The following is a 252,751-nucleotide window of genomic DNA, read 5'->3' on the forward strand; positions in this document are numbered from 1 at the left end:
GTCAGGAACGCCCACTTTGCATCTCATTAGAGATGCAAAGCTGGGTGTTAGAAATCCCCATGCTAAAGCAAGGTTTCACGCGTTAGCGTGACCTTGCTAATATAGCGATAAAATTATCGTCGCTTTTCGGCCGAAAACGGCCGCCAAAGCAGCGATAATTTTTTTTCAGTTTGACAGATAGGGTATTCTGTCACTTTTGCGAAGGAGTGCCCTCTCTTTCAAATTCTAAATCAGGCCCTATCTAATCAATAGTACTGGGATGAATAATTTTTTTCTCGCTCAGGTCAACCTATTGAATCTCATCATGAGAGTTGAGAAATTGAATTTGCTATTTAAATTTTAGGTAGTTTGATCACTAAGGGCCTGCTTTACAATTTTGCAGACAGGTTACTCCATCACAAATTTGAACAATATCCCATCCACTGTATTACAGGTACAATTGGATATAATCCACTTATTATACAGCGGACGGGATATCCATCATGTTTTAGATGCAGTAACATGTCCGACCAAACTCTATATCAAGTCACAAATCTTCCTTTCCAACATTACTTGTAGCAAAAAAAACGTGTTTTAATGCACGTAATCTTGGAGAAGAAGTTTTAAGGCTACAACGCGATCCACCAAAAGGATTGTGAGATCACAAAACTTCAAATCAACCACAAATTCATGTGATCCATGGTCAGCCTGCTTTGATTCTCCCAATCTTCACTATCAACAAGCACGACAACCATGCCACGATGCTCACTGAGAGTGATAGAGCCAAAGAGCTCTACGCACCCTGCGCAATTCGCAACCCATAAATCCTGTCGAAGCATGCGTGTGTTGAATCCTGGGATGAGATTACAGCACACAATCTCTTTCAGCATACTCTAGATTAAATACCAATGGGGATTCAAAGGAAGTTCTAGCCATCGTTTTTCTTTCCACAGAGTGAGTTACTTATTCACGAATGCCTTTTGAAATTGTTTCCAATACAATATGCCATGCAGTAGAAACATTATGATGTATTGAGCAAAGGGTTACACAGGAATTAAATGGTCACATTTATTTATATACTACTTTCTCCTGTTGCGCATGTTTATTTAATGTTTAAAATTATGCAGGTCTGACTCCAATGAGCAGTGGAGCACTGAGCAGAGAATATTTTTAATGCAGCAGGAGTATCTCAATAACATAGTGCAGTATTAGAACAGAATGGTGTGTGGGATATGCCTGATCAGATTACAGAAAACAGAATGTAATGGGGACATGGACTGGTAGAAGAATATCACCTTCAGAATATCGCCTAACAAAGATATTGTGTCCTAAATAACATCTAAAAAAAATATTGCACCATTGGATTTAATAACAGAAAATGTATATCCTATGGAACAATCATGTGGAAATGATATTTAAGACACAATATTTCTGTCAGACATATTTTTTTTCTCGATATTCTGACAACTGGGTGAATTAAGTGTAACCGAGAAAGGACTCGCTTGCACCGCTGGTTAGTACATAAATGCATTACACATATTTAGAGTTTAAGGCAGAAGAATAACAAGCATTGGCATAGCCAATAGGTCTCGCCTTTGGGATCGTATAAGTATTTAGCCATGCAGCACATTATCCTGGGTGCTACAACATCTACAGTTACTTTATCTGCCACTGGTGAATGGCCATGTTGTAGCTAGGAGCAGTGCAGCCTGTGGGCCCTGAGCATGATAACAATGCCATTAATATGTCCTTAAACGTTCCGTCCAATGATAGTACTGGTCACATTTCATTACTGTTTCTGTTCTGGCTTCCTCTGAATAAGTCCAGATGGCCGTATTAACAACAATGCACGTGCATAACTTAAAGGAGGACGTCTTTTGTTGTCCCCAAATTCAAGCATTGCTCCCGCTGTTTAGGTGTTTTAAGACAAAGCTTAGGACAGTGTTGTAACAGAAAGGCAGAGTCCTTCCTGACTTTGTTAGGCAGACATCCCTCACAAACATATAACGGTCATAGACATGTTTTGCCCTTTGGGGACATTTCGGGGTGATATTACTCTCATTTTAATAGTAAATGTAATTATAGAGATGCCCTGTGTCATATAATTAGTGCTTTAAGAAAATATTTGAAAATATTGTCTGGCCAATAACTTTCTTGAGGTAAATGAAGCATTCCCATGATTGTTCACGTGCTTGAAATGCTGACCTCGTCCACCCCTCCCCTTTGTACTGATATCATTACCCCTCCTGCTCTTTACAGCGTTTCCCTGGGTGGGGGGGGGGCAGCCTGTATCACAGGGGCTTTACCGTCCTCTAGAAATGGGGCGGGGTCGCAGCAGTAACCTTGAGTCTTTGTTTACAACCTTGAGGCATTATCTCAAGGTTCCCGGGGATGGGGCATTGGGAAGCCAGGGGCAAATGCTGCCTGGTGCATGTTTGTTTTCAGCCCTTGGAAGCAGAACATTTTCTCAGCATACCCAATAAAACAAGCATTGGCATAGCCAATAGGTCTCGCTTTTGGGACCTTATAAGTATTTAGTTGTGCAGCACAATATCCTTGGTGCAACAGCATCCACTGTTGCATGGCTAAAAACTTATATAAAGTCCCAAAAGTGATACCTATTGGCTATGCCAATGCTTGTTAACTTAGAGAATGCCAACATGTTTTTATTAAATGATGACTCCTTTGCTTCTAGCTTGACTGCCACCTTAAAGGGGTGTAGTCTGTCCTGTGTATCCAATACGCTACTAATACGAATTCCTTTTGAGTACTAAATAGGTAGTGGGCTAATCTCTGTGTGTATTTTGGAGGTGGCCCTAAATTCATTCAATACTAAGCTTTTTAATGAATCTTTGTCAGCAACAATAGGTACCTTCTCCCTTTTAAATATGAAAACAAGAGCCAATTCAACTAGAAACCACTTTAATAGTACTTTGAAAACTTCTAAACTAATCCAAAAATATTATAGGCGTGAAAATATAATTGCCAATTTAAAAACAAATTCTAGAGATTGTTTTTATTCAAATTCTTATTTTAGTACCAGCTCCTGGTCCCTTCATAACAAGGCGACTAACTAGCATATCATTTTCTCTCAGAAAGGTGATAAACATAGCCGACACTCATGCGACCGAGACCATAACCCTGTGGCAATTTTGTCCCACGTTTCCGCAGCCCCATTGAATACTAGCCTATTCTCAGAATCCCTTACAGTAATAGAGAGGAAGCGTCATAAACATTGTGTCCCGGGTAATGTGGCAGATTTAGGTTGTCCTTTCAGAAGTCATATTTGGCTCTCGCGGGAGCACGAGGACACAGCTCTGCCGCAGTCAACACAGCGGCCATTTTTTATACCATGGCACGTTTTCTTTAAATCTAGGCAATTTATATAAGTAACCGCAGAGAGAAACACATCACAGATAGCAATCGGGAGATTGCCACCCAAACGGATCATATTTCACTGATTTTGATAAGGTCATATAATTTGGAAACTGCCATGCTGCACGACTGGCCCCCACTTGATTTCTGCTCGCGGTGCATTCTCTCGTTTGGACTGGGGGTCGTTGACACCCCACCCCCTCCTTTTCATTACCGAAGTCCCATAAAGCAGGCGGTGGAGACGTTCTCGACTGAAGGCAATCCGGTCCTGATATTCATAACAATAAAACATAACATTACAGAGATAAACTCACGCAGCCTTATCTCTGCAAACAGCCTCATGGCGGCGCCCGCTGCAGCGCAGGACACGTCGGGCGCTCCTTTACACAAACGGCTTCCTGGGAGGGAGGAGCAGGGGGCGAAGAAGACCACGGACCCGTAATTGTGTGCAAAAGGCCGCTTTTATTGGAACAGGTGCACATTACAAATTAACAACCTTGGCAAAAAGCCTTCCAAAACTAAACCTCACTAAATAAAACGTATACCTAACCCCGGACCCCGCCCCCTCCCCTAAATTTCTTCGAACCCGCCCCCGCCCGTACATTACAACATTTAAAACAATACCAAACATTACATTACCGTCTACCCCATATAACCTATGAATACAAACCTTCCGTTAAACAAACTCCCCTGCCTGCCCCTTTACAGCTATCACTCACCCAACCTGTGTAACCGAACTAAACTAACCAGCCTATCCTTTCTCTATCGATAAACCAACTTCACAATTAATCAACCAACCTCAGCAAAAACGGTCAAAATACAAATAACCCCCGCACTGCACCTGCTCCAAGCGACAAATACATAGCAAAAAACCCCTGCGCACCTGTCCCACAAAAACACCCAGGAAAAAAGGGGGGGAAAGCCCCAAAAAACTTAAATAAAATTCTAAAATTTGGGGGGGGGGGAGGGAGGGACAAAAATTACAGAGCTAAGCTCCCAGCCACCAGGTCACCAAAAAACCTAAAATGGTGGCTGGGAGCAGGAGCACAAAGCTTATATACTTGGGCTCCTTTTGGGCTATAAAATAAGTAGCCCAAATACAAAATGGCCGGCGCGAGGCCAGCCTCCCCCCGCAAACCCCTCCCAAACTGCCCGGGGGGGGGGACCTCCCTGCGGTCGGCTGCCCCCCCCCCCAGCCCCACTTTTAGAGGTCAAATGACTCGGCCACTTGGGATTGCAAACAGGTTATCAAATTGCAGGCTGTTGTCTCCTTGAGCATCTTGTAGCTGATAGGCTCATTCATGTCCCTGAGAGCATGGCTTCTGTGGCCTGTGGTTTGTTGAATTGGCCATATAAACTAATGGTTCCAAAAGCCAACCTTTAATCGTCAACACTACTACGGGTAATAAGTACAGCTTAATACTGTGTGGCTGATATGATTGATTTGGTCTTTCTCAAGATATCTGACTTTGTCAGATGAGTAAAGGATGCATTGGCAAAGCTAATAGGTCTGGTCTTGGCAAACGTGATAGTTTTGTATTTCTTATTTTTCGCAAACATATGCAATAGGTGTTAAAAGTGTAAGAGTGAAACAAAGTAAACAGATAGAAATGTCTAAAGGTGGCGTTCATTTGTTTCGGCTAAACTAGAGGAAATCGTCTCATAAGGTAAATCCTGCGCGCATCTTCCGATGTAAACGACCAAGTTTAATTAGTGTAACTGGAAATCGCTGCAACCCATGTATCCTGCTAGTGTTGTAAAGTGCTCAGAGCCTCTGATACCTTCGGCCCATGTCTGCGCTACATAAAATAGAAAATACATGGAAATAAAATCTGTGTTCCACATTGTAGCACCATGGTGTTAGCAAATCGGATAAGGAAGCTTTTGAAATGTACAGCGGCAACAATAGTGTTCCTGGGAAAAGGTATCTTTTAGGGCTTTGGTGGAATGTGTTTTCTGGCTTGATTCATACAGGGAAAAAAGCAGGGTAGAAATGCCGCGCGGCCGCCCGTGAAAGTGAAAACAATCGCGATCATAGACACAAGACAAGCCCGGCTTCTAAAGTGGTGCGGGAGCGAGCGCCCGCCACGCGAAAGTGAAAGCAAATATGTCATATGTTTACAATTACGGCGAGACGCGGCGGGGGAGTAGCTTGTGTAATTGGGAGCAGGTGAATTCAGGATGTCGTGTAGGTAGGAAAACCCGCTCTTATTTTTGAGGTGTTCCACTGTTTTTTAATATATTATATTGTTTCCTGATGGTGTTATATTTATTCCTATGGGTAATCCAGCTGATTTTTTTAGTTGTTTTCAATATTGAACATGTCGTGTTTGTCCCAATTGTCTTTGACGCAGAGACACTAGCGTTGCGGATTGGGTTTGTTGTCACATAAAAATACATACCAAGCCACACACACGGAGCCTGCAGCGCACTAGTAGGTACAACAAGGAGTTGTTGTGTCTCCAAGCTCTCATCTTACATCAAAACATACATTTCTATTATGCCAAAACTTGAATTAAATTTACAAGTCCAAGTGATGTGTGAATATATGGCCATGTAGATTCAGAGCAGTAGTTAAGCTGAACTCAGTGTCTATTTGGGCTATTGGTGACCTCTGCTATGTGAGCGGGACGTTGGGTTGCGTTTTGAGTGAACCTGGCAGTGTCTGATAAAACAGTACAGACAGACAATTCATGATTAGAAGCAGATGAAAACAAGAAAACGAGTTCAAGTGGCCATGCAAGACGTTCACGTGGAGGCAGCCATGGATTCGCTCTGCGCATGCGTGCTCAGTCCCCACCGTAGCCAAGGAATCTCAGGCAAAAACAGAGTACGGACACACGGATGCTGTCTTTGAGGGTACATGCGAATTATATTTCTTGTGGAACAGGCATACAAAGCACTCTTTTTCGGGACAGCCGACATTACATAAGAGCGCACAACGGAGGGAAGAAAAAAGTGCTTGTGTCATGCTGCGAGTAAACAATCCAGTCCCGGTGGGCGGGCCAAGAGCGCACGCATGCACATCTTCTGTCCCTCCGCGTGCACATCTGGAATCAGTATTGATTCCAAAAGGCCATCGCATGGCGAGTGCAGCGTATGCGCGCTGATAATGCCAGGTGAGACCTAAAAAGGGATTTTTCCAAAACCACGCAATATTTTCCCTGAAGTCTTGAGGCTGGGATTAGAACTGAAACGTCCAGGTTCCAAAATCAGCAGCCTGGCCACCCTATCACAATTAATTGCAACAAATGTCCCACTTAGTAATTGATCCTGAAAGCGCCAAGACACCTATGGGTATACGCGCGATATATAAGTTTCAATAACATTAACATCAAAATTGATACAGAATCCATAACTGTTATCATTTCTTCAGAAATGTAGTATGTTTGTCTCCAGTGCTGCACATACGGCCATCAGAAGTGGGGGAGAGGAAATGGTCACTCTTCTAAGAGTTCTTCAGCTGAGAAAATTGATTAGACGTAGTTGCAGACAAGTGATTGGGAGGCAGGTAAGTCACCAAAGCATGGATTCATATGGTGGTGAAACATCTTCAGATCTTTCTCAAGGACCAAAGACTGAGCCAGGAAAGAGGAGCTCTCCTGTTATGTCTCCCTCAGTCTCCCAGCAAATCTGCCTCTCGGAAACTCTTCGGCCAACAGGGGCAGCATATCCTCATCCAGGTGCGTTCTGGACCAGTTAGCAGTACCTTGGGTCATGAGACTAACTCATGCAAATAAACAAGTGATATGGGCATCATTTGCCGAGTACTTCAAAAAATGTATTTTTTATCAATGGCGTATGCTTGAGAACTCCAAATCATGCCAGTAACGGACCATTGAAAAGGTCTCCTTTTTTGTTCGGAATTTCAAAACAAACATTAAAGTGTGTTCAATTTTAGTACTTTAAAACTATAATGGCAATTGTCATTCAATTTTTACTTCATGGCCTTTACCCTTTAAGACATTATCACGTGGGTAAGTGCCAAACTGGTTGGTTACAAACATGACCCTTTTTGGCACTTGTTGTCACTCATTACTTTACAATGCAGGTATTTCTTTTTTTGAATGGCATAAATAATATGTCATTAAATAGGGAATTTACAGGTCAAGGGATGTGTAAAGGTTAAGGTGTGGGTAAGGGTAATGGAGGATAGAGGTAAAGGAAGGTAAAATGTTTTTAGAGTTTCGAGTTAGTAAAGCTAAGGAAAGGTAAGATGTTTTTAGGGTTCAGGGGAGGGTAGAGGTAGAGGTAAATTAAGATAAGTGTTTTTTAGGGTTCACAACAGGGTATAGGTAAAAGGACATAAGAGGTTTTTGGGGTTCATGGAAGCTTAGAGGCAAAGGGAGGCTAGTGTAATTTTTTTTAAAGGAGGGGTTTGGAAAATTACCCTCAAAACAAGAACAATTAAACAAATTGGAGATTAAATATCACCCCAAACAACAAAAAAAATATATATGTATATATATATTATATATATGTACATTCTTTTTTTTAACTGAAAGAAACAAGGGTTGCGCAGACGTTATAGTTAGGCTCACATTTCACATGTACAAAACCACTGAAATTCAACAGTTATAGTTACCTGATTTAACAAACATTTACGCCCTCGCAATGCATTGCTTATTAGCTCACATATTATATCACTCATGACATGGTCAGCGACATAGAGGTTGACATCACTGATGATATCTCAAATGACTTCACTGATGACATCACTACTGACATCATCAAGGGAGTATAAGTGTTTCTAAGACTTTATGAGTTTGAAACATATATACTGACCTACTACAAAAGATAGATTAGTATACTAGGTGTACTAGTAATGAGTGATACTATTTCTAACATATGTGATCTGAGTAGCTGTGTGACTGTATCAGTGTGAGTGGGTGTCTGACTACCTATGTGGGTGTGTGAGTTGGTATATGAGTGTTGTATGGGTGAGTGAGTGGATTTCTAAGTAGCTGCCTGAGTGTGTGAGTGGCTGTATGAGTGGTTTTGTAAGTGGTTGTGTGTGTGAATGGGTATGTATGTCATTGTATGGCTGTGAGTTGTTTTGTGACTGATTGTGGGGGTGTGAGTGGTTGTATGAGTTTGTAAATTGATGTGCAAGTGGTTGTATGGGTGTGTAACTGGGTGTGTGAGTAGTTGTATGGATGTGTGAGTGGGCGTGAGTTGTTGTGTGAGTGGATGTGTGAGTGGTTGAGTGGGTGTATGTGGTTGTTGTGGGTTGTGAGTGTTTGTATGGGTATGTGAGTGGGGTGTGAGTGGTTGTGTGTGGCTGTGTGCATGCATGCATGTGTGAATCATTGTATGGGTTTGTAAGTGGGGGTGCGTGCGGTTTTATGGGTGTCTGATTGGATTTGTAAGTGGATGTGTAGGGGAGTGAGTGGGTGTCTGAGTGACTCAACGTCTGAGCATACCCTGCCAACTTATAGCAAACAAAGCAGTACAAAAGGGGGTGGTGATGGACGGAGCATCAAAACCAATCAAACACTCACACCCAGTCAACAGATCTGGGTTTAATCCATCACCGTTCTTTATCCCACTCTGCCACCCCAGTTCAGAGATGGCCATATGCAAATCAGTCTGACCCTGTGCCTCATGGGAACAGTCCAGCCCGAACTGCCAAGCCATGCCTTCCCTGGACTGGAAACAAGCTTCCTAGGACCAGTTTCTGGCATTTCAGCCGTCCCCCCCCCTTTTGTACCGCTTTGTTCGCCATAAGTTGGCAGGGTATGCTCAGACGTGAGTCCCTTGCTCACTTTGCCACTGGATTCAAGCAAGCCTGCCTGAAGACGGCTGAAATGCCAGAAACCGGTCCTAGGAAGCTTGTTTCCGGTCCAGGGAAGGCATGGCTTGGTAGTTCGGGCTGGACTGTTCCCATGAGGCACAGGGTCAGACTGGTTTGCATATGGCCATGTCTGAACTGGGGTGGCAGAGTGGGCTAAAGAACGGTGATGGATCAAACCCAGATCTGTTGACTGGGTGTGAGTGTTTGATTGGTTCTGATGCTCCGTCCATCACCACCCCCTTTTTTTATCCGCTTTGGTCATTTTGTTAAGCGGTCCATCAATGTGGGAAAAGGCGGGAAGAACTTTGCATATACTTAGAAAATTTGTGTACTCAGGGTAATTAAAAGGGAAAATCATGGACTCTGCTCTCACCAGGAGACAAAGGGAAAATCATGGACTCTGCTCTCACCAGGAGACGAGAAAGAAATCACTTGTCACAGTCATTCCATGTCAGTTTTCACTCCAATAGATCAATGATGCATTAACCTCCATTAAGGATTTCAGATTGTTTATCAACATGGAATAAGAGAGGAAATACACATGCTTTGCCTTCCCCAAGCCCAAGAAGATAGCCTTTTATTTTATTTTTAAACAAAGAGAGGAGGAGGGCCGCACATCTCCCCTCCCCAGGCCGATTTCAGCCCTGGGGACCCCATCCCCTGGGGCCTGGCCATAATTCATTGGGGGAGGGGGACTGTGTGACCCCCCTCCCCAGGCTGTTTTCGGATACGGCAACCCCATCTCCTGGGGCCCGTCCATGATCCCTGGGTGCCCTGGAGCCTGCCCAGGGCACCCAGTATGATTTGATGGGGACTGCGGCAGGATCCTCAAGTCCCCGGTGATCCCAGCCACCTCCCCACCTTCTGCGGGAGCCACAATGCTTTCGCACACAGGGAGCTGCTAAATATGCAGCTCCCTGTGTGCGGGAGCATTTTTCATCTGTTTCCCTGCCCGCAAGACAGTGGGCGGGGAAACAGATGAAAACTCTGCTCCCAGCAAGCGGGAGTGGCTTGACAGCTCCCGTTTGCTAGGAGCAGAATAATGATTGCTCTCACTGGGCAGCAGATGTCACAACTCCCATCAAGCAAAAGCATACAGCTATGTCCCAGGGGTGAGCACCCCGGGACATAGCAGGAGTCGGTACTGGAGGGTGGTAGTCTCCAGGGTCATAATTGGCTCCTGGAGGGGGGACATATGCCCACTCCTTTGTTTTGCATGGGCCGTACCCAAGGAGATGGATGTCCCCGGGGCCATATATGGCCCGGCAGGCGGGTTACGTGCCCCCCTCTATGTTCAAATTTTGGATTTTGTTCCAGGAAGGTGGTGGTCCCTGGGGCCGGGGGGGCCACGCAGACCTCCTCCATATTGTTTAATTCCATCCCAGGGAGGTAGTAATCCCCAGGGCTTCAACCTGCCCCAGAAGGAGTTCCGTGTGGCCCACCTCCCTTATAGAAAAGAAAGCCCCGGGGAAGTGGTTGTCCCCGGCGCTCAAATTAGCACCTGGAGGGGGTTGGCCCAGCCCCACTACCACACCTAGGAAGTCAGGGTATTCCTACCCTGCATCCTTTTCTTTATTTTTATCATTTTTGTTGGGATTTAGCTGAAGTCGAGTCCCAAGATGGTTGCCAACACTACATGGTTGAAGTGTTGGCAGCCAATCAGATTTCAGCACAGGGTCTGTCAGATCCGCTGAGGATCTGCATCCCTAGATATACAAATTTGGTTTTCAGTTAATATCTCTAAAACTACTGAATGGATTTACACCAAATCACAAAATGCATGCTTTCTTGACTAAGAGCTAGCTCTCTGCCAAATTTGGTGTAATACATTCAGCTGTTCGGGCTGCAGTTGTGTTCAAAATCCCTATGGGATTTAACATGGGGAAATCATGTTTTGGTAACCCCACTGGGTGGTCCGTCAAGCAGGGCCCCGAGAAAAAGTGGCAGTCCCAAACCACTTTTTCCATAGGAAATTTAGACACAGCTACAGTCCGAATTACTGAACGGAACTACACCAAATCTGGCAGATAGGTAGCTGTTGGTCCAGAAAGAGACCTTTTTGTAAATTGGTGTAAATCTGTTCAGTAGTTTCTGAATGATTTAAAGAAATTTCCAATTGTATATATAGGGATGCGAAGGATCTGCAAACCCTTCCGATCTAGTGCTGCAATCTGATTGGCGGGCAACACTTCAAACAAGAAACTGTTGGCAGCCCGCTGACTTTAAAAACAATATGAAGCACAGGTTCATGCACTTTGTTACTAATCGCCCCTGGGTAAGCCAGGTCCCCGGGGCATTTTAATAAAAAAGGAGGGGGGTGCACAGCCACCCCTCCTGGAGCTTATTAATAGCCCGGGGACCACCACCTCTCTGTTGCTTCTTCATAAATGAATGTGAGGGACCACCACCTCCCTGGGGCTTATTTATTTTTTAAATGGGGGGCATCTCAGACACCCCAGCTCCAGGGACGACCACCTCTCCGGGGCTTTACCTGAAAAAAATGTGGGGGGTTGCACGGCCCCCCTGCAGCCCCAAGGACAGGCACCTCCCTGGGAATTCAATTTCAATTAATGAGGGGGCCACTTGGACCTCCCACGCAGCATCAAGGACCTCTACCTCCACATGGCAAAATTCAAGGCAGGAGTGGAGCCACGCTGCCCCCCTCATGGAGCTATAGAAAGCCCTGGGTACTGCCACCCCCAAGATCCGGCTCTGCCCACCCCCAGGACATAGCTGCTTGCTATGGCTTAACGGGAGCTTTACCACTCCCACCAAGCCATAGCAAGCGCTCCGCTTCCAGGGAGCGAGAGCATTAAATATGCTTTTGTTTGATGGAAGCAGAGCAAAATTGCTTACATAGAGAGGGAGCTGCATGTTTAGCAGCTTCTTCTCTATGAAAGCAATGCCGGCTCCAGCAGGAGGTGGGGAGCCGGCAGGGGCTGTGGGAGTCTTCAGTAACCCTCCCGCGGTCCCCAACAGTTATAGGTGGATGCCCTGGATGGGACAAGGGCACCCAGAAGAGAGGCCAAGACCCAGGGGATGGGGTCCCGGTGCTGAAATCAGCCAGGGAAGAATGGTCGCACGGCCTCCCCCCCATTCAAAAAAGGCCTGGCACCCTGGGGTGGGGTCGACAGGGCCAAAATCATCCCAAGGAGGGGGGCCATGCGAACCTCCTCACTAAGTAAATACCTAAAAATGTTTTTAAATCCGGACCGGAAATCCTGCTAACGAGCCACCTGGTGCACAACCGGTTGGGGGATGAAATCCCCATGGCTACAGAGGGTTGTTGTGGCCCAACAACCCCTCCTATTACCTCCAGTAAGTACCATAAAGAGGGATTGCTAAGAGGTGATCGGAGGCCATGACCCCTTTCTCCACCACTCTGCAAACAAGCCTCCTGGAGCACTACTGGTTTGGGGATGTACTCCACTTGTATGCAAAAGGATCTTGGGACCAGGAACCCCTTTGGTTACCTCGATTAAGTCCCACAGAGTGGGATTGCTGAGAAGTCTTGGGAGGCCGCACTCCCTTTCTCTACCACTCTGCAAACGCGCCTCTTGGTGCACTACTGGTTGGGGGATGAAGTCCACTTTACTACTGATGGTCTTTGGGGGTCAACTAGCGCTCCTGTTACCTCCAGGACGTCCCATACAGTGGGATTGCTGAGAGGTCTTCAGAGCTCCCCTTTCACCACCACTCTGCAAACACACCTCCTGCTGCACTACTAGTTGGGGGATGAAGTCCACTTTGATGCTGAGGGACCTTGGGGGCCAAGCTGCCCTCCTGTTACCTCAAGTAAGTCCCATACAGCAAGATTCCTGAGAGCTGGTCAGAGACCCCGCCCCCTTTCTCCACCACTCTGCAAACATGACTAATAGTTTTAAAAAAACATAGAAATTCACTTCAAAAAACAAAGGTTACAAGGACATTATAGTTAGGAAATAAAATGTAAAAATCCTTAGAAAGTCACAGAAAAAAATCAAAGGTTACAGGGATGTTATAGTTAGGCTAAGAGTTCACTCTTACAAAACCAGTGAAATAAAGCAGTTACCTGAGCTAACTATAACTTATGTCCCCCCAATGCAGTGCTTATGACCTCACATATTACATCACACATGACATGGTCAGTAAAATCACTGATGACATATCTGTCATCAGTGATGTCACCCTGTGAACTTGTCCACTCACAATACACCTGTGATCGAACACCATCATAATACATCAAAACTATGTTCTCTTGTCCTCGCCAATGACAAGTTTTCCAGTGTGTAATGGAGATACCCAGGTTAGTTAGTCCCCGCTGTGGATGGCAGAGGCCCATCAATTGAAACATCAATAGTTGGAACAAGGGGCACTAGGCTATGCCAGTTGAGCAGTTCTGCACTTTTGTTGTTTGGGCCGCAAAACATAGCAAGTATATTGTAGCACATCTTACTGCAAGGTGTGTTTAGCTCACTAAAACTTAAAAGCCTAGAGTTCTATATTCTACCTCTTCTACAACATTATTGAAGAAGCAGCATGCCTTAAAATTAAAACAGAAACATAAATCCCTGTGGGGTGGTAAGTCTAGGCAAGGCCTGGAGAAGGAGAGGTGTTATGAAGTTCTATTATTTTCCGAGACAGCAAAGCTGCCTGTCTCCAACCCATGAAATCATTTTCATAAAATAAAGGCACGATGGGAGTGCAAGATGTTGTGGGTACCCAGAAAGTGGTGGTGACATGTAAGATAATTAAAGAGAGTATCTGTGTACTGTGTAGAACAAAGCGTTCTAAGCATTGCACAGTACTGCAAGACATATATTCAAGGAACATCTCAGAGCGCAAGCATAGGATGAGGTGACTGGGATAACAATGACACATCAACAAACACCAACGATGTCCAGAGGTTTTGGGGTTCCAATATAAGCTAAAGCTTGATTAAAAGAGACATGCACAATCAGTCGAACAACAACAAGGGTTAATCGGATGCATGAGAGGTCACCTGATAGTAAGTTGATCTGAAATTGTGAGGAGCAGGTCCAAATAGGGCTTCTTTTTAAACCAATCATCAATGGCTACTTAAACGGTAAAGCCTTTGGAAGATATACAAATTGTAAATGCAACAAAGTTTGTCTAGGATGGACTGTCTGGCATAAAGCACCTGCACTGTTGCAATGTATCATGGTATTTTGGTCCAGATGTTAGAAGCATTTTTGAAGTCGCAAATGACCCGATTCGCCAAACGGGCCATTTGGGACAGCAAAAAGGCTTATTGGTATGTACAAACACCAAACTGTGATTCTACAGAATCACAGTTTAGGTTTGTGAATCGGTATTTGGAATGGGCATGTTTAGGGTATCCCTTCCAAATACCGGTTCGCAGTAGTATGTATTAATGTTTTGTGGCTGAACTTCGGTAGGAAAACATTTTTGTTTTTGCAGACTACTGAAAGGTAGTGTTAATCATTCATAAATGGGAAGGGGTCCTCATTGGATCCCTATGCCTTTGAGAAGAAAGTAAAAACAAATATTTTTAAGAGCAGACAGTCCTACTCTCAAAAAATTAATTTTAAACATTTTTCTTTTTTCTTTTGAAATGCATCCCATTTCCCTTTAAGAAAAACCGGCTGCATTTCAAAGAAAAAAAGATTGCTTACTTTAAAAGCAATCACAGGCACTGTAATCCACTGACACCAGCAGGCAACCATCCCTGTGAAGGCTATTCCTCCTAATGGGTCGCAAACTGCATAAAAAATAAGATGTCAAATATACAAATACTAAAATTCTAATTGTTACACTATGACGCAGTAATAAAAAATAACTATTAATAAAATGTAGCTATATTATGACACTGTTGTATGCTCTTTGCGCAAAGTGAGACTGTAAAGGATGGATTATTTCGGAAATGCATCCCTACAGGCACAATCGAAAACTGTGCAAGTGCCATCTTTTCGCATTGACAACAGATTACTAAGGGGCACATTATCAACCACGACATTAAAATTATCGCCGCTTTAGCGGCAGAAAAATGCCGCTAAAGCGGCGATAATGGGCTTGATAATATGCTCTATGGAATTCCAATTGAAGCTCAGGTTAGCTGTCCTTCACATCTAACATGGGCTACAATTGGAATTCCATAGAGCATATTATCAAGCCCATTATCGCCGTTTTAGCGGCAGTTTTCTGCCGCTAAAACGGCGATAATTTTATCACCTGTCTTGATATTATGCCCCCATTTACTTTAGAGCTCAAAGTGCTCTTAAAGTGTCCACAGTTACACAAAAACAAATATCCAGTGTTACCATCCAAGTCATAAATCTCACTAGGCTCGACATCTCTAGCCAAGACTTTTAAAAGTTTCTCTATAAACATCAACAATTTTAACTTCTTAGGAATCTGTCGCCAGTGCCATTACTAGAATAAAATGTATCCCGCACGGTTCTTGTAGGTCAATTTAATAAAAGAACATGGAAATCGGTGTACCAATAAGTATAAGACAATTTTCAGAGACGTTTTAAGGCATGGGCAAAGTGGGCTCTGGCCCAGGGCCCCAGCCTTTCAGGGGCCCCTCGATAGAGTCAGCTCTGTTCTGGAGAGATTCTTGCCCTGATGACCGTGTATAATTCTTAAACAGATTGTTTAAAATTGCGTTTTCCTTTTATTTACTTTTAATGTGGGTGATGTGTGAAAGTCTATTGCAGTAATTTAGCAGACAAGTGTAGTGTTTATGTTTCATGCAACATCCATAAAACAGTTTCTTTTCGATAAAAACAGGACCACACATTTGAGAAATGGGTGGGTGGGTGGTTGTGGCAGAAATTATTTCCAGTAATAATAGTGAGATGCTTCTGTGTTACAATATTTAAAACACACATCACTATCCCTGAATAATAGATATAAACACATTTATAATTTAAACCAGTGCGCCTGTGCACTGTCAGTGGCCCGGTCATAGACCTTATGAATTAACTGAAACTGGATCATAAATTTAGAGCACTTCAGAACAGGGACCCCCAAAATGCCTTTAGCCCAGGGCCCCCATAATCCTTTTTTTTGCCCAAAGTTTTTATTCTAACTTGAGCATGTTACATACACTGCATCATATAGCATTTGAGTCTATATCACAATATAAACAACCCCTGGCAACCCCTGTGCATCAGTACATATGCTCGCAGAGGTTTCCTGCGTGGAGTGCAGTACATTAGTAAAGAGAAGGCAGTCTTATACATCTGTTTCATACTTCAGGGTTAGATGATGTGTCGTGGTCCTGTAATCGCAGGTACTGCAGCAGTGGGTCCCAAATGTCCCTGGGTCTAGAAACAGCGGGCAACTCCTCCGCATACAAAGTCAGGGTTTCGCGACATTACACCATGCCGTTTATCCAGCAGCGGAGCTAATTCTGCTCTCCCAGGCCATTGCCACTCGACGTTTGGCTAACAATAACGCTATCCTTACCAGCCAACCCATGTTCCCCTTTAGGAATGGCACCGAGGTTAGCAGGCACACCTGAGGAGTGCAATGTAATTCAGCATGAGTCATTTTTTGCAGTATATCTATGACATCTGTCCAGAACGCTGCCACCTTCCCACACTCCCAAGCCAGATGCCAGAAGTCTGCTCCTGTGTCACCACACCTTTTGCATTTCTCATAATCTCTAAGACCATATTTAAATAGCTTGTGTGGTAGATCTGGTGCAAGTACTTACAATGTATTATGCGTAGATTTCCATTGGATGGGAGTGCGCTAGTTAGCTGGCAGCAATGCTCCCAGTCCTTCTGTGTTATCTGTGGATCGAACTTCGCATATAACTGTTCCATGCTCTTGTTAGGTGGCAACCGTGTTTCCTCCCTGGCAGCCCTATATAATTTGGCCACCATTTTGTGTCTCGTGGGGCTGATAAGTAGGGTATGCAAGGATTGCAGCGTTGGAGGTTCGACTGGAAATGTGGGGTAGTGTGCCTGTAGCGGCTTCTTCAACCTATGCATAGTGAAAATGAATAGTGGCGTCTGGTTTTGCACATAGCTGTGGTCTTCATTAGTTAAAAAAGTGCCATTAAGATGTCTTGCATTTTATCGATCTCTGCTGATGTCAAGCTACGCATTACGCCCTTTTCGTGTGTAACTGAAGCACCTGCATGATAAGTCAAAGGCAGAAGTGGAGAGTATAATGGCAATTTCGCCACTCTACGACCCAGTGCTTGCCAGGCAGCAATCATGACGTCATTGGAATTAATTTTGAATTTGGGCATGCCCCTATGTGAATGGGTTAGAATAGAGCCCAGGGGGATGGGGTGTGCGTCACCATCCTCCACTGCTATGTGCAGGATGAAGCCATGAGTATTATACCAGTAGTGGGCATATTGGGCTTGGGCACAAAGATAATATAAACATATGTCTGGCACACTAAAGCCCCCTTTGCTGTAGTCTAGCGTAAGGGTCGTCAAGCTTACTCGAGCCTGCCGACCACCCCATATCAACTTTATCAACAGCGATCTTATTGTTTTGAACAGTACTGTAGGCAGTTGTATAGGGATATTGCTAAAGAAATAAAGAAATTTGGGCAGCACAACCATTTTAATAAGTGCCATGCGGTCTGCCAATGATAGCGGCAGATGTATCCACCTGTCTACCTACTGTTCCAACTTTGCACAAGCCGTGCCGTAGTTTTCCCGAACAACTATTTCTGGATCGTGATGTACCCACACCCCAAGGTATTTTACGGGGTCCATAGTCCATATTAGAGGCCTCAGTTAGTGATACCACCACCGAATTGGACCAGTTTATAGTAAGGCCTGAAAGTCGTCCGAAATTTATGTATTCCCATAGCACTCGTGCCATATAGACATGCGGTTCTCTGATAAATAACAACATATCATCTGCATATAGCGAGATGCTTACGGGACGGTGGACAAATCGCAGCACCGCCGCTCCATGCCGCTGTCTAATAATGCAGGCCAGTGGCTCTAACCCTGTCAAGTACTCCTGCCTATTTGTATGGGGCCCGATATAACGCCCTCAACACGTATGCGTGCCGTGGGACACAATCTTATCCAGGTTATGAAGGGTAGAGGAAACCCCATTCTCTGTAGAATATTAAAAAGATAGCCCCATTAGGGCCCCCATAATCCTTAAAATGTCCCCCTGGTTGCATAATTCATTTGCGCTTCCCCTGGAAGAGCCAGGTAACACCATTTTCGGGAGATATTATTATAATGTTCTCAACAGCCACATAAACTGAAAGCTCTACCTTCATTGGTCCTTTGCTCCGGTAAAGGTTCAGACAGGGCCGCTTGCAGAAAAGATGGCGCCAGTCGGCCAGAGAATTGAGCGAGAAATACTGCATGTTTTTCAGTCTTCAGTCAGTTGGAGTATCAGCGAGATATTTTCTCTGATTTTTGGCTTACGCTTTGTCACCAAATGTTTCTCCTCAGGAAGTTATGTTTTTTCATGTAATTCTATTTATTTCGCTGTGGAAAACTGGCTTATGCAGCAGAATTGGCAGAAACTTTAAAACTCAAACCAGTCTGCGGCTGGTATGTCTCATTCGCTCATATATATCTACAAAACTCAAATTACATCTTGCTGTGGTCTAAAAGCCATGGTGAGAAAAATGTTGAGCACATTACATGACAGTGAGTTAATTTTCAACTTCACATTAAATGGGTTGCAGTTCCTTCATGTAAGTGTTCACCGAGTGCAGCTTGAATGGCCAAAGACTTTTAATGGAAACTGGTCAACACAGATTGAGCGAGAAACAAAGAGAGGCCTGGATCTTCCAACAGTCTATCATAGGGGAGTAGAAAGGAAGACATTTTCTCCTTCACTGCTCTCCATACAGTGGCATTTGGGGCGAATATTTCTTCTCTATGATCCTGATTCATGAATTGCATTTTGTAGTACATAAAGTGGGACTACAGTTGTACTTCTTACTTAGTACAAAATGCAATTCACAAACCTACAGGTGGGCATCTCCGCCTGCACTCTCCTATATTTTCTATTGGCAGAGCCTCACACTGGTAAGTTTATTACTTAGCAGTAAGTGTACTCCAGCTGAAAGCTCTGAGCCCAGCACAACACATGGCCCACCACTGCTGCTGCACCGCCCTTCCATAGAAAATAATGGAGAATAATGAACTTTAACTTTTTAAATATGTATATATATATAATTATATATTAAAAGTGACATATGAATACAAATATTATTTTATGGTGAAATCTTTAAATAACTTCTTATTAAAAAAAAAATATATATCCTCTTATTAAAAAAAATGTGAATTCAATTAAAAACATAATCAAAGTCATTTAAATTAATTCTATATAACATTTTGCAATTTTATATGCATATAAATATATATTAACATTTTCCTTTCTGTGTTTTTTTCTAAAAACCGGAGGAAAAAATTTAATCAATGTTGATAGACATAAATTTTAAAAAAAAGTTTAATACACTTTTTTAATAGTCCCTATACTTTACCATAGCCTGAGAGGTAAGCACATCTGGTAAGGAAAGAAAACCTGGCTGCACCAGGTTATAATAACACTAAATTAGGACAACACATTTGAACTTTTTACACGGTGGGGGAGATTCTCAAACATTTTGCTCTGGGTTAGCATCACAAAAGTGATGCTGAGCAGCACAAAATGTTTGTTTCCGAATTCATTTTCCAGTGCAAAACTTGTTTTGTGTTGAAATATACCCCACAAGTAACGCAAAGCAGCATGAAGCACTGATTTGCGTTACTTAGGACCAAGGAGGGGTGGAGGGGGGTTACATGGGTGGGACATGCGCGTTCCCATGAAACCACCAATGCCTTTCGATGCAAAACCCTATCCACAAACAATAGTAGACAGGGTTTAGCGCCAAAAGGTAGCGCAATCTGAAAGGAGATGTTCAAAGGAGACTTTTTAGGTCGAGGACCGTCCGGTCTGCCGAAGGCAGAACCGGAAGTTGGAGATTTAATGTTTCTGAGAGTGGCTCTTTAGCCCGCCTCTCTTTTTGCCTCTCCTCCATTGGCAGGCTTCCTAAACGGAGGCCAGCCATTGGAGGAGAGAGTCGTCCCTCAAAATAGGCTCCGTCTTTTTCAGATTCGGGGGCGTGTTCCATGCTGTTCTTTCCACTTTTTAGCCACGCCCTTTTTTAGGCATGTTTTTCTCTCCTCCAGCCAATGGCAAGAGGAGAGAAAAAGAAACACGCCCCCGAATCTGAAACCGCCGAGTGTTCATGGCGTCCTCTCCCCCTAGCTAGGACAGTAGCACCTGCGTTTTACCGGTTTATTAAGTCCTCTCATGTTGAGCGTACAAAACTTTAAGTGGCTTGACCTGCTTTAGGAGTAACCAGGTAGGTGTTTGTTATTGGATGCAGCCTCATGTCGAGCCTGAAGTTATAGCTAAATTGTATGGAGCTCTCCTACAAATCCCTGCCTGTTTTCCGTTGTGTGAGTGAGTATAAACCCCAGAGTGCCAACTGTCTTGGGCTTCCCACTCTCCGAGATATCCTGCAGCCGTTGTTGGTAGGGCCGTTCTCGGGCGTTAATGAAGGGCGGTCAGCCAAGGTCCCCCTCAACCCTAGGTCACCACTAGCCAGCTTCGCCTGCCCCTCACCACAGCATCCACTAGCTCTCTTCAGCAGCACTTCACGCCGCTGCCGGCTTCTGCTATTATCTTCGCCGCTGCGCGGTCCTCTGCAGCCCAGCTGTGTATCATAGGCCCCACTGCGGGGCTCGTCCAAGCCGCCGGCATCTGCGTACTCCCACTCTTCACTCGGGGGTCCCGCTCCTGGTCCCCGTGCCACTCGCAGCTTGTGACAGACTTCTCGGGATTCCGGTCAATGCTGCGCTGCTGTAGAAGGCCGATGGCAGGCAGGAGAGACGGTGAAAGGCGCCCTACCCTGCTGCCATCTTGGCAACGCCCCCCCCCCCCCACCCCCCGAGACAAGTGTTTACTGGGCTACTAAAGCGCACTTCATATCACAGTTTAGAAGGAAATAGTCTTAGCTGTTTCTTGTGGAATTTACTTTACCTCAGTTGGTACTTAGATAAACACTGTGGCGAAAATGTGTAGTTCATTGTCTTTACCCTATGTCCTCTTGGCAAAAGAGATTTTACAGCGTGAAAGTCAGAGTTAGAAAGTTCTACTTAGTTAGAATAGAAGACATCAGGTGACTAATTGGCTCTTTGTCTACTGTTGAACGGGGTTGCCTGTTACCTTGCTTTTGTTTTTCTTCTGCTCTGAAATATTGAACTAAGAGGATCGGGTGTAACAAGTTACTAATTTGTAGCAATTTCACATCACTGTTTCACTACCTCACTCTCTCTCACTACATAACTCTCTCTACCTCACTACTCCACTCTATCTCACTACCTCACTATCTCACAACTTCTCTCTCTCAAAACATCACTACCTCACTCTCTAGCTCACAACCTCACAACTTCACTCTCTCTCAATCACTCTCTATCTCACTACCTCACTCTCTCTCTGCTAATGCAATAGGTATCACATATGCAAAAAAAAAGCTAATGCCAATAGAAATGATAATGCCATTTATTTAGGGATACAAAAATGATAAAAAATAATGAACAATACCAATAGCTCCACCTATAATATTGCCGAGACCATTGCATTGTAAATGCTTGTTTATTTTTCCTTTCTTTTCCGACTTTGCATGCATGCTGCACTGTGTAGCAGACATACAGGGTAGAAAAGTTGTCAAGTGTGCCTAAGCATAGTATTTTTTACTGGAAGGGTGCCCTCCAGCTACAAAACCTATGGTAGACTCGGGCACATACCCTAGCACCATGGCGCTAAGGTGTGTGACTAAAATTAGCACCTGCGCTAGGGAGAGGGGAGGAGAGAGCCATAACTTTGTAGCTATGGCACTCTCCTGCTCTGTCCCTGTCACACAATGCAGCATTTGTGGCTGCTACACTGCATTCCGTGATTTGTTTGAGAATCTGAGCCCTCGTTTGTTATTTATACTAACCACAAAGGGCCAAATTATGATGTCGGGTAGAAAGCCATCCAACAGCTAATCGGAGGCTTTCCACCCGACATTCATGGTTTCCCTTCGACCGCCGTATTACAATACCGGCGGTCAGAGGGAAACCCGTGGGGGGATTCTGTTGCGCTTTGACAGGCTCGGAAGGACTGATAGTCCCCAAATTGCGGCAGTGACTGCTCAGGCACCGCTGTCGGGATTATGATGTCAGTTTCCCATATCCTTTCCAATTTGGCCTTTCTGACATAGAAAGGTTGTCATAATGGGACATTGGGGGCCCCTGGCAGGGCCAAGGTCCCCTCCCCCGGCCTCCACTGTGAGGCCTGGTGCCCTCCTAAACATCCCTGCATGGTGTATACACTAGACTACGCACATGCTATGTATATATCTATTTGCAATTAATATACATTCATATGTCAGTACACAATATTAAGGACATGATATCTTGAGCTCTTTAAATCAATATAGCCATTTTTTTGTGATGTTCTTGTTTTCTTTAATATTCTGGATTTTGCCCAGCCAACACGTGTTTTGCCATGGGGAATAATCCCACTTGACTTCTTCAGGGCTGTCCGCAAAATAAACGACTCTTGTACGTTCTCCCTGCCGGTTCTACTTCCGTCCCGGCTGATAAGTAGTTCTCTCTCCCTCATGTCAATGTTATTGACCTCGATGAGTTGATAAATCTCCACTTAGTGTCTCCATGTCGAGATGCTTTCTTATTTTTCAGTGATTCCCTCTTAATAGTCAGATTTCAGATCCAGTAGGTTCCGCGATTATCAGACTCTTAGCGAGTACGCTCTGATCCCTTTCTGTCTTCGCGAGCACCCGTATGACCCGGATCATATGAAAGTACTACTTATCAGCCGGGACAGAAGTAGAACTGGCAGGGGGAACGCACAAGAGTCGTTTATTTTGCAGACAGCCCTGAAGAAGTCAAGTGGGATTATTCTCCACGATGAAACAATATCCAAAATATTAAAGAAAACAAGAACATCACAAAAAAAGACTATATTGATTTAAAGAGCTCAAGATATCATGTCCTTAATATTGTGTACTGACATATGAATTAATATTAATTGCAAATAAATATATGCATAGCGTGTGCCTAGTCTAGTGTATAGATTATAAGTGTGATCTCTTGTGGTCCACCTGGAGGGCTCAGGGTGCTTTCCCTCATCTACTGCACCGCTCTAAGAAGAGGAGTTTCTAATTACGCTTACTTAAGTGGCGCCAACATCCCACAGCATAGAAGCATCCTGTTAGAAATGGGGGTCTCTAGTTGGCAATGGCTGGCCACTGTCCAAATAGGGACCCTTCTTCCTAAATCAGAGTAAGCAGACTACACCCTTTGATAACCCCTGCTCAACCGTGTGGTAACGTAGCACGAGCAGCTAGGCTTATCTCAGAGGCAGTGTGTGAAGCATTTATGACCATACACAGTAATACAGTAAAGAACACTACAAAGGGACACTACACAAGGAGTTATAAAAAATAAGAATCTTTATATATAGACTTAACACAGGACCAATAACAGTACAAATTCACAATACTAGAAAATAGGGTTACTCTTAAAATGCTGCACAAATAGTTCAAGGTGTGCAAAGAGAAGTTCAGTTCAAGGCAGTGGTCTCTGTGACCCTTTTACTCAGAAGATACCTGGATTCTGTAGCAAAGCAACAAAAATGTCGCTAAGGATAAAATCCTTGTCGCGAAGGGAGGGTGATGCGCCGAGCCTGTTGCGTGTGCGATCTTGTTGCGATGAAAGAAAACGGCGCTCCGCGAGGGAGCGACGATCCTGGTGTGATGCGATGAAAATGGCGAACGCTCAGCATCCGCTCTGCGATATAGTGAAGCGATGAACTCGATGCGATGATCTTTGTTTAGTGAGCGCTTTCAGGCCCGCAAACATGCAATGCGATAATCTTCGGGCTAGCGAGCATTTGGCAGCCCGCTGGCAGGTGATGCGATAATCTTTGGTTAGCGAGCGTTTTCAGGCCCGCAAACATGTAATGCGATAATCTTCGGGTTAGCGAGCATTTGGCAGCCCGCAGACAGGTGATGCGATGATCTCCGGTAGTGAGCACTCGGCGGCAGCAGCGCGACGATTTTTCTTACGCTCTTCAGTTGCAGCGGCTCGCTAACGGGCGTTAGCGGCGATTTTTAGCACTCTCTTCTCCACTGTAGAACTAGAGGCCCTGGACCTCACCGGAGCCTCACCTGCAGATAGAAAATCCTCGTTGGGAGGAAATAGGAGGCTGGTGGTGGAATCTGATGTGCCTGAGACTCCAGCAGGAGGCTAGCTCTCTTCTAGCCCTTGGGTGATTGCTGTAGCAAAAACAAAAGTTCCTTCAAAGTCCTTTTCCTCTTCTTCCAAGTCCAGTAGTAACCACTGCAGGCCAGTCCAAGAAACAGCACACAAGCACAAGGACTGTCCTTCTCCTGCAGAATCCTTCAGTTACACGGACAGAGGTTCTTCTTGTTGCCCAGGAGCAATACAAATTGTAGGGGTTTGGGCACAGATATTTATACCCCAAAAGTCTTTGTTCTCAGAAGCTACAAGTCACTGAACCCAGCCAGAACCAGTTCTGCCCAGTCCTGGAGCACTTTGTTTACCAGGCTGCATCCTTCCTTTCAGAAAGAGGGGCTCTGCCATCAGACGAACAGTGGGAGGTGGAGCCAGCATTCACCTTGCCAGGCACATCCCTATTCAGGTCCAGGAGATATCCCTCCCCATACTCCAATGCAGATCTCTCTAGTCAACCCAGGTCTGACTCAGCCTGCCCTGTCCCTCCCAAACCAGACAGCCAATGCACATAACAGCAGAGCACACTGGAAGGCTTAGGCAAGAAAATACCTACTTTCTAAAAGTGGTATTTTCAAACACAGAATATAAAAATAAACCAGACCATTACCTTGGGGGTGGTAAGGAGTGGTGAACTTATAAGTTACCCCACACTCCTTCCACAGAGACTTCATATACTGGGAGATGAAGTTGGTCCCCCTGTCACTCACCACCTCTCTGGGGAACCCCACATGGGAGAAGATCCCCATCAGTGCACGTCCCACCACGTGGGCCGTCACTGTCCTGAGCGGGATGGCCTCAGGGTACCGGGTGGCATGGCCCACCAAGACCAGGATGTACCTGTTGCCCATGGCTGTCTTGGGTCCAGAGGCCCCACAATGTCAATGCCCACTCGCTCGAATGGGGTACTAACAACTGGAAAGGGCTGGAGTGGGGCCTTGATCTTCCCCCCACTCTTCCCACTTGCCTGGCAAGTCTCACAGGTTCTGCAATAAGTATCTGAGCTCTTGCGCATCTGGGGCCAATAAAAGTGGGTGACCAGTCTCTCAAAGGTCTTGGTCCGCCCCAGATGTCCTGCCAATGGAATGTCATGAGCCAACCCCAGTAGGAAGGCTCTGAAGCACTCAGGTACCACCAGCACACGGGCTGACCCCGGCTCAGCAGCCTTAGGCTCGCTATACAGGAGACTGTTCTCCCAATAAATCAGATGTGACCCAGACATGTCACCTGCTGCCTGGGCTGCAGCCTGTTGCCGCATACCCTCAAGAGAAGGGCATACTCTCTGCTGCTCACAAAACTCCTCCCTGGTGGTCCCTCCTTCCTGCTGCCAATGGGTCAGCTCAGGCAGGTCCCACTGGTTGGCACTCTGCTCCCCGGTAGGCTCCAGGGCATCCCCCTCAGGGTCTGCTCCCTCCTGGGCTGTGGGAACCAAGGGGGACGGTTTCCCACGCCCCCTGCCCCTTCTCTCTGAGGCAGGGACCTGGGCCATACTTTCAGGCTCCAGGTCTTTCTCAACACCCTCCTTGGCTGCCATGGACCGAGTGGTAGCACACGCCCACTCAGGCAGACCAATCATCTCCAAGTGAGACCTCCTCTCCACCGTAACCCACGGGGAGTTCTCTAAATCATTGCCCAACAGACATTCTACAGGCATGGCTCCTGAGACCCCCCCCCCCACTCAAAGGGAACCTGAGCCACCTCACATTGGCTCTCTGAGTTGTCTGCACACACTACTGGGTAGAATGCATGGGGAACAACCTGCTCTTTGGACACCAACCGGGAGCTGACAGCCGTTACACTGGCTCCTGTGTCCCTTAGAGCCTCCACTCTATGGCCATTGATGGTCACTCACTGCCTGTACTTTTTAGTGTTATCAGGCAGTGCAGGCTTAGGGACCATCTCAAAGTCTCCTAGTGAGACAAGGGTCAAGTCTACGGGATCCCACCCACCTTGGGCACCCATCTCCTCCCCTCCCAGGGCTACACTAGCAAGCTGGCGGGGTGGTGCACGGGGTGGTGCAGGGGTATCCCTTTGGGGATACTGTGGATCAAAGTACCTGTGGCCCACCTGGCCACACTTAAAACAAGTCAGGGGCCCCCTCTGAACAGGCCTACCTGTTGGGGGCACAGGCGTCTTATCTTGGGGAGGCTGGGACACCACTGCTTGGTTCCCTTGGGAATTACTTTGGGGCCCTTTGTGGAACTCCCTTGGTTTATCCCTGTCCCCCCCCACCTCTCTGCTGGGGACCCTGCCCATTTTTGGCAAAGTCTCCCACAGGACCCTTGCGAACCCGGGTGCTCACCCAGCGGTCCGCCTCCTCAGCAAGCTTCCTAGGGTTAGTTAGCTTGCAATTTGGCAGATGCTGGCATAGCTCAGGAAAACAATTACTAGATAAATGCTCCCATGCAATCAAATCATACAGTTGCTCAAAAGTTTCTACTTTGCTACCTTTTACCCAGCGCTCCATTGCTCTGCAAAAAAAAGACACATATTCAACCCACGTGGTACCCTCTAGCTTCTTGCAGGTTCTGAATCTCTGCCTGTACATTTCAGGGGTCAAACCATAGCGGGTAATCAAAGCTTCCTTCATGTGGGCATAAACCATCCTACTTTCTGGGGGTAGGTCCAACAAGGTATCCCTCCCCTCACTCACAAAGCGTCCCCACAACCCCCCTCACCAATCCTTCTCAGGGACCCGGTGGGACACCATAGCTAATTCATAAGCGGCAAACCATTGTCCAATATCTTCACTTTTATGGAAATCCTTAATAACCTCTTTAGGTATATACACTCTACTCCAATGCAGATCTCTCTATTTAACCCAGGTCTGACTCAGCCTGCCCGTTCCCTCCAAAATCAGACAGCCAATACACATAACAGCAGAGCACACTGAAAGGCTTAGGCAATAAAATACCTACTTTCTAAAAGTGGTATTTTCAAACACAGAATATAAAAATAAACTTCACTAAAAGATGTATTTTAATATTCTGAGCTCAGGCATACTAAATTCGTTTTTCTACCATGTTCTGTGGGTCAGTTAGGACTATAGAATGTAATAGCCAAACCTCCCATTCTAGCCTATGGAGAATAGGTAGCCTTACAGTAGTGAAAAGGAAAATGGGTGTAATTCACTACCAGGACATGCTACACACATCAGAGCATGTCCGACCTTACACATACAATGCACCCTACCATAGGGGTGGCTTACATGATGCCAAGGGAAGGTTCAGGGCCTGGGAAGTGGGTGCACTTCACAGCCAAGATGGCAGTTCTAGACTGCACACAGACACTGCAGTGGCAGGTCTGAGACACACTTTACAAGCGGCTTCTGTGGGTGGCGCAAACCAGCGCTGCAGGCCCACCAGCAGCATTTGGTTTACCAGCCCTGGGCACACACAGGCCACGCTTCTAGGGACTAACAGGTAAACCAAATAAGCCAATCATGGATATACCAATTCATATGTCATCTTTACACAGGGAGCATTCGCGCTGTGGCACTGAATGGCAGTGGCACAGCGCCCAGAGCATCTATCACCAGCAAAAACAGAGGAGACAACAGCGAAAAATGGAAGGGAGACCCACGCCAATGGTGCCAGGTCTAACACATCCAATTTGCAAATCCCTGCATGGTGCCTGCCCCACAGTGCAGGGATGTTTTAAAAGTGTATATTTTCAATTGAGGCTGGTGCTGCAGCCCAAAGCACAAGCCTCAATAGAAAAGATACACTTTGCGACAATGTGTTGCATCCTAATTGTGGAAGAGGAACCGCCAGCTCCTTGTCGGGTGGCCTGTTTCCACTACAATGTCAGTCGAATGCTCATTTTACCCACATCGTAATTAGGGCATAATTTATTTGTGGTAACATTGTTTAGTGATGTTTGCAGTATGTCTCATGAAATTGTCGTGTTTCATTATCATAATGTGCATTGCAGCATTTTCTGCTGTATCGTACTTTCTGGTTCTTAAGACACATGTGCCTACAAACGTAACCTTGAAAACCATGTAGCCTTCTGGAAACAAATTGCTGTTTTTTCTGCGCATTCTTCTTATTTCTGCATAACTCCTTGCTTTTTATGGCACCAATAATAAGTCCTCTCCCTTAAACTAAAATACATATTTGCATCATGCTTTTGCCACTTTTGCAACTTTCGATGCTGGGCTCCAAATATTACAATGAAATGAACAGACCGCTTTAGGAGCTACTCCTGCTTTTGTGGGACAAACTAAGCTACTTGGAGGCGATTCTTATGTACCACACTGAAAGACGAAGTGCAGACGCACAATGTGTTATTTCTTGATGCCCGACTCCAATAATATTATGGTAAGGTATCCAAGGAGGTCCCGAAGGTCCACTAGCATTACAGACTTACACGTTAGTTACTTGTGCATACAATCGGCATGCTTAGTAATGATCACTTGCCTTTAGTTACCAGAGACAAGAAAACCAAGACCAGAGCCACAGAGTAATAGAGAGTCCAGAGAGCAACACAGAGATTGCCAAAGAAGGAAGACACACAAGACAGACCAGACATATAGAAAGCAAAAGGATCACCCAAACAAATCCAACTCAGAGACTCCTTCCTCAAACATGTCTAACAAGAACTAATCAGACAGTGGAAAGGGAATCTCCCCACACACAAGGGATGAATGGATACTTGCTGAAGAAAACAGAGAGTGTGCAGGAGAGCTAAAACTGCACCATCAAAGGACTACTTCAATCTGTCAAGGAAGCTGTAGGAAAATGTAGATCAGAAAACACCTTCAGCATTCCAACAATGGAGCATGAATCACCCATATACCAGCAATATGAAAGAAGGGTGTGGGGAGAAAAAATACACTTGGGGACAAAGTGAATGACAGCCTCTCCTGGGCTTGCCCTGTCGCTGGGACTCATATACCTAAGGATTTTGAGCAGAAACATGAAGAGAACCAAGTGATAACTGACCTTATCACCAGAGCGGAGGGCACCAATTAAAGATCATAGTATTTAAGATACAGGAGAAGATTGTATGATAAAATGTTGTGAACAAGAATTGCAATTGACCTAAATATTGTGTCAAAAATGATTGTTTTTCTATATTTATAATGTAAATAACAAACATTTTATGTCAAGAGTATCATGGCACAGACCTTAGGTCAGCCAATGAGGGAAGGCAGCAGTCTCAAGCCTCCTAGGACCCCCAAGACAGAGCTACAGGTAAGTGTGATTAATATTTTGTGTGTACGTGTGTAAGTATGAAGATTTGGTAATGAGTGCTGTGAATGGATGTGTGTGCATGTGTTATAGTTAGCTCAACTAACTATAACGGACGAATTTCTCTGGTTTTGTATGAGTGAAATGTCCAACTAACTATAACGTCTCTGAAACCTATGGTTTTTCAGTGAATTTCTATGTTTTTTTAAAGGCTAATTTCTAACTATAACGTCCCTGAAATCTATGTTTTTTCAGTGAATTTCAAAGGATTTTAAATGATAATTTCTAACTATAATGTCCCTGAAACCTATGGTTTTTACAGTGAATTTCAAAGGTTTTTTAAAGGATCATTTCTAACTATAACGTCCCTGAAACCTATGTATTTTTCAGTGAAATTCAAAGGTTTTTTTAATGCTAATTTCTAACTATAAGATCCCTGAAACCTATGATTTTTTCAGTGAATTTCAAAGGTTTTTTTAAATGCCAATTTCTAACTATGCCTACAGAGGTAGGACATGTGCAGAAAGAGGAAGAAAAGCGCAGAAAGAAGCAAATGAAATGCAGAAAGAGGCAACAGAAGTCCAGAAAGACGAAGAAAAGTGCAGAAAGAAGCAAGAGATATGCAGAAAGAACCAACAGAGGTACAGAAAGAGGCCTTGTTGCAAAGTAATTCTGTGCCCCTAACTTTTTGCTGACTGGTACTGGTGGTAACTGACTCTGACTAACCAGCCCAGGAGCCAGTGCAATGCTAAAAGACACTTAGAATACAGTGAAAACACCTACATACACTAGGGTACACTATGGGTTGGGGTACCCCTGTGATTGGCATGACCTCCCCTGTAAGGACCTAGTATAGGGCAGAGGGATTAAAACTACATCTAAGTCAGAGTTGCAGAAACATGCAACTTTAAGTAGTAGTCGCGTTTGCAGAGTGGTAGAGAAAGGGTGCTGGGCCTCTGACCAGTGCTCAGGAATTCTGCGGCGTAGGATTTACAGGAGGTACCAGAAGGCCTTCTTGGCCCCCAAAGTCCCTCAGGAGTAAAGTGGACTTCTTCCCCCAACCCGTAGTCTGCCAGGAGGCACGTTTGCAGAGTGGTGGAGAAAGGGGGTATGGCCTCCGAAGACGTCTAAGCAATCCTACTGTGTGGGACTTACTGGAGTTAACAAGAGGGTACTTGGCCCCTAAGGACATCCTTGGGGGCTAACTACCCCTCCTATTACCTCCAGTAAGTATCAAACAGCAGGATTGCTAAGTTCTCATAACAGGCCATGCCCCCTTTGCCCACCACTCTGCAAACGCGCTCCCTGGCGTGCTCTTGGATGGGGATTGAAGTCCTCTTCGCTGCTGTGGGTCCTTTAGGGGCCAACTAGCCTACCTCTTACCTCCAGTAAGCCCCACACAGTGGGATTGCTGAGAGGTGGACACAGACCACGCCCCCCTTTCTCCACCACTCTGCAAATGCGCTTCCTGGCATGTTCTAAGTTGGGGGATTAATTCCCCTTGAATACTGAGGGTCCCTGGGGGTCAACTATCCCACCAGGTACCTCCAGTAAGCGCCACACAACTGGTTTGCAGAGAGGTGGTCCGAGGCCATGCCCCCTTTTTACACCACTTTGCAAGCGCACCTCTTGGCGCACTGCTGGTGGGGCGATGAGGTCCTCTTGTGACCTGAGGACCTCAGGACACAAGTGGACTTCATCCCCCTATATTAAACCATATACTATATAAAAAGAGTTACTATATAACCTAAAACAAAATACATTCAAAAATACCCAAAGAAATTAATGTAAATTTAGCAAAATGTAATTTATTTCACTCCCTACAACCCAAAGCAACACAAGCACCAAGGAATATATTAAAAAATAAAACAATATACTTAGATTAATATATCACTTAAATACAGCAAATACAATTTAAAAAAATTATAAATCAAAATGACATTTCAAACATTATTACAATTATGTAGGCATTCATTAATAACTTCTTGAAATAGAACAAATAAATTATGTAATATACAAATATTTCAAATGTACATAATTGATTATCAATTAATTAGTTAACATTAACAATGAATTCTAAAAATAATTTCATTTCAATAACTTCCCACCTAATTACCATACAAAACCAACAGCTAGCTGATAAAATATAAATTACTCACAAAAACATAACAATTAAACTATTAAACTATTAAAATATTTATGAATAAAAAATATTTATTTTACAATAAATATCAACAATGTAATTTCATTAATTATAATTTGATTAACGCCCCACTCTAATCCCCTCCATACCCAAGAAAATGCTACTGAAACATAAATTATGAAAAAAAATAAAAATTAAAATATACATTAAAATTGACAAACTAATCACAATATTTTTTTAACAATTTACATGATTAATAATCAATGTAATATTAATGTAAAGTAAAAAATAATTAAAATTAAAATTACATTTTGTATACTTTAATTAACGCTGCATCCTCTCACCCTACAAATCCAACAACCCACTACAACATCATAAAATATTAATTAACTTTAAAAAATGAATACACTGATATATATTAAATCAATTAAACAACTATATTTATTACAAAAATATTACATGAAATTATTTTTTTTATAGACATTATTCTTAAAAATGATATTGCATACAAAATAAACCAATATTCTTACCTTCAATATTCTGTTTCGAAATATTTTGGTAGTGACAATATTTTTGGCATGATATTCATGTCACATGATATTTTTGAATTGATATTTGTGTCATTCACCACAGAAGAGTACTCAGCTTATCGTCTGAAGCACTAAGCGCAAAAAAGGCTACAGAAAAGAATCCAGACTGCCTTGAGCGAAAGCCAACAAAAATTGGAACTACTTATGAAGCTAGCTCATTTACCCACTGGAGGTACTGGGGGTGTGACGATGGGGCAAATAAGATGAAATAAACACCGCAAAGAGTTCCAGCTGGTAAATAGTAGAAGAGAATTAATTTCCAGATAAATGACCCACAACAGCGGACAGGACTGGTCAATTCCAAGAGCAGCAGCATCTAACGGATACCAAAGCTCTGCAATGCCAGAAACATTCTAAGAGAATTTATAATATTAAAGATACAGCACAAGCATAAATGAAACACAAGTTAACACATACATATTGCAAACAGGTATTACGGGGGCAGTTAGTAATATTATTCCTCACAAAGCCTCGGTAAGGGATATTAAACCCATGCATATCCCACCAACACACCTTCGGATGTTTCTACGCCAGCTGAGAAGGAAGCTCAGAGGATGATGGAGAACTAGAAGCCATCCTAAGCCAAGCAGAGCATTGAATAGAGCTAAGGTTAGAAAAATTGAGGTCTAATTTAAAGACGTTTGGAAAGCAAAAAAGAAAGGTTGAAGGATTTGTGGTTGGATACATAACTAAAAATAGAAGGAAGATTCCAAACATGAAAGGGCCCAAGAGGAGAAGAATGCAGCCCCTGAAAAGAAAACTAAAGTGGTTGAGAGAAAGACAGATATAGGGAATAAAAAGAGAAAAACATAGCATTGCAGAGTCCAAATGACTCCAAAAAACCACTGGTCACAGACAACCCTCCAGGCAGGAAGAATCTAGTTAACCAATCGATAGAAGGGAATGGAGACAGAACTCTGCCTCCTGCCCCAGATTCAATCCAGCGACAGGCAAGGAAAATCTTTAAAAAAAGAGAATAGGTTAGGAGTCTAGTATCAAGCAGACACACAACACAACTCAGACAAAAAATATATATGCATAAGGTAAACAGATTTGAACGAGGAAGTTATTAAACAAGGGTTTAATGTAAACAGACTCCTGTAGAGTCGGCCAGCTTGCCCAGAAAAGAAGGACATGCATCATCCATCTTGAAGGTTGCAAGGAACATTACATTCGTCCACGAGTGGCCCATCAAGGGCAGACTAAAGAACATGGGGGCATATTATCAAGCACAGCATTAAAATTAAAGCGGCGATAATGGGCTTGATAATATGCCGCAGAGAATTCCAATAGAAGCCCATGTTGACACCAGAACATGGGCTTCAATGGGAATTCTCAAGGGCAGTTTTCTGCCGCTAAGGCGGCGATAATTTTAACGCCGTTTCTTGATAATATGACCCAGGGAGGACCTCCGAAATAGAGTCTACGAAAGGCTTATTAAAAGAAAACCAGCGCAAGAGTGTGTGATGAGAAAGGATCTGAAAAGATACTCAACATCCCAGAATTGGCAGAAGCTAAAAAGCTAAACTGCATATGCAGGGGATATGGAAGCAACTCTCTTAACGTATACCTATTAAAAGCCCAACCAGTGGCGAGCCCATTCCAAAGCCAACGCATTTTCATTTAGGTCCCCAAATATCTTCCTCCAAGAAATTCTAAAAAAGGGGGGCCAGGGGAAGAGACCGACACCCCTTCTTCCCACCTTCCACCCCCACCCATGCACCAAGCATGGAAAATAGAAAACCTTACTGAAATGGTTTATCAGAGCTATTTTTTCAAGTGGAATGAGAAAAAGAAGGCCTGGACCCATGTAAACAACAGTGCATCTAAGAGCCAAGAGAGGAAGATAATTCCCCCCGACCGACCCCCCTCTATCTACAACACACAGTGAGGGAGCACCCAAGGGAGCAAGCCAGATCACAACAACCACGAACCCTCCTAAAATCAGAACAATCCAGAAGACGTTGTGAAAGGTGTTGCTACATACCATATATGTGATAATATATAACCAAACGCTATTCAAAGTAGTGAGATCAAGGCAAAAATGCAGAGTAACTGTTGTGAACACCTATCCTGTCATGGATCGGGCCCCCTGGCTGAGTATATACCAGATTCCCCTCTCACCCAACCCCAATCCGCCCCTTCCTCCCTCTCGTCGTCATGACCCTTGCCACGGGGCAGGAGAACTACAGATGTGGGTGCTGTTTATGACTGGCTGCTAATCCGGGTTTTCTGCTTGCACCTAACACGGACTACAAATCATGCCTCAAAACAGCCGAGGGACTGTTCCTTGGAATTTGAGGAATAACATATGTAATTAAATGTGTAATTTTTCAGAATAGGAGTCTAAACTCATAATCGGAGGCAGATTGCGCATCAGTTAAATTGCGTGTGAAAATTAGAGGGGTACACAAATTGCGCTCTATTTTTGACGCCTTATCGTGATTGTTTTAGTACCTAAAACCTGTTCACAACTGTTAGAGGTCAGTATTACCTCTTGCTGTCCACTAGAGGGAAGCAACTTCCAAGGAATCACAGCCGTGAGTATAACATTCCCATTCGAGAAAATGTAAATGGTATTTTGGTACCTTCCGGGACAACGGACCCACTGGGCATGCGCCAAGGACGCTGCAGTTGCAAGTACAGAGCAGGCGGTAAAGCTTCCTGGAAACAACTTGTTTTACTTCCCTCATTGCAGTGACCCGAAGACTGAGTGTGGGTGTTCCGGGCCGGGGCCGAGGCCGAGGCAGGTAGAGCCAGTATACTTAATTGTCTTATTGGATGTGGTGTAATGGCCAGAGCTACCGACTTCGGAACTGGGAAAGCTGGTCCAAGTCTCGGCGTCGCTCAACCTTCTGTGATTCTGGGCAATTAACGTTATCTCCCGGTGCCGGATTTTTTTTTTATCGTGTAACGTAACTGGTGCTTATGCAAAAGGTGCCAATACCCTCGGGTCGAGTTTGCGCCATATAACACGGCCCCAAAAATAATTGTGCGTAAACTGTAGTCGGTAACGCGACCTGCTGTTGAAAGAAGGCATTGCGCGTGACTGTGTGTACCTGGCGGCCCTCGCAGCAAGTGCCCAGGTCCGGACTCCAAACCCAAAACGTCCCTGGCACATTTTGTCAGACCAACAGCCCCACTACGGTGCATAGGGAACGCAGCAAGCGATCCTGGTCACTACCAGGGGGGTTGAGAAGGCAGCCCAGAGCCCCCAGAGCCTGTCCCCTCCTCCTTGTGCAGACTGCAGGTGCAGGCTCACTCACCTCACAACCTGAGATAACAAGTATTTGCAATGCAACAGGTCTCGCATTTACGCGAGTTTGAGCTATTGACATTGTAAATGACAATGCCTTTTATTTTTGTTTTGTTTTTAAAACATAAATAAAAGGCATTGTCATTTACCATGCCAATAGCTTGCAATGTAAATGCTTGTTCCTGGGCTTTACCTCGGAACTGCCCACGTCCCTGTTTCCCGTTCTCTTAGCCAGTACCCTCATGCCCCCGAGCCCCCTTCTTTCTGCATGGAGCCCCCTTTGTCACGCAGCCTGACTTGAGTGCTCCTCGCTGCACAGCAGCCCCTGCTCCCTCTGAGTACTCCCCACTGCCCTGCTATCGTTCTCTCCCTGCCATTGCCCTTACTTGTCACTCTGTTCTCCCCCCTCCTTCCGATGTCATGCCATGCTCGCCTCTTCGCTCTTCCATCACAGGGTGTTGTCATTTTCTACGTGATGACCCCAAGTCCCGCTTTCATAGGTGGCTTTTAGTAGAAAAGCTTGCTAGAGTCCATGGTCCATGCCACCACGCCTTGCCATCCTCCTGAAGAATTTTACTCAACTGTAGAGTGTGCCATCTGCCACCTCCTGTGCCATGCTAGCCAAAACAACATGCCAGTTCAATTACATGCTAGCCCTGTGCATTGCCACCTCAGTGTGTCATCTCGACCCACTGTCAGTCCTACATGCCATGCACGTTGCTTGTGCCATGCCTTTCCAGTACCATATGCTAGGCCGGCCACACTTTTGTGCCAGTTCTATCTGGCATGCCAGCCCCTGAGCGATGCCAGTCCACTGCACCATTCCAACTACATATGCAGCGTCAGTCCAAACCTGCCTTGCATGCTCCTTGTGCCAACCACTAGAATATATCCTCCCCATGTGATACTGTAAGCTCCTTTGCAATTTTAGTAAATTATGCCAGCTGGGCACTTATGCCATCCCCCGTTTTCTGCCCAGTCCCATCATTGTGTTGTTCCATCCCGGCACCATGCATGTTAATGATCTGGTTTATACCACCATTGTGTCCTGCATACACCCTGATCAATGCCAGCCCGGGCTCCGGAATTATCACATGGCAAGCAGATGTTATGCCTGCAAAATGTCTTACCAGCAGCATAGCCCTCTCATGCGCTGTGCAGCACCACCACCCAGCCCTGGTAATGTCTTTGGCAAGGCTCCGGTGCACTGGCACATGCCATGGCTTTACTGTGCCCCGATCTGGGTAAGTATAATGTCAGAATCATGAGGGTTGGGGTGAGTATAAGGAGAGATGGAGGAGGGAAGAATCTCTAGTAATGGATTAGGGAGATCATAGTAGTAAAATGAGTTTTGGGATGAGTCTCAGGAGTGATGAGGGAAGAATTTAGATGAGGGAAGAAATTAGATGAGTTTTTCGGGAGATCATAGTATTAAAATGAGCTTTGGGATGATCCAAGGAGGGATAGAGAAGGGAAGAGTCTAGAAAGGGTTATTTTGGAGATCATAGTAGTAGATCCCCTTCACGCTCTAGCAATTCTATCAACTAGTTTAGATCATTTATGTGCAAAAAAAATCAAACTGTCTGACTTTCTTTGACAAAATAAATTACAATTTTGGAGTTTCTCTGCTTTCCTACTTCCTCTCTCTGCACTTATTAGTGTTCAATACATTACATTTTGCAGGTAATTATGAGTCAAAATATCAAGTATCACCACTATTCTGCTGCTAGGAATCCCCATGCTTGCAATATATTGCGTGCACAGTGAGAGTTACGTTGTGTTTTAGGTTGGCGAGATTTGTAGTATGTGTTGTGAGTTAGCTGGTTTGCAGAGTTTACTACCTGCCAACTTACAAAATATTTTCACTGTGTGAGGAGGGGGCGGGCATGGTGCCAAGAGCTCATTAAGAGACCCCCCTCACCAAGACCCCACCCCTTAAAAAAACAAAAAAAAACAAAGGGTTATCGAGGTTTTTGCCAATGCCCTGGGGTGTTTTCACACCTTTTATGGACATAGGCTGCTTACAACTTCCGAAAACGAGCTACAAATCCTCTGTTCACAGTGGTTTTCAGCTCGTTTCCCCTGCCTTCATGGTATTTCAGCATCTCACCCAGTGACCTTGTGAAGGGAGCCTTAATTCTGTGACACACGGTGGCACCATGTGACTTGTCAGGACTGGAGTTTGTCGAAGGCATGTGGTTTTATTGATTATGTTAGAGTTGCAGCTTGTGTTAGGTGTCACCGCAGAGTGGACTGTGGGCAGTGGGTTTGGAGAGGTCGGCAAAGTTTACAAAGTATATCCGGGCAGTATGCTTTGCAGTGTCTGCTAGGAGTCGATGAGTTTGCTGTGTGTCCCCCTTGGCTGTCATAGGCTGCGCTGCACTGGCATAACGAAATTTTAGGGGGCCTCCCTGCAAGGTACATATAGGGGTCCCCTCCAGGCTCGGTTCTAGCGGTTGGGCCAGGCCCACTCAAACATGAGCCTTGTCCCCCGCAGTGAGGACATGAAGGCCAATAGAAAATGGGCATTATAATTTAAAACGTTCCTCCAAAAGTTATTTTTCTTCCTATTCTGGGAGTGCGAGATTGGGCCTTGGCTCTTTCTCACAGCCATCCCCAATCGGGCACGCAACACCCATTGGGCTCAAAGGGCTTCAGCCAATTGACCCCCCCGTCGTGTTTGTCAGCCCGGGCTTAGACAGCTTCCCGGGCTGGCAACTGTCTTATTGTCTTATTGCAGCCGCACCCGAGTACTACACAGGTGTGTAAAAGACCATTTACTTATTAACAAGGCTTTGTTGTGTTTTCACCCCTTCTTACAGCCCTTGCATCTCCACTCTGCCTATTGCTGGAAGAATCACCCCCTCCCCCGAAATTTGTATTAGCCCCCCCCCCGACATTTGGCTCTAGTTGCACCTCTGTCCCCAATCGCCTAACTCCTTTTAGAAAGGTGGGTTGTCGTGCAAGTACAATAGGGGCATGGCGAAGGGAACAAACTCTTTATTTGACACCGAGTAACTTTTGCCTATCGTCCTGCTGCTTGCCTACCGTCTTTCTGCGTGGATATTTCCTTTTCTGTTCAGTGCTGTAGAAAAGAAGTTTGTTAATTCTGATTCACCTTTCCTGACCCCGCAGCTGCTTATCACATCAGGCTGTGACATAAAGTTTGACTGATGGGGTAGGTAAGAGAATGTGTTACTATTTGTTTGTCTTTCTAAAGTCTGAACAGGCCCAGCAAGGCACATACTTGGTGTATGTTTAATTTAAATTGTTTTTATCGTTAACATGGCCATGGATGCAAGACAATAATAAAATGTCAAGATAACTGGTGATTAATGATCCTTCTGGAGAGCAATCCTTTGCCTGTTGGTAGTTTTGAAATGCAGATACCCTGTATTTTATGTGGAAGCTCAGTGGTTTACTGCCTTTGTCACAGAGAATCTTGTGTTACTTGCAGGTCAGAAGTTACAATCCTAACATAGGACAGGGACCTATGGACTGTCATCAAAGTGCCACAAACAAACATGAATGGAATAGTTAGAACTTCACTTTTTTGTGTTACTATATAGTTAGAACTTCCCCAGTCTTTCATTATTTGAATGTTGCTAAAAAGAGTTTGGTCGGATATACATTTTTATTATTAAAGCCAACCCCCAACCACTGGGGTATGCTTTAAATCCTGAGTTTGTGCTTCCCCAGCCAAACCCTCTTAAAATACACTGCCCACCAGTATAGATGAAATGTGATTCCTACACCTTGTAATCCTCATTAGCTTATGTGACATTCCCTATAGACTGATTTACATACTTGTATGATTCATTGTCTCTGTATAATATGTGTGTGAGGTAAAGTACTGTGATTCTCTACACTGATATGAGTAGCGGTATACAACAAATGAATTGCATATGAGAGAGGGGCTACGGAGAGATGAAAGGCACTGTTGGAGGGTGGTAGTAATGGTATCTGCGGAGAAAGAGGTCATTGGTGGGGGCGCCAAAAAATACTTTTGCACTAGCGCTAAAGCCGGACCTGTTGTGGCCTTTCGGTTTTATTTAATTAGCAGTCAGGTCATTTGGGCAACTGTGGAGCATATTTTAAAGTGCATGCTAATTATATTTACAGCTATATTCAATGTTTTAAGTTTGAAGGTGATTTTACTAATGTTTTTTACGGGAATGATGAAAGTGGAGTTAGATGGTGGCTGATATGAGGCTGGGTCCCAATGTCAGCTGTGAGTTAAGGTGCACAGGAGAGGGATGGTAGAAAAGTGGATAATCAGGCCTGGCCTGTTGGGATTTGAGTGTTTACACTTTGGTCCAGACATTGCTCTTACTTTCAAATAACTCTCCACATGCTTTCTATTCACACAGAATCAATCGTGGTGACTCTTTGCGAGTAGATATGATGTAATCTAGGACTTGTAGGCTACCACAAGAAGCGACAAATTGCTCCCGCAGTGGCCCACCCACATGCACCCTTGGTCCACCCAAATAAAAATTCCTGGAGCCGGGCCTGGCCCCCTCCAGACTCAACCAGGAGCTTCCTGCCAGAGTACTGTGCTGAGGGGTCCCCTGGAGCTTGGGGTCCCGCTACAAGTCAGGGGCCTGTGTTATGTCACTGCTGCTCTGAGGACATGCACACCAAGAAAACAGGGCGCTGGCCTGCAGTACCAACAGAACATAGTCATCCCAGTCCCCAGCCGGCCCTGCCCCTGCGGTTGCTTGATTCTTTTTAGGTCTCGCATGGCGTTGCAGGGCAGAGCCTTGTCCACCTCCGTGAGAGATTTTGCAAGAGAGGACTTTCAGAAGAGGGCTTTAAGCCCCGCCCCTCATTTCCATTGGCTGGCGTCACCGTTTATGCTAAACGGTGACCTGCCATTGGAAATGAGGGTTTTCTGTTCATGCCCTTTCTCTTCGAGCCAGACTGGCTCACCTGCTTTGCTGCTGTCGCAAAGCAGTATCTTATCTTTATGGGGCCAAACACATGGCCCCATAAAGATAAGAGATCCCCATGCTCCGGCTACAGCGCGGTCCTCTTTCACTTTCGGGACCGCGCTTGTCTCACCCCTCCTCGGTCCCCCCCTCCTTCTCACTGTCATTCTTCCCATTCTTCTGCTACATCAGTCTTTTCTCTTGCCCACCAATTTGTAAATATATGTACTTTGTTCACTCGTGCAGTCACACAATGGAGAAACAAACCATGTTATGTTATGTTAAGACGCTTTCGCCCTTTCCTCCTCCGCTGCCTGAACCTGTCTCTCAAATATCACTCACGTGCCATCTGTCAATCCTTCAGCAGACCCCCACTCACTTTTCTGATATTATTCCTTTTCTTCCTTTTCCTCCTGCCTTTCAAATACCCCTTTGCTGTTCTCTCCCCCGTGGACGCGCGCGCCCCTCACGTGACTCGGGTGCGCAGCCGTGGGTCCGTTTCCTTCCGTGAATGGGAACCAGTAGTTCCCGTTAGCAGAGGCAGGAGGCAGTGCCAGGGGCTGCCACACAAGAAGGGGCTCTTCTGCCGTCAGGGCCAGCCACAGACTAACACCCTTTGCTCCCGAGGCTGCCATGGCGAGGAGCGGCACCTCCTCGTTCCCAGGTAGGACGGAGTTTACTGTGGGCACGCACTGGCCCTTTAAGGATAGTGCATTTTGGGTCATGAAGTCTTCCAATCTGAGGCAAGGTGTTTTGTTTGCACTTTGCTGTTGATGAGGCTTAAATGCCAACTGGTATTAGACAGCGAGAACTGCGTTTTGACAGCCCCCTCTCTTTGTCAACAGCACAGTGAATGCCGGTGTCTACAGTTCCACTTTCCAGTATTCCTGTGTTCTGTGCGATTGTTTGACGAAGAGATGACCCTCGTGCCGTTCTGTAGTGGCGTGGGTTGCCCCTCAATAGTATTTACCGGGACCCTTTGGTGTCCCCTTAGTGTGTCCACGTTGTAAGAGCAGTGAAATACGGCGATCAGTGCATGCTAGTTGATGTTCTTCTTGTTTAGGACGATTTACATAATAGTTGTACGGCTACACTCCCTAGAGTCTGTGAGCTTTGGTAGCGCTCGTAAATCATAGTCCAAAGACAGATTCAAGTTAAAGCTATCGGGTCAACCCGTGTTAGGAGTGAGATTTTCACATTGCCTTGGCTTTTCATTTGAAATCTGGTACATGTAGTACATATTCATTGACAAGTGCTGCACTGCAAGTGCCAGAATGCAATGCTCCTATGAGTTATTTGGGGCTGCTTCACTTTTTGCCAGCTATGCCACCAAGGAAAGTGCTTCACAACACCAGGCCAGGGACATCTTCAGATCACCTCTGTAGCCAGAACGTCAGTGGTAAGCACTAGAGGGAATGGAGGCAAAACTTCTGCATCTGTGGCTGTAGAACATTGCCAGAACCCCAGTGTTAAATTCATTTTATGTTATTGCAAATGTGGTACCAATTAGAGATCTGAGTTGTTATGAATCAGGTGTTGATGCTGCACCACATTTTGGTATGAACTTTTCAGTAATTGTCATTTGGCTTTTCCCCAATAAGAAATATTACAAAGACACACTTTGGCTAAGCCAAAACATCTGTCTTGCATTTTGAGTCCTGACTAATAGGGCAAAAAATGCATGCTGTACAAAATGCATCTAAGAGATAAATAATGTAATACATGAGGGTTCGGGATACTTTGGAGATGTAAAATGTTCTCCCATGCATTGCAACAAAAGCACCCCAAAGGCGGTGCAATGATGCCCTAAACACTCACTAGCAGGAGGTGGTAAAGAAATACTCCTCTGGGTGGCAAGAATGGCCCAGTTACTTACTGGTAATGACCCGATCACTTACTGGTAATGTTTATTGCTTCAACTCTTCGTTGTCCCAGTTATAACCGCGTTATGTAATTCTTACCTCAGGAGACAAGAAAACCAGGAATGATAAAAGAAACCCTGCCCACCCCCAGCTGGGCGCTAAATAACCATAACATTCCATAGCGCTTCTTGAAAGGACGGAATCAGGGAAGGTGGGTACATTGTAAATACTGGGCTGAGGATGAATTGGACTAGGAGTAATGAAGATTACTGGTAAGCAATCGAGTCATTACCTCCACATCTCTCGTCGTAACCATGAGAGTCTATATCAAAGCTCCACAGAGACTGGCGTAATCCCTTATGAAGAAAATTTGATCAGTAAACGCAATACCAGTGTATATTAATTGCATAAAAAAGAAACCAGCAAAATAATTGTATTGGCATAAAACTACTGAATGTAAAGCAGCTGCACCTAAAGTCTCCTCTTCGTTTAGCACATTTTGTAAACAATGATATCCTATAAATGAATGATCTGGAGACCAAGTCCTAGCTCTGCAAATTTCGTGTAGAAGGACACCTTGAACGTCTGCCCAGTAAGCAGATAAACCTTCGGTTGGACAGATTCTGGCACAGTGTTTTTCAAGCTCGGTGTACACCAGCAGAATCATTTCCTCTCTCCAGCTACTTAAAATAATCTTTGACGCTTTCTTACCTTTAAGGCAAAACCCAATGGTAACAAATCGACTGTTAGACTTCCTGTAGTCCCGGGATCTGTTGAGATGAAGGGATAATGCATGTTTAATGTACAGTGAGTGCAAACATTCCTCTCTTCAGACTTGGGAGAAGGAAAGAAACAAGCATTTGCAATGCAATAGGTCTCACATTTACGCGGATTGGAGCTATTAACATTGCAAAGGACAATGCCTTTTATTTTTGTTTTTAAAACATAAATTAAAGGCATTGTCATTTACAATGCCAATAGCTGAAACTCGGGTAAATGCGAGACCTATTGCATTGCAGATGCTTGTTTTATTAGCTATGTTGCAGAGATGAACAGCTACAGCAGCAAAATACTATGCTGTTTAAGTGTCACTTCAATGTCTGAACACCATTATCTTACTGGATAATGTACTTTAGTCAGGGCCACACTGGGAATTTAAAACAGCCCTGGCAAAAATTATAAATTCAGGCCCATGTGGAGACGTTCTAATGCAGCTAGAACCACACCAACTCTTTGAAGTTGTTGCCAGGATCGCAAAACTTGCACGAACGCTCCTGGTGGCTGACGCAGGCCTCTTGGGGCTCCAGCCTCCCGGGGCATTTCCCCCTGGCCAGTGTAGCCATGGGTATAGTATCAGGTATGTGTCGCGCTGCTGGCTCAAGGAGATAATGTGCCCGGTCCAAGGATGTGTGCTTGCCTACCATAGTCACACGTTCGATTCCACATGTGTTCATCTAGCATTTCATCCTTCTGAGGTCAATAAAATGAGTACCATTTAGCTGAGGAAGCATTACCTACCATTCAATAGCACAAACACTCTGGGGTTTGAACGTGCACTCTACTAATATGCGTGTTATGTTTGTAACAAAATATAAAAACTCTCAGAAATGTTAATCTACAAACAGTGGTGCTGTGTTCCTCTAAATATGCAGAACACAACAAAAGGCAGGACCACAGCAATAGCACTGCTATACGAATATCCAATAGCACTGGCCTGGATCCCCCATTATATGGCCTTGCAGTTCTAAAATGACTCCTGACATGGCACATCACTGGCTCTGTAACCCAGGAGTCTGAGCTGTCTGCTGGCAGCAGCCATTGTGACCAGCTGGCGACCTACAACTCTCCATTTAAGATGAACCATTTCTGACCTTGTGGAGTGTGTGTCAGCTATAAAAAGAAAGTGCGGTCTACTTGAAAGATTCACTGTCCCAGAAACCTTTGAAGAAAACATTGAAAATGACCCAAAGTTGCAGGATTTGTGTCTTGGTTCTTTTTGGAAAAGAAATGTAAGGTGTCAGGGCAGTACTTTTAGAAGACCTGGTGGTGGGGAGCAGAATGAAGTAAGATGAGACTGAGTGCTGACAGGAGGAGGGTTCATTAGGGAAGAAGACAGAAGATGACAGTGTGAAAGGGGAAAGGATGGGGAGGGAAAATGTTGAGGAGAGATGGATGGGGGAAACTCAATTTTTGAGGGGGAAATGGCTGTGAGTAGGCTTAATTTATTAAACAAAATAGGACTTAGCAAAGGGGCTCAACGTTTTTATTGGCCGCCAGCTGTGCGCTGCCCAATGCCTGGGTTAACGATGCCTAGACCAATTGCATCTAAAGGAGGCTGGTTCTGAGGCTGTATATTAAAAGCTTGTTTGAAAATTAAGGAGGACTCCAAGGTTAGGGTACAGTAAGAAAAGTAATTTTAATGATTGTTCTCTACAAAAACTCAAGACCACACGTTTTTCATTACCTATATAAATACTTCTGTTGCTTCATGACTGCAAGATCAAAGATTAAATGTGTTTTATTTATTTATTTTGGGGAAAGGATCCAATGTACAAGGTTCTTTTGCAACATTTAATATACAGTCTCAGAACCTGGTCTCCTTTATTTCAATTAGGTAGTGCTTGGAAGGGGCCCTACACACAGAGTCTTTTCAGGTGGTCCTAGATGGGTTCCCGTCCATTTTTTTAAATTATATGATTCCGCCTTCTGCCACCTCTACAAATCCTGTCTATTTAACTCACTCATGCCGGTTCTAGTTTATTTCTGCTTTCTGCTTTTGTGACTGTTTTCCTGTCTTCTGTTCGCTCTCCATTTTCTGCCTTGGTGTCTCTTGCTCTAAGTCAAAGTCCGATGATGAAAATGAAGTCCCCGTCACAGAAACGTAATGATGGTGTCCACCACCAGCCACCACATGCACAGATTAAACACTTGGTTGTGTAAGAGTAAGGCCCAAAGAGAGAATAGGGTGGGAATTGTAAAGATAGATGGATGAGGGATTGCTATGTGAGTGTAGGATGCAGGGCAGGGGAGGAACTACTGAGGGGCGTAATATACAAGAGCTGTTGTACTATGTGGTTGATGGGTGTGGAAGATGGCCAGAGGGAGGAATGGAACATGAAGGAATATTTGGTGAAAATTACTTATTCCTTTTCAATTTCTCTTAGTAATGACCAGCAGTTTTCCACTTTGCGGATGTTCACACTCTACTCTGGGTGGGCACGAGACCAAGAGAGAGAGGCACAAAGATTGATTAGATGATGAGAGAAAAAGAGAAATACTCAGAGCGAGAGAGAGAGAGAGAGAGAGACCGACCTTGTATGCCAAGAGTGATACTGAGTGAAACTAACCCAGTATTGCTTTAAAGTAACCGCTTAGAATGCTAATGCACTGGAACTGTGGTTGTTGGCCGACCTAAATTATTATGTTGCTAATTTGTTTAATTCAATGAGTGGCATAAGGGGACCCCAAAGCACAGTCAACAGTGGGCAAGAAAAACAGAAAAGAGGGACGAGGAGAAAGGAAATGAGGAGAAACACTAAAGGTAATGAGAAAGGAGACCTGGAGGTGGAGCGGTAGGGCTCTGCCGACTAACGGGTAGGGAGGGAAGAAAAAGGAGCAATACTATGTATGGCACAGGAGTGTGCAGATATACATGTGTGAGGTGGTAGATTTAGAGCTCAGTGCACTCTGTACCAGGGCAGGCAGTGAGAGCCGCTGAGAGCCTGGAGGCTGTCCATCGTCTCCAGAGTGTCAATAATGAGACATATCGTGATCCTACCTAGGACATTTTGCTGTGCCCACAGCTAGTGAGGGACAGATAGGGACGGATAGTGAGGCTACTGGAAGGACAGAGACCATCACGGTCAGAAATGTCACGTTGGAGGAGGTCATAGGCAGAACGAAAGGTTAGCAGAAGGATGGCGGATATTTTTGCAAAAGGTGTTACTATTTTATATTCTGCTCTTTCTAATGTTCATTGTTATTTTGCAAGTTGGGGTATCTGGTCTTTGCTGTGGCAGCACCATGGATACATCTTCTGATGCGGTTTGGTGTTTCTTGTTGCTGTACTGTCAACATCTTTTCAAATGCGTGTTGCATTTTAGACCATGGTGGTATCGAAACCAAGAATTTTGAGGAGCGGGAACTTGGGGATTATGCTGAGTCTCATTCAAAAGGGCCCATTGTGTTTTAGAATATTTAATTTGCCATTGATTGTCCTAGAAAACAGCACTCTACACACTGCCAGGTCCACTGCCCCAATGTGCATTAAAATGCAACATTGGACAGTGTTAAATTGCTGTCCTCCTTGAGTAACTTTGACACGGGCTCTGAAGATCACTCCGCCCACTACAATTACAAAACTTTGCCCCCCCAAACCTCCCCCTTCAAAGTCTGGGTCTGGTTGTGCCCCTGGGGCTCACATGTATTTCATTTGTTTTGTGGCGCCTCCCATACCAGTGTAGGGTGTCGGAGCATTTTACATCTCAAACACACATACAGAGACAATGAATCATACTAGAGTAAACCAATGTATAGAAGATATTGCATAAATAGTACATAAAAAGTGTATTTTGAATTGTTTCTCTTTAGCACCTTAGATTATATCACTGCATCGAAAGGCCTTTTTTTAAATTCGTGAACCACGCCAATTCTGCAGCGATAATTTGATTAATTACTCAAGTTGTCTTCTTCTATTTGAGCAAAATGATGGCCCAATAAACTATCCACAAGAGAGGCTGTTGTGCAGAGTACACTGTGATCATTGCAAAGGAGGCCCAGTGATGAAAAGTAATTCCCCAGAGTCACACTCTTTGCTCATACTTGGGGGCTGGGTTTGAAACCAGGTTTCATGATTAGACATTTTGCAGTTCAGATTCTGGATACCTCTTGGATTCGTCCCCTCTTCAGCCCTGATGACAATTGTATTAGTGACCCAAGAGTCAATTCAGTTGTCTTGTGTGTCCTATACCGGCTTTTATTGTTATAGATGGAGCCACATTATTATATATTCAGTGCTTAATTTGTAAAAATATAAGTGTCTGGACTCTTGTCACGAGGCCACTGAAACTTGCACCACCCATTGCCCCTGCCAGTGCTGCGGGGGACAGTGCCATCCTAACTACGACACGCCTTCAAGTGTGACAAGTCAGACTTTTCTAGGACACCTAAAGCAACAAGAATAGTTTAGGCAGCAGATATTAGTAATTTTTAATGTATATTGAATGATTAAAAGTAGACAGCACCACCATTTGGCGCACTGTCATTAATGCCTTTCTTGAAAATTAGGTGCTTGTGCAGAGCACCGGAGATCACCTGCTCAAATTAAGCACTTTGCATAATAAACTATATGCCTCGGAGGTTTTTGTTCAGTGCCAATCTTGAACTGAATTTTTTCAAGGTGCTCTCATATGCGACAATCACTAATCAGGAGGCAGAGAGAAGAAAAGTAATTGTCCAGGGTCACACAGTTTGGCCAAGCTTGGAAACTGTAATTGAAACTAGGATCTCTGTGCCATGACCCCTCTACGAGTTTTGCCCTGGGAGCAAAACCAGCTTCTGACTGCCGTGTGCCGGTAAAATAAGTGCATTCAAAATATCATTTGTTTTTTTTATTTTTTATTAATAGATGGGGCAGCAGCAGTGGAAACATCTCTCTTCATAGAACAGCTACATCTTGGGTAGAAACAGTGCAAGCTTCACTCCTTTAGAAGACAGGTACATTTAAGGTAGCACCAGCTTTTCCCATATCAGGGCATGTACTAATCAAGCAGCAGCAGTGCAAGCTTTAGTGCCTCACAGAATAGGGACAGTATGGCAGTAGCAAAGCAAGCTTCCTTCTCTCACATTTCCCACAGAACAAATCTAGCAAAGCAGAGTTGTACAAATACTATTTGCCCACAGAACATGTACACTTAAGGGGTGAGCTTCAAGGCAGATGTCTAGAGCGGGTGCTTAACTCACTGAGAGGAATGTATAGTAGGATGAGTGAGTGATTATGCAAATTCTAATAATCTCACTTATGTGATATTCAACATCTGCGCCCTGAAAATCATACAGCCGTCACTCAGAGACCTGCTGCTTTTGTTGATTCTTTAGTGTTCCGTGCATTGAGAATTTGCAGTAACCCATAGGTTAGCGTTATTTGGCGCAGCCTCCCCACACCCTAAGTAATTATAGTTTAGACGCGCACACAGGTGCCAACCTCTTACAAAACGTTGTGCATGCGTGCACACCAGGCTCTCTGCAATCCCAGCTTCGGTAATGCACCTGTTCAAAATGTTGAGGGCCGCCAGTGGTACCTGGCACATATGTGGCTGTCGCCTTAATCTGCCCTCCTTGCACAGCAGGGCTTGTGTTGTTGCGACCGTGTTTTGAGAGCGCGGTTGGTTCCTACTACTGTTACTTAGCAAGGGTGGTTTGGCCACCAATGCAAGCAAGGAAAATGGACCCCACACCCACAGTTTGTTCCGAGAAAAAATACAGCCATAATTGGGGAACAGTGAACCCGGTACCACTGCACCTGCTGCACGATTGATAACGCTACTGTTCAGTCACCCCATCATAAACAGTTCCTTGATAGCTATATGCCTTCCCAATTAATTACAAACAGATCGAAAATATGATTTATGACTTGCATATTTAACTTTTCTGGTATTATTGTTTGTGTTAAAAAGAACTTTTAGCGTGCCCTCCCTACCTCAACCCCATCACTCACGGGGTCACATTGTAATACAGACCAGCTCCGGACTAGGTCGGAACATAGTTTACGTGGTAAGTAACATTGTAACTTTAGTGGTTCCTTGACATTTCGAGTTCTCAAATCAAAACATACAAAAGCAATGAAAACAATGCAAAATGTAGCTCTGTGTGGAAAAATAAATCATTTTATTTGAGCTCTTAGGCTAGCAGGAAAGCCCCATTAATATTTATTTTAAAATAAATCCGCCCCATCCCACCCACAGCTCAGCTCATGACATTGTTGATCTGCTGAACGTTACAGTTTCATAGCAATCTCGCCCAATATATCTAGAACGCCCAACATTTCCCAGAGGCGCATTGCATGCTGGGGCAAAGTTCTTTTTGACAAGACACAGACCCGTCACTGCTTACCAGCCCCTCACATGTTCTCCACATCAGAACCTAAAACCATGTTTCCAACACAATAAAAGGGACCTGCAAAGCCTATCATACCAGCCTGCATGTCACAAACTATTTAAAATGTGCATATAACTCTCACCCTTTCTTACCTATCACACCACCAAATGATGTGTTCCGTAACACGCTAAGCGCACCTCGGTGGTCATCACGCACGACTCGGAAACACTTCCAATGTGGGTCACAACAGATTTCCCATCACACACCTACATAGTATAGTGAACAATAGAGGTAGTAAGTGCTATACAATTGCCAGCCTGCATGTCACAAACTATTTAAAATGTGCATATATCTCTCACCCTTTCTTACCTATCACACCACCAAATGCTGTGTTCCGTAACATGCTAAGCGCACCTCGGTGGTCATCACGCACGACTCGGAAACACTTCCCATGTGGGTCACAACAGATTTCCCATCACACACCTACATAGTATAGTGAACAATAGAGGTAGTAAGTGCTATACAATTGCCAGCCTGCATGTCACAAACTATTTAAAATGTGCATATATCTCTCACCCTTTCTTACCTATCACACCACCAAATGCTGTGTTCCGTAACATGCTAAGCGCACCTCGGTGGTCATCACGCACGACTCGGAAACACTTCCCATGTGGGTCACAACAGATTTCCCATCACACACCTACATAGTATAGTGAACAATAGAGGTAGTAAGTGCTATACAATTGCTACAATGCAATGCTTTTACATATTTACTCCTAGGGGCTGAGCCAGATTTTAATCTTTGTAATATGAAGGGCTAAAAGAGAGGAAACACGTTTCAAATTCAAGCTCTTTATTGTCATCAAATGAGCCCAGGCTGTCAGAGCAGCTGAGGATGGGCCATTCTCAGACCCCCCCCCCCTTCCCCACACTTTAAATGGCTCCAAACTTTTAATTTTTTTACTGCTCAGTTTCCCAAAGATATTGATCTATTGCTAAACGTCAATTGGTGAGATATTCTAATACTTTGGGGTCTAGCACAGTACTAGAGAGTATTATTTCTCTGCTGCGGCAAATCACATGTGTGCCTATCAGAAAATGAAGATTAGCAGTCAGTCGCCATCCATTTTCAACCATCTCCTTAGTGTAGCAGTTGATGGTTTCTGGCCCTGTCCAGCTGGACCAAACCTCACAAACAATGTATATGTTTGCCTGAACTTTAAAGCCTCAGTACCCTCGCTACATCTAACAACTGGTGTTCCTTTCCTCCTCCTTACTGTGGAGAAGGACACAATACTAGAGATACTAAATCCTCTGAGCGGTGAAAGGAAGACACAACTTTAGCGATAAAGAGGGGACTAGGCCTCAGCACAACCTTATCTACAATAAATCCCCAAAAAAGATTCTGATGACAGTAACATCCACAACACTCCTACTCGCCTAGCGCAAATAACCACTACCCAAACATCACTTTCACCATAAAAAATGTAAGCCGCAAATGTTCTAATGGCTCAAATGGGTGTTTCTGCAGTGCTCAAAGCATTGAAGGCAGATCCCGAGAAAGCATGGAACTACAGAAGAGTGGCTTCTCAATAGAAAATATTTAAACAATTTAGTCACTAATGAAGCTATCACTTCAAACTGAGGACCTCTAAAGGCTGTAGCTGAGGCCCACTGAGCTCTTTAAGGACTGCCAACCCCAAATCAAATCCACTGTTCCAGAAATTAAGAATCCACATTGACTCCACTAAAACCCCTGAAGTTTTCCCATTAAGATAGCACTAGTTAAATGATTGCCAATGTCTTGAGTATCGCTAGCAAAAAGTGGGGACTCAAGGGCTTGTTAACGGGGTCCAGCATACGTGCCCTGACAATGCTAAACACAATACAGATATGCTGTTCCCCCAGTAAGACAAAGAGATAAGGGGATAGGAGGAGGGGAGTAGTCCTTGTCGGAACTAGAGTCCTCACACACCCAGCAAGCTAGGTCTCATGCTTCATCATATGGACTTGCTCCTCGTCGGGTCAGCGCTGCAATACCCGACGGGCATCCAAACAGGGGCACTTTGGCGGAGATCTTTTGTTCCTGCTGTTTGGTGCATGGGTGTGAGGGCCCTAAAGAACAGTGTAGATATGGTGCAGGTGAGTGGCGTTAAAAAAGGTTGGATAGTCCACATAAACTATTTAATCGAATGGTAATCCACCTCATTAAAAACTGAGTGGCTGCTCTCTGGCTCTATGGTCCAGTGGAGCTTGGCTCATCTCATTTCGTGTGGTCGACATGTTTCATGCTTCGTGGTCTAAGATCCATTGCATTTCATCAGGACCTAGTGTTCAATTATTATCTACACATGGTGGTGGTGGGCAATGAGGCTCCTACCTACCACACTTCTTGGGAGCGAGCACGAAGTCCCGCCAATCCTAGTGGTAACCTACACAAGGAGGATGACATAAGGAGACAATAGGCAGTCACCAGATGTTTCACTCTAGCTAACAGATGTACATGTCCTCCAGCCCCGTAGAGGGTGACACCCTTATCTCAGAAATCAAATGTGCGGTCAACCTTAGTGTATAGTCTGACCCCTGTATAAGCAGTATAAAGAAAAAGGTCCCAGAGCATAAAAGCTTATAGTGCATAAACAAAATCAACGTCAAAGATGCATTCAGACATTTACGTGATGTCAAAGTGTTATTTAATCACACTTGCAAAATACACATTCTTTTGGAAATGAATTGACACTGAATTGACGCTAAGCCATTATTTACTACACGTTCACCTTCCAATATGGTAATTATAGCGATTTCTTTCCTTACCCAGTCCCCTGAAGAAGACCCCGTCAGTAAGGATTCAACCAACCTACCTAGGTCAAGGGGGTCGAAACGTCGACATACGATCTTACCAGTACTTTCAATAGTGCAATGTGCACTGTGTCCTTCCAATTGTACATGGTTCTGTAAATAATGTATATTTAAATGAATTAATTTCATTCTGACTGTGTGGCATAGAGTTGTATGCCTAACAATTGATTTGTGACATTGTCAAAAAGTTATATTTCACTTGCCCTATTACCTCACTTTACTCACTACCCCCTCCCCTCCTTTGGCACCCCGCACTTTTGATCAGTGTCAATTCATTTCCAAAAAAATGTGTATTTTGCCAAGTGTGATTAAATAACACTTTGCCATCACGTAAATGTCTGAATGTATCTTTGACGTTGATTTTGTTTATGCTCTATAAGCTTTTATGCTCTGGGACCTTTTTCTTTATACTGTCCCATACCCAGTTCCCAGTGATTTTTGGGTCTACCCTTTGCTCTAACGCCATGTATAAGCAGAGCGTGAAAGTTATAAAATCAGAGTTAAAATCAAGACTATTATGACTGGACTACTGACAAGGCCAGCAAGGACTAAAGATTGCAGTCGAAAGGACAGAATGGCTTTAGAGCATACACACAACTATAGTAGACAAATGCCATAAAGAGGGGGGGGGGAGGTTTGTTTGTGAGAGAAAACATGCAGGAGGTAACTCACCTAATGTAGGGATAAAACTTGCTCCATACTGTTAGTTGGGGCTCTTAAACACCAGACTCGTGGTGTCCTGTAGAGAAGGGAGCAAAGGTTAGGGATACAGATTATAGCTGCACCTGTCAAGGGTACCGTAATATCCAGCACTCCTAGCAGCCTACCCCAGTAATGACCGTGAGCAGGTCTGTGGCAGGCACCCACGTGATGCAGGGAACAGGGATGTTGGGCCCTCACACCCATGCATCAAACGGTAGGAACAAAAGAGCTCCGCCAAAGGGCCCCTGTTTGGGTGCCCGTCGGGTATTGCAGCGCCGACCCGACGAGGAGCAAGTCCATATGATGAAGCATGACACCTAGCTTGCTGGGTGTGTGAGGACTCTAGTTCCGACAAGGAGTACTCCCCTCCTCCTATCACCTTATCTCTTTGTCTTACTGGGGGAACAGCATATCTCTATTGTGTTTAGCAATGTCTTGAGAATGAAATATGGGTATGTGGACATCTCGACTGATGCATATATTTTACCTCTGAAGAACAACCCTATTTCTCCAAATTCAGCAGGGCCGGAGCGTCGCCCCACTGCTTTAACCCCTTCGCTGCGGCGCGAATTCCGCTGCAGCGCTGGGGGGGTTTGGGGGCAGCACGGTGGCGCGGTGCTCATGACGGAACCGCGCCGTCATGAGTCACGGGCGAGCTGTGCTCATGACGGCGTGGTTCCGTCACAACTCCGCCCACTCTCTATTTCGCCCGCACAGGCGGGGAATTCGAGCCGCGTGGGAGGAGCGGCCGCTCCATGACGGAACCACGCCGTCATGAGCACACGGTGCCCGTGGCTCATGACGGCGTGGTTCCGTCAAGGGCACACAAGGGGTTAAAGCAGTGAAAAGTAAAACTAAAATGATAATTCCGTCCGTTATTATCATGTTATTTTTACTACTTTAGTTGCACTGCAGTGGATCCCTGCAGATAGGGCGGGGTGGGGCCGGCCTCCACTGACGTCAAGGCTGGAGGAGGAGTGGTGGCTGCACCTAAAGTGCTCACAAAGGTTTGGCCGGGTGTCTCAGCCGGCCAAACAGTTATGCGCGCTGTGCATGTTCTCCACAGGCTGTAATATACAACCTTAGTGGAGAACATGCCCAGCCTCCAAGCCCCTGTCTGAGTGCTGAAGCACGCCGCTCAGTACAATCACTATGCTGCTTAAGGCCGCATTGTGATTGGTCAAGGAATTCTGGGAGGCTGGGTGCTTCCTGGTGGAGAAGACGCGGCAGCTGCGACCGCGACTTCCAGAAAAGTTTTCTTTTCTTTGTTCTTATTTATTATTTTTAATTCCCTTTCCCCTCCCCGCCCCCCACGCCCGTTTTGTGGGAGCCACTACTGAAATTCAGCCTCTCAACTTCCAAGCCTCCAATCTTAGCCTGTAGAGGGTTGGTCAGGACAAATGTGGGCCTCTCAATGGACAGGGATCCAATGTAATAATCCAAGGAGGGGTGTCCGCTGGCTGCAGAAGTAGAAAATACCATGGATGACGGTTCCCCATAGGAACAATTGGCAGGACGTTTGCTTTGTCCGCCTTCACCTTTTACAACATTTGATGAATTGGTGAAGTTGGGAGGAAGGGATATAGAAGTTCTTCTGGGCCAGTGAAATTACAATGTATCTATTCTCCGGGCAGTGTAAGATGACGTAAGCATACAGAACCTGGGGAGAAGGAAATTTTCATCCCAGCCGAACAAATCCACCATGGGAAGTCAAACCTTTTCACCAATTGATGGACTGTCTAACTCGTTAACGATATCTGTGTCACTGAATGGAAAACCCTGCTGAGGTGATCTGCTGCCAGATTCTTTTCCCGAGGCGGATACACTGCCTGAAAAGCTAGCAGCTTCTGCTCTGTCCATAAACGAAATCCTGAATAAGGCTGTTCAAAGACTGGACTCTGCAGCTTCCCTGATGAATGATATAACTCATCACTACATGGTTGTTCATTCTGACTTGCACCATCCCATGCTTATCAACGGTGCAAACATGAACGAGAAAGCTGTACAGCTTTGAGCTGCTTTCGTTTCAAGGGTTTCCTTATTTCTTATGCTGACCACTGACCCTGCTGTGTGTCTTGATCCAACACTGCTCTCCAGCCCAGAAAACTGATGCCTGTCTGAACTAAGGACCCCTCTGTAAGTTCTCCTCCTGTAACCACCATGGCATCTTCTGAACTAACTGGGGATTCACTGAGACCTCCTGCTCATAATTCTCCGATTCTGGATCCCAAAATGCCAATAGTGGTTACAAAAGTAACCTGGCCCACAGAAGAATCTGGAACATGTATGACATAAGGCCCTGCACCCTCAACCATGCTCTGGCAGGAGTGGTCTGCAGAAATAGCAGTCTCGTAAGCTCCAATTCAAGGTTCTGTCTTCATACCTGGGGAAGTAAAATCTGCCCCTCTCTGGTGTTGAGCAGTCTCTCAGTGAGCTGCAGAGTCTGCGATGGCACCAGGTGTGACTTCTCCTGATCCAGTAGTAGACCGTGTTGTTTCACTAGCTCCCAAACCTTGAGGGCATCACCCTTTGCCCTAACAAAAGAACAAATGAGCCAATCATCCAGTCACGGAAATAGTTGAATACCGTAACCATGAATCACCCTATGGACGTCACTTTGGTCGCCAGCTGCGACCCCTGGCTTGCTCCCTGCGACCAGTGGCACTGCTTCTGCGATGGCTGGGCTCAGAGGTGGCAAAATCAGGGCCAAGAACACAGGGGCGGCTTTCAGCTCATTTTTTAAATATGCTAACAGTGAATAAAAGTATATTATTCACTAATATTGAAAAACAAAATGGAGAATCCGTTAAGTAAAAAAAAAAAAAATTATGTTGGGTGCATTCTTGTGAGTGTTTGTGTGAGAGAAGGAGTGTTTTTCAAGAGTGTGTGTATGTGAGCATGTGTGAGTAACAGTGGGGTAATCAGTGTGGGAATGAGTGACGATGTCTGAGTGAGTGTAATATTGAGTGCAAGGGAGGGAGGATGAATGAATGCAAGTGAGTGAGAATGGTTGAGTAAGAATGAGTGAGGGTTGGTGTGTGATACTGAATAGAAATTAGCGTGAGTGAAAATGTGTGATGCTTGCCAGTCTACTTTTGGGCTTTGCAAAATACTGGTGTTGGCATACTGGTGGTAATTATTAGCACACAAGGACCTGGCATACTAGAGATAATACTTAGTGTTTGGACATCCATCGCAAAAGGCTGGTGCACACATACTGGAGGTATTGTTGATATGGGACGCCCATGGCAAAATGCTCATGCTAGCACGCTGGAAGTGCTTCTTGTCATAAAGGATGTTATCTGTGACGTATAGAAGGGGATAAACATGGTAAAATGCTTTTCCCATAATACCAGCGGTAAATTTTGACATAAGGGTCACCCAAGGTACATGAATGAAATTAATAGCAAAATTCCAGGACTAGCATATTATATGGAATTGTTGGCATAGGGGGCATAAGAGTCCTTACATTGCTTTTTAGCACATTTATGTGAAAACTTTGCTTTAAAATGCACTAATTTACCCATTATTTCAAAATATTCTTGTGGGGAGAATCAGTTACCCCCAAAGCCATTCAAAAGAGATCTTGTCCATTTAATTTTCTCAGATTTAGGGCTGGTGTTGTATTACATATACCATGTCACTTTCAAAGGTTATGTCAGCACCCTAATATAGGTGGATCCAAAAGAGAAATTTGTGTTGTATTTGTATATTATCACATAATTATAATGAAATGTAGGTGATGTTAATTATTGTGATGTCATCAAGGTCAAGTCACATAACTTCCTGGGAAGATTCAGGGTCAAAGGTCATATGATGTCACTTTCTTTTAATGTCAATAAGATCAAAAGGTGTATCATGTCACGTTCTGTACCCCAGGCATTTTAGCAAATCAACATGCATGTATTAAACCCACCAAGAGGGTCATCACTTTTATGGATACCCTGGGAGAGGATGGCAACCCAAAGGGCAGTATCTGAAACTGGTAATGATTCTGACCCACACAGAACTGTAGATATCTTTGAGAAGGTCGGTGTATTGGCATCTGGAGGTCTCTGGAGGCTAAATAATCGTCCTTTGATACAAACAGAACTATCATTTGTACTCGCCACCTTCAGGTCCAAGACCAGTCTGTACTCCCCATAGTAAAGCAAAGTAAAATATCTTCCTATCACCCTCTGTTGACAGGGAGCCTGCACAATTGGTCTTTTTGACAAAAGTTTCTGTATTTCCAACAGCAATGCTTCTTGTTTCTGCTTTTCTCTTGGAATCAAAGTAACACAAAATAATTCTGGGAGAAGGGAAGGAAACTATTTTGAAACCTTCCCTGAGAGACTGAAGAACCCAATTGTCCTAAAGTGAAGCTTCTAATTTATCCACAAAGAGTTTCAGTGTTTCCTCTAATGGAAGATCCTCTTCAATCTTCATATAGTCAGACCTTTGAATTGCTCTGTTCTTGATCTGCTGCTCCACGTTGAAAATCAGAGGTAGGGACACTCCGGCCTCATCCCCTTCTTTGAAAAGTGCTGGCCACCTCTATGCACCTGAAAAGATTGACCAAAGGCCTTCTTGAGACCTGAATGTCTTCCCACAGAAGCCTGTTTCAATGGAGCCAATAACTTTTTTACTCAAGCAGATTTTAGGATAATTGTCTAATTTATCCCCAAACAACTTGGTCCCTGAGAAGGGAATCTTCATGAGTATATGTTTTCTAGGCAGCAAAAGCCTTCCACGGCCTCATCCACAGCTGGCGGTGGGCCACCACTACTGCCCCAGCCACTGAATATGCTTCACTAAGAGAGGCATAAGAGACATATAACTTGCTGTTCGTTTGACGCAGGGTAGGAGTTCTTCTACCCCCTGATCCAATAGTTCTGCCAGAGAGTGAAAGTTCTTTAATATGGATTGAACAGTATAGCTGGCATAAAAAACCTCTCTCATCGCAAAGTTAGACACTGCATATGATAATTTTAATGCCAAATCCACTCTTCGATCAACTGGGTCTGAAGGAGATGCATCATCCAATATAATAGACCTATGGGTCTCCAGACAAACCATCAGAGAGTCTATTTTACCACTGAAAGATGCTCCTCTGATAACTCCACCATGGGGTACCTTTTATTTATTTTTTTAAATGAGGAAATGTATGCCTGTCCACCTCTTTCAATTATGCTTCATAGGCCTCTTAATGACTACATGTAGAGGTAACGAGTCGGGCTCTCTTCTGTGATAATGTGCAAAACATTTCTTCCGACTCATCAGCAATTGGAGGAACCGGAAAGGCCATGTTCAACCTTATGTGCTCCAGTACCTTTTTTCAGCTTTGTACCCTGAATGAATCTTTCTTTGACCTCCTTCTCTTCACCTGGGTCGTTTAGGTCATTAGGGTCCATACGAGGTTTGTTAGGAAAGGGGAGCCTCTCCCTAGCCTTAAAAGCGGCAGCTACTGCTTTTTAAATCATGACCTGCAAATCCTCCATAGTGGGGACTGACACCGCAGGTTCCTCCATTGGTGCGGACTTCTCCGCATAATGAGATATTTGTGCACACTTCTTGGGCTCCATCATTTGAGTGAAGGAAAGAAGGACAAACCCTGAAACAAACTGAACAAGCATTGGCATAGCCAATAGGTCTTGCCTTTGGGACCTTATAAGTGTTTAGCAATGCAACAGTTGCATAACTAAATATTTATAAGGTCCCAAAAGCGAGACCTATTGGCTATGCCAAGCGGGCGTGCGGCCGCGAAAGTGATCGCGATCAAACATCAAAGAGGCCGTGCGGCCGTGAATGTAATTGCGGTCAAGCGCTGCGCGCGCGCCTGCGCACTTGCACTGTAGCTCTAGGCTGGCAGCACTTTTTGGAGCCCTCTCAATAAGTCTCGCCAGACCAGCTCATGCGCTGGGTCAGGCGAGATCTAAACACCCCATGTAAATATTGAGGGTCTGTATAATCCTTCACCAATCAGGCCTCTCAATATCGTAAAAAAAAAAATCCTGGAAACGGACTCCAAGAGAAACAATCAATCAATGCTCGGTCTAAAAAACACAAATGCATGTTTCCTCGTTTCATCTCCTGGCAACCAAACATCCAATAAAAAGCCCACATGCCCAAGAAAAAAGATGTGGACCCCGCCCATTGCTTACTATTCATTGATTTCATTGTCACTCTTCTTTGCTGCCTCATAATTGTCCAGCGTGTGCCAGGCAATACTTCTGTTTCTTCTGTGGAGCATGGACCAAGCTCTGGTTGATTTGATCTTAATTAGTGTCCGTCTGCTGCTCGCGGTGAGACTGAGGTTCTATTTCTTCTTTCCCTCCCACTCCCCACTGTGCTTCTTACACCCCCACCCTCTTTTTCTCCATGTTTTCACATTCGGTGTACAGAATTCAGCTACTTTTCATGAAGTGCCCTCTTAAACTCGCCCTTCTTGTCTATTCAGTACTTGCTGCTGTGCTCATGCTCTACCTTACCCTGAAACTGGGATGGCGCTTCATTGATCATCAGATGCTGCTGGTTGCTTAACATTTGCAGTGTGGCACTCGTACGTCCTTTACGTTGCATTTCATTGCTATAATTTAATCTGTGTGCAAACATCCTGGTCTTTTATGAGATGCACTGTTTGGCATCTGTAAAAAAGCAAACCGCAAGCTCCTTGCATTTTAATTTCAAATGTTACATGCATATTTTGAAATTTTCAAAGTAAAAAACAATGCATTAAAAATATTCAGTGGATCTACTTGCCTGATGCATCGCAACAAGCACAATACAATCATCTGAGCTGCTCTTGCAAAATGTAATGTGCTACTACAATTTAGGATCGAGAGATAGTGACAGATTTGTGGACTTGCCACACAATTCCACTTCACTCCCTTCCAGTCCACTCCATGCCACACAATCCCACACTATTTCATTCACTCCATTCCGTGCCACAGAATTCAACTCCACATCACAGAATTCCACTCCACTGCTTGTCAACAAATTCAACTCCACACTCCACAATTCCACTCCACACCATACAATGTCTCACAATTCCACTCCACCCCACACAATTCAATTTCACTCCATGCCACATAATGCTGCACAATTCCACTCCACACCACACCACACAAATCCACTCCACACAATGCAACACCATTTCACTCCACTTAATGGCACTCCACGTCACACAGTTCCACTCCACGTCACACAATGCCACTCCACTTCACACAATGCCACTCCATTCCACCCGCCTCTTTACTCTACACCATACAGTGCTACTCCACTGTACTCCACATAGTGCCACCGCACTGCATGCAACACAACTCCACTCGACACAATGCCACTCCATGCCACTCAAGGCACTCCACTTAACACAATGTCTCTCCACTTTTCACAATGCCAATCCATTCCACGTAATTCCACTCCACTCCATTCCACACAATGCCACGCCACTCCATTCCACACAGTGCCTCTCCACACAACACCAATTCACTGTACATCATACAATTCTACTCCACACAATCCCACTCCACGCCACACAGTGCCACTCCACACAATGGCGCTCCATTCAATTCCACTCCATTCTGTGGAACTCCACCCCACTCAATGGCACTCCACCCCACTATGTGTTTCTTCACACAGTGCCACTCCACTGCATTCCACCCAGTGCTTTTTACTTTACGTCCCACAATGCCACTCTGATTCACAACCCACAATGCCACTTCACACCACACAGTGCCACTCTATGCCACTCCATGCCACTCAACATCACCCAATACCACTGCACTCCACATCACACACTATAACTCAACTACACTCTATACAATACCAGCCTGCTCCACACAATGTCCCTCCATACCTCACAATGCCACTCCACTTCATGCCACACAATGCCACTCCATCAAAGCCAATATTTGTTTAACAGCTAGGTGTAGTCTGAGAATTGTAGTCCTGGTTCACTCCAGTTAATTCAGCTGCACTAAAACACATGATAACACTGGTTTATAAAATACAATCCAGCAACTGAGCATTGCATCCTTGCTGACATGAAGTCATTTGGTAACCTCACATAGACAAGCTCAGCTAGTTTCAACTTTCCATTGAAATCCGTTAACAGGATGACTATTGTGGAGGGTTACAACACGAAACTGGTTATTTGTTATTAGAAATTAAGGCCCAGAACCAACTGGATCCTTTCCTGCTGCATTCATCTGTGCACTTTCCTTGTTAATTTTCATTGGTTATTGTTTTACCTTTTTAATTTCATAGTATATGGCATAACTACTATTCTGTCTAGTGAGTAGTCGGACCATTGATATAATCTTTTATATTAATTACATAGTTATAATGTAACTTCAGTGATGGTAATTATTGTGATGTCATCTGGGTGTAGTCACATAACTTCCTGAGAAGATTCAGGGTCAAAGGTCATATGATGTCACTTTCTTTTGATGTCAATAAGATCAAAAGGTGTGTCATGTCACTTCCTGTACTCCAGGCATTTTGGCAAATCAACATCCATGTATTGCCCCCACCTAGGGGGGCATACCGTTTATGATACCCTGGGAGAGGATGACAATGCAAAGGGGAGTATCTGAAACTGGTAATGATTCTGACACACACAGAACTGTAGATATCTTTGAGAAGGTGGGTGTATTGACATCTGCAGGTAAGTGTTTTGGAGGTCTGTAGAGGATAAATAATCGTCCTTTGATACAAACAGGACTATCATTTGTAAATAGACAGTGTTTTGAACTTTACATGAGGAACTCACCACCTTCAGGTCCAAGACCAGTCTGTACTCCCTATTTGCTTTTTTTTTAACAAGAACAAAACAAAATATCTTCCTTTCACCCTCTGTTGACAGGGACCCTGCACAATTGGTATTTTTGACAGAAGCTTCTGTATTCCCAACAGCAATGCCTCTTGTTTCTGCTTTTCTGCTGTAAACCAAGTAACACAAAATAATTCTGGGAGAAGGGAAGGAAACTATTTTGAAACCTTCTCTGAGAACCTGCAGAACCCAATTGTCGTAAAGTGAAGCTTCCATTCGAATTTGTCTACAAAGAGTTTGTGTTTCCTCTAATGGAAGATCCTCTTCTACCTACATATATATTCAGACCTTTGGATTGCTCTGTTCTTGATCTGCTGCTCCATGTGGCAAATCAGAGCTAGAGACACCCGGGCCTCATCCCCTTCCTTGAAAGGCGCTGGCCACTTCTGCACACCTGAAAAGATTGAACAAAGGCCTTCTTGAGACCTGAATATCTTCCCACAAAAGCCTGTTTCATGGAGCCATTAACTTCTTGACTCAAGCAGATTTTTTGATCATTGTCAAATTTATCCCTAAACAACTTTGTCTCGGAAAAAGGAATCTTCACAAGTAAATGTTTTCTAGGCAGCATCAGCCTTCCATGGCCTCATCCACAGCTGGCGGTGGGCCACCACAACTGCCCCAGCCACTGAATATGCTTCACTAAGAGAGGCATAAGAGACATATAACTTGCTGTTCGATTGACGCAGGGTAGGAGTTCTTCTCCTCCCCTGATACAATAGTTCTGCTTGAGAGTGAAAGTTCTTTAATAGGGATTGGAGCAACAAATGGCAACAGAAGGCAAACTGGAATGTGCAGCTTCAAATGCAGTGCAGAAAATAATTAAAAGAAAAGGGGTGAACAAATGTTAAGTGACATTGATGCCACTTTGTAAAACTAAGTGAACTAAAACCTGAAGAATAATCATTGTAGAAAAAATGTACTATTCTATAAAGAAAACAAATTCATTGCATCGGTTGATACATTGAGGCTTTTGCTTATCTTGAGATTGTGCCAGAATGGTATTGTTAGACCTGGTATCTTTTGGCATGGTTTCTCCAGTCTTTCTGCTTCTGACCTCCTGTTTTTTATTGTGTGCTGTACTACATTTTTGCTGGTATTTGGACTTTGGGTATTTTACCACTGCTCACCAGTGCTAAAGTGCATGGGCTCGGTGTCTAAAATGTAATGGCATTTGGTTTCTCCATGATTAGCATTTTTGATTTACTAGTATGTCCCTCATACAGTGCACTCCTTGTACCCAGGGCCTGTAAACCAAATGCTACTAGTGGACCTGCAGCACTGATTGTGCTTCCAAACGTGCCGATCCAAACGTGCAACATGCCACTGCAGAGCCTGTGTGCGCAGTTTTTAACTGTCATGTCCACCTGGCAAGTACACCTGCTTGCTAGGCTCAAACCTTCCCTTTAATTACATGTAATGCACAGCACCCGGACCCTGGGCCTAGGTAGCCCCAGGGTCCGGGTGCTGTGCATTTAAAAGGTTGGACAGTGAAAAAAACAACTAAATTCACCTTTCACTACAGCAAGGCCTATCTCTCCCACAGACTAGCATTGGAACTGCCCTGTAGCAGTTTACACAGGTTCCTTCCAATTGGTAGCTCATAGAAAATTGGAGTTTGGTATCTCTGGACTCAAAATGTAAAAGTGTCACAGTTCCCCCCTACGACTTACCGTCAGCTGGGTGGGATGTTCCTGCAGAGGCGATAAGAACCACCACCCCGTTCCCCGCCTTGCCCTAGTCGGGGTGTAGCTCCGTCTAGGATAAGGGGGTACCCGGGGTGGAAGCCAGATAGATGCACGGTCTAGAAGGCGCTGGACACACGCTGTGAGGGAAAGAATGGAACACCGTTAGCGTTCTGCTCGTTCCTTCACCTTCCTCTGTCCTGTGTCGTGCGAATGAGGCCCTGGTTTACCTGGTACGAGGGTATGCGAGCAGCTGGCCTCCTTAGTCTGTTCCAGTACCGATGGTATGCGAGCAGCTGGCCTCCTTAGTCTGTTCCAGTGCTCTTGGACAAAAAATGATATAAAACAAAACCAGCGCTCCTGCGCAAATAATAAAGAGCCCAATCCAACTGGGGCACGGGTGAACCAAAATTATATAAACAAAACCAGCGCTCCTGCGCAAATTATAATGAGGGTGAAAACCCCCGTTCCACTGCACTCCGTCTGTGCGCCGTGGAAGCAAAGTTACTAGTAGAGACGGCAAGGACCGCCGTTCTTCTGTAGGCGAAGCGCCGTTTGTGAAAGACAGTACCTGAACCGTCGTTGTCTGCTGCTGCGTCCTTCCGTCAGCTGGTACTCGTCTTCTCCGGAGTGGCGTCTCTCCTTTCAGGGCGATGACTTGAATTCAAAGCGATCAGTTGCCGGAGTTCCCGGCTTTTGTGCGCGGTCAACCGGAAGTGAGTCTTTTGGCCTTCCGTTGTCGACCCGCAAGAGCTAGACCGCTGACCCTCCTGTTGAGTAGCGGGTGGCGGAACCATGACAGCACCCACCACCAAACAGGACCCCCACCCGGCAGCCGGCGGATCACACCGGGGTGGCCGGCCGAGGACAGTTAGGATGACCCAAGTGAAAGGCCCGAACCAGCCGGGAGGCGTGGCGGACATGCGACAGAGGCTCCCACGACCTTTCCTCCGGACCATAACCCCTCCAGTCCACCAGGTAGAAAAGCCGGCCCCGAGTCCTACGGGACATAAGAATGGCCCGGACCTCGAACTCGATGTGGTCACCACGAAGAACAGGAGGAGGAGGAGCGGAGGTAACACAATCCGGGTGAGCAGCCCGCAGGTGAGAAACGTGAAAAACCGGATGGCACTTCAAGTGAGGTGGCAACGACACCTTCATGGCAACCCGGTTGATTACCTTGGCAATGACATAGGGCCCCATAAACCGGGGCAACAGTTTCTTGGAACCATGAGTATTGATGTGTTGTAGGGAAACCCACACCCTGTCACCCTCCTTGAACTGGGGCTCGGCTCGTCTGTGCCGGTCCGCGAACAGTTTGTATGATTCTTTCGCTTTAGCCAGCTCAAACCTGGCCCGTTGCCACAGGTCGCGAAGGAATCCATGATACGCCTGAACAGTGGGCAAAGGACTGGCGAACGGGTCCTCCCAAGGGGCCGTTCTGGGATGCCGACCCTGGAGACAAAAGAACGGGGACATGCCGATTGCGGAATGTCTGCTGTTATTATAGGCGAATTCCACCAGCCAGAGGACCTCAGACCAGTCGTTCTCCACGGACAGGAGCAAACAGCGGAGGTACTGTTCCATGGTCTGGTTGGTCCTCTCGGCCTGTCCGTCGGTTTGCGGGTGGTACGCCGTGGATAAGCGCACTTCCATGTGCAGGATGCGGCACACCTCATTCCAGAATTTAGACACGAACTGGGAGCCCCTATCTGTAATCACCACCGATGGAACGCCATGCAGACGTATCACGTTGCGCAGGACAATCCCAGCTAAGGTAGCCGCCGAGGGTAGCTTCTCCAACGGGACAAAATGGGCCATCTTGGAGAGATGGTCCACGATGGTGAGGATGGTGGTGTATCCGGATTTCGTTCTGGGTAGTTCCACCACAAAATCCATGGATATGGTATGCCAAGGGTACGGCGGTACCAGAATAGGTTGCAACAACCCCACCGAGGGTTGTGATGATCCTTTTCCCTGAGCGCAGACTGCACATCGCGCGATGTAGGCGTGTACATCGGCGTCGAGAGTGGGCCACCAGAAATGTCGGGACAACAAGTCTTTCGTCTTCTGTTGGCCAGGGTGAATGGCCAGAGGGTGGTCATGACACATGTACAGGGCCTTTTGTTGGAGGTTCGGTAGAGGCAGGAAGTACCGGTCCCCCTGGTAGAGCAACCCATCCGCAGCGGTGAGCCCTTCATGCTCCTCTATCCATGACGAGGCGGCCTTCTGTTGTAGGTCGTCGTGCAGCTGGGATAAGAAACCCGAAGACAGGACCAGTCCCAGAAAACAACGGTTCGGGATGATCGGGGTAGGAATGTCACCCGGCGTGGTTTCTTCGGTTTCCGTGAGCCGCGACAGGGCATCCGCTTTGGCGTTGTTTTTACCAGGACGGTAGGTGATGTGAAACTCATACTCGTTGAAGAACAAGGTCCACCGTAGCTGTCGGGCGGTCAGGGCCCTTGCTGAACGGAGGAACTGGAGGTTCCTGTGGTCGGTGAATATGGTTATGGTGTGTCTCGCGTCCTTGAGGTGGTGGCGCCATTCCTCAAAGGCGGCCTTTATGGCTAGTAATTCACGGTCGGAAACGGTGTAGTTCCGCTCAGCCGGCTGGAGTTTCCTTGAGTAGAACGCCACAGGATGTAGCAGGCCCGTCTTGGTATCTCTTTGGGACAGCACCCCGCCCAGGGCGTCTTGGGAGGCGTCGGTCTCCACTATAAACGGCCGTTCCGGGTTCGGATGTATCAGGATGGGGGCCGTAGAGAACCGAGTCTTCAAGGCTCGGAAGGCTTGTTCTGCGTCGTGGGTCCAGTTGAAGCGGACACCTTTGCCCAGGAGACGAGTGATGGGAGTGACGATTCTAGAAAACCCTTCGATGAAGCGACGATAATAGTTCGCGAACCCTAGGAACCGGTGTACCTGCTTCACGGACGTAGGGGATGGCCACTGTTGGATCGCTGCCGTCTTCTTCGTATCCATGGTAACCCCTTCTGGGGTGATGACATGTCCTAGAAACTCGACGGTTGTGGTGTGGAAGACGCTCTTTTCCAACTTAACGTACAACCCATGGTGTAGCAGTCGTTGCAAAACGGAGCGTACGTGTTGGCTGTGTTCATCTCGGGTAGCGGAAAATATCAGAATGTCGTCGATGTAGACGACACAGAACCGGTCGACGAAGTCCCTCAGTACCTCGTCAATAAAGTACTGGAAAGCCGCCGGGGCGTTGCAGAGTCCGAAAGGCATGACCTGGTATTCGTATAAGCCGTATTTGGTCCGAAATGCGGTCTTCCATTCGTCCCCCTTTCGGACTCTGACAAGATGGTATGCCCCCCGGAGGTCCAGCTTGGTGTAAATGCTGGCGTTTTTTACTTGCTCTAACAGATTCGTGATCAGTGGCAACGGGTACCTGTTTTTTACCGTGATGGCATTCATCGCTCTAAAATCGATGCATGTTCTTAAGTCTCCTTCCTTCTTTGCCACGAAAAAGAGGGGAGACGACACCGGCGATCTTGAATGGCGGATGAATCCATTGCGTAGGTACTCGTCCAGATACATACGGAGGTGTTCATTCTCCTTTTCCGTGAGCGAGTAGATGCGGCTACAGGGCAGCTTCGAGCCCGGAATCAAGTCTATTCTGCAATCGAAGCTGCGATGCGGGGGTAAGGTGTTTGCCCCTTTCTTGTCGAACACCGCGGCTAGGTCCACATACTCCTCAGGTATCGCTTCATGTACGGATAGGACCGTATTGGTAAGGGGCAATACGTGAGCCTGTATGCCTGATGTGCCTGGAGTGCACGACCGGGGGTAACAAAAAGACAAACAACTCTCCGAATCCAGGTGCACCACCCTGGACACCCAGTCGATCCGTGGGTTATGGGCTGTCAACCATGGAAGCCCCAGTATCAGGCGGAATTGCGGTGCGTCGATGGCATCGAAGGTAATGGATTCTGTGTGGCTGTTCTGGAACGACATCTCGAGGAGTTCGGTTTGGAACCGGATGAGCCCGGAGGTAAGGTCTGTCCCGTCCACAGCCTTCACCGCCTCCGGCGTCTTCTTAGGTACCCCTGTCATCCCTAGACTAGCCATGTACTGGTTATCGATAAAATTGCCCGTAGCTCCGGAATCGATAAGGGCTGTCACCTGCCATCCGTGGCCCGATCGGGTTAATAGGGTGACCTCAACTCCGAAATGACGGCAACCAGCGCCGTTGACTGGGGTTGGTATCCTGACGGATGATGAACCCAGTAGCCGGACCCCTCCGTTTACTGGGTTTCTTCGTTTCCCGACCAGTCTCCTCTAGCTATCGGAAGCGCAAAGGGTCGCTTGGGCCTTGGTTTTGAGGGTTTCATGGGGCACTCCCGTATGAAGTGACCACTTTTGCCGCAATACAGGCATTGGTTCAGACGTCGTCTCTTCTCTCGTTCCTCCTTGGTCAGGGCCCCCCGAATCCCTCCAATCTGCATCGGTTCAGGTGTATCAGGGTTACTACCAGGGTTGCATACTGCCTCGTTGGTGGTCTTCTCCTTTTGCTGCAGTACCCGGGGGTCCCCTCCTCTGAGTCGATCCGTCTTTCGTTCTTGTAACCGAAAGTTTAGTTTCACCACTAGATCGATAAACGAACCGATGTCGTCTGGCGGGTCCGGGATCTGGTACACGAGATCCTTCATGTCGTCCCGCAACCCCCTATAGAACACCGATACTTTCTTGGACTCCGGCCATTGGGCGTCTATCACCAGCCTGTTGAAGGTGGTGACGTAGTGGAGCAGGTCCGTGGTCCCCTGTTTCAGTCCTAGGAGTTCGTTATCCGCCGCTTGTACGAAGGTGTGGCGGCCGAACATCCGACACATGGTGGCTCTGAAGGCTGGCAAATTATATAACACCGGGTCGTCGTTCGACCAAGGGTATGGACCACAGCGATGCATCGCCTCCCATGTAAGAGAGGATAAACGCAACCTTAGAAGCATCATCAGGGAAAGCGGTGGCACGGGCCATGAAATGCAACTGGCACTGGTGCATGAAAACGCTGTACTTTGTGCAATCACCAGAAAAGCGTTCAGGAGGGGCCAGTTGTACGGTATGCGGGGCTATCACCTGGATGGAGGTGTCCTGCGACGGAGCAGAGGGAGACCCACTGGGTTGAAACATGGCAGGTCGTAACAGGCCTTCCCGCATTACTCTGGACGTGGGGTACTGACCCCACGGTCCGGTACCGGGATCCGTCGCCACCTGCGTCTGTAAGGCTGTGATGTCTTGTCGTAGACTGCGGTTTTCCGCTTGCATATTCATCAGGATGGCTGCGATGTCTTGAAGCGTGATCTCAGGGTCGCCCATGTCGCCCGGGCAGGAGGTATTGCGTGGGCTTTGAATTCTGTCACAGTTCCCCCCTACGACTTACCGTCAGCTGGGTGGGATGTTCCTGCAGAGGCGATAAGAACCACTACCCCGTTCCCCGCCTTGCCCTAGTCGGGGTGTAGCTCCGTCTAGGATAAGGGGGTACCCGGGGTGGAAGCCAGATAGATGCATGGTCTAGAAGGCGCTGGACACACGCTGTGAGGGAAAGAATGGAACACCGTTAGCGTTCTGCTCGTTCCTTCACCTTCCTCTGTCCTGTGTCGTGCGAATGAGGCCCTGGTTTACCTGGTACGAGGGTATGCGAGCAGCTGGCCTCCTTAGTCTGTTCCAGTACCGATGGTATGCGAGCAGCTGGCCTCCTTAGTCTGTTCCAGTGCTCTTGGACAAAAAATGATATAAAACAAAACCAGCGCTCCTGCGCAAATAATAAAGAGCCCAATCCAACTGGGGCACGGGTGAACCAAAATTATATAAACAAAACCAGCGCTCCTGCGCAAATTATAATGAGGGTGAAAACCCCCGTTCCACTGCACTCCGTCTGTGCGCCGTGGAAGCAAAGTTACTAGTAGAGACGGCAAGGACCGCCGTTCTTCTGTAGGCGAAGCGCCGTTTGTGAAAGACAGTACCTGAACCGTCGTTGTCTGCTGCCGCGTCCTTCCGTCAGCTGGTACTCGTCTTCTCCGGAGTGGCGTCTCTCCTTTCAGGGCGATGACTTGAATTCAAAGCGATCAGTTGCCGGAGTTCCCGGCTTTTGTGCGCGGTCAACCGGAAGTGAGTCTTTTGGCCTTCCGTTGTCGACCCGCAAGAGCTAGACCGCTGACCCTCCTGTTGAGTAGCGGGTGGCGGAACCATGACAAAAAGAACATTGTTTAGTGATGTTGGTTTTTAAGTTGCAGGTATGAAAATCCCCCTTTTAGAAAGTTGGTATTTTCTTACTTTAAACATTCAGTGCCTCTGCCTGTCCTTAGAATACATGTCTGGGTTGGATGACAGTTGGGCTTTGTGAATTCACTCTAGACAGTCACAGACAAAGGGAACGGGGTGTGTCCTGCATATCCTGATTGCCCATCAGCAGGGTGATGGGTCTTCCGGAGCTAGAGTGGTGGGAGGAGTTGACACTTGTACCTGAGTACGGCTGTGTTTATCCCCCACAAAAAGAACTGTATACCCCCCTGTAGTGTGTCTGGAGCCAGGGCCAGGAAGTGGAGGGCCTTTGCATTACAAAGACCTTTCATTGAAGTCTCCCTACTTCAAAGGCCAAACTGGGTATAAGTACTGGTCCTCTGACACCATAATGAAAGGAACACTTCTGGACTGTGGAAATTCTGCCAGGGAGAACAGCTGTTGGAATGCCAGGAGGGACTGCCACTTATCTGCTTGCTTTGCTGTGTTGGCCTGCTGTCTGCTGCTTCTTGCCTGGGAATGAGAGGACTGGACCTTGCTCTCTGCATCCGCCTTTCTAAAGTTTCTCCAAGGGATGAAATTGAGCTTGTCTCCCGTTTTAAGTCTGAGGGCCATCAAAGACTTCACCTGCATCTTGCTACCAGCACCTGAACTCATGCTGCGAGTCCTGACTTGCCAAGTGGTGCCAAACCCAGTCCTGCGCCCTTCAAGGTGAGTCTGGTGTTACAGCCAAGAAATCGACGCATCGACACCAAGCGGCACTTCGGAACCAGCGCATCCCTGCAAAATTAACACATCGCAGCAGCCTGCACCGAAGCTGTGGCCCACGTTCGCTGAGTGCACAATGCAATGACTGCAACTTACAATGCAAGCCCCGGCTGTGCCGCAGCGCCTTCAAAGTACCACTGCTGCGTGAGTCTCGAGCACCGCTTCACTCAAGTTCATGACGCACCTCTCCAACTCAGAAGCAGTGCCTGCAGCCAGGTGGTTTAACATCGATGCCATGGAATCGACACACCACGCTGTGACATTGACAGTCTCGCACCTGCAACCAACGTATCACCTCCCATGTGCCCTGCATCATCCCTGGGCGTTAGCTGCTCTACGGCCCTGCACCGCCTCCAGGAACTGACGTATCAATTTGCTATATTGATGTCTCACCTCCTTTGCGCAACACATCAGCCAAGAGCACCAACGGTTCAACATTTGCATAGCAGTAAGGAGCCAACGCTTCACCTGCCTTCGCGATGCCTCATCTCCTCTGTGCCTCGCACCGTCTTTGGCTTGGTGACACATCCAAGGTACTGTACTGGGGTCCGGGCGACTCCTGTAGCTGGCCTCGCTCATTCGCGGTCGGACGGAACTGGTGGATTTGTCTCGCTCAAGTGTGACCAAATAGCCCCAGTTAGAGAACAGTGTTTTCTAAATGCTATAATTGCATTTAATATTGAATGATTCATATTGTGACTTGTGTATGTTGGAATTTTTTATCGTCATGGTCTTGTTTTAAAGATTGGCTATTTGTCTAAACCGGTGTGGAGTATGTTTTGGGTGTTTTCACTGTGTTATTGTGTGCATGCACAAATATTTTTCACATTGCCTCTTTAGTTTAGCTTGACTGCTTTGTGCCAGGCTACCCGAGGTTGAGCACAGGCAAACTTAGTGTGCACTGCACGTACCCTGACAAGAGTTTTGGTCTCTATTTGGACATGGTGCAAACCACCGCCAGCTAGAGACCGCATTTCTAACAAGTATAACAAGGGCATTTAAGAATTGCTCGATATTTGTGAGCATTTTTGCCATTATTTGCATTTATGTGTTTAAACGGCATAAAATGTTAACCTACATTTTAGCAGACCCTCCCCCCCCCATCAGCCACCACATGTGCACTGAAGAGAGACAGATCAGCTCAAAGAGTAGATGCAGACGCCCTCTCAAATGATCAGAAAGCTGGCCACCACTGGGTGAAGCTCAGTCCGCTTCACCTCAATGACCAAAAACAGAGTTCCAGCACTCAAGTTTGGTGTCTCCTTTAACAAAAAGCACACTGGTGTTGTTCCATGGTGGCTCTCTTTTTCTTGCAGTTCCCAAGAGTGCATTCCACCAACCCTGACAACTTTAGGCAACCCTCCCTCTGTGGATCATTCCTCACAACATCGCCCATGTTCTTGCAGTGGGCATCTTCCGGCTTGACTACTGCAATTCTCCCCACATAAGGCCACCTAAAAAGATCTGGCCAACTGATACTGGCTCTTTGCGAAAGACGGATCTCATTTTCAACCTTGGTCCTTAATCCAGTGTTGCTCATAGGTAGACACCAGATGACGCTTTCGAGGCAGATTTTGGACAAAAATCTCCCAATCTACCTAGTGCTTGAAATGAAAAAATAGAAGTGCAGGTACTCTTTACCAGAGTACCTGCTTGTTTCTGAGAAGTGCCGGTACTCTCCAAGTAAAAGTATAGCATTTTTCTTGAGAAGTGCCGGTACTCTTCCTCTCAAAATAAAAAAGTGCTGGTACTCTGTTCGGACAGCACCGGCCCATTTAAAGCACTGAATGTACCACATTCTATCAGACTTAGCCTGCAAATCTCAGCCTAGCCAAATGCCCAAGCCCTGTCTCAACTCTCTTTCTAGTAATGGCTGTCTCACTGTTTTGTTGGTCCCAGCCAAAGCTTGTTGCATGTCTTCTGTGGGTGGCTGTCTGTCTGTTGTCTCACAGCCGTCTGAGGTCGAGATATCTCCTCGATGACTCCACCCTTCAAGCTCTCTCTCTCTCGACAATATGTGCCACTGCAAGGTACACTTTACAGATTCTGTAAATAAATAAAAGGCACCGTCTGATTATTGAAGATGCTTGATTACATTTGTTAAGTGAGTGATAATAAAATAAATAAAACCGGGTATATATTTTTGGTTGGTAATAAGCAGTTGGTATAAATATTTGTTAATGTTAGCTTAAGATATACTGTATTGGATCATATAGAATGTATGCACTCAGTGTAACCTTCCTATAAATAATCACATTAGGTGGCTGCTCGTGTGTATTCGTGCTAATTGGACTACAGGCTTATTAATAATTGTAAAATCCAAAGGGGTCACCCTGAACGCAAGGCTTTTACATAGAAATCGGAAGGGGTGAGGTTACTGTCGCTAATGAGAGCTCAGCAGCTGGCCTGGCGCCGAACTCGAGGCCCAACGCCCATGGGTGAGGCGCTATTAAAAACACAGCCCTATCATTTATGAGATCGGGGACTGGGAGGATTCCCCTTTGGTACAGGTCACCTCGCGCATATCCTCGCGCACAACAGCTTCCGGTGGCTGGAGTCCATTTTCTGTGTCTCCTGCAATGCGTGGGTTCCAAGTCTTTCCAGGTCGGGGGCAGGGCCAGGCCGTTGTCGCGTGTAGCTGTTTCGGGCACTCTGCTCCGTGCTCAGCGAGGAGCTTTGGTTCTTGGCTCAAGAGACGGTGTCTGGCAGAAGTTCTTTCCAAAACAGCTGCAGCTTTCATGTTTTACTGCAACCTACTTAGCTCCTTACATAAACCTTTGCAGAATTTAGAGAAGAGTAGGAGTCAGTGGACCGTGAAAGTCGAAGAAAGACTCTGCCCGGGAGTCAGCGAATCCATTCATGTCTTCTCACACCAGAGAGGAACAGAACCTCAGCCTTTCAAACTCTTGACATTGAGCCTCTTTTTCAGTTTTTGGAGGCAGGGAGAGGGCGAATATTCTAATAGCACTCGTATGAGTAACAAAGCGCTATTTCTGCTGAAATGCTATTCAAACTCGTTGATTTATTACTTCACCTGTACTTCCTCGCAGAAGTGCCTGCGAACGAGATGGGATGTTCTGGTCGCAGAGATGGGGAGTATTAGTGTGTTTGATTGTTCGTTTTGCCCAGGAGCAGTGGATGTACAAGTTGTGTGATAGCTCCAGTCTTGTGGTTCTGCAAGGATCAAGTTGGGGGTTGACTGCACTTTCCTTATGGTTTGACGATGCAAACTGTTTGGGTCTTGCCTACACAGCCCTGCGCTGCACTGCGAGATGTATTGTTTACACTTCAGTGGGCTTACAACCCTTCACAGCATGCCATTAGTTGTTTTCGTGATCACTCTTATTTGCAATATTTTGATTGCTTAGCTCCCGTAGCCTCCGCACGCTTTCTTGTGCTAGCTTTTCTCCGGAACATGGACCAAGAACACGCGTTCTTCCTCATCTTTTTGTAACGCACTTTGGTGTTTTTTTAATGTGCGTTTTGGTATTATTCCTGAACCTGCAATATGCTTTCCTGCTTTTAAGACAGTAATACAGCTTATTATTTATGTTGCTTTCACCGAATATGCCACCTCTGTTGACACTTTAGTTGTTTACAGCCATAACTGTACTACTCTGACACACTACATTTATGCCAGTCCACTCTACGCCACTCCACTTTGCGCAAACAACTCTATGGCACTCTATGCCTCTCTAGTCTACGCCCCTCTACTCCACTCTATGCCTCTCCACTCAACTCTATGCCACTCTATTCTACACCACTCCACTCTATGCCCATCTATGCCACTCCGCTATCCACCACTCTACGCCTCTACACGCCACTCTACTCTGTGTTACTCCATGCCATTTTACTCCCACCACTCTACATCCCTCTACTCTATGCCACTCTACTCTGTGCCACTCTGCTGTACGCCACTCTAATATATAATTATCCGCTTCAACTACTCCACTGAGATTATGGAATATATTTACTCGTACACAGATTATATGTGTCTGTGATTATTTGCTCAGTGGTTGTGCATGTTTTGTTTTACCCTATTGTGCAATTACATATATCCAGTATTGAAGAGTAAAATAATGTATAAACGACTACAACAAATCCTGTTTTATACATCATTGAACTGAGTATGCCTCACTATATATTTGAATCTATTTTCTGCTCATTAATTTAATTTTAATTTTTGATTGGATTCTTTTGATTCCAGCCACCTAATGATTAACATTGCTATTTGAATTAATCCCGCCAGAGATATTTCTGTGGTCCTTTCATTCTTAGTACTGTCCCAGCATGTCAATCTTGTGTTTGTCCCTCCCAGTGAGCATTTCCTCTTCACCAACACTTTTGATTGGCTAGCTTGTATACTTCCACTGCTTGCATTTCAAGCAGTACTCTTTTCTTTTACGTCAAGCACTCCAGGAGGATACTGGTTTTTCTCAATTTCCTCCCTTATGTACTTATCTCCCGCTGAACTCCATATTGCTCTCTGTCATCCATATTGGTTCTTCCCACACCTTTCCTTGGATGGATGTTCCCTTCACGTACTCACTTAGCCCTGATAAAGTTGCGCAAATTGCTAGCAACGAAACTTGTTGGTGCTTTGGACGTAACAATGGTCTTAGATGAACCATTTTTTAACTGCGGACGCTCACAGCACTGAATAAAGCTAAATATAGCCAGTGAGTAGGATCTCATTTTTAATGTTGGGAATTGCATTTCATTTCCTTTCTCACGGGGACCAGCAGGGCACTTGAGTGACCTTAGCACTTACAGTGCATACTCTACTTTTCTTTCACTGTTTCTTTCCTTCACTTTTGGGAAAATTCACGTTGGAACACATTTTCCTTTCATGATGAGAAAGCAACCGATGATAAGTGGGTGTGCTAGCGAGTATCAACTAGCATGCCCCCCTTGGTGTTACTACCGTGAGGTGCTTTCTCGCCATTCTCACATTTTTTCTACTCTTTTCAAATTCTTGCGGGAATTCTTTTGCTGCAGTGTAGTGACATTGTGTTACAAATCGGACATATAGTCATTACACAGTTTAGACAGATCTTTGTTTGGGGACAGGCACAGCCCTATTTAGGTGCAACTGTCAAGTTCCCCCACCATTCTAGCTCATGAAGAGCTAGCAGCCTGGTGCTGGGCCATCAGGATATGCAGGGCACACCTCAGCTCCCTTTGTGTGTGATTGTCTAGAATGAATTCACAATGCTCAACTGTCATCCAACCCAGACGTGTATTTCAGGGGCAGGCAGAGGCACAGAATGGTTAAAGTAAGAAAATGCCAACTTTCTAAAAGTGAATATCAAACACATGGGCACATAAAATACACGCCCATCTGTCGCACTGCTCTGTGTCGGAAAATATCCTCACATTAAACAACTAATCTTCTGTTATACCAAATTTTGTCCTGATGTCAAACCAAGAACTGTTTTGAATTCTTATTTCAACTTTAATCCATAAGTTCTCAATCACTTCGCAGACAGCTTGATAACACCATAGTTCTTTTATTTCACATATTCAAATGTCCTCTGTGTGCCCATCCGGGCTTACATCAGCGACACGTGTGTATGAACCATTCATATAAAGTGGACATACGGATTCACCCAATGCATTTCGGGCCCTTTGTCAGGGATAACTAGAATAAACAAAAAAGAGACATCTAAACCACCTCTTCAATACCAGCCGTCTATGTCAAAATGATTAATTAATAGTGCTACCCACATTGATCCTCCCTTATACAAACCCACCCGCCGGGAGGGACAACAGGTCCAGTGATAGCTACCCTTGACGAAAGTGTCACAATAGGGAGCTGTCCTCGCTCCCCTGCCATTTCAAGTTTGTCATTAGAATTAACTCGGTTCCCCCACGGAAATCAGTGCGACACAATTTTGTTCTGAGAATTTACTGAGAAAGGTACCTACCCTCTACCCCTGGACCAAGGAGGTAGGGCTAGAACCCAAGTGATCTTTTTTGTGAGTCCTGACGAAGGCCGGGGTATTTTTTTATTCTTCACTGCCTGAAACATGTCGACATTATAGCAGAGTGGAGGGGTAGGAAACTCATAACAGCCTCCCATACCACCATCCACTGGTCACCTATTTGACCTTTTTAATCTGGGCAAGGAATCCATAATTAAACTGGGATTTAGGATATCCTGTGCTTGGTTTTAACCACTACTTTGGCACCTTTATTCACTTGTGATCTCTTGTGTATATATTTTTGTGTTGTATTGTCTTCCCCTCCTTATTGCTCCACCTCCAGCGTTGGCTTGCGCGGAGGTGTGTTAGCAGCCCTATGATGAAGTATGACACAGTTTACTGTGTGTGAGGGGAGTTTTAAAACTTTTGGTTGTCTCCCTGACTCTGGGTCATGGCGATTCTGACATCAGAGTCCCTCTTCTTTGTGTGTTTATAACGTTGCTACTGGAGGTCGAAGAGGGCTCCTTTTCCTCCTACCCCTTATTCTGTGTGTGTGTTAAACGTTTGTTTGTCTCTTTGTTTCTTCAGCTGTCCTTGCAGCATTATTACGCATCTTCTGAAGGTGAAATGGTAATTCTTTACATAAATGGTTGTCGGGTCTCTCTCTTATCATCGCTCCTTGATGCAGTGTTCTGCATTCTCTGTAATTAAAGTGGTCAGTCTTTAAATAGTTTTTGTGCCCTTGTTTCATCACCTCTCCTCCCTGAGGTGTTTTTATTTTTTTCTTCCTTAAATGAATGGTCGTCCTTCAGCTTAGATGGCGGTCGGATCTTTCCTTGTTTCCTCAGCAGGACGCGCTACAGAGATGTGTGTCTTCTGTACCTGTAATCGTCATTCTTTAAGGATGTCCTTGTATAGGTGACTTCAGGCCTCCATATCGACTCCTGTGATGACGTAACCCATCTTGCCACCTGTGAGGTAGTTTATGATGTCACAGCCCCGCTCAGCTCCATGTTTGGGGAGCCCTAATGTTCTGTCTGTCAATCATTCACCACCCGAAAGCAGTGAATATACTCCGACCGGAGCATTTGTGTGGAACTGCAATATTAAGGGGGTGATACTGATCACGTATACCTTTACCAAGAGCCTCGGGGTAAGCCTTGTAGCGAACAAACCTTTTCTGGCCAGACCTGAAAGGTGCAAAGACTTTAGATTGCATCAGCCTCGGGACGCCCAATAACTGACTGTAATATCCCGTCACGTGATTAGGATCTGTGGTAGAGCAAAGGGCATCCGATGAGTGAGTCATGCTCCCGCCTCGTTGCAGGCAGGTTACATGACCCGAAGCTCTGAAGTCATCCAGACACTGCATTAATCAACTGAGAGCAGAGTCAGGCAGCTGCCGAGTGTCACATTTTGATCAATATAGCAAGATGGATGTTTCGATTTTTGTATTTCTTTCTTTAAACCGACTTTCCACGTTAGAAGATACCGTTTTAGCACATAGGTTAATGGTCAATAGGTGTCTTCACAGCTTTGTTCTCGGATCCTCGTGTTGTCATGAAAGTGCTTGGGTGCATGAAAAGTAGGGTGCACATTTTTTTGGTCCAAAATATATGTATGCAGCCCCTAAGACGTAGGGGTGGGGGTTCCAAAGTGCTTAGTGGTAGTCAGTACTTTGCCTCCCTACTTGTCCCCATGTTTTGGTCATTTGATTTATCCTGAGGAATGAGGATGTACTAAAATGGATGCTGTACCCAGGCCGCAGGGTTGGGCTGATGTTATGGTCAATTTGACAGTGGCTAAAGGACAGGACAGATTGGTCAGTGTGTGATCCAGATTTATGGCTATTAGTTAGAGGTGTGCGGAATTTGCGTAGTCGCGTTCCGCAAAGTTCAGCGAAACAGTAAAAAATCTCCGCGAGCTACGCAGAATTTTGCAAGCACGCGAAATTGCTTTTTCCGCCCATTCGCGATGTGTTTTGCCTGTTCGTGGATGCTGTTTGCGTGCTCAGGGGGCAATATCTCGCTAACTTGCCCATGCGGTCGCCAATTGGCGCGGCCATTTTGTTTCACTTGTCCCGCCCGCTTGCGATTCGCGTTTCCTGTTCGCGAACGCGGATGTTCGATGGCACATCCGAATAATGTGTTCGCGATCGCACACTCTCGCGGGATCTCGTGGCGCAAAGGAACGGATAGGAAAACTCGTCGGCGAACACAGGGATCCCAGTAAGTCGCTCTAGCGCACGCAAACACGCATTTTGAAAGCGCAAACAAGGAAAACATTCCGCTACACCGCGGATCGTGGAATTTTTGGCAATTCCGCGGAATTGCCAAAATTCCGCAAATTCCGCGAGTGGAGCTGAATTTACCGCCCAGGCCGACTATTAGTAGGCTTGTTTTTGGTCTGTGGGACAGTTTTTACTGTTGATTTCTCTGATATTACCACAAACATTGCCTGCAGCAACCACATAGGCATGCAGTCTCTCATACGTTATAAACCTTGTGTCTTTGCAAGTTGAAAACTGCTCTGATTTGCAAATATTGACCACCTTTTCAAGGATTTGATTAACTAACTGGGCCGCTTTTAATTTGGTGCTGAGGCTTAATTTCTGTCTCGGTCCGACCCTGCCGGAAGAATTCATTTTGAGGATAAGTGCATGTGTCTGTTTTCTGATACTCATCCGGTGAATCATGTAGAAAATATCTTTTGTTGCTTATTGGGCTCGGGCTAAGCCAGCTCTGGAGGTCAGCCTGGTGCTTGACCAGGATAACCCCTCAACTATGAAGTGGTCCAAAGGAATAAACTTGGCTGCAGACCTTATACAAAGGAAATGCCTGCATGCCCAACACCCCCCATTCTTTGTTCTGTCTTGCTGGAAGGAGAACACTCAAAGACAACCAGTTTAATGACTAAAGGCTTGTCTTGAAGCCAATAGAAAAGGAACATTGGCAGATTCCATGTGTCCGTTTGCCATGGAGCAGTGGTACATGTGAGTAGAAAATGTATTTAGTCACGACTGCTTCCAGCCTAACGTATGGATATACATTGAATCTCTGTGGACAGTTAAATTCAGCCAGCGGCCCCATAGCTGGATGTTAACTCCCCATTAATTCCTACTCAAGGGTCATCTCTTACTTGAAAAAGCACTATGCCTTTGTGTAGAGTATTGCGAGGACTAGTGGCAGAATCTTTCTCTACTTTTGAGCGGGTAAGGCCTATGCCCATGGGAATGAGACCAAGATCCCTGCTGATTAACCCTACTGAAGGAGAGTGACTTCCAGGAATGCTGAGAACATGCCTTCAAGTCATCAAAACCTGATATTCAGAGGTGTGTCCTGTATTGCCGTAAGACACTTCGCATTGCTAAATCAGACTGAGGCCCATGTCTTCACTTCCCAGCCTGATTTGACAAAGCTGATCTGCTTAAGAGTCACACTCAACAAGAAACAGAGCAGGCCCAAGGCAGTGCTTTATGAATTTGGCATTGTAACTTCTTGATGGCCTTGTTCCCCAATGTGAGCCACTGCAACGTGAGCAATAATCTCACCCTATCGACCTGTTGCAAGAATGAAACTGGGGTGGTGTTGCAGCGCCTTGACTTGGTAGCCCATCACCAACTTAGAGCCTCAGGCACCACCCAGGACCATCTTTTACATGAGATGGTGCTCCCACACCTGAAGAAATGAAGATGTCTCAGCTACCCAGAATCCCTGTTTTCAAACCTGCATCCCTGAGGTCCAAGTCCTATGCAGCTGGCTGTAGTGGAGAAATGTATCCTGCCCTACAGATATTAGTTATTAAGCGGTGCCAGCAGAAAGCGCAATCTCCAAATAAATACCTCTCAGACTTCCTTGAGGCCAACCCCCTCCTCCACCACACGCAAAATGGCTTTCAGCCTAAGCCCAGTACTGAGACCACCCTCTTGGCGATGGCAGAGGATGCGAAAAGGGGATTGGACCAACGAGCAATGGTTGCTATTGTACTTTTGGATCTGAGCGCGGCCTTCAACACCGTTGACCACCCCACTCTCCTAGAAAGCAACTGCAAGGCTAGTGTGGCAGGAAAAAACCTTGGATTGGGTTGGATCCTTCCTGAACAGGTATTCGATAAAGGCTGCTCTTCTGATATTCTTCCAGTTACTTCTGGCGTGCCTGGATTCCTTACTTTGATTGGTCAAGAGGTAAGCCAAGCTACTTTGGCCAGTTGGTGACTGAGTGGTTGACAGTACATTTACCAGAGGTTAAGGATAGTCTGTCAGTATTTGATGAGTTTAATTTGAAGTGATTTGCCTGCATCCAACAGCCTTTTCAAAACCTTTTGTTTGGTCCATACGCTACATGAAAACATCTATCTTGCTACATAGGATATAATGGCAAACGGTGCACTTCAATACACATTAAGCAAGCACTAAGGGGTAAATAAAACCGTCAGGATTTAAAAAACAAGTTCATGGGGGCATTTCAGTTCTAACCTAAAAATACAGTCGGAAAATGTGTAGCATTTAAAATCCCATTGGGCCCGTATAATATTACTGGAAACACGAGAGAATTTAGAAACAACTTTACTTGAGGTTTGGACGGCCTTACAGTTAATTTCTGTGAAAATAAATTACAAATTGTACACTTAAAGCTCATGGTCTTCTAACACTTCTTAAACTATTCAAGACTGGACAAGAGTGACTGGACTTGACAAGATGTGAAGATAGCTTTGGAGAAAGTAGCCCTCTTTTCGCCAATGACGTTATGGAAAAAAAAACTGTGAATATGGTGCATTTTCAGATTCGTTGGGCACATAAAATCATTGAAAACGTCAAGCTTTACAAATAGCTTCATGATCCGTTAAGAGAATTTCCTTAATATGATTTTGGCAAAATTAGTGTTAAACTGTAAAATTGAATTCGCTCTGAGCTCTTCACAGTTGTAAGCATGAAGAGGATCTAGACACAATGTTATTGGGTTGCGTGGATGCTCTGTCCCCAGAAACAGCTTGGGAAATGTAGGCAATTGCTGAGTTGAGATGCTTTATTGGTATCTGGAACCTGAACATTAGGCATTGATGCACATTTGCTGAATTGTTTGGTGGAGTTCCAAAGATAAGCACATATAGAATGTGGTAGGAGAACATTGGACAACTTTAGATGCATAGATATTTGTATTCTAGAGCAGCATAATTTGCAATGGATGTTGGAGGAAGATATCTTTAGTAGACAACAGTTATACCTCCTTCAGACTTCTTCAGATCATGATTGGCCATTGTTAGGACCTTGCAGCCTGTGAATATGGCTTCAGGTGGGAGCAGTGCTGCATCATCAATTAGCTGTGCTTCAGTGATAAACAGAAGGAGATGTTCATGCAATGTCTGTTCTTGCATTTAATATGATTCAGGAGACTCAAGAAGCGGATGTAGATGATGGGACAAGGGGCTAGGAGTAGATGAGGTGCTTTATTGAATGGAAGGAGAATGGAATGAGGTCACTGAGCCAAGCATGTTCATAATGACATTAAAGGGTTTGGAATAGACTGGGAGGATGGGAAGGATGAGTTAGGAAGGGCAGGGGTTGAAGTGGAATCAGAATATATGGAGGCCAAGTTGAAAGATGAGGATGTGCGGCAGGAAGGAGAGGTGAGGGGAAAGACAGGATGTGTATAGAAAGGGCATCCCACTGTAAAAGTGAACAAGACTGCAGAGGATCCTACAGAGGTGCAAGTGCATGGGTGTGTGGAGTCTGAAGGTTTGATTTAGAGTGGTGAATACATTGATTAACGGTAAGGATAGGAAAAATGCCAGCAGAATAGATATGGAGTGTGAGGGGGCAATAGTCGAAGAGGGGAAAAGTAAAAAGGTTGAAGGTGAGGATAGATGGAAGGAGTATGACAATGAAAGCCAGCAGTTGACTGTAGAAGAGGGGGATGCTGTAAGAGTAGGGAAGGTGGGCAGCATGAGGACTGTGGGAAGATGAAAGTGAGGGGTAGAAGTGATGGAGGTTTGGTGATGGATAGGTGGTAGTAGTAAGTGGGAGTCTGTTTAGGCGTGGTTGGCTACGGCTGGAGGAGGGACAGAAAGTGAAATTAAGGCGAGGAGAAAAAAAGTAGGTAGGAAACCCATCACTAAAAGTGGCATATTATTTTTGTCTGAACGATGACGTGACATGCATATATTATTGAGAGGTGTGGCATCCGCTTTCTGGAGCAGCAATGTGTGTTTGCATTTGTGTCCAAAGGGATCCTTTGTTGAAGGGCGGTGAGCTCAGCTTTCAGGACCAGAGGTGTACCTAGTAGTGCTAGTGTTTCGGATGATTACCGAATCCCTAGACCATTTAGGATTTTTGTTCTGTGTCGACATCTGATATATCTGATTAAGTGTGATGTTCTGAAGCAGCAGAAGCTGAGCTACTAGAACTGGTGTGGTACCAAAGTATCGCTTTTAGAATATCATCTGACATACATTTCATATGTGTTTAAATATTATCTTAAAAAATACTGAGAGTACACCAAATGTGACAATATTTTTGTTAACGATATTTATTGCTGCTGTGTTTTGCAGCTGGAATCTCATTATTTGGGAGAGTGATTGTTCATTCTGTGCTCCGGCACCTCTCCTTCATGCAGTGTTTGGCATGCCGTGTATCTGTAGGTTGTCAAGTTTCTCTTTAATAACCTATCCATATTCTTCTGTAATTGTAATGGTCCTTTGTTGGGTATGGGCCTGTGTAAGATAGTGCATGACTCCATATTGACATCAATGGAGGCGGGCGGAAGAGCATAACATTAAAGCTCTTTGGTCTTGTCAGGAATCCCACACTCGCCCATGCCTGTTCTGCTGCCTATTTAGATAATATCTATTCTCTACATTTCAAAATCATGCAATGACCCAAAGCTATGAATTTACTTTGTAATTCTTGGGAAGAGTGCCAAATTAGAACATTTAATTCGGGTGGAGGGGGCTGAGCTCTTATAAACACAGGGTCAATCTGAAAATTAAACTCCAAGGGCCTTTCCTCGGGGGCATGGGGTGGTGGTGTGGTAGGGGCTGGAGTCATTAGAGACCGGTTTGCGAAAACCCTGGACCATTGGGTCTCCACCTCCATAGGGTTTATTGCAGCTGACACAGTGGTCATAATCCAAGAGAGAAGAAGGAAAGAAGTGAGAGGAAGACAGCAAGAGAGATCAAAGACGTAGAATAGAGAGGCAGAGAATGGATGGATGGAAAGGAAGATGATGAACCGAACTGGGCAGGTTCGAACATTTTTGCAAAGGTTGCTGGTGGTTTCCCAGTCCCGCCCTGCCCTTACCCAGAACCCTGAAGTGAAAAAAACTCTTCCGGCTCAGGCCTTAAAACTGAAAAGAATTGCAGTTACATCATCCTGAGGATGTTCTGCAATGCAAGGTAATGTCCCTTCACGTGCCAGGATAATGATCCTTAGTAGACCAAAGGTTGTCTGATGGATTAGTCATGCTCTCCCCCTGCATAGGATATTGCATCATCTGAAGCTTTGTGTTGTCCAAGGGTTGTGATAATCAAATGAGAACACAATGAGTCAGGCTAGTACCTACTTTCTCTTTTTGTTGAATTTAACAATCCTTAAATACATACATTTCATTATTTGGATTTCAGGGCAGAGAGCAATACATTAAAAAATATTAAAATATATGGGTTTGAATTTTCTTTTATTACTTTTTTCTAAACATTCAATTTTAGAAGAAATCTTTTTGACATAAATTCATGAAGTGTATGCATATTTTTTAACTTAAAGCTTAATGTTCTGAACACCATTTTTTCGTATATTTGCAACGTAATACATTTGGTTTGTACTAGTACTTCTAAACTGCATATTCCAGTGAAAAGATAAGGCTGGCCTGGTGTATGTCAACATCAGCAATTCTCATCATAACTTAAAGTCAAACGCTTTATACCTGTGTCTCTAAGTAGCAAACTTATTTCTTACTGAATGCCTTCCAAAATTAAATGCATGTCAGATAGAGAGGCAGGAGTTTGTTTTTTGTTTTTGAAATAGGGGATTACAATATCTTTTTTTTTGGCATGGAGTAGACCACGGGTACTCATAGTACGGCCCGCCGGCCGCCAGCGGCCCGGCAAGCCTTCCTTGGCGGCCCGCGGACCTTGCAGACATTGTACCTATGTTTTAAAAAAAATAATTTTTAAAGAGTATCAGCAAACACCGCCGCAGCAGCGCGGACTCCGAGACACTCTGCTCTGTGGGGGCCGGGCGATTCTAGTGAGAGTCAGAGTGGAGATGCAGGGGCGTTGAGAAGAGGTGACATAGAACAAAGCCTCATTAACAAGTAAATGGTCTTTAAAAAAGACCTGTGAAGTACTCGTTGGGGCTGTGTGTGTGCCTGGGAAGCTGTCTCAGCCCAGGCTGCCACACACGCAGGGTGAGGTGACAGAGGGATACAGACAGAGGCCAGAGGGAGGGAGACAGGGAGGGAGACAGAGGCAGGGAGACAGAGAGAGAGGGAGACAGAGAGAGAGAGAGAGAGGGAGACAGAGAGAGACAGAGGGAGGGAGACAGACCGGGAGGGAGACAGAGGGAAGGAGACAGACAGAGGGAAGGAGACAGACAGAGGGAAGGAGACAGACAGAGGGAAGGAGACAGAAAGAGGGAGGGAGACAGAGGGAGGGAGACAGGAAGAGGGAGGTAGAGGGGGGAGACAGAGGGAGGGAGAGGGGGGGGAGACAGAGAGACAGGGAGACAAAGAGAGGGAGACAGAGGGAGGAAGCCAGAGGGAGGCAGAGGGAGACAAAGGAAGGGAGTCAGGGGAAGACAGAGGGAGGGAGAGGGAGGCAGACAGAGGGAGGCAGACAGAGGGAGGCAGACAGAGGGAGGCAGACCATGGGAGATAGAGGGAGGGAGACAGAGGGAGGGAGACAGAGACAGACAGACAGCTGGAGAGAGAGAGAGAGAGAGAGAGAGGGAGGGAGACAGAGGGAGGGAGACAGAGATAGACAGACAGCTGGAGAGAGAGGGAGATAGAGGGAGAGACAGACAGGGAGACAGACAGGGAGACAGACAGGGAGACGGACAGGGAGACGGACAGGGAGACGGACAGGGAGACGGACAGGGAGACGGACAGGGAGACGGACAGGGAGACGGACAGGGAGACAGACAGGGAGACAGACAGGGAGACAGACAGGGAGACAGACAGGGAGACAGACAGGGAGACAGACAGGGAGACAGACAGGGAGACAGACAGGGAGACAGACAGGGAGACAGACAGGGAGACAGACAGGGAGACAGACAGAGGTAGAAAGAGGGAGGGAGAGAGAGAGGGAGACGGACAGAGTGGGTGGGATAGAGGGAGAGAGAGAGGGAGGGAGAGAGAGAGGAAGGGAGAGAGGGAGGGAGGGAGAGAGAGGGAGAGACGGAGGGAGACAGGGAGGGAGACAGACAAAGAGACAGAGGGAGGGAGACAGACAGGGAGAGGGAGGGAGGGAGAAGAGGCAGGTAGACAGAGGGAGGGAGACAGAGTGAGTGAGACAGACGGGGAGAGAGGGAGGGAGAGATAGAGAGAGGGAGGGAGACAGAGAGAGGGAGACAGAGGGCAAAAGACAGAGGGAGACAGACAGAGGGAGGAGGGCGACAGAGGGAGGGCGACAGAGGGAGGGCGACAGAGGGAGGGAGACAGACAGGGAGACAGACAGGGAGAGGGAGGGAGAAGAGGCAGGTAGACAGAGGGAGGGAGACAGAGGGAGGGAGACAGAGGGAGGGAGACAGAGTGAGACAGAGGGAGAGACAGAGAGAGGGAGAGACAGAGAGAGGGAGAGAGAGAGAGACAGAGAGAGAGAGAGAGAGAGAGACAGAGAGAGAGAGAGAGAGAGAGAGAGAGAGAGAGAGAGAGAGAGAGAGAGACAGAGACAGAGACAGAGACAGACGGAGACAGGGACAGACAGAGGCAGAGATAGGGGCAGACAGATAGAGGTAGAGACAAACAGAGACAGAGAGACGGAGAGGGAGACAGAGGGAGGGAAACAGGGACAGACACAGAGACAGGGACAGACAGACAGAGAAGGGACAGACAGATAGAGGCAGAGACTGAGACAGACAGGCAGAGAGACAGAGAGGGAGAGGGAGGCAGAGGGAGGGAGAGGGGGACAAACAGAGGGAGATGGAGGGAGACAGTCAGAGGGAGGAGAGCAACAGAGGGAGATAGACGGAGACAGAGGGAGGGAGACAGAGGAGAGAGAGGGAGGGAGACAGAGGAGATAGAGAGGGATGGAGACAGGCAGAGGGAGACAGACAGAGTGAGTGAGACAGAGGGAGACAGAAAGAGAGAGAGAGGGAGGGAGAGATCAGAGAGAGGGAGGGAGAGATCGGAGAGAGGGAGGGAGAGATAGGAGAGAGGGAGGGAGGGAGACAGAGGGAGGGAGAGATAGTGAGAGGGAGGGAGACACACAGAGAGAGAGAGAGAGAGAGAGAAAGATGTGTGTATGCCGGGTCTGGTGGCTCGGTGGACAAAGGCGTCATCTGCAGGGGCCTGTGTTCAACCACATGGTCTAGCCCCGCCCCCTCCCCCACTGACCCTGCCATCACTGCTGCGGCACTCGGCCACAAACCACACTGTAAATTTGGCCCCCGAGAGAAAGTTTGTGAGTACCCATGGCGTAGACAAATAACTGTTTTTACCATGATTTCATACTTCCTGATGGGCAACGGGTAGTATTTCAGAAGGTATGTCACTATATGTAAAACAGGAGGTCTTTAATAGAGCATATGTTGAAGAAATGGAAATTTCGGTCTGCTTTAGGTCCCAAAATCTAATCGGTTTAGAGGAGTTTATTTCCATGCAAAAACGTTGGAGCTGCTGTCAATTAGGAATTGATTTTTTTTTTTGTTTAAATTTGTTTTATTGATTTTTTTTTTTTAACAATTATTATTGGCGGATATTCACATGTGCATGTAACAGAGGTTAACACATACAGATCAAGGTTACATGACCATGACATCATTGGTGTGTTTTCTGTGCGCAGCATGCGGGGTGCAGGGTAGCAGGGGCGGTTAAGGGACGGGACCGGGGAGTCGGGTAGGGATAATAATGAATAGATAAGTGGGGTGGTAACTGTTGCCCAGCTTTGTATTCTGTTGCCCTCCAATGGCTGCGCCACTTCTGTGTCTTTGACTATTAATATTCGTAATTAGTGTGGTATTGCTGTGTGGTATAGTCCCCATCCTACTAATCGGTTGTGGTGTACCCTGGATATGTGTGTAAGATGTTCGAGGTGTGAGGTCACGCAGATCCCCAAGCTATACGTCTTATTTAGTTACCTATCTTACTCTGTGCTGGTTCCTGTTGTTTGCATCCTATCTGTGTCCTGGGAGGCCTCTCACGTCTCTTCGCTCTCCTGCCAGGCATTGCGGAGGTCTAGTAGGAACGGGTCCCATGCCACCGCTATCGGAAGTGTTCACATCCATTGGGTATCCTCAAGGTGTAATGCAACACTTTCCGCTTGAGCCCAATTCACAAGTGACTGAAACCAAGCTTTCTTAGGCGGGGATTCTAAGGACTTCCAGCATCTAGTAATCAAATGTTTAGCCACAATTAATCCCAGGTCCATGAATCAGCATGTCACCGTGTGCTTTTCGGATCTACGATATAAACCTAAGAGGCAGACTTTCCAAGTACGTTCCACCACTCAGCCAGTACATTGCGACTAGTATGTAGTGACAGCTTCCCAATAAGGGACGAGAGCAGTGCAGGCCCATAACATGTGTAATAGATCCCCCATCTTTCTGCCTACATCTGGGGCTGTGGGCATCAGTGCGGTTGAAGTATTTGTTTATCTTAGTTGGTGCCGGTATGCTCTATGTACTAAGAAATATTGTATCAGTCGAAACCTGGTCAATTAGGAATTGATATGCTGTCACAGTCTGACAACAACATACCTATCATAAATCCTTGAGTGACAGCAATCTGCCAGAGATAATGATTACTTTTGGTATTGATTTTATAATGGTGATGGAAATGTTATGAATAATCTTGCATGCATCTCCTGAGACCCTCCTGTTCCAAAGCGCATTTGGGATCTTACAGATTCGGGTTCCTTGTTAGTCTAAGAGGTTTATCAGTTTTGGCATCAATAACAATTCATAAACATCAAGTGTGTGAACACTGGAGGACTAATTATCCCAATTTTTCTCAGAATTCTGCAGCACACTTTTCTCAATTTCAAAGAAAACCTCTTTCTCTAATTAATCTCTGCTGGCTGTGTACAGGTATCTCCTAAATGGACTAACATAAATACTATATTCCGCCTCAGTATTTGAGCTTTTCAACAAACTTTGGCCAAATTTGGCAGTGCTGGTATCAGATTGTTGTTCTGGGAAGATTAAGGATTGCTCTCTAATTGAAAAGGTTAGTGACCAATCAAAGACGTATATGCATCATAAATATGCAGTTACCAAACAATACAATGAATATTTTTTTAAATCCTGAACTATGTTGTTTCTAAGAAGGGAGCATAAATACATTCAGATTTGAATTATTTGTCTTTATTACTCTGAGACACCGACTTTCCTGAACGTTTTCCCACAAAACCACTACAAGAAAGCATCTAAAATTGAAACCCCATTCACAGCCCATCCAAAGAATCAAAGTCAGAGTGGGCAAAGCATTGCTTTAAGTGTTTTAAGTCCTGTGAGACTGACCCTGAGAAAACAAACAACACTTACAATGCCAATAGGTCTGGCTGATAGGTTAAAATACCTCTTCAATCACTGGTAGGTTTAGGCAGCGACTACATCATAATTAGGGTGTCCGATTTTAGGTTTAAACCTAGAATAACTAATAAAACCCCACTTGAAGGTAAATAACCCTCACCAGTGCAAACATATAAACACTGAAAAAAAAACCTGCACAACCACAAACTACAGGCCATTCAAAGAAAGTAAAAGGAGAGTGACTGAGGCATTTTTATTTCTTCCCAAAGGAGCCAATGCAATGTAACTCTGTTATATAAGGCAGCAGCAAGAAAACTGGGCTAACATTATTCTGCTCTAGTTTTGTTGTTTAGGGTTGTCACTAAAATATTGTTTCTTCTTCCTGTTTCCAGTTTTTTGGTCAAAAGATACAGGGGTTAGAAGCATGTTTTAGGTGTTGTTTATTTATTTTACAAACTGTAGAGAATCCGGAAATACCAAAATCATATTTGATTTTATGGCTACGTTCGAATCTTGAAAAATGTAGGTTTCATAAGAATCTTTCCCAATATGAACCATCCCATTTACCCACAGAGAATGGGTAAAAACCCTTGACACATCAGCCCGCTTTCTAGTGAGTCAGTATTGATAGTAGGTGAATTGACAAACACTCCAGACTTTAAACATTCAATGCAAGGTATAGTGACAGGTATATGTGAAAAGAGTGCTGTCACAAAGCATCTGGGATACTGGTGAAAACATGACACCAGACTTTTGGAAAACATGGAATGCAGTGTCACCTGGAATGCTGCTGCAAAAAGTTCTTACCAAGTTCAACAAAGATTGGAGGGATATTGTTTTTATTTGCAGTGACTCAGCTACGTATATGAAAAAGTTGTGGTGTGACCTCAGCTGAAGTGCTTCCATGTAGGAGATCCTTGCCACTTGTTGGATGGTATGCTGAAAGCATCTTTACAATTTTCAGAGTTAATGAAGAATGCTATTGACTTTTTAGTCCATTCTGGTGCACTATTTTGTTATGCGCGGAAACGAAAACTCAAATATTTCTCATTTTGTGCTTTGTGTGACATCAAAGATGATCATCCCAACTGTGTCACTTGGCTGTTAGTTCGCAGTCCTAGAGGCCATGAATGCTATATTATCCATGTGGCAACCGTTTACAGAACTTTTACTGAGTGATTATGCCAAAGGCAAGAAATGTGAGTATCTTTGGTCGCACATTGATCGTGATTTGAAAAAAAAAGTACACTCTACTGCATTCTTAGATTTTTACAGGAAAGCATGAGTGGTGTAGTGGACATAATAAAAAACAAGCGTCTGAAAACACCCTTGTCTACCAAGTGTTCAGCATAATTGGTGTAGATGTGAAACATCTCCTTGGGAGTAGACTTGGCAACACTTTTAGTGACTTTGGCACTGCAACATGTTCCATGTTAGAGTTCTTGCCACTTGGAAAGCAAAGAAATGTTGAGGGGCAGGAACTTGTATTTTACAATGTATGAGAAATAGCCCTTCACCAACCATGGCATTTGAAGTCCATGAAGCCTCACTGTGGTACTCTGCACAAGTTATGGATCCCTTCCGTAAAGGGAAATTTTCTCTGGAGTTTCAAAAGTGCTGTTTCATTTATGACCGCCTCAATAACTCTGAGGGCATATGTGCCCAGTTCAACGCATTTGTTGCAGAACCGGTTGCAGAGTATAAGAATCTTCAGGTGCACCAGTATTGGCATGGAAAGCTATGTCAGTGGCCAGAGTTAGCAAATTGTGTACTGGCTATTTTGGCGTTGCCTGTCTCAAGTGCCAATGTTGAGGAGGGCCTTTTCACAGATAAAAGTTTACATGGGCAGGAAAGAGCGAGCGTGCATGACCAAAGACTCACTGAAGAAGTATTGTATGGTGTACTATGATAAGTTTGATTTGTAAAAATGTATTTGGACCTCATATACACTGTACATACACTGTCTATATACCATGCACTATCATTGCAGAAAGCAATAATAAAAGCAAAAAGTTCCATAAACACCGGAAAAACACTGTTTCTGTTGTTTTTAACGGCGCGACAATGTGCAACCACTGATAACCACTGTTTTTTTAAGGTATTGAAATCCCTTGAAAACACTGGGGGGAAAAACACCAACATTTACCAAAAATAGAAACTGAAAACAGGAAAGCCTGATCATATTACATTTACTCTGTCACTCATCTTTGCACTCATGTCTCAGTTCATCCACCCACTGACTCATACTAGCATTCATACAAATACAAACTTTACAAGCATAAGCAAGGTAAATTAACATAATTAAAGTAATGTCTAAACATGGCAAGTGTATGGCTGCAATGAAAAATAATGTTAATCATAGCAGCAGGCAGCCATTTTTACAGTACAATGATTACAGTTGTTTTAAAGCTCCAACAAGGCTTCTGTTTGTAGAAGCAAGATGTTGGCCATCTTGGAATGGTAAAACAATGATACACAATGGATAATACCAGCCTTAGATGGCTGCCTAGTTTAGATGTAGTGGACACATGGAGCAGCAAGTGAGCAGCCCTAGGGAGCTGCAGTGCACTCTAAGAAAATTGGGGAAAACCCAAAAGAATGAAAGTAATAAAATGGGGCCTACACAAGGAAACAGTGGCAATCTAAAGGAGTGGCCCCACAGCCTTGGCACGCAAGTGCACTAATTTTTAAGGAAAATATTCATATGTAAAAAGCACCACTCGTATGGCATTACAGCTAATGACTGAAGTGTTGTGATCCCGTGCCCCATGCACCAGCTTTTAGATCCAAGGTTCAATACATTAAAACTTTCTAATAATATTTTTAACATATTTATTTTTGATGTAATTAAGTCCGGTCTCCTGCCTTTGTCATAACCTTTTATTATAAACATATCGCACATATGGCATCGGACATAACGTTTCACAAAGAGCCAATCATGCCTATAGCCTTTATAATTGGCTTTTCACCACATCAATTCAGGCCTGATAAATCAGGCTTAAGCTTTCCTACAAGCCAGCCATCAGGCATACATTTCTAAAATGTACACATATATAGACAAAGTTCTAGTTGCAAAACCAAACACAATCCCTTTAATAATGGGTTATCAAGGATTATCACTGAGAATAATTTCTACAACCAGTGTTTGTCGGGGGGGGGGTGACCACCACCAGAAGAACCTTTGCCTACTATGGCAATCTGTGGGATTCTGCACAACATTATACCACTATAAATGCTTTGGCAAAGTGTAATAATAATCCAATCTTAAATGTTTTTCGGCTTTGATGTATGCTTTTCACAATAAACATCAGGCCTACTGCATTTGTTGTAACTTTTCATAAACAGATCAGGTGAATTGTTTGCGATCAGTGGCTTGTCACCATAGACTAAATTCTGTGGTATTGAGCATAAGCAAAGTTGCAATACAAGCATACAACGGCTTGCCAATCAAATGCTGTACTCGGGGAAAGGAAAATGTGGATGGAGACAAAACCCTTCTCTCGGTTGTACTTCAGAAAGTATTTTTTTATGTAGACCATATCAGGTCTGGTGACGGCTAGACCATCAAGGCAGACACATAAAACGGGGAATGGGGTGGGTAGATCCCAGAGTCTATTTTGATGGCTCCTCTATAAATCAAATAAATATGCGAACTAGCTAAGAAACACGAAAAGTAAAAAACGAAGTGACTGGCTTGGAGACAGTAGATGATGGAGCATGGCTTGTCCTCTGTTGGCTTAGGGCTGGTTTCCTGCTCACTCAGAGCTGCTTGACTTTAGTTGTTCGTTCACATGCCCCCTTATTAGCATTAGTGTGTTCCTAAAGCTGTGTTCAGCAGCACACCTTCTGTGTTGAGGCTCCTCCTTCGCGGCCATGTTGTAAATAAACACTGTCCGTCAGAGGCACCCCTGCGCAGCCCATGTTCACAGTGTGAAGGGCAGCGAGAGGGGCGTGGAGCCAGCCGCCCAGCAGGTGTTTGAAGCTCGCTGGTGAGCAGTGCACGGACCACGGTCCCCAGAGCTCGCATTCTCCACCTTTCACAGGCACTAAAACACTGATGTCACTCACTGGAGTAGAAGTCACGAGTTTTGCAGAGAGTCGTGCACTGGAAATACCCGCAGCGTCATCGACCTCTGACACACTGCAGTCTTCCGGCGCCCTAAGGGTGTTGCTATTGTCTAACAAGTGTCTAATTGTGGTCATGTGACCTGGGCTTGTATCGCATAAAACGGCATTGCAGGGGTGTGTACGTCTATATTCACCAACTGGCTGCTTCTCTGGCAGGTAAGCAATGCGCGTTCACTGATTGCTTTAAACATCTGTTTGTTCAATTGCAGGGTTATTTTTAGATACTTTTTTCCGAAAGTTAATTTTTAAATCAAAAAGAAGCATTATTTCGCTCCGGCACTAAAGCAGCTAAATATTTTACATCTAAAAGCTACCAATCATTAATTACATTTCCAGAATTTCTGAAAATGAATTAACTGTTGCTCACTGTACTGTTCCCTTCCTGTTCAATTTTCAAGCTTACATTAGCAAACCTTTTTTATAGTGACCGTAAAAAGATACTTTTTGTGATATTTATCAGTTTCAGATGTATGTTGAGATTTGCATGTTTCTCCATGCCTCAGATATTAGTATATTTCATGTCAATTTGGAGAACAGGGGGGATTCCTAATGAGTTTCAAAGGTACTCCATTCCAGTTTATGTGCGTCTCAATGAGCTTGCGCCACGAATGCTAGATAACATAACACATGATAAAAGATTACAATTCCCACTTTCTTGTGAACTTTTTAAATTGCATTTTAAGGCAACGCATCATATCCACAGTTATATACGACGCAGTCTCACAATTACCATCAGACATGAAATAAGTGACTGAGAAGTAGGTACAGGCAAACACCCCTCCCACCCCCCTGTCTCTTTTTCAGTTTACACTGAAGCTGAAATTGGTCAACAACGATCTTCAATTCTTGTCATATTTTTTGGGTCACCCTTTTGCTCAGTAATCGCACAAGAGTCCATTATCCGCATCCAGCGCTTTATGTGGGATGAAAAAACTGTGGGGTCTCTCAAAGGGGCGTGGCCGATGTAATTAGGGCGTGGCTTAAAACGTGAGCTAAAAATCTGTGCGTAGCATAGAGTGCCACCTGAATGGTAATTTGCTGCATCTGTCATTGCATTCAGATATATAATACAACAAGTAACATTACGCCTACAACATGCTAGGACTATTGGCTTTGCCAGTGGTTGTTAGTTGCAGAAGATAAATAAGCAAAAACTATGGCTTTGTTGTATATAATATTGAAAATGCTTCAATTCTGAAATGAGACAGTGAAAGAACTATAACGAGTCTCTTTGAAGTTACATCAAAGGCAGTGAAGGGTAATACTGCTGCAGAGTTGAGATTTTTTTTCACCGTGAGGGTGAGGGCAAAAATGGAGATCCCAATAGGGACCCATCTCGGCACCTGCTTTTTAGAACTGCCGGTGCTGAGCACCGCAGAACCAGGCCCACTTAAAACCCTCACCGCATCCATTCTGAGGCATGTACGTCATTTATCGGTCGCATCTGCATCCCATTGCGAACCTTGGCAGTGCCCTTGCTACCCGTGAATTAGAGATGGCAAGAGTACAGGAGGAAAACAAACACGGCTGCGGCCCTGCCAAGTTGTTCAGGCCCATTTGTGATGAGTTGCTACAGTACAGATTTTTTTCTTTAAATTCTGGGACTTGTAGTCCTATTTATTCCATTTGAGACTAGGACTACAAGTTCCAGAATTGAAAGAAATAACCTGGACTGGAGCATCTCATCATGCATGGACCTGCGAAACTTGGCAGCTGTGCGGCTGTCAGAGCCAAGTTTACTTCCTGCAGTCCTTGCTGAGCATGGCAGACTGATAGACCAGGAGGCGAGGAAAGTAACTTTTTCTTCATCAGGAGACGGCAAGGACGTAGATGGGGAGACGAGCTGCACAGTCCTGTGTCCTCTGCCATTCATTTGTATCAGAGGCGCAACTAGAGGCAGATTTCGGGGGTGGGGGGGGGGAACTGAGACAAAATTTCGGGGGGGAGGCTGAATCTTTAAGCAATAGGCAGAGTGGAGCTGCAGGGGCTCTTAGAAGGGGTGAAACAACAGCGAGGCCTCATTAACAGACAAATGGTCTTTTAAAGACCTGTGAAGTGCTCGGGTGCGGCTGTGTGTGTGCCCGGGAAGCTGTCTCATCCCGGGCTGCCACACACGAGGGGGGGGGGGGGCTGAAGCCCTTTGAGTCCAATGGGTGTTGCGTGCCTGATTTGTATATAGGAGAGATGCTGCACGTGGAGAGGCACGTGAGTCCATCATGGTGCAATGCAACTTGTTTTATAGTTCATAAACAATGGTTTATAAACTGAAAAATACAATTTCTTGATGCTTAGAAGATGTGTAGGTTATTGCTGACATTTAAATTCCACCTATTACCTGAAGCACAAATGATAATAAACAAGTATTGGCACAGCCAAGCGGTCTCGGCATACTGAGAGCTATTGGCACTGTCAATGTCTTTTACCCATGCTGAATAGCAGCACTGCTAATGTTTAGCATGTCTGAAAGTCGTGTAAAAATCCTAGGCATATGGCAGCCACTTCAGTCTATTCCCTGAAGTACCCCACGGGGGCGCATGCAGTCAAGCCCCAGCGCTGCTGCCCACTGATTGATCACAACACGTCTCTTCGAGCCAGCGCATGCCCTGTCTAGCGAGACCTAATACATGCTGTACATGAAAAAATACAGACATGCCCAGGCAACTTGTTATTGCCACCCCTTCCCCAGTCCTTTGCATCTTTAACACAAATGCCATCTACCTTAACTTACATACCCATCAATCCTTGAACCTGCCAGGATTTGGGTGGTGTGGGCAAGTCTGCCCAGCAGAGGAGCAGCCAGTAACACGTGGCATAAACGCAGGACCACACCACTACGTCCTAGTCACTGCAGCAAGGCCTCGGAGCAGATCCAGTTCATTTTTAAGAAAAAATGCTTTTCATCATTGACTGAATAGGTCAATGCACTTTCCTAAAAGTAGAGTACAGTGTTTTGTGTTATACAAACCCACCACTGATGCAAAAATAATGCTCCTCCTAATGATGATTTTCTCAATTTTCAGTCTTTTCTCACAGTAGATGGCCTGCCCATAGCTCTGTCTAATCTGTTATCCAGATGTGCTTAATCAGCAATGGCAATGTTTGCTAGATAGTCAATATTCCTATTTCTAGTAGTTGCTTGGCACTGACTTTTTCTCTTGCATCAAGATTTCCCTGTCAGGGCTGCAAGCTAATACTTGCGTTAAAAGCGCCTCAGTGTTTACATATTGGAAACACCTAAAGAGGAAACGGCCTGTCTCCCCAATGCTGTCAACCTGCTCTTTGTGGCACTTCTCTGGCTCCAGTTGCTCGGACAGTGTTGCACTACTCTGTGCACAAATAACCAGTACAATAATATTGTCAAAGCATTTGGTTCAAGTGCTATTACAACATGGTTATTATTTCTTGTTGTTGGAGTCTGTTGTAGAGCTAAGTGCTATAGAAACGCAGATTTTGTGCTGCCCGGAGGTAGATTTCCCTCAGTCTTTTTTTATGTCGCGCCCCGGCAGCGCATGCGCTGCTGCGAGGCATGCAGTATTGGACTATGGCTTTAAAGCCCCGCCCTCTCTCCTCCCATATTTTTAATTGGCTTGTGTCCTTGTCCTTTCGTTATTAGGCTCGTTAGTCCCTCCTTGGTATGGCCTTGTCTGCATTTGTTACCTTCCACAACGACTGGACCTTTTACTTGTCTTGTTACACAGTCTGCTTTATCTTGGCTTTGAGCACTATTTTGTTTAATAAATTGCCACTATACCACCCACTACACCACACGCTTTTCTTCTATTTCCTAATGGTGGTCCGCTTTAAATATACTGGCCGTGTTTCTTTCTTTCCTTATTTTAGCAGCACGGTCCGCTTTAAGTATAGCAGCCGCACGTACTTTAAAAAAAAAAAAAGCTTTGTTTTCTAGTGCCCATGTGGCGCTTTCACATTCATAGAGGCCGAGCCCCTTTCTTTAGACAAGCCGCGTCTAAAGAAAGGTGCGTGGCCGCTATTAAAGTGAAAGTGCGGTATGGGCGCTTTTACAAAAAAAAAACATCTGTTTGTCAACTTGGCAAACATGCTTTTTTTGTCAACGCTCCCCATGCCTTGGTTTCACTTTAATGTTGACAATAGCGAAGTGAACTCTCAACGGAGGTGACTGCAGGACCAAAGAGACTCCTTGTCACTGCTACGACCCAAGACATCCTGCCCTGAGGGAGAAACCCAAACACTGAACTGAGAAATGGACCGGGGCGGCAGTACGAGGCCACGGCAGGACCGGCCGGCAACACAGCAGTATAGTTTGGCGCTCCTGGCCCCTGAAAAACAGCAGTCAAGGAGGTGCCTTGGAGGCACCATCAACCCGTCTGGCGGCAGTGAGTTTTATGAAAGTCCCATGGAGAAAGACAAACACCTTGTCGGGGAGGGTCAAGGTGTGCGGTCAAGGGAACTGTGCTGCAATGGCTGTAGGATTCAGGACCACCACTCACCTGATGAGGGCTGCTACTGCTGGGGGTGGGGAGAAAGGAACCCCTGCTGCCTGTGACGGTCTTCCCTCGGGCCGATATGACTCAGTGCAGGCCTTGACATAGTCAGGATCTTGACCACGATGCGGGGGCCTGCGCGCCCCCTGTGACCCACTTGCTGCCTGCATATAGTGAAACGCTTCCCACCATTGTCACCCTCTGCCCGCGTGACAAAAGCAGACATGATTAGACCGGAGTGGGGTTGGAGTACTCATGGGAAGTGAGAGGATCTCTGTTGCGTGACAAGAGGATAAATCCCGTATTGTCCTCACTCTCCCCCCACTCTTTTTTCCATCAGATGGCGCTCTGTTTGAGCCCACACAGTTAACATACCTAGCTGAACCTACACAATCAACCCATAGAGCTAAGAACTGTCGACTGCACCGGAACCCTGAGCTGAGCACTTCCTGACACACCCGGCTACACAGAACTGTATCAATGTATCCCGGGGATGACCTACCCTCTGCATATTCCTTATCCTCCACAAACGGAGATGTACAGTGTGATCGAGCATTGAGGGTCTGAGGCACTGAGTCTGCACTCTAACAAACACCTCACACTGACTTACAGCTTCCCATTGCTAAATTCATGAAGCTCCACTTGGGAACAGAACCAGACTTTGCACCATAAGCATGGCAAGCTCTACTCCTAGTACAACCTTCTTCCGGCCTTGATATGTATCCCGGGCAATTGAGAGGATGTACAAAGGGGGTAATTGGGCCACTCAGGACTATTGTGGTGGACAGCCCCCATAGCTGACTGGCTGGCGACTACCCCGATGCCCCTCTCATACACGAAGACTCTGAGCTCCAACAAAGATGACTGGGGTAGAGGTGCCTGGGGGACACAGCAAACAAAACTAGACAAATTTGCGCTCCCACGAGAAGGGGTGCCCAAGACTGAGGTGATGGACAATCAAAGACCTACTGACCAACCCCCGAATGAGAGCGATACCATTACACTTAAAGACATTATAGCTGTGATCCAGGGAGTTTGTGAATCCCAGGAAACAAAAATAGACATTGAGGTCATGTGGGTCAGAACAGAACTTTTCAATATCAATGCACGACTAAAAGACACAGAAGATTCACTCATGGCCCTCCAGTCTGAAACTGCGACTTCTAAACAGCAAGTCAAAGATCTGCGTACAACCACAAAGACCATGGTGGCCAAACTGGAGTACTAGGAAGGGAGATAAAGGGGAAACAACATTCATATAGTTGGGGTTCCAGAGACGGTAGAAGGCCTTCGTGGAAGACCTCATCCTTAAGAAGCTGCAGCCCAAGGCCAATCTAGTTACTTCTCTGTGGAATTAGCCCATAGGATCCCAGGGGCCCTGCCTAAACCCAGGGTGCCACCATGTACAATCATAGCAAGGATATTTAACCCTAGAGATCAAATGTATTCCTCCAGACTGCTCATAGTGCCCTCCAAGTCAAATATGACACTGCAGTCATCAACTTTTATCCAGATTTCACGTTCCTTGTGCAGAGACTGTTGCAGCTTTGCAGAAATCAAATGAGCCCCATGAGAACAGAATCTGAAATATTCTATGATGTTCCTGGCTCAGTGGCGTTTTTTAAGTTTAATTTAATTTGAATGTTTTATGTAGCTCAAACATGATCCTTAGTGGCAGAAGGAAAGACCTGATATTTTGCAAACCTGGAGGCAGTGTGGGACTAGATGAAGAGGTGTAACTGGTGGGAGGATCGCACCAATCTCGCTAATAAAGACATGACCTTGATCCCTGAGATAGCACTGACATCATGGATGAATCACTACAATCCCAAAGATCGCCGCAGCAACAAACTATGGGGACAGCAACTCACCAAGACCGTCGCATTGACTGCTGTGATGGCGCTGGGTGAACCTAATGCCTCTCTAAACTGCAACAGCCCTACAGACAATCACTACGATGGTGCAGTTTCCTCTGAATAGTGTCAGACTGCTCTGGCAACCAAGGACGATTGGTAAAACCAGACCATGTTGATGGCATTCGGTAACATGCAATTGGGGTGGGTGGCGGGTTGGGGGATTGGTAGTGGTGACCACTGTCTCCTACTCTTTTAGTGTTGGTTTGGGGCGACAGGCACTCTGCAATGTTTGGGGTGCGGGCAGTTTTGAGTCCGCTGTGCAGGGACTCAAGGAGGGTGGGTTTGTTTAGGGGATGTTTACCATTATTTTTTGGTGTGAAAGTTTTCTGGTCATGTGCATTACCAACACTGCAGTTTCATTCATTCATACACCTAGTACCCTAACACACTTCCCTGTGCTTGCTGCAGGGTTCAGTAGCTCACTGTACCTCAGCAACTCCACACACCTATGGAAGACTGCCCTGACATATCGGACATAAAACTTTTATCCTGGAATGTTAATAGCCTGGGGAACAAAATCCAATGGGGACTCGTCCTGCAATACATCAACGTCTTAACACCGACGTGGTCCTCTTCCAGGAGACTTGCATGCTGGGTACTACTTATCGTGCTGTAGATCGATGGGGGTACAAATTGCTTGCTCATGTTATGTTATGTTATGTTATGTTATATAAACTTGTAGCGTGCACAGATACGCCAAGGAGTGTCCCGGCGCGAACCTGAAAAGGAGTCTGAGTCAAAAGGCAGAGATAGAAGAGAAAGGTTTTCAGCTTTTTCTTAAAAATCACAGGATCTTTGACACTGCGCAAAGCCAGTGGCAATGCATTCCATGCCAGCGCCGCTATCCGGGCACAAGAGCTCCCGCCAAGCCTTTGGCAGTTGAACCGAGGAATCTGCGCCCAGGGCGCGGACAACAGTTTCCTTCGCCGATTTTGGAAGGAGAGGGAGAAACGTCCTCAGAGTTTTCAGCATGCTAAAACAGGTACCGGCCAGTTTCTTGACCTGAGATGAGAAGGTCAAGTTCTCACTGAACCAAACCCCCAGATTTTTGGTAGAGTCTCCCTTAGAACTGGGAAAGGGGAAACCAGGGGGCCACAGCTTCTCTCTGAAGTTGGCAGGAAATGTGCAGTACAAGAGGAACTCAGATTTCTCCTCATTGCACTTAAGCTGTGTCTACTCAAGCCAGTGGAAGACAGAAGACAAACAGTGTTGGGCAGAGAGAACTGACTCCTCGTCTCGTCCCCAAGAGAACAGAAGCTGGGTGTCATCAGCAGAAGCCACCACCTTAGCCCCTAATGCCTCCTCTAGATAAACCAACAGGGTGACATAGATGTTAAAAAGAAGGGTACTAAGGGATGACCCCTGCGGGACACCCGTTGCCACTGGTTGGGGAGCAGAGACACAAGGTGGAAGCCAGACCTGCTGTGAGCGACCCTCCAAGAAGGAACTGATCCAACCCCAGACTGACCCAGAAACACCAATCTCCGAGAGATGCTCATGAAGCAGGGTGTGGGGCACTGTTTCGAATGCCGCCAAGAGGTCCAGCATAACCAGAGCTGCCCTCCCACCGGCATCCAGACACACACGGATCGCCTCCGACACCTCCAGTAAGGTCGATTTTGTGCTATACGAGGCTCGGAAGCCAGATTGAGCCAGGTGGAGCAAACCCGAGGCTTCGACGTACTCTGTAAGTTGATTCGTGCCCACATTTTCACAAACCTTAGCCAGACTCGTCAAAAGTGAGATACGACGGTAGTCTCCAGGAGTCAAAGGGTCCAGGGACGGCTTCTTGAGGAGAGGAAGGATTTTAGCCTGCTTCCAGGACACCGGGACCAGAGCTTCCCGCAAAGACAGGTTAATGATCTGATTAACTTCAGGATTGATAGTGTCCGTGACGGCGGCCTAAAGTCTGGCCGCACAAGGATCAGTTGGAGAACCCCGATTTCAGAGCCCTAAGAATTTTAAGGGCACTGGGCAAATCGGCTGGCAGAAAAGATGACCGAGTATGAGTAGGGCCAACTAAAGGCCGAACAAATGAACAAGCTGTAGGCGCCAAGGCACAGGAGGAGAAGGCCGCTTGGATAGTGCAAATTTTGTCCAGAAAAAACTTGGCAAGAGTATTGCACCAGGACTCTGAAACAGGGACGGAGCGCGCCAAAGCACTGGGGGACATAAACCTTTGCACGATACAAAAAATGTCTTTTGAGTTGTTATTAGCCTGGTCGATACGCGATGCAAAGTATCGGGTTTTGGCTGCCGCAATAGCGGCATAGTAGCTTTTTTGTTTGGTTCTAAGTGAGTGTTTCGCCGAGGGGCAGTAGCAACTGGAGCGCCACGCCCTCTCCAGTACCTTGCACTTGTGTTTCAGGACTTTGAGCTCAGGTAGGAACCAAGGTAGGCTATATGGCTGGCTCCAGAGGTGTGGGCATTATAATAAGAAAGTCACTCCCTCCTATTGTTCGGCAGGTCTGGCCAGATGCACATGTTAGATATGTGTCCCTTCCTGGGAGCTGGAAGGGGAACAACACTCAACATCTGCTCGGTTTATGTCTCACCCTGCCTCCATGACTTCACATTCCCTGACCTAAGTGCCCTGCTCCTCCAAATGCCGGATGGTAAATTGTTAATGGGGGCGATTTCAACACGACTATATGCGACCAATGAGACCAGTGGCCCCACAAGCCCATGGACTCTTCCCGTCTGCACTGGCTGAGTTCTTTAATGCCCTTGGCCTGACTGATATCTGGTGAGCACTTAACACCAATGCCCGACAATACAAGTTTCACTCAGGAGTGCATGGCAGCCTTTAAAGTATAGATTATCTCTTAACCCTCACACACCAACTTTAAAACTATTCAGGGGCCAACTCTTGGCACAAGAAATAACAGGTTCTACGCAGAGACTCAGCCCCTCGGAACATAGTGCTCAATCCCAGATATCTCAAGGTAACTCCATATTAGAGAGAGTCTTCTTACAGCAGCAGATCAATACTTTTCTGACAATGAGAACTCAGTTGACTCTGCTCAGAAATTGTGGGAGGTGTATAACACTGTTAAAAAAGAACAAAGTCTGTCCTTGATAGTGGGTCATAAACAAGATAAACGAGATAAAAAGAGCCAAATTTGAACAATTAGAGAAAGAAATCCCGATACTAAACATGCCCTATAAATGTAAGAGAAAGAATACAGCCGTAGACACCGCCAAAGCGAATAACAGAGACACCCAACAACGCTTCTATGAGGTGGGCAATAGGGTGAGAAAACTCCTGGCATAGTTAGATAAGAGACCAGGCTGGCCATTGGGTATTGGAGGTCAAGGCTGATGGTGAGGTCACTGTCAGAGACAAATGAGGAATAGCGAACGCCTTTTTCACTTACTATGCCCGGCTCTATTCATCGGCAGATTCTGCCACAGTGCAGGAGTCTAAAGAACTCCAGACTTAAAACCTCTCTCCCTAGCCTCTTAATTACATGTTGAGCCCTACTTGATGAAGAGAGAATAGAAGATGAAATAGTGAAGGCCATATATGACTTGAACTCTAGTAAGGATCTTTGTCCCAAGAGACTGCCGATTGAGTTGGACAAGATTGCAGCCCCTAAACTTGCTCCCTACCTCCTTTGCATGCAAAAAGACAGTTGTCAGCTCACCATACTTCCCCTGGACCAAAGATTGGCCTCCATTGTGGTTAATCACAAGCAAGGCAAACCCCCGAATAATGCTCGTCATACCGACCGATATCACTCTTCAATGCGTCAATTAAGATCCTGGCTAAAGTGTTGGCCTCCCACTTAATAAAAGTGATTACGAAACTGTTCCATCCAGACCATTCCAGTTTTATGCCCAACAGAAGTACCTCCCTTAATCTGCGGCGCCTATATGGCATGCTGAATCAGGCGAGCAATCTCCAGGAAAGCGCCCTAGTACCCTCACTTGATGCCAAGAGGGTTTTTGATACGGTGGAGTGGACCTACATGTTTGAAGTCTTGACCAGACTGTGCTTTGGCCTGCACTTCCTGAAGTGGGAGCACCTATTGTACTCTGACCCACTAGCCCAGGTGCAGGTCGATGGGGTAACCATCTCAGGGCTTCGAACTTAGAAGTGGCACGTGACAGGGCTGCTCCCTGTCGCTGCTGAAATTTGCATTGGTACTGGAACCTCTCGCAGCATGGATTTCTCAGGCCCTATTGGTTCACAGCCTCATCTCGACAGATGGCTGGGAAGACAGAATATCATTGTGTGCAGAGGACGTGCTGCTCTGTTACAGACTCATATTTTACACTGAACAGACTAAAGCAGATAGTCTTTTTGTTTAGCCAATACTTGGGCTATACAATAAATTGGCATAAATCCTTAATTTGTAACCTGAAGGGTCTAACACGGAGACTACCTCGTGAATGTGAGGCAGTTATAGCCTACCTTGGAATCTATATCACAACTGACCGAGGACTGTTTTTTGACAGAAATTTGATCCCCCCCCCCCCCCCCCCCCCATTGAAGAGGCTGAAAAATGATGTCCATCAGTGGATATCCCTGCCTTTGTTGCTCCTGAGTAGAGATGCATTATTTAAGATAATATCCCTACCCTGTTTTCTATACAATTTGAAAAATGCGCCTTATGTGGCTCACAACTCATACTTCAAGACTCTAGAAAGTGAACTCCAAATACTTCTCTAAGTTGGAAGCCAAGCCCGAATAGCACTACATAAACTCACAACGTGATGATATGAGGTGGGGCCGCCCTTCCTGACATCCAAAAGTATTACTGGGTGGTGCAACTGACCACCATAAATAGCTGGGTCTTACCGAATGGACAGACTAAAGATGCACCCACTGGGACACCTCAGTGCTACATACAGCACTATCCGAATGCACAAAGATGCAATTCAGACAACTGTGATAATGCGCCTTTGGCACACAACTACAAGAGCATTGGGCTAGAAGGGCATAATTACACAAGTAACAACCCTCTGGGATATGGTAGAATTGAGCTCCTTAGGAGCACAAGCGGGGTTTTGACAAATGGTATCTCATTGGCCTCTCCCCCTGAGTTGGAGATCTATGGGCTCTGGAGATGTCATTTCCTCTATAGACCTGCAACATGAGTACGAACTGGCTCCCTCTGAAACCTTACGATACTTACAAACAAAACATGCACTTAGAGCAGTGCTTCAGAAGGGGATGGAACTCCCTGAATTCTTGGAGAACAGACTGCTGGATGAATTTGTCATGCAAAACCATATCCCTGATGTATGAAAAACCTATCAACAACATTCCTGATGCCTTGCTGGCTCTACGGGAAAATTGGACTCAAGATCTAGATGTCCTGGAAGTTGAGCTGATAGAGGACTTGGCATCCCAGAGGGAGGTGGCCATATGGGCAAGGTTTTGTCTTGTCCAATTCAAAATGCTACACTGCTCCTCCCATGCACAAAATGCTATGTTCAAAACGGGTAGAGCAATAGATGAATGTTGTAAGCGTGGATGTGGACAAGCATTTACCTTTTACCCAATTACATGGGACTGCCTGCTAATGTAACGATTTTGGGAGTCGGGTGTGAGATGTATGGGTTCCGTATGCAAACATGTGACCATCTCTGCTAAATGGTGTCTGCTTAACATCTGGAGAGAATCAGACATCAATTGTACGTATCCAGTATGCGTTACATTGGAGCTAGGCGTGGCCAAAAGAAACATTACACGTCTCTTGGGGGGGGGGCAGAACAGGTACCACAACTGCTGGATTGGAAGAGGGATATGGACTGGTGTATGCTTACCTAGGTGGTGGTGTATGAGGGCCACGGATGCCCCCAAATGGACTTAAATTTGAGGACGCTTAAATGAATATAGAGGCTTTATCATGACTCTTTTGCTCTGGATACTGGCGAAAGATCTATGTCTGAAAATATGGGACTGAACTCAACTGTTGTCCATGCAGCGAGTAAGGGAGGGGAGAATGTTACCATTGATGAATGCTGAGATGTTATTATTATCAAACATATCGATGCCCAACCAGATATTCTTTGTGTTTCTTAATATAATGTCAATTAAAAGATTTATTTAAAAAACCACAAAGAATAAAGTAGCTCCTAAAGCTGGAGCAATGGATGGAAACAAGTACTTGGTCTAGGCTCTAGGGGCGGGCTAAACACAAGAAGAGACATGACACATGCATGCCATGGACAAATGGGGACAAAGGAAATGAGAGAGACGATGGAGTGAGCAAATGGTAAGCCTGTGGCGGGCTAAATCCTACAGATTTAAAACTACGTGCCTCTTCGAGACAGCGCATGCACTGTCTTTCTGAGACCTACAAAAGACACTACACTGAAGGTTGACACTAGTGAAATTATTATCTCGTAAAAGAAAGAACCCGAAGGCAACATTTTTTAACATGATTTTTTTAAAAGTGTTATTTAAAACTGAGTGTTGGTTGCCATGTTCTCTATTTTTCCATTGTTAGGTCTGTAGCACTCCATCATGGGCCAAATTATTGCCTTAACTGGGCACCAGACATGCCTCTCAACTTGCCTGTTTTACTGACAATTCTGTTTCAGACATTGGTATGCTGCTACCTTACAAATCCCATACACTGGAATGGATCAAGACTGATTTTCAATCCAAATAACAGACTAACATGTCCACCACTCAAATTAATTTCATATTTCACTATACTAACTCACCACTATACTTTATGGGTTCCAGAGTAGTGTCCTACTCGCCAAAAAGCACTTTGATGCCTTTTCGGGGCTAGTAGGTGCTATATGATTGCAAGCCTTTTTCCCTCTTCTATCCCTCCACTATCCTTTTCAATCCAATTAACTGACTAACATGACCACCACTCAAATTAATTTCATATTTCACTATAATAACTCACCACTATACTTTATGGGTTCCAGAGTAGTGTCCTACTCGCCAAAAAAGCACTTTGATGCCTTGTCGGGGCTAGTAAGTGCTATATGAATGCAAGCCTTTTTCCCTCTTCTATCCCTCCACTATTCTTCTCAATCCAATTAACTGACTAACATGACCACCACTCAAATTAATTTCATATTTCACTATACTACTTCCCCACTAATCCATATCGGGTTCCGAAGTAGCGTGCTACTCGCCGAAAAAGCATTGCGACGCCTCGTCAGGGGTAGTAAGAGCTATATAAATGCAATTACAATATATATACAAAACTATTTACTGGGTAGCAATTATAGCAAATTAAATTAGGTTAACGAGGCACACCAACCATGACAACTGCCCTATTTTGGGGCAAATCTTGGGGTTCTCCATGGATGCTGTTTTGTCAGAAATAAACACTACACCTGCCTGAACCATGAAATGTCCCTGTTTCTCATGTTTAGCTGCGGAGCACATTTTGGTGTGTTTTTTTTTTTTAGCACAACTTGCTTTTTGTTGCAAATAAAATAGGCAAATCATCAGTTTCATTCCGTAAATTAGTTAAGCCACTCCTAGCATAAAAAATGCATCCTAATAGTCACCAAGATGTTCTTTTTTCTGGTATATCAGCTGCACACTAAACTTTTCTCCACGGAGTAAAACGTATTTTTCATCGGCAAAGTTCTCCTGATTTGTTTGCCTTTTGCGAAGAATACAAAGATTCTCATTCCGCCTTCACCTTCACCCATGCAGAGAAAATTTTTGCGAACCCAGCCAAGCAAGGAAATGTTTTTTATCTCTACAAGTTTCACTTTTGCAGTCTTTCATCGCAGTGTAAAATGTAAGCAGACTTTTTCTCAGCATGTTTACATTTTGTGACTTAAATCAGCAGAAAAGTCTCACATTTTTCACAAAAGTGGCAAAGCATAAAACTTTGCCTCATTCAGGTTTTGCCATGAAACTTCACAAAAGTGGCAAAAAATGTCCGCACCTTTTCTTTTCTTTGCTAGAGTGCAGAGGTCGAGTGTGAGTGATCATTTTTAAAACGGTTTAGAATAAATTTATACCAGAAAGATGTGTAGAAACTGAACGTGAAATGCTACATTTTCCTGTAGACTGAGACACATGTCTTGATGGGACCTGGCATAGAACAAGGAAGGGCGTGTGAAAATACGTGTGGGTGGTAAATAATAAACTAACAGAACTGCAGTAAAACATTCTGTGTTGAAAAGGGAACCTAATAGCTGCTAAAGTGAAGAATGTCACCAAACCTGATCACTCGGAAGCTCTACAAAGGTCATAAGAGTTCACAACACTGCATTTCTGTACAAATGTCCTCGATCATAGGTGACTGTCTCATCAGTGTGAATAAAGACCACAAGATTGTGAATGTGGCATGCTTGCCAGGTAGCTCCTTGTTACATTGTTTGGGCCACTGGCGCTGAACCATTATCAGGGAGTTGCCAGTTCTTCCTGGTTGCTTGAGGCACTGGCAGGAATCTACAAACTCAGCGTTGCGTCTGTGTAGCAGTAATGCTCGCCGCGTCTAGGCGCGCCTGCAGAAAAGATTAAGGCCATCGTTTAGAGTTGGGAGATAACTGAACATCCTCTAACTTCTGTGAACACTCGAAATGTAGAGTGGCACTCACCAGCCAAATTTCCTTCACCAGAGGTATCTTGTTCTGGAGGAAATTCAGCCAGTGGAATCTAATGTATTCAGTTTCTTCAAGAAAATTGAAGATTTTTCGTTTGCTTCAAACTCTAAATGAGACCCTAAGTCCACATGACCGAGAGTACCCATCCTGGCATGTCTTCTCTTGTGTTTTCAAGTCCTAAGGTATATGGATTCCTATTGAAATTCTAGATTTATATGGTGACTTATGAGTAACGTTTTTATGCATTGGACTGCCCTGGCTGTTACAGCCAGGCTCAACCCAGGGTGTGGATAACATATGCATGACTTTGCCCTGTCCTCTCACTCACAATACTATGATGGCCCTGTTGTATCACAAAGGCCAGTCTGGATTGTCTCATGAATTCCACTGCTGCTGTCTCGTTGACAAAACCCTCTAGTCCCAAGAATGAAGCTGGGCCAAATCTAATTTCTACCAGCTGAATTTTGAAGAATTTCTGGCATTTTTTGTTATGATTATTACGGAAAATGCCCAATTCCATTACGCCATGTTGCGTAAATAGGATTGAACTTGGGTAGAAACCTTTTGTGGGAGCTCAGAAACACCACAAATAAACCAAACGCAAGCAATTGTTCGTACCATATGTGATTTTACCCTGTATTTGAGCATGATATTTGTCCTCCTTTTCAAAAGAGGATGCAGTATATGCTTAAAAAAAAGAGCAAAATACTGGACCGGCCTTTCAGGTAATAAATTTAAATTTAGTTTAATTTGGGGGATTTCATTTAATTTACACAATGGCAATGATGAATCTTGCACAGATTTACCCATAATCCTGCATTATTGAAACAAACAGCAATGGCCTCTATGGAAACCTCGTAACCCAAACAAGTTTAGTTGGACAGTATTAGTATTAGTAGTAGGGTGGGTGGCTGATGGGGAAGGAGGTAAAGCCTAACAGGGACATGTTAAGATACAGCATTAGATCATCATGTGCCAGAGAACAAGATGGAGGGTACGTAAGAGCTGTGGTCACCTTTGTAATAGAATAAACAACTGTGCGGAGAAGCTGCTGCTTGACTAATGAGTCTGCCTTCCACAGATCCATATGAAAATATAGTAATTAGTTAACCATTTTACTGAAGTGTATCCTATCTACTAATCTTTGCTGACATACTAACCACCATATCAAGTGATTTCAAATGTTAATGCTGCTGTCCCCATCATCTGACTCGCTTAGGGCCTGGTGGGTGGGGATGGGGCCCATTAACTGCAGAAGTGTGTAAGAGCAATGCTGCCCCTATCCCTGTCTTCCTTGGAGCCCATTGGCAGCTCCTCTCAGCCTCACCCAAATAGTGCCCTGCCAGATTAGTTGCTGGGAGAGAGGAGTGGAAATCTTCCCCTTCTGTCTGCGTCATGCGTCTGTGGCATTTCTATTCCCCTTCTCCCAGCATACAGACAAGCAAGCGGGTCAGGAGAAAAATAACTACAGTAAAAATGTATGGCATTATTGGAAGAAAAGTGGCAAGTGGTATCAACAATGTTCAATACAAGACAGAGACAGAATCTGCCACATAACAAAGAGGTTGTTTTACTGTGGTCGCCAAGATTTGCAATGGTGACAGTTTCACATACAGATTTGAGGTTTCTGAGACCCTCCTGTTGTCAGAGACTCCCTCACCAGAGTCAAACAAGGACTGTCGAAGACAGTAGGCCTGGTGTTTGCTGCTTTGTCGGTGATTATTTTGTCATGTTTTTTTGGTAAAACATTATTATTGTAGAGCTACGGCGTCTTCCCCAACGTGAAACAAAATAGCTAAAAGCCAGCGTATGCTTTTTGGTCTAAAAAAGCACACATTGTATGGGTAGTCCCTGGAACTAAAGAACTGCTTTGTGTGTGGGTGTGCTCGTTGTGAAAGAGCAGAATGCTGTCATTCACAGCAAAGTTAGACAATGGCTGTAATGTCCTGTCCGAATGTCCCGAGCTGTTTGCTGTACAGGGTGAAAGAAAGACATGAATGACACAACAGACCACTGGATGAAGAGGGATGGTTGCAAGTCTCTAGAAGTAATTACATAATATTTATATAATGATAGTAAAATCAAAAGGTCTTGGCCTACACCAGACCACAGTATGGAGAAATGTGCCCCCTCCACCCCGCAACCACAAAAAAGGAAATGGCATTCACAGCATGGTGAATTTCGCTTGACGGGCTCCATACTATTTTTTTATTTTCTATTTTACAAATTTGTAAAATTCCCACACAACTTTGATACCATATCACAGTGCTAAGTGAGGGTGAAAAGTGTGCGAGCGTTGTCGGGTATTAGCGTGACCATGAGAAGAACAGATGGCAACTTTCTCGCACAGCCCCACTTATTGCAAAAGTAACTGGCCCTAACTAGTCATATTGAAGCTTCTGTCTGGGGAAGGAGCAAGACTGGTCTGCCTATAGTTGGACTGCTTCCTACATGAGCTCCAAACCAAAGCAGTGGGATCTTTAGTGTAGTGTGCACTACTCCCAGGTAACAAACTTAGTTTCTAAACTGCAGTGAGCATAGCAGTGCTCTAATGTGGGTAATCAACACAACCTGAATGCTTCGGGTTTCAATATATTATGAATCATGAACATCCCATAATAGCTTCCTACATTCCTGTATTTACGAATTTATGGGCACTTTACAGGATGCTGCTATTCATAACAGAGCGATACCAAAGGGGATGATGGACGGAGCGTATGAGCAAATCAAACACTCACCCCCCAGTCAACTGATCTGGGTTTAATTCATCATCATTCTTTAGCTCACTCCACCACCCCAGTTCAGACATGGCCATATGCAAATCAGTCTGACCCTGTGCCTCATGGGAACAGTCCAGCCCGAACTGCCAAGCCATGTCTTCCCTGGACCGGATACAAGCATCCTGGGACCGGTTTCGGGTTCATAACCCTCATCAGCCAGGCTATCCTGAATCCAGTGGCAAAGTGAGCAAAGGACCCACGTCTGGGCATACCCTGCCAACTTAGGGTTAACAAAGCGATACCAAAGGGGATCCCCTTTGGTATCGCTATTCATAACAGAACTGGATTCTGTCTCAGTGTGTTCTTCAGAGGCATAGTGACCGGTGTGGATCCCATGCATATCAATGACATGTTTCTGTCTCAGCAGGTAATATCCCTAAAACCTGCAATGTTGGGGAAACTTTACTGTGTATTACTTATGATGCCACAGCACTAACCATCACTGAAGCTTTCAGTTATTCCCTGACAGAGACCCCCTAGTTTAATTAATCAACAGTTCACTCTAGTGCATCAAATATCTGTCCTTCATTTGTGTTCACCATGAATAGGTCAAGGTGGACAAGACGGTATTGTGGAAAAGAAAAATGCAGGAGGGTTATGCCACCTTGTACTCTTCAGACGAAGCCTGCATAAAGTTTACACAAAAGGTAATTGGTTATCAGAGTTTCACAAGACCAGTGTTTCATCAATCCAGACATTGACCTAGGTAGCCTCTTATTCAGCTAGTTACTAGTTATTCCATCAGTAGCCTGTTATTCCATTAGCAACATTATTTGAGCCTCATTTAGAGTTTGGCGGATGGGATAGTCCGTCAAAATGTGGGGGCTATCCTGTCTGCCATACTACAAGTGCCAAATGCTGTAATGCACTTGTAATATGGTGGAATGGACATCCGCCATGTTTGTGAAGGAGTAACTAGTCCACAAAACTCAAAATAAGGACCTTTATCAGTAACTACTTATTCTATCAGTGACCCTATTTCATCAGTCGCATGTTTATTCCATCAGTGGCCTCTCTTTCTATATGCCTTTCTATTCTATATCTCCTTGCAGGATGCTTCCGATCATTGACCAGGCCCTGGACTCGTTGGGCCTCGACAGGACTCCCTTCCGGGTATATACTGTCTCTGCCCTTCTCCTCCTCCTCCTGCTGCTCTTCTTCCGAGCCCTGCTGCAGGTGTATGCCTTCTTCCAGCAGTATAATGAGTCTGTCAAGCGCCTGAAGTGCTTCCCTGAGCCTCCGCGGCGCAATTGGCTGCTCGGACACCTGGGAATGGTAAGTGGATCAGTATTGGCATTTTGGTCATGTATTAATGGGAGCTGGAAAACAATCTGTTCCAATATCAACTATGCACTAGGGTGGAGTGCCTAGCAGTGCTTCTGACTGACCTCTTTCCAATTGATGCAATTAGGTATCAAAGTTACTAAAATCCTTTATAATGATTGGCATGGAAACTGTGCTCAGAAGGACCAGTGGGTCATTGAGACCATAACGGGGGCATTGAGACAACAAAAGCTTTCTGCACTATGGAGCCTTTATCAAAAGGCTGTAAAAAGCGTGCATTAACAGAAAAATATGGAGACACTCAGCATGTAACTACTCCCTTTCTGCCTGATCTATAAAATAATTCAGCTGCCAAGTGGTTAGTGTCCGCTTTCCACATTTGCCAAATATTACACAGACATGGAAAAACACAAGAACACTGTTGAACAAATTCATGTTAAAAGATGCCATTAAATGATACTTTCAATGTGAACTTGTGTAGGTAGCTTATTTCCCCTTGTTGCGATTTAAAACCCATAGGTTTTTGGTAATAAAGCGCAAAGCATCAATAGCTCGCACTACACAGTTCCCATGCCCAAACCATTCAAACAGTTGGTGTTTGCGCCCATCTTTCAAAAAGCCATTCTTGATCCCAGCAGCACTTATGGAAATGCTTCCCTTTTTGCAGTCTACTTTGCATCTCCAAGGGCTGGAAATGACATAATACAAAGTGCTGCAAATCATGACTCCCACCTCACTGTGGACCACTCCAGTTGGATTTCTGATACACACCTGGCTTAGAAACAGTGTAATCATAGTGTGGATATCATCATATTCCAAGGTGTCAGGAATAGGACCATGACTAGCCTCCAGGCCCTCTCAGCTATCTCAAGAGCCTTCATCTCCCACTCATTGAAAGGCCGGCATAGGCAACTAATGTCAACCGAAGGAGACTCGAATGGCTGAGGTCAGACTAAAAGCAATAGTGGATCAATTAGAACTTGTTAATCTCTTAGTTAATGGGCATTACTTGTTTGCTTTCCCAAAGACTCCACCCTGTCCTGTGTCCTTTTCAGTGTGTACTTGTTCCTTCTTATGGTATTAATTTGATCCCTTAGGCATGATGTACAAAGTCATTCTGGAGTCACACAGCTTACGATTCACAAAATCACAGGGTTTGCGACAGCAAAATGGATTTTTATTCTGTACTAAACTGAATCACAAAATGGACGTAGAAACCCACTACAAATCACTATACGGAAGGGGCGTGTTTAGGCTTCCCTGCCAAACAACTATTCGTTAAGGTATGTAGCAATAATTTGCAACCAAAGCCCAGTGACCAAACATTGAAATCTTACTAAATATTCAGAGGAAGTGTTAAACTATTCACAAATTGGAAAATGGGAAATGGCTCCATTTAGGACCCCTTCACCTTGGTAAATGTAAACAAAAAAAGTTTTTGGGAGTATGCAGTTGTCCACAGGACAAATGGAAATTCTGGAACACACAAACAAAAAAGCTTTTGTGTTTTTTAAATGCATCCCTGTTTCCTGTAAGAAAAACAAGCTGATAAAAAAAATTACTTTATTCAAATGTGATCACAGACATGGTGGTCTGCCTCGCCGACAGGCCAACATCGCTATGGTGTCATCTAGTTGTAATGCGCTGCGATCTACCTCATCAGTATTGATCAGGTAGGTTGGATTGTGACCCACTATGATTCAGAATTTTGTGAACTGACCTATTAGTACATCAATCGATTCACAAAATTCCTTTCCATTCTCAGAAAACAAGTGCATAATTTACAACCAATTTTTGTGAAACGAAATTTCGTACAACGGACCCCTTGTTTATTTCCTGCTTGGGTGATACTCTGATTTGAACTCCCAAAAACCTGAATTTCCTCCACAAGAGGTCTTAACAAAATAGAGCAGACAGTGAGTTTTGCAAACCAGGAGACATCCGTGCTTAATTTGTACAACAAACCCAATAAGTTCAGATGCCTAAAGTTTTTCCTAAGGCGCCGTCATTTACTTCCACCACTAGCACAGACCAATGGAGCACCCCGCCGCCTCCATTGCCTTTCCCAAAAAAGCAGATTGTAATGCCATATATGAATTCCAACATGCAAAGTTTCTTAAAGAGGGTTTGGAGGTCCACCCTAATAATTTTATTTATGCTTTTAATTGCACACTTTTCGAACACAGCTAAAATCCAACCAATTTTACAGGAGCTTCTAAAGGAGCAGCCATACTTTCATGGTGTGCTATAAGTCTATTATCTCCAGTGCTGATGAGGAGAGAATGAATAGAAAGCCCAAACCCATTAAACCCCTGGCAAAAAAGTAGAACAGTGTGCCTTTTTCAGTAAAGTTTTCTTACATCATAACTTTTAATGGATTTGAAGTGTGCCTGTGATAATTAACACATTCCTTAGTGGAGCTGTGTAATCCAACATTGTGACGTAATTTTGGTGGTCGCTCTTGGGTGTACGGTGCATGTGTGAGGGGTTTCTGTGAGGGCTCTGTGCCTTGTTTCCCCCTGATCTTTAGCATTGTACACAAAGTAACCTGCTACTGAGTGATGCCTACCTTTCAGGAGGGGAACCCCTCCCCCAGAGACTTTTACATGAACATTACAGCCTGCAGGGGCACTCAGTACATTCTGAGAACACTTGCGAACATTTGCCAAATTAATGCCAGGCTCCAGTTCCCTAGGACATGCTTCATAAGAGGAGAGTTATTCATTTACAAAATAGGCCCAGATACCAACATAGGAGATAACATCAGTAAACACTCAAAACAACAGTTTTGTTGGGGTCAAAGGCCAGGTGGCACAGGCACCTCATGTGCACTGCAGCACATGGGATAGAGGCATCATTTCTTTTTAGTCACCCTTGCAGCATGTGATGTTTGCCAAAGGGCTGCCAACTGGGTGAGGATTAAAACAAGTGCCACAACAGTATCTGCAAAAATCGCAACTAAAATTGGTCTAAAGCAAGGCTGCGTATTAGCCCCATTACTATTTAATCTTTACACTGCTGATCTGCCTAAAGAACTGGCAAGCGCAACTTTGGTCGCCCCAAAATTGGGTGGCACACGACTACAGATTATGCAATATGTTGATGACATTATTATCATGGACCATACAAAAATAGGTCTACAAAGAGCGCACACTGCTCTTAACACATATAATATAAAAAACAATCTTCTGATGAACGAATCAAAAACCAAAGTCATGATTTTTTGGGAAATATAAAAAAAGAAAAATCCGTCCTGGCGAGCAGGTGGTCTACATATAGCAACCTGTACCAGCTATAATTGCCTAGGAGTCTGGTTCAACGAAAAGGCTAATCAAGTATCCATCTTAAACATCTTCGGCCTGAGGGAGTAGGGGTTATATAAAGTCTGAGGCGCTTGAACCGGCATTTGCACAGCCCCACAGCCGAGTCAATCTTAGGGGTTCTACGCGCCAAACTGCTCCCGGCAGTGTCCTATGGCCACCTGGCTTTCCCTGGCAAAATGGATACATTTTTAGAGAAATATCAAATAATGGCTTACAAGAAAATATTTTCGGCTCCCCAGCATGCAAGGAGGACGAGGCTGAAACTCGAGCTGGGCCTGGAAAGCGCAGATCTTCATTGCCTGGGAGACTTAATTAAATTCTACATCTACACTCTACGTGCACCTGCTCAATCCATGAAAGAACAATTGCAATCCGTATTCACGGACGAACTCTCTCCTTGTTACAGACAGCTGCACGTGGCCATCTCCACATTAAAGATTGAAATCATCAACTTTTCTAATCCAATCATTTCCTTGTCAGTGTGGAAAAAACCGATAAAAAACCAAATCACTCCAGTGTCATTTGAGAGAGATGTTGCTCGGCTTCCCAAAAAACCACTCCTTGCAGCTTTGAATAACACGTATATTAAGGGGAAACCTCAACCATATTTCAACTACTCTCTTCAATCACAGACTCGCAATAAAATAATTTATATGAGGCTGTTAGCCCTTCCAATTCATGACTTCAACCCGCTGTGGGCTCGGAGGAATGGTCAGCTAACATGTAGGCTCTGTAATTAGCCACATGAGTCCTGGTTACATCTGTTATGTTGTTGCCCTCATCTTGCCAATGACTGCTGATGCCTACTGGTCCCAGTTTATCGGGAAAAGTTGCTGAGACATTGCAGGGAAGCATCCGATTTATGCTTTAGTAATAACTCAGCCCAAGTTTTAGCAAGAGCTGGGAAGTTTGTTAATATTATCTTAACTGCATTGCACAATGCCCAGCATTAAGAAACTGACAAACTCTATTCTTATTTGCACATATGAATGTTGATGAAAGTTAAACCCTTTGTGATAAGCACTGTGACATTTATTTTTGCATTCACCTGATTTACAAATGTATATACAATTTTTTTCTTTTCTTTTTATTAACTTTTATATTTTAATCCTTGAATTTTATTAATATGTTTGTATGTTACGGTTTTAATTAACTGTATAATAAAGTAAAGTGGGCTGCCAACTAGCAATATTTTGTATTAAAAGACTTTTAGAAAAACAGAAACCTGTTACTTAGCAAAAGACTTTAAGTACAACAGAGCACTTTCCTAACAGAGTTTTCCCAAGTATATATCAAAGGAAATGCTTTTATGTGACCATTAACGAGTACAAAGATTCTATATGGCTTTCAAGACCACAAGAATCTTTCTATAATTTGTATGCCAAAACCTGTGTCAATCCCAATTCTTAAACCAGCCTTGTCAGTCCTCTGTGAAAGATGACCCTCACCAACATCCTGCATTGAGCCTGGTTCACTAAGCTATAGTTGAGTAGATGTGGCCTGACGCCCAGAGCTGCCGACTTTGGAGCTGGGGAACCAGGCTCGAGTCTCGGCGTTGGCTATACATCCTGTGATTCTGGGCAAATCACTTAATCTCCCCGTGCCTACCAAAACAAGCCTTTACAATGCAATAGGTCTCGCATTTACGCGAGTTTGAGCTATTCACATTGCAAATAACAATGCCTTTTATTTGCGTTTTCGTTTTTCAAACATAAATAAAAGGCATCGTCATTTACAATGCCAATAGCTTAAACTCGCGTAAATGCGAGACCTATTGCATTGCAAATGCTTGTTGTTCCTTTCACTGTAGCAGTGACCTGGTTTGTTTTTAAAAAAATAAGACCTTTGGCCTCACGCTGTTTGTTCATTTGCATCTCACTGATGCTGGGAACAAAGAGATTGCAATCTTTACTGCCGATCTTAAAGCACTTAATTATCTTGTCCTGGTTTCGTTTCTCAGCTGGCGCAAACAAGCTGACACTTCACACTGTACCAGACTTTCTGTCTCTCTTTTTCACATCCTATTCCCAATTGAAAGTGCGACTTTCCCTTAGATGTGGACGTTGAAACAGAGGCTGACAATTAATAATCACATTTAAACCATGTTTACATAGACAATAATATCACCGTCAAGGGCTCATTCATGAAGAAAATTAGCAATAAAAAATTCAGGGTCTAGTAGGCATTCTGTTCCATTTCAACAAAACAAGAAACGTTCAAAGGACCATTTCGGAACGAGAAAAATAGCCCTGGAGCCTCCAAGAACAAAATATCGTTTTTCCAATGACCTGTTTCCTCTTAGAATGTGACAGGCCCAATAAAATTGCTATATTACTTTCACTTGCTCTGTGGGCATGCCAGTCACAGGAGCTACACCTCGGGCTGTTGTATTTGCATAACATGAAGAGGCTCTGGCAGCAGTGCTTAGTTTGTAAAAGAATGAGTGTTGGGGCACTCATCGGGAGGCCTCTGCAGCTTAAACCAAACATTGCCCCTGCCAGCTGCCAATGACCGTACAAACACAGCAACTAACTAACACACAAGTGTGGCCGTTCCTACTAATCCAGGCCCTCAAAGCTATAACAAGCGCACACACCTCAGCCGTTTATGAAAAAGTGTAGCGGAAAGGCAACGAACGGAAAAGCGAGCCCAGAAAATCGAATCGCAACCCCTTCCTCACCTTGCCAAGCCACCTCTATAACTTTCACAGCAACGGATCCCCTTTCGTCGGATGCAGCAAAGATGAAAACTCCAGACAGCGGAAGCAAAGACTACGATGCAGTGCGCTTGAATTTTCTTGCGCCTGCTTGTTATTGGCTACTGGCATTTACTAAACCCAGCCTCCATAACTACCGTAAATGCAACTGGTAGAAATGAAACACCTTCAACGTGCCCAGGCCTCGTCCGCTCCTTACATTAGATGGCTTTGTGTTCAGACGGTAGTAGGCTACACTGTACGGGCCAATGGGTTGCAAAGAGAAGTGTTTTTAAACGGTGGAGAATTTACCAGGCAGGTATGAACGGTTCATAAAACGAGCGATAGAGAGAGAGTGCGAGCGAAAGAAAAAGAGAGTGCGAGCGAGTGAAAGAGGGAGAGAGTGCGAATGAAAGAGAGAGAGAGAGCGAGAGAGAGTGCAAGCGAGAGAGAGAGCGAGGGGTTGGCTTGCAGATGGGGATGCGAATGTGACATTTGCACGGCTGCGTTCGGCAGAGGTAACTTATAATGTAATAATAAAGAAAGGTAGACGCAGGTCATACTAGTTCAATCCTGTATTTTTAGCCTATGCATCTCCTTATCACACAGCTGTGTGCCGGAGATGTATATACAAATGTGCACTTTTCCCAGTCTCGCCAGTTTAGTCTCACTGCCCCTTCCTGATGGCCGTCCGTCCGTCCCTCGCTCAGGAATGGCATGGCAGACACCAACCTCAAGCAAACGGCAAAAAGCGTCTCTAATTTCCTCAGACACTGCGCTGCTGCTCTCGACGCCATCTCTACAGGCTAGTAAGCTGAGCGCATGCAAAATAATAGGTGTGAGCAGCGCTGACAGAGCCCTGCAATTACCCAACTTGTTGTTATTCGGCAAGACTTCTTTCTCATGCTACGCCCCCCTTCTAAACGTGGCTAATGACCTAAGATACCATTGCGCGAGTTTTAGCAGCAGAGACTTTCAGGTGGCTGCTTTTACTAGTTTTCTATGGAACGGGATGGAAGCTTCTGGAAATAGTGTTTTGGGATGATTACGAAGGTGAATCATTTCTGTTCTCTTAAGCAACGTCTGGGTGCAGTCTTGTAAATTCATGCATAATCAAATCGAAATCAAAGTCCCCTGTGCGTTTCCCCAGACGGCGATAGACTCTATAAGAGGTGTGATATGTAATTAAACCCGGAACCTGGGCGTGCAATTACGGCTCTGGTGAGAGGAGAGAACTGCGGGGGGGGGGGGAGGATGATTGTTCTTATGTTTCCACCATTTGCGAAGACACTAAAGAGTTGTGGAGCCTGCCAGACATGTCATTGCACCGCATGTGGATCAGGGTCTCAAACTGTATAATTACGATTGTGAAAGCTCAGAAATACAAACCTCTGCAATAATGCATTTGCCTGTGCTCTGCGCGGTCTTTTCAGTTTAGGGTTTCAGAAGGGAAGTATTACCTTCTATTAGAAGTCATGCGGTTCTAGATTTTCGATTTTAGATGTTACCATCAAACAAGTGTGAGGGGAATTGGCACATTTCAAGAACAATAAGCGCGCGCTGAAGCTGACGAGGAGGTAGTGGGAGGGTGGAGTGCGGGCGGGCACAGTGGTGCGGCCGCAGTTGTAAAAGGCAGGGAGAGGGTGAGATTGAGAAAGGGAAAGATAGGGATCAATGGAGACAAGCATTGGCCGCACGCGCGCTACGAGCTTAAAGTAAAAAAAAAAAAAAGACAAGCCCGGCGGAGCATGGCGCGCGCGCTTGGGGGCGGGGGAGCGCATTCCAGGCGGGGGAGCGGACCCTTTAAAGTGCTCTAAAAAGCGGAGTGCATGGCGGCACGATGCGCGTCGTTGTGCGCGTGCTAGCCATGCAATCCGCTTTTGGGAGCACTTTGAAAAGCCCTTTTACAATAGTCTCGCTTTGTGATCGCTTACGCGATAGCAAGGCGAGACCTAAAAATGAATGTGTCCTTGTGTAATGTAACTGTTGCTCATGTAAAGCGCACCAATACTTTCGGGTCGAGTTCGCGCTATATAAATCTGCAACAACAAAAAGAAATCTGCGCATGGAAAGTCAGAAGTCACACCTACAAACAAACATCTTGTGAGATGTCAGAGCCTGCATCTTCTGAAACAAACACAAGCCACACATACATTTACCTAGAAACTCTTAGATGTCGGAGCCTTTATCTTCTGAAACAAACCACACATACAATAACATAGAAACTCCACGTCTTGAGCTCACAATACACGAGGATACTCGTAATGCAGCAATGCACTAGTGCATCATTCACTCAGTCTGGCCCTTTGATACAAACACATTGTAAATGGCTAGCAACAGTTATGACAGAACAATAAAAAATATGTTGTCTAATAATTACACCTCTCAATGTGGTCTCACGAAACCTGGATACTGGATTAGCGCCAGGACACCGCAAGGTAATCGTGCGCTTTATAAGCTATAATAACATAACATAACCTATCTATATTATTTCTTGACACACACTGTGTGATCTTGGACAAACCATGTAATCTTTCTCTACGTTTCCTTAACTGAGAATGCTTAGAAATATAAGAAACAACTGAATATTAGCACAAGCAAAACTGTCCCTTTCAGAACTCACAGCGCAGAATGAATTTGTAACTAGGGCAAACCTGAAAAGACACCTTCACTCGTTTGAAAGGGTCTAGTCTCCTTTATGAAACAACCATCTGGAATGGTGGGGTTCCTTATGCTGGCATTACACTCACTTTACTTGCTCCCTTTCTCTTCTGTCTTTCACAGTGCTGTTTCTTTTCCTCAACTAGAGCTCCCTTTTGTGCCTGGTAGTCTCAGCCTCATAATCACAGATGTCCCCTTCCTTTTTGTAGTCAAAATTATCAATTGGTGCTTTTGGCAGTACCTCTGTTTGGTTTTTTCACCCTCCTCTCAAATAGGCCCTTCGCCAAATAATGTCACTTTTTTTTTGCTAAACTCCGAGATTAAACTTCTTAAAATGATGTAGGGCCCGCATGAGGAGGACGTGTGTTTATTTCCCTGAGCTGCTGCTACTTTCAAACATGTTTTGACCTAGTCCCTGGCGGTCCTTTCTTGGTCAGGACATCCAGCTCCACCGATCCTTTATGTGACCTTAGTGTCCTGGTCCGACCTGGGCAAACACGTTTTCACACGTGCAAACCTAAAATGACCCTCACTCACCCATACAGCTTAAAGAGGAGATCTGCCCCATAGAGCCCTCCAGCGGGGCCCATGGGGCATTGCAGTGCCGGCCCCATGAGGCGTTAAGCCCTGTGATGAAGCATGACACCCAAACGGGTGTGTGAGGGCTCAATCTTCCATTTAGGAAGACCCTCCCCTTACCTGTAGAATTTCCACCTACACTTTACATTAGACTTTATCTCTTCCTATAGGAACAGTGACCCCCTTTTGCATTTATATTTGACCAAGCATAAAATTACACATAAAACACACACAGACTCCTGCGGCGGCTCCTTCGCTATGGCAGAGGAGCGTCGTCCCCCCGCCAGCACTTTAAAAAATTTGAAAAAAGAAAACAATAATAAGACCGGTTTAAAACCCGTTTTATTTTTCCTTCTGTTGAGGCTCCGGGTGGAGCCAAGGTGGTGACAAGCTGGGTGGGGACTGCTGGGCACTGCCTCCACTGGGCATGTGTGTTTGGCCAGCCATCCCAGGCCGTCCAAACCCACACGCTCAGTGAAGCTCTCGCCAACCCAGCTGCATTGCTGGCTGGAGAGAGAGCAGGCACAGACTCCCAGCCTGTGTCCTGGAGCGCAAATCCTCAGCGTTCAGTCCAATCCTGAAGCTGCTCTTGCATGAGAGCAGCTTCAGGATTGGCTGCAGAGCAGGCTGCCTGTGCCTGCAGTGAAGAGAACAAGAGCACAATGATACTGGAGGACAGCAGGTAAGTTTTATTTTTATTCTTTTATTGCTTTTCTGTTTGTCTCCGTAGAAGCTTCCCCGCCCCTCGCCCTCCTGCCTATTTTCCCCGGTACGAGCCGCTCCTGATAGACTCGCTCTTGCTCGACTGTGGAGTATAACGGCCCTGCTCCCCATCTCTCACTTACAGGTTCAGCAGACTTGGTTCATACCTGGCAGCCCCACCATTCTATTACTGCTGAGCCAATGCACCCAGTTCTTCAGAGGATCTCACACTGAAGGAGCTGAGCTTAGGGTCAGCTGTTGGGGTCTTTTCTTGAGGGCCTCCAGGTGCTGGCTAGGTGGCTACATAAGGTGTATGTGTGTCAGGTGTGAGTTGGGACCGAGAGGGATCCGGCTCAGGCTAGACAACCCATTTACTCCGCTTATGATGCATCGTGACCAGTGTAACGTGACTTAAATGTGCCGGGAAGAATCGCAAAGGCTACACCCGGCCTACCGATCAACATTTTCAGTGGATTCTCACCTGCCGGAGAAATCCAAAGAGTCCTGTTCCCCTCAAATGAGTGCTGGTGGGGCCAACCAGCACCCACCGGCACAAATTAACTAATGTACTCTTGAATATAAAGCTCACATCGTCCTTCCCCCACTACTGCCACACCCTAACAGTGACCTAAGCATCTCCCCTGTGGTAGGCACAGTGATCCAAAGAGCCTTCTTCCCTCTTGGATAACTGAGAAGGTCCTTCCTTAACAGAGCTCCACACTGCAGCAGGGGAGAGCATTTTCAATGCCAGATTTAACCATGCAAATGTCTTTTGCAACAGGCCCCAGGACTACCCTCTGATCAGCGAGGTTCTACTACAGGCATGCTCCGACACCTGATTCTTTATTCCAAAATGACCCTGTGGAAAGTTCGAAAGGTGGACCTGCATTAACCAGTGTTTTTTGTTAGCACCTCATCCATTAACTGGAAAATTATTCTCCACAGTATATCTTTGCTCTCGTTACAACAACGAATTTGGCAAGATCACCTTCGGCCCATCCTGCCAACCACAGCATTATGAGGATCTGAGCTGCACAGTGTCTTACGGTGGGTGTCCTCTGCGTCAGTGTATGGACCACGGTGCCCCTGTGCGTAGCATAGGAGCACTAGCAATGCAGTTGTTTGTATATTATTTTACTGGTAGGGTACTTGGAGGCCAGGGGTTAAGCTTGGAAACTCCCCTGACCTGGCTATGGTTAGTAGGCAGTGTGCGCACCTAGAAAGCAGTGCATATATTTTACGTGAATACTATTTTCCTCGTGGGTACAGTGGGCCATGCTAGGTTGGGTCATTGACAGTTTTGTTCTGAATGGTACTGGGGACTATTGTAAGTTGGTTTGATGGTGTAACTGTTTTGCAGTCTGATATGTCGTAAGAGGGCACAGTGAGCTTACAGAGTTTTATGTGGCAGAGGGCGTGGTGCTGTATGAGTGCGGTATTCCTGTAGATTTACTATACCAGAGAGTAACACGTGGTGTGTTTGTGGTGGTGCTTACATTGTTCCTTGTGCCAGAGGGTGGATGCTCCGGAGTGTGTGCTGTGTGCTTGCAGAGTATTACAAACCACAGCGTGCATGCATTAGGGTTTTGTTTGCATTAGGAATGGCACTTCCCCTACATGGTAGTGAAGGGTATGGAGTGGTGCTTGATGTGTCTCTTTTTGGATGGTAGTTAGAGTCATCAAAGGTATTAAGTACTTCGTGTGGTTTATTTTTGTTTTGCTTGCAGACTTATTTGATGATCATCCCAATGCTATTCATTCGAAGTGGTGTCTTGTCGTTGCTGAAGGCGTTGTCATGCATCTTTTGAGTTGATTTGTTTGTCATCCTGTTTGGAGGGTGTGTGTGTTGCAACCTTGGTTGTCTGGCAAACTGTGCATGTTCTTTGTGCCAGTGACTGGGCCTGAATGCTACAGAGTGGAGTCTGAGATTCATAATATTTGTTGTAGTTTGAGTGTATCCCTTGGGTGCCTTAGAGCAGGTAGAGCTAAAAGTACACCAGCCAGCCGCTGGCAAAGCATGAATAATGCAACATGCCTGTAAGTCTGTCTTTGTAGAATAAAAGTCCAAACATCCATAAGCCTCCTTGTATCTCATCTCGACCCTCGTGATTTTGGTCATCTCTAGTTGCTTAGCAGTTCATGGTGCTCACTCTCACAACCGCCCTTTTCAATAGCACTCGCTTTGGTAATACCATCATCATACGCTATTGGGAATCAGAGTAAGGAATGCCCTATGCTTATACTGTTTACAAATTCAATGGAGGGAACCCTTCTCGGGCATCAATCTTTCCGGCTAGCCCAGGCCCTACCTTAATCTTCCAAAACCTTGCGAGTTCCGCCAATGGATGCTAATCTTCCAAAATCTCCCCAGTTTACGTCAGTAGACTCAAAAATTACTATCAGCAAACATCTTTATTCTATCAGAATAATCAAAACTGGATCCATGGCCAGGACCGCTTATTTAAGTGCGCAATGAGGCATCTTGGAAAGTATTCACTTTCTTGAGATGCTAAATGCTCACAAAATACTGTGATGAAATGAGCAAGTCGCCCAGCCTCCTTGCTCCAGATTATATACCATCAGAATCTATCCTATAATGGTGGAGGGCCTGATGTAGAGGTTGATGATAATCTAAAGTTTGCATTTTTCCCTCAATAACCTACTTCCTTTGATCACAGATTGAAGCAATATTTAGACCCCCCCCCTTTCTTTTCCTCGTTTCACTGTGCTTCTGCCCTGGGATATTCACTGTGGAAGAGGCATAAAATCCTTGTACCAGATCCTCCAAGCCTCCTTCGTGTCCCTCTTGCTCATGTTTTCAGTCTTTCTCCTTGTGCCATTGTAGAGAGAGTTGTGGTTTCCTATTATCCAAGTGATGTTATGCCTGCAGAAAGTTGCTTTTTGAGCATCCTCTCATTTTGTATCTTCATGGAGACATTCCATCTTGGAGGTGTTCAAAGGGGAGTATGGATGCTTCTTGCATCTCCTTAATTAAACTCTTGGGACTGATTGGCTGACATGGGTTCTTCTCATGTGCCTTGCAGCACGGCCAGTCATCTAAAATCTGAGCTGTCTGTGAATTTGTGGAAGTGTGGCTTAATCAAAGGCCACTCTGTAGGTTTACATCCTCTACTGTACACCGAATAGTTCATCTTTACACAAGAAAGAGGAGCTATCAATAAGACTAGTCGTTGTAGTTTCAGTGACATAATTTCACAATTTGATGTCGCAAAGGCTTCTTGGCATGACAAAAATGCACATGGCCCCGAATTGTCAAACACCAGAGGACAAAATAAGGAACTGAAACCCACATTTTTCTCTGAAGACGACTTCTGAGGTCGTAAGCGACTGCGCCCTGCTGAGATGCGATAAGAAATGGGGAACCAGTCTTCATAAAAACAGGCTCAAATGCCATAATTTTGATCTACTCTTGACGCTTGTGATGACAGTGAAGCTTGTCAGCTTGTGAGTGGGCCAAATCTGGTCCATGTTCTATGATGAATCATGAGGGACAAATGCACCGATGTTGACACCGGACCATATCCTGACAGCAGGTCCTGTGCTCATTCATGGGGCAAATGTTAGTTTCTAGCGGAGTCGCCTGTTGATAATTGTTTTTCCCCTCGTCAGACTGCCGTATGCACAGCAGTGGGTGACTTTGGGCTGTTCCTATTAGCTACTTAGTTTCACTTGTGAGTTCACCACATAACCATGTGGAACACTCGAAGTTCAGGTGAAAAGCTCAGTGAATCTGAGCCATACAAAAAAACTCCGCTGGTCCACCAATTGGAGAAGGACCAGTACCGGAGGTCACTTCATTGTGTTGTATGTAGACTCGGATTAAGAAGTGCAGGTGTTTAGAAGCATCCGCAGCTGGGACCCATCATGCCTATTCTTTTGGTACTTCATCCAGAGTACGTCAAGTCGAGGAATCCTCTTGAGAATAGATTGCATTTTGGTATTAGTACTTCATGTAAAACATTGATCTATGGTGTCTTCTGAAACTCTGACTTGTCACCTTCTAACCTCTTGAAAGCCCTAAGTTACTGTTGGGGATCAGTACTATGTCAGTGCTTTTGGTAATTCAGTAATTTATGGATGACGTGTGTTAGTATGCCAAAATACTGACATGGTCACCATCCCCCGTTGCTCCTCAATGTCCGCAAAAAAAAATGAGGAGTAAAGTTTGTTCTTCTTAGGGTTGGGCATAAGGGTTTCAAGCCTAGTAATTGATTGTGACGTGTGTCCTTTTTCTGGCTTACTAAGGTCATTGTGTCCTGAAGTTTCATACAGTGCAGTTCTCATTTGCAGCTTCTGTTCAGCAACAGTGTGCGGTTAAACGTATCTCCAACTTTTTTATTGCCTCCTTCTGAGCCTGGACACCTATGTTTATCAATGACTTGCACCCTCTCTCTGAGCAAAAGGTCCATGTGAGCCAGTGTAAGTCTTCTTCTTGGGATCACTCAAGATGTCGTGTGGAGCGTTTCAAATGTGTAAGAGATTATCATTCATGTTGAGTTATAGTTAGAAGTCCTGCTTCTTATCTTCCTTCGGTTCCCTGTTGTGTGTTTTCCATAAAACTCTGTAGAACGTACGCCATCAGCCTCGTTGGTGGGAAGAGAAGGAGGGGGACATACAATAAAGGAAAGTACAATGTATCATTGTGGATCAAGATGTGCAACCGGTGAAACTTCATTAATAGACCCCATGCCACCTACCAAAGCTACTCTTTCAAGATGCACCCTCCTGTGTCTCACTCTATTTGGCATTAAGGTACTATCACTGCAAATATGGTTGATGTGGCAGTAATTAACTGCTGCCTGTTTTGTTTTTTGTGGTTAATTTCTAGTTTAATCCAGATGAAGAGGGGTTGAAAGAAGTTTCAGAAAGAGTAAAAACAATGCCTCATGTAATCCTGACATGGTTTGGACCCTTCCTTCCATTTGTGTCCCTTGTGCATCCAGAGTACGTTAAGCCTTTGGTGACCGCGTCAGGTACAGTAACTTGTGATGATGCATGGGGTAGGTTAAGCTGCATGGCTTTTATTTGGGTTGTAGGTTGGCTTGGTGTAGAACAGTGGTTCCCAAACCTTTGACTCCTGAGGACCCCATTGAATCACTACTGTTATCGGGAACCCCTAAGCAATTTGTACTATTTAAATTTCAAACATTAAAACAGTAATTCACAAAACAATACACGAACAAGTGCACACCAAACAAATACTCAAATTAATTAAGGCTTTATTATTTTATGTCAAAAAGTTGCAAAATTCGAAAAAGTTTAATGGGAAAGTTGGTGCTGCATCTTGGCTACTGACTTTTCGATGTTTGGTTTATTTCGTGGTACAAGGCTCCTGCTCCTGCCAGGGCCAGACTGGAAACCTAAAGCAGCCCTGGCAAATGTTCTCAGACCAATCCTCATACGGTGCACACAAAGTTCAGCGAGTGAGCCTGACCACTATAAAGGGGACTTTGGGGGCTCTCCCCCTACCCAAGAAATTTAGGGGTGAAATGATGCACTCTAAACACATTTGTCTTTATATATTGAATTTTAGTCTCTTTTAAAGCATAGTAAATGATGACCTTACTGTGCACCAGGATACAACAATCTTTGTTGGGACTCTATAATGATTCCCTCACTATCACTCTCCAGAGGTGCCTCTTATCTCTCCATAGTCCCTTTGTCACATGTATTTCATTTGTGTTATAGCACCTATCATACGAGTGTAGGGTGTCAGAGCACTTTACAGCACACTCATACATAGACCATGAATCATACGTGTGTAAATCAGTGTATAGAAAATGTTATATGAGGCAAAGAGGACTACAAGGTGCAGGATTCATGTCATCCATACTGGTAGGCATTTTTTAAGAGTGCTTGGTCTGGAGAAGCACAAACTCCGGATTCAAACATAACACAGCGGTTAGCGTTAACTTTAAATATAAGAATTCATTTCTACCGAAACAACCTTTTTTACCTGCATCAAGATAATAAAGACTGGGGAAAAACATAACTTACTAACATGTACCATGCAGTTTGCATGCAGCTCTTTAATGGCAGTTGATAGCTCACCGTGCTAGATTACAATTGTAACTTATGAACTGCACAGTAACAACAGAATCTGTGACAAAAGCAGTAACCCACTGAGCTATCCACATAAACAAATGTTTTTTAAATGCATGCTACACGTTCTTGGCAGCAGGCATATTAACCATTTGTGCTACTGTTGCAGCGCGGAAACCTGGGTAACGGGAATCAAGACAAAACCCCGAACCTAATATCCTCCCTTCGTCAAAGACCAAATATCACATTAACACATTCACTCCTACAATCATTGGTGGGGCCCATAACACCAACATTCACACTTCACTTCTCACTGGTCTGCACTTACGGGAGAGATGAATGTTCCAAGCGCTGACATGAAAGGAATACCTTATAACCTATAGAGAGAAAATTATTTACACATCTATACATTAACCCCTTCGACGCTCATGACGGAACGGTTCCGTCATGAGCGTCGGTTGAGCTGTGCTCATGACGGAACCGTTCCGTCATGACCACGCCCGCGCAAGCAACGGTCAGCACCGCGGGGGAATCCGCCCCGCGTGGAAGGGGTTAATCCTTATATCTACCCATCATAAACCTAAACATTAAGATACTCCTCCCACGTGATCAATGTATCATTTAGTTGGATTGGTAGGGTGATTTAGTCCTGCTAAAACACACTCAAGATCCTGATCTATCCTCTCTCAATAAACGACCAAAACACATTTGCTTGTTAATCAATATTTTGTTTATTTAATTAATGCAAGAATTTTGTTCCATCTAGTAAATTTATTAGTCTTTACGCAAATCACAGAACACCATATTTACTTAGTCTGGCTACTTGTCGTCCTCTAAGTCATCAAATTTAGTCGTTAATCAGTCGGATTTCGAAAGTTCTTCATGCAGCACGCTACAGTCCCAAGAACGGACAACGACCAGAGCCGTGCAAGCATCTATCAGTGCCCATAGATTTTAGGAAGTCCTCGATTCATCAAAGAAATGGGCAGCAATTCAGTCTGTCAAAGATTCAGGAACGCAGCCGTCACGTAGCGTCACCGTCATCAGCAAAAAGAAAAGCACGCAACGACGTCCTCTCTATTCTACCGTCATTTTTATAATAAAACTAATGTCAAGAAGATACATTTTAGAAAATTTGGGCTTCTCCCATTGGTCGGTTAGGATCGACCGGAGAGGTTTCACACAGTTCAAGAGGTTATGTCATTATACATGATCCATCCGGTTCCTTGTGTCAGTCTATTGTTAGTGTACTTGGCGAGCTTCCCATCGTGACCTTGCTTGGGTACAACGAGAGTAGGGTCATGTCGAAGCCACTGGTACATGTTGTTCCGCATGCGCAATTCGTCCGGAACCTCGTGGAATGGTGGCCATCTCGTCAGACTATGTCGGCAGCCATCTTAACTTTAGGCCCAAAGGACAACTTAAGTGAAACAAACACAAAAGAGTAATTAATACATAGAAATAACAAATAAAATGTTAAGCCCTCACTAATTTCCCTATGTGCTTGTAATTACCTAGCGTATAGCGTTATTTAAAGCGTTCATATTCACCCATTGATGTCATTTGGTGCAACATTACGAAAACGTCACAAAAGCAACATATATCATGCGATATTCTATTTTTCTAGTATTAGTATGCGTACACATGTTAATGACAAATTATTTAGCCATGCAAAATGCAAATCCCACATGTATTTCATACATTAGTAATGTTGATTAAACTTCATGCAAACACATTAATACTATTAAAATTAATAGATTATTCTAATTAGTATAAACATGCAGAATAGGGGGGGGGGGCTATACAAAATTTTGAACTACCCGCTCCATCACTACCTTAGATGAGTCAAAGCTGTTACTGGACAAAACTCCAATCTCTCTCCAGCAGGTACATTAATCGCTGGAGTTATCTGACACCTTTATTGTTGCCTGAACAACTGCTGATTGTATAAAGAACTGCAGTGTTTTTAAAACTGCTACATGCAGACCCCCTGGGTTTGTGTCAGGGACCCCTGGAGGTCCAGGGACCACAGTTTGGGAACCACTATAGGGTATTTGGAGCCCAGGGATTGAGCATGGAGACACCCCTATCCTAGCTATGGTCAATAGGAGGTGTATGCATCTAGAAAGCAGTGCATATACTTTGCATGACTGCTATCGGGTATTATGGGCCATGCTAGGTTAGATGATTGACAGCTTCATGGGGGACTATTGTAAGTTGCTTTGATGGTGTAATTGTTGTGCAGTCTGACATGTCATGAGAGGGTGCAGTGACCTTACGGATTTGTATGTGGCAGATGGCTCTGTGCTGTAGGAGTGCGGTATTCCTGCAGATTTACTATACCAGAGAGCATCATGTGGTGTGATTGTGGTGAGGCTTACATTGCTCCTTGTGCCAGAGGGTGTGTGCTCCGGAGAGTGTGTTGTGTGCTTGCCGAGTATTACACTCCACAGCGTGCATGCATGAGGGTTTTGCATCTATTGGGAATTACACTTTCCCTACATGGTAGTGAAGAGTATCTGATGGTGCTTGATGTGTCTCTTTTTGGATGGTAGTTAGTCATCAAAGGTATTACGTATTATGTGTTGCAGGTAGGTTTGTTTTTTCTACTTCGAGCCTTGTTCTTTGATGATCATTCCAATGCTATTCATTCGGCGTGGTTTTTCTCATCGTTGCTGAAGACGTTGTCACGCATCTTTTGAGTTGATTTGCTATTCATCATATTGGGAGGTGGTGGGTGTTGCAGCCTTGGTTGCATGTTGCCCGCTGAACTGTGTATGTTCTTTATGCCAGTCATTGGCCTGAATGCTCCAGCACAGAGTTCATGATGCAGACCATTTGTTGTGGTTTGCGTGTATCCCTTGGCTTCCTAAGTGAACATGTCTGAGTGCAATCATCCTTAAGCCTCCTTGTACCTCGTCTCGACACTCAAGAATTCTGTCATCTCCAGTTGCTTAGCGGATCATGGTGCTCACTCTCGCAACCATGCTTTTCAGTAGCACTTCATGTGTTCCTCGACATTCCAAGGTAATATCATCACCATACGCTATTGGGAATCAGAGCAAGGAGCGCCCTTTGCTGGGGGCGCTAGAGGGCGCACAAGCAGAATGGCCGCACTGATGTGAGGCTCCTGCTGCCTGGAAGAATAATCCTTCATTTATCCTCCTTAATCCACCGATTCCCCGGCGTAAGCCGCGGCTGTCCGCTGTTGCTGCTGTGGAGGTTGCTTGGTGAAAGTTTGGAACCTGTGGGATAAGCGGTGCGGAAGATATCGCTGTCTGAAGCTGGAGCGGGTGCAGAGCTGTGCAGCGGTGGAGCGCGGTACTGGGTGTGCAGTCCACGATAGCCCGGGGCGCACCACGAGGCTGGTAGGCCTGAACGACGGCCTGAGACCGAGTCGCCGGGTGGTTCGAGCTGCTGCTAGCGGCGGAGGATTAGGAGGCAGCACGGGATCCCCCGCCGCGCTGTTGTGACCGGATTGGCGGAAGGAGAAGACTCGAGCCCCTGGCGGATTGCTGGCCGCGGCGGGGCTCGTGACGGCAGTTTTTTTTGGTGGTCGCGTTGGGCCCCCCCCCTCCCCCCCCTCCATGGTGGGGTCGAGATATGGCGCAGGGCTTCTGAGAGCGATGTGGAGCGGCTGTGACGGCTGCAGACTCGGACAGATCTGCCGTGCGGCTCGATCGGCCTTGGAGGCACAGGTGATTGGCCTGCTGTGACGGCTAGCCGGGCGAGACGAGGACAGGACGCCACGAGGAGCTGAGGTGGGTCGGCGCGCCGCCGCCCGTGCAGAGGTGAGGGAGACTACGACGGTGACGCTGGGACGCATGCCATACTTGTGGGACCCCTGCGCCTTGCAACTTTAGGGAGCTGGTCCCACTGTGACGTGAGGCTATTCGGGTTGTGGGAGCCCCTGGAGACTGGTCCGTAGGCCCCTCCGGGAACTACTGCACATTCATTGCCGGTCCTGCTGCCCATCGGATGGTGAGGCTTCCTGGCTGCTGAGGGGCCCAATTAACATGTGAGCGTCATTGGAGGAGCCCGCAGTGGTGGCAGTCTCCCCTCCCCCCATGCACTTTTTGATTGTGGACACTGTGGGGGTGCTTTGCTCCGACTGGCATCCTTGACCCTGATTTGGACGGCACAGGTGGCTCGCCCCTCTGATCACGGCCGTGGGCCCACGATATCGGCTCCTGATGGGTAAGCACGACAGCCGCCAGCCCAAGCTGTCGTTCGAGGTCCCTGCAGCGAAGAAAGATACTCGTAATGCCCAGGATGCGGGACGATCTAGCGTCCCACCGACCGATGGGGCAAGTGCTGACCCTCCGACGGCGGATTTACGACAGCTGATGCAAGAAATGAGGCAGGGTTTTGCTACTGTCGTGGATAAGGTGGATCGATTGTCATCGAGAGTGGACGCATTTGCGCAGAAACTGGACTCACATGAGGAGTGTATCACTGAAGCAGAAAGGAGGATATCTGACCGCGAGGACTCCGCTGCATCCCAGGCTGCGCAGCTCACGAGAATGGATAATGTACTAAGGATCATAGCTGCAAAGAACGAGGAGTTGGAAGCTCGTAGTCGCCGTAACAACATTCGTGTGGTTGGTGTGCCGGAGTCCACCAATACCGGACGCATGGAGGAATACGTGGAAAAGATACTCCTAGCCACTGTAGGAGGTGAGACGCTGTCGCGGCAGTTCATTGTTGAGAGGGCGCATCGCTCCCTGGGACCGCGACCTAAGCCAGGCGCCCCGCCTCGGCCCATAATTGCCCAACTATTGAATTACCGTGACCGGGATGCAGCTTTGCGGGTCGCACGCACGAACAAGACGCTTTCATGTGATGGGGTCAGCTTCACGGTATACCCGGACTTTACTCCTGTCGTGCAGGAGCAGAGGCGTAAATTTCTGGAGGTCAAAAGGAAGCTACGAGCACAGCAAATTGATTATGCACTTTTATACCCGGCAAAATTGAGAGTCACGCACCAAGCTAAACAACATTTCTTCACCAACCCGCAACAAGTGGACGATTTTTTGAGGACTCTTAAGAATGTGCGGAATGGGGAACCTGACCGGGATGCAGAGGACCATGTGGCTGACACCTAGTGGGTTAACCTGGCACTCGTTGTTCCTTGCCGTGCCGGCGGCATGTGGCGGTGTTGGCGGCACCGCGGTGCATCTGATAGAACAGTGGCACGAGCTAGTGCCTCTTTACAAGGAACTGCTATGGCCGGATTTGGGATGGTGGCGGTAATGTATTCCAGGCACCTCTCCCCCCCCCCCCGTTTCTCTCTGCTGCTGTTGGGATGGGACGGGTTTTGGGGAGTGGCTACGGGTGCCCTCTTGCTGTACCTCATGGGGAGTACCCCGATGACTATATTGACTCTATTGCTCACGTTGAGCGGGTTGTGGGGAGTTCTGGGTGGGGGGTGGGGTTGGGATGCTGGCAAGTTGGGGACGCTTCAGTGGGTGGGGGGTGGGGGCGAGACTTTCCTGGGGTTTTATGCCCCTTGCGGGCGCCTGGGTCTCTCTGAGATAGCCTCATACTGCTTGGTGACCAGACAGTGGCATGTACCTGTGATACGGATAGTGTCTGCTGGTGCAGCCTTGAGTTCTTCTATGAGGGGTGTAGGTCAACATGAGATTTGGTTACTGGCAAGACCTGTATCACGTTGGGACATTGTCTTAGGACGGTTCTGCATCCCCCTTGGTACTATGCCTCATCTACGGGGGTTGCTCTCACGATCTGGTGGGTGGGGTGAGCTGCCAGTTGAGGGATGTTCTGGGAAGGACTCGTGGGTTGGAGAATGGGGGGGGGTATTGTTTAGCAATGTTCTTGTTATGTTTAGCACCATGTATTTTACAGTCTTTTTGCACTGGGAGCGTACAGGTTTGAATACTGAGGTCATGCGAAGAGAGCTCTTCCTAGTACTTGAGATGCAGGCGCACGCCCACAGGCTACTGGGTGGCACCACCGGCAAGACCGTAGACTATGAAGCATACTGTCGTAGGGGGCGACGGGCGGGGCTGGGCTCTCACATACGCACGCATGCTAATGGCCTGCGGGGTGACATAATGGTGGGATGGGATTCCTTTTGATGCAAGCATGGGTAAAACGGACACTGACTTAAACATATTAACTTGGAATGTGCGAGGTTTGGGGGACCCCAGAAAAAAGAGGCAGATATTATCCTATCTAGATCGACATAATGTCCACATAGCTTTCCTACAAGAGACACATACGCGACCGCAAGCTAAGAACACCTTTGCCTGTCGCTGGGCGGCTTGCACTTTGTTCTCTTCCTCCTCCTCCTACTCTAGGGGTACGGCAATACTGGTGAAAAGAGGGGTGCCCTGGATTATGGAGGGAACATATAGCGATGATCATGGGAGACACTGCCTATTGTGGGGGAGACTGGGTGGGGTGGCGGTTGCCCTGATTTGCTGTTATGGTCCCAATGTAGATGATCCGCAGTACTTTGTGGACCTAAATGCGATCATAGTGGGCTTAGGCCCTAGGAGCCTTGTCTGGGGAGGGGACTGCAATATCACGCTTGATCCGCAAAAAGACAGATCGCATCCGGCCCCGCACCACTACACCAAAGCACGCACACTGTTTTCTGAATTACTAGCTGAGCATACACTGATAGACACATGGAGACGCCTTCGTCCTGATGCTCGAGAGGGCACACATTTCACGGCACAGGCCGGATCCTGGGCCCGACTGGACTGTCTTCATCTCGCCCTCCTTCTACACAGCTCTGACTAACGCAGAGCATCTACCTAGAACCCTGTCGGATCATTCGCCAGTCCGCGTCACACTGCGAGCGGCTGACCTGGGGCCCCCAGTGACAGCTTGGCGTATGCAACCACGTATGCTGCTTGATGCGGTATTTCAGGAAGAACTGCGGGAAGAATGTCTCGATTTTTTTAAACGTAATAAGGACTCGGTACAAGCAGTGGAAACTATATGGGATGCGTTTAAAGTGACCCTAAGGGGTATCTGCATCGCCAAAGGTTCTGGTGTACTAAAAAGCATACTATCACGCTTGAGTGCGCTGGAAACGGAGCTTAAGACATTGGAAAGGTCGCTGGCTGACGTGCCTGATGACTCTACACTTGCGCTCCTACGTGAAAAACTGACAGACTACTCGAATGAGGCCACTAGGGAGCTGAAGTTTAGGGGTAAACATTGGGTTGCCAGACGTTATGGAGAGGGTGAACGGCCTGGGAAAGCTCTTGCGGCGACGATCCGATTGATAAGGCCTCCCACTACCGTTTTCGTAATTAGGGAAGCGGAGGGGAGAGTCTATAACGACACCAAAACTATCCTTAATGCGTTTGTGGAGCATTATCATCAGCTCTACAAGTCAACGCGTACGGGGGACCTGCAGATACAGGAGTACCTGGAGGATGTCTCCCTGGGGTGGCTTAGTGATGCCCAGAGGGAGTTCCTGAGCACCCCCTTTACATTAGATGAGGTGCGTGAGGCAATCATGCGCATGCGATCGGGCAAGGCGACTGGTCTAGACGGAATACCAATAGAATTCTACAAGACTTACATAGAGTTTATGGCTCCCGTCTTGCGCGAGGTATACGAGGACGCACTTGAGACGGGCCACTTGCCCCCATCGATGCGCATGGCCCTCATTACGTCCTTACTTAAACCCGGGAAGCCCGCAAATGACTGTGACTCCTATAGACCCCTCTCATTGCTTAATTGTGATGTGAAAATACTGGCGAAATTAATCGCTACTCGTATCAATCTGCTCCTTCCTAACCTGGTTTTGCCTGACCAGGCAGGTTTCGTGCCCGGCAGGGCGACTTCCCATAACCTGCGCACCTTTTTCTCGATCCTTAATTCCGTACACGGGGACCTCCCCATGGCTGCTGTGTTTTTGGATGCCTCGAAGGCTTTTGACTCCCTGGAGTGGGATTATGTTTTTAACATACTGGAACGTATGGGGTTCCCACTCATATTCATCTCGTGGATAAGACTCTTGTATACATCGCCCAAGGCCACGGTGTTGATCAATGGTACTCTTTCTGAGGCATTCCCCATCTCCAGGGGAACCCGTCAAGGTTGCCCCTTATCGCCCCTTCTATTCGCCATAGCTATGGAGCCGCTTGCAGCTAAACTTAGGCAACACCATAAAGACAAGGCATTGAGATGCTTTCAAAGACAGATCTTGATCTCTATGTACGCGGATGATATTACTCTGTATATACGAGACCCCAGCGCTAATCTCAATACGATTCTGAGGGAGTTCATCCGATTTGGCAAGCTATCAGGGATTCTGATTAATTGGAACAAGTCGCGGATCTTCCCTCTTACTGCAGCTACTGAGCGTTTTGAGCTGGACTACCCCCTCGCCTGGAGTGAGGGAGACTTTAAATACTTGGGTATTCACATTGAAAAGGGCAAAGATGAGTTAATGAGAGCCAACTATGGAACAACGATGACTCGTATCTCTGACTGCATTACTAGATGGATAACGCTCCCCCTCTCGATGGCGGGACGAGCGTCATTGATAAAAATGGTAATATTACCTCAGCTGCTTTATCTATTTTTAAATATACCCTTTTATCCGGGCAGGTATTTTTTTCGGTGCCTCCGTACTGAGCTCCTCAGACTGGTTTGGGGAGGGAAGTCGCCTAGAATCAAATGGGAGGTCCTTACTCGGCCCTATATTCAGGGTGGGTTTGGGATACCTGATTTTGAGCTCTATTTCCAAGCAGCGCAGGCCCACTACGCCTATTTCTGGATTCGCCAGCCGAGATATATGCCCCAACTTGCTGCTGAGCATTGGCTTTCGCACCCGGTACCCATAGAGGGTGCGCTGTATAGCCCGCTACGGGGGGTGGATGCGCTGGCAGAGACAGTGGCGAGTACTGTGATGGCCTGGAATAAAATCACTGCTAAACTGAAGGCCCCTATGTTATATGCACCGCTTCTGCCCCTTGTTTATCACCCTAGTATGCCCTTGTTGCAGGAAGGAGGGTTCCGTAGGTGGTCTGGCTCTCTCAATGTTAGGACATGGGGAGACCTATACCATAATGGTACATTCCGCACGCTGGAGCATTTATGCGGTGACACCCAACCTTCTCCTCTAGAGGTCTTTTTATACATCAGACTTCGGCAAGGGATTAAGGCCTTAACGTCTGATTTCCCGAATGAGCCCCACGCTGTGGCTCCCCTACAGCGCATCCTTCTTGATGAGGCCCCCGCTAGGTTGGTCTCTAGGATCTATAACTCGGTACATACCCTGGTCATTGCCCCGCAGCTGGAGGTTCGGGAGAAGTGGGACCAGGAGTTGCAGGCTCCCTTAACAGACAAGCAATGGGAGTTCTGCCTGCAGCAGACAGATCGCATCTCTGCAAGCAGTCGCCTCAGAATAATTCATTATAAATATATCCATAGAGTGTACTACACCCCGGCTCGGCTTTATAGATATCGCCTTCGAGAAGATGACAGATGCGATAGATGTCGCGCCCCTATGGCGGATTTTCTTCATTTGGCGTGGGAATGTCATGCAGTGAACCAATACTGGAGTGAGGTATTTGAGGCCCTCTCCATAATGATTAATTCGGAGATTTTACCCTCGCCTGTTCTGGCGCTCCTGGGATATGTAGAGCCGATACAAGCTGCGTACCGTAAATTCGTGGCGCTCGCCTTCCTACTTGCCAAGCGGAGAGTTGCATGTAGATGGGGCAGGGGAAGGGCCCCCAAGTTTAAGGAATGGCTGCAGGACCTCACTTACTGTCAGGAACAACTTGCCACATACTCTGAACTCCTACCACCTACATCGAGACCTGCTGATATATGGGCTCCGCTGCACTGTTACTTATTGAGAGCGGGAGGTGCTGATGTGACTGGGTCGCCTAACTAATTACCTGATGTACGGTTCATTGATGGCGGGACTCTGGAGGAGTGGGTACCCCCCCCCCCCCGCCCCCCCCCCCCCCACCTCTCACGCACACTGAGACGCACCGAATACTGCATGCCGTGGGACGGTACTGTGATTCTCCCTGCTATTACATGGGGTGGGAGGCTGTTGGAGGATGGCGGGGAGGGGATGGCCTTGAGAATGTCGCGAGATGTCAGTGCGGAGATGCTTTAATTGATGGGGTCTGCATTATCGTTGCCTGCCTTTTATTATGTCCCAAGTACTCTGTATCGCTCTTGGTTGTGCACTGAACCCAATGTATACTATGTATGAGGTGCTGTATGTTCATGTGTTAAAAAACATTGAAAATAAAGTTTTAAAAAAAAAAAAAAAAAAAGGAGCGCCCTTTGCTTATACTGTTTACAAATTTAACAGAGGCAACCCTTCTCAGGCATCAGTCTTTCCGTCTCGCGGAGGCCCTACCCTAATCTTCTAAAATCCTCCTGAGTTTCCACAATAGACCCTATTCTTCCAAACATTTCCCCAGGTTCTGTCAATAGACTCAAAAATGACTATCAGCAAACATTCTTATTCTATCAGAACAATAGAAACCAAATCCATACCTTTTAACATTGCAGGATGGGTTGAATGTATAGTTCAAACCCCGCTTCTTGAACACAATGAGGCACCTTTAAAATTATTCAATTTTGAGATGCTAAATGCTCACAAAATATTATGATGAAATGAGCAAGTCGCCCAGCCTCCTTGCTATAGATTATATACCATTAGAATCTATCCTATGAAGGTGGAGGGCCTTATGTAGAGCTTGATGATAATCTAAAGTTGGCATTTTCCCATGGAATGCAGTAAATTTTCCATCAACAGATTACTCTGCATTACCACAGACGACATTGCCACTTACACTACACATCCTGACAGTGGTAATAACCTTATTGTCAGGAAGACCATATTGGTGGCTGTATGTCAGGTCCCCCAGAATAACATAATTCCTTTGATCACAGATTGAAGGAATATGAAGACCACCCTCCTTCTTTACCTAGATTTATGTCTGCGCTGAAAGAGGTAGAGAAACGTTTTGCCAGATGATGCATGCCTCCGGCGTGTGCCTCCTGACTCATGTCTTCAGTCTTCCTCCTTGTGCCATTGTAGAGAGAGTTGTGGTTTCCTATTATGCATGTGATGTTATGCCTGCAGAAAGATTCTTTTTGAGCATCCTCTCATTTTGTATCTTCATGGAGACATACCATCCTGGAGGTGTTAAGGGGGAGTATGGATGCTTCCTTGGTCGTGGATATCTTGCATCTCTTTGATTCGACGCTTGCAACTGATTGGCCGACACGGCTTCTTCTCATGTGCCTTGCAGCAAGGTCAGTCATCTCAAATCTGAGCTGCGTGTGCATTTGTGGAAGAGTGGCTTAATCAAAGGCCACCCTGGAGGTTTACGTCCTCTTCTCTACACCAAATATTCCATCTATACACTAGGGGCGAGAAAGAGTACCTATCAATAAGACTAGTCGTTGTATTCTCTCTGACATAATTTCTCACTTTGATGTCGCAAAGGCTTCTTGGCATGAAAAAAAATGCACATGGCCCCGAATTGTTAAACACCAGGGGACAAAAGAAGGAACTGAAACCCATATTTTTCTCTGAAGGCGACTTCTGAGGTCATGAGTGGCTGTGCCCTGCTGAGATGCGATAAGAAATGGGAAATGGTCTTCATAAAAATAGCCTCTCAAATGCCATAATTCTGATCTACTCATGGCTCTTGTGATGACAGTGAAGCTTGTGTACATATCAGTGGGTCAATTCTGGCCCAAGTTCTATGATGACTCATGAGGGACAAATGCACCGATGTTGACACCGGACCATATCCTGACAGCAGGTCCTGTGCTCATTCATGGAGCAGATGTTTGTTTCTAGCAGAGCCGCCTGTTGATCATTGTTTTTTCCCCTCGTCAGACTGCTGTATGCACAGCACCGGGTGACTTTGGGCTGTTCCTAGCAGCTGCTTAGTTTCACTTGTTAGTTCACCACATAGCAATGTGGAGCTCTTGAAGTTCAGGTGAAGAGCTCTGTACCGGGTGCCGAATCTGAGCAGGACAGAAAAACTCAGCTGTTGGTCTCCGCCAAATGGAGAAGGACAAGTTATGGAGGTCACTGCATTGTGTTGTATATAGAGTCTGATTAAGAAGTGCAGGTGCCTAGAGGTTGGTGCCGAGCACCGGCACAAATTAGCAGTGTCTAAAGTTAGGAGGTTGGGGGGTCGGGAAAAAAAACTTTGGCTTACTATCCAACCGCCGAACACGAGGGGACAATTTCAAAAGTGTTAACTACATATTGACGGCCTTGCAGTCATGAAACCTCTCCATCCATCAGGGCAAAATCGAATGGTGGATTCGAGCAGTGATAAGTAATGTTAGAAACTTTGGCTCTCATATATTTTAAAATGTTTAGAACTCATATTTTAATGTTAATTATAACTGTGCATGATTTTAAAACTTCTAACAAGGATTTACAATAACTATCCATTTATTACTCACACTAAAGTTAGGGTTCTAGGGTGATGGGCCTTGACCCCCGTCATCCATGTTTTGAGGATGTATCGAGGGGGCTGCACACTATTAAATTTCAGAATCCCACCCAGACCTAATGATAAAATATCACAGTAGATCAATCACAGGAGTTATCCACACCACAGAGCGATCCCTCATTGTGTAGATCTTCACAACGATTGCTCTAAGAAGCTGCACCCAAATTTGTGGTGATGGGTCACATGGAAACCGTTCATATCCAGCGTTAAAGCAGCCCTGTACCTAAAATGACCAACAGTGCTCAGGACTGCTGGTCCAGCACTGATGGGGCTAGAGAAGGGAGCACAGGAGGCTGAGCACCTAAGTAATGAGGCAATTCATACGCGCTCCAGTGCTCCCGTCAACCACAGCCCAAAGATCACACCAAGAAACACAAGCGACAGGGAGTCTGAGGACTCTAAGCATCTTTGAGATGAGTGCAATTAATCTGAAACCAAGATGTAGAGCAGCTCTGACCCATAGTCCGAAACAACCAGTAGACGTGGCTGAGGATTAACCAGTGCGGAGGACTACAAAGTGAGATCTGAGATGTCTTGACTAGGAAAGGGGGTACTGTGCCACCGCACAGGGAATTTGCCACTGGTTCATGTGCGATTCAACATGTAGCGTCCACCCTCGGGGCTGCACAAAGCCAAATCAAATGAGAATAATGATCCCAGCCCTTCTGGAGGACAGCTGCCAGCCACACAAAGGCAGCAAGCAAAAGGGGACGCTGCTGCCTGCAGTTCTTAAATCCAAGCGCATTGAATTGCTTTGGACAGGAAGTGGGCCCGCTGGTGTTCATGGACTCGCTTTATATATGGACAATTAGAATTCGATCATTAAACACTTAAAAATGTGCCTAGATGCAAATCCCAAAGGATGAATTTATATGTTGCATTTTAAATAGTAAAACTAGTGGCTCTCACAGATGCGCTCCTAATGCGCCCCATGTGAGGCACCTGCGTTCCCAAAGCCAGGAAACAGGAAGTTCCTCCTCCGCTCCTTGTTGTGATTGGATATTTCCTTAGGCTAGCACCATAGAGCTCAGCGTCATACAATTAGGAATGTTGGGAAAGGCATTCCCTTTACCATGTCCATGCTGAATGACACCATTGGTACATACTGACCACTAGAAAGAATAGAATTCATTTTCCAGTCCCAGACTAACAGTGTCGCCCCTTCCCCCTTTCTTGGCGACAGCGAATGGTTCTGAAAGTTGCAAACCTATGATGCTACATGGCGATGTGCTACATTCACCGGCCACTTTCCTTCATTCGCGTAAGTATTGAGACACACTGCAAGTTACACTCCTGAGGGAAATGTACATTTTACCCTGAATCTATGATCCTTTTCCAAACATTCAACTCATCTAAATATGATGCCTCTGACACATCATCAGCTCCCAATAATAATACAAAAAATGAATAAGAAATGGCAAGTGATATGTTTCTTTCTATTTCCCCGAAAGCTCAGTTATTTTGCTGTGAATGATGAATATTATCACGAACTTGGATGTCGCTGGAACATTCAGGACTTCTTATGTTTAAGTTGCATCACACAGTATGTTCATTGTTCCATTACTCCAATCACCAGTACATGAGGGTTCCGACTGTATGCGTCGAGAGTCCGCTATATTACCTGCACAAACTGTGTTCCGTATAATGAACTGCGCATGTCCGCATCACATAGTACCATCTTTTCAGCAATTTTATTAGGTATAGCCAGTGGCAACATAAGGAGAAAGAAGCACCATTCCTTTTTGTTTTGTATTTTATGGTTGATTTCCAGTTTGTACCTTCTGAGGAGACGATGAAAGAAGTGGCTGGGTTAGTGAAAACCTTCCCCCACACCATCCTTACGTGGATGGGACCCATCATGCCTATTCTTACAGTAGTTCACCCGGAGTACGTCAAGCCTTTGGTGACTGCATCAGGTACAGTAGCCGTGCTGCACAGTGTGTGGCGCCTTAGATACACAAGGCTGTATGAGACCGTGGTACTCTTGGTTCAGTCGTGGGTGATCAATGTTGAGATTTGTACCCGTGTTCTGCAGAGTGAGATGTGAGAGGTAACCCTTAATTTAACTAGGCGGACGATGTTAAGGGCAACCTGGGCCAACATTGCCAAGATGAAGTGAAGAGTTTACTGGTGACAGTTGTGCTTACGGCTGGCAGATGTGCATGAAACTGGTAATAAGTGATAGCAGAAGTTGTTAGATATTTTTGATGGTGGCACCTAGGGTGAACCTTGGTGGTGGTGCCTGGCAGAGGTGAGATTGCTGTTGACAGTGGATCCGTTGGCAGGTGAGCCTGAAAGAGATCAGTGGTGAGTCAGGTGTAATTATTGACTCTAGTAGTGTACCACCCTCTGCAAAAGGGGAGAAATGCGGTGGTTGTTTCTTTTCTATCAAATCATGTTAACCATCTGAAATAACATCTTTTATATAGGGTTGTATATATCAAAACCATCAGCCTCAACCGAAAATGTAGATTAGCTTTCGTCACCATACACTCTAGTGATGTCAAAGGAGTGTTTTTGTCACAAGGTCACTAATCCCACTACTATAAGCCGCTTACAATTTGTGCGCAGTTGTTTTACCTATGATTCTTACACCAGCATGAAATGTGTTCCACCTGCTGCAGAAGGTTGTGCCATTTTGCTAGTAGTAAAATATAATTATTACGTGATCATTTTGCTACCAATAGCAATACCAAACTACCAATTTTATCGCTCTGTAGGGTGTAATTTACCAATTTACCACTAGCTGTATTTATTCCATAAAGAGGCCCTTGGCCCATTCTTGGTCACGAAAAATACCACTAACACTACCACCACTCGAGGAATACACGTAATTGCAATCAACAAGCTCCTTAATCACAAAAAAGTATACTTTTAATGTTTCTCCTTTTTAATGGAGACAATTCATTTTTTAGCATTTTTATTATTATGAGTCTGGGACAAACCTCAATGAGCCCATTTCTGTTGCTTTAAGGTTGAAGCATTCACCACTCCAATATGTCTGCCATATTCCCCATTTCTTTTGCAGGTTATTTCAATGATGCTTAGTTGTGTATTTCCTACTCTTTCTCTCCTCTTCCACGCTCCTTACAGTCCACAAAGCTGGCCCCAACCTAGATCCGACCTACCTAACTAGGAAGTTCCTCCCACTGTATGTGCAGTCATTGGAGGAGGATTAGGTCCCCGTCGGGAAGGAAATTTGCAGTCTGACCGGGGATTGCAAGTTTGTGAACTATTTCATCCTTCTCTTGATCTTTGCTTGTTTCTGGCCTCTTCTAACTCCCTACAACAGGTTGGCCATTTGGAAAACCGTTGCTGCATTGCCATTCCATGTGGCGCCCACACTTTGTTGCATTTTTTGACATTGAGTCACGTGCTATTGTAATACATGCATTACTAAACTATTTGTATTTATAAATTGTACTTGTTCATCGCTTCTACAGTTATTATATATTTATCTTCAGTTTATTTTTTTTCACTAGTTATTTTTAGGTCTCATCTACCAGAAAGCAGAAGCTGCTTGGTTAGGAAAGACCTCTTGTGGGATTACCAAGCTTAAAGGGAGCTGTGGGTCAGCCTATTGCTTACCACTGGTTGGGTTTATTGCCGCTCTCATTTGCTTGCTTCATATTCAATGGCTTGTTTGTCCATTGTATGTTTGCCCCTCCCTTGGAGCTTAGCCTCTTTACCATCCTTTGGCTTGACTGCCTGCTTTGTATTTTTCCACTGCTCACTTTTAGGGATGTATTTTTCTCTTTTTCTTTTAGCACTCCATCAGAGTGCATGTGATTTCTAGATCTCTCCTTTGTTTGCTGCTTGCCACCCCAAACACCCAACCCACCTTGTGGGTGTTGTTCTGTGTCTCTCTTGTGCGCTGCTCTCTTCTGTGATTCACAACCCCATGTGCTACGTCTTGCTTTCTCCTTTGTGTGATTCTGTCCTCACTCCCTACGCTCCATGTTGTGCTCCTCCTGGTGCATTTTTCACTCATCCCCACCTTGCTTTATTTTTATTGTCTCCACCATTTCCTGCCATTACTCCCCTTTCCCCCAACCTGCTTCACTATTGCTTTCCGCAACCTTCGAGGGTATTTACATTTTTTACAGTGGCGTCCGCCATCATTGATCGGTCAGTTATTTTTAAAAAAAGGCACCTGTGTCATTTTGTGTGTGCATGCAAGCATAGTGATGCATGTGTGCACCTACAGAATGATGTATCTAGCAACAGCAGCCAGATCAGCACACCTTTGTGTGTTTTTTTTGCCGATGCTGCGCAGCAAACCGCTTTTGCTAAGCGATTAGGTCCAAAAGGTGAGACCTATTGGCTTTACAAATGTTTTTTATTACCTAGTACCCCCTGCACTACACAGGTGGCAAGACAAGATCGAAATGCTGATAATCTCACTTACCCAAGTGCTGATAACTGTTCACCAGTCTACAGTACTTCCTCCCTGTAACTCACCCACCACATTCCTGATATTAGCCTCAATCAATGAGTCTCCAGAGGTTCATTGCCCATCCCGCTCTCCCTCAGAGAGAACCACGGCTATCTCCACACTGCTCCTGGCTTTTCCTGTGCTTGTTTGTATCCAGCAGACCCACTCATTTTGCTCCACACTGGAATTCTGAGACTGACTCTGGCCATGCTGCTTACGTTTATGGAGTGATCTCTTTGAGTGATATCAACTGAGCACAGCTTCTCCTACGCAGGAACATTTGTGCATCCTGTTTATTTGAAATCATTCTGAGAGACATTTTATGTTTGCTTAAATGCAATTCATTTATGTATTCAGTGGTTTATAGCACAAATGCCACCATGAGCTATATCAGATATTTAAATGCATCTGATGTAAGTTCATATGTCCTACGTGTCCTATGATTGGCACATGATGTGTGAGTCCATGATGGAAGGATTGGCGGAACTCATGTTTACTTTCTTTTATTAGTTACTGAGTAGTTCACAGGAATGTCCTTGAGTCTGTTGGTTTGGCATGAGGAGTTTTCGGCAGGTCGTTGCTTATTATCATAGCCCATCTGAGACTGGACCAGCCCTTGGCCGCTTTGCTGAATTATTTTTATGGGCAGACGCGTTTTAATTTCTTTAGGACGGGAAGTTGGAACACATGAGTCTGGTAAATTAGAATGTATGTACCTGCAGCTGCATGCTGGCGGAAGGAAGCTTCCTACTACCGAATGCCTGCACCCTTCTGCCTGCGGGTCATCAGTGTCTCCCCATGTCAGATTCGTTTCTCAGTGCTTGATTCTGGCTAGGTCAGGTTGGCATAGCGGTAGCAATGGGTCACACTATTTCGAAGTTGGTGAATGTTTCCTTGCCCCTATAAGGATATGGGCATAACTGGGGTCTCTCTTTACCCAAGCGGTTATCTGAGGCCCTAGATGGCAGATACAAGTACCAATTCCTGACCACAAATCCGTGGAGTTTCTGTTTTCACTACCAGACATCCATTAACAGTGGTGTGATGGACACCAAGGGATTTTTAAAGCCTTGGTGGAGAGCACTTTGCAGGAGGCTGCCATTTCCTGGTGTGTGGTGGTGGACTTTCACATGAGGGTCTACCAGATGGGCTAGGTTTGTTTACTTGGTAAAACTGGACATCATCTTAATGGTAGTTCCTCCACCAAGATGATGAAATTCGCGATTATAAACTACCCTCCTTCTAAATTAAGGTTATGTATGGTGCCTGGATGAATCGGGTGTCTTCGCCCAAGATTAAACAGGGTCTCAATACAATGATGTATGTTTCTGATTGTGAGCAGGGCTGTCTGGCTGGGATAGACATCTCATTCTGTTCTACTCTAATGGAGAAATTGCCAAGTTAAGCACCATTCCCTTTACATTTGGAAATGCACTTATGAGTGGGTGGTTTAATTGTGTAAATCTATACTCGCACCTGCTGAGCCAGTGGCTTTACCTTCTGACACCTTTGCTCCCAGAACAACATCTCTAAATTTGGAAATATTTTTTCTTCTGCAATTGAAAGAATTACTAAAACAGTTTAGGTGGTGGACTTATTTGAGGAACAACACTTATCTCAGTTTGACACCTTAAAAATATAAGGACCATAAGTACAAAACGTTTTGTTGGACGCAAACCCTGTGATTCGCTAAATTATTGGGTTTGCAACTGTCGCCGACTGTATACTATATACGAAACCCATTCTAGGAGTCGGCAGTCTTACCACTCTTATATTTGGATTTTTAAATATATTATGAATTGGAATGTGTAAGTGGCATTTTTAGGAAGGTGGAGTATTATGTGGTGATGCTGGTTAGGCTTCACCATGTAATATCCTCACAAACCCCAAAAATGGTCCTTGGATTCACAATAATAATACCTTTGCTCAGTCCTGATAGTGACAAAGAGCAGCCATACTTTACTAGAGGAATATGCATTTCATAATAGCAACATGCATGGTCGTTGATTGAAACAGCTCTAAAGAAATCGGACACCAATTTATAAAAATCAGATCTTAATTTAGATACCAAAATCCGATGCATTTAACCAGAGTTATAGACTTAAGAAGCGATATAAAATCAGTACAAAATAATAAGTGAAACTTTATCCTTGTTACCAATGGTAAAAACCACTAGTGACAATCAGTCACTTGTAGGTCGAGTTGCATGGAACCCAAGAAGGGTAAAGGTGATGCGGGTCCCAGGACCAAGTCACAACAGTCAGTTTGATTTGAACTGGCTCTAGAAGCCGTTCGGGACCCTGTTATCTATCTTCCATAAAACTATATAGGACTTAAGTCATCAACCTGGTAAAAGAAGGAGCTGGAAACATTACAATGAAGGAAAGTAAAGTGTGAAATTGTGGAACAAAATGTGCAACTGGTGAAACTGCATTAATAGACCCTCATGCCTCCTACCAAACATGCTCTTTCAAGATGCACCCTCCTGTGTCTCACTCTATTTGGCATTAAGGTACTATCACTGCAAATATGGTTGACGTGGCAGTAATTAACTGCTGTCTGTTTTGTTTTTTGTGGTTAATTTCCAGTTTAATCCAGATGAAGAGGGTTTGAAAGAAGTTTCAGAAAGAGTAAAAACAATGCCTCATGTAATCCTGACATGGTTTGGACCCTTCCTTCCATTTGTGTCCCTTGTGCATCCAGAGTACGTTAAACCTTTGGTGACCGCGTCAGGTACAGTAACTTGTGATGATGCATGGGGTAGGTTAAGCTGCATGACTTTATTGGGTTATAGGTTATATTTTGGCTTAGTGTAGATCAACCGTGGTTCCTCCGGAGCGGAGCAATGGTAGACTTTAAAGATAACTAATAAATGGAAAAAATATTCCATTTAGATTCTGTTTATATAAATGTATCTCATGTTGGTGTCCTGAAATGTGACATTTAACAACATTGGTCGATTCTGGTGAGGATGTATGTGTTTGTTAACCCCTTCGGTGCTCATGACGGAACCGTTCCGTCATGACCACGCCCGCGCAAGATTCCGTCAGCACAGCGGCGGAATCTGCGCAGCATGGAAGGGGTTAATGGTGGCGTATGGCACACATACAGATGAGATGGTAATGGCGGTGATAGTGGTGATGTTTGCAACATTAGGTAGTTTGGCTTGGTGGTGATTAAAGGAATAGTTGTATAGATGTGCAGAATGTTACTTTGTGTAAACACAATTCTGCATATTTTAAGCAGCACATTGTTAAAGTTGGAGAGTTTTAAACACACTGAAGGCTTTTCCATCGGTGAAGGATTTTTTAGTCAAATTCAACTTTGAAAAATTGCCATGGAATATCAGGCTTGATGGATCAATTTCTGCAAAAAAGATGTTATAAACAAGTAAAAGAATGTACCATACAATCATTTTTTTAAAAATCTCAAACGTATATTACATCTTTTTAGGTAAGCTCAATCTTTCTTAAAGTTACAAAGCTTTAGCACATTACACAGTTATAGATGCCTTTTAGGAGTTGAATTGGACTTATTGTTCTTAGTATTGTAAATGGTATGTGGAATATTTATTGGCAGCTATAATGAAACAGAACCCCACCACCAGTGATGTAAAGATTGCCATGAAAAATTGTAAAGTTTGATTTTCATTCAGTTGTCTTGTTACTTCATCGGAGTAAATAATTGGCACTTCTGCAGACTTCATGAAGAATTTCATCAACTTTCAAAAGTTCTAGCAGGCGATGATTGCTGAATTGTGTCATTTCTATTGTCTGCAGTATATGAGGAAGCATGTTGTGTTGACTGTGTTATGTTGTGGGGTGAGGCGTGGATCAGATCAAGAATGGTGCTTCCTGAGGGAAATGTAATTGTATGAGCTTGGTAGTGATGTTGGTCCTGAGCTTGTTCCCGTCATATGAAATAAATGATGGGTTTGTCGTAAGTTGTAGGGGTTGGCTAAAATCCTTGATGACAGCACTTGGGGTAAGTGCAGTTGGATATGTTGGTGGTGGAGTGTAGGGAGCAATGGTCCTATTGTGTGATAAAGCACTTGATGTAGCCCTGATATTGGATGCGTGCCCTGATAGTGATACATAAAAAATGCAATACGCTGAGTTTAGTGGTGATAATGCCTTTTGGTGATATTGCTTTTGGGTGAGATTTGGGTAGTTGGGGGAAGTCTTGAAGACTTTGCTTTGAATGCAGTCACTGGTCATGACAGCTATGATTAGTGTGTGGGGATGTGTGCTTCTGTAGTTGCTGAGCCTTGTGTTTAAGGGCTGCAAGAGATCAGTGGTGGCAGCTCTGGTAACTATTATTAAATGAGTTTGGTGGCAACTTTGGCACCTATGGTGGCTGATGTTGGACCAGATTGCACGTGATGACAGTCCCCATGGAGGCACGATGAACACAGGTGGTAAAATCAGAGCCTAATTACATGTAGTTAGAATATCAGAAATAGTGGAATGTCCTTAAATAGGGTTGCTCTAAAAACTCACATCACTGTTACTCAACCGTTTCCCCTTTAACTGAGGATCAGTGGTGGACCCAATCTCTCTTAGACTCGAACGTGCATCTGTGTGTGTAAAGCATGTTATCCGTGTCGTAGGCTACTTGGAGGGGGGACGTAGCATTATTCCTTTTGTAACATATTTAGGTGTTTGGTTGTTAACTGCTTTACGTGTGGCATTCTGCACTTGGTCAGATTCACTTTCACATTGGCAACCAACAAAGGGTTTGGAATAGTGACCTTATCTGTTCACTAATAGGAGTGCTTGCTTGCGGATCTCTGCAACAGGCACATAACCCACTGAGATGTAATAGGGTATGCTTTATTTTACACAACCAGTTATTAAACACTATCGTTAGAAACCTGGACAGATAGTGCAACAAAACAATATAACGTGCTGAAGGGTAGATTTACAGTAGTGCAAGAAAGAGAAGCCGCAACAAAGACCGGTCGCGTCAGGGCTTCATATTTTTGTCTCTGTCATGGGTACTCCTTTCAACACCTCTTAAACATGGACCTAGAGGGGTCATGTTTCGCATAAAGGAAAGAAAACATATTATTCACCCAACACTGTAGCTAAACAAACAACTCCAGCAATACAACCCGACAATATATAGAATGTTTTGACAATTTTGCAGCAAACGCCTCTACATATTCTTTTTGTCGACTTTGTCGTGCTGCTTGACACTGCCCTGGCTATTTTCTTTTTCTCTCCCAGTACGTTGCTCCCCTTGCAACATCGCGTGTAATGTACACATATGCACGGCATGTGCATTCAGAAAACACATTTGAACAGGGAACATATAAGAGGGACATTGGGAAACTAGCTTTGTAAATAAACTTAACGACATTTGCTGGTCATCACACAACTTGGTCTAGTTCAAGTTGCAAATTACTTCCTGGACCTGAATGAGTTAAAAGCATCAAGATCTCACCCAATCTAGTAATTTTTCAGCTCTGCGGCACCCAAGTACTTCTTTCTTGTTATTACAAGTTGATTCATAGTTGTCAGATGTAGCAGCCCATTTATTAAGCTCTTTGAGATTTTCAGAAGAAATATGCGCTTCAGACTGGAAGTGAGTTAAATCAAAGACACTCCATGAGATTATAAGGCTACAAGCGAATTAAATAAATAAATAACAGTGCGGGAGGGATGGGGCAACGAGCAATGAGCGAGAAGGGGGCAGGATGGAAAAAAAAGTACATCCACTTGAGCCCGATCAGCGGAAGGACACATATAAATAAGGCATCAATCAGTAGTTTGTCCATGCTCTCTATCATAGGGACAACACGAAGAAGAAAGTGAAACTGGATGCGATGACCGGACACAATGAGCAATCAGAAGAAATGAAATCAGAGTGACCATTAAGCTAACCAAAATTAAGTAATGGGTGGGCTCCAAGCCCATTTTTAGAGTTTTTTTAATTTTACACCAAAGCTGCATGCAGGCTCGACCTAAAGAGGACCTGCTCATTTTTTCTACTCACTAAGGAGTCTCTTGCCGATTAATTCCTGGTGAAGATAGCAGCCTTCCACCACTAGGAGGGTAGCGATTTGGAGCCCCTCCCGGTCCAACCAGACAGCAGTTCATGAGACAGGCCTAAGTCACAGCGAACACGCATGATCTATGTTTGTCTATGACAACAAAATCAGCATTAGGAATCCGGACATCAGCAAATGTGGGGCACTCGGGCAGGGATGCATGTTCATTACCATGCAGAGGATCTTTCTGCCCCAACACCTACTCTTCAAGGTCCTCTTTTTGTTTTTGTCATATTTTTATGTGGTTTGTGATCTTTCAGTGTCTTCGGGACCACATTGTGGAATAACTTTAACCATGAGCTTTCTATAAATCTGTTGGTATCTATTGTTTCTCAAGAGGGTAGAACTTAGATCTTCTGATCAATGCACTCCCTCAGCTTATGTTTGCATCACCGTCTTTTCTCCTTTGCCTTGACACTTGTCTTGGCACCAAGATACTCTTGGGTGTAACTTTGCACTGTTCTTGTTGAGGGCAGGTCGAGAATTTTCAAATCAAATTCCCAAAGGGAGGCTAGGGAAGAGGGTTAACCGAACAGTCAACTTTGAAACAGCACCGGGGTTCTCGTATGGTATTGTTAAGTAAATACCGAGCTAGTGTCATGTTGGAAATGTTGTGCAGATCTACCATAAAATGACAAGGGAGGCGTAGTTTACTGATAAGATGTGAGACATTGAATACTGAGAGGAAGCCAGAGGTGGGTAGATATGTATTTTAGCCCTCCTAAGTGTTATTGCTCACTGATTCTTCAGTCACCTGAACTTTGGAAATTTAAAATGAAAAAATGAAATAAGAAAAGGTAATTGATTGAGGACTATCAAAACATCGAGCTGTGTTTTTAGGCGAAGAAGTTTGCAATTTTATTTTTTAAATGATGTCACACTCATGCATCAGAGTTCACCTAAATCAATTGCACTCCTCTCTGGCTGTTTGGTGTTGCTATTTCAATATTAAGTGAATTGTACTTGACAATTATATCTTACAGTGTGCTTCCCCACTACAGTGTTATTTGTTGATAATTGGTATCGTAAGGTGTTAAAACCCCATGGCTCAGAATCTGGAATGTATTACTACCAATTTTTATATGTGTAATATGATTTTAGAATTTACACCTTTTCAAATGTGGTTTAGTTGACAGATGGAAAAGGCCTGCTAACTCTTTTTTTACACTTCTGGAGTCTGGACTGTGATGATGCCCTGGCTGTGGTCCGAGAAACACCTCAGATGGTGGGCATGCTTGAAGGATAAGCAGGGATGCTTGTTGTAATGGCTTTGTAAATGATGCAGCTGGTTTTGAATACGCTGAGTGTCAGCGAGGGGAGACAATGGAGTTCCATCAGGAATAGGGGGGATGTGGTCAATTTCTTCCAGCCCAGTATCTGACATGGGCGGCATGTAGGATGCCTGACAGGGGTGCCAGTGTGGAGTCTGTAAGACTACGGGCACGCTTTTGCCACCATCGAAATCCAAGAGTATGAGGCCCTCAGCAGTTCTAACGTCATATTCTATAAGAAGCTGTTTCACCTTTTTTAGGAAAGAGCTGGTACAGGTCATCTTTGTGTTTTTTCTGCCATTGTGTTCCTTGAGGATGGGTTAGTGTCAAGGGTGAATCCAAATTACTTTGCACTTGGTGGAAGTTGGGGTTCAAACGTTGAAGGTTCATGTCTTTGTGCCATACTGGTACTACTTCTTGTGTGTTGTTCTTGGCAAATGACAGGAGTTCTGTTTTAGTTGGGTTGAGCTTCAAGTAGGTGCTACCCATCCAGGTCTGGATGATGTGCAGGCAGTGGTTGAGGCATTGAATGCCTCTAGCTAAGGAGGCTCAAGTAGATATCAATTCAGTTTTCTGAGATGATGTTTGGAAGCAAATTGACTTCAAAGATGTTTATTTTCACTAACCCATGCAGTAAAACGTTTTAAAGAACTTAAGATTGAGTTTTGTCCACTTGCAGTTCTTGGTATTTGCGTTCATCTGGCAATGATACTCTCACTTCTTGGCTCTTAGCTGTGGGTTGTGGTACTATTTATTTGCATTAAATGGGAATTTTTACTCCCAGGCATGATTGTTTAGGAACCTTATGTGGAAAAGAGAATCTCAAGATGTTGTTGGTGCAGTGGGGCATTGTGGGCTTACCCTCTGTAGCTAGGACAAAACAAATAATTATTTTTGTTACATTATTTTCTGGACTCGAACACTAGTTGCCGAATAATGCACAGAATGATGATTCTAGAATCTTTTCAAGCTGCAAGGCAGCTGCTACAGGTCAGTATATTTTTTTCTTAAGGCTGGTTCTTCTGTATGCTGAGGAATAAAGTACTGTATAATATATTTTTTTATAAAAAATATGGTACACAAGCCTAGGTTCGCGGAAAGCACTTGTACTTGACTTTCAGCTGCAATAATTCCACAAGACCAAAATTACAATAAGACCCTGATTTAGCCCCACTTATTATTACGAGATTGAATGTGCAGCCCTTTTCTCCATCTGTCTCCACATAGATGCAGGAGGCTGTCGAACATCAAGTACTGCCTCAACCTGATACTTTAAGGTCCACACATCTGAGGGAAGGTATGCAAGTGCATGTGCTGCTCCTTCACCTCTTTAGTATTCAAATCACCTCACCTCGTTGTTTACAGCCCAGAGCAGTGGAAGGGTAAGCGCAGCGGTGTCTCTCCTTGCACTGGCAAACCCCACCTTCCACAGGTCTGTAGATGACTTTAGGAAGCGGGGATCTAGAGTTGCTACAAGGTCATCAGGTACACTGTCTCCAGTCCTGTATTTTTTTGCCTGAAGATCATTGTTTTCAGATGTGTTGGTCTATTTAGTTCCCTGGAAGCAAACCAAGACTACCCAGAATGCACTAGGCTATCGCATGAACGTCAAGGCATGGAAACGGTGTTCATAATGGCATGGTGGGAGGTGGTCACACTATCCTCTTTGCAACGGCTCCTCCATACTGATAAGTCCACTGCTGAAAGTGGTGGCTGGTCCTCGCTCTCCTAAAGGAATGAGTGGAATAGCCTGCACTGGGAATAGGGGAAGTGAATCCTGAGCGGGGTGAAAGAGGGTGTCACAATACCGGTACTTTCCTTTGACTATATAAAGTGAAGCCGGAGGTGCCACCTGAGGGAATTGGGAGATTGCGATAATTTGCACTGCATTGCTTAATGTATGTCAGTAGACAGCGGAGGGATACTCGGAGCAAGGCCGCATGGTGTGACCTAACTCTGAATAATTGTTTGCAGGCAAAGAGCGATGAGGAGGGGTTGCAGGATGTAGACCGGATCATCTACCAACACGTTCACATCTGCGTTTGGTGGTTCGCCCCCTACCTCTCACTAATCCTAGTCTTTCATCCGGATTGCGTAGGCGCTCTCCTCCGTGCATCAGGTAGCAGCACCACAATGCAAAATGAGTGACACATGTTTTGAATTTCTAAATCAGCTTTATGAATATTATCTTAACGTTATCTTATATGTTATGTTTTGTGATTTTTTGTTTGGTGCATAATCTGTAGTTGATATTGTACCGTAGCGTGAAAAAGCATCAAAGACCTTCTATTAGCCGTGCACCGAGGTATATTAAAGTCTCTAGCAACGAGCTCAAGGCTAAGGAAGAAGGAAGCTTAACTCATGATAAAGATCCTGGTGTGGAAATACTTGTTCCTCATGAATGATAATGAAAAGTCTTGTTACAACTGACATCTCTGAAAAGGAGTCAAAATAAATGTAATAACTAAATACCGGAACAGTTCAAGAGTTTAGATGAGTGTATACTCTAAAAGGGAAAAGCTTTTTGAACGTTTGAAAGATTTTACTGTATGGTTGTGCTAAACAAAAACATAGTGTGCATAAAAAAGTTACATATGCAATTGCCAACATTTGTTTTGTCCTCTGATCATCAGAGTGCGAGAACATGTGGTAGTGGAAGGTGTGCTTGTGATTTTGCAACTGGAGAAGGTAGGCTGTAGGGCATTCCAGACCGTTACAAGATGTTCTTATGTGTTAATCAATGTAAGATGAGCCCTTAAACCAAAACTGGTTGATTTGTCAGGAAAATATATGGCAGACCTAATGCCTAGATCTTTGGGGCTAAAGAGAAATGCATCTTAAATCTGTTTGAGAGAAGGGCTTGATTGAGGTGTTGGAACCTTGCTGTGTGTTGGATTATTCACTTACACAGCTCTTTAGTTTTAGAATCCACCTCTTATTGTAACTACACACTGTTAGGTTTGGCCTAACCTTTTTTCTTTAAATGTGTTTCAGTATACTTATTCGCACTAACAACAATTACTCTTAATTTTTATGTTTATTTATTTTATTCAGCAACTTAATATAAATAAGTTAATGCTTGAGTTGTAATTTAATAATTTCTCATTAAGGAAGGCCCAAGGTTAAGTGGGGACGGGACTTGGGGTAATAACTATAACAAAACGCACACTGGTTCCCTGGTAACAATACCTTAGATGCAAAAATAAAAATGCAAATAAAATGTATTCATAGGAGTTTATGAAAAACAATTTCAAGACAGATAGCAGAGCGTTGAATGTTGGTGCAAAACAAACGTGCTTGGTCCACTCTTTAGAATTAATTATATGATAATATTATAATTGGCCATTTGAGGATAACATATTCCTTCCTAATATAAATAATCATAAAAAATACTGTTAACATCATTTTATGCAATGTCATGCTGGTTAAATTTAGTTTAGCTCCCCCAGTTGTTTGTACATTTTTGGCACACTTAAAGCACACTTCACTTTACTTATTAACTAATAGTCACAGTGTAATGCACACTTTGACAGTGTACCATTACTTCTGTATTTGACCTAAAGCACACAGCCTCTCTGATGATGCATTGGTCACTCGGGATATGAAATTCCCTTCTCTGTTTTTCCAACTTCTTTCAGATACAGCACCACCAATTGTGCCCATTCCCCAAATGTATTGCTCGGGGGAAATATTGTTAATCTCTTAAACCAAACCCAAGGTCTTCATGGTCTTTATTCATTGCATTTTTCATTGGTATTGCAGTGGAAACAGTACAACACCAACTTTTAGAGACCATTCAGTGTAAACCTGCTAAAATTTAGCAGTTGCTGAATTCAATCCTGTAAGGTCATCTACTTCTGTATTTGCTACATTCGATCTTCAGTGTTTGATTTTAGATTCTCTCACAGTCACCTTCACACGAGTGTACCGGATCACATTCTGTTTTTGGTTAACATGTTTGTATGTCATCATCAATAGAGAACACTTTCTCTCCATCTCTGTAGTTGTTGTCTGTAGATTAATAGTGTCATTCATGAGTGTCTCTTAACTGGTGTTGCACCACCAAACCTCTGCTTCCTAAATTTGCTGGAGTATCCCTTATTGGCCATCATGCTTTCCTAAAATATATATCATTTGGACAAATAAATACTGTGATTCTGAACAGCGCTCAAATGTTGAGACTTGGATGGATTTTGCAATTATTACATCATGTTGATTATTGATCTAAGGTGTCGTGTGAAGCTCTGAGATGTTGCATTACAACCACAAATGACAGTCAGGAAAGCCAGAGTTGCTCTTCTTTATATTTTTTTATGGTTGCACAAGCCCACCCTCTTGACGAGTATAAAAAAAAACATCTTAATACTTCCCTAAGGTCCTTACTGACTGAATGCGTGACTTCTGTAGAGCCAGGTTCCCCAGTATTATGTATGGTTTGCTTCTATACACCCAGACCACAGACAATGGAGGTGGCTCGATGGAGGTGCTGGGCGCATGAAATTGAATCACAGTTTTTATTAATGTCAGAAAGCTTTACTTTGTTGGAGCCATGGGAGGCAGCCCGTGGCTTTACTTTTTAGATGCAAGAAATCTACCACTGCCCTTATGGAGTAAAAGAGTAGGAGGAGACATTTTAGTGCACAAGAGAGTAGACAAAAAGAGAACACTGGTTAAAAAACAAGAAGGACGAGGTGAAAATGGATTAAAACTGCTTTAAGCCACCTCCTAAAGATATTCTTGGGGGATGTCCTGCCGTGCTCCAGTGGTAATGCTTAATTTATCAATTTAAGTTATTACCAATGGAAATATTTGTGAGCTGGAAAAAACAATAAATACTGGCTGTTTGTTTTTATGTGATTTAACTTCCAGGTTACACCTAATGAACATGGGTTAAGAGTTTTGGCTGAAAGAGTAAAAAAATTTCCACATGTTGTCCTGGTATGGCTTGGACCCTTCGAACCCCTTGTGTCATTGGTTCATCCGGATTATGTCAAGCCTGTTGTGGTCGCGTCAGGTACAGTAACTTGCAGGAGTACTGGGTAGGTGATGCTGAGGAGCATTGGTGAATTAGCGATTGTACCTGGGGTGTGTGTAGATTGTGGATGTGCTACCTTTGGCTACAAGGGCTGGAGCAATGATAGACTTCAGGATAGCCAATAACATGGTAAATAGTCAAATTTTGATTAATTGTATGTAAATGTATATTGTGTGGATGTTCTGAAAATCTGACAAGGTCAAACTTTGGACAATTCTGAAATAAATGGATGTGACTGGTGGCGGATGTCACACAAGGTATGTGTAGGTGGAATGAGATCAGTGGTGGTTGTGGTGGGTTATGCTGTTGGTGATGATAGTACAGCTGATAGTGATTTGCAGAGTTTCCACTTGTGCACGCAAAAATCTGCATAATTGAAATGCTGCAGTGTGTTGAAGTTACAAAGACTGAATGTAGTTAAACGTTTCACCATTAGGGATGGTTCTTTAATTTAAGCTAATTTAAGCTAATGTTTCGGGAAAAAATCTCCCTTTGAAATATCAGAATTAAAAATAACACATTTTCTCTAGTTTGATGTAATGTCTCTAAGGTGTTTAAATCGTTTTAGTAGACAAGTTCAACATTTTTTCAAGTAACTTCAGAATAGGAGATTAGAAATGATTTTTAAAAAGTTACAGAAACTATGTAGAAGTTAAATTTGTATAGTTGGTCCAAACTTTCAAGATCTTTCTCAGGATTCTCAATGACCCTTTTTGGAGAAGTAAGAAAAGACTTACCTTATGCTGTGATGTAAATAGTGTGAGGAACAAAAATGCTAACTTTGATTTTGAAAAAGCCAACTTCTTGAAGATTTTGCTGAAAGGTAGAGAAGGTGGCATTTGCACTTTTTCTGCACCCCCTATACTTGACTTATATGACGAGGGTTTGCATTTTGCCGAAGGTCATACCTGAGGAGTGTTAGTCAGGTAGGATCACTAATGGTGGTACTCAGAGTAATTTTAGTTTAATTAGTCTAGTGTGGTGGTTTCCAGTTTGACGTTGGTGGTGATGGAATAGTCTGAGCTTGGAAGAGTTAGAGAAAATACTTGGTGGAGGCACCTCTGGTGAGTGCAGTTGAATAAGTTAGTGTTGGGCAGTGTCTGAGAAGACAGATCGTGCTATTGTGTAAGTTTAAGTGCGCTTTATCCAGCCTTGATCCTGGATGGGAACCACGGGTGGTGATGTTGGCATCTGGCGATGCTGTACTTGCTTTAAATCAAAGCTGGTAAGGAAAGAAGAGTGTTTGGATGAGATTGCTGTTTGGGGCAACTGTGGTAAGTTGGATGAGTTTGGTGTTGATGTCAGTATCTAGGATTTGTGCTGTTGATGGCAAATATAAGAAAGGGTGTTTAGAGGTTCCAGTAAAAAGTTGATTGCGTATATGTGTGTATTTATATATATATATATCACTGAAAAAACCATAGGTTTCACACACGTTATAGTTAGGAATTAGCATTTAAAAAACCTTGCAAATTCACTGAAAAAACCATAGGTTTCACACATGTTATAGTTAGCTGTACATTTTACTGATAAAAAACCAATGAAATTCCCCCGTTATAGTTACTGTAGGCAACTATAACTCACGCGACCGTAATCCTCTGCTGATGCTAATTCTGTATTTAGACACTTATTTGCCCATGTCTTCTTCCATTAAATTTTAGCTATACATATATTACAAATATTTTTTTTTCATAAAGACACATATGTCATCAGCAGAGGATTACGGTCGCGTGAGTTATAGTTGCCTACAGTAACTATAACGGGGGAATTTCATTGGTTTTTTATCAGTAAAATGTACAGCTAACTATAACATGTGTGAAACCTATGGTTTTTTCAGTGAATTTGCAAGGTTTTTTAAATGCTAATTCCTAACTATAACGTGTGTGAAACCTATGGTTTTTTCAGTAAATTTGTACGGTTTTTTAAATGCTAACTTACTTTACGCCATTCGTGGCGTGCGCGCCCAGTTAACGCAGTTCGTTCCGTGCGCACACGGTGCGCTTCGCGCACCGCGCGCCCACTTTACGCAGTTAGTGCCATGCACGCACGGTGGTCACGCGGTGCGCTGCGCGCACCCACATTATGCGGGATGGGCCATGTACGCACGACGCGCTTCGCGCACCGTGCGCACATGGGGGACATATTATGCGCATCGTTGTGAAATGTTTTATTTATTATTTTCATTTGTTTGATATGCCATGCACAAATGGTGCCCTTAGGGCACCATTTGCACTTGGGGTGGGGAGAGTGTGGATAATTTTTTTTTTTTTAAACCAATTTTTACCGTACGCGTACGGTAAGCGTAATCGGCGATTTTTTGAAAAAAAAAAAAAATTTTTGGCCTTGGGGGTTGTTTGGGGGCCCGTATATCACTGCTGGGTGAATATTATCTCAATAAACTGCCCCTTTACACATTTTTGGGCTTCATTTATGCTGCCCCACTCAGAGTGCGAGAGAGAAAATGGCGGCCGCCGCTTCCTGGTTTCGGCCGAATCGAATGTTTACTAAGATCTAAGAGCCAATCAGAATTGCGCTCGCGCACGTCACCGTACGCGTACGGTAAGCGCACCGTAAGCGCACCGTAAGCTGGCTCAGATATATATATTGATTTAAAGGCTATTTTCTCAGAATCTACTGAACAGATTTACACCAAACCTACAAAAGGCACTTCCTTGACCTGAGGACTACCTCTCTGCCAAATTTCAAGTAATTCTGTTCAGCCGTTCGGGCTGTAGCTGTGTCTAAAGGTCCTATGTAAAAAATGCATGGGAAAAACGCGTTTTGGGATCCCCTTTTATCTCAGCCCCCGCTTGACGAATCCCCCCGAGACTTTTAGGGTAGGAGCGGAGCGTAGCGCCCCACCTATTTTGAAAAATTCGCGAGGATTCGTCGACCGGCGCAAAAGTTATTCAAAATAGAATGTTGCGGATTTCCTATGGAAACGTGGTCCTAACTATAACTACCTACTGGCAACCGCCAGTAGGTAATATATATATATATATATATATATATATATATATATATATATATATATATATATATATACATACACACACACACATACAGAGGGAAAAAAGTTTAAATGGTAGATAAAACATACAATTTTAAACGGAAAAAAACACTTAAATTCACCAGTTATAATTATCTCAAGTAACTATAACTCACACGCTAAATTGACTATAACTCATACCCCGACATGCACAGTGTTGTTATCAATGATATGATTTCAGATGTTTTAGTCATGTTATCAATGATGCCATAAAACATGTAATTCGTGGTGTAATATGGGACGTAATTAGCAGTGCATGGTGAGGGTGCAAGTAATAATTACTTTAGGGCATGAGTTATAGTTGATTGAGATAACTATAAGTTGTAAATTTCAGTGGTTGTTTTTATTTAAAGTGGTATGTTTTAACTGACATTTTCACCTATCTATACAGTCCCTCTAACCTTTGTGCTTTTTAGTGCATTTCTTAGTTTTTTTTTTTAGTTTTTTTAACATAAAGTTGTCCATTCCTGTGCACGGCATGTGTTTGTGCTCCCATAACTCAGCGAGCATGCACACCTCCCGCTATGAGCGGTGTGGAATTGCATGCAAAGCTTGGCTTGTGGCCAGGCCCTGCACCCAACCGTTCCCCCGGCAGGCGCCTACACCCCTCGCTTTCAACTGCTCATGGCGGACTATGTTATGTAACAAGGGTGATTGTAAGAAAGGCAGACCTCTTGGCTTTGTCAAAGGGTTACCGGGCTTATTGACTATATATAGGGGTCAGCACATGAACATACATAAAAAAGACCTATTGGCTTTGTCAAAAAGTTACTAATAACTATAATAAAATGTATATTTAAAAAATGTACACAGTGCAGTGTTTAATAATAGTGATGTATATTTTCAAAAAAGCATTATTAAAAATAAAACATTAAACATATCTGACTCTTTTTTAACATTTTTAGGTCGAGAAGTGCAACCATAGAACCAACCATAGGAGGTCCTTGTACTCCAGCTGAAAAGGATATAGCTCCAGGTTGGAGTGCTTTAAAAAATGCAGGAAGCTTTCCTGGTGTCATGGATTCAGTGGCCCAGGAGAGTCCGGGCCTGAGTTATATGTTGACGGAGTGAAAACTCCATCTCAATAGCGACTGAGTTTCTTCCCCGCAAACATAATAGTCCGCCCGCCCGATTTAAATGTGGGCGAACCATAGCTTGACAATGGCGGGGACTACTCCCTCTCCACTGTGGTTCAGCTCCTGCGATGGACAGACAAATGAGGGCCGTCAGAAGTTTGGCTGTATGTCCGGACACCTAATTTAGATGGGTGGACACACAGCTGATTTTCAATGGCTCCGACCCCCATCGCTATAGGAGGAAACGCCCATGGCAAGGAGGGCATTGTGTTTTTTTATTTTCAAAAAGAAAATCTCACTTTGGGATTCTAAGTGTTTTTAGACATTTCAACAAATACTTGTCCTAAACTAGCTCAACTAATTTTATTTTGTAAAAGTGAGCATGAGCTATAACGAGCAGCCAGAGAGGTGTGCTTCAGTTGTGGTTTTACAACTGGATAGGCTATTCTTATAATAAAGTAATGATTGCATGCAGAGATTATTGATTAATAGACACACGTCATATTACCTGAGAAATGCAATGACCTTCTTTACCATGTTGTTTGTACCTAGCCACGTAAGTAGACATGAGACACTGCGGGAAAAAATATTTCTCTGCTAGATCCCAATGCATACATGTCTGGCTTGAGTTTAAATGCCTTGCAAGCCTTTTCATGGGACGGATCCCAGAAGAGATCCGATTTACGCCTTGATGACACTTGCCCAGGTCTATGATGTTTGGGTGCCACCTCTCTCTCTTACCATGCTAGACTTCAATACACTTATTTACACTTTCTGCAGTGTCCTGTGGCTTTTCTATACATATTGTTCAAACATGGTTCGATTGGTTTGATTCCTCAAGCGGAGCTTGAGCTAAATGTGTAATAATATTTCATGATCTATTTGCGTTTGATCTTGTTGTCATATTGGCCAACTCCCTAGATTACATTTTGCTAACAAGAATTGCAATAGGTTGTAGGAACAATTCAATGAAAACTTTTTTCTATTAAGATGAGTCAAAAACATCACACAATTTACCCTAACTCTTTAAACACTTAAAACAGAAAAAATGATTATACGGGGCCAATAAAATTCATCATTCTAATACATAAAAATAAAACTACACTGGTATATGATGGTTTAAGTCATACTAAATATACATCGTTTCATCCAAGTCATATCTTTGGTTTAGTTTCCCCAGTTGCTTTGCAAAATGTCGGCTCGGATTAAGCACACTCACTTAATTTGATCAGTAACTTATATTGTTAGCTTAGTCCATGCTTTGACTATGTACCAATACTTTTGCATTTGGTGGGAAGCAGTGAGAGAGTGCGAGATCATTAATGACCTATGAAATTTGGAGGGGGAATTTTAATGGTGTTAATTTTCTGCACCATTCAAAGCTTCTCTGTTGCTGTATCTGTCACTAAGGTATGAGATGGCCTTCTCTCTTCTCATACATTTGCCAGATACTGTGCCATCTGTGTTTCATTTTCCAATAGGTTCCATCAGGAAGAAGAATGCCACAGACACTAGTCCCTTTTATTTATACTTTCTGTGTGCATCACAAGGTGCAGAAGTAGAGTGCACAAAATTGGTGCGATTCATTATTATTATGGCATCACCCAAACCATTCTGTAACGCTTTACCATTGTCTAGTCTACCAGTATTATGAGACAATGGTATCTAAAGCATGCAGCATAAAATACAGTTTATGCGCCACATTCTCTGGCACTATTATTTTCATCCATTTGAGTTGGAAAGATTTTTCTAGCGAATTCTCGAAATTATGCAGATTATGTGGCAATTTATGTAGCAGATTTAAGTAGTCCATAATTATATGGTAAACGTAGCAACCTGGGAATTGCATAAATCCACCGGCCCTCACTGGTGTCCATTGTTTTATTAACAATTTATTCATCAAAAGTTAAACAAAAACTAAAACGTCTAGTTCCAGTCAGTGGCCACTATTAGCTGCTCCTAGAAGGAAATCGTTTTTCAGAGGTCCTGGTGACATTTACAAACTATTCAGTCCTTAGCCTCATAGTTTATGATGTCACAAGAACTTGTTGATGGGAATATTGGATGATATTACATGGTTACCCTTATGTTTCATCTATATATTTAAACATACCATTTTTTTCTTCTGCTTAGGTGTCTTGGGTTTGCAGCTCTACCAACCAGGTCCTCTGGCCCTTATCACTCTGTACACAAAACTAATAAAGTTTCCTTAGAATTGCCGACAGTTTACAATGAAGAGCATACCCTGACAGATATCTTCCTAAGAAACCAATATGAGGATTACCACATTTTAACGCTTATTTCATAAGATAGATGGATCATCACCTCAAGCACCTTTGTCTGTATGGTATTACCGGATCAGCCTCCACGATGACCTACACAAGGGTGGTGACTCTTCTATCGTGTATCCATTTATTGGCCGAGAATCTGTTGGCAATTTCCTTTCTTATGTGCTGTTTCATTCACAGTGGAATATTTCACTGAGTTTTGGTTAGACTGTGTCTTTGTTTCTCTGACCTACATGGAGTTCCTTGTTCTGAAGGTTCAGTGACCAGTAGTCGGCTTTATCCTGTGATCAGACACCTTGGGTGTCTGCTCTGTCCTTATCTACATAGAGAAGATCCTAGGTCATCCACTATGGGGTTCTCTCCTGTCCATATTTTCTACACATGGAGAATGATTCACAAGAAGGCATTTTCGTGTTTGTACTCTGTATGTAGGGTACACAGAAAGAATTATTTGTGGTCAGACACCTTGGATTTGTGCACTGTATGTTTCGTCTACAGAAAGAATGATCCATTGTCCGACACCATGGGTTTGTGCGCTGCATGTATCGTATTCAGAAAGAACTATCCGTGCTCAGACACCTTGGGTCTGTGCACGCACATACCATATACATAAAAAACTATCCTTGATGAAACTCCTGGGTTTGTCCACTGTGTGTATCCACTACATCAAGATAGATCACTGGTGTTCACTGCACATAACCTATGCATTGATAATGACCCGTGGTCAGAAACCCTGGTTTGTGCACTACAAATATCGCCTACTTGGAGATCGAGCACTGCCTGCTGCTTACTGTTCAAGTGTCCACTTGCCATCTGTTGAGCCTGCCTGTTCTCTCCTCATCGCATTGCAGATCAAGAACACAGAGGAAGGCCTGCTGAAAGTGAACAGCCTGGTGAACTCCTATACTTACGTATGCTCCTGGTGGTTTAGTATCTTCTACCCCATAGTGAGAATATTTCACCCTGATTGGTTAAAATGCGTGCTCCAAGCATCAGGTAGACAATCGGACCACCTTTCGTCTGCTTTCTCACTTTGCTTGTCTGCTGAACACTAACAAATCTTCTTTGAGTTTTGTTTTTATACGATACAGCATGCCATCCTGTAACATGCTGAACACTAACCTGCTGTTTAAATCACATTGTGAAACCACAAAGCATTTTAGAGTAATGTTCAGATGCTGTGTTGTAGTAAATTTGGATGAGAGGAGAAACCAAATTAAAAAACAAGCATTTGCAATGCAATAGGTCTTGCATTACTGAAAGTTAGAGCTTCTGGCGTTGCATTATTTTTCGCAATGCCAATAGATCAAATTTTCAGCAATGCGAGACCTATTGCTTTGCAAATGCTTGTTTAATCTTGATCTTACCTCTGGGATCCCGTGACATTTTTCAGCAGCAGGCCAGTGACCTGTAGAAAAGGGCGTAAACGTTCCCTGCCAGATAACGACATGGATGGGTGCTGCATTTGCGCGTGAAGGGAGTGGGGAAGGGTGTGCGAGTGAGGAGTCAAGAGATGTCCAGAGCTGGCCAACCAAAAGAATCAATTGGTGATGTTGGCTGGGAGGGAACCAAGCACCGGAAGGCAGAACAGATTCACAATATTAACCAACCAGGGAAACTGAATTGTAAAAAGCAGGCCAACTTACCAACCAAAAGCGGTGGGTGTGTCCAAAGTCCCTGATGGCCCATATACCGAATACAGCATGCCTCGCAGAGCAGCGCATGCACTGCCCAGGCTCGACCGAAAGTAACGGAATACGAGAGTTACCTTTTTAAACCTCTTTAGATCAGAGTTATAAGATGGTCTTGCTATTTACACAACATTGTAGCTATCCTGACCTGCACAAAAGTTCAGAAGTAAAGAAAAGAGTTGGGTTTGCTAATGTGGATAACAACTACTGAATTGGATTCTTATAGGAAGCGGCATATTTATTGATAGTGCATTAACATAATAGTCAATAACTCAGGGCCTGGTTTATATGATGGCATTAGGCATACTCTGCCGCACCGGTGTATCTTAACAGCCAACATAAAAGTCCACCCACCAAATTTTGATGCAGGCGAACCATAATTTGGCAACAGTGGAAACTACTCTGTCTCCATCGTGGCCAAACGTTTGTGATGGCCTGACAGCCATTTCTCTGATGCCCTTACTCTATCTGTCTGGCTGCCCAATTTAGATAGACGGACATATAGCTGTTTTTACTGCCTGTCACTGCAAGGAAAACCCTGGCTGTAAGGGGCAGTAAAAACTAGAAATGTCCCCCTTGCCACAGGAGAGAACTCATATCACTCCTATTATGAGAGGCTCGTTGTATTTTTTTTTTTATTAAATCAGAAATTCACTTTTTTTAAAAAATAAAAAACGTTTAAAACTTTGCCGAACGCCTGCGTCATGTTTGAAGGAGCCATATGGCAAAGTTTCAATACATTGACAGGAACTGCCTTGTCAGTGGTTCCTGTCAAACTCCATTCACCAGCATCAAAATTAGCCCCTTAGATCCCATTACATCAAACCACCTTCAAGGAAGTAGCCGATTCTATAGTGTTTCTGTATTGAGCTTTCAGTTGAGCAATGTATGTGGAAATAGGTACATTTCTTACCTTCGAAGCCCTCATCATTGCATTAGTGATATCAAAGATAGATTACTCAAACTCTTTTTACTTGGGCCTCCCTGATGGCCTTAACTGTAAGCTACAATTAGGTCAAAACCAGGCAGCCAGGATGATCTACTAAAAACTTAGAAAATGCCACATCACCCCCTTGATGAAGAAATTTCACTGTCTGCCAGTGAAACTGTGCACAGTATTCAAGACCGGATGCATCATTTCTAAATGCATGTATGGCAACAGGTCAGCTTTCATCTCCGCCCGCCTCCAACAATACACACCTACCCGCAATCTGAGGTCCTCGAACCAAACCTTCTCACCATTCCCTCTTTTAAAAAGAAGGCACTCGGTGGCCACGTTTTTTGGTACCCACCCCCCAAATTTGGAATTCCCTGCCATTAGAAATTAGGATGACCCCGTGCTACACCAGATTTAGACAGCTTTTAAAAGCATGGTTTACAATTGAAACTGTGTACGGTGTGCTATGTTTCTGTTATTCTAACTTCAAGACCCCGTTTGGTGTACGTGCGCCCTATAAATGACTATAACAACCACACAACGTTTAAATTCAGCAGCCTATGTTCCACAGACGTAAGAGAACAGGAGTATCCTCCCCTGCAGTCGCACTGATCTGTATTTGTTATGAAAGTAATTTTCCAAAGATCTAGGAGTCTTGGAAGGTTATGCCGCTGGGTTTGAGACGACTCTCCCAGAGGTGCACATCTGGTGGATTTTCTCATTCCAGTTAACTACTTCCACAGGAGCCAAATGTCATCACAAACCCAGCTCTCACTGCAGCCCCTACTGGCGGGGGATGGGGAGGGGGTATGTTGGGTTGGGGTTATGGAGAGGCCACACCAGCAATCAGTCCTGTGTCTGCTGGTTCAGGTGTGTGGTTCAACAACATCCATGCCTCCTTCCCCCAGCAAATTCATTCTCAGCACTGATCGGTTCTCAACTCTGCCTCGCCGTCCCCTATACTGTGCATAGCCCGGTCACCACCATCTTTGATGGTGGTGGGGGATAAAGGGTACTTCTCCAGTTTTCTGTTGGTCAGAGGACCTCTTCTTGCATTGGTGCCAAACTAAGAACCACTCTTCGTCCAAAGACTTTTAAATCTCCATCAGGGAGGCGCAACCCACTGGTGAAGACAGCCGCGACCCAGGGACTCAATCTATTTATGTTTGGTAGTTAATGTTGCAGCCACTGGATTTAGAAGACGTTTTGCAGTGGGGAATGAGGAGAACACTAGAATGACAACATGCATCACTGTATCCATCCTGCATCCTGCAAAAGAGTGCTCTGTGTAATCAGCTATAATCCAGATAAAGGCCAGTGATGTATTAAGTTGCATCTATGCAGCCTACCAAGTGATGCTCCTCCATGCAACTAATCACTATGCTATTATCAGCCCCTCTGCATACTTCTATGCCTGTCCCTAAAATGGTCACCTTCTGAGACAACATGTATTAACTGGCGGCCTGACCTCAACATTGCTGTCTTTTTCCCATGTTAATGGCAGGTCAGAAGTTAATGTACAAGTTGTTTTAGAAGGTGACCCTTTTATGTGGCAGCCTGTGTAGACGGCACCATGCACAGCACTGCTGCTGCCTGTACAATTACTCTGCACTGTTTGCTGCTCATGCTCTCCCTCGTCTGTGTGTGGGGGAGGGTGGTGTAAGCATGCACAGCTATTTGTTCTATTTGTATGGGAACCTTGTACTGCTGCTGCCATCGCCTGCCCTGTAGCCGCTCTTTGTGCTAAAAAAGCTTGCACTGCTGCTTCACGTGCTGGACTGTGGTGTGTGCTCCTGAAGTTTAATATTTCACTATGCTAGCACCCGAATAATTAAAATTGTCAAGCCAGGTTAATAGAAGTTGGTTGCGGCCCCGCCCAGCTGTAAGAAAGAAACAGCTGCTTCCCAGACCTGAGCCGCCTCCTCCCTGCTGCGTATGCAGCAAATCAACAAACATATCTTGCCAAAGTCTATGGTAGTATATCTAGGCTGCACATGGATCATTTTGGTTCAGTGTGATGTTGGAGAAATTGTTTTGGGTTTGTCAGCAAACCTAATGCCCTTCAGGCTGAGGTAAAGTGGTTGAACTACTAAGAGTGCGTGGGACATACTCAAGTGATTGAAGGGTAAAAACAGAGAGGCCTATTCACAAATATTCTCTAGAGTACACAAAGTTTACTTACTCTTACATGCCCTTGAGAATTAACCAAAAAACATCTAGAATGAAATATAATGGAAATATTCAGGGAATATTCATATGCAATTAGTACAAATAGAAAGGATTGTGTCCTAGTTGCACTTTTATGATTAGAGAGCAGGGCCGGACTGGCCATAGCGGGCACCAGGCATTTCCCCTGTGGGCCGCCAGGGTGGGGGCCGGTTTTGGGTCCCTGGAGGGCTGTTTTTGTTACCTGGGACCTGCAATATTGCCCCCGGTAAAAAAAATTGGCTGAAACCGGCTCTTGCAAACAGCTCGGCCGCACCCCCTCAGCCCCCCCCCCCAGGGGGGCCGGCCGAGCAGTTTGCCAGGGCCGGATTCGGTTCCCAGTCCGGCCCTGTTAGAGAGGTGGGCCTTTTAGGGTCAATTTACAAAGCATGTAATAGTACATAAGAGTATTTCGGTAGTACTACCTCCCTTACTGGTAAATAATTTAGTAAATCGGCTGAAAATGACATTGTCTCGAGATCTGCCCTTGTAATTTAGGACTGATCAATGAGAGCAAACTTGCTAATCAGGCAGGGCATCCCCAAACATCCACAACCTGAATGATGCCTACATTCTCTCTAGTGCATGCCATTAACAGTAATGTAGTGCAACTCTGTGCATCTCTAGAAATGTTTTGGTGAAAATCTTTCAGATTTTCCCCCCTGTGTTTGTAGTTAGAAGCTTTAGTATAAGGAAAAGTTTTTTACCTGCTGTAGAGTTAGATTTAAGTAATACCGTGACAACAGCAGCATAATTAGTGCCTGATTTAGAGGTTGGCACACCGAGCAAAAGCCGTCCAGGGTGATGAGGACTTTATGTCCGCAACCCTGCCTTTACTCTGTCCACCGAATTTAGAGTTTACCACCGGCCCAGCGGTGACCACCATTGGTTTGTATGAACCGCTGGGACAGTGGTTCATAGAATCCATGTCAAAGTATGCTGTGCATCTCTCACTGGTGACGAACGCTTACACCAACCTTCTTAAAGTTTTTTTTCTTTTCCAATAGGAAATTCCCAAAGTCTAAATTTGTTGTTGGGAAAGAAAAAACAAATTGCCCCAAATCCATGGGAGTTTTCCCCATATTGTTGGGGGTGGGGGGGGGATCACTTTTTTATTTTCACTGTCTCAGGATATTCCTGACAGTGACAGTGACAAATGATAAAAAGGTAAAACTTTAAAAAGCCATCTGACTGCCCACTCTAAGTAGCGCAGATGGTTGGACGGCTTCCCTCTAATGGCCCAAACTGCAATGGGCCATCTCAGGATGGTTTAGGCCGACTGAGTAAATTTTACTCCTTCGTGTAAACCTGCAGGTCCTCCCGTCTCAAAATAGAGTGGGTGGGGTGAGACTTTGGCAAACGGGGTACTGCGTTGCAGCGGAGACGGAGTGCCCTGTCCACCAAACTGTAAGCCAGGCCCTTACTGTCTCTTACAGCACTGCCACTAAACCTGCTCCTTACTGGCCTCACAGGTTACATTGGATTGAATGGGCCTGGTACATTTTCAGAAGGGATCAGCATGGAGGCTGTAGAGAAAGAAGAAAGAATTTAATTGCAGGCAGAGACACCTACCAGCCTGTAAGGTCCACGAAATTGTAAAATTTGTGAAATGTTAAAAACGCAGAACAGGACGTTTGCTCTGCAGATCCCTGACTGAGACTTTAGATATTGTGATGCATTAACTCTTTAAAGTGGGCAATCAAATGAAAAGTAAAAAGCTTTCTTTTCCCAATCCAGCCTCCACAATAACTCAAACAACAAGGATTCTAGAATGTATCTTTGTTTAACAATGTCAGGTTGGATTATTTTCAGAGTGACCCTTTCTTTGATACCTCGTTGGGGTTTAGACTATAAACATTCTCTTTGCTAGATGCCTCTGTGTGTTGTAGGTTCCAGAACTTGACTTTGTTTCATAATATCCCTTTGAAGCCCTTCTCGGTTTCAAATTCCCAAAAGGCCATTTTTTCGATAACATCTGTATCTGTATTACTGCTCGGGCATACTTACCATGTCTGCATCAAGGCACATGCTCAATTGAGTCTACATAGAAGAGGCAGGGACAATGTGTGTGATGGATGTAGAAATAATATATTTTTAGTTGCGCGGGTGCAAACCTGACAGTTTGCGCCTATGCTGCAGAACGCGCATCAGTGAAAATGATGCAGCGTTTGAAGCTGTCACTGTCAGTGCCCACCTGACCTAATTTTCAAGATGGGCCAGTCCCCCCTCCCCAATGCAGGTGCAATGTGTGACTGCACCCAATGCCTGGGGAGATGCAAAGTGTTCCCTGGAACCTCCATCACCCCTTGCATGAGGTACTCAACCTGTACACCTCCAATTGGCATGTTGCTGCTGCGCCTGCATCGCTAATACTGCGTGTTTACCAACATAAAGTTGTTTCTCATCTGCATATAGCCATAGCCCCTTGCCAATGAGCGAAGACTCCCTTGAGATTGTAGTGGCACACACTTTGTGCCGGGACATTCTATATTACAGAACTGGTCACACAAGCGTTTGCGACCCTCTTCTATTATACCAAAGAGCCCATGGGCACAAAAAGTGTGTGGAAATGTCCCTTGTGACCCTGGGACACTGTGTAAAAAGCCTTCTTGTCGGGTTTCAAGACCAGTTGTACCAGTCCTCACCAGAGCGTCCATGTTATTTGAGGTGGTCTCTGCAGGCCATGACCAGGCTTCAGCCCGCTAACCGCTCTTCCCATAGTAATGTGTGCAGCCAGACTTACCAGTGGTAAGAACACAGCAGTCCAAGTAGAGACACTGGAGGAGTTGTTTCCACTTCCTGTTGGGTACCAAGTTATTATTTGGTCCTGAATTCTAGAACAAAAGGAAATAGTTGAGTTTTTGTGCACGCCAGGATAACTGGGTACCACGGGTTGTGTGCTAGATCCAGCTGCATCACCACTGGTCTCATGCCGGCCGCTGTTGCGTTGAGTTTGTGTGTACCTTTGTGGGTCTGTTGCTGTGAAAGTCGCTGAGCTTGCTGTGTTTGGCATGAATGCTTTGCTGTCCAAATGCCAATGCCTGCTTGGTCCAGAGGATCCTTGCTTTTGCCTGTGTGCTGTTAGGATGCTGCCTCGCCCTTTTCCCTAAAGTACTTGGATGTGTGTGAAGGAATTTGTCCCCAGATGTCCAGGCCCGTAGCGTGAGGGTTAGATGCTATCATCGGCTGTCTGTGCTTCCTCCACAGCTGCGATCGCTCCCAAGGATGAGCTCTTCTATGGCTTCTTGAGACCCTGGCTGGGTAAGTTGATTCCTTCCAAAAATGCTGCCTTGAGCCGCCTTGCTTGACTAGTGTCCTCACCCCAACCTAGGCTCCTTAACTTGCTTATGGTGTTCGTGCTGATCTCCTCCTGCTTGGAGGATTTAAAATGTGGTTTTGGGCACTCGGCGGGTGCCATTTATTGAGCAGACACAGCCTCAGTTACCTCAACGTGCTGAAATATGGATCTAATAGTTAGCAGTGGGTGGGCGTCCCTGCATTTTACTCTGCGGATGCTTTGGAGAGGTAGGCCTCTTGTAGCTTTATAACATAGCTGGAAATAAAAATCATTGAGGTTTGCGATGAGATTCTGAAAACGGCCATGGAAGGGGCGCTGCCAGAGATGGGCGTCTTAAATCTACACATATAATGTGTACGGTGTCCTCTCCATCACTTGTGTTCCCTTTAGCCCTTAGAAACAGCACTTTGGACAGCTTTGTCCTGTTTATTCTTGGGGAATAGTTGGCATTTTGCACTGGCCTCTCTAATCTTCAATGATGTATCTCTTCCAGGTGATGGTTTACTTCTCAGTAAAGGTGAGAAATGGGGACGTCACCGCCGCCTGCTGACTCCGGCCTTCCACTTCGACATCTTGAAGCCCTATGTGGAGATCTTCAACCAGAGCGCGGACATCATGCACGTGAGTAGACCGCTGACTGTCAGATATCAACATGAGGGTACTCCTGACAATCTTCCATCTTGCTAAAGATGTCAATCATTTGGGTACCCAACTGCCAATCCGATATCAGCGACATCTGTACACACCTGCCTGAGATGCAGTGCACATGCGTACACACCTATGATATGTCATGCATGTGAGTAAACACCCAGCAATCTGCAGAGCACTGGCGACATTCACAAGATTCAGCAACTCCTGCTAGGATAAACTCAGTGATATGTTGGAAACCCTGCCGCATTGACGCATACACTGTTGAGGAAGCCCCCTCCCTCCGGCCTCCCTGCCCTGATCTGAATTGCATCAGGTCATCAAGAGCCAGACTATTCACAACTCCTCACACTGAGTTTATTTCCTACAGTAACCTGTACATCGCGTGGCCTACTCACAGAAATACTTTTTATACCCTTTGTGAAACTAAATTGTGTTATGGCATCCTGGGGGCGGTGGGGGTCTTCTGTTGATTTGATGATAATAGTACTAAAGATTACTATGGTGAGAGTAGTAGTGGCACCAGGAGAACCAACGTCTTAATAGTAACAATGTGTAGAACAAGACATGGGACTAGTTGTGTTAGCAGCATTGGTAGTGGTTTGAATAGTATTGTCGTTGTTGTAGCACAAAGAAAAGCACTCTTAGTGGTACATATAGTCGTATACGTGTTAGTTTCACCACAGCTTATATCAGATGAGGTACTTTTACTAGTAGTGATCGGGGTGGAATGAGTTTTAGTGACGCGAGCAACAGTAATGACAACAGAAGTACTGATAGTAGCGATGGTGCTTGAACCAGTTCTAGAAATATTACTCCAGCCCTACTTCTAGAGGTACACCTGCACTGTCACTGTGCCTTCCCTGAGGAACAGGCCAACGGTAGTGGAGGGGGCTGCTGGGCTCAACACAAATGCCTCACTAACAGGGACATCAGCAGCCCCTTTGTCCTAGTCTTACCCTGGCTTATAGTGGTGGGGGTCAGAGCATCACAGCCGGAAGCTCCTCTCACAGAGCAAAGATGCTCAGCTTGTCACATGAGTAGCTGCTAAGAGATAAACCGAGCTTTCGCCCTCAAACTCTGTGCAGCAAGTGTAGATGTATGCATGCTATGTAGGAATGTAAGGTTATCTGTCTATATTGTAGAACTGTCATATGTGTAATTACACTAATAACCATTTAAAGAGTATTTCATCGTAAGGGTTTACTACCCCACTTAGGCACATTATATAAATAGAAACCAGTAGCCTGGACATTGCGCTCTGCAACAGGCACATTAGCCCTGTATGCTATTTTATGATAAGTCATTATTATAACCAGTTTAAACATGGATCCATCCAGCGAATGCAGGAACCACCAAAGTTATCTTTCCACTGCTGGACCAGAACCCTGCTGGGTACACAACTATATATCTGCAGCAAGTGCATTAACTTGTTAAGATATCTTAAGATCAGGCAGCAGTAAGCCATAACAAGTTCATTATCACATCTGTTAGTGTTGCAATTTTTAGGAAGCAATTAAAAAAAATTGTAATCTGACTCTCATGGAGAATCTTCATGATTTCTGCTTTTCGCAACTGTTCCTGTCCTGCCTTTGCCCCCTGTCTGGCACCCTCCATGACCTTCAATTACTGGGTCCCTGGGCTAGATGTTTTCCATTTCCAGCAGTGATTGTGTGGGTGATGTAGGCATTGCCCTTCACAGGGTTTCTGTAGGGGTCGCAGGATTTCAATTTGATTCTCTGCTCCACAGGGAGCCAGTTCAGAGCGTTGTAAGATGACGTGGCCTCCATTTTAGCCCAGTGCCAGGCGTGGCTGGTGAGTTTTTAAAGTGGTGCGGCATTAATAACACATCTGCGTACACAAAATAAATCTGACCGAGTTATTCAGAGCAGGCACCGCTTGTTGCTCGTTTCAGTGCCAGGTCTCTCTCAGCTCACACACTGGGACTGGGCAATTGGTGCCTGGTACCCGGGGCCCCTCACTCGCCGTGCGCTCCCAGGGATTTTGTTATTTTTATCAGCTTGCACATTCTGAGATGCTTCTTGAAGAGCCCCAGTACAGATACATTCGTTGCTGCTTTCTCTCTTTAATACCAAAGCTGGGGCTTCCAGCCAGTCCCAGAAGGCAAAGGGCTCCACTGCCTGCTGGTTCACAGACCAAGCCTACTTTTTAGGTCTCGCTGAGCCAGAGAAATTTAGTGTGTGGGTTTTCAAATTGATGCCACAGGCTTTTGGTGGCCCAGCGCTTGCGTTCACACGAGCGTGCACGCGCACAGCCGCCATCTGCCTCCCTTCCAGCGAGATCACTGATGCGCGCGCACCACTTGCGTGCTTACCACAGAGCGCGTGATCACTTTTGCTCTCACCGCGATCACTTTCATAGCCGCTCGGCTGTTACTTTTACGGCTATACGGCCAATGCTTGTTAACTTTTATAAGAGGTAGACTGTGAATTTAGTGGTAAAAGTAGCTTACGATAGAGAGCCACGGTCAAATAATTAAACAAATGGTGGCACGGTTTAATCATTTTTAGATATTAGTTTTGTCTATCCGTGGGTGTTTTTAAGGTTGTTTTAACAGAATCTGTTTAGAGAGTGCATAAAGCCAGTTTAATCATGCGTCGTGTAATAAGCAGCGCTCGAAATCAACACAATCGATTGTCGAGCTAGGATCCCAATAACTCACTCAATACAAGGAAAGTGTTGCAACAGGGATGTGTGATCGAAACAAAGCCTCTCATAATATATCTGCCTAGCTGACTGTCCTTGCCATCAGTGCTCTGGGTGCTCCTCTACTTTCTTTGCCCCTTCCTGCAGTGTTATCTCTCTTTTAAGGTATGTCCGCCCTGTCTGTCGTCGCAGCTGCCCAGGCCCCTGCCGGCCTGTCCGCATTTGGCAGGCCGGCTCAAGTGCCTCGAACAGCAAACACTGTCCTAAAGCTGTGTTTGCTCGTGTAGGTGTTGTCACAGCTGGGGCAAGACAACAGATTTCCGGCGGCACAGATATGTGGAGGTTGCGTGTTGGGGTGGCTTCACGCGCCATTGCCCCCCTTTCTTCATCAGTTACTGCCTCCGCGAGACATCCATCCGCCAGACCACCCTGCTCACTGTCCCTCTCCCCACGTTAATCCAGACTCACCTGATACACATACCTGGCCTGTCCCCCCGCGGGTTTATTCATAATGCTGTGTTATGATATATTAGTCTATGCTTGTTTTAAAAACGTGTTTTGCAGGTCTGCATAGCAAGGAAGGGAGCCAGGGGCTGTTGAACCTGAGAAGCACACATTACATATTTACAGAGCAGAGAGTTTGCTGACATCTATGTCAGTTGCTTCACAGATTAATTGCAAACATTTGACTCGGAGGGGCATCATATGAGGAAGTCGAGGGCAGGAATATCAGCTTGTCCGCAACATTAGTGGGTAAGAGCACCCACTCTTCATCTCACCTGAGCACCTTTCATTCAGGACTGAGCGAAGTGACATGTCTAAGCCAATCCGCCCAAACTCTGACGTCGCCATTCTCCATATTTAAAAGTAATATCTTCATAGATAACACCAGCAACATCCATTTTGGTTGGAGTGGGTCCCAGCTGCTCAAGTCCATCTTCTGCCTGTTCACATATAAACCTGTGAAAGGCCATGTACAGGGGCGCACAGCAGCATCCATTTTGGAGTGGGTCCCAGCTGCTCAAGTCCAACTTCTGTTCATCCACAAATAAAATTGTATTATCCATGCAGAGGCGCGCAAAGCTCATCATATGTGGGTCGTTTGGTCATGTGATGGTAGTAACTCCACCCAAATGTTATATTGCGATTGTTTTGCAAATGCTCCAGCCCCCATCCATTTGAATGGTGGGTGCCCTGCACCACAGATGTTTTACGTTTACCCCGAAACACCCCTTTGAGTGATTAGTGCATCTGCCCAGCTTCTCCTTTTTGCATAGCTTGCCGTTGTGCTGTTGGGCCACTGGGCGCTCAAGTTCTCCTTCAACTCGAATCTGTTGGTAAACAGTCCAAACCCATTACCCACATCACCCAGCCCTCCACTCCCTGCGCCCAGTACCTGTTTTCGGTCACTGTGCAACCCTCCAATGGAATACCCTTGCTCTTGCACTCACAACTTTTAACTCCCCCATGTGTTGATTTAAGACAGACCTAACCAAACAATTTGAAAGGACAGTAAGTGGATGTGCCTTGAGATATCTGCCAGCGGCCTCCGTCTTCCTTTAAAGATGGAATACATCTTCAACCTCGTTGGACTTGTGTTTAATACACAACTCTTACATCTGGTCACACTGACCAGTCCAGACTTTACTACTCACACAATCCTCCCAAATAACACTGGGTACTTTTGTATCTATGTTTAGTGTTGTCATTGTTGGTATTAAATATCTAATTCACCTTCATAGTAGGCAGGCCACTGGACTCTGTGAAGTACTGTCCTGTCACATCCTGGAGTGATGGGGGTGCTAGCACTTCATCGTATGTTCAACGCACTCCCACATTTGTAGTCTGTCTTCTGAATGATATATAGTGGTGCTCTCAGAAACATTGGTTACTTTAAGGAGACAAAGGAAAGGAGGAGAGACCCAACCCGAGGGCTGGCGAGGCTAGTAAGTAATCTGCACCAGTGAGGGTCTCCAAAGTGGTTGCTTCAATTGTTCTCAGATTTTTAAGCTGCAGAATGATGTGGAGAACCACAGTCCCAGGACCACTAAGTTTTCATGTGGGACATTCACTACCACTGTTGCTAAACTATGGGTGTTTAGCTCTCCAGTTTATATGTAAAATGGCGTAGTCCGTTATTGAACCTACAATGTCAAGAAGATTTCTTTTGCAAACTTCCAGCTCCCCTTTCCAGTGCATAATTTGAGCCCGTCATTGCAGGTGGGGCCCATTAGCAATATTTTTAGGGACAAAGACTTATTTTTTTCAAGAGCTGATTTTGACCCATAACAAGAGGGAAATAGATGGAAAAGGAATACAGACGGAGGAAGAGAAAGACGGAGAAATAGTGACAAAAGGAGAAAGCAGAGATGAGAAAGACTCTGCAAGTGAGATAAGTGGAAAAGGAATGTAGGGTGGCACAGGAAACAAACATTGGCATAGCCAATAGGCCTCGCTTTTGGGACCTTATAAGTATTTAGTTATGCAGCACAATATGCCTGGTGCAACAACAACTGTTGCAAGGCTAGGCACTTATAAGGTCCCAAAGGTGAGACCTATTTGCTATGCCAATGTTTGTTTTCCCAATTCACTTACACAAAGCATGGGCAAAACAAAATTTTACTAAACAACTCCTCCTACAGGGAATATAATGTACGAAGTGACACGGCGTTCAGTAGAAACCGGGGTGTGCCGAGATGAGCACACCGTCACCCGACGAGCCAACATTTCACGCTCCATGCACGATTGCAACTAGCAGCACAGACTGTACTTGTCATTAAGTTAACCATATCGCTTTATATAACTTAAAAGATCGCTTCCGGCTTAACACCTGCATTCAGGTTAAATAGAGTGTACCCAAGCTGTTCTGCTCACTGTGCCACGCTTGGTGGCTTCATAATCAAGCGCGTATACCGTGCGTAGCCCGTCACCTAAACTAATCCGATGCAGCTTTCATACTTTTTGTATAACTAAACAGTATGCTGCACCCAGATTCGTTAGAGCGGGCAGAGATGGAGCTCACACTGAGACGTAGGCTGGGCCTATGTTCAGCTGCTCACTGACCCAGCGCTAGTTACAAGAGCTGAAGTACGCATGTCGGGTTAGCCTTGGGCAAAGAAACGGCCAAACTGACATGCGCACTTCATCTCACAGTGACAGACAGGTTAGCCGCCAGTGCCAATCACCATGCCTGGGGACCCGCCCACTTCTCCACCCTGGTAAAGTTTTACTTGCAAACAGAACAGAGAGAACACCTATTGATGTGTATGTGACAACAGCTTGGTCGCACATAGCGGGTCAACGCCCCTGGCGCTCCTTTGGATCAGCCACCCCTGCCCAGTACCACTGTCTGATGCAAAGAGTGGCACCTCAGACATGCCGCCATGAAAGTGATATTACACTTCTGAGAACCCGGCAATTAATGCCATAATTGACCAACACTCTGCATGACGTACAGACCTATGGCACTCGCTCCATAAACACAATCACCGCCCAGCTTGGCAGGCGGGATACCATGGCACGGAAGGGGTATCCACATTCATCCCTCTTTGTGAGGGCAGTGGAAAAAGATATGAGAAGACCTTTATCTTGTACATCTTCCTGTTACCTTCTGGTGATGCACACAAGATACGGTGAACAGATGCAGAGGAATCCACTGAGGCTTCGCCCCACATGGCACTGTTTTCTTTGATCCCGCCCAAAGCCCAGCTGTTGTTATTGTTAATTAACCCTTGCATGGTCCATAATCTGCCAACAGTAGGATTTGCCAGCGGTGTAGACAATGTGCCATGGACAGTGCTTGACTTTAAAAAAATTGTCAGGGCCTTATCAGGAGGCCACTGCAGCCTACACCACCCATTACCCCTGCCAGCGCTGCCAACAACAGTACCAAACTTCAACCAACCATCACACTCCTACAAGTCTGACAATTCAGACTATTCCAGGCCCCCAAAGGTTTAAGATTAGCATGGGTGGCAGGTAAAAGTAATTTTTACGTATATTAACTTAGTAAACAACTGCTTTTGTACTCACTCTAAATCAGACAAACAGCCCACTATGTGGCAGACAGTTACAAGTGCCGGTGCTGAGCACCGGAAACCACTGGCTCAAATTAAGCGCTGGCCATGGGCCCTAGAGCAAGGTAGGAAGTGACTCCCTCTGCCTGTTGGTTCAACTATAAAATACAACAATAATCAGGGTTTAGTGGCCCCTCAAGCTTCTCGGCTCCAGTGTCGATGCACCAATGGAAGCTGCTCCCCTGAGGCTTGCCTTGCAGAATTAATGTTCTATTGAAGCCCTTTAGCTGTCAAAGCTCTGTCGCCTCTCCTGAGCATCCTTACAGGCAGGCCTATATTTGTCCTGCTTACAGCGGTGCTAGAAAAATTGTCATAGTGGGGGTGCTGGGAATCAATCAATCTCCAGTTCTAACCAATGTTAGAACTGGGGGTCTCTAGTTGGCAGAGGTAAGTACCTTTGTCCAATTAGGGACCCTTGCTTCTAGTCAGGGTAAGGGGGTACACACTGTTGATAACCCCTGCTCACCCCCTCGGTAGCTTGGCATGAGCAGACAGGCTTATGCCCAAGGCAATGTGTAAAGGAGTTGCACCAACACTCACAGTGATATAGTGGTCCACCACAAACTTACACCACACAGGTTATAAAAAATATAAATATCTTTATATAGCTTAGGTCAGATCACAACGTCCAAAAATGCATATACATAAATAATCTCTCTTTAGCTTATATTTCTTTGTTGGGGAGGGGATGTGGTCCGTCGGCTAGACTGCCGACTTTGGTGCTGGAAACCAAGGTTCGAGCCTCGGGGTCGCGTCCACATCCTGTGATCCTGGGCAAATCCCTTAATCTCCCCGTGCCTGAATGTGTAATGTAAATACGGTGCTCATGTAAAGCGCTCCAATACCTTCGGGTCGAGTTCGCGCTATATAAATATGCACACAAAAAACCAAAACAAAAAAAACCTCACCTGACTTAAGTGCATTGATTGTACGTTCCTTGATGTTGATACATATTATGAGCTATTTGTAATTTGTGTGGCAAAGCAAACCCGTATTATGTGTGTGCCTTCGCGCACATGTGTGTTTAGAAAATCTCCGGAAAATTGTGGCCTTCTTCCTTCACCTGTACCCCATCCCTAGACATTTAGTCTGAGAAGAGAAAGGAATAGTAAACACAGCTCTCCATGGTAAAAGAATGAGTAGCACTCTGTCAGACGACGTTGTCTGTCATGAGCCAGTTCGTACTTGAATGCACAGTATATGCTTAAACCCTAAGTAAGGCTTCTTTATGGTTAATTCTCCATCTGAGCTCCAACAAGGCAACAATGGGATAGAGGTGGAAAAGCCACTGAAAGCTCGTACCAGGCTCGAGCCAGATGCCCAGCTCTGGTTCAGCTCGACATCATCTTGGAAATTTGAGTCCAAAACAAGCCGAGTCAGGAGGCGACGTCGCCTTGTTGGCTACCACTGCATTACGCGTATCATTGGGAACTGGGTTTGAATCCCGGCCTTGGCCCAGTATCCTGGGAATACTGGCAAATCACCCTGTGCCAAATGAAAGAAATGTGTGTACTGTTGCCTGTCTGTTGTGAGACGCTATATGTTCTAGGGTGATCTTTGACCTATGTAAAACTGCCCAAAATTAAAGGTGGATTCTGCCTTTCACCCATACTGTGATCTAATCCCTAAAGAATTACATACAAAACATGAACCTTTGATGTCAGAAAAAGAAACCCATTTAGTAGCTGAATTGCACAGCATGGAAATGAAGATCTGGGATCAATCCTGGCTTCCTGTTTGACCAAACTGTGTGATCATAGGCACATTTATTTCACTAAGCCTTCCTTTTGTTCATTATCACACATTAGAACACATTCAAGTATGTCACTTTAGGATGTGCTCCGGTACAAAAACCTCTACGGTGTTTGATTTGCTAGCCTAGCTGTCATAAGAAAGCTAGCCACATATAGGCACACATGGCAGCTGATTTGCCTTTTAGTTAAACTAATAATTTTGCCACCAGGGCGGGGGCAGGAATGGTTCTTAGTTCATGTTTAAAACTCACTTTTGAGAAGTAATTTTAAAATAATGTGGTGTATTAAGGTGATAACCCTTCTTTGTGTTAAAGAAATAAACTTTCATGAGTTTTGAAGAAACTTTATTATACTTTACTGTGGAGTTTGTTGCATGATTTACATTCCAGATGTTTTCAGGTCCCAACGCGTCCATGGGTTCTTAGAGCCGGAGTCGACCCTTGGCCCAGCAAAGGCTCGGCTTTTACTGGTGTAGGTCTGCCTGCGACTTTGAGGGGCTGAAACATTGACCCGTCCGAGGATCCAGGTGGCAAAAATATCTACCGGGGTGTTGGATCTCAAAATAATTGGCCCCATGCATTATACTCCCTCCTTCTCTACCTGCGTGAGATGAAGGGCACCAAAATTGAAATCCGGACGCGAAAGTCAAGCCAGTGGCAGAGGGGAGTGACCTTCGAACTGTTTAATAGGCTGGGGGAGCGACCAGGTTATAAGCACCTGGGCGAGGGTAGAACCAGCCAGCAGAATCAGAGTTGCGGCACCTGGAACCAGGTCACCCTAAACGCCAGAATGACACTCCGCTACTCTGGTGCTCGCCATCCACAGGGAACAAGGGGCCGGGGACAGCTGCTTGCTGAAGTGAGGCGACTCTGGTTCCAGGAGGACCTGCCTAACCTGAAGACTCAAGGATTCCGGGCAACAGACATCGAGGGAGCAGGGGCAGGACACAGCCCTGTTCTGTAGTGACGCAGCTCATCTTCCAGAAGGAGCTGGCGTTATCCGGGGCATTTTTCCGGTGTGGTGCCCACAGCTGGAGGAGAAGTCACAGCGGAGGGCGGGCACAGCCTAAACATGTTGACGCAACCCACCCCTGACTCCCCTCCAAGCAAGAAGAAATGCTGTCCCCGGACCCGCGTTTTTGGCTGCCATCAGCACGTACTTAAGGATTTCCTGCTGCCTCTGTTGCAGCAGAGAACAAGTGTAGGCATCAACAAGCAGTTCCTCTACTGGTAGAAGCAGCAGTAGCGGTGGGGCAGGGACAGCCTATCGAGGCAACATGACCCTCCCCACGTCTTCAAAGCCGCGAGCTAGGCTCCACTCAATGGTTTGCAAGGGTGGGGCAAAGTCCAAACTGCCCCCCCCCCTCCCTCCCCCCCCAGTGGAACACTCGGGTCTCATAGAAAGGGGAAGGCCAGGTACAGGTGTGAGGCAACGTGACCCAGTCACCTGATGGCCCCTAGTGCAGGGGTGGTAGAAGGCAGCCTTAAGGCGACGCAAGGTAACTGCATCCTGAATAGAGCGTGCAAGCCCATGGAGTGCTCAGGGCAGGATCCAAGCTGCACAGCAACCATAGGCCCCCGCAGAGGCAAGCCAGACACAGAGGGAAGCTGCAGACAGAGGACCTGAAGGAGATGCTAAAGGTGGTAAGAGCGGCGGTGGCCAGACATGGAAAACAAGTTGATGAGGCATCTGGGAACCGAGCAAATGGAGGCTGCAAGTGGCCAGCATGGTGGGCCAAGCCCTGGGTAAAGCGGCAAGTCGGATGCAATGGAGGAACTCAACGAGGACCTCAAAACGAGGGAGGAGCTGAAAAAGAGAAAGAGGGCCAGCAACCAAGACTCGATGAAAGCAGTAAAGAGTGGCCTGCCAACAGCCAAGCGCAGCAGTACCAAGAGCATAAATGGTGAGCAAATGGGCGCAGTTGTTAAAGAGTGCTTGAGATCAATGGCGCCCAATGCTGTTACCATACAGGCACAAGGGCTCACAGGGGGATTGCGCGTGGCCACGGACTACAACAACACTCTGTTAACGCACTGGGTCGTGGTATAAATGAAGACAGGAGAAGCGCGGATCTAAGGAAACCGGATGTCTGGTGCAGGAGTTCGGAGACGTGCGCATGCTTCAGGATCCCCCACTTGCAGACCGCAAGATAAGCGAGCCAAGTGAGCAGTCATCGGGGGAGCGTCAGGCTCGGTGGTAGGATCTCCAATACTGGCATGGGAGAATTTCCTGGGATGTGGAGGTGCCTTCATGGCCAAGAACCCAGAACTGGTCGGGCAGCCGGCGATAGCATATGCCAGGCGGGTGCCAGTGCAGCTGTCCATGGTGACATGGGCCACAGGGTTCGACAGCCTGATGCCACTGGCAGTCAAGGAAGTGGGGGGAAGGATGTAGCGTTACGGCTAGAGCGGTCGACTTCGAAACTGGGGAACCAGGTTCGAGTCTCTGCACCGACGCGCAACATCCTGTGATTCTAGGCAATTCACTTAATCTCCCCGTGCCTAACGAAAATGAATGTGTCCATCTGTAAGGAAACTGGTGCTCATGTAAAGCGCTCTGATACCTGATGTCTTCGGGTCTAGTTCGCGCTGTATAAAACTATTAAAAGGAGAAGCTCTGGCATAGGAAATTTATAGATATTTTTTCGCTCCTGGAACTACAGATAGTGGGGCTAGACCTAGCGGCAGGTAATAAGGAGAAAGAGTGAGTAAGGAGAGAACTTTTGATGTATTATAGTTTAAAAAATGTCTACACTATGCCCAGGATTTGTGGCTGTACGAGGCCAAAATCCACGAAGTGCGTAGGCAATTTCACGGGTGACGCCTGGCTGAAGTACAATAAATGCTTCAGGCTAAAAATGCAGACATATCCAGATGTGACGTGGGACGAGGAGGATGTGGCAGACTCCATAAAATGTTGTTAGCTAGAGAGGCTAAGGGATGGTCGGGCGGAGGGGAGGATTCCTTTCTTCAGTCTGCGTGAAAGGAAAACAAGAGAAAAACAGAAGCCTAGCCAGAACCAGGCCTTACATGAGCTGGAAGGTATCAGGGGACAGTAAAGGAGGCATAGCTATATGTTGGAAATATGAGAGGAACGAACGGAGCTGAGGCCCGGCATGCAAATTCAGGCACTTGTGCGTCAGTTGTGGGGGGGAGGGCACCCAGGGTCAGAGTGCGGGAAAAGAAAGTCCCACTGCAACAGGAAGGAAAAGACCAAGAAGAAGTAGTGTGAGCCTCGGTGGGGGCCTTGGGGGGTTGGAATAAATTTGAGCTAGCATGGTCTCCCATAAATAGACCCACCCTGGGGGAATTGCTCAACACCCACCACAACCGGGAGGACGTTCAGCTACTGATGAAGGGCTTTGAGCAGGGCTTCAGGCTACCTTTCAAGGGTGAGATCAGCACTCGTGTAGTAAAGAATTTTAAAACAGCTAGCGAGAACCCGGCAGTGGTGCGGCAAAACATAGACAAGGAAGTGAAACTGGGTAGTGTTGAAGGTCCCATAAAGTACCCTTTAACTCCTGACCTAGTCTTAGCCCCACTAGGGGTGGTATCCAAGAAGGAGCTGGGTCAATACAGATTAATACACCATCTATCCTTTCCCAAGAATAAGTCAGTGAACGACAGATGGACACAGACCAGTGTGCGATAGGGCATGCAACTATACATGAAGCAATTGAATTAGAAAGAGCCGCAGGCAAGGGGGCACGGATGGCAAAGGCCGACATTGAGTCAGTATTCAGGCTGCTACCAGTGCACCCAGAGAGCTTCTGCTTGCTAGGCTTCCAGTTCGAAGGCAAGGCTTACTTTGAAAAGTCAATGCCCATGGGGTGTTCATTATCCTGCTCCGACTTTGAGCGCTTCAGTACCTTTCTGGAATGGGAGCTACACAGAAAACACCCTAGTGGTGGAAAAGTGCCCTATCTAGACGACTTTCTCTTCGCATGGAGGCCGGGGAGAGGGAGTGCAAAAGCGCTTTGGCTGCATTCACACAGGTGTCCAAAACACATGGAGTGCCGGTAGCAGCAGATGAGACGGTGACCCCCTCCATAAAGCTGGTCCAGAGCTGGACTCTGTCACAGGGACCTCACGGATCCCTGAGGGGAAGATTTGGGCATTCAAAAGAGACGTAGAGGCCTTGATGACAATGACAAAGCAACACTGAGGGAGATTCAAGAGCTGGTAGGGAAGCTCAACTTTGCAGCAAAGATGATACTGGCAGGATGGGTTTTGCCAGGCAGCACACCCACCTTGCCCCTCAGAAAAAAGCATCACAATGTCAGGTATGGAGCAGGTGTGAAGCAAAATCTAGGAATGTGGAATACATTTCTGGAGAAATGTTACAGTACATTGAAATGCTGAGAAGGCTGGGTAGCTGCACACCAGTTGTCGCTTTTCACAGATGCCGCAGGCAGCAAGGGGCTCGGTGCAGTCCTAGATAGGGCATGGAGTGCCAAGAAATGTCCGCAGGAGTGAGCGGACTCAAGAACATAACCTTCCTGGAGCTCTTTCTCGTCGTGGTGGCATTGGGAACTTGGGATGATCAGCTGCGAAAGCAAGAAGATAGCGTTATGGTCAGACAAGAAGGGAGTAGTCCAGGCCATCAACAGCAGAGCAGCCAGGTGAACACAGGTATTGAAACTATTGAGAAATATGGTGAGGCTGCAGCACAGCCTGTAGATCAGGGCAGGGCACTTCCAGTGGATACGCAACTCGCAAGCAGATGGTCTCTCTCGCTTCCAGATGGACAAATTCCGTGCCATAGCCCCAGAGGCAGATGAGTTGATGACCCCTGTGCCCGAGGAGCTGTGGCAGCTGGGCAGCTGTACCTGTACTTCCTGATCAAGCATGCGCTGGCACCAGAATCCGTAAGGAGCTACACTAGATACTCACAAACAGTAAAACAAGTTACAGGGTTGCAGTCGTTCGAGGACAGCAAGCTAGCAAGCCTGGTGGCGGAACACTTGCGAAAATGGGCCTTCGATGCTAAAAAGAAAAAATCTTGGGATGACCAACATTCAAGTCGAGGTAGCATTGTTTCTGGCCACATTTGCGCTGATGCATTTAGGGTAAGCGAGCTAGTGGCTCCTTCTACGGTGAAGGCAGGCGATGCATGATTGAAAGTAGAGGACCTGAGACTAGATGAGAATCAGCTGGCCATACTTCTCAGGAGATCCAAAACTGACCAAGCAGGGAATGGTACATTAGTGCAGCTGGTATGCTTGGTTGATCCGACCTACTGCCCAGTATGCTTAGTGCAAAGTATCTGGCGGTGTGCCTCGCCGCAGGGGGCTCTTTGTTTAAGCATCTGGATGAAAGCTTGCTCAGCAAATTTGTACAACAAGGATGGACACAACCTTTCAGGTGCAGGTCAAGAGTTATTTAGGTCTTACTCTTGGGGAACCATGACCCTGACCCTCTTAAAAAAAAAGAAACCGCTCGCCCTGTTGGGTGGGGAAGCGCCTGGGGACGTGAGTACTACACTCAGCATGGCGCTCGCTCAAGGATCAGCCTAACACCACCCCCGGTCACGGGGGTGGCGGACATATTGGGCCTGCTTTGGGATGCCTTATGGCAGGGCATGACACATAACGGGGGTAAACTGAGCACGGCACTTGCAGCCCATCCTCACCGGACGGCAGGATTTAGAGGAGACACAGTCTAGCGAGTTGAGCCCAAACACAGGATAGGGTTACGCAGGGCTTTAACTGGGCCAGGTCTCACCGGTGCTGAGCACCGGCAGTTTTTGAAGGGGGCCTCGAAATGAGTCTCTATCGGGCTCCGCTTTGTGCCCTGGCACAGGAGGCTTTTTTTTCCCTGGACTGAAGTGACAGCGGGCAAATCGATGTGTGCATGCTCACACTGCTCACTTCTCACTAGTGGAGAAGTTACGGCATGACGTCATGCCAGGTGAGCGTTGCAGGGGAAGGGTAATCCTATAAAGAGTCATTTTCTCTCCGGATTTCCCTTCTCTTTTTGAAACTCGTGAGCAGCAACATTGTCGTGGTGTCACCAGGGCTTTAAGTGGAACCTTTTTCAATATTATATACAAGCCATAGTTGCTGCTTATTTATGTTATGCAACTGACAACCGTTGACAAAGCCAATAGTCCTGCCTTGTTGTAGGTATTGTTGACTTTGTGTGCAGCGCGGGCCTAGCGGTAGCTGCGCGCAATAATGAGACCACACACTCGGAGTCAGGGTCGGTGCGCGAATGCCCGACATGGGCACGCCCCCTTTATTTATAGTCTACGCGTACGCCACCGTCGTGGCGTACGCACGTCACCCGTAACAAGAGCGCTCTAGCGGGAACCGCTAGAGCGCTGACTGCAACATCCCTAGCCAACTTTGGCTAAATAAACCTTGGACCAAAAGTCTCTTTTATCAGTCACTTACTTGACAGGCAAAGTCTTTGAGGCGGCTGTTTGGCGGGGGGTTCTGTCGCAGTTCATACCTGGCTGTCGCTCGGGTGTTGGTGACCCCCGGGTCGTCACGTGCCGCTCCTTCAGCTTCGGAGCTGGGCCCGGCCCGGGCTGCCGTCTCTTCAGGCTGGTCGGGCGGCGGTGACTGCTCTCTCACGGGGCCCCGGACGTCCCCCTCGTCCTCTTCCTCCGATTCTGGCCGGTGTCTTGTGGCTGCGGGAATGCGTTTGAACCACGAGATGTTTCGGGTGGCTGACTCATTCCCCCGGCGAACTGTAACCATTGTCCCTTGGCGTCGTTCTACCGTCCAACTCCCCGGCTCATATCGTGGCTTGAATTTGCTCCCCGGTCGTCGGTCCTTGATGAGGACATTATCTCCCGGCTCGAGGGCGCGCTCCCGACACCCTCTCGCCCGGCTCACCTGCTGGTTTCGGTGCGCTCGTCGTCGTAGCGCGTGCTCCGCATCAAACGGTGGAGGGGCCCATCCTGGGACTGTGGGTAGACCATCCCGGCGGGTCCCCTTCAGCATGAGGGCCCAGGGAGTTTGCTTGGTGGAGCAGTGGGGTGTACTTCGATACTCTCCAAGGAAACGCTGAAGTTCTCGCTCGGGGTCCAGCTGTTCGGCGCTGGCAATGCGGAGGGTTTTGTTCAGTGTCCTCATAAAGCGTTCGACCTCGCCGTTTGCCTGAGGCCACTGTGGGGTAATCCGCCGGTGTCGTATTCCTTGGATGGCAAGGAACTCCTTAAACTCGTGGCCTTGGAACGGCGGCCCGTTGTCACTTTTTAGTTCCGACGGGCGTCCGAACATATGGAATATTTTCTCCAGCGCTGGCCCTACAAATGTGAACGCGGTGGATGGCAGCGCCTCTACCAGTGGATACTTGGAGAAATTGTCCATCACTACCAGCGTGACTCTGCCATCAGGGAGGGTCCCAAAATCAACGCTGATTTTATCCCAGGGATGTCTCCCGGGTTCTTCAGTGGTGATGGGGGCCGGACGTTCTGGTCCACTGGTCATCTGGCACGCTGGACAGCTCTTTACGACATCACCCAGCAGGGCATCCAGCCCTGGGAACCACACCTTCTCTCTCATCCTGGCTTTCATTTTCTCGGTCCCTTGATGCCCATTGTGGGCCAGAAGGGTGGCTTGGCGTCGCAAGGTTGTTGGCACGACAATCCTGACCCCTCGTAGGACTATTCCGTCTCTGGTAATGCTGAGTTCGTTTCGTGCTCTCCAGATCTGCTGCAAATCCGCTCGTTCTTCCGGTGTCCACGTGTTGGCGGACTGTAGGAAATTAGCCCATGATCCTTGCAGGAGGGCTTCCTTGATTCTGGCCATCACGGGGTCTTGTTCCGCCGCTTGCATTATCTCCTGTAGTGTCAGCACTTGTGGGCATGTTAGGGCCGCGATGAAATCGAGGTGCGCTTCGGCGTCATCTGCCTCTGCTGTCCCTTCTGGGATGTGCTCGCGAGGGCCTGGGTGCCTGGACAAGAAATCGGCTGGGTTCTTGGCACCAGGTCGGTACGTTATGTCCAGGTGGTACTGTTGCAGCCCGATGGCCCACCGTTCTATCCGTGGCGGGGGGTGCGGAGCTGTTCCTCTGAACAGGGGTACCAGCGGTTGATGGTCTGTCACGACCGTGAACGGATGTCCACAGACATACAGGTGGAAGTGTCGACAGCCCCATCGTATAGCCAGGGCCTCTCGCTCAATCTGGGAATATCTCCGTTCGGTCGCTGTGAGGGCCTTGCTTGCGTAAGCCAGCGTGGCCCACCGGCCTGGTTCTTGCTCTTGGGTGAGGACTGCACCAAGTCCCACTGGGCTGGCGTCGACTATCAGCTCTGTCTTCTTTTCCGGGTCGAAGTATACCAACGTGGCCTGGTCAAGGAGCGCCGTTTTGACGGACTGGAATGCCAAGTCTTCTTGAGGCCCCCATTGCCATGGGGCGTCTTTTTTCGTGAGCTGTCGGAGCGGCTCTGCAATCGTTGATAGGTTCGGAATGAACCTTCCACAGTATGTGGCCATCCCCAGCCGTCGTTTGTGAATGTGTATCCGAAAAACTCTATCCGCTGCTGAAACAGCTGGCATTTGTCTTTGTGGAGAGTGACTCCGTATTCTCTGAGGCGTGTCAGTGTGGCTCTGACTCGCCGGTAGTGTTCATCTACGGTCGTAGAGTGAATCAGGATATCGTCGCTCACGTTCATGACCCCAGGCAGGCCTTGTAGGATGTCTCTGATAGTGTTCTGGAATATTTCCGCTGCCGAAGATATTCCGAAGTTGAGTAGCCGGTACCGTCTTAGCCCTAGGTGCGTGCTGAAAGTGGTGATGTACCTACTCTCCTTGGCTAGTGTTAACTGGTGATAACCCGCGTTAAGGTCCAGTTTGGAGAACCACCGCGCGCCATTCAGGTCTGCGATGATGTCATCCATGGTGGGCGTGATGTGCCTCTCCCTCTTGATGGCTTTGTTGGGGAGCCTCATGTCGATGCACACCCGGATCTTGCCTGGTTGGCGAGGTTTTTCCGCGATTACCATCGGGGACACCCACGGAGTGGGTCCGGTGACTGTCTCTATGACCCCTTGTTCTTCGAGTTTCCGGAGTTCTTCCTCTACCAGAGGTCGTAGACAGAACGGGATTCGCCTGTGCTTCAGGGCCGTGGGCGTGACAGAGCGGTCGATGTGGAGTTTGACCGGTGGACGTTTGATTTTCCCCAAGCCAGTGAACAGTTCGGGGAACTGATCCAGAAGGTCGGCCGTTTGCGTGTCCTGAACTTTCCGGAGGAACACCAGGAGCCCCAGGTCCTCAGCGGCATGCCCACTCAGGAGGGTGTCTACCTCTTGGTTGATGATGTGCACTTCAATGGTAATCTCCGCATCCTCCGTCCCCACCGGCACTGTCATCTTCCCCAGGAGGGGCAAAGGAACATCGCTGCCGTAGGCATAGATCCGGGCCTTCGAGGTTTTGAGCTCTGGCTTGGGTCGAAGGCGGTTGTACTGCTGCACTCCCATGACGGTGACAGACGCCCCTGTGTCGATCACGGCGTTCACCTTCGATCCAGCGACCATGATGTCGCACCGAGGCTGGGGACGTCTCGTGCTCTTTAGTGCCCTGGTGAACGAGACCACGTATGTCTCTTCGTCGTCATCGGACTCTGAGTCGTCTTCTTGCAGGGCTTGTGCGTGCCGCTGCCCTGTGTCGGTCTTAGAGGAGAGGGACAGGTGGGATAGTTGCCTCACCATGCCTCTTGTAGGCCTCTTCCCTCGAGCATCCTTTCTTGTGGCGCGTTTTCTGCAGACGGAGAAGAGGTTTAGCGTACCACAGTTCGTGCACGTCTTCCCTTTTGCTGGGCAGGTTTTCCCCTGGTGTTCTTCATACCCGCAGTAGTCGCACTGCGTCGGGGTTGACTGTCTGGCTGCTGGCCTGCATTTCTTCTTGTGTGTCCGCACTGCGTCTGCGCGCTCTGTTTTGATGGTCACGCTCGGCCCTGGGCCTCGCGTAAGTGCTTGTTCCATCTCTTCTGCCCGTGCGTCGGAGAGGTCGTGGGAGCGGGCTAGCACTAGGATGTCGGCCATGGGAATGTTCGGTTGGCGGAGGATGAGGGTCCGCAACTTCTTACTGCGGATGCCGTAGATAAGCTGGGCTCTAATTTCCTCCTTTGCGCGGTCGCCGACCAGGTGGGTGTCCACCAGCACCCTCAGCCGTGCATGAAATGCGTCTACCGACTCCCCCTCTTTTTGCTTGGCCTGGCGCATTTTGAACATTTCGAAGTCCGGGTTCGTCTGGGGGTCGAAATGTGTGTTAAGGGCCGTCACGGCTGCATCGTAGTCGTCTGCGCCACCAGTGTTCGGGAGGTGTTTGAACAACAGGTAGACCTCCTCCCCTGCGTAGTGAAGAAGGAGGGAACTCTTCACCGCGCCATCCGTCTCCCGGGAGCCGATAAAATAGTTGTTCAGACGCCCAATCCACGTGTGCCAGCGCGGTGCGGCGGTTGCCGGGTCAGCCGTCTCGCTAAACGGAGGCAGGACACCTGTGGGCGGGTGGAACGGGTGGGCAGGAGGCGGAGCGTTGTCATCTGCCATGGCACTGCAACCGGGGGTTGGCTCCGGGTAGTGGGGAGCCCAGAAGACGGCCTAAGGCAGCACAGCCGGGGCGTCGGGCAGTGGGAGGCACGTGGACTGTGCCAACAGCCAGGGCAGAAACAGGCTCGGTGCAGGGCCAGAGGGCGGGAATCTTCGTCCGCTCATGCGCGTGGTCTGTGGTTGGTGCACACGTGCTCACCTCGCAGGTCAGGCCTGTAGCGTGAAGATCGCCGGAGCAGGACAAGCTCGAGGGCATCAGGTGCGCGATCGCGGGTCTGCCGCGACGCGCTCAGCTGGGGCGCTGTTGAGGGTGTACACGGCGGGTCCGACCGCCTCGTCGCCAATGTTGACTTTGTGTGCAGCGCGGGCCTAGCGGTAGCTGCGCGCAATAATGAGACCACACACTCGGAGTCAGGGTCGGTGCGCGAATGCCCGACATGGGCACGCCCCCTTTATTTATAGTCTACGCGTACGCCACCGTCGTGGCGTACGCACGTCACCCGTAACAAGAGCGCTCTAGCGGGAACCGCTAGAGCGCTGACTGCAACAGGTATGATGTTACTTGTTGAATCATATATCTGGATGCAATGACAGAAACAGCAAAATACAAGTCGTGCGGCACAGATTTTTAGCTTGCGTATTTTTAAGCCACGCCCTTAATTCCATTGGCCACGCCCCCGTTTTTTCATTCGACTTGAAGCACTTTTGGCGATGGCGAGAAACTTCCATCCCCTGAAGTCTGCATGCTTTACTTGCTAGCAAGTGATTTATGACACGTAGATGATGTGTTGGCTGTGTTGACATGGGTTGTTTTATTGCGAAGCAAGTCGGCTCTAAAATCAGTTGGATTGACTCCTGCTGTTTTTATGCAATCAGAAATGTATCGTGCCTTGATTTTGGCCACCTGCGTGGGCTCTAGGCATTTGTTTGGATAAACTGCCGCCTTTACTTCCGGCAGCGGCAAAGTCGTCCGGCGTTTGATTGAACCAGACTGTTCTTGGGAGGGATCGGAGTGCCAGGGTTTCGGTCATTTGTTGAGTCGCCCACCTCCCCTCCCGCACTCCACTGTGCGTCATTTCCTGCTTGCCGAGACTTAGGCAAGGCTTCTGAAAAACGCTTTCTGCAAGACAACTTAGAATGGTCAATTATCCGGTGCTTGTATATTTGGGCGTAATTCTGTGCCTCTCCCCCTATTGACTTGTGGAGACCTAGAAATATGATAACAGGAAGCAGTTAGGGAGGGGGCGTCCGTGCTTCAAACAGGCCTTCGCAAAACCGACTTGACATGCAGAGCTGGGGGGATGTGAGAGGGCGGGAGTGCATGGGAACAAGGCCAAGGAAGTTAGGTCCAGCCTGTGCTGGTGGCATAGCACTGCTCGTGTCGTCATGGAGCCCCCTGGAGTCTCAGCTGCACCACGCCCCCTGAATTGATGGGGGCTGTTGTTCAGCTTATCGAGACCGAGAGGGCTTCTTCAATTGCAGTCTATTTTCTCCTAGCGTACTGATGAATTTGTAACAAAAAAGTGTTCTCGGTGCTTGATAGGAATTAATGCGACTGCAAAGCTCTTGTTGAAGCGTGAAAACAAAAATTACACATTAAGACACTTTGTTGCACTTACTTTCGTGACCTCCGAGATTGGATCTGAATTGCTGAGCAGTCAATGCAATCAGCCGTCTGTTGCTGCCCCCCTGTGGTGAACATACAGCTATACAATATATTTTAGAAGTTAGTTGACAACTGCGTGCTTTTGATTATTTAATGCGGTTGATGGTTCTTGCACATCTAGAAGCCGGGCTGGTGGCTTAACAAATTGCTGCCCCCTGCCAAATGTGATGAAGTTCCTTAAAAACATCATATATCCGGATGGTCTCACATACATAAATAGAACGTGGGCTGAGTAAAGGTGTGTGTGTGTGTGTGTCTGTCTGTCTGTCTGTCTGTCTGTCTTTCTTTCTTTCTTTCTTTCTTTCTTTCTTTCTTTCTTTCTTTCTTTTATGGGTGTCTATTCATGTGTATCTGGACCAGTTTAACATTAACGATCTTGGGGCCCCTGTTGGCAACAACTTTGGATTTTATTGCCCACTTTTTTTTAATTGAAATCCTATATTTTCTAACAGTATTTAATTATATGTTAAAGAGTTGGATGCAAAAATACACAGAAGTGAGCTAGAGAGAATGTTAACTTTGTATGGGGTCCCCGGGCAATTGCCCACTTTGCCGATGCTATTAAAACGTCTTTAGTCCGGATGTCTTCTGTGTACTGTTTTTACGTGTGTGTACACTCACACTTCTCATACTATTGTTTATAGAATTACTCAGGAATGTGATATTAATCATGTAGCGTTTGATTCTGTGAAAAGCAGCTGTCACTTTTTAAACAGGTGCTCTTTTTATGTAGCGCGTACACTCGACCCTAAGGTATTGGAGGTCTTTATCTGAGTACCAGTTACATTACATAAGGTCATATTCATTTAGGCACGGGGGAATTAAAATAGTTTGCCCGAAATCACAGGCTGTTGATCCGACGTCAAGACTCGAACCTGGTTGCCCAGTGCCCAAGGTGGCAACTCTGGCGTGACGCCATGTACTCCCCTTTTTAGGTCTCGCCTGACCCAGCGCATGCGGTGGTCTGGCGAGACTTATTGAGAGGGCTCCAAAAAGTGCTACCAGGCCAGCCTAGAGCTACAGTGCATGTGCGTGGGCGCGCGTGCTGTGCTTTACCGCGATTACTTTCACTTTCGCGGCCGCACGGCCTCTTGGCATAGCCAAAAGGTCTCGCTTTTGGGACCTTCTAAGTAGTTATGCAACTGTTGCATGGCTAAACACTTATAAGGTCCCAAAGGCGAGACCTATTGGCTATGCCAATGCTTGTTGAGACAGTCGCCTTAACTTGGTACCAGGGATTAGCGTGCAGTCTTAATGCTGCATGCAGCCTTTAAGCCAGGAGGTCGACGCATCCAGGCCACCTGGGGTTGTCGAAGAGGAAGGGTATTTTATTTGTTTATTCAGGGCACTGCCACTTCCGCAAAACAAGATAAAGGGAAACAGATTTCAAAATATAATTAACTGATGAACTGTGGGGTTACAAGGGAATGGCGAAGCGTGGTGTTAAGCAAACATTGCTAACGCTCCGCTATTCTGAAAACACAGGAATACGTCATATTCCCAAGAATGCGGCACACCCCTGCGTTTCCCCTAACACTCGTGCTAAATCTAGCTACCTAGCGGCAACGCAGCACCCTTGCACCATAGTGCAAAGGTGTCCCTTTCTGCACATAAACAATCCAGCATTTCACGCTAAGTGTAGCGTGCAAAGGGGCCTTATTTACAAGGCGGCATTAAGTGGCTTAACGCCACCTTGTAAATAAAGCAAAGGGATTATCGTCATGAAATAAGACGTTCGTGTGGCGATAGGGGGCTTGTAAATTTGCCCCTGTGTCTCCTGTCAGAGAGCAAATAGGACTTAGTAGGAAGGAAGAGAGGGGACAAAATGGAGGGGGTGGGGATGATAGAAGGGAATTGTGGGGGGGGGGATAAGTGAGATGCGGAACAGAGAGCCTAAGTGCTAATGGAAGGCACAGGTGAAAGGCTGACTGGGGCAGGGAAAATGATGGAAAAGACAAAGGGGAGGAAGGTAATGCTTCAGGGAAGAAAAAGGAGGGAGAAACTCAGAGTGGCAGCCACGATGCAAGGATGATTTAGCAAAAGGATGGAGAAGAGTAAAAGGACAGGTTAACCTGATGGGAGGAAATGGAGAGAGAAGGAATGACAGGAAGAAAATACAGGAGTGAATGAATGAATACACATTTATATAGCGCATGGCTACCCAGGGGCATCCCAGCGTTTAATGTGGCACCTAATAAACTAAAAGCAGATCATTGAAAGAGAAAATCTGTTTTCTTAAATTAAGATGATTAGATTCCAGACGTATATGGTCGGGGAGCCGGTTCCAAAGCTTGGCTGCATTGTATGCAAACCGCCGACCTCCGGTTCGTGATCGCTTGATCAAGGGAACTGCGAGTAGACGTTTATTCTCGGATCTCAAAGTCCTATTGGGGCGGGGGAGTTGCACCATAGAGTGAATTAAAGGAGAGCCTTTCCCCTAAATAATTTTGTGGGCAATGCACATTGCCATGAAACTGATTCTTTCCTGAATGGGAAGCCAGTGCAGAGTAGTAAGGACTGGTTTGGCTGAACTACGCTTAGGAATGTTCATTAATAGGCGGGCTGCACAGTTCTTGACAATTTGCAGTATCTTCGTGGTGCCTTGTGGCGCTCCCAAATAGACTGCATTCGCATAATCCAGCCGAGAGAAAATCAGTGCCTGAACTAATAATAGTCTGGCAGCAAAAGGAAGAAGAGGAAGAATCTTCCTTATCATCCTAAGGAGTCCATACCAATTGGCTGCAACTTTGCGCGCTTGTTCTTTAAAGTCCAAATTGCAGTCAAGCCAGACTCCCAGACTCTTAATCTGTTTTTTTGGAGCAGGTGGGGAGCCTAGGCAACTGGGCCAGAGGGGCAGAATGACCAAGGAGCATGAGTTCTGTCTTTGCTCCATTCAGTTTTAAAAACGACTTGTCCATCCATTCAGAGATCTTCCCAAGACATGAGGTTAGACCAGAGTCCGATTTGTCCTGCTGGCTGAGAGATACCACCAATTGGGTGTCGTCAGCGTAAGTGACGATCTGTATCCCCCATGGGCGCACCAATTCTGCCAGAGAACTCATGTAGATGTTAAACATGGTAGGACTTATGGAAGATCCCTGGAGAACTCCACACATCAAAGGAATCGGTTTTGAAGCAGCATCATCTTCATAGACTGTAAAAAGTCTATTTTCAAGAAAAGACTGAAGCCATTTCAGGGCAATTCCAGCCACACCCACCTCCCTGAGTCTTTGGATCATTAGTTGGTGATTAACAGTGTCGAAGGCTGCGCTAAGATCTAACAAGAGCAGCGCAGCCTCCACCATCCATTCCTAGACTCCTCTATCACGGCAATGAGGGCAGTCTCCATGCCCTTTTGGCATCTAAAGCCGGTCTGCGTGGAGTGAAGGCAATTGTTATTTTCCAAAAATGCTGATAGTACGAAGTTAACATGTTTCTCAGCTAATTTGCGGATGCCTGGCAGCAGGGAGATGGGCCGATAATTGGCCCAGTCCTCGGGGTCAATATTTGTCTTTTTCAAAAGTGCTTTGACCCTTGCCTGTTTCCAAAGATGAGGCACCATTCCTCTTAAGAGAGAAGTGTTTATCACATCCCGAATAACTGGTGATACTACTTCAGTGACCTGATTTAAAATAGCGGGGGGGGGCGGGGTCTGCGGGGTAACCCGATTTTAATTGCCTCAGTAGTTCATGCAGGGAGGGTAAAGTCAGAGGAGGAAACTCTTCCAGCAAAGCTTGCTGTTTAGAAGTAACAAGATCAAAAATGAAGTTAGTTTGTAGAAAACTCCTATAGATGTTTATGACTTTGGCAGAAAATAATTCCGCTATTTCATCACACCGGAGAAGGGATGATGAATCGAACATAAGCGAATGGCGAGGGATGCAGGCTAGGGGACAAACCGTGGGAAGATAAAGAGGCATGTTACTTGGGGGAGGTGGAAGAGTGGGCCAGGTAAGAAGAGTGGTGGGCAGAGGAGCTCCTGAGGTGAATGGGAACAAGGCCTGAGAGGTGGAAGAGATTGGCAACATGAATATAAATGCCATCACTGTTTTAACATTTAGCGCTCTGTAAGTGGCAGGTGATACTACTACAAAATGTGAGAGTACTGAATTCATCAACATTTGAAGGATGAGGGACCGAGACTGCCATGTTAGGATGTTCACGGATGAGCTTCAGGCAACAGACAGGTGTCCAAACTGAGAGCTGAGCTAAGGAGAGAGAAGATTAGCAGAGTGTACTAAAGGATATTCAGGAATCCCAATTGTTTTTCACGGTTTAAGGCCTTATTCCTGGCTCAGTTTAGCTAAAACCTCATCTAATCATTTTGCTGTCACAGTGAGGAGCTGCGTCCTGTCCTGGAGGCATTAGTAGTAGCTGCTAAATACACACAGCCCAGGTTTCCAGCAGCAAGCTTGGACACAGGTGGAACTGGGAGAACAGAGGAGGGACTCCTTTAATTGTAAGATAACATGTCATGGTACAAATATATTTAAAGCCTACTTGTATGGTTCCAAAGTGTTTTTTTTATTCTGCTGCGTCCACCTGCACATTTGTGTTTACTGAATGTATGGACTTTCCATACAGTGCGAAGGTGCTGCTGGCCTGATTCTCTCTCCTTGACCTGAGCCTTATAAACCTGACGTTCGACACTAACTAAATAGTCCTGCTTCACTCTTCATCAGATAATGTAACTGCATTTTCGTTAGAGCTGTATAATACCACATGTCAGCAGCCATCAAGCTCTAGGAGGAAGGAGAGCAGCGAAGGCCACCTAGGACTAATGACGTTCCTGGAGGCAGGAATCTAGATGGGTCTGTTAGGCCTCACATGACCTTGAATATCTCTTACTATGCACTATATATGATGTAAGCATGCTACAAAGTAAAGGCACACGCGATCTATATGCATACGCGTGCTCACATTCTTCACAATGGGCTATTATAGATGGCCCCACTCGTTTTTATCAGTGGACCTGCGTGAGAGCTGTAGAGACACCACTGATCTTTACCCCTAAGGATACGAGAGGCAAACTTGTGTAGGTGATATTCCAGCTCCTGATGAGCGATATATTAAGGGTCCACTAATTATCTCTTTGATGTCCCTAGGAAAAATGGCGCAAACTCACAGCGGCCGGCCCCGTCTCTCTGGACATGTTTGAACACATCAGCCTGATGACCCTGGACAGCCTCCTCAAGTGCACCTTCAGCCACAACAGCAACTGCCAAGAGTGAGTGAGGGTCTTTGGGGGGAGTCGCTTCTAGTGTAAGTGTGGGTCTGGGGAACCCAAACCCAAGAGTAAGTGTGGGCCTGGGGAGAGGGAAAATATAAGAACTGTGCACCACGAGTGAGTACAGGCCTGAAGCACTACTGTCTCAAGAGGGAAGACAGGAGTATTTTGCACTGATCCACAGGAGAGGATAAAGGCCTTGAAGCCCCACCTCAAGGGGGAAGTATAGATGCAGGGTGGCAATGCCTTAAAAGAGAGCACTTCCCTCAGGCCCCACAGGTAGGTGAGTATGGACTGAAGGGAGAATGTTCATATCGCACATGAAGGAGCCAGGTTCCATGTTCTAGATCTACTCTGGAACCCCAGGCCTATGTCTCTTTTTGTCAGCATGGAAGCGTGGAGGGGAGGAAAATAGTTAACCAATCAAGCATTACAGTTCCTATGAACTAGGACTCTGAAGAATCACTGACTACCAGTTAAGTTTAGTTAGTTTATTATTAAAAGCCAATGACAATTGGACATACAAGCACCTCAGAATAAGGGTATAGAAATACATTGGAACTAATACAAAGCAATCCCATGGGTAAAATTAAGGCGGTGCAACATGTACTGAATAATCAGTTCGAGAATCAGGACACAGAAAATATTTGCACCAACGTCCCCTTCATTGGAGGTTTGTAGGTGTAAAGCATTAGTTTATCCCTACACTATCACTAGTGCGACATGGCTACTTAGCATTTCCCAAGGCAAGATCCATAAAGGTGTCAGCCCGTGAAGTCTTCCTAAGAAGTCTCTTCACATTTAGATGGGCCAAGTAGCATGAAGCTACAGAGCTCGTTCTAAGATGCTCTCTCTCTCAATGCAGAAGTCCCCGGACACTATCCCTAACTTGGATACTTCATTGGTTAGAGAAACCCAAGATGCATTGCGACATCACACCATCCAAGCAAGCCACCTCCTTGTAGGCAATTTTCCACACGGCAGCGATGCTCCCAGGCTTTGGCGAGATGACCTTGATTCCCAGGCTTACTCCGATGAGAAAATACAACAGTTCTTTATCATCAGTATCACCATTCAATGTATCCTCTCCTTGCAAACCTAACTCCTAAAACAAAGACATTATTCTAGCTAACCAGGATGAATTTTCCACCTGCAACAGGAAACGTGAGGAATAACAAATTCAACATTGACATGAGATTCACTTAGTGAATGTAATGCAAGAGCCACCGGAGGAAAATACACTTCAGGCCTACAGAAATCAGTCAACATAAGAAATAACACAAGGCCTCATAAAACAACACATACAAAATAAACATTATTACTGAGCATCTCTGAATGAATGTGCTACATAAGCAGATCAATTGTGTGAACACTTGCTAGCGACTTGTACAACTTCGGCACGTTAATGTTTTCGTCTAACCACATGTATTTGCAACATTAATTTCTTCACGTTTACATTGAAAATATCATTAACACATCACTTTCATGTTATTACAGTTCACATTCTAATGGACTAAATTAATACAGTAAAAGTTTATATGTATGTGCAGACTTCTCATGATTATGAGGCGCCCCTACAAATGAGAGCGCAAAATTTGCACTTAACACACATCATTCCTCGCGAGTGAGGATAGGTAAAGAACACTCAGAAGAGGAAAGTGATTAGATACCTACTGTGTGCATGCATCGAAAGTAAGTTCATGTGTAGAACACCTATATCCAGAATAAATACAGACCTCCAGCTCCCCTGCCTCACCCCCTCTTGAAGAGTGCTTTGATTCCAAGGGGACTCCCACACAAAAGTGAAAATGCATCGAGGGTGCCCCAACATCATGAGGGATCATAGATCTGTGTCAAGACCTGCGGCGCGACCCTGCCTACTAAAGTAAATACAGACTGTAGTAATCCAGTCCAGGCTGATTGTGATGTTTCAAGATGATTTATTCAAGTTGGTTACAGATCAGTAGTTCAGTAGTAATTCAGCCCCACCAGGAGCAGCCAGCAAGGCGCTCAGCCCTTCTCCAACTGTGTAATTCATACACCAACATTCTATGTTACATCATCTCAAGAGTGTTCCACTGGTGGAGCAGTAGATGACATGTAAAGCATAATAACCAAGATACTACATATCCTCCTTTCTTCCAGGAAGAAAACAGAAAAGAGAAATGTAGAATCCGATGTAGAGGCTAGAAGAACAAAATAGAGAGGAGAGTACTAGGGAGAACAGAGCGGAGGATAAAAAGAAAGAAAACAAGCAAAAGTCTTAAAGAAACAGATAAATAACATGTTTCCCATCCTCCTTTCTATAAATGAGAAAAAGAAATAATGAAAAGAAAGAGAAATTATCAATGAGTGCTCCCTGTACACCAACTGGCCAGGTAAGATGCAAGAGAGAAATCCACATCAGGAAGAAACAAGATGACAGAGAAGAACAGAAATACAAAGGATTACTCCTGCTTCCCTGTAATAAAAAAAAATATTAAGATAATAAAATGTTAACAGCACTGGGTGAAACAGTCTACTAAAACAAGAAGCAATACGTAGAAGATAAACATAACACCTAGTGTACTGAAACCCTGCACGACAGAAATTGGACAAGAACCCAAACTATGCACCCAGTAAGGGTAGAAATAAGCGTGTGCATGAATGAGCTCGAGTGGAGATCTAAATTGTGTGCACTGTAGAATAAAACAAACAACTCACACTAGACACCTTAAGTAAGGTAGGGACGTGCACTGCAGTGAAGGTATAAGTTATGTAATGACATGTGTAATGTCATGTCTGCGTAAGAACGCACCTCGACTGGAGGTACAATGTTATGCACAAGATGATGGGGAGGCCCAACAAAAATACCTCCGGAGAGGTCAAGAGATTGTGCATTGTAAAAGTGGGACAAAAGCCACAAAACGTGTGAACCTAGATAGGTGTGCACGGAAACAAAAGAGATAAATACCTTGTGGAGAGGTCAACGTTGTGCACTAGAGTAGCAGGACAAAAAAAACCCTTGTGAGACACCTCGTGTGGAGGCAAGAACAATGTGCACTGTAATGACGGGACTAAAACCCCTGTGAGACACCTCGAGTTGAGGTACAGATTGTGCACTGTGTGAAGGTAAAAACCTTAGACACCCTATGGAGGGTAGAATGTAAACATAACAGGTTACACATCGACTTGAGGTCAATGTGTATGCACATGAGAATAGGAGAGATGCAACAGACACACCTCACGGAGAGGTCAAGAGACATTGTGCATAGGAAGTGCGGGACTAAATCCTCGCAATGTGTGAACCATTTGGTAAAATGTGCACTGTACAACACTAAAATTATTATGCACCATTTACTGAGTAATTATAGTTAAGACTCAGGTAGAGGAAAAGACGTTTAAAACTCATCCCTATCTATCATTGTGAGGGGTACTTGGGTTTCGCCACATGTTTTTTGAGCTGATGTTTTTTGAGCTGATTTTCAATAAAAAAATTTAAACCATAAAACTCATCCCTAAACAAAGGAAATCAAAATGTGTGTGTGTGTGCACCAAAATGTCCACAGAAAAGCTCTAATCCAACCTTGGAGACGAAAATGTTCTTTAAAAAAATATTTAAAGTTGCCTAAAACGTATAGAACAGTGAGGCATTGAACAAAGAGCTTGAAACAGATAACACTTTCCGTGTAAAAGAATTCCAGACAACTTACACCTTGACACTAGATGGCAGCGTAGACCAGTGAATGAAAAGAAGCATGAAGAACAAGAAACCAAAATTTTGAAAAATAGCACGCTGCACTCGAGAAAACAACAAACATGCTTTGTGCCAGAACGAAGAAAAATGAGTCACAATACATGGTGTTAAGAGAGACTAACGCTCCGGCAAACTTCTCAACCATTGTTCTGTCAGTCTTCAAGCTGGAGAGCGTAGAATCAAATGCTGCATAGAGTCTATATTGAAACAGAAATAAAAGTACCTTGTATATAAACCGGTGACATGCTGGAGGCAAAGAATTCTTTCTACTTGAGAATCCCGTTGCTTCATGTTGGAGACAATAAAAAAACGTTATTGATCATAGAGGAACGTGGTTGTCAGAGCAAAGAATCGAGGTTGGCAAATCACAGAGCAAACCGGTGAATACAACGCAGTCTGCAGCTGGAAACATAGTGAACCTAAGATGGCGGGACGCGGGGTCACAGAGTACCGGGTGGCTCTCGGCAGGTATGTGCATGACTGGCGCTGCCCAAGCAGACTTCGAAGAGAAGCGTCACAACAGGCTCCGGTTCTATCTTGACCAACATGACACTGACGCAGGTAAGGTGGTGCTTGCAATGGTCTCGCGGTGAGCATTCAAATGCCGCAGCTGGTGGCACACGTTCAAATGCCGCTGAATGTAACGGCAAATTTTAGAATAATAGTTAATGACTCGCCAAAGTACCGCAAATTGCTGCCTGGAGGAACGGTTTCACTGCCGTATAACAGGAAGCACAATTAAACTTGCCAATTGCGCAATAGTCGCCGAGGGTCTCGATTATGCATGGTTGTAGAGTAGTAGGTGTGGGAGCAACCTGTAATTCTTTGAGCTGCATTTGAAATCCAATTAGAGTAGATACAGCTAAAGAAAAGCCTTGAACAGCCTTAAGTTGTAGTTTGAACAGACACTGTAGGGACAGCTAGAGCAGATATTTTGAGATGCTGTGGGGGCAGCAGGCAGATACTTGAGCTGCGTAGAAACTGGAACTGGCGCTATTGCGTTGAGGGCGACCGGTGGGAGGTCACTGGTGGGGCTGATGTGTTGCCAGCAGATAAGTAAGTACAGCTGTAGATACAGGAGTTGCTTTATCTTGAGAGCAGGTACTCCAAATGTCCTCAGAGGTAGCAGAAGCAGGTTCTTAGATTCAACTCGTTGCCATAAAATTGAAGTAATCAAGTCCAGGCTGATTGTGATGTTTCAAGAGGATTTATTCAAGTTGGTTACAGATCAGTAGTACAGTAGTAATTCAGCCCCACCAGGAGCAGCCAGCAAGGCGCTCAGCCCTTCTCCGGCTGTGTAATTCATACACCAACATTCTATGTTACATCATCTCAAGAGTGTTCCACTGGTAGAGCAGTGGATGACATGTAAAGCATAATAACCAAGATACTACACAGACCTACTGAGCCTCTGGCTCAAGACTGACTATAGACCTAGCAGGCCCCTGCTTCTTTGTACAAACACACCGTGACACCCTCTTGCTTTCCAGGCACCCTGCTTCATCTAGTAATCCTAATATTTATCATCACAAGGAGCAAAGACTCTTTTCAAAAGCAAAATGTTGCTTCTTAGTATCAATGTTTTCACTTCTGTCAGATATTCCAATCGCTTACACATTCCAGTTCTCTTGTTTACATAGTTCTTTTCACACATTTTCTGATTTGAGCTGGAATTAAGACTGTGAACTGAGTTTTACCTCTCAAATAGGAAGTCCCATCTTTGGAGGACAGGGACTGTGCTTAGCTAATCAGTTACAGCTCAAAAAGTCTATAGTACTTGATTGCAGTACTCTGTAGGTTTCAGCACCTTTTTAGTAACTCGTAAGTCCTTCCTGCTCACAGCGGAGTCCTGTTGCTGTTTGTATTAGCCACCTCATCTTAGCTCGTTCTGATGCACGCTTGCCCCATACACATACGATTGGTTGCCTTTTTTCTCCATGCCACAAACGTATACTTGTCAGTCCTACCACCATATATCTATCTCTCTCTCTCTCTCTCTCTCTCTCTCTCTCTCACTCTCACTCTCAATCTCACTCTTCATCTCACTCTCACTCTTCATCTCACTCTCACTCTCACTCTCACTCTCACTCTCACTCTCACTCTCACTCTCTCTCTCTCTCCACACACATCTACCTACCTACCCGGTGGAATTTTTTTCTTTGTCTCATAGCCAGAGCCGTTAAAAGTAATATTCACATTTTGTGGTCAAATGGTATATTATATTTTGTATTCCGTTAATTTAATTGTTTCTCATTGGATATTTTCTTAAAGAGGTGGTTGCATGAAGGTTTTGTGGACATTTATCACTCCAATATTGTGTACAGAGAAGAGAGCACTTTAGTTAAGCTTACTTGGTCTTGAAAAACCCGTAATGACCTTAAAACATCAAATGAGATGGTCTAACGAGCAATGAAATGGTCATCGCTGTCTGGATGAACTTGCTCCACAGTTATTTTTAATTGCTCGAATGTTTCCCATAAAAGACCCTTCTCCTGTGTCAAACTGCTGAGCCTCTGCCTGAATCTGCCCCCATGGTGAGATTTGACTCTTCTCCCCCACTCTCCATTAATATGTCCTTCCCACTCTGCTCAGGGACAACTCACTACAAGATGAGAAAAGCCCTCAAACATTTGAAACTGATTAACACCTATGTTTAATTTGAACCAAATTTATTGGCTTCAGTTTATATTTGTATAAAGGACGATTGGGTTCTACCCTCCTCAACCTCTTTCTCTTAAAATGGCGTATATTTTTATGTGTGATTTCATTCTGTGTCAGTCGATGTTGGTGGGATAGCACTTAAACGCTTCTCATCTTGCCTCATTGGTAGTGCCCAACAAGTGAAATAAGAATTCTTCAGGTCTTGTACGTGATACCCAGTACTTTATGACAAAGATTTATTCCCACAGTATGCCCGCTCTTCCAGCTGACCAAGCACCAAATATTTGGCTGGTCACCAGCTGTGAAAATTGAGGCTTGTTAATTCAACTGTTCAGTCCAAGAGAAGTCAACCCAGCAACGCATGTACTCCAGAGACGGTCATGGGCAGCTGAACAAGATGGGACTGTGAAAGTTACGACTGGCAGCATTGATTGTCAGAGTTTGCATATCTGCATTCTGCAAAACTGTGCTCTGGCGTGCCAACAGGAAGGAGGAACCGAAATACATTTTCTGCACATGCTTCTTCAACATACTATTTATGGCCAGACTTATTAGCCTTAATTGCGAGGGTAATGTCACCAATCCAACCTTTCTGTTGTCAGATCCCACATACAAAATACCCAGCTTACATCCACGTATTGTCTTTTCGACAAACTAAAGATGTACTCCAGGCTCTCCCCTACACTGATGCCATGAGATCCTAGCACCAACCATTGTGGGACTGTACTTTACCACATTGACCCCCTTTGCACAGATAGTGAAAATCATCTTTAACTGATTTTAGTGCACAGCTTCTTCAACTGAGGAGGCAAGACCCTCATTTTATGCCACTACCACCGACCCAAGAACCAGTATTCCTCCTCTTTCCACCGAAGTGGTTTATTTAATGTTGGGACATTATTTCTTGTGATGTGAATATTCCCTTTCTGGAGATGAAATGGGTCTCTTAAATGAACACAAACCCATCTCGCCCTTTCTTGAGAGTCAAAGGGCTTAATGTACAGTTTTGCAAGGGAGTACTTTGTTACAAATGTGACGGATATCCAGTTTGCCTTATTACAATTGCATTATATCCTACAGCACTTGTAGTAGGGAGGACGGGTTATCTATAACCCACCCAAAGACTTGTGTTGTATATTGGGAATATTGTAATGTGGTCAGAAATGGGACGTAGGTAGGTGAAGATAAGAATTTCTAAAGCTCAGGTAAGCACACAAATAAATCAAGACAAAAAGTATTGGTATGAAGGTAAGTCTGGAAAGATGTGGCTAGTATCTGTTCACATAAGTACGTTGTTCATTTTACAGAAAACCGAGTGACTACATTGCTTGCATCTACGAGCTCAGTTCTCTGGTGGTTAAACGGGAGCACTGTTTGCTGCATCATTTGGACTTCATCTATCACCTGTCTGCCAATGGGAGGCGGTTCAAGCGCGCCTGCGGGATTGTCCACCAGTTCACCGACAGTGTGGTGCAAGAGCGCAGGAAAGCCCTCAGCGATCAGGGGGCAGAAGGCTTCATGAGATCCAAGCATGGCAAACCCAAGGACTTCATCGACATTCTGCTTCTATCTAAGGTCAGTCAGAAGGGATGGCTGTTCTAAACCCCGCACATTGAAGTGATGTAGCACTTGTTTGGAGGTATTGAGTGTTTGGTTTGCTTAGACGGTGGAAGGAAATAATTTGTGTCAGGAAGTAAAGCAGATTGATACAGAGAGGGCTCAGTATATAGTAACTGTGAAGAGAGCTAAAAGGCAATTGAAGCAAGGGGCCTGTAAGGAGTAAACGAAATAGCAACTTCTTTACACATAATAGGCATAAATCTCACAAGATTTATGGGTATTACATGAATTGTGGTTGTCTGCATCAAAATTGTACCTGGGTTATTCCTTTGCATACAAAAGGCATATATAATATGGTGTCAAAGTACTTTCCATCTGGGACCGTATTACACAAAGTGTCCCAGGGACACAACAGGCATTTGCGCCCACTTTGAGTGACCCCGGGGCACTTTGGTATTACAGAAGAGGCTGCAGACGCTTGTGCGGCCACTTCTGTAATACCGATAGCACTTGCGCACATACAGCGCCAGCGCTATCTTCAGGGAGTGTTCCCTCATTTGCATGGGGGCGTGCCCCATGCCAATGAGGGAATCCCTTTGCCTCTGCGCCTGCGTTGTATTACAGACACGGGCACAGAGTCAAAGATGCTCTCACGAGGCGCAATGACAGTGAGCAACCTAAAATAAAAGGTGGTGCACTGTCAGTGTGCCCCCTGAGACCTGCTCTCCGGAGGGGACAAACGAGGGTTCCTAGGGACTCCCCATACATCCCCTTGCAGGCCGGTGCAGTCACTGACTGCACCCCCCTGCAAGGGGATCTCTAATCCCCTTTAAAAGTGCAGGCGGGTTGCGGCCTACACTGTAAAAACACGGTGCGGCTTTCAAGCAGCCGCTCTGTTATTCACATGAATGTGCTGCCCCCAGTGTGAGTTCGCAGCTGCCCCCAGGGCAGCGCATTCATCATAATACGGCACATTTTCCTTCAATGCGCTGGGCGCACCTTTTGAACGTTGTGCTTAGCGCAATGAAGGAAAATGTGCTGCATGTATAATGCGGCCCCTGGTGTCTTAACTCACACATTGAATGTTGCTGTTGCAACACATGCAAGAGCAGAATACATACATTTTCATAGTTCCACCTAGACATTTTCTGCTTTTAGCAGGTCTCCTGCAACAGTGTAAGAAAAAATGAACTTTGACCTGACTGGCATCCTTTAGCATACTGCCGGCAGTCCATGATCTACTTTGCGCTGTCTGGTTACAGTTGTTGAGAACAAAGAAAAGACAATTGATAATTAATAATGGTGGGATTAATCGAACCAGCCAGGAGAGAAGGCGTGTTGGATTTGAACGCACTACTAGTCAGATCGTGGTTGCCTTGCCCTAACTTGAAGGATATTATTACCATTGATCCTGACTTTTTGGATTTGGATTTTAGATATCTTTGGATGGTTCTTATGACCTTAAGAACATCGTCATCTATATACCCTTCATTATTTTTGGAGGCTCTTTAACTCTGCATCTATCGCTTACCTGGCGGACTTGCTGCTTGCTGCTGGCTTCTCACTGGACCCTCTACTACTCCTTGCGGAACCCGCTTCGCGGGTCCCGCTGCAGCGTGAGAGCCGTTTGTTCAAACCTGCGGATTGTTTCAGTGAGGGACTGGGCGAGTGCAGGGCTGCGAGCGGCGGGACAGGACTACGTCTCCCAGCAGTCCTGTTAACCCGCGCCTCCTGCCACCTGGCCGCTCTCCCTGCAAGCCCCGCCCCACTCACAGCTTGAAAAAGCCCTTCTGAGCTCTTCTGCCCCGGGATACCTGGCGGACTTGCTGCTTGCTGCTGGCTTCTCACTGGACCCTCTACTACTCCTTGCGGAACCCGCTTCGTGGGTCCCGCTGCGGCGTGAGAGCCGTTTGTTCAAACCTGCGGATTGTTTCAGTGAGGGACTGGGCGAGTGCAGGGCTGCGAGCGGCGGGACAGGACTACGTCTCCCAGCAGTCCTGTTAACCCGCGCCTCCTGCCACCTGGCCGCTCTCCCTGCAAGCCCCGCCCCACTCACAGCTTAACTCTCCTCCTACTAATTTAAACAGCTACTTCCGCGTCGCGGGAGCGCCCGGGGATAAGCCCGGGACAAGGGCGGGACCGTCTGTGGCCGTCAGGGGCCACAGGAGGCTGGGCTGGGCCCACTCTCTTTCACCTGCATTTCCTTGAACCTATCTGGTTTGTGAAATAGGTTCTGGGTATGCCATCATCGGCCCTAGGCGGAACACCAGCGAAGGAGGGGGGAGGCAACACCGGGACTCTGGACAATTATTTTAAATCGGTAAAGGGTGACGGGGGAAACGAAACATGTCTGGAGATGCGTAGGGCAGAGCGTCGTCGCTCGATTGAACACATGAAAAATAGGCCCCTCAGTGATATAACTTCCTATCCTATCTCCCAAGAGGAAGGTTCCCTTAATGCTAGCCAGGATCTTTTATCCCAAGAAGATGTTCCCCTATTACTACGGGATAGTTCTTCTATTCCTGGCCCACTTCCTAAACAAACTACGGACATCACTCCACTACTAGCTGCCAGTAGTACGGTAGTTGACTTACTCACCCAAACGCACACCAGAGCTAAAACCAGGATTAACAAGCCAAAGCAAACTGTGGTGGCAGAGGTGCATGACCCACCACCAAATAAGCGCAGAAGGAAGTTGAGGGGTGGTCAGGGGAAGACCAAGATCCCCCACTCTGATTTTGGAAAGTCACTTAAGTCCGTATCTATGTTGGATAGGCCATTAGCTAATGTGCACAAGGCTACTCCCCTTAAGGGTACTAACACTATTACCTCTGTGTCTACCAGCGACAAAGGGAAGAGCCCACTTAACACATTACTTCCTGGCATCTCCTTGGGGAGCATCGAAGCCCTAATTAGATCACTCCTGTTGCCCATTAGCGAGAGCTTGCAGAAAATAGAACTCAGGCTGACCACTCTGGAGGCAACCTTAACCACCACGAAAACCTCAGATAACAAACAGAGTAGAACCACTGAGTCCAATCTACCAATAGGTACCTTCCCCAATATACAAAACGCACCGATCCACACGGGGCCTCCTCTGGGCTCCACTGCCGCTCCCCTTTTACAGCCACTTATGGCTATCCCAGTTCCAATTCCTTCTAGCAATCCTAACATCCTACCACCACAGACAGATGGCCCAGCTTTCCAACGCATAGATACTGGCTCAAACCCTCGGGTCCTACATAATGCTGGTACTGCCCCCCTGTTCCCTGGTAAGCCTGCCCCTAGACCACGGGGACCCGACCTACCACCAGAGGCTAACAGCCTCATGGTGGTTTTGGCTGGTGTTCCTTCTTTAGAACTGGGTGAAAATGAGAACTTTCACTCACTCAAGAGGAAAACCATTAAATGGTTGAATTGGAACAGACCTCTCCCAGCCCACCTCAACAATGAGATCATTATGGTAAGAAGGGTACCATGGTTGGGGAAGTCGGGGAAATCAATAGCAGGGGACTGTATCATTGTGTCTTTTCGAGACCCTGGAACAGTACTACACATTTGTGCTGGGTCAAATAGATCACTGGATTCTACCATACAGACTTTGCCAGTTTCCTTCTTTTTCCCTCCCATTTGCGTGCACCATGATCTGTCACAAGGTAACTGGACAAGGGTGGAACGAAGATCTAGATATAGGGGATATGCTCCACGTCCAGTTTATCGACCTCTGGAGACTCCCTTTTTGGACCACAATCGTTTTAACTGCCTGAACGGTTTGGATGGTGTGGACTGACTGCCCCCAAACCCGGACTCAAATCCTGTGACCTTGGGTATCGGTCCCAGTAAACTTCCTGATCCGGCTGAACCCACCTCTGAAAATGACCCTGTTAGAGCAATTGGTGTAGTTTCTGGCTCTGGTGCTGGCTCTTCCCCCCACTCCACCTCTGCAATCTGTTCTGTGGCTTCTCCAGCGCACATGAGACTAATTTGGTGGAATGTGGCTGGCCTTGCCAGTAAACTGGGCACTCAAGATTGGACAACTTACTTCGAGTCCGGGGATGTTTGCATGCTCCAAGAGACTTGGGCAAGGGAAGATTACAACCACCAAGGTTACGAGTCATTTTCCATCCCGGCTAGGTGGGAGGGTAAGGGCCGCCCCTCTGGTGGACTCACAACCTGGGTGGCATCCCACTTAGGATGTCAGGCTTCACGCCTACCGGTGCCATCAGATGATATCCTAGTGGTTTTACTGGCCTGGCCGAACCTAGCGAAACTTGCCCTGATAAATATTTACTCCAGGCCAGTGGGAGCTTCGCGTGAATCTCCCACTATAGAGGAGCTTTAAGTATACTTAGCGGAAATGCCAAGAGACATTCCTTATATAGTGGGAGGGGATTTAAATTCCCATTTCGAGCCGCTGGTCGGCCTCGTAGAGGGATTTCCCATGGAAGAAGAGTTCAGGTGGTCAGTACCCTCTGTCGTAGGACCTTCCCCAAAGGTATGGACACCTGTGGCATTGCAGATTACTGCCCTTACCCTAAAGCATGGAATTAGAGCCTGCAATGGACGTATTAAGTCTGATGTACCAAGCAAAACCACGTACAACAGACTGGGAAGAGAGTCCCGCTTGGACTATGCCCTTGTGCAGATAGTGAACTGGTCTTCTATCTTGGACTTTAGGGTTGTGGAGAGATTGGATAGTGACCATAACGCCCTTGAACTCGATCTTAGCCATCCTGGGCTAAAGGCCTCCACAACAACCATGGAGGAGTTCAACCCTGAACTACTATTAGATAATAACAGGAGAAGAATCAGGTGGGATAAACTAGCTACGAGCCAAGTGAAACTTTCGAAGCTCTACGCAGGTTTAATCCCTATTTTGGAAAAAGTGGGAGAGCTAGCCAATGATGTGGGCAATACAGACCATCATGAGAAATTATATCAGGCTCATGAGGACCTTATAAAGGGAGCGGCTTCTGAGCTTTTTAGCAGGGTTCAGAATCAGAGGAGGACCCAGCAACATAAGGCCCTATGGTACAATGCAGCCTGCAGGAAGGCAAAGGGAGAACTCCTTAGAAGCATCAAGGAGGGAACAGGCAGAGAGAAGCTGCGAGAAAATAGACGGGCTTATAAAAAACTGGTTACCCATGCTAAAACCGAATGGGAGGAGAACCAGTGGGAGGAGCTCACCACTTCCCTCGCAGTAAGAGACCACCAAACGTTTTGGAGAGTAGTAAAGGGGGGGGGTCGGGGAACCTCCTTTCGGCAATAGAGCCAAATATTGCAGCAGGGGTGTGGCAGGCACACTTCCAGTCTCTCTACAGTTCTGAGCTGGGAGTAACTAAGATTGACATCGGTACTGGACTGGCAGAGTATGGCGGGGATTTGATAACAGTGGGCGAGGTGAAGGTAGCATTAATGGGACTTAAAGGCGGAAAGGCGCCAGGTCTGGATGGCCTGCCCGGGGACCTGTTCAAGCAGGAGCCCGGTGTATGGGCCCCCTATCTGGCTGCTGTGTTTAATGGAGTCTTACGGGGCATGGAAATTCCGAGTACTTGGCTGGGGGCAGAGGTGGTTCCTATATTTAAAAAGGGCTCGCCCCTGCTCCCAGCCAACTATAGACCAATCAGTTTAATTGACGTGTCACAGAAGCTGTTTGGCAGGATTCTGCTGAATCGGCTTCAGGACTGGGTGGAGGAAACAGGCGCCCTCAGTCCGTACCAGGCGGGATTTAGAAAGGGAGTCTCCACAGTGGATCAGGTTTTCCGTCTGAACGTTATCTACTGGAGGGCAGCAATATTGGAAGGGGGTAGTTTATACACTATATTTGTGGACCTGAGGGCTGCCTTTGACCTCGTGCCCAGAGGAAAACTCTGGAGTGTTCTGGCTGAGATGGGGGTCCCCCCAGACATCCTGATAATTTTAAAGAGATTGCACCATAATAACTATGCCCGGGTCAGGTGCGGGAAACTTGGGGAACTAACGGACAGATTCCCCGTTGACAGGGGGGTTAGACAGGGCTGTGTATTGGCACCGACCCTGTTCTGCCTCTTCGTCAACGGGGTAATCGCCCATCTCAATGGAACTGAATACACTGATGCCCCAAAATTGAATGGCAGCAGGGTGCCTGCAATTATGTTTGCAGATGACACCCTGCTGCTGTCCAAAACTCCCATGGGGATACAGAGGATCCTTGATTCTTTTGTGGCTTTCTGCACAGATAGGGGGTTAGAAATTAATTCTACCAAAACCAAGTTTATGGTCCTGAACCCAACCCCAAGATCACGCCCGAACCCTTTACTGGGAGCATCACGTTTAGAGAGAGTCTCCACCTTTGAATATCTAGGTGTAACGTTGAATGAAACCATGTCTTGGGGAACCCACCAGACTAGGGTTAATCTTAAATTAGTGCAGACCACTGGCGGCATTGTTCGGTTGATGAAAAGCTCGACATATCGACCGCTGGGGCCGCTTATCCAGATATACAAGGCTCAGGCAAGAGGAGCTCTGATGTACGGGGCGGAAATTTGGTGTCACACAGCTTCCTGCAGCTTGTCTATAACTGAGAACAACTTCATTAGACAGATAGTAGCACTCCCGTCCAGTACCCCGCTCCTCCCCCTGAGGATGGACCTGGGGCTGAGACCATTAGCAGATGAACTAGGTCTCAGACCCATAGTCTACTGGCGAAGGCTATGGAGCAGCGTAGAACTTTCTTCGTATAGGGCGGAACTGAGGGAGTTTCTAACCCACCCTAAAGCTCTACAGATCCCGTGGATAAAATATATAAAAAAGTCCTGTACGGGATTGGGGCTCCCCGACCTGTGGTCGTATCCTGCTAATGCCTCACTAAGGATCCCACGAATAGCTTTGGTCAGTGCTTATCACGAGCAGAAATTATCTATGGCCTTAGACTGCAAGGATGAGGGGTCTTTAACATTTGTATTCGCGCAAAGTAAGGACTCATATCGGCTGGAGAGGGTTTTGGACGCTATGTCTCCTGTGTTGGCCAGGAAGCTATTTCTCCAATGGAGATATGGCACATTGCCTCTGCGATCCTACACCTGCTCCTGGTCAACACTGCCATCTACCAAGCTATGTCCGGCATGTGTGGGAGCAGAGGAAAGCGATCTGCATGTGGTCTTGTTTTGTCCAACTTACAAGGCCGCCAGGAAATATTGGCTCCTACCACTCATTAGAAACCTTGGTTTTAGGGAGTACCTCCCGGTGTATAGAATTTTAAAAACTGATGTTTCAGGTCCAATTGTGTTTGCACTAGCCAAATTTCTCACTAATGTCTGGCATATTCGCACCCGTATTTTAAAGTCGCAGGCTCCCACCTAATTTTAAGTTCTAATTTTAATTGTATGGTCTTTTATCTGATGTGTTTCCTGATTACTTTCTCTGATGGTTTTACATGTTCATGTGCTTCTTTTGTACATCTTTTATGGCCAAATCGGCCGAAATAAAGATTAAATAATAATAATTAATAAAGAGCAATTGTTGTGTAGAGGAGTGCATAGGTAGAGTCTAGACTGTTAAAGGCTTGCGAATGAATAAAACATTGTAACTTCATGCATTTGGGAAGTTTGTCCAATCATAAAACTTACCTGCAGCAAAATTGCCTGCAAAAAACCTTTCGTTGTAGATTTGTCCCACAAACACTATTTTACGAGAATATTCCAACCCAAATTAGGCTTCCTCTTGCCACAGGCGGCTGGCATATAAAGAGGGTGATGGGGCAGGAGGAAAAATAAATAAAAGTGATAAATAAAAAAATCCCCCAAAAATCATTTACCTTTATTCCTTGCACGACATCCTCCTTGCTCCGGTGGCCGGCAGGCAGGCTCGAATGCGGGACCAGGTGCCTCTGTCACTTTCCCAAGCTCCCAAAAGTTACCTGCAGCAGGCACAGGATTGGAAGGGGGAATTCAAGAGAGGCGAAAGAGTTGGAGGTGGGGGAAGGTAGAGAGAAAGGGATCAGAGAAGAAGAGAGGGAGAATTGGGTGGATGTGAAGAGGGATTGCACAAGGAGCCAAAGGGAGCATGGCTGGTTTGAGGATTTTTGTCCCAGGCTTCTTTTGGTTCCCCAGTCCGGCCGTGACTCTGACTAAGCTGTCATGTTTTTTGCAGGATGAAGATGGGACTCGACTGTCGGATGAAGAGATAAGGGATGAAGTGGACACATTCATGTTTGAGGGTGAGTGACAACTTTGTTTGGAAATTTCGCTCCGTTTGTGGGTTTGAGGCGTGGTTGTAGTTCTTGTTGAAACGTGTAAACCAACTGAGACATGGGCTTAGACAATACCTACAACGAGAATCTCCCTCTTCGAAAGACCATCCTTCAAGAAAAAATGTACTTGCCCCAGGATTGATTATTGTTACGTATGTTTAATTATAAATAAAGAAGAAAAAGATCTACCATTTTCCTGAAATTTAAGAATTGCAAGAATAAACATGTAAAAAGTGAAAAGCTTTTTGGTAAATAGATTTAAAAAAGATTATTCGGTTGAATTGTTAACCATAAAATATATAAAATCTAGTAAAAACACAGTAAAAGCAAGCACATACATAAAAACATGACTCATTATGCAGAATACATAAAAAACTAGTCAGACGATCAGCAAACGCCATTTTAAAATGCACAATAGAGAAAAACAAATCAGACTATCAACAGGTGCCAATTGAACAAAGGTAAAGGGGTTTCAGTAAAAATAGAAACATTCCTCAAGATTAATAGATGAGCTATGGCCAACCACGTCGAATCTTTACCACACAACTTAAAATGTGACCCATACATACACATGTGCAGCCGTTCCCCATCATGGCAAGGAAAAGCATGGCTGGCCTCACTTGAGTAAACTTGGCCTCCTTCAGATACAAATACTCTTCCTTGTGAAAGAATAATAACTGCAATACGTAAGAGGTACAACAATGTCTGCCCTGAGGAACCATCACACCCACAGGGGCCTAAGCGGCCACCTGCCACCCTTTCTTTGGTAAAACTAACCAGTGGGGGAACACACGTCCATCCTAAATCTGTATAAAAGATGGCAATGGTAAATGTTATTCACCCATGTTAGGTATGGCTCCAGAGAGCTAACTGTATGCGTCAGGAAGTAAGCCCACACTGATGGCGTACAAGATTCGATATCTTCACGGTTTGCCGACAGACGCATTAAAAAGTTGTTTAACCCACTGGCAGTCCTTTTTAGTGATTCCTTCGGGATGCATAAAAAGGCTGGGACGACCTTAGCCTAAAAATGCAGACTCTATGTAATTCAGCCATAGGATATTCTTGTGGTTATCCCAGAAAATGCAGTCCTGACTGATTAGTCTATTACAAATGGGCTCAATCTAAACCAGATAAAAATCCAGCTTAATAAAGGCCTGAATTTGAGGAGGTCTGAGATGTATCTGATACCAAGTTCCTCGTGTACCACAAATGTGGAAGTGGCCTATGGGTCACCCAAAAGTTTCCTGAGGGACTTTTTTTCTTCCTGCTGTATCTGGTCATAATCCTGGTACCCCCAGAGGTCACTACCATAACTAACCACTGAGAAACACTTGACCTTCTGGACCTGGATCAATGCATTCACAGGTTCCCTGCCCACCTCCGAGCTAAAATTCATCATTGCTCTACACAGTCTATCAAGGACCAACTTCTTTGGAATAAAGGAGGGGCCCCAGAAATATTTGTCATCAGACATGAAGCCCAGTTAATTAAAAGAGCCCACCTGGGCCATTCTAGCTTTCTGACACAAATGACTCCTCGATTCGCCAGGCTAAACCCCAACCTCTTTGTGAGTGATTTTGTGGAATTTACAGACAAATCCAGACCCTCCATAAAAGATGCGTAAGAATGTAAAAGACTTTGCAGACCTAATGCTGTCCTTGAAATAAGGACGGTGTCGTCCACATATAAGAGGGCTGGAATTGTCCGAGAACCTACCCTAGGTGGGTCACCCAGTGCTTCCATTAGTGTCGATTCCAGGCCTTTAATATAGATGATAAACTGAAATGGAGTCAGTATACAACCCTGTCGTACTCCACAGGAGATGGGAAAGCTCTTCGTGCAAGCACCCTCATTTATGAACATGACATAGCCCAACATATACCTATGGAGGTCCACCATAAAAGAAACTAATGCTGGCTCCACCACAAAAAATATTAGGAGTAGCAACAATTTTGAACGGTTCACCCAATTGAAAACTGTTGAGAGGTCCATGAAACCCAGAAAGACTATCCCCTTCTTGGCCCAATGTATTTCTGAATCAATAAGTGGAGATTCAACATTGCTCGATGGTACTTAACCCAGGTCTGAACCCATACTGACAATTAGAGATAATATTCTTCTCCGCACAATCCACCATTCTTTTTAAAACATCATGGCCCAAGACTTTCACTGTTATGTCTATTAAAGAAATTGGTCGATAACATTTAGGGTCCCCTCGATCCTCTTTCTTAAAAACCAGGAATATGATGGATTGCAACCAAGATGACAGGGGACCAATGGAAACCACGGCATTTACAATATTTGTCAATAAGGGAGCCCAGTTAGGGTTGTCTCCCTTAAATAGATCTGCTGAAACACCATCTGAGCCAGGGGCCTTATGCCTTGACAGATGGCAAATAGCTCCAATAACTTCTGGAATGGAAAATGAATGACCGGAAGAACTCACCTCCTCTGAACTACAGTTAGATGCCGACAGGCCCTGGCTGTCCTCTAGGAAGTAAATTGACAAGAAATGAGTGTACCAATGAGTTTCCGGTATAACCGGTGCCAGGCCTTATAAAGAACCCGCTGCCAGAAAGGGATGATTTAGGATTTTCAAAAATGCCACTGTGTTGTTACTTTTGCTAGCTTGCACCAGCTCATCCCAAATGTCACTCTTAAGGGACTCCTTTCTATCTTTCAAAACCACTGTTTGTAAAGTTCTTGGGTATTGTATCTCAACCCCATCTCTTGGCCGCAACTTAAGTGCTGACTTTAGGGCCCTTGAGCCTTAGAACAATCATTATTAAACCACCATGAATGGTTAGAGGCACAGCGTCATGGACCCGCCACCAATAGGGCTGATTTGACACCTGTACAGAGATTCGAGAAAGCTATAAGAACATCTTTGAAGCATAAGTCGAGGTTAAGAAAATTCGGCAGCTCTAGACTGAATTTCTTAAAAAGTAATCTGGAAAAATCATCGGGGACAATTTTCGCCCACCTAATCCGCCTCCCTTAATCTGAGACAGCCAACGGTTCTTGAGCTGCCTTTAACTCAGTAAAGCGATAGCTCTGTTGAGAAAGAATTAGTGCTAAAGCTTTATGTTCACTCCACGCTTCCCATTTAACAGAGCAATCCACCACAACAGAAAGTGGCAACATGGAAATTAAAAAATGGTCCACAACGGATTCAACGCCTCTCCTGACATAAGTGGGGACTGCCTGAACACTGGGGATAAACAAGGTCTGCGAATGAATCAAGTTGTTCAACTGCTCCCCCTGTGCGGAGTATTCAAAGTTAGAGTGGAGAAGTGTCCTCCACCATAGGGTCTTGAAATAAGAAACGAGGTCCAGGACAGGGGAGAATGTTCAAGTCCCAATACCACTATTAAGACTTCAGCAGTTATACTGATATCGCTAACTTTTGGGGAATTCTTGAATTTCCCAACGGTTGCTTCTAGATTAGAAAGAATATCCGCATGAAAACGGTTACCATGCAGATTGTAAACATTTACTGTTAACATCAATTGGTTGTCTTGGAACATTAATAAAGCCGCCCCTACGCATGCACTGTTTGTTTCTACTTTAGTGGCCACACACATTAAAGCTACGGAGATCAAAATGCACGCCCAGAGGAAGAAGGTAGTGCAGGCCAGAAAAAATTAGAAGAATTAGATAGGAAGGTGGAACCACTGAGGGACCAGGTTTGCTGAAAAGCCAGGACATGGAAGGATTTAATTAAATCCAACCAGTTGGGGTCTGTTTTCTTAGCATCCAGCCCACTAAATTCCAGGAAAAAATCCTCAGGTGCTCTCCCTGCTCCCTTTCTAATACATCGCCTTCTTTACTGGCTACTTCATTTGGGATCACAGAGCCCACATCTCGATTATCCAGTCCACTCCCTCCAAACAGCTCAAATCTATTGACAGCAGTAAAAAGAGCAAACAAAGTCCCCAGCAGGAGACATCGGGCCACTCTGTGACGTCCTGACCTGGAGGTTAGTATACAGAGCTTGACCTGGAAGAACAGGGTGAGTGTAAGACCCCTGATAAAACTTTTGAGGGGGGGTTAGGAGCTCGAGACGCAGAGGGATACTCTTCATCAGGTCCCTCCCTGCTCTGTAAAAGAATCATCCCAGTAGACACAGGCTTACCCCATGGTCCAGGGTGCCCTGGTAGGAGGCCAGAATTCTTGCTGCAGCCCATCTGTTATTAAAATTAAGTACTATACAGTGCCCTTTACAAGACTTTGGGGTGTGACCCAGAGGCGCAACTAGAGCCACATTTCGGGGGGGGGGGCTAAGAAAAAATTTCGGGGGGGGCTGAAACTTTAAGCAATAGGCAGAGTGGAGCTGCAAGGGCTCTTAGAAGGGGGGAAACAACAGCGAGACCTCATTAACATGCAAATGGTCTTTTAAAGACCTGTGAAGTGCTCGGGTGCGGCTGTGTGTGTGCCCGGAAGCTGTCTCAGCCCCGGCTGCCACACACGACGGGGGGGGGGGGGGGGGGGGCTGAAGCCCTTTGAGTCCAATGGGTGTTGCGCGCCTGGTGTGACCCACCCATCCCACTCTATGGGCCATCCTAATCTGAGTGTGGATACGAGCCTCTACCCCTACTCTGCTAGACATCCAATGCGATACCTTCTTTCTTAATTCCTGAAACCCTTTCGTGGCATCTGAAGCAATTGGGGGCATGTTTACTAAAACTACCACATACGGGGTACAATCAGGAGGTAGATCTAGAGCATCTGGCCTTGGGGGGACAGCCATTAAGGGTGTCTAGGTCTTGCTCCCCTGGAGGACCCACCCTGCGTCTTATAGATGGTTCAGAAAGAGGGTCGGGACAAGCTACTGTTCAACCATCATTAACTGGGAACTGGCTTGCGAGAGACAGGGAGGGGCAAATCTACTGGGTGCTCAAAAGATGACGAAAAGCCACCAGTTTGTCTTTCAAAAGGACAATGTCCATAAATAAAGAATGCAATCTCGAGCACTCCAGCAATGATCAACAACAGTCCACCCTTTCCAAAATATCTTCCCCTGTTCTTTATTCGTAAGTTCAGGTCAGAATCAGCATATCTTTCTTGTAATATAAGAGATTTGGAGCTTGACTTTTTACATTTCTCTGATTGATTCACCACTACGAATATTGTTTACACTATGGATTACACTTTTGAAATGCAGGATATGAAAAATACGTGTAACCAGCCCTGATGAATTCAACTGGGATACAAATGTTCAGAGACAAAGCAAATGTTGGCTAGTGTGTGGTGAAAATTGCAAGAAACATGTGTTGTCGCTGACCTTGACTTACAAATAAAGTACACAATAAGACATTTCACAAAGGAGTGCACTGTTGGTCATCGTTGGAGTGCTCGAGATTGCATTCTTGGTATATTTTTTGTAATTGAGGCAGTGGGCCTTTGTTCCTGATTCCATGGTGCAGTCATTTGAGTCTTTGTACAGAGAGCTATCGTGCCTGCAAGGTGTGCAGTAGCGTGGCCTGAGCATAAGGCAACGACTAAAGAACCGCCCCTCTTGTCTTACAGGTCATGACACCACAGCCAGTGGGCTCTCCTGGATACTCTACAACCTGGCTCAACACCCAGAGTTCCAGGACAAATGCAGAGAGGAGATCAGGGAATTAATGTCCGGGAAGGAGCCAGAGGAGCTCTACTGGTAAGTGATGGACCTGTTACGATTTGTTTCTGAATCAGAAGTGCATCGATGGATCTCACGCATTGTAATAGTCTGGGTGTGGATATGGGCGATCGCTAAATAATATTGTCATTAAATATATATTTTGATTTTGCTTTCTGCACTGAGTAAATTTAAGTTCTTCTCAACAGAGTGGAGACTGTTAGTTGCATGACTATAGATGAGAGATACAGACTTTTAGTTATCAACAAATTAGATGTATTCTCAGTGCGTTCTCTTCGTGTCACGATAATGCTGAGCTAGTGAATGAAGAACTACATCAAGATCTCTTGCTACAGATCTCTTGTTATAGAGATATAGATGGACAACCGTGTGTTTCCCTGTATGCACTAATTGTTTTATAATGGAAAAACTGAAGTTAGGACTTCCTTTGACTCCCTACACGCTGTCAATCAAGACACCTGCACAAATATCTGTAATCGCGACAGTTAAAAATGATTTCCGAACAAACCTTGACATCTGCGCGGATATGTTAGCATTGCAATGCTAATATTTTCATTGTTATTATACGTGGCTACCTAATACACTAACATCTTAGGGACAGTGTGAGTGCTTATTTAATATACAAGTTGCAACTTCATTTTTATATAAATGCCAATAAAGTGACAAAAACTAATTATGGATAAATACAGACAGAAATGAGGAAGCAATAAATATAACACCAGATGCCCTCTTTGTAACCTCTAGTCACTAGCAAACTACTAATGCAGCTGCATTCACATTTTCATCCAATCAAAAACGACATGGTGGTGCAAATAAGGCATTGTTAAAAACATCCGGGTGTTATTTTCTTTACACCTTCTACTAAGATGAGATGGTTAATAAGAATAAAAAGATATATGTAAACAATTTTTGAACCAGTGCCACCTGCCTCAATATGTAATTTAGCGTACTATAATAAACAGTCGTTGAGTAGCATCCTAATCCAAGCTTCTCGTGCAAAGGGGTCCAATCTTTTCCATGACGGAAGTTACTTCTGATCAATAAATATCACCCTTAGCTAGTCACGAATATTTTCATTGGTGCACTATGACTCGGCCCAGGTAAAATTTTAATTACTTCGGTATAATTTCGAGAATTTTATGTTACGCTTGTTGATGAAGGTCCTGAAATTATGCCATCACTACGTGGTGTAATTACGCCACCATTCACAGCAAATTTATAGCACAGGAACAACGCAAGCAACCAGAACATGAGCCTCTATTGTTTGCACCAATTGTGTTTTTCTTTTAGTGCAAAACATGCACTTGTGTTAAAAATTTACATGAGGGTGAATTTCACGCAAAAGTACATCACTAAATGACAGATTCATATTTTGCATAATTTTGTGTAATTCATTGAAATTTCACGTAATTACACAAAAGCACATTTCGCACAACATCAAATAACCAAGTCTATTAAGATTCCGATTCTGAGTTCCCCACATAATTTAATCGATAATCCACTCCTTTGCATCCCTGCACTAAAGTGACTCTACCCTTGCTCCTTCTGTGCTTCTTTCATGGCCGCGTGTTCATTCTCACAGTGTGACTGATCTAGCTGGGCCTCAACCTGACCAGTCTCAAAGCAGCTTTCATAGACTGTGAGCGGAGGCAGGTGGGCCTGTTGCTGGGCGTTGCACTGCCACAGGTTGTCGCAGCGTGTTCATAGGTTACTGTGGAGACCAGCTATTGGTTTGGCTGACTACAACCCTAAGGGTCTGAAAATGAGCCTCATGGCTTCCTTCAGTGTGCCCGGACCCTCTCTATGACCTACTAGGCTGTGCAACCCTTCCACGAGCAGCCGCCAGGGAGCTAGAGAGCTATCGCTTGCCCCCGAGCTACTGATCGGAAAACCCTGTGCTCGTGTGAACATTTAGTGTATATGCTGTAGAAGCTGCATAGACAAGAAGCACACACTGGCGCCCAATGAACTCCATAATCTCATTCACATTCCCCAAGCCTCATCTTTGAAACTCTAAACCAGGCACTGTGTATTGTTTTATAAATCACTGCATAACTGACTGACTAACTTTTTATTTCCTAATGTGATGATGCGGGATCTCATTCCAAGTGGCCTGTTAATACCATTTTTGTGTGGCGCATGAGTTTTCATCCAGAACGTGATACAGCTCTTGTAATAATACCATATTTGGTAATACATCATCATTTTCCAGGGGCATAACCTTCAGGTCAAGCCTAAAGGACTTTGTCCAGAATAAGTAGGGAAACTACGGGCTCACCTACACAAATTGATGTTGTAGCACCGATTCCTATATTATAATTCCATTCCATTGGGTCCTACAGGGGTCAATTTATGATTCCCCAGTGATACCATTACCCCGTGATACTGATGACCCCGGGATTGGTAACACAGGATGTAGATGCTGTGTTGGAGCGGGAGCAAGTCCACTCCTCGTAATGAAGGTCTCAGTGAGTTTATTTGGTCACTCGTGAAAAGGCCTAGCTCTAAATGGGACCTATAAATCAAAGAAAAGATAATCTGAAATACTTTTATAACGCTCTCATTTCCATCCCTCTCATGTTCATCCTTTTTAAATCAAAAATTGCGAATTGCAGACATTTGCAAGGTTAGTTTCCAAAGGACCCACAAACTATTCCTCCTCTTTCCTTAGGACTCGCTCTCACTATCAAAAACTCTCGTCTTTCACCCAGTTTCTGCATTCAGAAATAACGTCCTTCAAATTTCTATGAAATCTTTATCTACTTGAAGTGCTTTGATGAAATGCACTGCAGAATTATTCTTGGATTTAAATTTAAAAAAATACATATTGTGAATCTTTCATGAGTGATCCTTAGAAGTTTTGGACATGAATCAGTCAGCTCTGGAAGTGAAAGTTTCTGTCTGCATACATACTTTATAGGCCAAGATAGGATTTGTAACTTTTAGACAATTCACATATCAGCAGCTTCTTAATGCAGCAAAGAAAATTAGAATTGCTCAGATGCATCAGAGTATCACAGCCATAGTTTTAAAAATAAACACATTATTGTCATAGAGGGTAGTACATTTGCTAAATTAAATGTAACCAATGTTTGTCACCTGTGCAATGAGGTTTCTGAGCAGTTCTCAAGCAGTTGCACCTTTACACAACATTATAGGTGAAAACAGGTGACCAAATCTCTAATTCGAACCCATGTCAAAAGCGTTTTCTACCTCCACTTCCACCTCCCTTACATGATTGTTGCCCAGCATTTGGTGGATTTATCTGCATTTGAAAAAGTGGATTTAGAATTGCCCTATTGAACTCAGTGCTCAATTTGAGCCTGTGGTTTCCGGTGCTCGGCACCAGCACATAATTGTCAACACTGGCACTTATGACAGTCTGCCACGTGGTGGCGCTGCTTGTGCAATTTAGAGAGGGACACAACAACAGCTATTTATATATTCAATGTACATCAAAAATGATTCATAAAAACCGCCCAAGCCAATCTCATAATTGTTGGGCCTGGAATAGTCTGAATTGTCACAGTTGTAGGAGTGTGATGGTTAGTAGTTTTGTTGGTACTGTCATTGGCAGCGCTGGCAGGGGCAATGGGTGGTGCAGGCTGCAATATCCCACGGACGAGAGCCCTGGCACTTATGATTTTCTAAATTTAGCACGGATTGAACTCCAGTATGAAGCTGCTCATTTGCAGTGAAATGGCTTATTTTCTGTTTTGTGATGCCTCACACAATGAATTGTGTGATTAGCTTGATTGCTTGAAGCTGCTTGTGTTTTTTTAGATTGGTCCTATTGTTAGAGGCAGGACATCTGCAATGCAATCCTTTTTAATTAAGCAATTAATTAATTAAGATGGCTTTAAAGCTTTACCATTGCACGGTTTCACGGTTTTTTAGCTATACTAAAACTCCCGTCACCTAACATACTGGGTCCCTCTCGAGTCTTATGGTAGTGCTATGTTCCATGTGCGATGGGTTCCATTCATTTGACCTTGCTATATGTGTGATGAGGTCGAGGAGAAGGAGTTAAGCAGACATGATCTAGATAGAATTTTTTTTTGAACATCTGGTTCATGAAAGTTAGTAAGACTCAATGTGGTTTAAAGAATGTTCAAAGAGATTGTGTAAAGGTTGACCTAAACGATATAGGTAAGATAATACTGATCAATATCGCTTGGGTGACTGGGCGGTGTGTCATCATTTCTGTGTGGAAAGCGATGAGTGCAGAAGACTAGGAATCAGAGGTAATTGCCACAGAGCAGAAGCACATGGAAGGTGTTCAGGGTAGTCCATCCCAGATGGAGTTTCTTCTACAGCACATTTCTAGAACTTGCTCCTTTGCTCTCTTGTGGATCTGTTTTTGAACCTCTCTGATTGCTTTCTTTAGGGATGACTTGTCCCAGCTGCCCTTCACCACAATGTGCATTAAAGAGAGCCTGCGCCTGCATCCTGCTGTCACCGCGGTGTCTCGGCGCTGCACTGAGGACATCAAATTGCCTGACGGAAGGGTCATTCCCAAAGGTATTATTATTATGATATTGGACTGTCCAATCAAATGCTTAGCAAAGGCACAGCTAACATGTCTGTGCAGGATTGCTCTTGCAAACATTATCAGATATGAAATTGCCAAATGTTTGGTAGCTCTTTAAGAAAGTGGCATGCAAAACCTACCGGCCTTGGTTATGGTCTCCGAAGCAGTCCTTCCTTACAAGAGGCACTTGCTGGTTGTCACCTGCTGTCCTGCACACAAGGCATATGGTGGGAATCAGTATATACATGACATGGTGAATGCTACCTTCCCTCCTAAACATATGGCCATAGATGGTGTATATTGCTCCACTCTACATATGACTCTGAGAGAAATTCACATACATGACCATGTGTGCTCTTCACAAGCACAGGGATATTGAAGGCTCACATTGAATTAGTGGCGTAGCATAAGCCCCTACAGTCCCCATGGTGTGAGGGGACCCCTGAGCTCGGGGGAGGGAGGCCCTCAGCAAACGTGAGATATGGTGATTAAGGGAGGTGGGGGCTCCCTGTACTTTGTAAGGGGGGCCTCACGTTTTGTTAAGGCACTGCATTGAATGCTATGGAGAATTTGATTTGTATATGGAATTACCAGTGGTTCAAATTCTTGGCCTCTTCTTGTGCTCATGGTCTTAGTCCATCTTTTATGTTCTTTCAGGAATCACTTGCTTGATCAGTATCTACGGAACTCACCATAACCCTGCCGTCTGGCCAGACCCCGAGGTATGAATTACATTTCAGTGTTTCAACATAGCATCACCACGGCCCTTTAACGCAAAAAGGAATTCTTCCCTTGTTGAAACATTAACATTTTATTGCCAATCAAAGAACAGGTTCTTATAGTTTCATACTGTACAGTGTATTGGGTACTTTTGCCCTAGTGAGATGAGCAGAAAACCTCATTGAAGGGCCTAGAGTGAGCGGCAGGTTTATCATCTCACCCCAACTCCTGTGGCCCCCTCCCCTCTGAGATATCGCCACTCATAGGGGATGCAAATATATGGGGCACCTATGTTCTCTCTTCATAGTCCTAGTTCCTATTCCAAGACTTTAAAAGTCAACAATGGGCACTTCCGCAACTCAGGAGCGTACCCATGACCAGGCCGAGGGCCAGAGAGAATTCATAATTCAAGCAGCAGCTGTTGGGACGATGTGGACTCAACAGTTGTAGTTCTGATTGAGTGGGACACTGCCAAAGGCTAGGCAAAGCACACCAACCTGTACACAACAGCCAAAGACTAGGCAAAACAGACCAACCTGCACAAAACAGCCAAAGACTAGGCAAAAGAGAACAGCATGTACAAAACAGCAAAAGACTAGGCAAAACAGACCAACCTGCACAAAACAGCCAAGGACTAGGCAAAAGAGACCAGCCTGTACAAAACAGCCAAAGACTAGGCAAAACAGAGCAACCAGTACAAAACAGCCAAAGACTAGGCAAAACAGCCAAAGACTAGGCGAAACAGACCACCCTGCACAAAACAGCCAAAGACAAGGCAAAACAGACCAACCGGCACAAACCAGCCAAAGACTAGGCAAAACAGACCAACCTGCACAAAACAGCCAAAGACTAGGCAAAAGAGAACAGCATGTACAAAACAGCCAAAGACTAGGCAAAACAGACCAACCTGCACAAAACAGCCAAAGACTAGGCAAAAGAGACCAACCTGCACAAAACAGCCAAAGACTAGGCAAAACAGACCAACCCGTACAAACCAGTCAAAGACTAGGAAAAAGAGGCCAACCTGCACAAAACAGCCAAAGACTAGGCAAAAGAGACCAGCCTGTACAAAACAGCCAAAGACTAGGCAAAACAGACCAGCCTCTACAAAACAGCCAAAGACTAGGAAAAAGAGACAAACCTGCACAAAACAGCCAAAGACTAGGCAAAAGAGACCAACCTGCACAAAACAGCCAAAGACTAGGCAAAACAGACCAACCTGTACAAAAGAGCCAAAGACTAGACAAAACAAACCAACCTGTACAAAAGAGCCAAAGACTAGGCAAAAGAGACCAACCAGTACAAAACACAATTTTTTGTTGTTGTTGTTCTATGTAGTGCAAATCAGACCTGCCACAGTTAGCAGCATGGTATACATAAGAAACTGAGGGGCATATTATCAAGGACGGCGTTAAAAATTACCGCCGGTTTAGCAGCAGAAAACTGCAGCTAAAGCGGCGATAATGGGCTTGATAATATGCCCTTGTGAATTTCAATAGAAGCCCCTGTTCTGGTGAGAACATGGGCTTCTATTGGAATTCTCAAGGGCATATTATCGTGCCCATTATCGCTGCTTTAGCGGCAATTTTCTGCCGCTAAACCGGCGATAATTTTAACGCCATCCTTGATAATATGCCCCTGAAATGGTACACATTAAGGTCAATATGTCTTTGGCTAGTGCGCTGTAAGTAGAGGGCAAGAATATATAGACGATAAGTAAAAAGTTAACTCCTAGGGTAGCTTGTTTTGCATTAGTAGTATAGCGAGAGGCATTCATATTGCACTCCGTAGTGCAACTCTAAGAGAGAGAGAAATTTGGTACAAATATTTTTATTGTCTTCTTATTGAACCAAATATTGTCATTATCTCGCATGTTTTTCTCAAATGGATTATGTCGTCATCCACTAGCCATCATGACCACTTCTGGGTCACCCCGGCGTGGGAGAGTCCTATGTAATGTTTAAATGAGCCTGACTCGTGGTAGGTATTCAGGATACAGTGTTATGGTTTGGGGGTGGACTCCTAATACTCCGCCTACTCGTTTTAAAATATGAATTTATACAAATTAACCAAGTAGTGCTGCACCGCTGCGTGTGCTGTCGACACACGTTTACATGAACTAACAGTTTATAACAAGTGCACAGACTTGGATGCAGTGTTAATTTGGGCATGAAAATGAACATGATCCAAATATAGTGTCTTGTGTAAAACGCTTTGATTTTTCATTTATGTTAAGTTATGTATCTAAGGAATCTATGACATAAAGTTGTTGTCTGGAACAATTATGTGCTACTAACTTTATGGTACCTAACATAATAAAAAAGTACTAATAGAAGTACTAAAAAATACAGATTGAATAAATGCAAGTATCAACATGAAGTAAATAGTAGAGTGTGTTATATTGTGATAAACAACAACAAAAATTTGATTGTGAACAGTGCGCCCCGCATCCAAGTCTGTGCACTGGTTATAAACTGTTAGCTATTCAGGATACCCACAGTTTATATATTTATATACTGCTAATTTGCACGAATCGTATGTACACAGTCAGTGGTTATTGTGAATCTCTGGATTGGACCAGGCCTTCTCTGGACTCTTTTGTACAAACCTGATCTATTGTCACATGCGGCCAGTCAGTCTTTTAGAAGGAAGAATGACAGGTTCTGATTTCGACACTTGAAGTTACTAGTACCGTGGGTATTTTTAATTGTCAGAGGCAGAATTACCGCATATTCCACGTTACCCCAGAGGGTGCATTTATCATAATTACTACTCCTGATTCGCATGGGATCTTTCCATTTTTCACCCGTTTCCCACCTGAAAATGTCACCAGTTTTTATGCTGGTGAAATATCTGGGGTGGTAAGGCCTACAGTAAGAGTCCAGTTTTACTGCATGGATTGTAGTCCAGACTTAGCCAGTAATGTCCCAAATGGAGAATGTCACCAAACTCAGAATGTGCGTATTCTATGTGTACCTGACTCATCCACTAGCGGCCAGACAGGAAGTACTGCCAAACTTTGTTGGGAAGTACCACCAAACTCTAATTGTGGACCTCAGCTTGAGCCTTTTCTTCTCCTCTCTGGTTTGTAAATCAGGCATAACAGGTTGACAGAGGTGAGCAGTACACAGCTGTCACATCACTGGAAAAGTCAGGCCCACACAATGGTGAACATAGACCCTACAGTAAATCACATCCAATAGCTTTAAAAAAAACAAATCTAGTGCAAACTTCTCAAAAGAGGTCCCTAAACAATAAAAACATACCACTGCGTTTTCTAGACTAAAACAATATTAAATTGTTGACTTCTGTGGACCCCCACTTAATCATTGCGGGAATCGGAGAACTCCGCTGAGTCATTACTGGAAGCCGGAAATAAGCAAATTCGACAATTTGAACTTCAAACATATAGGGAAAAATTAAAAAACGAGCATTTCTTGATTAAATATATTATCTAGTCCACAAATATAATACATTGAAATAGTAATTTTATTTGGAAGGTTGGAGCTTTTCTAAATTCAGTTGAGGCTGCCCCTCATCAATACATTGTTTTGTTTGCTGTACTTGTGCTACTACCAGAAAGTCATCTGAGGATATAAACTTAATTTTTAGCCTCCAATTTCCGATTCCATCACAGTTATTTATATATACTTTATAAATCCATTATTATTTAATCTTCTAAGCAGTCGTGGACACCCTGAGTGGGGTTCACAGAGGCTCAGTGGTCCCACTGCTTGGTCTAGTCTGTCTCTATCAGTACTTCACTCTTGGTCGTCTTTTTATTTTGTTTTCCTCTTCATTACTTCAGATATTTTATGTTGTAATAAACGACTTTATGTTTGCCTCAACAATACTTAAATGAAATCTGTCTTCTTACCAGGTTTACAACCCACACCGCTTCAATCCTGAGAATTCTAAGGACCGATCACCTCACGCATTTATTCCTTTCTCCTCCGGGCCAAGGTGAATATCCTGATTCTGAAAGTAATGATAGTCTCTACTTTGATCATATCTGTGGGCAAATCTTCAAACTTAATTAGACTGAGGTGGTTGGATGTGTTTGGAGACAGACTTGCCTAACTGTGCAGAATACTCAATTTGTGAATTTCAGATTTGAGAATCAAGAATATTTTGATATGAATTCTTTGGAGATGGAGTCGTTTTGATTTTTTGAGTAACTTTGCGTAGGGTATTAAACGTTGTTGAGTGTTTGAATCCCAATAACATTCCAAAAGAGCTACTTTGGCTTGTAAAATTCTCGAAAAATGTAAGGTTCATACATTTTTGTATGGAGTAGAATGTGATCATCCATGATTCTTGAGAAATGAAGGCTTTATTACCTTGTGACAGGAGTTGCGGAGTACACTGGCATTTGTGGATGATTCGGAGTGTAAGAGATTCTGCAGGGATGTGTGCTTCATGGAGCCTAGAGTAAAGTCACATGAAGCACCTGGGCATTTTCCTAAAATTGTTTTGTTTTTCCTCTGGATTTCCAAAGGAACTGCATCGGGCAGAACTTTGCCATGTCAGAGATGAAGATAGTGCTGGCGCTTACTCTGCTGAGGTTCAAGGTGATGCCAGATGACAGCAAGACAGTGCGGCGGAAGCCAGAGCTGATCCTGCGGGCGGAGGATGGACTCTGGCTTAAGCTGGAAGCCCTCAGGACCTGACCTTGAAGATCTACAACGCTCTCCTTGTAGTGCCTTCTGAAAATCATCCAGTGAGCTATTGAAGGACAAATATGATTAAACTGAGATATATTCAGATCATTGTTTCCAGCAAACCTCTACTCACCCTAGACCTCTGATGTATCTGAGATGACAACGAAGAATATTTGCTGCTACAACCCCTCCCCTCTGCTCCTCAAAGCCCAGCTTCTCTCGCTGTCTCTATCCTCTTGACATTTGCATTCAGATGAGAAGTCTAACCTAACCCTCCATTGACAAGGCTGCACAGCAATCTGGCTATTGCAGGTGGCCCGGTATAGTCCTCTGGCCCTCCAGGACCAACACCCACAGTACATGTAAATTCTCAGGTTTTTGCTTTTTGATATGAATTTCTTCCCAGTAGATCCTACACGTGTGGGGGTTGTGGGGCTTGTGCCAGGCAACAAGCAGTGCTCATCATATCTCCACCAACACACTTGGTAAAACATTTGTAAGAGTTTGTTGGGAGACGTTAAGCATCTAAGGTGGGAGGCGGTGGGAAACATGCATGAGTAACAGATATCACACTCAGTGCTTAATTTGTAAAATAGAAAGTGCCGGTGCCCAAAGCTTTTTCTCAGAATCCCACAGCTGGTGCTGACAAATATCGGAATTGATGAATGCCAAAGCTGCAAAGTCTTTATTTTACCCCCGGCACCTTTCCTCCACCACCCCATATTCCTTGCCCTTTTATTCACTCGTACAGGCTCTTTCCCATTACTGCTTTCTCCTTTGTAGCTGTTTTTCGATTTTTTTTTCTTCTTCCTTTAGTGTTTTTAGGTCTCGCCTGACCCAGCGCATGCGCTGTTCTGGCGAGACATTTAGTAGGTGGGTTTTGAAAGTGCTACCCACATTTTTGTGCTGGCTACAAGCTTCAGTGCACGATGGCGTGCACACGCACAGCTGCTCCTCGCATTCCCCCCGCCCTTCTCGCCCAGCCATCTGCCTTTCCTGCGCCAGCCTTCAGCACCATGCCCCTCCCCCCACTGCTGCGCGCGCATCCCTAGCGTGCTTTAGCGCGTCATCGCGATCACTTTCGCTTTATGAGTGATCGCGATGACTTTCGCGCACACACACCATTCGCGTTTTCTCTCCGGTTCTCCTTTTATCTTGTTTATTACGCCTGTTGTCTGTCACCTTCTCTCTTTAGCATTTACACTGTTCATTTTCTCTACACCTCTTTCTATCTTAATATTTTATTTTTCCTTACGTCTATTATTTCCTTTTCATGTTTTACTGCTAATCTATTTTCCTCGCACTTCATTTTCTGCCCGCTCCCCCACCCTCTTCACTTCCCTCTCTGACCAGCACTTTTCCCATCTCCGCGCCTTACCTCCTCAGCCCGCACGCAGCCCCGGGCTCCCACCTCTGGCAGATCTTATCTTTGGGTCTGCGCACCACAATAGGGAAACCCAACTTTAAAGGCAGGACTTCAGGGAGGCTGAGACAGAGATTGCTCATCAACTAAATCGCATAATGTAGTCAACAACGCACCCCGCCACCCAACACTGTTAGCCTTTTGAAGCAACCTTGGTGACATCTGTTGTATCCATTACAGGGATACACTTGTTGTTCCACATGGCAGGAGCAAACCTGTGCTACATGGGGAGGGTAGTGGCAGGAACGAAAGCATTAAAATACACAGTTTCAAACCTCAGCGGTTCCGTGGAGGTTTGTCCCCTCCTAGCTGCAACCGAAAATCCACCACTCAATACTTAACAACTAAATTCTCTTTAATCTGTTGGGCAATGGCATCAAATATATCTGCCTCTGTTGCGCACTGCTCGAAAGGTGATCTGGCGGGGGCTCAGCAGTGCAAATACCCAGCCCAACATACATCTCTCCTTCCCCGGCACTTTTCCTCCCCACGTGAGTTACCTTGGTGAGACAAGTTAGCTCACAGGCTCCTTGGACTTCTGAGGTCACTTCCGGGGTGTGGTGGGCAGCGGCAAGGCGAGTCTATCTATACTTGAGCTGACCGGCTTCCTCTTCTTCGGTATGTTGGCTGGTTTGTTTCGTTCTCTGAAAGCTGCTGGGCAACGGCATCAAATGAAGTGCTCACGCCCCAAGCATTCCGACCTCGACAGCAGCAAATGTGATTTAGGACAGAGGGGACACAAACCGCCAGCTCATTGTTTTAGGTCTTGCAGTTTTACCACTTTTTAACGAAAACAGCTTTGCTCTTTGAGACTCCACGCAGCAAATAAAATATTGGTTTATATGACAATTTCTCAGGTTCAGTAATCATTTTTTTCTCATAACTGCCAGCTTAGGTTACTTTATCCCCGCAACGAACAACATATTCAAATTTCTGCTGAGTATACCAGAGCTGTTCATTAAATTTTTCTCCTCTAACACCGGGAAGATGCGTGTCTGGTTGCGTTTAGCCTTATTAACTGTGTTGAAGGATCACTGAGTCAGCACATTAAATGGCTGCTATGGAATCGCATGCAAATATATGCAACCATACAGATGAAAGCTACTGAAAGGAAATAAATAACGCAATCCTCGTCTTTGCTGGGTTCGTTAAGCGCAACCGTACTGTAATGTTAAACTTGCCTAGCGTAGTACATTGATTTAGCCCACTCCAGAAAGCTAACTGCGCAGCTTAAAGCATATAGCATTCATGAATCATGAGCTCAGAATAATACATTACATATATATAAAAACAGCTGTTAAGACGTGTACCTATCGGGCTCAGCATATTTGTCCTCCCCATCAGGGTGGAAAAAAAAATCTTAACTCTGCAGCAATGGCACCCTTCACTGTCTTTGATGTATCTTCGAAGAGAATCGTTTTAGTTCTTTCACAGACTCATCATTTCAGAACTGAGCATTTTTCATTATTATATGCAACAAAACCATAGTTGTTGCTTATTTATCTTATGCAACTAACAACCATTGACAAAGCCAATAGTTGTATCTGCTATTATAGCAGAGTGCTGCTTGGTGGAGCAATTGCGAAACTCCTCGTTTTCACCTGCATTTTTATTTTAAATCTTAATTTTTTTTTTTTAAATACAAGTTTATCTATGTTGGGGCAATTGTCATGAAATTAAATGTGTTTTTAGTCAACGAAGCCCTGAGCACTTTACACAATCTGCAAAACTAATCATTTTCAAAAAATCTGCATTCTTATCTTTGAATCTTGGCATCTTTAAAAAATTTGCTTCATCTATTTTGGAGGCATTGTGAGGGAAGTGAATGTGGTTTTAGTTCTATGGGGAAAACAAAGCGCTAAACACTTTGGCCACACAGTCCTAATCATAGAGTTGCCTTGGGTGGTTGGTGCTCTAGTGGTGGGGACTACTCATTGTCAAAATACTTTATTTCGATCACACAGATCAACAAAGTAAACAAGAATTGGCATAACCAATAGGTCTCGCTTTTGGGACCTTGACGTCACATTGCAGGTGTTAGTTTGCTATTCCAGCCTGTGGTTCTGCGATGATAAGGGGCTGCCAGTATGCCGTTCCCGTTAAAGCACAATAAACATGCAGTTCTACACTTACAATGAGATCAAACAATCCCATCTCAGAGGGGGCTGCCTCATAAGGGTCGATAGATCTCCTCAGCCTTCTGTCAGCAGAGCCCTCGGTAAAACAATGGCTCCGTTTTGCGATTGCTCCAACAGTGAAGTGCGCTTCAGCTTAAGATGTTCAAAGCTAGAGCCGAGGTGCCGTGATTGTAACAAAATAAAACAAATAGGAAAAAATAGGGGCCGGACATTTTTTTCTTCTATTTATTTACTTTTGTTACAATGGCGGCACCCGTGCTTTAGCTTTAAACATCTTAAGCTAAAGCATGGGTGCAGCGATTAGTTCAAGAATTAAAGAAATAGAAAACAAGCATTGGCATAGCCAATAGGTCTCGCTTTTGGGACCTTCTAAGTGTTTAGCAATGCAACAGTTGATGTTGTTGCACCAAGGATATTGTGCTGCATAACTAAATATTTGTAAGGTCCCAAAAGCGAGACCTATTGGCTATGCCAATGCTTGTACTCTCTTGCTGTGGGTCAAAATCTGATAACGAAGGGTTTGTACTGGTCCCCAGAAATAATTGCCGGTGGGAATCACGTGCAACCACCTGCTCAAATTAAGCACTGTACACATACCCAGAAGAAGAGAGATGCCGCCCTCATGAACCGCCAGGGTAGGACACAGGGGACATTATACACCAGCCCCATGCTTTCCAGGGCCCTTTGTTCCTGCTGCATCTATAACTAGATTTCTAAAGCAAGTCTTAACCATTATGATTGATGTTGCAGTTAACATGGCTTACCACTAGATGGCCCCTGATTGTACAGGTGCCATGCTTCTCTCCACCCTCCCGACCTCAAGAGGTTACATTATTGTTATATTTAGAACAAAGCGCACACAGAGGCCTCGAATGAATTTTTGACACAGGCCTCACAACAACCTCTGCCAGGAGTATCGCTTAAAGAAGTAAAGCAAAGGCACTCTCTCTGGACCCATGACAAAGTAGATAAAACACAAATAACGATATGGGATAAATATACATTGCCAGACTATTAGAGAAAGTATTGTATTTCCCTAAAAATTAATAAACATGTATATAAAATGGCAACTGTGTATATGTACCTTACTTGTGTTTTTGTGTATCACGCAGCGACAATCCTGGATTTGCAAGGTTAAATAAAAATCTAAAATCAGGCTTCACGGAGAAGACAAATAGTTTGTAATGGTACATCTTTTCATCAAATATTTTAAAAAGCTGTATCTTTTAGGGTTCATGGCCACCAAGGGGTCCTTTATCACGCCTGACACCGACATCTGCCCCTTGTGTTTTTAACTAAGAGCATTGTTTGAGCAGTAGCTTTACCTGTGCTGCTATAAGAGCTTAAATAAGGTCTGCATTGGAAGTACTGTGTACCAAAAAGACAGGACTAAATGTTCCACACGTGACATTGGGACACATCGCAGGTGTGTGCAGGACTTCAGGCCGCAGCATACCAGAATATAACAAGGAGCCACTACTATCAAAACTTCACAATCCTAGGTTTAAAACCAAAAGACGCATTACAGGGTTTAATTTGTCTGCAAACTGTGAGATTTAAAGACTCATTACCTTGTAAAGTTTACAAGTTTGTGTATATTTATCTGTTGTGTAACAGGGAGATATTATCTGACTTTCATATTCTGTGGCTCCTATGTTCTAAGGTAGGGAAAGTGATTTGTGCTGCCCACTTAGCCACTTTAGAATGCCATGACAATTGTGCACAAGTCACATTCACACCATAAAACAACACAGTTCAGAGTTCCCTCCATCGGAGTGCAGCTGCCTCAGTCTTCGATCCCCCTGCCTCTTACCCAGCGTGTCACATATTCTTGTTACTGGCAGTTAATCTGCTATAAACTATTCTAGTTAATCAAACTATTTTTTTCTAGGTTTTCTGAATAATTTGCCTTCGCATTACTAATCCAAATGACTCCCATTTTCCTTATCAATCAGCTTCATTTGTTTCTTCACTGTGCTGCAGATCCCCAGGCATTTTTAGGTCTCGCCTGATCCAGCGCATGCGCTGGTCTGGCCGAGACATTTAGTGTACGGGTTTTGAAAGTGCTGCCACACGGCCTAGCGCTTGCGTTCACGTGAGCGTACACGCGCGCAGCCGGCAGCTTTCAGCCCGAGGCGCCATCTGGAGCTTTCACTCTTTCCGCCCGCGTCGCACGGCCAATGCTTGTTTTCCAAGCTTTGGCCGCGCGCGCGCACATCGCTCCCGCTTCTCCCCCTCCCCCACCACATATAGCGTCTTGCACGCGCGGCCAATGCTTGTATTTTTACTTATTGGTATTCCAAGACCAGGATATTTTAGTAGTTCACGGTTTGCTGCAGAGATTTAAAGGGAGTGTTTTCTCGGGAGACACCTCGTTTCAGGCTCTTCTGGCCATGCTTGGGTGGTCGTTACAATTCCTCTTCAAGCCTGGTGTGAACACATTTAGTACAGGCCGTTACCCCGGGTGACTCAGGCTGGAACAACTAGTCTCCCCAAAATTAATGACCGACCAACTCCCGGTGTACCTAGATTTGTAACAGCAGCAGAGCTGGTTAATTAATTGGAGGCGCTTCCAGAAACTTGGTAGTAACCACTGGTGCAGAAGCTGCAAGGCTGCAGAACCTAGCCGGCCTGTTGGAGCTTCCTGCGGCATACATCAATCTACTCAACGCCGCACACTTCCGAGTGGCGCATCAGCCCTCTCATGCGCCCACCCTAGAGTGCACTGCGGAGGGATGAGGGGGCGGACAAGCGAAATTTCCTGGCTGCCATCTCCCCGCCTGCAGAGCCCCCATTAATTATTGGCGTGTGCTCGCGCGTGCAGGTAGCTGTGCGCATGCGTGTGCTAAGTTATGAAAAGAGAAGTGGGTAAAGAAAGACCAAGGGCACAACATTTGCACTACTGCAAAAATTGAGAAAATTCACTTTTGGACCATTTTGCTGCCTGCACAAAAGCAAACAGAGCATATTGATTTAGCTTTAGTCCTTTTTGCACAAACATTTTTACATCCAAGCAAAAAAAAAAACAGGGCCAAAAAGAATGTGAATCAAATGCAAACAATGTACAAGGCATCCTTTGCTGAGAAATCATTCATTTATTTTTGAAAGTAAAAGATGATACCGCAAGATTTATAAGTAACATTCATAAAAGCATTGACCAAGCCAAAAGGTCATGTCTTCAGGAATTATTGCCTTTGCCAGTCGTTTTAATACACTGCATATTTGACATACGCAAAGACTGAATATGTTAACATTTGTAAACTACTTTTGCTTAAGTTCAACTTTGTACTATAATTGGAATTGATATTACTAAGTATTAGCAAAGCCAAGGTGTCTCGGCTCGACGAGGAAGAGCTAATGCGTTTTCCAATGCTTGTCTGGTACAGGTGAGAGGAGTCGCATCTAGGTGTCCACTTGAGTTCTGGGACAGTGTTCATATAGGGAAAAATTGAGAGCTCTGAAGCGGAGGCTGTGTGAGACAGTGGACCATAAGAATGTTCAGAACGCATGCTCATCCAATCCTTGGCCTCTTTCCAGTGCGCACATAGTGATGGTCACATATGTACCATTTGTAAATAACAAAGCTCATTATTTACATCAGATCATTGTTGTTTCTCATTCACATCAAACTGTTAAAAAGCACTCATAGAGCCAACAAGTCTGGCTTGTATTAGGCATGTTTGCGGTGTGATATGTATGGATCCAAATGCTGAAAAGTCACAAAGAAGCACCTAAAAGCTGGTCAGGCAGCTGTTGTGTAACCACAGGATTGCAGTTCACATGTTTTAAACTATGTTGGTAATTACTTGGGCCAAGCACCTTTTAGTGCCCCCACCGTTTTCATTCCACTTATAGCACTGCAGTCCCCAATAGGCTTTTGCCCATTGATGATGTTGTAAAATGAAAAAATCAAGTTTGGGAGAATGGATCACTTGTCCTGTGCTATCAGGGTCTGATATCTTTGGAGTCTGTGTAAGAAAACCCTCATATGAGTACACAGGTCGGTGGCGGTGTATCTTGATTCTCCGCCTTCGTGTACTGTCACAGCATCATTCATTGGGTTTCTTTTTTTGTTAGGATGCTGTCCTCCACCTGGAGGTAGACCAGCTGATATTACAGTAGCGTCCAGATATCAAAAATGGAGAGGGATGTGCAAAGTGCTCATGAGTGGTGAGGTTAAAATTCACTACTTCACTCTAAAAAATGCAGAAAAATTTTAATGAAAATGCGAGTGAAGTGAGAAATTAAAATAAGAGTGATGTTATGATAGACAGAGTTAATAGTCTATTACATCAGTGAATAAGAACTGTGAATGAGGTCAACATGTTTCAGCCTTCTCGTGTATTCTTGAGGCTTTCGTCAGGACCAGAAAGTGAAAAGGGGGCTGTTGCGCCGCCTTTTTTGTGATTAGGTGATCACAATTATATTAATTCCTTTAATGAGTTATTGGCTCTGTAATAAAAAAAAAAAATTTTTATTGTAATTATACCCTCTTTACAGCATCAATGATACCATGACCATTTGTCTTATATAATTGATGGGGCTGTAACAGTAATTGTCTTACAATCATTGTGCTTCCAATTGAGCACTTCAACTAGGAAAATTACGCGCTAAAAACAACTGAGCAGTCAAGGAGAGATTGGCTTGTGGGCTACAAGAAGAGAATAGTCATGAAAGTAGTCGGAGATTCTAACTATGATTGTTCTGGTGTGGTCACATAGAGTATTCGACTATTAATTTTAACAAACAATTAGACAGTCCGTAAGAGTCTCAATTTTCAAGACGGTAGAGTATGTTTTACGTAAGTAATGGAGAGCGTACAATTAACCCATGGACATAACTAACTACCAATTGAAATGTTCGCCGATTCTTAAGGGTCAATCTTCCTAAGTTAGTATAAGTATAATAATTATCTTTTTTACCTTGCCCAATGTCTTGTATGAGCTTCCTCGGGACCTCAGAGATCAAGAAACCTGTTCCTGTAAGGTTAAATGTTATTTAGTTAGATGCTCTTACCGCGTTAGTCTTCTGCCTCGTGGTAGTGAGTAGCAAGGGCTTACCGGTTCTTCATCACGCACTGCTTGTGCTGACTCTGATCGCCGTGTCCCGCTATTTCTTAAGTCATTTAATTAATTCTCTTTAACATGACCTTTGCCAATGTATATCGTGCACCTGAGTCTTCTTTCCTAAACATCGAAGACCTTTGCCAACCGCTCTGCCAACCAGATGCAGGAATAAGAGTCTCTCCTCAGTTTCTAAACCCAAACAGGTAAAAACGACCGATACGCGGCCCCGCGTTAACCGGGACACGGCGATCAGAGTCAGCACAAGCAGTGCGTGATGAAGAACCGGTAAGCCCTTGCTACTCACTACCACGAGGCAGAAGACTAACGCGGTAAGAGCATCTAACTAAATAACATTTAACCTTACAGGAACAGGTTTCTTGATCTCTGAGGTCCCGAGGAAGCTCATACAAGACATTGGGCAAGGTAAAAAAGATAATTATTATACTTATACTAACTTAGGAAGATTGACCCTTAAGAATCGGCGAACATTTCAATTGGTAGTTAGTTATGTCCATGGGTTAATTGTACGCTCTCCATTACTTACGTAAAACATACTCTACCGTCTTGAAAATTGAGACTCTTACGGACTGTCTAATTGTTTGTTAAAATTAATAGTCGAATACTCTATGTGACCACACCAGAACAATCATAGTTAGAATCTCCGACTACTTTCATGACTATTCTCTTCTTGTAGCCCACAAGCCAATCTCTCCTTGACTGCTCAGTTGTTTTTAGCGCGTAATTTTCCTAGTTGAAGTGCTCAATTGGAAGCACAATGATTGTAAGACAATTACTGTTACAGCCCCATCAATTATATAAGACAAATGGTCATGGTATCATTGATGCTGTAAAGAGGGTATAATTACAATAAAAAAAATTTTTTTTTATTACAGAGCCAATAACTCATTAAAGGAATTAATATAATTGTGATCACCTAATCACAAAAAAGGCGGCGCAACAGCCCCCTTTTCACTTTCTGGTCCTGACGAAAGCCTCAAGAATACACGAGAAGGCTGAAACATGTTGACCTCATTCACAGTTCTTATTCACTGATGTAATAGACTATTAACTCTGTCTATCATAACATCACTCTTATTTTAATTTCTCACTTCACTCGCATTTTCATTAAAATTTTTCTGCATTTTTTAGAGTGAAGTAGTGAATTTTAACCTCACCACTCATGAGCACTTTGCACATCCCTCTCCATTTTTGATATCTGGACGCTACTGTAATATCAGCTGGTCTACCTCCAGGTGGAGGACAGCATCCTAACAAAAAAAGAAACCCAATGAATGATGCTGTGACAGTACACGAAGGCGGAGAATCAAGATACACCGCCACCGACCTGTGTACTCATATGAGGGTTTTCTTACACAGACTCCAAAGATATCAGACCCTGATAGCACAGGACAAGTGATCCATTCTCCCAAACTTGATTTTTTGTATTACCACTGGAAGCCGGATGGATCACTGCTTCTCATTCCCTCCCCAGTGATATTTACATTTACAGATGTTGTAAAATGGCCATGATGGACCTGGCTCTTTTTGCAGGGTCACTCCCAGATGAGTGCATTGTGATGCTGAACCCATTTTTTTGGCATTAGGACTCTGTGCACTTTCCCCTGCTAATCAGTGGTAAATTGCTTGTTACCTCTCCCTAAAACATGGCATATACCAGATTAGTGCATTTAATTTATTTGCAAGTCCCTTGTAAACGGTACTCCATGTACCCAGGACCTGGAAATTAAATGATATTAGGGCCTGCAGCACTCATAGCACTTAAAAGTCGCCTTTTAAAACATCTCCGGCCTGCCACTGCAGCCTGTAGTGCAGTTTTAAAACTGTAATTTTGACCTGGCAAAATAAACATTTCGCCAGTCCTAAATCTTCCTTTTTAGCTCGAGCCTAGAGCAGCGCATGCGCTGCTTGCTCGACTTTTAGTAGGGGGTAAAAAAAATGCTACCCACAAGCTTTTCGTGGCCTAAAGCTTGCGTACATGTGCACGTGAACGAGCGCAGCCGGCATCTGCCTTTCTTATCTCATTAAGCCTTCAAGCCATCATGGCTCATTATTTACTATAGGAGGCAACCCTATCTGCACACAATTACAGCACAGCAGCCATGTTGCCGCGTCTCTGTTCTAACGTTTTTGTTGATACCGGGGCAAGTTTAGAAGTGGCCACATTTCGTTGCTTTGCGTTCAAATAAACAATCTGCAGGTGGTGAAGGAATCTCAAAGTAGAAGAGCGGTTCAAATGCCTCACTTAGAGGGCCATCAACATCCTTCTGTTAAGAGTATCAAGCCGACTGGGAGCTTGATGGAGATTAACACCTTAAGCCATCACCACAAAGTAATCAAAGACAGCTTGTCGTCTTTTCACACGTGCGTAAAACAAGCTGAACTGAACTGGAGGCCGGGTTTACGTTTTTAAAGCTGTTTCTGTAAGAAATGTGCGTGCACTTTAACAATGTCAAAAGTCTAGTTGATTAATTACATTTAGTAACCTTCGTATGACTAAAAATTAAGAACATTTTTTTTTAGGTTCTCAGCTTATGGCCTGCTGCTGTTCGCATGCAGCTGCTGGATAGAAATAAACATCATTTAGTTATATTCCAATGACTGTAATGTGTTTCCTGTGGGTTACACAAGGATCTCTGCAACAAGAGCAGTAACCCATTGAAAAAGCTACATAAAATACAAATCTATGACCTCAATGTTACGTTATACTCCACAGCAGACACGTTAACCCAATGCTTTTTTAAGATGCGTCACAACTGTTAACCACTATTTATATTACTCTTCCAATAACTTGGAAATTGGCGTGTATACAACCGTCTCTCCAGCATGTACCTTAACCCCAAATGATATTTTTAAATTAAGCCGGTTTGTGACCAATTATGCCGAAACAAATTTAGTATGGGGTTTGACAGAATTACCATGGTCTTTGCCACAACTGTTTTAATTAATGTATACGTTGACTGGACTGAGCGCCTCATGACTCTACCCCATTTTTGCTGCCATTCCGTGACCCCCACTTTGTGGGTTCGCAAGTCCATGTTTGCCATACCCTGCACTCCCGCTCACAAGCCAATTGGTTTCCACACAGGTGAAACGATGAAGCGACTTAGAAAGTATGAACATCATAACTTTGCTCTTTTTGCATTGGCATAGATTACATGCAACCCTCTTTCACTTCTGCCACTTCTGTGGCTAAAAAAGTTCAAAAGTACCAGGTGCAAGAAGCGATACCTGGCAGCTGCTTACCTCCCGCGTTGTGTAGGAAAGCGATAGGCACCTCCAGCGGCTAGAGCCTAGGTATATTGGTTTGGTGAGAAATAAGGGCAATCCCCTCGTTAAAAAAAACAAATAAGAAGCCAGCTCACGTACATACGACAAAAACTGGTTACAATAAATAGCATACCTGGTTACAAAAAAAAAGAGCTTACCTTCTTGCATGTATTTATATAACGCTTATTACCCCTAACGTAAAAATCTGCATGAAAACAGTGAAAGCAAAACATGCAGTTGAGGCGAGCGGATCTGTTTCCAGTCCTGGCTTTTCAGCCGACGGCATTTTGCACCATGGGATATGTAGTTCTGCATTTTGTAAGAGCTGCAAGCAAAAACATAGCACCACCTGATGTTTGCCCCATTTGAAACTGAGACACCATCTCTTGTCAAATGCATTTACGCAAGTAAAGCGAAATGTGGCTGCAAATCTCACAGTACACTGATTACATGACTGAAAGCCCACTTATGGAAACCTGGTATTCCTAGTAACATGAGCCACTGAGATGGACGTAACACTGTGTAGCCATAGAGATTGTCAAATAATCCCTGTTAGCAGAGCCCACTATACCACCCCAATGCTTTTTTTTTGCACAGCGAAGTGCGTAAACAAAACTATGGGAACTGTGATCCTGGTGCAATGTTTAGGGGTTAGGGAGTGTGGGGACGAGGTCAAAGAAGTTGCCAAAACGAACAAAATACTCTCTCTAACTATTTTGTTGGTCTTTCACCATCCGATAACTGCATGGAAAAAAAGCACACCCCTCCAATGAAACGCAACCCGCACTCGGTGCTTTAAATGGGGAAACAATTAAATGCCGATGCTCACCAAATTGATTGGGGTGGGGGGCTTGGCTGCAAGGCAGGCATTTAACAATATCAGCATTTTCTTCACCTTATGGTTTCTCGTGCTCTAATGAGCAATTTATTTTACTACGAACAATCCTAACTGTAAGGATTTAATCAGAGTGGTACAAAGTAAAGGCTAAAGCTATCCCATCAAAATGTTAACCTAGTGGCTGGCAGCAGATCTCTGCAGCAGGTGCTCAAATCTACTGAGCTTTCTTGCAAGCGAGAATGGAAAGCGAACAACGGAAACGGCATGCTGTCAAACATGCATGTAAACAGTCTCTCTCACGCACAAAAGCTTTCAAATCAAACTGCTTCCATCAACCCAGACCCCTGACAGCTACTACCTTCAACCCGTTAAAAAAAAAAGCAAGCATTGGCATAGCCAAAATGTCTCGCCTTTGGGACCTTTGAAGTGTTTAGCCATGCAACAGTAGATGTTGTTGCACCAAGGATATTGTGCTGCATAACTAAATACTTATAAGGTCCCAAAAGCGAGACCTATTGGCTATGCCAATGCTTGTTCTACTTTGTATTTTTGGTCACTAACTCATTCTCAATGTCTGAATTAATTTGCGTCATTACGCTTGGTTACTGTGTTAATGGCTGGCTTTCTGACATTTGTGTCTATTCGTTTTTCTCCCCAGCCAGCACACGTCCTGTGTCCCAAAGTGGGTCATGAAAAAGAAAAACTAGTTTCTGTCCTCTCTGCCCTCCCATCCCCACCAGGAACTTTCATCTACCATTCACTTTTTCTTATTCTTTAGCCCTTCACTGCCAGATGGCAGATTTCAGATACCCGCTCAGTAATCGCCACACCACCTGAGTCCTCAGTCAACCAACCTTCTCCATTGCTGCTACCTCCTAGGCAAGAGAAGAAATTATTCTCAGACAATCTGTAGACATACCGATCGCTGGAGCAATTGCTACAGCAAACCGATGTACTTCTCTAGTTGTTCCGTCACTGATGTTTTGACTGACCACACAGGCCTGAGTAGTTACTCCATCCGCTACCAATCAAGTTCATCTCTTCGCCCGCAATGTTTACCACAATATCAGACAGAGTAATCGCCAGAGAGGTCAACTGTCCCCAAGAAATGTGTAGCTTTTGTATCCTGGAACCACCACAGTGCCTTATTCCCAAACTCAGAAGTTCTTCCTGCCAGAGGAAGTATTAACCCCATCTAGTTCACCAGGGAATAGCCAGCTTCTTGGTCACTGCCACAACCATAATTTCTGAATTCTGGCCAGCTGAAGATCCTTAATTTAGAACAGAATTCCAATATGTGACCCACTGTCAGACAAAACATGGCTCATCCATACTACATGTAGCCATAATTGAGGGCTACCTAACCTGGCTAAGAAACTGTGCATACAAAAAATGCAGTGGCAGGCTAGTGGTTTGAGTATAAAATTCATTATCAACCAACAGCATCGAAGATTACGCAGCGATGGAATCTGAGTCTTTACTAGTATGTTGCTCCCCTGGCTTTCATTTTTTTGCCTCCTTGCTCATATACCTGCAGCCTCCACACCACACTGCTTTCCCAGACCCTCTCCTGGACCATTGGCCACCCTCCCACATCTGGGCATCCTCACTTGGTTCAATACGCCTCGATAGTGCAATACTGTGCCACTCATCACCAATCTCTCAAACTCTGCCAACTACTCAGGGGTCCAGCTCATATTGCTGGGCAGCTGACCTTACTTTTGATACAATTACAGGCTCAACAGCAATGATCACAGTTAAAGGAAAACCTGAACGATTTTTCAAACCTCTACTTCAATCTCTACCTGTACATCACAAGATCACATCAATGCTGATCATCTTCTGCGCAACTACAAATCTGGAATGAGAACACAATGCAACACGGAGACAGCTAATTTACACATCGTAGATGACGCCCACCTGACCACTGAGGAAGGTTACGCCTGGACCTCTCAGCTGCCTTTGACGCAGTCAAGAATACCACCCTAACGCCCAACATGGAGTCTTGAATGGGATTCACAGCAATGCCTACCTTTCAACCAGAGACCAGTTCATTCACATGGGCACTTCCATCTCCCAAAAGATCGATTAACTGTGTGCAACTCCTCAGGGTTGCATACTGTCACCTTCAGCGTCTAGATGGAGCCCCTTGGGTCTCTGCAAGATTCACCAATGTGCTGATAATACATAACTCTACTTTAAAGTCTCCTCTGCTCCGGCATCCAAGGCCTCAAACACTGGCTGCACCTCAACCATACCTTGATGTTCAGTGGGCTGCTGAAGGTCAACCCCACCAATTCAGAATTACTGTTATTTGGCAAGAACAACTGGCAAGAAATAGTACAAGCCTGGCTTAATGACGTGAACTTGACGGCTTAGAACCCAAACGTTCACTGAATGCCAAGTGGCCCTGGGCACCAATTTTGACCCTCATTGAACCCATTGTCAAACAAAACAAAAATGGCTGGTACCAGCTCTCGCTTATTATTTTTTTTTTAAGTGAATCTTTCTTTTGGAATGTAACCTCAGCCATGCTGTCCTTGTGCTTTAATCTAGGCTGTGCTATAGGACCCCCCAGATTGCACATTAGCCCCCTGTAGGGCTTTCTACATGCAACAACACATCTTATTCAGGGATTGAAGGATTATGAACACATCACCCCCATCCTGATGGAACTCTGTTGGCTCCCCCCTAACGTCCACACTATCTTACAAATCTGCTGTATCATTTACAAAGTCAGCACAAACAGCTCACTCACATATTTTGCAGACATGCTCACCATCTTTGGTGGCTCACCATCTTTGGTGGCTCGTGTCACACTAACTGTCAAGAGACCAGTAGACTGGAGCTCACTGGCAAGTCACTTAAATTAAAAAAGATAAAAGTCTGGTACTCACTTCCAATCTAAATGACATCTGCCGTGCATGCGGCATCCTGTCTCCACAGATCTGCTGCCTAAACTCCACCCACTCAACATGCTTTCCATAAATGGTTCTAATAAATTAATCTGGGCTGTATTGTTAGATCAGCAACTTACCCATGCCCGGCCATGATACTCTGAAACATCCTCCTGGCATCGCCTGCTGCCTTATCAGCCGGAGCAATCATTCACTCATTTTTCTCAGTATGAGAGTTTCTCAAGGAACTAAAACATCCTAAATGAAGCCATTACTAAAGAAGTAAGGACCTAAGCAAGAGCACTGGGCCAAATATAAACAAATATCAAGCAGCCCATTTCTGAGGGAGGTCATCAAAAAGGGAGTCTTCATTCAAATCTCTGTATAAAACAAAACAAAGCTCTCAAACAAGCAGCTTTATTCCCCAGAAGAAGCATTTGGGCTAGATGTACAAAGCATTTTATGGTCGCAAACTGTTTGTGATCGCAAAAATTCTTTTTGCTATGTACAAAGCCCAAATTGCATTTCAGTAACTGGATACTAAATCCCAATTTGGGTTTTGGGATTCTGTATTTGGGAGGGGCGTGTTGACATCCCTTCCTAATACCGAATTGAAATGGTATGTACGAATGTTTTGCGTCCGTAATACAGTCTTAAAACATTAGCAATTTACCGCTATTTGAGAAATGGCGGTAAGTCTATTTGCAAATGGGAAGGGGTCCCCAAGGAACCCCTTCCCCTTTGAGAATGGTTAGCAAAATATTTTTTAAGAGCAGGCAGTGGTCCCATGGACCATTGCCTGCTCTTAAAAAATAAAACTTCAAAGTTTCATTTTTTTCTTTGTAAACACAGCCCTTTTTCCTCTCTAAAAAACAGCCTGCGTTAAAAAATATATATATATTTTATTTAAAAGCAATCACAGAAATGGTGGTCTGCTGACCCCAGCAGGCTACCTCCCTGTGATTGCAGCCACTTGCAGTGCATCACAAATTGCGACCTACCTCATTACTGTTCAAGAGGTAGGTCTATTTGCGATCCACTACGAACACTAATGAAACTCAAAAGAATTTTATACATTGGGAATAGTGATTAATTAATTGCGGTTCACAAGAAAATCACATTTGGGAAATAACTATTCTAATCTTTGTACATTTAGCTCTTAGAAGCTTGATGTACTAAGCCTTTTTGTGGTCACAAATGCCCGAGTTGCAAAACCGGGCAGTTTGCGAATGCAAAAGGGCATTTCCGAATGTACAAAGCCCTAATTGCGATTCGGTAACCTGTTATAGAGTCACAATTTGGGTTTGCGAATTGGTATGTGGAAGGGACTTGTTTAGAGCGTCCCTTCCAAATACAAACTCTTTTTTATTGTTTGTTATTAATATGCCACTAGAGGGCAGCAACAACCTTAGGAAGCCCTTGGATTTTGGCGAAACGTCGCACACACCACACTCCACCTTTTTGCTGTTAGGCACAATATTTTAAAAGAATGAAATAAAGATGTTTTTAATTCTGATTCTTTGGAGTGCGAAGTAAGATGACATTGCAAAAGCGGAGCTAAGAGGGAATTAAATGTTTTTTAGGATAAGTGTTGAATAACAGTGTAGGTGCATGAAAAACATATTGGCTTAATCATAGTGTGTGCAGGGCACAGTTTTATTTGCTAAAATATAGGATTCCATGCCTGAACCTATGTCTGCACTCCCTGTCTCCACCTCTGAAATAATGCCATGAATTGTGCTGGATTTCAACAATGCACTTCTTGCGACAAAAAAAGGTTATCATGATATACAATATGTTGTTCATGTATGAGTGCTCACATATGGCAGCTTTATCTGCACTGCCTTTCAAAGGCCATGCTCAAGGGAGAGCAGCATGTAACACCTGGCTGATTTCTGATACGTGTTGAATGAATAACCCCCTATTTGTAAAGCGCGAACTAACCCCCCCCTAAGGGGGCCGTCAGGGAGATTAAGTGAGCTATTGCCCAGTATCACATTGTGCTGGGCTGAGCTGCTGCCGGCGCCGGGGTTCGAACACCGCGTTCTGGAGATAGCCGCCCTGGCCCTGGCCGCTGCACCAGGGCTGGCGCCAGGCATGTGCAGTGTGGGCACCTGCCCAGGGCCTCGCACTCAGCCTACCAGCATTGGGCCCCGCACCGGTGGTGTGTCCTGTTGTTTCCCTGGCGATCCATTTGAAAGGAAGGTGTCTCCTTGCAATTAGGGTCCATGGGAGGGGCCCCCTCCACCGGCCTCTCAGGGCTGGTGCCGGGAGGCCTAGTGGAGGGAGACACTTTCTCTTATCCCAATTACAAAGAAACCATTCAGAGACACTGCAGGACTTCAATTGTCTTGCATTTTAGCGCCCCCACAGTTTTAACTTTCAGCCCCCAAGCAATTCTCACACCTTCAGCCCGCTAGGAGCTGTAAAAGAGGTGCTTGTAGGAGGCTGTGAGTAGGAGCTGCAGCCCAGGAGGAGTCTGCACAAAGTAGCTTCCTGAGCCGTGTCACTTATGTATATTAGAGGGGCCTCGCACATTCCCTTTAGGCCCAGGGCTCCGCAAATCCTAGAACCAGCCCTGCACTGCGCCACATCTTTCCCTTTCCAACGGTGGAACACAAATTCGCGTTCCACCGCTCTGAGCGCTCTGCACTGCGCCCTGTTGAAGCCAGCTACTTTTCCAAAATGGCTGAACTGACCAAGCATTTAACGTATTCATCCTCAGTTGCCTGTCATGCAGACTCTCCCTTTCCAAAGCTGTGCGAGGATGATGCTTTGTCTCACTAAGCCCTCTTGGGTTTACCACACCGAGGACCGCTCCAACTAGCCTGTTCTTTCTCTCTTTTGACCTATGCCTGGCCCGTGAAGCCATTCGCGATGCAAATATTGTGAATTGACCATGGGTCCATAGCATTTTCAATCTATGTCATGTAGGTGTCGATTACAAGTTGTCTTTGGTGGAAATCCGCTCAGCACAATTATAAGTCGGTTGGTATTCTTCCCCTCTGCACTTCTGGGAGAAAACGTGGGAACCTACGTGGAAAGGCAGATCCACGCATTTATTTCCAACAGAAAAGCATGGATCCGTCGCAATTTAACCCCACCCCTAGGATTTACTGGGACTCCAGATAAACAAAATTCAAGGATGGGAAATAATGGATTATTGTGCTCCCAATGCGCCAATCGCTAACCATCCCAACATCATGTTATACCCTCTAGGTCCCCTTCCTAAAGCCCCCATGCAGACACCAAGAGGCAGTAAGACTCTAGTTGTGTGGTCAAACCAAGATGTAACTATTTAATCAAATTAAGAGATCAGATCAAAGAATGGAAGGGCAGTTAGATACACAATTAATAGGATATGAAAGACATCACACAAATTGCACAGAAATGGACACTTTTCAAATATAAAACCAAAATACATTCATTTGTGATTCAATAGTGAAACAGTTCAATAATCAGGATCCAAATTATTCACTTTGCGGGCCCCTGACAATGGTAGCACAGAAGACAGAAAAAGTCCTATTTACATCCCTCTCCGGGGCAGGCACATGATTCCAGCAATTTTCCTTCCTCTCTCAAGGGGTCAGTGGCAAATAATGCAGTCAACCATCATTTGTAGTAACTAGTCGAGTGATGAAATGCATAACATATGATTAATACGGAGAAGTACACATCCAAAGGAAACCGCACTATGAACCGTCCGTATCTGGGATCCAGAGGCCTCTCCAGCCTCCAAGAAAATACCTAACCAATAATCAACCCTAGGCATCCCAAGAGGTAGACCTGAGAGGTCCAGCACGACCCGCAGGTCCGCCCCCCTAGACCACTCCTAATGTAGGGCCTAGTGGATTCAACCAAGCACGCCAACTTTTCCTTCACGGCTCCCAAAAGGCATTCCACATTGTCATGTTCCTCGGTTCTCCTCCCATCCATCTCTAGAATCCCTCAGCTGTGTTTCTGCTGTAACATAGCAAAATGAAATACAACGTGCACCTCTGTGGCCAGTTTCTCCTGGATGAATGTCAGGGAGGAATATGGGTTTCCGCAGTGCAACGTCGGGTGTATACCGCACTGCTCCACATGCAGGACATTTTCTGCAAAAAAAATGTTCATAAAAAAGAAGAAATCAAAAAAATAAAATAATTAAAAGCACAGAGAATAACAAAAAAAAATATTTTCAGAATGATTAGGTCATGTGATCCTTTTATGAAAGGTTGAATGAATGTTCATCAGTATTGGCACTTCTTGTGGTGGTTTCTGGCCATGTTCTGCAAGGCAGCTGTCTTCCATGACTGTCAGTAAGGAACATGACTGTGACGTAGGGGCCACCAAAATGGCTTTGTTTCTGCCACGGCCCATGATGCACTGGATGGAGGGCTTAAGTCCGAGTGTCGTTTTACTTTTGTGGTTTCCCAAGCTAAAATTTACTGAGACTCCTCAGCTCTTCAAAGTTTAAAAAAACAATCTCACAATTATGAACCTTTAAGCAAGAGACACGTTTGGAAAATTCTCAGCCTTGACAGGACCTTGGATCCAGTCTCTAAAGAAACCCTTCAGCTGAAACATGTGATTAGAAAAGGCTGAATCTGTTTGGAATTTCAATTTGACAACATACGAGACCTATTACAGAGGAGTTTCTGTTGACGCCGCCCACTCTCTCATATTCACTGGAGAGAATTGGTAAATATTTTGCACTAAGAGAGATAAAGACTCCTTGGGTATAATTATCTGGAGTCCAGAGATTTCATCCCATGGACAAGTTAAAATAAACTCTGTGTTGCATAATTTCTTATTAAGTGGAAACAGATTAGTGAAGTGTGAGCTGTCGACTAGGTCAGAGGGGATCATCTTCCAGTTATATAAATACTGATAGAGTCTGGGATTCCTCATGTTAAATCATATGTTTTTGCCTTTGAGGCAGAGATGTTAAAGTTACAGTACGGCATAGAAAGATAATATCCGAAGCGCAATACATCTCCTTAAAAAATAAAACGTTCATTTTATTACAAATTTGCCAGAAACCACTTTTCAATCCATTTTTGAATTTCATGTTCTGCATGTTTTTCTCATGATGTTCCCTGTGTTGTAAATTTCCTTAAAAGGAAGGGAGATCACATGAGGACAGGAAGTGCACTCTGTAGAAGCATACCTGATAGTGACTTCTAGCTGCAAATTCCTTACCTCAGAATTGTCCCCAGGCATCAGACTGGATCTGGATATTTTTTCGTGAGCAGTACCCCTGCCCGCCAGTAGGGGGCTTCTTTCTGTTCCACCCAGCATCGTCCGTGCTGGAATTGACGTGACTTCAGCGCGTACCGGAGCCTTGCCTGAGACCTATTCCTAGGTGCAAGACATGGGAAAGATTGGGAGGGGCCACTGGACCTTGAGGAATACCAGCCCTTAGACCCCTGCATGGATTGGTGTGGAGTATTGGCGGATGCCAGCAAACTGGACACCTCCCCAGATACTGGCATGGTCTCCCCTCCTACCATGGCTACGGAGGAGGGAGCTTCTTTTGCTACCATGGTGAGAAGGGCGGCCGAGGTCCTGGACCTTAGCGTGTCCTCAGTGGGGGTCAAGACTAGCGTCTTGACAGAGGTACTTCAGCTGGGATTGAGCCCTCAGAACCGCTTCTCCCATTTAATGAAGCCCTCACGAACGTCCTGCTTGGGACCTGGTCCAAGCCCTGCACATGGGCTCCTGTGAACAGGACCATTGCCTGCCGCCATAGCTCCACTCCAGGGGACCCCAATTTCCTCACGCACCACCCTACCATGGAGAACTTGCTCATCCAAGCCTCCACTTCCCCTATAAACCCTGGCACATTCCCTACCATCCAAGTGGATAGGGATTCTAAAAGGCTAGACACCTTAGGCAAGAATTATTTTTTTCCACCAGCCTAGCACTACGGTCCATGAACACCACATGTCTTTTCGCCATTACTCCCATGCACTGTGGGATTCGGTTGCGCAGGTCCTGCCCATGGTCCCGGAGGAGGTACGGACCATCCTCTCTAAAACTATGGCAGAAGTGAGAGATTCAGCGAAGTTCACAATCCGATGTGGGCTGGACAGGACCGGCTGGAGCGGTTTCTCTGTCAGTGACCTTATGGCTAGGGGTGGGCAGAACTCGCTGAGTTTTACTCAGCGGAATTCCGTGAAGTTACATAAAAACTCCATGATATTTCACAGAGTTACGCCCACCGCTAATTATTGGGGCCACATTTTAAACAAGGGACTGGAGGACGATATTTGGTAGAGAAAGTTCAACAATATAATGCAATTACCCCACCCAGTGGTGCTTTGTGTTGCAGCTTCTGCCTTCTTATATTGACTGAAGCGAGTATAGTACTCTGAGGATTGAATAAATGAATAAAAAAGCATTTATATAGCGCATGGCTACCCTGAGGCATCCCAGCGCTGATGTCAGACGCGGACCGAGAGAGCTCATGATTAAGTGGAATTTAAAAAAAAACAAGTTTTGAGGAGTTTGCGGAAGGGCATCAAGTTGGGCTTCTTTCATATGTGGGGAGGGAGGGTGTTCCATAATTTAGCAGAGTTGTAAGAGAAGGAACACCCGCCACATCTAGCTCTCTTTATTTTTGGGAGCATGGCGAGAGAGAGGGAGGCCGAGTGGAGGTTTCTGCCTGGCCGGTAGGGGGTGA

At 45.2% G+C, this 252,751-nt stretch overlaps 1 protein-coding gene across 13 annotated transcripts; it reads left to right on the forward strand.

Moving 5' to 3' along the window:
• Positions 1 to 34,960: 34,960 nt before the first annotated feature.
• On the forward strand, positions 34,961 to 235,061 carry LOC146856305 (ultra-long-chain fatty acid omega-hydroxylase-like). Of its 13 annotated transcripts, none has more exons than XM_085654407.1 (13): positions 34,961 to 35,103; positions 112,065 to 112,287; positions 147,840 to 147,984; positions 172,063 to 172,116; positions 172,647 to 172,774; positions 198,570 to 198,691; positions 206,396 to 206,663; positions 214,779 to 214,845; positions 220,411 to 220,540; positions 224,910 to 225,043; positions 225,711 to 225,775; positions 229,654 to 229,736; positions 230,272 to 235,061. In XM_085654407.1, exons 2-13 carry the CDS (start codon positions 112,066 to 112,068, stop codon positions 230,441 to 230,443), a joined length of 1,590 nt encoding a protein of 529 aa, XP_085510533.1. In that variant the 5' UTR covers positions 34,961 to 35,103; position 112,065; the 3' UTR covers positions 230,444 to 235,061. The 13 variants fall into 13 exon arrangements, with proteins under 13 accessions (XP_085510533.1, XP_085510537.1, XP_085510530.1 ...); XM_085654411.1 differs by lacking the exon at positions 147,840 to 147,984 and adding an exon at positions 127,106 to 127,250 and having other exon boundaries at positions 34,966 to 35,103; XM_085654404.1 differs by lacking the exon at positions 147,840 to 147,984 and adding an exon at positions 142,588 to 142,732 and having other exon boundaries at positions 34,966 to 35,103.
• Positions 235,062 to 252,751: the final 17,690 nt, after the last annotated feature.

The sequence above is a fragment of the Triturus cristatus genome, chromosome 4_1 (assembly GCF_964204655.1).
Source record: "Triturus cristatus chromosome 4_1, aTriCri1.1, whole genome shotgun sequence".
In the NCBI taxonomy this organism is placed as follows: domain Eukaryota; kingdom Metazoa; phylum Chordata; class Amphibia; order Caudata; family Salamandridae; genus Triturus; species Triturus cristatus.

What these genes read in the sequence shown, in the direction of transcription:
- LOC146856305 (XM_085654407.1), top strand. Translation starts at nt 112,066, where the DNA reads ATGCTTCCGATCATTGACCAGGCCCTGGACTCGTTGGGCCTCGACAGG. An exon ending in ACCTTTGGTGACCGCGTCAG is followed by an intron (nt 147,985 to 172,062) that starts GTACAGTAACTT and finishes CTTCCTCCACAG; the next exon opens with CTGCGATCGCTCCCAAGGAT. An exon ending in CCGTCTGGCCAGACCCCGAG is followed by an intron (nt 225,776 to 229,653) that starts GTATGAATTACA and finishes TCTTCTTACCAG; the next exon opens with GTTTACAACCCACACCGCTT.